The 288,358-nt window shown below is 35.0% G+C and overlaps 2 protein-coding genes across 2 annotated transcripts; one reads left to right on the top strand and one right to left on the bottom strand.

The window, feature by feature from the left end:
* Positions 1 to 10,441: 10,441 nt before the first annotated feature.
* Positions 10,442 to 38,545, bottom strand: NTMT2 (N-terminal Xaa-Pro-Lys N-methyltransferase 2). Its single transcript, XM_044674878.1, has 6 exons — positions 38,392 to 38,545; positions 26,807 to 26,982; positions 14,185 to 14,434; positions 13,189 to 13,449; positions 12,625 to 12,631; positions 10,442 to 10,571 (listed from the first exon to the last, which is right to left on the bottom strand). The coding sequence occupies exons 1-6, from the start codon at positions 38,543 to 38,545 to the stop codon at positions 10,442 to 10,444; spliced, it is 978 nt and encodes a 325-aa protein (XP_044530813.1).
* A 54,899-nt stretch (positions 38,546 to 93,444) lies between these two features.
* Positions 93,445 to 282,326, top strand: KIFAP3 (kinesin associated protein 3). Its single transcript, XM_044675890.1, has 20 exons — positions 93,445 to 93,694; positions 102,398 to 102,529; positions 105,416 to 105,570; positions 123,700 to 123,755; positions 124,529 to 124,670; positions 138,157 to 138,256; positions 138,786 to 138,910; positions 141,650 to 141,748; positions 143,214 to 143,392; positions 169,095 to 169,257; positions 199,346 to 199,446; positions 208,086 to 208,194; positions 208,652 to 208,764; positions 217,215 to 217,380; positions 217,912 to 218,037; positions 224,002 to 224,100; positions 228,217 to 228,302; positions 248,114 to 248,303; positions 253,806 to 253,905; positions 281,854 to 282,326. Exons 1-20 carry the CDS (start codon positions 93,663 to 93,665, stop codon positions 281,960 to 281,962), a joined length of 2,382 nt encoding a protein of 793 aa, XP_044531825.1. The 5' UTR covers positions 93,445 to 93,662; the 3' UTR covers positions 281,963 to 282,326.
* The last annotated feature ends 6,032 nt before the right edge of the window (positions 282,327 to 288,358 follow it).

Genomic DNA, 288,358 nt, shown 5'->3' with positions numbered 1-288,358 from the left:
GGTCCAGAAACTTAATGTCTCCCCCAAGAACCTCTTTGCTACAGGTTATCTTAAGAATTTACTGCTAGAGAGATTGTGAACTCTAGTAAAAATAGTGATAGAATCAGGAGACCTCCATTGGCTATCCAGCTGAGGCATTTAATAGCTATTTGGACATGGACAAGGCTCTTTAGAACATAAGCTCCTTAAAAGAAGGTGTTCTTTCATTATTTATATTGGCATTCTCAGAGGCTATCACAGTACTTGGAACATAGTAGGTGTTTAATATATGTTACACTGATTGATCAACCCTACACAGCTCCATTTTCTCCATCTGTAAAACAATTTCTACTACTTGCCTCAAAGAGTTGTAAGGAAAGGACTTTGTAAGCCAACAACATAGATACAAGTTATAATTATTCACAAATATAATTGTTCTATAAATATATGTTAGATAGCAATAATAATCCTCATTTCTCTGCAGGCTGTCCTCCATATTTCCTACCATGCTCTTTTCCCAACCCCTGTTTTTCAGCTTCCTTTTATATGTTATCTTTTATACATTCCTTTGAATCCCCTTAGTGAAGTGGAAGAAGCTCAACTTCTCTGGTTTTCCAGAAAGGTTATTCTGTATTTTCCTAAGACATCCAAATCACATGTTAGCTTCCAGAAGAACCTCAAGGAATCACAGGATTATAGAACATCAGAGATAAAAAGAGACCTTAGAAATCATCCAGACTGACCCATGTCTGAAGAAGAATTCTACTTCACCACATCCTTGCTTTACAGGAGGCGATGAATACAAAGCAACAAACCAGCCTCTAATTAAAGACCTCCAGGGAGAGGTGCCTCCAATTTGGAATAGCTCTAATTGTTAAGATTTTTTTCCTTATGTCAAGCCTGCATTTGCTTCTCAGCAATTTCTACTCATTCCTTCTAATTCTGTCCTCAGGTCAAGTAATACAAGTCTAATGCTGCTTCAAAATTAAATTTCTTCAGATACTTGAAGACAGCCATCCTATACTACTGAGACTTATCTTCTTCAATATAAACACCTCACTATTCCAGTCAACTACCTTCAGTTTATTAATGTTCTTCTTAAAGTTTGACATCTAGAATTGAATGCCATTCTCTATATGTGATCTGGTCTGACCAGAGTGTTAGAGGAAGAAGCTAATAAAGGTGGTGGTTACCAGTTTGGCCCCCAAGAGATCCAAGGGCCATTTAAAGAAAAGGAGCCTTCTAGAAGTCCACTTTTAGGAAACTGCCCTTTGCCTCTTTTCTGGAGAGCAGATATCTACCTTAATCTCATCCCAAAGATTCAGAGAAATTACTCTTTTAGAGAAAAATTTCCCTACTAGAAAAATCCATCGTCACTAGTCCAGTCAAAGGAGTTAGACAACTTTATGGCTTCAGGAGCAAAATAGTTTAGTTTTAGGTGAGAATTTATTTGATGGCCAATTGAAGTAGGATCAAAATAAAAATTGTCCATAGTGCAAGAAAAATAGTAGGGAAAAGAGTGAAATCTATCTAGAAAGTGCATTTAATTTGGTTTAGGGGAAAGTATAGTACTTTGATGGAGACCATAATCTTCCTTGGCAAAAACCCTTGAGGTCCTTGGTATGGTCTTCTCTCACCTAGTAACCAGATGGCCTTCATATAAGCCACAGATATCCTTAGAGATAAAAATGACTTGGGAATAGGAAAGGGAATTCTGACTGAAGAACTGACTGATATATATATATGTGTGTGTGTGTGTGTGTGTGTGTGTGTGTGTGTGTGTGTGTGTGTAATCTTATATAGAGATGAAAAAATTAAAGTCATATTGGTCACATTTTCCCTGTTATAATTTCCAATAACCTATTGGATCAAAAAATTGTTTTGTAGTTAGGTTTTTTCATGTGAAAAGTTTATTTTCTTCAAATGCCACTGATGAGTATGTGGCGTAAATTAGAGCATCCCAAAAGTCCCTTCAAAACTGAGCTGATAGAAATATTTATTCATGAAACCATTTCACTGTGCTAGGTGCCATGGTCAATGCAAGACCAAAAAAAAAAAAAAAGATATCTTCTATGAGAAAGCTTACATTTCAGCTAGGGAGACAACACATAAATACTGCATATGGAATCCTAAAAGAGAAAAAGCAATTGTATAACAAAATACTGCAAACTCTAGGTCAGGTATTAGGAAAATGCAAAGTGAATGAGTGATAAAGATCTGACGGAGTTCGATTTCTTAGTAATAGAGCAAGTTCGCCTGGGTTTGTCCTATATATCCAGAGCATCTCTGGAAAATAGTTTACTGGTTCCTGTACCTTATATAGTGTCTAATGCTTCCCTAATTCTACTTCCCACCAAATGCATAACTAATAAGCTAAGATTGTTTTACATTTATTTTTCACATATTTGTCTAATTTAGTTAAGATGACCTTTGATAAGCACTGGCCACTGGTGATTGTAGAAGGTAGTTTTTTGGCATGGACACCAAAGCATCATTGAATAAACCAGAACCAAGAAAAGCAATAACACAACTGTTTCTAATTATTCATGACAGACAGCTGGATGTATCTGATATAGGCCTCCTCCCTGACATCACTCAGAGAAGACCAGTTGCAGGAAATAAAAAGAAAAGAAAACAAAAGACAGGGCTAACATGTCTCTGTAATGCATAACAGAACACCTCATGTTCTATTTTTTTTTTAACTTTTTAAGTGTTTGGGCAAATCACTTAACTCCACTGGGCCTCAGTTTCCTCATCTATAATATGATGGAGTTGGGAAGCCCCCTCAGACATTGACACTGCCTGGATTTGGTTTCCAATTTATAGAATATCATAATCAGAAGGAACTTTGTTGTTGATCTAACCTAACCCCCCCCCTCATTTTTCAGATGAGAAAACTAAAAAACAGAGAAATTAATTTTTTAAAATTCCTAAACAAGTAGGAGTATTCAAAAAGGTTAAAATAGTTTAAAGAATTATTAATGCTTTTACAGTATGTAGATAACAGTCCTATGAATGTCAGTGGTTATTAGTATAAACTTAATGAAAAAGGTAACACATCAGCTAGACCATGAAGAAAGAGAAGACTTCCAACAGGTAAAAATGAAGTAATGTGTTCTAGGAATGGTAAGGTAGTTAATAAGATAGATAGATTAAACAGAAGAATGAGGGAATCCCTACTCAAAATATCAACTGTCTTTTACCACTGCAAATCCTTCCCTCTGTTCCCCATAAAAGAAAATCAGAGATGTATTTTAAAATTAGAGATGGTTTCCATGACCATATAGCAGGCTTACTTCAATACAGGAAAATGGTGGTGAGGATGGTGCCAAACCATCTAGTAATAATAATAATTATTATTATTATTATTCCTGTTGACTCCTTTTTAGGAGCATAGGGCCGCAACCATCTCACGCCAGTGGACTCTGTTCTGGGCAACTTCCCCCAGCTGGGCCCATGTCATTCCGACTGTTTTTGTTTCATTTTCGGCAGATTTTCGCCAGGTCTGTTTTGGTCTTCCGACTTTCCTCCTCCCTGAAGGGTTCCAGCTCAGTGCTTGTCTGGCTACGTTGTCTTCTGGTTTTCCTAGCGTATGTCCTATCCATCTCCACTTACGTTTCTTTATGTCCTGACTAATGGGGTACTGGATTATTCTTTCCCAGAGACGAGCATTGGAGATCTTTTCAGGCCATCTGATGTTCAAGATGTGACATAGGCATCTATTAACAAAGACCTGGAGTTTATTGGTGTTAGCGCTCGTCACTCTCCAGCTTTCTGATCCATACAGGAGGACGGCCTTTACGTTGCTATTGAAGATTCGGAGCTTAGTGACGAGGGACAGTGCTTTGGAGGTCCAGACAGACCGCAGGGTGTTAAATGCCTGTCTGGCTTTGTTGATTCGGTTTCTGATGTCCTCCTCTGCCCCGCCGTCCTTACTGACGATGCTACCCAAATAGGTGAAGTGGTCCGTCTCCTTGATGTTTTCTCCCTGTAGTTGGATTGGCAGGTCCTGTCTGCTGTTGACTGTGATCACCTGGTCTTCCTCTTGTTGATCTTCAGACCTGTCTTCTCCGCTTCTTCAGAGAGACGTGCAAGTTTGGCTTGCGCATCCTGCTGCTTGTGAGAAAGGAGACAGATGTCATCCGCGAAGTCAAGGTCCTCAAGCTGCTTGTTGTGAGTCCATTGAATGCCCGTATTGCTGTCCTTGGTAATTCTTCTCATGGTCCAATCTATGACCATCAAGAAGATAAGGGGCGAAAGCATGCAGCCTTGCTTCACTCCGGTCTTCACTGTGAAGGGAGCCGTCAGTTTCCCATTATGGATGATCTGGCAGGTAAAGTCTTCGTATAACCGCTGGATGATGTTGATGAGCTTCGGGGGAATCCCGTAGTGCTGCATCAATCTCCAGATGATGCTCCTGTCCACGCTGTCAAATACCTTCTCGAAATCCACGAAAGTCATGTAGAGGGGGGACTGCCACTCGATGGACTGTTCGATGATGATTCTTAGGGTGACGATGTGGTCGGTGCACGATCTGTGCTGACGAAACCCTGCTTGTTCTATTCTCAGCTTCTTGTCCAAGGCCTCCTTCAGTCTTTCTAGGATTACTCTGGTCAGGATTTTGCTGGGAGCGGATAGAAGCATGATTCCTCGCCAGTTGCTGCATTGGGATAGGTCACCTTTCTTGGGTAGCTTCACCAGGTAGCCTAGTTTCCAGTCTGTCGGGACTTGTTCCTGTTCCCAGATCTTCTGCAGGAGGGGTTGTAGCATCTCCGTTGACAGTTCTGGATCTGCCTTGAGTGCCTCAGGGGGGAAGCCGTCTGGACCTGCAGCCTTACCATTTTTCATGGTCTTGATGGCTTTGATGATCTCAACTTTGGTAGGTGGGCCCGTGTTCACCTGAAGCAGTTCGGTGGCTGGCGGTATGTCCGGAACAGTTGGTGGAGGCGGTCGGTTCAGGATTTCTTCGAAATGCTCTGCCCATCGGGCTCTCTGCCCTGCATCGCTTATTATTGTCTTGCCAGTCTTGTCCTTCACTGGCTTGCTAGGGTTGTAGTTCTTTCCCGATAGAGTTCTTATTATTTCGTATAGCCTCTTCATGTTCCCTTGTCCAGCTGCTGTTTCTGCTTCCTCAGTCATATCGTGAATGAACCGTCTCTTGTCATATCTTGTGCTAGGCTAGCAACCTCACCAAACCAACAAAACCGACGATCGCCTAGTCTGGAGGATTGCTCTCCAACAGAGTCCATGACGTGTGCTGGTGAAAGCCTCTGGGAAGCCAGCTCGCCGATAAATCTTCTGACGACCAAGGCAAAAACCAGAGTAGCGACATGGAACGTTAGAACCTTATATGAAAGAGGAAAAATCGCTCAGGTAGTAAATGAGATGAAAAGATACGACATCAGGGTCCTCGGTTTATGCGAGACCAGGTGGAATGGAAGCGGCCAGACCAGACTGACATCAGGCGAAACCATCATTTACTCTGGCCATGAAGACCCGGACCATTCCCACACCCAGGGAGTAGCGCTGCTCATGACACCTGAAGCAAAAAAGGCGCTGATAGGTTGGGAACCAATCTCGTCAAGGCTTATGTCAGCAAGGTTCAACTCAAAGGGGAAGAAGATCACCATCATCCAATGCTATGCACCCACCAATGTGGCAGAGGAAAAGGAAAAAGAAGAGTTTTACAGCTCCCTACAGACACTACTTGACGGCACACCAAGAAGAGACCTAAAGATCGTTATGGGAGACTTGAATGCAAGGGTAGGAGAAGACAACACAGGAAAGGAATTCATCATGGGAAGGCATGGAGTAGGCACCTGTAACGAAAATGGAGAGCTCTTTACGGATTTCTGCGCCTTCAACGATCTTGTTATTGGGGGTACTATATTCCCACACAAGAAAATTCATAAGTCAACCTGGACTTCGCCTGATGGAAGGACGGAAAATCAGATAGATCACATCACAGTTTCCCACAAGTGGAGAAGAAGCCTTCTAGATGTTAGAGCAAGACGTGGTGCAGATGTGGCCTCGGACCAACAACTCCTGGTGGCAACTTTTAGAATCAAGTTGAAATCATTCAACGACCTTTCAGGCAGATTACAGCATAAGTTCAATGTGCAAGATCTAAAGACCAGAGAGGAAAAAGAAGCATTCAATTGCGAAATCAAGAACAAGTTCGCGGCCTTGACAGGACTCACAGGAGAGACAGTCGAGGACCACTGGACCAAACTCCAGCAGACCTGGAAGACCACCTGCGCAGAAGTCCTGAGAAAGAGAGAGAGAAAGCGCAAGGAATGGTTAACACAAGAGACTTGGGCCAAGATACAACAGAGAAGAGATTTGAAACAGAAGATCAGCCAGTGCCAAGATCAACAGGAGAAAGAAGAACTTCGAACACTAGTAATAATGGTCTCCATTTATAACACTTTATAGCTTAGTAAGTGCTTTCTTCATGACAATTGTTTAAGAATTAGTTTTAGGTTCAACTATACACTCACATTTATATCACACATATTCCATATGTAATATATTACATTTTGTTCAAATGCTGATTATATGTTTGCCTAATAGACTATTTAACTGAGAATTCACTCAGGGCGAGCGTTCACACAGAGGTCAAAAAAATGATACAAGGACATTCTGAAGAATTCTGGTATTGATTGTGAGAAATGGGAGACGCTGGCAAAGGATCATCCAGCATGGCATGCCCATGTCAAAGAAAGTTCTATGCTCTGGGAGCAAAGCAGAATTGTAGTCGCTCAAAAGAAATATGAGAGGCACAAATTTAGAAACATCTCCATCACAAATGCTCATGTGGGCTATTTGTGCCCAGCCTAGGGTAAGAAGAGGCTTTTGAGCTCATATTGATCTGCTCAGCCATAGTCAGACACACTGCACATTACATTGACCCTGATATCCTGGCGCCATTTTGGTTTTCTTCAAGGACAAAGGACAACCAACATATACAGTCTTGCATCCGGTTCCAGTTTGGAGACCACCCAAGGCACACACTGATAGACATCAACAATTCTCCTCAGATGACTCTTTCCACAATGTCACTGCCTTCCTTGCTTGAATGATTATTTAAAAGTACTACACTACCCAAAGTGATATGGACCTAGAGACATTCTAATATCCATTGCTCCCTGGGTCCTAAATCTCACCTGCTATAGGAAGCTTACCCCCACCCCTCTTAGTTCTAGTGCCTGCCCTGGGTTAATTATTTCCTATGGATATCTTATTTTGTATATATTTGTTTGCATGTTATCTTCTCTATTATACAGTAAGCTTCTTGAGGGTAGGGACTATCTTTTGCCTCTTTTTTGTATCCCCAGTGCTTAACAGTAGCATTTGCTTGGCACACAGTAGGCATTGGCTTGTTGTTGTTCAATTGTTTTAAATCGTGTCTGACACTTCATTGCCCCATATGGAGTTTTCTTGGCAAAGATACCAGAGTGGTGTGCCATTTTCTTCTCCAGCTTGTTTTATAGATGAGGAGTCTGTGGCAAACAGGGTTAAATGACTTGCCCAGGGTCACACTGCTAGTAATTATCTGAGGCCAACTTTGAACTCAGGAAAATTCATCTTCCCTGTCTTCAGGTCTGGCACTTTATCCACTGTACCATCTAGCTGCCCAATAGACAGCAGATACTTAATAAATATTGATTGATGGATTAAAGGTTTGAGGTTCCAGATGACTGGACTAGAAGTCACAAGAACAGTCAAATGAGAAGATTCTCCTAATTCACCAAGATGTATTTGCAGATGATCAAAAGACAAAGAGATCCATCATTTGGAAAATGCCTAAACAAACTTTAGAGCATAGATATAATGGAATATTACTCTGTTCTAAAAATGACTAATGTGATTTTTAAAAGTATAGAAATACTTGCATGAACTGATACAAAGTAAACTAAGAGAACTAGAAAAATCATATACATAATGACTATAATTATATAATAAAAAATGAATGTAGTAGAATTACAAAGAACAAGATTGGCCCCAGAGAAGAAATAGAAGAAAATTCCACTGCCCTTTAGTGCTTTTGCAGAGATGGGAGGTCCATAGGGTAGTAATGTGTATATATTTTCAGATTTTTTTTTGATGTATTGAATAGTTTTGTTAAAAGTTTTTCTTTTTCTTTGGTATGTAATGGTTACCAAAAGTAGAAAACCTCTCCCTCTCTTTCTTCCTTCCTTCCTTTCTTTCTTTCTTTCTTTTGTTCTTTTCTTTCTTTTGTCTTTCTTTCTTTCTTCTCTCTCTGTCTTTCTCTTTCAAAATTAGAAGAAACTTCAGGAACCATTAATCCAATCCATACTCAGAAAAGATTCTGTGCTAAAATACCACCATCATCCATCTAGTGATTCTTTAAGTACCTCTTATCAGCAGAAATTGGCTAGTCCATTTCCAATTTGGCACTGTTCTCATTGTTAGTTAGTTTTTCCTTATATTAAACCTAAATTTGTTTCTTTGTAATTTCTACCTCTTATTCTTGGATCTGTTTTTGAGACCAGCCAGAACAAGCCTTTGCCTTCTCCCACAACAGAATTGTTAAGAATTACAAAGATAGACCCCTTTGCCCCACTTCTCACCCTCTAATCTTCTCTTCTCCAGGCTAAACATCCCTGGTTCACATAACTGAGCTTAATAGGCCATAGAGATGCTCAGAAATTGAACATAATACTCAGTGTACCACAACCAAGGCAGAATAAAATTGGACTATACCACCTTATTCCTGGAAACCAAGTCTCTCAATGCAACCCAATATCACATTCATTTTCTTGGCTGTGAAGTGATACTGTTGACTCATATTAGGCTTACACACCACTAAAACTCTAAGATCTTTCTCAGATGAACTGAAGCCTAATCATGCCTGCCTCCCATATTTTATAAATATGAAGTGCAATGTTTTTCAACTGAGTGTAAAACATATTTGTCCCAATTCAATTTCATCTTATTAGATTGAGCCCTATTTTATAGCTTAGCCAGTCCTTTTTGGATCCTAACTCTCTCAACCAGTGAATTAGCTGACCCTCCTGTGAAAGTCTCTTCCTCTGGTACAGGAGCACATGTGTATTGTTCAAGTTGAAAGTCATTCATGGAGATAGCTAGATGGCTCAATTGATAGGGGCCAAACCTAGGGACAGGAGGTCATGGGTTCAAATCTCAACTCAGATACTTCCTGCCTACACCACCCTGGGCAAATCACTTAATCCTAAACTGTCTAGCCCTTACTACTCTTCTACCTTGGAAGCAATACCTAGTATTAATTCCAAAACAGGAGGTAGAGGTTTTGGGGGGGGGGGGGAAGAAAGAAAGTCAATCATGGAGAAAGGAAAGCATAAAAAACACAAGTGGTTTTATTTGAACATTATATTCATACAATGACATGTATATATCATTTAAAAGTGTTCCATTTTAATAGTATACTCAAAATTATCTTTTACATTAAGCCAAAAAACTCATATGAATCCAGACAATTAAATTTGCAAGTTTAATCAAAAATGACCCTTTTTCTACATCTTCTCTATTGTGCCACCTATTAACTTCAGTGGTAGAAATTAGTCCAAGTGAACATTGTTCTGCTATTTGTAAGCTCTGAAAGTCATTTACTTCCTCTTAATGTTAGTTTCCTCATATTTAAAATGATCTGAGATACCCAATACCTTAAACTAGACCATATTTATGAAGCACAGATTCAAGGGGATAGATCTTTTAGAAGTTCCTTTAAAATCTGATCCTATTCTCTTCTTTTTCTTGGTTAATGCACTGAAGTATTTAGCACTTAATCATGTACATAAATGGTGCCCCACAAACACTTGGTGAATAAAGGATTGGGCTTTTCCCTTCTAATTTAGCCACCTTCTAAAAGCTATTGAAGAATGTCTGATCTTTCACAACCCCCTAGCTCAGAATATAATCTCCTTGAAAACAACTACATTGGTATATTTATCATTGTAATTCCCCAAGTGTAGGGGAATATATACTTTACATAAAAATGGTATTAACAAATATTTGCTGAGTGATTATACAAATGAAAGCATAGTCCTATAAGAGCTGACTCAGCTAAAGCTCAGTATGAGTGAAGGCTAGCTATGAGAGCCAAGAATAACTAAAAGGTTTTGTGGGTTGTTTTTTTTAAATTCTGTACTGAGGAAGAGGATCAAAGAGGGCCACTACTCAATGGATGAGGTGATGATAACAGATGACAGAGAGAATGCAGAACTGCTCTGCTCTTGTTTTGCTTCTGGATTTTGTTTTGATTTTTTTTCTGCCAAAAGAGAATGGTTTTTAAATTGGAAAGGATAATTAAAAAAAAAAAACTAATTGAGAGCTGAAGCCAAAAATAACCAGGAAGATAATAAAAGAACACTTTGCTGCTCCTGATGAGTTCAAGTCACCAGGACCAGATAAACTATATCCCTTGGTGGTAAAAGAACTGATAAATGTATTTGTTGAGCTACCACTGATGATCTTTGAAAGAAAGTGGGAAATGAGAGAAAAGCCATAGGCCTAAAGAACTTCTTTGATTTTGAAAAGGAAAGAGAAGGCAATCTGTAAACCATAGGCCAGTGAGATGAACTTTGATTCTGAAAAAAAATTTAAGACCATATTATTAAAGAGTTGATATATAGAAAAGGAAGTCATAATCATGAAGCACTAGAATGACTTCATCAAGAACAGGTCACACCAGGCTAGCCCTGTTTTTTGTTTTGACAGGGTTACTAGATTTATAAAGGGAACAAAATAGATCTGTTAACAACACTAATAATAATGGCACTTATATTTTAAAGTTTGAAAGTGTTAACATATGATATCTCATTTGATTCTCACAACGACTCTGTAAGGTGAGTGCTATTATTATACTCATTTTTACAGAGGAGGAAACAGTGTGAGATCTAATAACTGTCCAAGTGTCCCTTTGCCAATATTTGAGACAGGATTTGAATTTAAGACTTCTATTACAAGTCTGCTATTTTGCTTCCTATTCCATATAGTATATTTAGATTTGGCATGGCACTTCACACTGTTTCATGTTATTCTTGGGAACAAAATGAGGAGGTAAGAGAGGTATGACCCAAGGATAGTTGACTTATGACTAAATAGTAGTTCATCTGAAGGAAATATAGTTGTTTAATTGACTGCAACCTTAAGAGGAGTCAACAGTATGTGCTCATGTAAAATCTATATCAGATTGCTTACTCTCTCAGGTGGAGGAGGGGAAGGAGAGAGGGAGAGAATTCAAGACTAAAAGTTCTTAGTGATACCTGTAAAACCTATTGGAATTGCTTGCTGGCTAAGGGAGGACTGGAGGGGAGAACATGAATTATATAATTAATTAAATAAATAAATTTAAATTTAAAAAAAGACTAAAAGTTCTTTTCCAAATGTTGTAAACTGTTTTTACCTATAATTGGTAGGAAATTTAATTGAATTTTTAAAAAAAGAAGAGTCAACAACTAATGCACCCTTAGTTTTTTTTAAGAGAGGCATAGTGTCTAAGACTGAGCAAGTGATAGTACCATAGTATTCTGCCCTAATCAAATCACTTTGAGATTTTTATTCTGGACATTACAGTTTAGAAAGAATAGTGACAAACACTTGTGCAAAAATATTTATAGCCGTACTCTTTGTGGTGGCAAAAAAAATTAGAAAATGAGGGGATGCCCTTCAATTGGAGAATGGCTGAACAAATTATGGTATCTGTTGGTGATGGAATACTATTGTGCTCAAAGGAATAATGAACTGGAGGAATTCCATGTGAACTGGAAAGACCTCCAAGAACTGATGCAGAGTGAAAGGAGCAAAACCAGGAGAAAATTATCAGAGACTGATATAGTGTGGCACAATCAAATGTAATGGACTTCTGTACTAGCAGCAATGCAAGGATCCAGGACAATCCAGAGGAACTTATGAAAAAGAACAGAATCCACATCCAGACAAAGAACTGTGGGAGTAGAAACACAGAAGAAAAACAACAGCTTGATCATGTGGGTCGATGGGGATATGATTGGGGATGTAGACTTTAAACAATCACCCTAGTGCAAATATTAACAATATGGAAATAGGTCTGGACCAATGACACATGTAAAATGCAGTGAAATTGCATTCTGGCTATGGGAGGGGGTTGGGAGGAGGGGAGAGAAAGAACATGAATCATATAACCATGGGAAAATATTCTTAATTAATTAATTAAATTTTTTAGAAAAAGAATAGTGACAAACAAGAGATCATTCAGGGAAGAACAGCCAATACCATAGTAAAGGGTTTCACTATCAAAACATATAAGAATCATTTAACTGAATTGAGGATCTTTAGCTTAGAGGAGGAAGAAGTCTAATAAGAGAATAAATTAACCATCTTTAAATGTCAGAAGGGCCATCAGGTGGAAAAAGGATTAGACTTAGTCTTCTTGGTTGGAAAGGTCAGAATTAGGAGCAAAAAGTTGATTTTTAAAAACAATAATCCAAGCTCTCCAGAAGTGGAACAAGCAGCATGACAAACATTTACTTTACTTCATGGTTTTTAAAATGTGGAATGGGCTTTCTTGAGGGGCAGCTGACTGACTCCCTAAAGGTCTTTGAGAAAAGGCACACTTGTTAGTTATAGAAGGGATTCTAATTGAGATATGGTTAAGATTACGTAGTCTCTGAGGTTCCTTCCAAATTTGAGCTTCTGAAACCACAAGCTCAGATGGAAGAGTGTAAAATAATACTTTATGTGTGAATATACATATATGTGAGCATGCTTCATCATCTATTGTTTATGCAAATACTAATCTCTTTTTCCAAAAACTTCATTAGAATTCTAAATAGGATCTCATTAAATTGGAAGCTGTTTGGAAAAAGAGCCCAAGTATAAGTATTCTTACCATCTAGTACCTTGCATATACAATATCTGTTGAATTGAATTATATTCTAATAGAGATTTTGAAGAACTTACTTCCTACTACTCCACTCCCAAATATTCTGCAAGTCGGGAGTCTCTTACTTTACTGATTTAGGAAGGCAATGGGATGCAAAGGTGTGAGCACTGAGTCCTGGAACCCAAACTCAAATTTCCTCTCTGCTACTTACTACCTTTATGATTTTGAACAAGTCACTTAATTTCTCCAAGCCTTGGTTTCTTCCCATGTTAAATGGGGGAGTTGGACCAGATGATCTCTAAGATCCTTTTTCAATCTCAAGCTCTGATCCTATAAATTACCATTGCTACTCAGAGCAAACATCCACACTGGGACACATTGCTCTGGAAAACCCTCTTGTTTCTCCTCCTGAAGAACCACCAGCCCACTTTTGTAAATGAGGCTTCGGAGGATGTCCATGTCCCGGATCACACTGCTGTCAGAAGAGTCAAAGAAACAACCCTCTCGGGCCACATTGTCCTTTAAGATGATAATGCCATTCTCTCTCAGGCCTTCACAGCATCTTGAAAGAAACTCAAGGAGATCTTTATCAGTCAGGTTCCCTGTAGAAAGGAGCATAGGAGTGTGACAGTGGTTCATTAAAGAGCACCATTCTGAGTTCTAGTTTTGGTTCCGCCACTCTTAGATCAATGATTTAAATTCTGAAAAATAAAGATAGATCTACTCAATTAGTCTCACAGGGATTTTGTGAGGGTAAAATAGAATAAGGCATCAAAGTGCTTAGGAAATTTAAATGTCATCCTCTGTGCCTTATGAAATCTAAAGGAAAGTGGACTTGATCTCTTAATTTAATGTGGTGGGGAAATGATGTTAAAAATCCATCTTATAGGATTTTCTCATGTTTTTAAGGAGAAAAATATAGAAAAGGGCAAGTATTCTACATCTGATAAAAATGTATCCAATCAGTTGCCAAGATTTATTGATTCTGGTGATCCTAGATGAATTCCGGTGACTATGAAAAGAAAAAAACATACCTGGAAAAAATTATAAAAATTAATTCACAACATATAGATATTTCATGTGAATTTTTTACATTTCTCTAAATTCAAATTCTTAATGTTTATTACTACTTCTTTCTTTATCTTCATCATTTTTCATTATCTCTCTAGGGATAATAAGCCTCATTCAGATCTTTTATAAGTTGGATGTGAAGGGGATATGCAGTCTGTTTTCTTATCAGTATGGTGCTTTCTACACTTTTCATTATGAATCTGGGCTCCCTGTTTTTTTTTCTAGCTAGAACAAGGAGAATGTAAATAGTAGAACACAAGACTAACCAGAAACCCACTGAATCCAAATAACATCATATTTTCTGAGAGCAGGCGTGAATTCCTGAAGGCTGTAACAGTAATATGTTTCTACTTTGTCTTCTTTAGCTTGTAGATAATTCTGGGCTTCATCCAAGAAGGTTTCCATCATGTCCACCAGTTCCACACTGTTGAAAACTGGCAGCAAGACATGTTTGCTGACCCTTCCTATCCCAGAACCACAGTCCAAGGCACAGTCAGTGCCTGCTTTCCCAGGACCCTGTAAATGGCAAAAAGAAAATGTAATATAAAAGTCAATTTTAACTATGTCTGAAGCAGTGAATTTTTAACATTAGCTGTCATCAGATTATCTTGATAGATAAAATTATAGACTCTTAAAATAGAAGATAACTAAGATGTCATCCATTCCAAACTATTTTTTTTTTAATTTTAAACTAGGTCTCCCTTAATCACCCACACTGGAAGTACAAAAATCAGTCATGGACCTGGTCTCACTACTGATCAGCAAGAAGACTTTGACATGTTCCCTTTATGACTTGGGCCACTGTGCCCCTCTTTAGGAATCCTGGTCGCCCTCTGTTCCTGGGGGCTCACCATGTTGATGCTAGACTTAATGTGGATACTCGATCAACTTTAACCCTCTGCAGTTCAGAACTTAATTGAGCTTAATTCACCCACCAGCATCAGCTTCCCAAGTGGAGAGATAAACATCAGTGGTAGCTGATAAGGTAAACACTTAGTGGTAGCTAAGTGGAGGGTGGATGAGCCAGGAGAGATTTGAGGAAATAGAGACAATTAGTATAGTTAGGTTTTTCTAGGACTTTTCAAAAGTAGGAGAGTTGTAAAATAATAAAAAATAAATTTTTTAAGATTGGAGATCAGCATGTTTTTAGGCATTAGGGAAAGATTCAGAATATAGAAAAAAGTAGAAAATATGGGTGGGTAGGAGTTTTCTAGGGTTACTTTGTTGAGGAAAAAACTAGAGAGATGAAATCAAGGATCCACATGAAAGTTCTGGCCTTGATCAGGACAGCTATCTCTTCATCAGAGACTATACATGATGTCAAATAGTTGTGAAATAAGGAGGAAAGAAATAACTCACAGAAAATGGCTTTGATTTTTTCAGCAAAGTAGTAGACAAAAGCTTTGGCTAAGAAGGTAGGTCAGGTAGAGGAACTATGAGAGAAATGAGGAAAGAAGTTTGGAACAGCTACTATGGTGAATGGGATAGGAAAATCAATTACCAAAAAAATCAATTAGGGATTGCCTTGATGCAGTGAGGACCCAGTTGAGATTCGATTATGTTAATTTTTAGCACAAATCAAGTGGCTTTCTCTAGTTCAGTTCAACAGCATGTGAATACTATTTGGAAATGAACTTGTATTCAGCCTGGACATACTGAACAGAGATAGGAAATGGAGCATCATATTAGAACAACTGCAATTAAGCCATCATATCTGAATTATAAAGTTCGTGGGGGTACAGGGGGTGTAAAAATGAGAAGACTGAAAATGCAGATAGGAACTAGGTTAGGAAGAAATTTAAATGCCAAACAGGATTTTGTAACTGGAGGAGGCCACTGGAATTCATTATGAAAGGTAGTGAAATGGCTAGGCTACACATTGTAAAAAAAAAAAAAAAAAAAAAAAAAAAAAAAAACTGCTGTAGCAGTTGAAGGATGGATTGGAGTGAGAAGAGAGTTGAGGCAGAGAGAGAAGTTAGAAGACTATTGCAATAGTACTAGCAGTAGTTGAGTAGAGCTTGAACTAAGATAATGCCTTTGTGAAATTTCCTTTCCTAAACATGCTATGGTGTCTCACAAAAGAGATACACTTTTGGTTTTATAGCATGAGATATAACAGTATGGAATGGATAGCCTCAATGTTTTGGCTGTGATGAGCAGTAGATACTCACCTACTCTTGAAACTGCTTTGAAAATTAAATATTTTCTCAAATCTCTTTTCAGAGTGCTAAATCATTCTTTAGATGGTCTGTGGTCTATTCTAGATCTCATACCTGGTATGGTAGTGAACCAATCTTTAACCTCAGTCTATCACCTCAAAGATTGGAACTGATATCATTCCAATTCCATTTAATTCAACCAGCATTAATAAGGTATTACTACACCAAACAAGGCAGTATAAAAGGCGCTGGAGATACAAACACAAAAATTGCAACCCTTAACTTCAAATAATGTTCATTTTCCTGGAGGATTACACATACATATAAAAGTAAATATTTTTTAAAGTCTGTCAACATTTATTATGTTGGTTTATTATGCATTTATTATGAACTTACTGCACTAAGTTCCTACGATACAAAAAAGGCAATAGTCCTACCATCAAGGAGCTCCCATTCTAATGTGGAAGACAATATGTAAATAACTTGATTCATACAAGTAATAAAAAAGTCATTTCAATGTAAAAAGAGCACCACTTGAGGAATTCAGAAACATATTGTGTTCAGTTGGAAAAATTAGTAAGTTTTCAAGACTTTTATGAAACCAAGATTTTTTTATTTTATATTTTTTAAAAAATTACTTAATTCAGTAATGGGCTTCTGTACCAGCAGCAATGCAATGACACAGGACAATTCTGAGGGATTTATGGTAAAGACGCTACCCACATTCAGAGGAAGGACTGCAGGAGAGGAAACATATAAGAAAAGCAACTGCTTGAACGCATGGGTCGGGGTGGACATGATTGGGGATGTGGACTCGAAATCACCACACCAATGCAACCACCAACAATTTGGAAATTGGTCTTGATCAAGGACACATGACAAAACCAGTGGAAATGTGTGTCGGCCATGGGTGGGGGAAGTGCGGGAGGTAAAGGGGAAAGTAGGAGCATGAATCATGTAACCATGTTAAAAATGATTATTAATAAATGTTAAAAAATAAAAAAAATATGAACACCAAAAAAAAATTACTTAATTCATCCTTCCACCCCAATCCCAAAACTGAGCAAAAAGGCAAGTCTGTACATTCCATTAATGTGGGGGTGGGGAGAATTAGCCAAAACAAACTTTTTCAAACTGAAAAAGAAAAAAGACATTTTTCTGATTTTAAAAGTTTCAGCTGCACCAAATTATTTTGCCAAAGATGGGATGGCCTCTACATAAACCCTGTGTTTGAAATTAAGGTAACTAGATACTTGGAGCTGCCAATCAGAAACTTGAGCAGAAAACCCACTCATGATTTCTAGCCATGCAGAGCAAAGGAATAAAGAGAAAAGGGAAACAACAGAAAATCCAGTTATCCATACAAAGAGTCATTTTCTCAAGGGTAGGTGGGTGCTGCCCTTTCAGATGAGGACTACTAATAAAGCACATGGAAGGACCCCTCAACTGACAGGGCTTCCCCAGGACCTGCTACTTTTGGTTCAAGATACTTTCTGGGTTTACATGCATTGAAACCATAGCTCACAAGTTTCCATGAACTTATTTATTTTTAGTAGTCAGTCAGGGAACACAAACACTTCAAAGAAAAAGCATTGAATATATTAGCATAGTAAAATAGGAAGAATAAAACTTATCTCTCATAAACCTGGAAAATACCCTCCCCACACATCATCAGGTGGGAAAAAATCATGTGTGGCCAGGGTACACATGGAGGGACAAACACATGCCTTGAATAACATGGCTCTATTTATGTGATGGTGACACCATAGTACAACTTCCTCCTCTCCTAGACATGAAGTTTCTACCAGACACAACTCTGTTGGCACTTCCCTGGACACGTAGTTTCCATTGGACACAGGCTGGCTAAATGTTGCTTGGCTTGATGCTCCTGGCTCATCTGAATACCTCTCTGATGGATATATAGTCTTCCCAAGACATTGCCAGGCATAACTCTACTGGGTATTTGCCTGTAGGGTGTATCTCTGCTTCCTGCTTCTGACTTCAGTTGAAGTCCTTGGCTATTATAATAATATCTCTTCCTCATGGGGAAAAAAAAGGTTCTGCAATGCTTTTTTAAATTCAAAAATCAAAGACTATTTTAAGAGTTCCTTTAGAAAAGTAGACACACAAGCAAGTCATTGCCATAAAGGGTTGGAAACTGGGTGTAGAACCCAAGGAGACTATGAAGCCTCAGTAGCACTGAGGAACAGTTAGATGTGGAAGGAGTTGGGAGCTGGGGAAGTAGTGGGGAAATGGGAAATCCAAAGGTGACTCTCTTAATTATTTTTTCCAAGGTGTTTGAAACACAGGAGATGAGAATTTTAATTAGGGGATTATTTGGAAAAGGAAAACCATTTTGGTGCAGATTTTAGACTGGAGAATTAAATTGAATTAAAAATGGCAGAAATGAAACCATGAAAAAGCTTGCACAAGAAGCTTTATATGAAAATCAGTTTGTGGTTTTGAGAAGAGAAGAATATCCTCACCCCTAGGTTTGCCATTGCTTTCAGGTATGTGTCAGGAGCAAGGATAGGTCTCAAGTCAATATCTCTTGAGTCATGCTTAGTTGACCAAAACCTTTTCCACACTGTGAAGTCCGCTACCCCCTAAACAAAGGACCCCTTGTCTTTTCAACTGATCTTCATATGATATGATGTTAAAACCCTTTGCCATTTTGATTGTCTCCTCTGGACATTATTTTATCATAACATCCCTAAAATATGATGCCCAGAAGTAAACACAGCACTATAGATTTCATCTGGCAAAAAAAGGGGACAATGGTACCATTAACCCCTCTAGTCCTAAAGACTGTTTCTTAAGATACATAAATGGATTGGACGATGTAAAATGAGGAAAATGAATCAGTCTTTCCAATTTACAGAGGAGCTAGAGTGAACAAATGGTAAATAAATGATAAAGATAAATTTATTAAAACAAAAATATGCAACTAAGATGCTTTGCTAGTTGGCTTAAATTAATCTATAACAATAATGTATCATATTATATATTGTATAATATTATAATATATATTATATATAAAGAACTACTCAGAATAAATTGCTTTTCTAGTCACTTGTAAAATCCTTTGTTCACAACTATCCCCCTTTTCTTGGGATTTAAAAAGTTTCTTCTCTTACTTCCACCTCTCATTCGGACTATTCTGAGAAAAAGATGAAAAGACTGAACTCATGGAGAAAGTCCCTGTGCTACACATAAACAGGATAAACACATTCACTCTGTTTATACAGCTTCATTGTGATTAGATATATGTACACTCTCAGATTTCAAAGAATACTTTCTAATAGAGTTCCCTCCTTGCCATGTTTGTCATACAGATGAAATTGTTTCATAAAAAACAAAAAGTAGAAGAGGTTGAACAAAGGCTTGATTGGCTGCCCGGCCTTTGGGGAGCATAAAAGGCAGAAATATATTTACGTGTTCGTGTTTCTCCATTTAAATAATTTCATTAAATGAACTTGGATATAGAATATGTGTGTAAAATACATATACATATATATATTTTTTAAACTGGACCAAGTCCAGTTGACTACTATCATTCTAAAAAGGATATTACAATACAAACTCTTAGGTAGGGCAATATTTCTCAAACATTTTGTGTCAGAACCCCTATATGATCTTAAATTTTATTGAGGTTCCCCCCCAAATTTTTCATTTATGTGGGTATATTTATCAATATTTGTTATGTTAGAAATTAAAACTGATAAAAATTTTAAATATATGTTGATTCCTAGATAATAAGAAACATTACATGTTAAAATAAATAATATATTAATCAAAAGTATATTTTTCTAAAAAACAGTGGAAAGATTGGAATTGTTTTACATATTTTTGCAAATCCTTTTCATGCTGGCTTAATAGAAGAGAGCTAGATTCTCATATCTGCCTCTACATTCAATCTGTTGAGATATGTTGTAGTTGAAGTATATGAAGAAAAGCATGTTTATATCTAATTAGAAAAAGGAGAAGCATTTTAATAGGCAAATATAACCTTAGTATTACAGTGAAAATAGTGACAGATTCCCTCAAAATTAGAATTGTCTAAAGATAAGTTAATGGCTCTATGACATAACAAAAAATAGTTTTTTAAAAAGAAAAAAAACATTGAAAAAATAATGAATAAAATGTAAAATATATATTTTGTAAGCAACTGACCTACAAACAGATCTATGAAAGATCATTTAATCTAAAAGCCACAACTAAAAAAATGTGGATACAAGTTTTCAAGAAATTATGGAAAAAAAATTGCCTATCAGAAATGTTAGAATGAGAGCAAAGTGAAGACAGAATTCACTAATTGCCTCCTAAAAGAAACTCCAGAAGGAAAACTCCTAGAAATATTATAATCAAAACCCACATTGTTTAGATCAAAGAAAAATACTATAATCAGTCAGAAAGAAATATTTCAAATATTGCAGAACTACTATCAAGATCATATAAAATTTGGCAACAGTAAAGAAGCTTGAAATAGGAAAATAGTCTAAAAGGCAAAAGATAGGATGATACCCAAGAATAACTTATCCTGTAAAAACTAAGTATAAAACCTACTAGGGGAAATGGATTTTTCATTAAATTGAGAGATTCAAAGCATTCTTGATAAAAAGGATCAAAGCTTAAGAGAGACATTGAAACATAAACATGGGGATCAAGAAACAAAAAAGTAGATAGAAGTCACAAATGAAAGCAATTTATAAGTGTGATCTATTTATATTTTAATGGAATGGATAATACCAGTGTCCCTTCAGAACTCTAATATCAACAGGACAAAGTAAAAATAAAGAGTAAAATAAGAGAAAGGGCCAAGAAGTAGTTATATTATTTTTTGGTCATCTTAAAAGAAGTAAGGAAAAGGTTACAGTAACAGGTCCAGATCTCAAAATATGCCACAAAGCAATAGTCATTAAAATTCTATGGTATTGGTTAAAAAACAGACTTTGATCAATTGGAACAAATTAGACACACAATATGCAAAAACAAATTAGTCTAGTAGCCTGGTGTTTGACATACTCAATGATTCCAACTACTGGTGTAAGGTCTCACTAGTGATCAAAATCTTCTGGGAAATAAAAATAGAAATATGGCAGAAATTAGAGTTAGGCTAAAACTTCACACCATATACCAAGATAAGCTCCAAATGGATATATGAGCTAGATATAAAAGATCACCTCATAACCAGTTAAAGGATCAAAGTAAAAACTACCTATCAGATATATGAATAGAGTTAACCTCTTATTTTTCTTTTTTGATTAGACAAATTATGGAGATCACATGAGATAAAATTAAAATTTTGACTACATACAATTTTTTAAAGTTTTTAATCAAACAATTCCAATGCAGTTAAAATTAAAAGGGAAACAGTTAACAGGGAGAAAAAAATCTTTGCAGAAATTTTTTCTGATAAAGTCTTATACCTAAGATATATAAGGATCTCGTCCAAATTTACAAGAATAAATCATTCATTCCAGGGGCAGCAAGGAGGCTCAATGGATAGAGAAAGTCAAGCCTGAATATAAGAAATCCTGGGCTAAATTTTGACCTCAGACACTTCCTAGCTGTGTGACCCCGGGCAAATCACTTAACCCCCATTGCCTAGCCCTTACCCTCTTCTGCCATAGAACCAATACACAGCATTGATTCTAAGAAAAAAGGTAAATTTAAAAAATAAATAAATAAATAAATAATTCACCAAACTGACAGTCAAAAGATATGACCAGTCAAATTTTATAGGAAAAAATTCAATCTCATCAACAACTATAAAAAAATGCTACAAAACTTGCTTGTCAGCTCCAGGAGGGGAGAGGGAAGAGAGGGGGAATCATAAATCATGGAACCATGGCAAAATATTCTAAATACAACTTAAAAATAAGACTAAAAAAAACTTTACAAATCACAAATAAACAGAGAAATAGAAGTGAAGGCAACTCTGAAGTTTCGTCTTACAACCATCAAATTGGCAAATGACAAAAAGGATTACAAATGTTGGAGAGACTACAAGAAAACAGGCACAATGACACTCTGTTTGGAGTTGTGAGTTGCTCTAGAACTTCTGGAAAATAATTCAGAACTCTGCCCTAAAATATACTAAATTGGAAATACCTATTAATCAGGTGATAGCACTACTAGGACTATGCCCTAATAAGATTAAAGAAAGAGGAAAAGGTTTTAGTTGTATGAAAACATTTAGCTTTTTTTTTTTTAATGCAAAACTGGAAACTAAAGGGTTGCCCATCAACTGAGCTATTACTGAACAAAATATGGAATATGAATGTAATGAAGTAGTATTATTCTATAATGAATAAAGAAAGGAATGGTATTGGAGAAACCTAGAAAGACAAATTGATGTAATGTAAAGTAAGCAAACCAGGGGAACAATTTATACTACAATATCAACATTGTAAAATTGAACAATTCTGAAAGATTTAAGAACTCCAATCAACACCATGATCAACCATTATTCCAGAGAACTGACAATGAAAAATGTTTCCCACTTCTTGAGAGATGGTGACTAATATGCAGAATTAGATAGTTTGGGAGATTGTCAATATGGGAATTTGTTTTGTTTGCCTATACCTATTTTCTATAAGAGTTTGGTTTTTCCTTTTTTCTTTCCTGAGTAGGAGGTGGAGCAATGGAGTCCATTGGGTAGAGAGGAAGACAAAATAAATGTTTGAAAACTGAATGAAAAATATAATTTAATTTAAAGAAAAGTAGAGCAAAGGAAGGACACCCTGAAGCTTAGACTAAAAACATATTTCTGGTAAACAGAAAAACTATCAAATATTAATTATTTTTAAGCAAGACTAAATTCACTATTACAAGAAGCTAGGGAAATGGCAAGATATCAATAGTGCTATTAGCACCTTCCTAGCCTTGTTTATTTATCTGCTTAAGAAACATATTTGCATCAACTGTAAACACTCTCTCTAGCCTCCTAACTGAGTGCTGGAGTGAAAGCAATAAATATATTTAGTCTTCCTTTCTCCAGCTGACACAAAAATAAATCTTGTCAGAGACAAGTATTCCCTCACTTCTTGGATCTTGATCTGGCAAATAATTTAGGAGATTATTAAGGTCACAGTGATGTTATAATAGTAATATTAATTCTAAAACTATGTTGTTTGTGTCCAATTATAGGACACTATATAATGAGCATTGACTGCTTAAAAAGAGTCTTTATAATTCCTGAGTTCTTCACTAAAGACAAGGATCATAGATATTGAGCTAAAAGGGTCCTCAGATGCCATCTACTCCAGTTCTCTCATTTTACAGATAATGAAACTGAGACGTAGGTATGTTAAAGGACTTTTTCAAGGTCTCAGAGGTAGGAAATGTCAGGAGGAGGCGTTTTTTTTTTTTGTTTGTTTTTTGTTTTTTTCCGACAGTGGCACTCTGTTAAAATACAAATATCTTTCTATTCTATTTACTCATTGAGGTTCCCTTTCCTTGCCCAACTTTTTCTATTCCAAATCTTCTGTATTAGGGGAAATGAAGAAAGATTTCTCCCCCCAAAGAAATTGGAAGCTACCATATTTATATGCACAAAGTAAGGAAAATGGGAATTAAGAAACAGCCAGTGGAGTTTATATATGGATCCCTGTAGTTAGACTGTCATCTAAGAGTGGGTAAAGATGAGTGACTAAAATTTTCTAAGTATTATGGGACCAGAATCTTAAAGATGGAAGAGACCTTAGAAGGATGTATACAGGAATCTTTTCTACAATTCCCAGCTTTTACCTGAACCCATTGCTTTCAGAGGCAGCTCATTCCATTTTTGGATAGCTCAACTTCCCAATATGGGCAATTAGGTGGCACAGTAGATCCCGTGTTAGACCTGAAGTCAGGAAGTCTCATTTTCCTGAGTTCAAATCTGGCCTAAGACACTAGATGGATAAGTTATTTAATTCTTTTTGCCTCAGTTTCTTTATAAAATAAGATGGAGAAGGGAATGACAAACTGTTGCAGTATCGTTGCCAAGAAAACCCCAAATAAGGTCACAAAGAGGAAGACATGACTGAAAAAAAAAATAACTGATCAACATTCTAATTATTAGGGCAGCTAGGTGGTACAGGAGATAGAATGCCAAAGCTAGAGTTAGGAAGATTCATTTTCTGGAATTTAAATCTGGCCTCAGATGCTTACCAGACTGACTTGTCTTATTAATTGACTTATTAACTTTCCCTTGGTTTCCTCATCTGTAAAATGACCTCAAGAAGGAAATGGAAAACTACTCCAGAATCTCTGGGGATTATCTCTAATTTACACTTTACATAGGGTGTCCTAAAAATATTAGTGAAATTTTAAACCATTCAGACTTTAACAATGTTGGCTTTTAATAACTTAAAATTTCAGTAAAACTTTTGGGATGCCCTTTGTATCTTATTTACACATACGTAATTGTTTGCCTGTTGTTTCCCCCAGTAGATAGTAAGATCCTTGAAAGCAGGCATTGTCTTCTGCCTTTTCTTTGTAGGGTTATCATGGTAACATAGTGCTTGGTACATAGTAGGCACTTAATAAATGTTAGTTACATATCAAACATTCTACGCCTGACTGGAAGAAGTTGCAGGAGAGATGTGGTCCATATTCTACTAAAAGAAGGTCATGGATTTTTTACTACTTCACAAAAAATTTGATAAGATTATGAATATTTGACTCATAAGCAACCTCCTCCTAAACACAACTGCAAATAATAGTTATCACCATAGCCCTTGACCTTGCTGCTAACTGGGGAGTCGATCACATTGGTCCCAGCATTCAGATTTATTTAGAGGAAAAGAAAAAGAATTCAAGATTCAGAAAGGCTTAGAGCTTGGGGACTTCAACTATTATTATACATCATTACTTCAATTCAACTACATTATTGATCCAGTGGGCTCATAGATTCTTAAGCTAACCCCAAAAGTCTATAATTATTTCAGTGAGAAATTATCATTAATGAGCTGTAAATTCCTTGTATGCACACTATTGAATCTTCTTATAAAAGGTTTATTACAAGAATTATAATAGTCCCTTCCCTGATTCCTACTGGCTGATAATACATTTCCTCTCTACTCTTTCCCCTCCTCTTGCCCCCACCAAAAAAAAGAAAAAAAGAAAAATTACCTCAAATCCACATGCATGTTGTCTGTTCATAAAATATAAGCTCCTGGAGGACAAATAATGTTTTACTTTTTATCTTTGTAATTTTAGCACCTAGCACATTGTCTGTTATATTACAAATGCTTCGATAAATGTTTGTTAATTAATTGATTGAGATAGGGCATTGGTCTTTCTTGGGATGCCAGTCTTATGAAGGAGTTTGGACCACAGATCTTTAGTTAAAAAAATCTTTGAAGGCTATTTAGTCCAAGTCACTCATTTTATAGTTAAAGGAACTGACGTCCAGGATGTCGAAGTCAAATGCACAAGCTAGTTCATTTCTGGGGTGGGATCTATGCATTTCCCTCCCTCATTCACTCTAAAATATTTATTATACTCACACTTCTCCTGGACTTTTTGAAAGGAAATAACTTGATTATGTCCATCCCTGGGGGGGTATTTTTCTTGTGTTAGGACCAGCATGACTAAGTGCAGAGAGGTTCACCCTACATTGGACTCATGGCAATGAACTATTTGGCAAGGCAGATTCTCATCTACTTAGTTATAAGGTGGTTGCAAACTGTATCAGAGGATAGAGTGCCCATACCAGTAAAATCCTGGATCCCTAAATCAGCTTACTAAAAATACCTTATATAAGAATCCTCATTAATAGTGCCACAGTTATTTATATAGCCATACCTGGGTCATTCCTAGATTTTGAAGATAATTTTTTGTTGTGCCAAGAATGTTCATAACTAGCATTGTGATATTCTTTAATTGCATTGCTAAAATGAATTCTTGACCTAATACAATGTTCCTGGAAAAAAAATGCTTGTAAAGGATAAAAAAACCCACTATGGTATTTAATTTTTCTACTAATGCAACAGTAACATATATATGTAGTTTTAGTTAGAGACTTAGAAAATAAACAAATCCATGTTTCACAATTATATAATTCTTCATTCTTTAGGATGTCAGTTGTCTATTGGCAGAGTTTAGAAGAGAATGTATATATTTTGATACTACTTACCCCAAACTTGTGGCATCAGTACCCTTGCTGGAAGATGATAATAATAATTAAGCAATAACTAACATTTAGATAGCCAGGTACCATGCTAATTGCTTTACAATTATTGTCTTTTTTTGTTCCTTACAACAACCCTGGGAAGTAGGTATTATTATTATTTCCATTTTATAGGTGAGGAAACTGAGGTAAACAGAAGTGAAGTGACTTGCCCATGATATTATGCAGATAGTAAATGTCTGAGGCTGGGGTTTGAACTCAAGTTTTCCTGATTCCAAGCCTGGCTCTGTATCCACTGTAGCATCTATTTGCTTTTTTTTTCTGAAGCATGTGGAATTAGTGTTTTGAATGCTTAAATGCCACACTGGATCAATAACTGCTTCAATGAAGCCTAGCCTCATTGGTGGTCCATTGGAAATTAGCGAGACCCATCTTCCATTTTGAGGATGTAGAAATCCATTCTCAAAATAGTTCAGCCTGTTACAGGAGTCCAGTTGGCCAAATCCCATGAGCTTACTCTTGTCTTACACGCTAAGCCTGAAAACAGAATCTAGGCTGGTGCTTCTGCACATTTTGCTGTCTCACCAAAGCTTTGCTTGGATGACTCACCCCAACAAACCTCCTAAGAAATTCCTGGGAGGACTGGATATCTGTGTTAGACAGTTCAATGTAATCTCCCATCATCCCCTCTTCTGTGGCTGGAACTTCACTGTAGAAAAGCTTTGCTCTGGCATAGAACTGCATCTCGCCATTGATGACTTGACTTGTTAAAGCATAGAGTTTCACTGCAAATGGAACATCACAAATGGATAAATGCTAAATGTAGAAAACAATGGCTCCTCCCTAAAGCTAGTGGAGTCTTTCAAATGGACTTTCTTGTATAATGGGAGTAGAGACATTGACTTAAGTTCTCCCCAAGGCCAGACAGATCCTAGATCCCCTTGTCTTAAAGGTGATTTTTCCATAACTCACTTAATGAACTTGCCAAATATGATGGTCTTTTTTCTATCCTTATTACTCTTGACCTCTCTTTAGCCTTTGAAATTGCTGGTCATTTTTTTTTCTTTTCAAATATAATGAAAGTAGGAGGAGCTAAAGACACCTGTAATAACCATGAAAAAAGTCTTGTTGGCAGGCTGTAGGGTTGCTGCTGGACAATGAAGGAAAAGAATTTTGTCTGTCCCCTAAGAAGTATTTAGATTATTAGCACCTCAATTGAAAGTGGTACAGTGGGGGAGTATTGAACTTTAATAATTTTAAGAACTGTTATTTAATTAAATTAAATTATTTATTGACAATTTAATTAATTAGTCAGTTAAATAATTTAATTTGAAAATTATTAATTTAATAATTTTAATACAAATAATTGTTATAGTTGAAAAAGAAGAAGGCACCAAGGTCCTAATGGAAGAAGTGGGTCTATTATTGAATAGGGTCGTAAAGTTGCTAGGAAGGGTGAGAGATACAACCCATTTTCCCATTTTTATATTGGTTAATCACATCCCCCTTGTGTTTCTGCTACAATTCCCATCCAGGGCTCTCTCTACAATAACACACACTACTACCTCTCCCTTGGAGTTAAGTAACTTTTTGGCTTGACCTTTACTAGAGAGTACTGCCAGTGACAGATTCCTGAGATCTAATCAAATAAAGTTGACATCTTAGAAACTAGTCATGGCAGAAAAGCAAACCCTGGAGAGACTCTTTGTAAGTTATCTGAATAATAATATTATTTACTGTACATGGCTTGTCTCCCCCCAAACAGCTCCAAGCTCAGTGGGGAATCTGATCTCACTAATCCTTCCCACATCCCAGTGAGTTGAGGTGTGAGGCCAAAAACAGCCACTTACATTTTATATAGCAGGGGGTGGTAATTCAGGCCAGGCCTCCTGACAACACCTAGAATGAAGTTCTATTCATTAGATCAAACTGGCTCGTGGAAATTTCATATGAGTCCCCCTTTTATTATCCAACTCACTCCCAGCCCTACCACAAAGTCTGTATTAATTTTTTTTAGGCTTAGAATTGGCAACTTCTAATGTTGACTAGATATCTATGCTGAAAAAGTAGTTGAGAGAAAAAGGTAACCTTACTCCAATTTGGAAACAGATTCAGGGATGGGGGATGATCCAAATTCCAAATAACAATCTCTGACCCATCCACTCTCCCTGGGTCTTTTTTACTTGTGCTTTTAGGACACTGGCCAGAGTAAGGACTTAAGATATAGAATGTCATGCTGTCCTGGTCAAATATATTCTAGTTTTTGACAGACATTTGCCTATTATACTTCTACACACTGAGCAACAGGCATAAGGCATCTATGGGTTGAATGAAAGTGACTACTCATATTTGGGTAATGGCATAATGACTATGGAATTCTCGAGGATAGTGATCCATATTGGCAAGAAGGATAGGCAACATAATTCTGGTTAATCCAAACTTAAAAATTATCTTTCTAATTCTCTTCGGGTTGATTCATCCTTGAATCATACTCAGGGTGAATCCTGAAACTGTTGCGCAGTCTTCCATTGGCTACAAATCCTGTTCTGTACATGAATGGAGGTTTCTTTTGAAGAATAACAAATAAGTGACTACATTTCTAATTTTCAAAGAATGAAAGAGTTTGATTTCTCTTAGGTCACAGCTATTGTTTTTTTGCTGCTTTCAATGCTCCAATCCTTTTTTTTTTATTAAAACCACTCCTTCTGTGTTCTATGGTACTTAATAAAGTCTGAAATGTATATACAAAAAAATTATCTTTCTAGTTTCATCATTAATCAGTACTCATTTCACCATCTTCAAAGCCACATAGTATACCTTAGTATTTGAATATCCAAATAATCCATGCCCCATGTGTGGCCATTGTATTGCTCACTTTTAATTATTTTTTCTTCATTTTGAAGAAAAATGGAGGGAGGGGATTATTGGGAAATAACTGTGATAAGAAAAATAAAAGGTTTGAATTAGAAGGAAGAACACTAGACTTGAAGCCCAAGAAAACTCTGTTTGAGCCTTGGCTATGCTACTCCTCAGATGTCTGATGTTGAATAATAGCATAACTTCTTTGACCTTCTGTTTCTTTATCTGTAAAGTGGGAATAATAAAATCTGCAATGCTTACTTAGCAATGTTGTTGTGAGGATAAAATTAGTTTATATCTATAAAATTCTACGTAATGGTAAAGAATTAAACATTAGCTGTGATTGCCCAGTTGTCAGCATTATTCCAAGATTATAGGAAAACAAGCCAAAGCCCTCTTTGATCCAATGTAAGCAGTAAAATTAGCCATACTCATCCTCACCTGTTTAAGTCACCTGCTTGGTAGAGCCTATTAAAACTTTAATGAATGAACAGGAACGTTCCCATCTTCCCATGGAGCCAATGACATTTCCTTCACAAGGGGAATACATAGGTCTGCAGCAGTCTGGCTCAGGAGGGGCCCTTTTCTTGTTTATCCGCTCAACTACTTCTTTTCACCTACTTGACAGAAGCATTTAACTAAATAAGACAAATGAGCTGCCATAGCAGCCTTCAGCCTCTCCTCTCCTATAGTTTTAAATGAGCCCCACATTGGACGCTAAAGGAACAACTCACAGGACTTCTTTACCTGGAAAAGGGAAATAGTTTCACCTTCTGGAGTAAATACTGATGTCATTTTAGAATGCCTTGAAGCTCTGTGTGGCAAATTTAACAGCCAATGGAGATAGACCTAGTAGACTCTCTTAAAAGACGGTGGGTCTTAGAAGGGGCAGCATGAAGCAGTTAATATCTTAGAATCAAGAGATCAGTTTTATCCTTACCCCTTACACTTATTATATGACCACAGGTGGACCTCTTAACCTTTCTGACTCTAGCTTCCTCTTATATAAAATGGAATTAATTATACTTGTGTTTCTCTATTTCATTTCAACAAACACTTATGAAATGTCTACTATGTGCAGAGCACTGTATAGAGCACTAAAGGCTGATAATCATTACAAGGTGCCATGTTCTATAAAAGGACAAAACAGATACAGAGATAAAAAAGAAATATGAATGAAGTTATACAGAGTAATTTCAAGGGAAGATCATTTTCACCTCAGATTTCCAATTTAAAATGCCAAGTTTGGAAGAAGGGAAGAGGGAATTCATTGGGGGTGGGAGTGGAAGAAATAATAGGCTTACTTTAGACTTTAAGATGCCTTTAGGACATATAGTTTGAATTGTCCAAAGAGCAGTTGGCTTTAGGGAAAGGAGGCTGGAGAAGAAACAAGGAATCTTGGAATAACTGCTGTGGGAGACTGAATAAATTAATCCATTAGAGACAAATAGAACTGTTGACTTGTTGCTCTGTTCAAATCAAGTAACCTCAATTTGTAGATGACCCAGTCAGCATGGTGTCATGACTTTCCTATCACTCTATCCAGCAGCATCTAAATGGAATCAAAGAAAGCAAATGGTGAGAGAAATCCAAGACTGGAATCTGTTAGGGGAATGTTAAATTTTATATTTTATCCCAGAGCTAATTGAGAATCTGAATAATTTTGGGAAAGGTAAAAATGTGGTCAGAATTGTGATTTTGGAATATCAGTTTGGAAGTTGTTTGGAGTATGAACTGGAGAGGGAAGACAGATGATAATTGAACCCAAGGTAGCTGATGAGATCACCAGAGAAAAAAATATAGTTGTTATGAAAATTCTAAAATTTTTAAATTCTAAAACTTAAAATGTTATGTAAAGATTAGCTATTGTTTTTAATTGGACACTGATTTCTTTCTGGACCTATATTTGGTTCATCCAGTCTTTTTATTTCCTGAAATCTATGGATTAATAGTATCATTGCATTAGAAGTGGAATGAATAAATTAATAAGTAAATGAAAGATCTTCATAGATCAGTTCAGATCTTCACATTTCTACCATTGCTCTAGAAAGACTACAAAGATCTAGGGGGCAATTGATCTTCATAGTCTTTCTAGAGCAATGGTAGTAGAGATCTGATGAATGGTCTCAGGACTGGAGATGAAAAGCAGGGATGAAGATGCAGTCCGTAAACAACAGAAGAGCAAGATGACCAAGGAGAGAGTTAGATGGAATGTAGGAAGTATCTTTAAGATCATGAGTCTAAGCCTCTAATTTTATGGATGAGGAAATGGAACTAGAAAAGTAAAGACATTTGCCCAATGTCACAGTTTGTACAAAAATACAAGTTCATCTGCCCTAAAAGAGAGCCTTGAAACATGCAACCCCAAAAAAGTGTTTACTTGGTGGCTATATTATTATATATAGGAACTGGTCTATGGTTGCATTGATATAAGGGAGTCCAAGGATGAGAAAACTCCCTTTGCAATGGCAGTAGGCACCTTCTTCCAAATGAGGCAAGAGGGTTCCAGGGTTATAGATAAATGCCAGAAGTGAAATGATTGCAAATAAAAGGTGTACTCCGCTGAAGTGAATACAATCATGAGTAATTGGAGCCTTATTTGGTTTACTGACCTGCATACAAAGTAATCTGTCCAGGAGCAATTAGTTGGTTCAGTGGGTAGAGTCAGACCTGGAGTAAGGAAAATGTGGGTTTGAATCAGGCTTTGGACACTTTCCCACTGTGTGACCCCAGGCAAGTCACATAACGCTAATTGCCCAGTCCTATCCACTCTTCTGCCTTGGAACTGACATAGTATTGATTCTAAGATAGAAGGTAAGGGGTTTAAAAAAAAAAGTATTCTGCCTGAACAGAATTTTACTGTTCTCCTTTACTATGCCTGTCTCACCATCACTGTGAGCTGGTGAATTTATCCACTCTCCACTTCCATTCCCCTGCCTCAATGCTGTCTACATATTGGTATTGCTCACCCTCAAGAATTTCCTGCTTCCTTTAAAGTTTATTTGTTATCTATACATTTATGATAGGTTCTGTCCTCAGATACAGAGGAGCTGATTTTTATTACATTCTAAGTATTTGCTGTCAAAAAGTGAATCACATAAAAAACAAAGAGGAACCAGAGACACCCAATCACCCTAGATCTAACCACAGATGTATAAAGTCCAACAACTGCATAAGAAGATGGAAAGGGCTCACATAGTCTTTCATGAATGCATGAAAACTTCCTAATTGGCTAAACGCGACCCTGGGATTATAGAATGGGCTACCAAGCTAATCGTTAGTGTTTCCTTAGGGAATTCCTAGTATTTTCTGGCAGCTTTCCATATTGGAGATAAATATCCTCAATAGAAAATATTTCCGGTCCACTATTTTAGGAACCGTATCTGTAATCCTCCTTGGACTGTTCTAACAGAAATGCTCCTAGCCTCTGAGAATAGCTATCTGCTGAAAGGCAAAAAAGATGTTAGCTCTGGATATGTAGTTCTAAACCTAGACTGGCCCTCTACCAATGCCAGACCCTGCAATGCTGTCCTTTTACCCAACTGATTGAGATGCACATATTTTGGGGTGCCTTCTATGCATTTGGCACTCTGCTAGATGCTACAGAGCAGTGGTGTCAAATTCAAATTCAAATAAAAATGAGGCTACTAAATCATATATAAGGATCCCTGCAGATGACATATTGACTTAGAAAACCACAAATTAACATTATCTGTGTTTTATTGTATTTTTATTTATTTTGTTAAATATTCCCCTATTACAATTTAATATGGAGTGAGGCCATAACAAGGTGGCCTACTGGCCATGTGTTTGACATCTTTGCTGTAGGGAATACAAATGTATTACTTTGAATCTTCTAGAAATTACTTGGATTTTTGAAATACCTTTGGGGATTAATTGATATGAATTAATGATATGAAATTGATATGAAAATATGAAATCTTTGGTATACAGGTGATTTTTCAAGTAATCCTCAGTTCTCAGAACAATGTTCACTTGCTTCCTTTTTCTGTTATCTCACACTACCAATCATAAACAATTCCCTTCAACTTGGCCCCCAGATTAGATGCTGGCTAGTATACCAAAATGTATTTGTTACCTCCAAAGAGTACCTTTCTTTCCAAATGTCCCAGCACAAAATTCATGTTTTGGGTGGATTTTTCAATCTTAAGGTAATCATAGTCATAGATCTCAGTCCTCTATGCATCGATAGCCAAAGCAAGACATAAAACTAGGGTTATTTCTCAGTTATTTAGAAATAAGAAATTTTGTTATAGGCATCATGGTGTAGTTGAAAGAGCAAGTTAAAGGTTACATTAAACACTTTTCCACACTTTTAAAAATAAAAATACCCCTTTATTAAAGCAACCAAGAATAAATGTTAATTAATATTAATATAATATATCTTAATTATATGAAAAATTAAGTAATCTTTAAAGAAATAAAAATGCTGAGGAACTAGGTACCTTCAAATGTTTTGACTTATACTTGAGCATAATACAACTTTCTAACAGCCCAAACTATTTTGGGATTTAGACACTTCTAGAACTTGTCTGCACCTTCTAGACTTTCACCATTTTTGCCAAATGTCAAAACACATAGACTTTTTTCCTGCTAAAGACTTGCTTCAAGTCTGCTAGAGATCAAGATGTTGGATTGAAAGGAAGTTTTTCAATTTACCAGGGATGCTTAGCACCCTCGTCATCTAACTATTCAATCCCGTCCTATCTCTGACTTTCTAATTATTTCCAGAAAGTAATTGCTTTTCCTATAGCATTTATTTGCACACAGAAATTTAGAATTCTTACATTTTTTCCTTCTGAGATAACAAGTGACAAGATATATATCTCATATCTACGAGCAATCAGTTCCTTCTGACTGTCATTCAATCAGAAAACAATTTAATTTTGTTTATCTAGCCCATCTGCCTCTTTTGACCTATTGTTGATTTCTAATGCTATATTAACTAATTCATATTCATATACATTTAGTCCTTTAATAATAGATTTCATTCTCTAATAATTTTTATAGCCTGTCCTCTGGCACATACTAGGTCTTTTTTTTTTCAATTCAGTATAATTCAATAAACATTTATTAAGTAGCAATTATGCATATAACACTATTACTTGGAAGAGAGAGAAAAAGTTTGGTAATACATAAATTGTATGGGTCTTACAGTCTAATGGAGGGGCACATACTCAAGTAATTATACAAGTACATAATAATTATATCAGAGAGGCATGGAAAGTACCAAGTGAACCAAAAGTAATAACAGTCATCTCACCTCGGCTATCAGGGGAAGCTTTCCAGAAGAGATGGTATTTGGGTTAGACTTTTAAAGAATATACAGAAATCAACCTGTAGCATCTGGGGAAAAGGAGAAAGTATTCCAGTAGAGAGCTATCCCAAAGTGGCATGGGCTACCTCAAAAGACAGTGATTTCTCTCTTATTGGAAGTCTTCAAGAAGGCATTTAGTAAGATATATTGTAGAGATTTTTCCAGATCCTAGTTGGAATATGGCCACTGGAATCCCTTCCAAACAGGAAATTCTGTGCTTCTGGCTAGGGATTATTACATACAAAGGCACAGAGATAAAAAAGGACAGAACATATGTCAAGGACAGTAAATCATCCAGGCTGGTTGCATTACAGGGTATCAAGAAGGGAGATGAATGAGACAAGTCTGGGGGAATGGAGTAGCACCAGATTTTGAAAGGTCTCGAACATTGACCAAATGAGATTGACATTAATTCATTAGGCAATACGAAGGGCTGACGAAGGAATTTGATCAAAGGGTGACATGACTTCCTTTTGATTTCATCTACTGTGTCTGGTAGTAGTGCAAAGGATGATTCCCAGGTTGAAGCAAGAGGAGGAGGTGAGGAAATTTCTTAGCAGGCTGTGGAAGTAGACCCATTAAGTTGTAATTCAATAGGCCAAACTATGGTAAGCAGGAATGGAAATAGGGAAGAGAACAGATTTGAGGAATATAGTAGTTGTAGAATTGACAGGATGCAGGATCTGATTGGAAAGGGAAGGTGAAGAAGAAAAATGGGTCAAAGATTACTCCAAGAATCAGAGAATAGCAAGATAGGGTGAATTGTGATGCCACTAGCCAAAAGAGTGAAATCAGAAAGAGATTTGCAGGGAAAGATAATAGCTCTGTTTAGGATATTTTGAATTTCAGGGACTGGTGGGTCATCCAAGAAAGGCTATCATGTAATCAGTTGGAGAGTCATGTCTGGAAGAAAAAAAGAGATTGGAATTATAGAATTGATTTGGGGTGTCCCTTGAAGAAACTAGATAGAATAGCATATAGACTACTAGAACTAAAATCAGGAAGGCTCATCTTCATGAGTTCAAATCCTGTCTGACACTTTCCAATTATATGACCTTAGGCAAGTCATTTAATTTCTGTTTGCCTTGGTTTCATCAGTAAAATAGAAATCATAATAGTACCTTCTTCCTAGGGCTATTGTGAAAATCATATGAGATAAAATACTTTGAAAACTTCAAAGAGTTATGTAAATCCTAGGTATCACCATCATATTCATTATGGGGGGGGGGGGCAGCTGGGTAGCTCAGTGGAATGAGAGTCAGGCCTAGAGACGGGAGGTCCTAGGTTCAAATCTGGCCTCAGCCACTTCTCAGCTGTGTGACCCTGGGCAAGTCACTTGACCCCCATTGCCCACCCTTACCACTCTTCTGCCTTGGAGCCACATTTTATTGAAACTGGAAATAGATAATGGTTTCATATTAAACATAAAATCATTTAAGATGAAAAATAAAAGAGGAATATGGAAAGCTTTTAGCACCAGAATTGAACCTTGAAAGAAGCTAGAAACCTTTTCATCAATAATAAAATAAGGAAGAAAACTTTCTTCAAAGAAAAAGCACCTAAATTTTGCCTGGAAGAAAGCTAAGGATTTTAAGAGAATTAAGTTTGTCTGTCTACAATAGGCAAAGAAATAGGGGGATACTGAATACTAATATAAATTATATAGTTCAGTTAAACTATCCAAAACTAATTAAAGGGGGAGGACAGAAAAAATAATCAATTTATCATTCTCTAGAGATAGCCCTCAGTTGCTATCTTAAAAGGTATTATTGAGAGTGTCTCAAAGGTGCCTAAACATGACTGATTACTATAATTGGGGCAACTAGTAGCCTGTGTGATTTTTTAATAGTCAGAATAAGTACAATTCACTTTATGGAATATGTTTACCAAAACTGAAAAAAGCCAGTCACAATTGAGATAAACAAGAATCAACCCTGAGAGATTATTCAGTGCCATGAGGTAGATAAAATATGTTTGCTTTTTTCAGTGGCATCAAAGATTTTAACCTGCTGTATAATAACAGGGAACACTGACATTGTGGTTTAAGACTTGCAGCGCATTATATATATAGCGTATCTCATTTCATCCTCAGGACAATCCTGTGAGGTCCCAGTTTTACAAATGAGGATATTGGAGTTCTGATGTCTCAGTGACTTGCCCAGCATCATACAACTAGTAAGTATCAGAGGAAGGATTGAATTTCAGTTTTATCCGGCCCTATGCCCAATCTCCAACTATGAACTGATTCAAATCTGACCTCAGACATGTCCTAGCTATGTGACCTTGGGCAAATCACTTAATCCGAATTGCCCAGCCCTTACCACTTGGGATCAATACTTAGTATCGACACTAAGACAGAAGGCAAGAGTTGTTTCTTTTTTTAATGCTATTATGTTTATTCATTCAAAATGCAGTGGATCTAATTTCAAGACATCTCAACAAGGGAAAGTTCTTATAATTTTTCCAGGACCAAAAGCCTTCTTCAGAAATAGTTTCAGGCATAAAAGCCTTGGTTCAGATTGTTCTTTATCCACATTTCTCTCAAGTTGTATAATTTCCTTCAAAACACTTCTCAGGTGCTGCCTTCTAAATGAAGCCCCTTTTCCTTCCCCAATTTGTTACTGCTTTCTCCCTTTTGGATTTTTTCTTTCGTATGTACTTTGTGCTTATTTATCTGTATACGTGTTGTATCCTCCTGCAGGCTATATGGTTCTTGAGGACAAGGACTATTTTATCTCTATATTCTCATCACACAGGATGATGTCTGGCACATAGGAAGCACTTAAATGTCAATGGAATTGAGTGAAACTTGTTGACTATTTCCAGACACTAAAACCTGCCCTCCTTTAAGATATAAATGAACTTTCAGGCAAGCTCAGAAATATTATCTAGGAATCATACATGAATGACTTCCTCACCGTTTCTGAAAATACTCAGACTATAAATAAGTACTTTATTCCTTAGTTGTGACTTCATTTCCTATAGATTGGCTATGAACAATGCTCAGAAGTGACCAGTTCAACAGAAATAAGCAGTAGACGTTATCTCTTTGTTGTTCTATCATTCAATTCCTAGAAAACTGGAGGAAACGAGAGGACTAATATCCCAGTTTTTCATAACGACTTCCTCTTTGTCCCATCCTATATCCCCGAAAATAAAAACAATCCAAAGCTGCCCTTTTCATTTTCTCTGCTTACTATTGTGGCTTATACAGGTCAAAGAAGGATATTTTAAAGTGCAAGAAATCTGGGGAGAATATCACATTGGGCATGTTCCAAAACCAAATCAAGCCTGGTATAAGGGATTTACTGGAGACCCAAGCTGCAATGAAACAAGTGTACCATTTTCCTGTCATTTTTTAGCAAGTCTTCATTAATCCTAGATCCTTGATTAGCTGAAGTTCAAACTTATCTTACTTTGAGATGCCTGACTTAATATCCCGAAGTATTTGGAAAATAGTCAGCATGCCCATATGATCATACATAAAGAAGCTACTTTGGAGGGCATCTAAACCTCTTTTTTTTCCAACCCTCTCATTTTTTCAGATAAGGAAATTGAGACGTTGGGGGAAATTAGGGATGCTTAAGGACCTACAGCCTCAGAGGTAGGGTTTGAACTAAGATGATCAGACTTTAGTACTATTAAATGCCCTTTCCTCTGTATCACAGTGAATCCCATTCAGAGAGACGAAATGTCTCCAATTCTAGGTCTCAAATGGGAAGTGAACTATCTTGTCTACAGTGAAGCCCAGAATAGAAACCTGCTGTTCTAGCTCATGGCTTTAGGTTCGGCTCCCCAGAGAGTCTTTACTCATTCCTCTCCCATAAAAGAGTTCCTCAGCTACGTGCCTGTGAAAGTTGCCCTGTGTGTAGTTTGTAGCAGCAAAAGAAAATATAAAATGTTCCTTTCCTATCTTTTCCATCCTACATGCTCAAAACAAATAGCCACCCCAGGCATCCATCTCCCTGCCATGATCCTGTAGGTATCAGGTACTCACCCAGAGAAAGTTTTTCTAGGAGATAGAGATAACTCTGAAAGAAGTCATTGCGGATCGCCCTGTGAAGGATGAAGGACATGCTATGCCGACACAGCTCATCATCTGTCTTTTGCCAACGGGATCTAAAGGCCAAATGGGCTCCCAGATAAGCCATGATGAGAGGAAGAGGGTGATTGATTCTTCCTACGGAGAAAGGAAGACTCCTGCCTGACCAGTTTGTCCAGGGAGTGCGTGCCTTCTGCAGAAACTTGGGGCTGTCATTTTAAACCATCTCCCAGTCCTCTGTCATTCTATATCACGGCTGAGTGTCATGGGGTGGGTGGAGATGTCGGAGAAGGGGGGTAGAGTTGGGGGAAGGGAGACATGGAGAGGTCAGACTTTTGGCATTTCTCCCAGTCTCTTGGGTGTCACCCCTTTCCAAGCTAGCAATTGCTGAGCAAAGATGAAAACACAAACGGAGACACTGCCTTATCTGTCGCTAGACACACACACACACACACACACACACACACACACACACACACATGCACACTCAACCTGAGAATTTGCTTTCATTTAATCCTAGTCTTGGACTTGTTTCATTTCCATATCAAAGAGCCATGAGAATGTGCCTGGCACATAGTAAATGTTTGTTGACTGATACTAAAAAAAAAAAAAAGTCCATGCAAATTTCTTCCATGATTTGTCCTTCTCATCCCAGAACATTGAATCCCTGTGATGAGAGGGTCTTCCATGGGGCATCTGGTCCACTCTCCTACAGGCAAAACTGGCCTCCAGTCATCCCAGATAGAACAACAAATTTCTTCCAGGCTGAAGAATTTTCAATAGAGAAAATTCCTTGCTAAGTTATCTCATTCTTAAATATTCCTCCCTGTCAGGAAGCTATTTTATAAGCAGCTCTGCATACCTTCAAAATTTATTTAAATGGATTTATTCTTATGCCTTTTTAGGGCATAAGACTTATCTCTCTAGTGCATGCATCCATATACCCAGATGTTTCCAGTAGGAAAATAAACAAAAAATTAGCGTATCTCTTGTGAAAAAAGGAAATAAAATACCACAATAGCTTTTTTTTTTAAACTTTGGGATTTGGTCTAGTGTCTCTGTTTGCAGTTCCTTCATGGGGTTGTCAGAGTTTCATAGGGGGCATGGTGGGAAAGAGAGAGGAGTTCAAGGACTCCCCATCTTGACCTTTAAATTCTCTAGTTTAGTTTCTTTAATGTCCTTTCTGTGCAACAAACTTTTGACATATGAGAAAAATATGAGGCAGTTGGGTAGCTCAGTGGCTTGAGAACCAGGCCTAGAGATGGGAGGTCCTGGGTTCAAATATGGCCTCATACATTTCCTAGCTGTGTGACCCTGGGCAAATTACTTAACCCCCATTGCCTAGCCCTTACTGCCTTGGAACCAATATGCAATATTGATTCTAAGATGGAAGGTAAAGGTTTAAAATATATATGTATATGTATATATTATTATATATAATAAATATGTAAATATAAATAAATTATATATATATATGAAAAATATAAGGGTAGTTAAGTGGCTCAATGGATAGAGAGCCAGATCTGGAGATAGGAGGTCTTGGGTTCAAATCTAGCCTCTGATACTTCCTAGTTCTGTGACTTAACTCCAGTTGTATAGTCCTTACTACTCTTCTTTTTTGGAAACAATACAGAGTAGTGATTCTGAAATGGAAGGTAAGAGTTTAAAAAAAGAAAAGAAAAATATAATAATGCCTTCCAGTCCTTCCAGACTTCTTATACAATGCTGAGATAAAAGTCCTTCTTAAATGAATGCTTTATCTGATCTCTAATTTATCTCTGAAGTGACTTCATGGTCTTCAAAAGAAAGTTGAAGATGTGCTAAGGTTCTCACAACAATCTATAATTTAAAAATCTGCTGGGATTTTCACATTTTAGGCCATTCACTTCTAGGTATGAATGGAAAATGACTGGGAAATGAGAGAGTGTCCAGGAGGCAGAGAAAAGGACTAGACCTATGGTTTTATCAATGCAGGAAAGTCTTTCAAACAATTCATATTAGCACCATTTTGTCTATATCTTCTAGTCTTATAACGAGGCTGGATAAATGAGGTACGACTAGCAGGGAAGCAGGAAAAGACCCATCTGTAGTATCTCCTCCTCCCATTATTCTCCAAGGGAGACTTCAGTTCCTGCCAGGAGAAGCAAGAGGTTAGGGCCAGAGGTCAGCTGCTCTGCTTTCCTCAGAGAGAGGGTAATGGACTAGAATTATATCTTTCTCCATTTAAATATTATTAATCTTGAGTAGTGATGTCAAATTCAAATAGAAATGTAGACCACTAATCCATACATAAAGATCCCAGTGGGCTGTATAATGATTTAATTTTAAAATGTAATGTTATCTATGTGTTTTATTATAACTTATTTATTTTGTTAAATATTTCCCAATTTCATTTTAATTTGCTTTAAATTGTCCTCAACAGTGTAATGGGCAATTTTGGGGCCCCAGGCCACTTGTATGGCACTTCTAGTCTAGACTAGCCTAGAGAATATAATTTTAGCTTCAAGTTAAATTCTTAATCACTATTTCTTAATGGAAAAAAGAGGACCTCAAACTTTGTATCTAAGACTTGACTTCTTTCCCACTAAATGCCAGTGCCACAAAGAATACACATAGCAAATAGCAAAGAAATCCATTTATCCAAGCAAAATAGACATCAAAGAAAGCATACACAGGAAGGGCAGCTGGGTGGATAGAAAGCCCAGGCCTGGCCTGGGAAAGATGGGTTCAAATCTGGCCTTTGACACTTCCTAGCTATGTGATTCTGAGGAAGTCACTTAAACCCCATTGCCTAGACCAGTGAAGGGCAAACTTCTGGCCAGATGCAGGGGAGGGGGGCGGGGCTGAAATGTTCTATCTGGCCTCCCCCCCATCTTATTCCTAATCTGACGAATACAATAACTAGGATACAATACAATGAAACTTCGAAAGAGTTGCCTTAGAAACCAGTTGACAGATGAGCATTTCCTTTCCTTTGGCCACCTCTTTAAAAAGTTTGCCCATCACTGGCCTAGACCTTACCACTCTTCAGCCTTAGAACTGATGCTTAGCATTAATTAATTAATTAATTTGAATTGTAATTAATCACATTAGTAATGATTACATATTAATTAAATTAATTGTATATTATTTATTAATTTATAATATACTATAATGATTAATTTATCAATACAATGATTGCATGTTTGTTGATTAACTTATTAATTCATAATAAAGTATTAATTCATTAAAACAGAAGGTAAAAGGGTTTTTTAAAGTGTGTATATATATATATATGATTATTTACCAGACAACATAGATGAAAGAAATCTGGGAATGAGACAACTCAGCTCAATCAAGAGAGAAGGTCCCAGATCTCACCTGAAAGAAATGGGGAAATTCCACAAAATCTTTAATGTAGCAAGCTGAGACTAAGGACGTGATGGAGACTGTCAGTTCCTCTCATGTTAGCTTCTTCCTAGAATCTTTTCTTTCCTTCAGCAACTTGAAGTGGGATTCGCATTATCCACCTTCTCTCTTGAAACTGGAAGCCAGAAATATATGAGAAGATTCGAGAGCCCTGGTCTCTCTTTTCTCCCACTCTCCAACTTTGACTCTCATACAGGCACAAGGCACTGATCTCCACAAGTGGGGCAGCAGTACCCTTCTCAATCAGTACTTAAAGAAATTAATTCTGATTCTTCACTGGAAGGTCTAATACTGAAGATGAAGCCTTAGTACTTTGGCCACATAATGAGAAGATAGGACTCAATGAAAAATACCTCCAAAAGATTGAAGGCAAATGGAGAAGGGAGATGGTAGAGGATGAGATGGATAGATAGTGTCATGGAAACAACAAACATCAATATGGCCAGACTTCGAGAGATAGTAGAAGAAAGTTGTGCTTGGTGTGCTATGGTCCATAGGGTCAAGAAGAGTCAGACATGGTTGAATGGCCAAACAACAAAATCAGTACTCTTCACTTTCAAAAGACTGGCCACATGCATCTTCATGACTTTGAACTTCCCTTCTTTCCCCTCCATAATTTGGAAAGGTTCTAAGACTTTCCTATTCCACAAAAGTTTCCCATAATCATTCAGCTTCTTCCTACTGGAAAAATTACACTTCCTAGCAGCTCCCTAAGTGATTCTGTGATCTTTGACTAACTACATTAAAAGAGATAATATTCAGGTATCCAGGTCTAGAAAGGACCTGAGTAGAGCTTGGCTATTCCCTCTACCTCCCAAAGTAGCCCATAGCTTATAAGAGATATTTTTTCATCTATTTTCACTTTTTAAATTTAAATTAAATTAAAAGTTTCAGCTTAATTTCAAGATATTTTCATTTAAAAAATGAATTGGTTTATTTCCCAATTCTGAATTTTTTTTAAGTATTTTTTTAAACCCTTACCTTCCATCTTGAAGTCAGTATTGTGTATTGGCTCCTAGGTGGAAGAGTGGTAAGGGTAGGCAATGGGGGTCAAGTGACTTGCCCAGGGTCACAAAGTTAGGAAGTGTCTGAGGCCAGATTTGAACCTAGGACCTCCCATCTTTAGGCCTGGCTCTCAACCTACTGAGCTACCCAGCTGCCCCCTGTTTTGTTTTTAGATATTGAGAAAACTGTCTTGGTTCCTGTATTTGGCAAGTCATCTCCATCAGCAATAGACAGTTACCTTTTGGTTAGCTCTAATCATTAGGAAGTTTTTCCTTTCCTCAGAGTCTAAATTTACTTTTTGCATTTTTGAGGCATTATTCCTAAGTCTGCCTTCCGAGACATTCTGAGACCATTCAGAATGTCTACACTTCAGTCCACAAGAGATCTTTGAATACTTGAAGACAGCAACTATTCATGTTTTCCTGCTCACACCAAGCATTCTCTTCTCTAACAGAAACATCAGATCCTTGCTCCAGTCCCCACAGGGCTCAATTTGATCTTCTTGGCACTCACCTAGAAGTGGGAAATGTTTGTTTTTAGTTGTATCACATAGTGATTGTAATGATTATAGTCTTGTGTTTAAAAATATTCAGAGTATTTTTTTAAATAGCATAAATATAAATGAAATTTACGGATCATTTTTAAATGAGTGGAAAAAAATACAAGGGTCTTTAGTTCACCATTACTTGACCAAACCATGACCAAAAAAGAAAAGAAAAACATTAAAACATTAAAGATTAAATTTTATCCAGAGGTAGAATATGATTACTTTAAAAGTAGGCCCATTGTTTGGCCTAAGTCAAAGGGGTGTTTGCCAAGATAACAGTCTACTGTTTTTTGTTTGTTTATTTTTTAAACCCTTACCTTCCATCTTAGAATCAATACTATGTATTGGTTCCAAGGCAGAAGAGTGATAAGGGCTAGGTAATGGGGGTTAAGTGACTTGCTCAGGGTCACACAGCTAGGAAGTGTCTGAGGTCAGATTTAAACCTAGATCTACAGATCATCACCATATTGGTCCTTAAATATATTTGAAGACAGCTATCATTTTCTCTATGAATTTTCTTTTCTCCATGCTAAAAGCCCCTCATTTATAAACTGATCCTCAAATGACACACTACTGAAGCCCTTTTCATACTTTGTTTATGGTCAATGGAAAACCAAGACTTAAAGTCAGAAAAATCATGATTCAAATTCCATCTCATACATTAACTAGCTGCACATCCCTGGACAAGTACTATAACTTGTTTAAATTTCATTTTTCTCACCTAAAAATTTGAGTAATAACAGCACCTAACTCACATGATTGCTGTGAAGATCAAATAAGATATGTAAAATGATTGCCAATCTTTGAAGTACTATACAACTTCCAGCTATTTTTTTTTTTTATGGAATAACAGCTCCCTAGTTGTTCTAGATATACTCTTCGACCTATCAAATTCTCTCCATCCAGAAATGAACACAAAGATTTTTTTTGGCTGCCATATGCCATTACTGACTCATGTTTTGTTGTTTGTAGTTTATTAAAATCCTCTCAAGTCTATGGATGACACAAATCCAGAAAGTATGGCTACTTAGCTATTTCATAAGGAAGATAAGCCTTCCCCCAACTCTGCATTTTCACTAGCTATTTCTATGCCTGGAATTCTTTTTCTCTTCATCTCTGCTTCCTGACTTTCCAGGCTTCCTTCAAGTCTCCGCTAAAATTCCATCTTCTACTATTAAAAGCCTTTCTCAGTCTTCTTTAATGTTAGCGCCTTCTTTCTGAGGTTATCTCTAATTTATTCTCTACATATCTTGTCTGTATATAGCTGTTTGCATGTTGTCTATCCCTTACTCCTTTAGACCTGAGCTTCTTGACAGCAGGGACTGCTTTTGCCCTTCTTTGTATATCTAGCACTTAGCAAAGGGGTTAGTACATAATAAGAGGATAATAAATGCTTATTGACTTGACTATCTGCTTATTTATCTTGGATAACATCTTTTTTCCTATTAGTCATTTTTCCTTCTGCCATTTCCATGTCAAAGATAATTCTCCTTAGAAGAGAAAATAAAAACCAAATCAAGGTTGAGAAGCTTGGTACTTGCTTCATTAGTGATTTGGCCCTTTTTCAAAGATGCTAAATTCAGGTTGCTGTGGAAAATGAATGCTCTCTATTAAATCCCAAACTTTCCACTATATAGCACTATTCCAGAATCCTTAAGAACATATAAAAATATAGCACTCTGCTCCTCACTTAGACTTAACTAATTTAATTGGAGGAAGTTTGTCTGCATTTACAGTGAATATCAACAGAATAGGAGGATTCACTTTGTATTCCTCCTATAAATTCTTCCTATAAAAATTTTTAATTAAAATTTTAATTAAATTAATTTTAATTAAAATTATTTTTATTATAAAATAATTTTAATTAAAAACATTTTAATTAAATTAAAAGGATGACTGTACTTTTTATAATGAGGCTAGATCTTGTTGCAATCATTTTTATTTATTTTTACAATATTTACCCATCTCTTCCTATTGAAATTCTGTCCTTTCAAGGTCCACCTCTTTTCTGAAGCCGTCCCCAATTTTTCTAAGTGAAAATGATATTTCCTTCCTCAAATTTCCATAGAGAACTTTAAATTTTTCCTTTATCCCCATCCATCATGATTTATCTCTATATTTATTTGTGTCTTTATCCTCTCTCCTGAGTAGACTTTTTGAGGTCAGGTGGAGGATCTTAATTTAGATTTCTTATTTAGAGAATTGGGGATTGAAATACTTAACCAAGAACCAGCCTTTTAATTTAATTAACTCTCTTACAGTATATAACCTACAAGTCTGTTAACAAAGGCAATTACCATCTCTGAGCTTGATACATTAGGCATATCAGTTACTCTAGATATATACTTTCAAAGTCTGACTCTTTTTAGCCAGGATAGTCCTTCATGAAATAAGGAACAGTTCTCCTTTGGCTAGTGGACCAATCAGATTGGAGCTCAGCAGCTTAGTTTCAATTTAATGGTGATCATTAAACTTGAAAGGGGTTGTGACAAATGACTTTTCAAAGCTGAAGAAATATTTTAACTCCCAATTGTCGTGTTAATTCTTTTAATTTAACTGATAATAAACCCTGTGAAGAGCTTCCTTGCTTCTCTAAAAAAAAGAATTCAGCTGTGTTGCTTCCATAGGTTTAGGTGTTTTAATTCTCAAAGTATTTGAGATTAAAATAAGTGGGATTTTTGATAAGATAAGAGAAATGTTCCTGCCTACAACATCTGGTTTTTGTAGAATCCAGAGAGGAATCTCACTCCACCTCCCCAAGTTGTCCTTTAATTGAAAAAAATTTGGGAAAAATTTCAGGTCCAGATCAAGATTCCCCCATTGCTAAATTATGACGTATGCCTCAACCCAACATTCAGAGCTTGATACTATTCATATGGCTTCAAATAGAATCTCTCCTAGAAAGTGAAATTGATATTGGGAAGCAAATGAGCCATAATCCAGTCAGCTTGGTTTAGTTTACACTTCTCATCTTATCTGAAAGATGATGATAGATGAGGGTTAGTAAAAGCAGGTGGGTTACTAGAGGAGGAAAGGAGGTAAAATTATATCACATCTTCTTAATTTCCCTAAAGAATTATGGACACTGGGTTCAATATGGAAAAAGCATTCTTACTTAACTAGATCACAATGATTTAGAGCCAAAAAAGTCCTAGTCTAACATACTCATTTCAGAGACCATGAAACTGAACCCCATAAGTGAGTGACAGTAGGAGAAAAAGCTGGAATTTGAACCCAGGCTTTCTGAACCCCATAACCAGTGCTCTTTCCAGAATGCAATGCTACCTTCCTTTTGTTATACAATTTGTATCACAATCTAGTATTTGCCGTTTATTGGTTTGTCAGAAATTCTAAAATGGATATCAGGAAGATTCATGATTGAAAAAATTATTGAAGTGGGATACTTCATAACACGAGTCCAAACACCCAGAAATTCAATTATTGGAACTGTTATTTATTGGTTATAGAAGGAGAAAAGAAAAAAATCATTATTATTACCAGCTAGGACAGTCTTCCCTAGTGGAAGCTGCGCAGACTAACAGTACAGTACAGCTTACATACTGTACATGATACAAGGCTATTCCCTTTCACATCCATATTCTTATTTGTCTAAACCAGTGGTTCCCAAAGTGGATGCCACCGCCCCCTGGTGGGTGCTGCAGAGATCCAGGGAAGTGGTGATGGCCACAGGTACATTTGGGGGCAGTGAATAACTGTAAGGGGGCGGTGATAGTATGTGACAGGGGGCGCTAAGTAATATTTTTTCTGGAAAGGGGGTGGTAGGCCAAAAATTTTGGGAACCACTGGTCTAGACAAAACTCATCACAAAACATCAGTAGTAATAAGAGGGTGACGTTTAGGATATTTACATCATGGGCATCTAGGTATCTCAGTGGCTAGAGCACTGAGCCTAAAGTCAGGAAGCCTCATCCAAGCTTCAGATACTTGCCAGTTGTGTGCCTCACTTTCGTCATCTTTAAAATGAGCTGGACAAGGAAATGGAAAACCACTCTGGTATCTTTGCCAACAAAACTCTAAATGGAATCACAAAAAGTCAGATGTGACTAAAATGACTAAACAACACAATATATATATATAGATCACTGACTAAACTTTTTTAACTTCTTTTTAATCTCCAAGTTTTTCCTTGTTACTGTTTTCTTCCCCTTCCATTTCTACTTTCATCTACTTCCCATTGAGTCATTCTTTGTAACAAAGTTGTTTTCTGTTGAGAGAGAAAATTTCAGTAAAACTAACCTAACATCAATCATGTCTGATGATATACAGAATATTCCATATCCATATTCCCCCACCACTGCAAAAAATGGAGGGAGATATATTTTCTCAAGCCTCATTGAATCATTAAAATTAAATACTTTTGTTTCATTGTATTATTCTTTCCACTTATATTAATATGATCATCCTGGTACTTTTTAACTTTACTCTTCATTGGTTCCTATACTTCTCAGAATTCTTCATCATTTCTTTTGACACAATAATATTTTGTGCCATGTATACAATATAATTTGCTTAGCCAATCCCCAATCAATAGGTACCTACTTTGTTTCAAGGTCTTTGCTACAACAAAAAGTGCAACATTTTGATATTTATTTTTATCTTTGACTTTCTTGAACTATACGCAGAGTGTAAGATTTGTAGGTCACAGTGTATGTTCTTGTAAATCACTTTTTAGCATAATTCCAAATTGTTTTTCAGAATAGTTAGACCAATCCACAGTTCTATGAATAGTGTGTTAATATTCAGTATTTCTACAGTCTTTCCAAATTAGATTTTTCCCATCTCATCATCTTTATCAATTTGTCATGTATAAGGAATAATCAATCTCAGCATTATTTTGATTTCCATTTCTCTGAACATTTTATGAATCACAAAATCTTTTTATGGTTATTTTTACAATTCATCTATTGAAAACAATTAGTTCATATCTTTTGACCACTTCTCAGGGTCTTCTTGAGTATGAGTTTCAGTCCCATATAGTACCTCTGTTAACTCACTGTATTTCTTGGATATCAAATTTATTGTTTTGAAAAGATTTTCCTGCAGTCAATAGTTTCCATGCTGATCTTAATTTCACTGATTTGAATTGTGCAAAAGAATTTCAATTTCACATAATCTAAAGTATGTTTTATCTATAGATATTAATATTATTGGGCTGCCTTGCTTTTGAATGTATATTCTTACTAACCATATATATATATATATATGTAAGTATATACACATGTAATTATACACATATGTATATGTGAATATATGTGTGTGATTATGTATATACATTTACATCTCAGTGAGAGGGGGATGTAGGTGTGAGTATATAGAAAAATACATTTGTTAATATTTTCTTTGTAGATGTCATAAGCCTGCAGAGACAACTTTCACTTTTATTCCTCTCCAGAGTCACATCTGTCTTAGAACTTTATTCTTCACATCTCTCTTATATTGACTTCCCTGTAGAATATTATGATGATCATGATATTCTAGCTCTCCTATCCCTGAACTCTGAAATCTCTTCTCCCCAAATCTAGAGTACATTTCAGACTATGCCTCACTTTCTCATCCTTCTTAGTGACAAACTTAGATAAAATACTCATTTTGCCCCATTTCCCATCATTCCTATTTCAGTTCCTTTTTGGTCAGAATCAAGAACAGAATAGTGGTGGCTGTCAACATCTTCCTTAATATCTTCCTTCAAATTTTGAAGTACTAAATTATCGAAGAATGAAATCTACAAAGTACTGTCTTCACAATTACTCAAACTTTTTTTTTACAAATGAGGAAATTAAGGCTCAAAAAGGTTAAATAACTTGTCAAGAATTGTACAGCTAGTCTAGGAAGCTGACCTTACTCTTGAGTCATTATGCCCAGTATAATTCCTGAATAATTTTCCAGAGAAGCTTCCTGAACTTCCATTCTCATTCTCTAACTACATAGAAATCTACAGAAACCAGCTGTATCATGGCACAGCATAATGTCCTACGTAGAGGAGATATTTAATAAATGTTTATTGAATAGTAACATCATTGTTCTTCTTGTTCAATTTCAATCATTTCTGACTCTTTCTGATCCCATTTGGGGTTTTCTTGGCAAAGATGTTGAAGAGGTTTGCAGTTTCTTTCTCCAGCTCATTTTACAGATGGGAAACTGAGACCAACAGGGTTAAATGACTTGCCCAGGGTCAAACAGCTAGTAGGTGTTTGAGTCCAGATTTGAACTGTGGTCTTTCTGACTCCATGTCCAATGCTCTATCCACTGTGCCACCTAGTTGCCCCTATAATAAATTACTGAAGTCCGATTTGTTGTTATTGAAGGAGGAGGGGGAGAAAGAGGTGGTAGAGAAAGAAGAAAGGAGAAAGAAGGAGAGGAAGTCCAGACTTATATGAATAACTTCCAGATGTTACTCAGATAGGAACTATCTAGTATGAAACCTTCCTCCATTGAGGCAGGTTGCCAATTCATCTAATTCATAGAATTAGAGAGCTGCCTCGGTACACTGAGTCATTAAGGACTTTGTCCATGGTCACATGGTTAATATATATTAGAGGTATTATTTGAACTCAAGCCTTCATAACTCTAAGGTCAGTACTTTACTATTCTATCATGCTACTCAAAATCTGAATTTAGAACACAAGAATGAGAAGTTAAACATCTTGCAAATGAGCTCTGGTCCTTGATAGACCTTATAGAACCTTCTGGAAGTCCATTGTCTATTCTCAGCAAAGAGGAATACTCTCTATTTCCCATTAATCTATATGTTATAGAATAAGAATGAAACAACAGATCCAGAACTCCTTCTAATCACTGATTAACTGATTTATTAATTCTATAACATATAATATATGCAAAAGAGCTGCCCAAGAAGTAGAAAAAAAAACTACACAAAATATTGAAATTTTAGTAATAGAGGAGAAATTAGAAAGAGGATGTTTCTTCTAAGTAATGAAAAGATTGCCTACATTACTCAGGAATAAATTCCCTTTACTCTCTTCAGAAAGACACGCATACACCTATACACAAATGCACACACACACACACACACACAGGAATGCATACATACAACCTGTCCCTCTATAAAAACTGTCCTTTAGTACAAGGAATCAAGATACAAAGTGGCTAAGATAGCTAGGGGTTTTCCTCTAGAGACAGAGGATTAGAAGTATAATCAAAGAAGCAAATTTTTGTAAAAAAAAAAAAAAAAAAAAAAAAAAAAAAAAAAAAGCTCTTAAAGAAACCTGACAAGGGAAGCTTAAATCTTATTTTAAAGAGTTGGACTGTACTAAACCTTGAAAAATTCAATCCTCTGGAGAACTATATCTCACTAAGAAAGCTCCATGTAAGTTTATCATGTATCCAACACCTAGACATTGGACCTTGGGGACCACTAAGATAATATTTCCTCTGGATTAGTGCTAAAGCTTGGAAGTAGCATTTGTACAAAGCAGATCATAAACTCCAGAACTTTTCCTATTATAAAATGATAATGCACAAAAAAATAGTGCTGAGCTAAGTGACTAATCTCGAAATCTCAGACTATATCCCTTTTATCAAAATTACTCTATTGAGCTAACTAAAACTTGGTTTAAAAAAAATAAGTACTTTTTTCTAATACTGAATTATAATACTTATTTTAGTCTTTTTCTTCATTTTAACTTTTAACTCCTTAAAAAATACTTTTCATTCTAGTGGCATTGGCAATTCAATTTTACTTAGGCATAGTGAAAATGTTGCCTTAGACATATATAAGAAAACAGATGTCAATGGTGTGTCAATGGTGAACATCTAGGTTGCTATATGGTTAGAGCACTGGGTTTGGAATCAAGAAGACTCATCTTCCTTAGTTCAAATCTGGCCTCAAATATTTCCTAGCTGTGTGACTTTGGGCAAGTCACTTATCCTGTTGGCCTCAGTTCCTCATATGTAAAATGATCTGGAGAAGAAAATGGCAAAGCAGTTGCTATCCTTGCCAAGAAAACTTGAAATGGGTTCACAAAGAGTCTGCCAATTGAATGACAACAAAAAACGGTTAGCAATTATAATGGGGAAAAGGGGTTTTTAATTGGGTAAATATATTAAGATTGGTCGCCAGGGGGAAAATCCCCAATTAAGCAATAACCTCAAGCCAAAATTGACTTTTATGGAAATTTATTTACAATTGAGAAGAGGAAGAAGAAATAAGGAAATAATCTAACACAGTAGGTAATTTGCTCAGATTCCCTAGTTAATCCAGGTAGATCTAATTAACCCTCAGCCAAGAGAAATCTGGCCTTGATCCCAAGGCTGAGACTCAGAGGCCCGGAGGCTCCGAGGCCTGGAGGAGGGCCCCAGAGGTGAATGAAGCAAAAGCTTCAGCCACAAAATCTCTATTAAAAGGAAAGTTCCTTAAGAGAAATTCAGGAAGATTCAGTCTTTTACACTCACCACTTGGAATTCCAAAGGAAAATTTAAGAATAGTCTCACCTAGGTCTCAGAGTCCCAGCCAGCACTCTTCCATGAGCCAGAAGACTGAGCCCAGCTGGCTGAGATCTCTTTTTAAAGGGGCCTCTTTTGCATCACTTCCTGTGGCTCCTCTCAGTTTGCGTGTCCAATCACAACAGATGCTTTTCTTATGACTGCCCATGAGGCAGTCAGTAAATTCTGATTTGTTACTCTAGTACACATGGGTTATAGACCACCCAAAAATGGAGATGTTTTCACCTTTGGTGATTAAATCTAAAGATGAGCAGTGTAGATTTAATCTAATTATCACACAATCATCTCTCAAAAAATCATAATTATGACATTTATAAATTTATTCTGAAATAACTTTTTCTCCATCACTTCCTTATAGTCATTTTCTAAAAATTATGCTCTGATTTATAGCACTTACCTATTTCCCTAAGATCTAAATATTGGCAAAGAAAATTTAGCTCCCAGGCTGATTCTAGCTGTCTCCAATATGCCTCTGGTATCAAAAGAAAAAGTGCAAGATAAGAAGTTTTAAAAAGTGAGTTCAAATTCTAGCTCTGCTGCCTGTGAGACTTTGGTGAGTCATAGTCTCTCTGGACTTTACATCTACTGGACTACATCTAAAGAATGAGAAATTGAACTGAATCACTGCTAAAGTACCTTCCAGATCTAAATTTATGATATTCTAGTCCTCTAGAAAATAATTCCACTTTGCTTCTTGTTGGAATAACCAAGTTGAGACGGACAACTGCCTTGTTATTCCTAATAGGTTTCAATAGTTATGTGGGTAGAGGAGGACGAAGCCCAAGTAATTATTCAGTGAAGTTGATAAGTATCTTTAATTTTCACTTGTTCTTCTATGAAGACTATAGGGAAAATCCACTACCATCCTAGTACAAAGGGAACTTGGAACAAATATCCAGTCACATTCAAAGTTATTATCAATAATGTCACTCTAAGTCATGTTTGCCAAATTGTCTTAAATGGACAATCACATGCATACGCATTTTTATATTGCTATGAAAATATAATGTAGACATTAGTAATAATTATTATAATAGCTAGTATGTATAACACTTTAAGGTTTGCAAAGAGCTTTATGTGGCATCTAGGTAGCACACTGGGTAGCACCCTGGGTTGAGTCAAAGACCTGAGTTCAAATCCAAACTTGGACATTTACTAGCTATGTGACCCAGGACAAGTCACTTAATCCTCTGTCTCAGTTTCTTCATTTATAAAATGAGCTGAAGAATGAAAAGACAAACCACTCCAGTATTTTTGCCAAGAAAACCTCAAATGGGGTCTGACACAACTAAAAAACAAAATAATAACAATAACAACAATAAAAGTGTTTTGTAATGACTGAAATTTTCAAGAGGCTGTAGAACTATTTATTAACTGATCAAGCAAGAAAATCTAAACTAGCAAGTAGACTTCCTCAGCAAGCCAAATGGGCACCAACAAAAAGTGAATAAGGGTAGAAGAGAGGCGCAAAGGAGAGTTCAGCAAAAGAGTCCACAGAGAAAGAGAGAGAAGAGAGATAGACAGACAGACAGACCCAAGAATCCCCCCCATTCCCTGCATCCCTCAGTCCCTTCCCTGGACATCTGGTCCTTCTAGTCCAAAATGGTAGCTAGAGTTCCCTGATTTCATTTCCTAATTTCTCAAGTAGGTTAAGTGGCTGCTCAGCCTAGCCCTAAATCCTATTAATCCTTTTAAGAACTATACAAAAGAAGGAAGGACCTTCCACTTTCATAGCCAAGGGGGTGGAGAAAGAAACTGTTTCAGTCATAAAATTAAACCTTTCTTGGAGGACTAAAGGGGAAATTATGTCACAATTTAATATTATTTTTCCATAGCTTTAAAAATATCTCATTTTTTCTTCACAACAACTCTTTTGAAGTAAATGCTATAATATCAGCCTATTTTACAGAAGATAAAACTGAGGTAGGTAGTAGTTAAGTGACTTAACCAGGGTCACCGAGCTAGTATATGCCTGATATGGGATTTGAACTCAGGTTTTCCTGACTTCAGATCCAGTGTTCTATCTACTGCTCTACTTAGTTCTGTGAGAGGATGAATAATAAAGGTTTATATAGTATAAGCAAAGATGCAGTTGCAGTAGAGCATACTTTGTACACAGTGAGTATATAACAAATGTTTATGGAATGAATTGATATATTCAATAAGTATTTAATAATAACTTCTAATATATATATATATAGTCTCTACCAAATAATTTCAGCCAGGACCTATACTAAATGTTTCCTCAACTATAAAATGGGAATAATAACAGCACCTAATGCCTAGGATTATTTTTTTTTTAATTTTTAAACCCTTAACTTCTGTGTATTGACTTATTAGGTGGGAGATTGGTAAGGGTAGGCAATGGGGGTCAAGTGACTTGCCCAGGGTCACACAGCTGGGAAGTGTCTGAGGCCGGATTTGAACCTAGGACCTCCTGTCTCTAGGCCTGGCTCTCAATCCACTGAGCTACCCAGCTGCCCCCCGCCTAGGGTTATTTTGAGGCTCTAGTGAGATAATATTTTTAAAGTACTAGTGCCTAGCATATAGTAGATACTATAGAAATATTTATTCCCTTCCCCTATTGTAGGTAAAGCATTTTGTAGAACTTAAAGCACTATATATATAAATCTTAGTTATTAACTACCATTATTAGATATTCCTACTATTTCTGAAAAATTGTTCCTGGGATTATCTTCTCCTTTCTATTCACTGCCAGTTTGGGAGTAAAAAGTAACCCAAGTGTTATAAAAGTTATGGGAAGATCCTTGACCACTTAAGAGACTTCTTAGTTAATACCAGGATGTGTATAATATTGTGTCTCCCCAAGATGCCTTTAAGATCTAACCTAACATTAAGAGAATAAAAAGTAGGGGAGTTTGGCCCTCTGTGTGACTCATGTTCTCATATGTCAGCATCACCTCAGAACAAATGAAACAATCCTTTTCTTACTGAATTCCAATAAGTTAATATCAGCTCTCATATTTTGGCTCTAGGGAACCTCTACTATATCCATTTTATTCCACTTTTCCTATTGTCTAAAGATCAAAGATAAGACAAGGCCAGGTTAAATAAAATCTGGAATAATTATATTATGCATGGACTTCCAGAGGAAGAAAATACTGAAGCACCCAAACACAGTATATGACAGACTGTCTTTGTTTAGAAAGGTCTTCTAGTAAATGAACAAACCTGACAAAATTGTGAGATAATGGAAAAACAGGGACCAAAAAGGAAGTCAAAAGAGAAGATTTAAGCTTCCAATAAGGACTGGACTAAAGAACTTCTACTCCAGCTCTAAGGTTTTATCATTCCCTTTGAGAATGGAAGAGGAAAGGGAATCCCATTAAATGCCAAAGAAATCTCTAGAATTCAAATTATCCTTTGCTAAAGATAATCAATAGTCAAAACCAGATGAGGATCTCAATACTTTATAATACATACCCAGCTTTGTAATCCAGACTACATTGAAACAGTGTATAATAGTAGGTGGAGTGCAATATTTGGAATTTGGAAGACCTCGATTTGTGGCTCTGGGCATGTCATATCTTCACTGCCTCACTTTCCTCATCTGTAAAGTGGAGATGATTATAACAACATCTACCCTCTTAGGCTTACAATGAGAATTAACTAAAATCATGAATATGTTTTTGTTTTTGTTTTTTATTTTTTTTAAACCCTTAACTTCTGTGTATTGGCTCCTAGGTGGAAGAGTGGTAAGGGTGGGCAATGGGGGTCAAGTGACTTGCCCAGGGTCACACAGCTAGGAAGTGTCTGAGGCCAGATTTGAACCTAATACCTCCCGTCTCTAGGCCTGACTCTCAATCCACTGAGCTACCCAGTTGCCCCCTATAAATCACTTTAGAACACTATAAATATCAGTTATTTTGCAGAATATGGACTTTTGGACTCACAGGATATTAGGTGAGAGTGTATTTAACAGCTTTCTTCATCTCACTTTCCTACAGAAAATTCCTGGAGAATTTTTTGGCTTGCTTTCTTGTCCAGACAAAGAACCTGGAAACCTGCCCTCAAAACACTGAGAGAGGCTTAATGGAAGGACCTAATTTTTTTTAAACCCTTACCTTCCATCTTGGAGTCAATACTGTGTATTGGCTCCAAGGCAGAAGAGTGGTAAGGGAAGGCAATGGGGGGGGGGGGGGGATCAAGTGACTTGCCCAGGGTCACACAGCTGGGAAGTGTCTGAGGCCAGATTTGAACCTAGGACCTCTCATCTCTAGGTCTGGCTCTCAATCCACTGAGCCACCCAGCTGCCCCTGTAATTATATTTTAATAGATATAATATGAACATGAGATTGGATTTGTTCTTCATTGTCTTACAAAGTAGAAATAGGAGCAATGAACAAAAGTTGTAGAGGCAGATTTTAGTTCAATGTAAGGGAAAAAAATCCTAACAATTAAAACAAGCCCAAAGGTTCAATGGGCTGCCCTATGAAGTAGTATAAAAATTATTCAAGCAAAAGACTGGAAGGCCTCTTGTCAAGGATAAGTCTCTTCTTTTTGTATACATTAAAAGGATTTAAGGATAAAAGGAGCTTTAAAATAGTGTCTAATCCAACCCTCTTGTTTGTTTTTTACAGAAAGTTAACAAACATTAAGTGTTTTATTCAAGGTCACGCAGGCAGTACTGAACTAGATTAGCTATTAAATTCCTTCCAATTCTGAGTTTCTATGAGATAGGTTTGAAATTTACCTCAAGCAAAAAATGAAAAGAAAATCAGGTATTTGAAAGAAGACTAAAATGAAAGTGACTAGGTGATAGCTATAATTATTATTGGATAGAAAAAGGAGAAATCTGAAAAATAAGTGATGAAAACAGATTGAAATAAAGGAAAAATCTAGAAGACCTGAGGGAGTGTCTTGTAATTTTGTTCTATGCTAGACAGTTAAATTTTATAATAATAAAAAATTATTCAGAAGAATGTTTTTTAAAGAATATTTTGGGAAGAATTTAAAAGTAAGCAAGAACACTAAAGAATATTATCCAAAAACCAACCCCTAAGTAAGCTACTAGAAAAGATATGTATAGTAAAATACTATTATTTCCAAGTTGTCATCTGAGTCAAACCTTACATCAAGAACCAGGTAAAATAGTCTATCACACTGAGAACTGCCATCATAAAACATCTGAAAGATGCTCACTTACATGACTAATCTATTTCTTGAGAGTGACCCCATCAACTTTATTTAACGCTGAACTTTTCTTTTTAGCTTGTTTTCCTTAGTTTTTCCCCTTGTTTTAGTACAAATATTTTAACTGGAACTGGTGGCAGAAACTTCTCCAGTCATCAAAATGGAAATGACTATATAACAAATCTACAAACTCTGTTTCCCTGCACAGCCAAAGCCTATGACACTTCCATTTGATTCTTTACTTTAATGTCAATGTTTTATTTTTTTAAAAATAGACTAAAATTTTTAATCATCATCATTTGCTTCCAGTCTAAGGCAAGACTCAATAGGAAAATTAGGTGATAGATCAGAGTTCTGCTTTGATCTGCTCCATGATATTAAATATTACTCATGACTGAGTTATTTGGAAGTAAGCTTATGGGTGCTAAAAAGGACACACTTGGATAGAATGAGCTAACTTTAAAGTTTAAGATTATACATGTATTTGCTATCAGGACTATAGATTCAGAGCTATAAGGGTCCTTAAGGAATCATTTATTCCATCCCCCTCAGATAGAATTCAAACTCATATCCTTTGGTACAAGATCTAATGCCTCTCCCTTCACAGAACACTGATATGACCTTTGTCATATTGAATACATGTTCATTTACGTGATGTTTCAGCACCCTGGTCAGTACTCTTTGGGCCTATAAATGTTGACAAGTCTAATTCATGGATTTTCTGTGTATCATTAGCATATAATCAATAGTTCCATAGTCTGCAGACTGATGAGCTTCATCTTATTGATATCACTAGTATTAATGATACAGCAAGGTCAATTCAAGGTAATATTTCAAAGAGAAAATAAAATGACCCCTTATTGTAATTTGTAATATACATTGGCCAATTGGATTTACTTTTTCTGTTTTCAAGGAGAAATTCAATGGTAGGAAAAAGAGTCTAGCTGTCTCCCAAGTGATTTTCTTGTGATAACTGATGGGGCGGGGAGGAGCTAGAACTTGGAACGCTTTGTACTATTCTTAGAAAGAAATCTGAATTGTATTTCGTAGGTAATCAAAAGGGCAAAAAGAATATAGAGCATGGGGGCAGCTGGGTAGCTCAGTGGATTGAGAGCCAGGCCTAGAGACAGGAGGTCCTGGGTTCAAATCCGGCCTCAGACATTTCCCAGCTGTGTGACCCTGGGCAAGTCACTTGACCCCCATTGCCTACCCTTACCAATCTTTCACCTATGGGTCAATACACAGAAGTTAAGGGTTTAAAATTAAAAGAGAATATAGAGCAAAGAATTAATTTTTCTCATAGTAAAGGAATCGAACTGCCAACTTGCTTCCTCCTGGTTTTATTAATTTTTTTATTTAACTAAATTAAATGGAACTTTAAGTCAGTTTAAGTCATTTTCTCAAAATAAAAATCAAATCCAAAAGACTCAGATACCAGATCTGTAAAGTTCCAAAATTTCTGAACAGAAGAAGTAGAACATGTCTTAAAAAGCAAAGTAAACTATCTGGTGATTTGTATGATTGGATGGAGACATTTAGAAGCACTTTCCTTTCCTTTTTCCTTCTTTATTACTACTTTTTTTGTTTCTTTTTTATTGATTAAGAAAATTTTTCCATGGTTACATGATTCATGTTCTTTCCCTCCCTTCCTCCCACCCCATCCCTCCCATAGCCAACACACAATTCCACTGGGTTTTACATGTGTCATTGATCAAGAACTATTTCAATATTATTGATATTTGCACTAGGGAGATCATTTAGAGTCTACATCCCCAATTGTATCGACCCATGTGATCAAGCTATTGTTTTTCTACTGTGTTTCTGCTCCCACAGTTCTTTCTCTGGATGTGGATAGCATCTTTCTCATAAGTCCCTCAGAATTGTCCTGGATCATTGCATTGCTGCTAGTAGAAAAGTCCATTACTTTTGATAGTGCCACTGTGTATCTATCTCTGTGTACAATGTTCTCCTGGTTCTGCTCCTTTCACTCTGTATCAATTCCTGGAGGTTGTTTCAGGCTATTACTACTATTAACAAAACTACAAATGATATTTGTCTATCACTTTAAAGTTTGAAAAGTCTTAAATAAATTCTGCTTTGAGTTGATAAGTACCACAATGTCTGAAATTATACCCTTATAAATGCAGAGAAACAATTTCTTTGGGTTGTTACTCAATAATATTCTACTGTGAATAATTTAATAGATGTCTTATGTCATTCATGTTAATATCTCCCCTAGAGAGTAACACCATGTTCTGCACGACATGGACACATAATAAATGTTTGTTTAAATTGAACTTAAAAGCATTAAGGAGGGGCAGCTGGGTAGCTCAGTGGATTGAGAGCCAGGCCTGGAGACGGGAGGTCCTAGGTTCAAATCCGGCCTCAGACACTTCCCAGGTGTGTGACCCTGGGCAAGTCACTTGACCCCTATTGCCTACCCTTACTACACCCTTCCACCTATATGTCAATACACAGAAGTTAAGGGTTTAAAATTTAAAAAAAAGCATTCAGGATATGTTGTAGAAAACAACATTTGGAAAGCTCATTTATGCTAAAAATTCATAAAAGTATGACAAAAGCAATAAGACAAGAGAAATAAAATAAAGAAATGAAGGTAGACAGAGTATATAAAATTGTCTCTGCTCATAGATGACAAGATGGATACCTAGAAAAAATCCTAGGATATAAACAAAGGGACTAATTAAAATAAATAATATTGGCAGCAAAAATATAGGCTAAAAATAAACCTATAAAAATTAATAGTATGTCTACATAATAACAAAAAACTAAGAGATGATAATAGAATAGGAAATCCCACTCAAAATGACCACAAAATGCACAAATGTTTTAGAGTCTTAACACATTCAATACTTTTATAGGGTTCATTACAAAGAGCTTCAAAGGAAAAAAAACACATAAAAAGCTAGATAAATATTCAATATTCATGGGGCAGGGTGGAGATAGTGCCGGTATAATACAAATGACAAAACTATGAAAATTAATTTATATATTTAATGCTATACCAATCAGTTCTCAAAGGGATACTTTATAGGCCTAGATAAAATAATAACAAAATTCATCTGAAGGAAAGAAGGTATAGAATACCAAGTGTACTAATTTTTAAAATAAGAGCTTTTGGGTACAGATCCTTGGGAAGCTACAGTCAAAGGAAAGGAATCAGAAAGTGAGCAATAAGGGAATATAAGGAGAGAAAGCTGAAATTACCAAAGAACAAGAGCAAGAAAACAATAAAAAAAAGCAGAGAAACATAAATATTAGACACCCCATTTATTGACCATAATGCAATTAAATTATATAAAGGGCTCTTGAGAAAAAATGAAAAAGCAATTATAAATAAACATAATTAGAAAGAATAGTATCTTTGATGAGATTTAATGAGACAAACATAACAAAACATATGGGATGCAGCTAAAGCATTTGTGAAGCAAAACTTTATATCTCTAAATGCTTTCATTAACAAAAGAGAGAAAAAGAAATAATGAATTGGGTATACAGTTCTTTAAAACTGAACAAAAACAAATCCAAAATGCCCATTTAAATAATAAAGGAGAAATAATGAAAGTTAAAGAGAGATAAAGTTGAAAGCAAAAAGATTTGGATAAATACAAATAGGTATTGATTAATGAGAATAATTAATCATAAATATGGTAAAATTGTTTCATATTTTGTGGAAATTTGCACAAAAAGTTATAATTATGGAAATTTGTGCAAATTTGCAAAAAAAATTATAATTATGGAAAACATTGTAGTTGACTCTAGTCCAATGGAAATATGCATCACTAATTAAAATAAGACAATGATTTAATAGGATTCATTGTTCCCCCTAATGTAGAACTAAAAGTTATTCCCTTCCCCTAAATCTGATAAAATAGTTAGCTAACCTTATTTTTAAATTTTCTCTTTGCATCCAAAAACTAGAAAGAAAAAGAACTTACAAAAATTGAAATGGAAATAACTAAATTGAACAAAGCTGATAACTTAGACCTTTTGTTCCTCTTATGTATTTTTTTAGGTTGATGAAATATGCTTTGAGGATTTTAGTACAGCATTGACTAAATAAATGACAAAAATGTATATGTGCCCTTCCAATTGCTTTTCATGATACAATTATGATCTTAATACCAAAAACAAATGCAAAGGAAAGAAAAAATATAAACAAATGTCTCTAATGAACAATGATGCAAAAAGGCAAATTAAATGTTAGCAAGTAGGCTGCAACATATTAAAAAGATTATATACTATAACCAGATAAGGTTTATACCAGGAATGTAGGGTTAATTTGGTATAAGGAAGATTTCATATAATATTTGTTGTTCAGTTTTTTCAATCATGTCCTATTCTTTGTTAACCTCATTTGGGGTTTTCTTGGCAAAAATTCTGAAGTGGTTTACCATGTCCTTCACTAGCTCATTTTACAGATAAGGAGAATGAAGTAAACAGGGTTAAGTGACTTGCCCAGGGCCTCAGGAACTAAATTTGAATTCACAAAGATGAGTCTTTCTGACTCCAAGCCTGGCACTCTATCCACCCTACAACCTACCTGCCCCATTCATAAAATATACCATGATAATAATATAACAAAAATTTGTGATTACATAATCACAAAAAATGTTTTTATAATATCAAACACTAATTTCTGTTAAAAACTCTGAAATTAAATAAGTATGCCCTTCCTTGATATATTAAATAGTATTTGCCAAAATCTGAAATAAGCATTTAATGTAATATAAGAAAACTAGAGGTCTTTTTAATACAATTAAGGGGAAATCTAGGATGCCTATAATTACCACTAATATAGTGCAGAACATGCTAGGTATAGCAATAAGGCAAGAAAAACTAATTGAGGAAATAAGCATAGGTAAAGAGAAAACAAAATTTCTGCTTTTTTGCAAATAATGTGATGGAGTACTTCTAAAAAGCTAGAGATCAACTAAAAATTAACTGAAATAATAACTTTAGCAATTTTGCAAAATATAAAACAAAGGTACATAAATCATCAGCATTCCTATAACCAACCAAGTAACCAACAAAATCCAGCAAGACGAACAAGAAAGAGATTGTCATTTCAAAAGCACTACAGAAGCTACAAAATACTTGGAAGAGTATCTTCAAAGAATCACCCAGAGACTCAGTGAATCTAATTTTAAAATAGTCTTTGCAGAAATACAGACCTAAATAATTGAAAAAACATTCATTGCCCATGGGCAGGTCACACCAATATAACTAAAATGACAATACGACTCCTTCAGTGCAATACCAATAAAATTCCCCAAAGCATTTTAATAGACCTTAAAAAAATAATAAGAAGTACATATGGAGGAACAAAAGGGGAGGGATCTTATAGGAAAATGATGAAAAGAGGTAAAAAGAAAAGAGTCTATCTTTAATGGATCTCAAACTGTACTATGAAACACTATTCCTCAAAATGATTTTTAAAAAGAGCAAGGTCAACAGTGGAACTAATAGATTAGGTACCCAACATACAGAAACGAACATAGTATGGTATTTGATAAAACCAAAGATGCAAGCTATTGTTATAAAGCTTAATTATTTTATCTTTTTTTTTAAGTATCAGGAAATCCAGACAGCAGTGCAATAGAAAGTGGATTTTGACAACCATCTTTTATCATATAACAAAATAAGTTCCAAATGGTTGGTTACATGGTCTAAATATAAAATGTCACATCATAAGCAAATTAGAAGAAAAAGAAAAAAAATGCCTTTTAGATCTATGGATAAGGGGGAAACGGTCATGTCTAAACAAGCAAGAGACAATCATTCAAGATGAAATGGAAAACTGTGACTAAATAAAATTTTTAAAAGGGTTGTTTTTTTCTTCACAAACAAATCCAATGAAGCTAAGATTATAAATTAAATAACTATGGGAAAATCTGTGTACCCAGTTTCTCTTGTTTCTAAGATACAAAAGGAACATATTCAAATTTATAAGAACAAGAACTTTCCCCCCAATAGATAGATAGGCAAAGGATATTAACAGCCAGTTTTCCAAGTAAGAAATTCAATCATACGGGGAAAAAAAGTTCTGTCTCTAATAACTAGAGAAAATGCAAATACAACAACCATTCAATATTCAATTAATAAATATTTATTAAGCAACTACAACGTCCCAGGCACCAGGTTAAGTCCTGAAGGCACCATGCTAAACAACTTTCAGGTTTTACCACATACTTACCACACTGGAAAAGATGTAAAAGAGGAAAATGGCAAATATTGAAGGAGCTTCAGGAAAACAGATAAACTGCTGGTGGAGCTATGAATTGATACAGATTCTGAAAATCAGTCTAGAATTATGCCCAGAGAGTTACCAAACTTCACATAAAGTTTAACTAGATATGCTACTAGCAAGTCAATAAGCATTTAATAAATACCCATTAAACTGTTGACAAGATCCTATTATGTACCAGGCATCGTACTAAATACTGGGAATATAAAGAGGCAAAAGATAGTTCTCCTCAAAGGAATTCACAGTCTAAGGCAGGAGATGACAAGCAAATGGATATACACCAACAAACTTTATATATTTATGTATTTTTTGTTGGAAATAATTCAAAGAGAGATAACACTAACATTAAGAGGGATTAGGAAAATTTCCTATAGAAGATGGTGTTTTAGCTAGAACATTTAGGAAATCAGGCAAGCCAATAGGTGGAATTGAGAAGAGAGAAAATTCTAGGCATGGTGCAATGAAAGAAATGTCTGGAGTCAAGAGGTAGAGGGTCTTTTTCAAGGAACAACAAGGAAGCCAGTGCCACTAGATTGAAGAATACATGACAGGGAGAAAGGTGTAAGAAGACAAGAGAGCATTCCTGGCACAGTGCTGAGTATTAGGAATACCAAAAAAATAGCAAAAGATAGTCCCTAATCTCAGTCTAATGGGGGGAGGGATATGAAAACCACAATGTATAAAAATACATATATAAAGTATGAATTGTATATAATCAATAGGGGAAGGCACTGGAATTAAGGGAGATCAGGAAAGATTTCTTGTAGAAGATGGAATTTTAGATGAGAGATTAAAGAAAGAGGAAAGACTTATGTGTACAAAAATATTTATAGCAGCTTTTTCATGGTAACCAAAAAGTAGAAATTAAGGAGTTTCTCTCCTATTAGGGAATTGCTAAACAAGTTATGGTATATGAATTTTATAGATATCATTGGGTTGTAAAAAAATTATGAAGGAGTTTTAGAGAAACTAGGCATATTTCTTTGAAATGCACAGAACTAGAACAATCTACATGTTGATGAGATATAGAGAAAACAAATTTTGAAAGACTTCAGGACTAATCTATACAATAATAAGCAATGAATCCAAAAGAATGAAAACAATTGTCAGAGAAATGACTGTCTTAAAATGTAGGAGACATTTATTGTTGGATGTGGCCAATGTGGGAATTTGTTTTGTCTGAATTTGCACCAATGGATCAGGGGCTCTATTTTTTTTAATTGCTTCATTTGGGAGAAGGAAATGGCAAGGGCAGATTAACTCTTTTTAAGTTTATTAATTTAAAAAATTAAAAAGATAATTTTTGAAAAGTTAATGACTCCTCTAACATAATAGCCAAACTCCTCTATTCTGTCATTTAATACCCTACCCAGGCTTATCTTTCCAAATTTCTTCAATATTATTCATATCATATACTATACATTAAAGACAAATTGGTCTACTCATTTTCCCTATATGGTATCTTTTCTCCCTCTTCCCCCATGTTTAGAATGTCTTCTCCCTCTTCAGTTTATGGAATCTCTATCTTTCTTCAAGGCTAAGTTTCAGTGAACTATGATAAGCCTGTTCCACCCAGTTTCTTTAGTGTCCTCATTGAGATTAATTTGTATATAATGTTATTGACTTATCTGTAACTATATTCCCACACTGACTATGTCAACAAATGTATGTCTCTTTCTACATTTTCAATTCATCATTTCTTTTTCAGAAGCTAAGTAGCACATGTTTGTTTGTTTTTTCATTCTTTTGGATTCATGGTTTATCATTGTGTAGATTAGATTTCTAAAGTATTTCAAGATTATGTCTTTGTCAATTGCTCTAGTCCTACTCAGTTCAAAGAAGTATACCTAGTTTTCTCTGGAATGATCTTTTATAATATATTTTCTTCCAATAGAATGATGGAAGGAATTGTTTCCTTTTTGTCTTTGTACAACCAGTCCCCAATACAGAATTGGTGATTAATAAATGCTTTTTATGGAAAATTGAATGATTCTTTTTCTTAGAATAAGCACGAACTGGCAGATTTAAAGAGAGGTTACCTCTACTGGGACCATTCTTTAAAAAAAAGTCTGATATTTATATTGTTCTTTAAATTTGCAAAGTGTTTCATATGTGTTTCATTCATTCTCATTCAATCTTTGTAATAACTTGATGTTATTACAGATGCTATTAGAGATAGGTATTACAGATATTATCACCTTTATGCAAATGAAGAAACTGGGGATTACTTGTTACATAACTAGTAAATGTCTAAGGCAGGATTTGAACTAGGTCTTCCTGACTCCAGGCCCAGCACTCTTCTGTCATGTCATATTATGACATCATGCCACACTACCTCACCATTGCCTTTTAGGCTAATCCAGGTAGCTTGGGTTAAATTAGTGTAGGTCCTGACCCAACTCCCAGTAACTGAGTTTGTCCTTAGATAACTAGGTTAGGGTGACCTCTCTCTACTGCCCTTACCCTTTAAAGTCATTATTAAAAAATGTATTTATTCCTGTTGTGTCTTTCCCTATAGAAGTAAGATATTAAGTTGTGTCTTTCCCTATAGAAGTAAGATATAAGCTCCTTTTGTATTTAAGTCCAAGAAAGTGGCAATAATCCACTGCAGATCACACACTGGGGCTAAAGATCCAGTGTCCTTAGAAAACCACAGAGCCAACATTACAGCAAAATTTGGAGCTAGAGAGGGACCTCTACATGTATTGAACTTTTCACTAGTTGAACAGGACAATCTAACTAACGCCTACAACAAAAGAGAAATTCAATCATGGATAAAGAATCTAGGTGCAAAACAAATAAGGGGCATATGGATTTCACAACTAGGCAAGCCCATCCTGCCTAGAACCTTTTTCTATCATGTGTGCAATGCAATGCATGCACAAGGACACTATGGAACCCAAGCTGTGATTGATTCAATGAGAAGATTTTGAACTGCACCAAGACTATCCTCATATGCCATAAAAGTATGTCAAAAATGTAAAATTTGTATGCAGTTCAATCAGGGAGTTTATAAGACCAAAAGGTTAGGAGGTCATCCCTTAGCATATACTCCATTTGAGTGCATACAGATAGATTTTATCAACATGCTTAAAGACAAAGAATTTAAGTATTGTCTTGTGATCATAGACAGGCTGACTAGTTGGCCAGAAGTTTTTCCTGCTAAAAAGAACAATGCAGCGTTTGTGGTCAAAATTCTATTAAAAGAAATCATACCTAGATTTGGAATTCCCACGAAATTGGACTCAGACCATAGAAGTCATTTTACTCAATCAATACTTAATGAAATTTATAAAAATCTAGGAATACAAGTAAGATACCACACACCATATCATCTCCAAAGTTCAGGACAAGTGGAGAGATTAAATAAAGACATCAAAACATTAATAGGAAAAGTTTGTTCAGAAACGCACGTCAAATGGATAGAAATTCTACCATTATTTCTGTTCTATCTTAGAATGAGACCCAGTGGAGATCTGCACATCTCTCAATTTGAGATGCTATACGGACATGCGTCTTGGCAGGGAAGGACTTATGAACCAGCATACATAGCGATGATAGGAAGAGATTGTCAATTAACAAAATACATACAAGCTTTACAATCAAGAATAGCAGAGTTGTAAGAAATGGGCTTGATACAACAAACAGTACCCCTAGATTACAATTTGCATAACATCAAATCAGGAGATAGGTAAGCATACATAAAAAATTTCAATAGAAAATTGGCTACAGACATAAAATGGACTGGACCACATGAAGTATTGTTTACTACCCTGACAGCTATAAAAATTTTAAAGAAAGACTCATGGTTCCACTATTCCCACATAAAACCAGAAAAATTCAACACCACAGTAACAGACATAGAAGAAGATAATGAGACAAAAGATAATGCTGAGAAATGAAAACAAAAACTGAAATAAATAAATAAATGAGCTAAAATACACTACAAAGAAAGAACAGTGCCACATAATGTTCCAGACAATGAGATCCCAGCAGTCAACTTGTAACAATAGTCAAGCATGCCATAGCAACAAGAAGAAGACAAATTCCAGCCCAGAGGAAAAGCATCAAGAAAAGCTGCCAGAAAGAAGAAACAAAGAGAAAAAGCTGAAATGGACAGCTAAGACTTTGAACTTTGTATATACAAGAAGAGGACAGATGGAAAACAGGACTTATATGTAAGACTAAGTGTGGTGAAAGCATAAAATTAAAATTAATTTCACATTTTAGGGAAATAGCAAGCAACACTACATAACTGAGAAGAAAGAAGTGCTCCATCAGTGAATATGAGAAGTGGAAATCTGAAGAAAATTGGTAAATATCCATTCAACACAACACTATTAGACACAAAACACAAAATCACAAAATCACATGTATTTGGAGACCTCATGTAAATAAATGAGTGTCTGAAATTGCATTTATGCAAAATTGCAAATAATATATATAGTTAGTTCCCTAAGGTCTTAGGCAAATAGAAAGATCAATAGGTATTTCTATTTGACTAACATCAGAATTAGGGAACAGTGTATATTATTGTATCATATGTAAATAATCTCTATAAATAATGTATATATTGTATTTAGATTAGTAACATAGTGATAGGGTCTGTAAATATGTAGCAGAGTATGTACATACACTGCATATAAGATTAGGTTATAGATTAGACTAGGGACTTAGAGAATAGTTATAATAAATAGGGAATAGATTAGGAATTATGTTTAGACATAGGATACATATTTATACTTAAGAATAGAAGTAAGCTGCATTGGCAGATAGTCATTAAAGTTCTAATTGTTTATTGTAAGTGAATGCTGAAATTGTGTTTAATGGAAAATATATACATAGAATAGTTTGCAAATAATTATATAAAAGTAGAGTAGGGAAAATGTTTGTATTAATTTAACTTAAAAAGAGTAAGTAACATTAGCATAAGGATTCAAAGTTCGTTGAAATGTTCTGTTTGAAAAAAAGTTATTGTACTGAAATTTTATTGAAAAACCCAACACTACCCTTACCCAAAACTTTCCTGCATAAAATTTCTAAGATTAGATAAAGTTAGCATAGAATAGAGATAGAGTAATTGAGGGAAGTTTATAATTTTGGGGGAGTAGTTAGAAATTAGATTAATAGCTTGGGAAGATTAATGACCTTGGGAAAGTCACAACATAAAAAGGGGATGATTGTGGAAAGGAAAATTGAATCAAGCTTTTAGCTTTTCAGCCCACTGAGAAGAAGCAGACAGCTGTAGGTATGTGTCAGGAGGGGCAGTGACAGTTGGATTTGGAGAAGAAGATTATGGGAAAAACTGTTAACTGAAAGGTCTTTGCCCTCTGAACTCTGTTGAGTGTGGAGCAAAGTCCTGGAGCTCTAGATTCCCACCTGTGGAAAAGCCTTGCTTTCATTTTCCCTTGCCCAGAAGAGAAAGAAGGTTCCTGTTGTTTGAGAGCCTCCATTAGAGGAAGAATGAACAACTATACCTGCCAAGAAGGGGCTAATCCCTTACTTCAGGGGGTCACCCTGAAGATCCTTTCCTTCCCTTGACCTTCCCAAGGACACTTGCCACTGGTAAAGGTAGGAGAGAGACTTTAATTAGATCAGAAGAGGATAGATAAGTTGGAGAGGAACCACCTTGGCTCAGCTGAAGAAAACAAGAAATCAAATAGGGTCTCCTCTTCCCTCAAACCTATTCCCCCTTGATTCCTCAATCCTCTCCCTTCTCCAGCTACCTTTTTCATCTACAAAATAAACCAATTCGCAGTCAGATCAAGAAGTCATTTCACGAGGCAAAGATGGGAAAAGGGTTTGAGCAGTGGCTTTGCTCAGACTCCATTTTGAGTGAGACCCCCTGTGGGGCTGACATTGGCCGTGGAGAGGTTTCTGTAGGGAGAGGGTCTCTGCTTGATTAACTAGCATTACCACCCACCTCTCCAAATAGGAAAGCCTTCCCTTTAGCATCCAGGGCCTGCTCCCATTCTCTGGACGTCCATCATTCCAGAGAAACCTCTTCTGTTGTCTTTAGTAAAAGCAAAGTATTAAGAGAGAGTTGACACAAAGAACTGGAAAAGGAGGGTATGTCCTTCAATTGGGGAATGGCTGAACAAATTGTGGTATATGCTGGTGATGGAATACTATTGTGCTAAAAGAAATAATAAACTAGAGGAGTTCCAGGTGAACTGGAAAGACCTCCAGGAACTAATGCAGAGTGAAAGGAGCAGAGCCAGAAGAACACTGTACACAGAGACTGATATACTATGGTAAAATTGAATGTAATGGACTTCTGTACAAGCAGAAAGCAATGACACAGGACAGCTCTGAGGGATTTATGGTAAAGAATGCTACCCACATTCAGAGGAAGAACTGCAGGAGAGGAAACATATAAGAAAAACAAATGCTTGAACGCATGGGCTGAGGAGGACATGATTGGAGATGTAGACTTGAAACTACCACACCAATGCAACTAACAACAATTTGGAAATAGGTCTTGATCAAGGACACATGTTAAAACCAGTGGAGATGTGCATGGGTCATGGGTGGGGGGAGAGTGGAGGGTGAAGGGGAAAGTGGGAGCATGAATCATGTAACCATGTTAAAAATGAATATTAATAAATGTTAAAAAAAAAGAGAGAGAGAGAGAGTTGACAGACATTCACACCAGGTCTGTCATTCTTTCCCACATCAAACCCTCTTCAAAATATATACCTATATTTTTACATCATTCAGTTGGGTTCTGGGTTGCAGCTGACCACAGCTTTAGTCATTACTCACTTCTACAATCCTATTGTATACCATAGGTGATCTCTGGTAGCTGACACCAATAATAACCCCCATCCTTACTACATTGATGACATAAGAAGACCCAGGACTAAGCAACAGTGACTTGCTTCTAGCCTTAACCTGTCCCCTGTACACTCCACTGACTCTCAGTCCATGTTTGCTCACTCCAAGGTACAAACTGGTTCAAAAAAGCTTCCAACTTACGTTCATACTCTCTTGTCTCATGTAAAGACCCACTAATGCTCCTCTAGAAATGTGCTTCTTCTCCAGTCCCCCCAGAAATCACATATACACACATTGGTCCCTACCTTATGCCCCTTGATGCCCCTAAGGTTGTAATCAAGTTTCTCTCTAATATTCAGAAGTGAAAAGGAAATATCCAAAGAGGCAATATCTGTATCTGAATTCTTCTCAGTGCCAAAAGCTTTGAATATTTTGACACCATTCCAGTAGTGACCTTTATTCCTTACTATCCAGATAGCTTCCTTACACTACTGGCTTATGGTCACAGAACTCCACATTCTTCAGACACTTGATTTGGAAGTTAATATGCTTGCCTCTTTATGATTCATTGACTGCTTTACGTCAACTGGGGATTCTTTCTAGCAAATCTTGGTCTCAATTTTTACTTGCTTAATTAAATACTTTATTGACATGATCTGGATGTTCTTGGAAGGAAATTCTTTCTAAATCAAAATGATTAATTGATTCTTTGTCTAGGAGTAAGTGTGAGCTGGCAAGTTTAAAAGGAGGTCATCTCTGCTTTGAGCTGATGCTTTGAAATGGACTGAAAAATGAGTGAAGCCATTTTGGGGTTGCCTCTTCCAACTCAGATTTTTCCAATTTGGTTTAATTGTTCTTTTGGATTTCCAAAATTAATAATCAAAATATAGCATTTTCCTTGATAAGTGTAAGTGAACAAGAGGATTACAGAAAAATCAGGGGAAAAAGTGATTATTGTAAATATAAATTAAATTAAAAATTAGCTTTACCAGTAGTAACTAGATGTGGTCTAATTAGGAGATGGCCACAGAGCAATGATATGGTCATCTATAATTGCTAATTTGCTTCTCTTGAGTCCATCTCTCATGTTATGTTTTTGTGTTTTAAAATTATTTTTCATTTCATACTAATCCTCTATATCATTTTAAGTAACTAGGAATTAAAAATATTGCCTAGCCTGAAAGATTGAGTCTTCTCTTCCCAAACTCAAATCTAGCTGTTAAATGAGTCCATAGGTGGACTTCCAAGATCTCACAGTTCAAATTTAGAGATCCTGTTTGTTCTTGGTTTGGCCAGTCATATCCTTAAAGGAATAGTAAGGAAGCCTATGCTCTCATCTGGGATCATAAGCTAAAAAAGTCAATTTTTCTTCCATGAATCTAATTTTGAGAGAAAACCACCTGTGATTTGATAAGTTCCTGGAAAGGAATTTGGAGAGAACAGAAGGTGCATAATCTATTCCTCCCTTTATTTTCATATCTGACCCAAAATTTGATATAGGGAATGGTAAGTGCACATATACATGTATATATGTACATATACACTTAATGATGGATAAAACACATTTGTATATACGTTTAAATACTTGGTTGAGAAAATTCATTTATATATTAATTTTTAGAAAAAAACATTTTAACTATATTAGATTAAATTAGTAGTACAGATACATTTTTCATTGCCCTATTGGTTGTTTAGGTTTCATGTATATTGCACCTTTATCCACATCCAGTCTAGGTTTACCTCTTTGTAACACACATATTTCCCCTAGTTCTGTCCTCCAAGGAACAGAGTAAGTCCAATCCTCCTTCCATATGACACCCTTCAAATTCTTAGAAAGAAATTATCATTTGTGCCCTCCTTCTTCCCATCACCTCTAGTCTTCTCTTCTTCATGTTAGGTATCCCTAATTTTTCATTTAGTGTTCAATTTGTGGATTTAGTCCTTTTTATTATCCTAGATGACATCTTCTAGAATCTCAGTGCTGTCCAATATAGATGTCATTTACTTTGTATGCAACCCATATTGCAGCCAACTCTCCTATGTGCAGTGACCAGAACCAAAATAAAATGCAATTGGGAAATACTTAATAAAGTAAATAAAAATATAATATATGTTGTTCCCTCATTTTTTCAATTGTGTCCAACTCCTGGTGATCCCATTTCAGGCTTTCTTGGCAAAGATACTAGAATGATTTGCCATTTCCTTCTTCAGTTCATTTCACAAGTGAAAAAACTGAGGTAGAATTAAATGACTTGCCCAGAATCACACAGCTAGTAAGTGAGGTCAGATGGAACTCAGGAAGATAAATGTACTTACTCCAGTCCAGGCACTGTTCAGCCTAGCTCAAATAATGTTGATATGTGGTTTCTAAGTAAAAAAAAAAAAAAAACAAAACAAAAAAAAAAAAAAACCCCAAAAAAACAAGGACAGGCAGGAATCCTTCATTTAGTGACCTCCATTTCTATTTGAGTTTGACATCCCTGCAATACAGCCTAATGCTTTTGCAATACTCAGAACTGACACAATATTCTAAATACTCTCTCTTCAGATCAGAATGGGACTATAACCTACTTATTCTTTTGGGCTATGCCTCTCTTAATGTAGTCTCAAACTGCATTATTCTGGTGTGACTCACTCACACAACTGCATCATAATGAGCTTGCGGTTCACTAAAACCTACATAGCTTTTTTTCAGATGAATTGCTAGCAATCTAGCTATGCTTAACCTATCTTGTACTTATGATTGGTTTAACCAAGTTTCATGAACTCTTAAGTTTATCTCAATTTAATTTCACTTCGTTAGATTCAGCTCAATTTTCTGACTTGTAGATATTTTTTATCCTGATGTGATTATCCAACTATACCACCTTAGCTATGTGATATCTACTAATGTGATAAACATGCTATATCTTTATCCAAGTCATAAAGGTAAAAATATTAAATTACATAGGGCCAAATATAAATCCCCATTGAACCCTAGCAGAGATTTCTTTCCAAGTTAACATGAGACCATTAGTAATTACTATGTCAAGTCATTCAATCAGATTTGAATGTATCTCATTGTATAATTAGTCCATATCTCTCCATATTTTCTACAAGAATAGCATGAGATATTTTATCAAACCTTAACTTAAAATATGAGTAAGCTATAGTTTCAGAATTACTGTGCTTTATCAGTTTAGTGACCCTATCAAAAAAATTTTAGTCCAATATGACCCATTCCTCAAGAAGCCATATTTATTGGTTCCTTGTGATATTTATATTGATGTACACAAATCATATTTTAAAGAACATGATTCAGAATTCTCTCAAGAGTAAAGTCAAGATGACTGTATTATAAATTGCATACTTTAGTCTCTTCTTTTAAAAAATTGTGACATCTGTCCTTTCCCAATCCTCTGATACCTCTACTGTTCTCTACAATGTCTGAAAAATCACTCACTGATTTATTCAGCAATTTCATTTAACAACTCTTTAAGTACCTAAGAAAGAAGTTCATCTAGGTCAGAGTAGTTTATCAAGGACAATTTATTGCTCTCTTACCATCTACTTTCTTATTTTGGAAATCAACTCCCTATTAATGGCCCTTAGGTGTGTGTTATTGGAAATTTTGGGATCTCTGAACTAAATTTCCCATGAGCCCACTGGCTTCCTGTCTTACGTGATGATGTAGACTAGAGGATAAAATTAAGTGGCTGGACTTGCACTTCCTCTTGGCTGGCTTGGTGGCTGATCCACCATGGGAGAGGAGGTAAGGGGTCATGTCTTTTAAAACTGACTCTTAGGGGGGCAGCTGGGTGGCTCAGTGGATTGAGAGTCAGGCCTAGAGACAGGAGGTCCTAGGTTCAAATCCGGCCTCAGACACTTCCCAGCTGTGTGACTCTGAGCAAGTCACTTGACCTCCATTGCCCACCCTTACCACTCTTCCACCTAGGAGCCAATACACAGAAGTTAAGGGTTTAACAATGAAATTAAATTAAATAAAAATTTTTTTTAAAAACTGACTCTTAGCATGGCACATGGCTTCATTTTTCTAATGGGTACCAATAAATCTATAATTTTTTAAAACTATCCTTCTATATTAATTTTATTTCTTACAGGTACAAAGGACATACTTCGTGGCAGTATAAAGATAGAATTATGTCTCTTTGTCTATCTTAATGAAATCAATCGGCAACCTTTAACTCAATCAAAAACTCAAAGCACCCCTACTCAACACTTAAGTAAGAGAGTTCACAAGTCAAAAACTCTCACCTCCAAAAGGGACTGCCCAGCCCTGGGTAGGACTAAGCAAATTAAAAGACTTCAATTGGTTTCTTTAAGAAGGGGTAGAGACAGGAAATGGCATGGAAAATGTGGTATAAAAGAAACCAACATAGGCTGGAGAGCATGGCCTTCTACTATTCCTTTCCTGGTGTTTGGAGTGATTGGTTCTGGACATTCCTGCCTTGGCTTTGGAGAAGACTCTCCCTGGATCCTGCATCAGTTTGCTGGGTGAGTAGCTAGGGCTGTAGAGGAGGCTGCATTGGTGAACTTCTGGCTGAAGACTCCACTTGGAGATCAAATCCTGAGTAAGCCTCCTGCCAAGGTGCTGAACCAACTTCACTTCCCAGAGAAGCTCTTTGGGCTGGTAGGCTTGTTAAGAATCTGTCTCTTTATCTACGTTACCCACTTTCACTCTTTCCACCTCTTTGTAAATAAGAACTTCTAAAAGTCATTTTGACTTAATCTATAATATTTTAAAATTGGCAACCACAATATTACTTTATAACTTTCTTATTGAAACAAAAACTCCAATTTTAATCCTTACAGAAGAGAAAAGAAAAGCAAGCTTTAATCAACCCTGTCTAATATTTTCTCATCCACCCTGAACAGTGATGCTATTTCTCCTTTAATCATTCCTTTTCTTCCAATATCATTTTAAAAAATCAAAAACAAAAACAAATCCCTTTTTTGGTGTCCTTACCTTTTCTCACTAGCCTCAGCTCATTCTGGAATGTAGAACTTTTGATATTATTATAGATCAACTGTCAATGACTTAACTATTATCAGCAATGCAAGGATCCAAGACAACTCCAAAGAACTATCCATTGCCATAGAAGGAATTGATAGAGTCTGAGTACAGATCGAAGCACACCATTTTTTCACTTTTATTTACTCTATGAGGTTTTTTTCCCTTTTTTTGGCTGGTAAAATATGTGTGTTCTTTTACAACATGATGAACATGGAAATATGTATTACATAATAGTAGATGTATAACCTATATCAGATTCCTTCTGGTCTCTGGGATATGGGAGGGGAGGAAGGAATGGAAAGAGAATTTGGATCACAAAATGTCAGAAAACAATTTTAAATTTTTGTCTACATGTAATTGGGAAAAATACAATAAAACATTACTGGAAGACATTATTCTTATAGGAATGTGCCGCAGTTTTATATTCATCTTCACAATTCCATCTTGTAACTACTAAATGTATCTCACTGTTTTACCATTTATCTACATACTTTGATGTTTCTCTTTGACTCCATAACTGCAATCCACCAAAGTTTTACTATGATTCAAGGACTGTTAGTGATCTCCTTAGTTATTATTTCTTAAATTCTTCCCCCCTTTTCTTTCTCAGAAAATACCATCTATTTTTTATATGTCAGGGCTTAATACATTTATATAATTGCTTTAACATTTGAAAATGTTTTACCTTCATTATTTCATGAGATCCTTATAGTTAGGAACTTGGTAAAATTATTTTTCCTATTTTACAGATGAAGAAATTAAAGCTGAGAGAGGTTAAATCCCAGAAGCACATAACTAATAAATCTCTAAGCTGGGATTCAAACAAGTTCTCTGGGTTCCTCTTCTAACTGTATATCCTCATTACCACTTGACTTCCATTTTCAGCTCTGTGGCAAGGCTATAGGCTACCTTATAGACTCACTTAGCTGGATAATAAAGGTGCAGTTCAGGAAGCTCTTAAGACTCTACTGAACTACCCTTCTCAGTACAAGAGTCCTTCCATTACTCTTGGCTGATTTAGGATGTCCCCTTACTACTCTCTTGCTACTCTCTTGCTCAGCTCCCTCCCCATCTTCCAGGATACTAGTTCATGATCATCAAATTGCCTTGAATCTCCAATAATTCTCAAAAAGGCAAGTTGAAGAGTGAGGTGGCAAACAAAAAGGTGGCCTCTGCTAATATCTCTACGATCACAGCAAAACCTATATCCTCTTGTGCAAGAATTTATTGAGAACCTATTCTCATGAGGAAGGATTAGAGAGAAGTATAATACTTTTGCATCTTCAGAGTCAAAACTTTCATATGTGAAGCAATTAGAAAAAAATTATTATAATAGAATTAATGTTGAATTAAATTTAAGCAAGCACCAAAATATATAGTGTAAGCAATAAGTACCTTGGATGTTCAGTAAGGTGAAAAATCAACATTGGTTAAAATGCACTGTAGGGGACAGGGGGAGGCAGAAAGGTTTCATATTGTAGAAGATATTACTAGAAATAATGTCGATAGATAGGTATTCCTGGTAATAAGCTTTTACATACAATTCAAAGTAGTAATAAATATGACAAGTCAGGAATATATGAAGAAACTGGCATTGATAGAAAAGAGTACATCAAAGGTGATAGTGGGAGATAAAACTAGATAAGTAAGAGGAGATCAGATCATAAAGGAATACAGTCCTTTCAACTCAGCAAACATTTAAGTACCTACTATTGGGCAAGACACTCTGCTTAGTCTGGAAGCCACAAAGACAAAAGGACAACAATCCCATCAAGGAGTTTACATGCCACTAGAGAGAATGCAACCGTAAGAAAAATACTTGGAGCATAAGGAAAACTAAGGAGAGAAATATATTAACAACTGGAGGAGGGGGCAGATCAAGGGAGACATATAATTCCAGCATATGTGGGCAGCTAGTTGACTTAGTAGATAGAGCACTGGACTTGGAATTAGTAAGACTCATCTTCATGAGTTCAAATGTGACCTCATGCAATTTACTATGTGACCCTGGGTAAGTCATTTTTAACCATTTACTTCAGATCCTCATCTGTAAAATGAGAAGGAAATAGCAAACCACTCCAGTATCTTTTCTAAGAAAACCCCAAATGGGGTCATATAGAACTGGAAATGATAACCAAAACTTTCAAAAGTGTAGGCCATTAAAATATATTTTGAGTGTACTATGTTAATATAGTAGCTTCAGAAAATTATTACTTCTATTTAAAACTAAAGGGCAACTGGTAAGTTACCTTTCTTATATCTAAGAAGCAAATTACACAGTTTTCAGTTTCTAGCCTAGACATCTTAATTTAGAAATACATCCTTAAAAGAGATATAATTTAAATTCATCTTGCATTAATAGGTTATGTTTTAAAGGAGCCACTTAATAACATATTTGAAGTTCATCAGTTTTCCTTATAGCTTTTGAGCCAATGGAATTCAAAGTATAATTACTTTTATAAAGTCTTAACACCTTTCACCATTTGTGAGAATATCTGTTAAGAAGCAACAGCTTTTCATCTATTTTCTTTTTCCTTTCCTGTTCTTTGTCGAAAAAAATTAATTGTACTTCTTTAAAGCAAAGTGACATTTTTGTGATACTGGTTTATTTTTTTAATTTTAATTACTTAAAACAATCAAACACAAAGCTAATGAGAAACATATGCAGAGCTCCAACTTTTCTGGAAATGAATGTGAAATGACGTCCCAATCAGCACTGGGTCAGGTTTCCTGGTCTGTTGCTCCACGTGCTAAATTGGAGTGCATGAAAGGGCATGTGTATGTGTGTGAGTTTGAGAGAGAGAGAGAGAGAGAGAGAGAGAGAGAGAGAGAGAGAGAGAGAGAGTGAGTGTGTGTGTGTGTGTGTGTGTGTGTGTGTGTGTTTGTGAAAGGGCTGCTTCTCCTGCAGTTGACAGCAGCCTAGAGAAGCAATCTCTAACATGTAGCAGGACACACTCCAGGATATTAACACTCCAACCTTTCCAAGAGCCTCTGTTCACACCATGTCCAGAGTAAACACCATGAAAGAAGGAACCCCAAGCTGCTAAAAAAAAACACAAAAAAAGCAACAAGGAGAAACAGAGCTCCAAATGGGCTGGAAAATCATTCAAGAACAGCTGCCCATTTGTTCGAGTGCCCCCAGAGCAAGAGGGTAAACAAATCACTGTGCCTGTTAGATTTATTGGCAAATAATCACTATCTACTCCATGCAGATGAGTGAAGGGTAATTTTATGTAAACCACAATAAGTGAATTCAAATAGTATGAACTAAGACTGCACAGTAAGCGCCCTAAGTTCAAGGAAGACGGGAAATGGTATTTTCTGTGTGGTATAGCACCATCCTGGGAAATTCACTTAGGAGCCAAAAACCATAGGAGAATTTTATAAAGGGACTGGTGTGAAACACAGCTCTCTTGCCTTTGGGACCTATTCATTGACTTCATACCTTTGGCTAATGGCTCATTAGTCCATTGAAGGCTTTGCATTGCAGAGTGCTAGGTCTACCATATTTAAAAATCTCAGTGGCGGATAAAACATTGATGAATCCAGTCCCTTCTCTCTGACAAACCAGACCAGTGTTCTCAGGAGGCAAACACCCATACTGGCAGATCTTGGGTCTATATGGACTAATATATCAGAACTACATGCCTGACTCAAATTACTAGTTTGTAAGATTCTCTCAGGAGGAAGAGTTAATTTTTTCCCAAGTTTAAAACCCCTTAGACTTTGTTGATTTTCAGTTTGGAAGTGAATTCATGACTTTTGAGGTTCAAATTTCATTTACTCTTCATGAAATGTGGTTTCCTGAAACAAAGATTTTAAAAGGCTTTTAAAGGATTATATAAAATACCTATAAATAGATTCATTAAACCATGGGCATCAATTTGCTAATAATATACTATATTTTGATGAGGTAGGTGTCAAGGAATCTGACATTTGTGGGTTCCATTTTAAAAGTACATCATATTAAACATTTGTGGGGGAAAGAGTACTTGGAACAATATGGGCTTAGGATTTGGTAAAACTATAATTTTGGAAAGCTGGTTTTACTGAATTCAAAGCTCCAGTGGCTTCATATGGTTCAATTTGACAACAACCTTTCTCATAAATCAAAACAGAACAAATAAATCTCTGACAAGTGAAAACCACAGAATAGAAAAAAATAAATGTACCCAAGAGTGAGGGTGGGTGAGAAATAAAAATAATCAGCAAAACATTCTTTGAAAGATTGCTTTCATTATTTAAAAATAATATTTTCCATAGTAGACTTGTAGTCAATAGATGGTGGTCCTTCAGGGTCAGGAAGATCTGGGTACAAGTAATACCTTCTTATATATTCTAAGTGTATGGGTACCACTTACCCTCCTCAGTGCTCTAGGTAACTCTCAGAATCAAAGAGTTACAAATGAGTTCCTGAATTGCATTGGTGGGAGTTTGAACACCAAAGACACCACCACATTGGTTAGGACACAAATCTAACCCCCAAACAAATATTTTTCTTTAATATCTTTACCCTTAACTTATGAAACATGGCATTACAAGAATTAGGGATCATCCCAACTACAGTTTGTGGTCAGCCACAAAGTTCTGCAGGATAAATTTGAGATAATCCACAGAGGACAGAGTCTAGAATAATGGAGAGAATTGAAAAACCTTCCTGTAGACAGTGGGATTGTACTTGGGACTTGAAAGAAGCAAGGGAAGCCAAGCCAGGAAGGAAAGATGAGAAGGGAGAGCATTCTAAGCTTGATGGACAGCCAGAGAGAATGTCCAGAAGCAAAGGATAGAGTTTCTAGTTTATAGAAGAGCAAGGATGTCATTAGATTGAAAACTATGTGATGAGGAATTAAGTATAAGAATTTTGGAAATGTGGAGTTATAAAGGTGATGAAGGACTTTGAACACGAAATAGAGGATACATACTTATGATCCTAAAGGTGAGAGGGAGCCACTGGAGTTTACTGAGAAGGGGATATGAAAAGAAATTCTTGGTTCTCTTTGTCTATTCTGAGTTTACACTTGTAAAAAGGGAATCCTCTATTCTCTTTGCCTAGTTGGAGTTAATATTTTGAATAACAATAACTTAAGTATAAAAGGCCCAGATTTTCTGGGGCTGGGAGTTGGACTTCAAGAAGGAAGTCACCTTCAAGAAGGTTGGCTCAAGGAAGAAAGTCAGCCTCAGGAGTCACCTTTAGCTCAAGTCATTATCTTGACCTGCCTCTTGGAGGAAACTTGGGTGAGTGGACAGCTGGCTTTCCCTTCCTGTCTTATGGAAAGAATTTAATTCTGGCTGAAGGTCAACAAGTTCTGGCTGAGTCAAACACCATAGCAATATTTAGTTAGATAGGCTAATGTCTTCTCTGCCCTTTTGTATTTCTCTGCTCTTTCCACCTTTTTTGTAAATAAAAGCTAGTAAAGTCATTTCGACTTTGAGCAATAATACTATAACTTTCATACATTTTAGTCAAACCATTAAAATTTAATTCCTACAGGGAGAAGCAAAGTCAGACCTGTACTTTTTTTGAAAAAATTTTCCATGGTTACATGATTCATGCTTTTACTTTTCCCTTTACTCCCCAAACCCCTCCCCCATAGCCGGCACATATTTCCACTGATTTTAACATGTGTCATCTATCAAGACCTATTTCCATATTATTGACAGTTACATTGGTGTGGTTGTTTCGAGTCTAGATTCCCAATCATGTCCACCTCAACCCATGTGTTCAAGCAGTTGTTTTTCTTCTGTGTTTCCACTCCTGTGGTTCTTCCTCTGAATGTCAGACCTGTACTTTAGGAAAATCCCTTTAGGGATTGAATGGAGGATGGAATGGAATGGAGTAAAACTTAAGGCAGACAGACCACCAGCTAGCTATTGCAAAAATACAAGGATAAAGTAATGAGTACCTGCAATAAAGAAGTTGTAGTGTCAGAGGAAGGCATATCTGAGAGAAGTTACAAAGGTGATGATGGCAGGCCCCAGCAACAGTTTGGAAAATGGGGCATAAGGGAGGGGATGTGTGAGACATAGTGAGTAGTGAAGGGTAACAATGAAGGTATGAGACTGAGGGATTGGAAAGATGGTAAATAGAGAAATTTAGAGAAGTGGAAAATTTAGGAGAAAATATGGAGCATTTATAATATTTCACTAAAATGTAGAAAACATTTAGAAACATTTGAAAAACTAAAATATGTCTAAAAAAGGGCAAACCAGAATTGTAAGAAGATTGAGCTATACATGTGATATGAGAGGGACAGCTAGGTGGCTCACTTCCAATTCTGTGACCCTGGGCAAGTCATTTGACCCCAATTGCCTAACCCTTGATGCTCTTCTGCCTTGGAACCAATACTAGTATTGATTCTAAAATGGAAGGTAAGAGTTTAAAATATTATATATACACATGTGGACATGCATAAACATGCATATATATGATGATATGAGAATTAATTGAAGGAATTGAGGATGTTTAGCCTGGAAATGAGAAAAATTTAGAAGAGATTTTATAACTTTTCCATTATTTGAAGGGCTGGCTTATAAGAAAGTAATTAAATTCATTTTACTTGACCCCAGAAGGCAAAACTAGGACCGATAAGTAGAAGATAAGAAGCTATGAATCTAGAATTGAGGCCAGGAAAAATTTCTAAATAATTAGAGCTATCTAAAGTGGAATGGGCTGGAGAGGGAAGGGGTTCCTTCTAACTGGTTTCAAGCAGAGGTTATACATACACTTTCTGGGGCTCCTGTGAAAGGAATTCTTGGTCAGATATAGGCTAGATTCAATGGCCTCTGAAGTCTATCAACTTGGAAGTTCTATAAACTTCATGGTTATCTTCTTGTATATATACATCATAGGGAAATCTGTCATAAAGTGACATTTTTTGTGGCCTTTAGTAATGTGGAGAAAACCATCTCTGTCAAATGCATTATGGGCCTCTCCAAAGAGAATCTTTTTATTTAGTTGCAACATCCTTATCTATTTGACAATCTTTTATAGAAAGATTGTCAGTATTGATGACTCAGTTCCTCTAGAGCAGTGGTTCCCAAACTTTTTTGGCCTACCACCCCCTTTCCAGAAAAAATATTAGCGCCCTGGAAATTAATTTTTTTATTTTAATAGCAATTTATAGGAAAGATAAATGCACCTGTGGCCATCACCACTTTCCTGGACCGCTGCAGCACCCACCAGGGGGCAGTGGTGCCCACTTTGGGAATCACTGCTCTAGAGGTATGTCAGCTCATTGTTCAATGAAATCATTGATTTTTGCAAAGTTAATAGGCTAATATAGTGAAGGAAATTTAAAGATCTGGATTACCTTAAATTCACCTAAGTATTTGAGAGTCTCTTACTTTATCTTTGTGAGCAAGATAAAGAGATATGTGCTAGATTTCAACAGCTAGATTCAGAATTTGCTGAATTAGCTGGGTAAGAGGAAATGTCAGCTTGGAGGGAGATATCTGGGACAATGCCTTGGGTTGGTTGGTTGTTGTCCTTTGTACTCAAAGAGGACCAAAATAATATCACTCATTAAGGTCAATACCAGTTCAGACCAAAATGAGCTCAGAAAGCTCACAAACAATCTATATAAACATTTGAGAAATTTGTGGATTTATTATTTCGAGTTACTGCAATTTTTCTTTGCTCATAGAGGACAGTGCCTTCTTTGATGCAGGCATGTCATGGTGGATAGTTTTGTGCCAGCACCTCCCATGTATTACAATTGATTCCAAAGTTCTTCAGAGGGATCTTTAGAGTATCCTTCTAACACTTCTGACCTCTGTGTGAGCACTTGTTCACACACTTGCCTTTTTCTCCACAAAATAATCTTTTAGACAAATGTATGTTTGGCATTTGAACAATGGACAGTCCATCAGAGTTGCGCTCTTTGCAGTAAGTTTTGAATGCTTGGTTGTTCAGCTCGAGAAAGGACCTCAGGGTCTGGTACTTTATCTTGTCAGGTGATCTTCAGAATCTTCTTAAGGTAATTCACCTGGAAGTGATTCAGTTTCCTGACATGGTACTGTTAACTGTCCAGATTTTTTAAGCTTACAGCAATAAGGTCAGCATAATAATTCTTTGTTGTATACAGATCTCCGTTCTGCTCCTGGCATTTCTCCTGGAGTTGTTGGGATTCAAACACCATATTGACTGTTCCTTGGCCCTTTCTGAAGCCATACTGGCTCTTGGGTAGATGACCATCTTCCAGGTGAAAGATCAGCCTATTAAGAAAGACTGGCAAGGGTCTTGCCAGCAATGACTAAGAGAGAGACTCTTCTGTGACTGTCACAGGGCAACTTATTTCCATTTCTTTTATAGAGATAGACAATGTTTCTCCCTGAAAAAAGGTGGTCATCTTTTTAAACAATAATATTTTATATATCATATGGCTGTGTTTATGGAACATCAGTCTCTGAAAAATTAAAGTCAAGAATCATCCAAAATTCAATGGGAGGTACATGGTGGGTTTGAGTCTGTGAAAAACCAGATAAAAGAAGTATTACAAAGAATGTCATCATAACTGGAATCAAAGTAGATGGCAATTTAGTAGTGAATGACCAAAAAATTGTTGAACATGAATGAGATAGGAATTTTACTCTTCCATGAGAAACAATGAATATGAAGAATTCAGAGAAGCAGGAAAAGTCCTTTATAAACTGATAGAAGAGTAAACAGAATCAGAAAAACAATTTACACAATGACTATAGGATTATGAGTGGAAATAAAAAGAATTATATCATCTTCTTGGGATTTATAAGAGTTAGAAATTTACAAAGCACTGAAACTGGTTAGTACCCAATAAAGACATTTTAGTATATATATATATATATATATATATATATATATATATATATATATATATATATATATATATATGTTCCTACCTTAGAAAAATGTTAAAACTCAAAGATAAAATAGCATGTAATCTTAGCTTCAAATTCAAGAACTGTGATTACTGTAGCCTCAGATTATTTTAGCAAATAGAATTTAGTATTTTACAACTTCTGAAAACATGGTTCAGGTCTTACTCAACTATTAAGTCATTACTACTGAAGTTTATTAACTGAGAATTGACCTCAAATAAAGAGAAAATTTAGCTCTAATTACTAATGAACTTCTATAACCAAATGGAGAAATAGTTTAGTATAGGAGAAAGAGTACTAGAAATTAGATTAGTACTAACAGATGCATAGGTTCAAGTCTTAGTTCTAAAGCTTATTGGTTCATGACCTCAGGCAAGACAACTATATGTTCTGCCACTCAGTTTCCTTATCTGTAAAATGGAGAGAATATTTATTTGTGCTACCTACTTCCCGAGGTTTTTGTGAGGAAAACTGTTACAATTTCAAATATCTAAGCAGGCTGATCTCTCCTTGCAGAAGTAAAGAAAGGCAATAGGATAGGGTGCCATGTACATTAATTTTAAAGTAAAGGCTCCTGGGTTTTAATCCCAGACATTCATTAGCTATGAGACCTTGAGATTTTAACTTACTTTCTCTAGAGCTCAGTATTCTCATTTGTGAAAAAGAAAAGGCTGAACTAAAATGACTGCCAAGGGTCCCTTCCTGCCCTATAATTCATGATAAGAGTAGCACAAAGACCAAAAAACAAAGAACTTGCTTCCAATGAACATGTATATCAACAGCCAAGGTCAGTGTCAACTGTCACTAAGTCTCTTCCCGCTTTAAAATTCTATGATTCTGTAACTTGATGCTTTGTAGTAATGTCCATCTGTCCATCCTCAGTCCTATTCTGAAATGGAGAACTTCAGCAATCAGCGTGTTCCCTCTAGCCCCAAATTTACATAATACTTCAAACCCTAAAATGAAATTATCTGACAGCTTGATAGAAGTAAATCAATAAGCTGAACAAAAATTGTTCACCTTATAAGAACACAGTAGATGATAAAGATAGCTAAAAGTATCACCATAGTACCCAGGAAACAACCAAATGATTTTATAAATACATGCACACGAAGATATAACATGCATATAAATATGTTCTTATGGTTGTATATACATACATAAATAGATAGATCTAAACACATGTTAGATTGATTAATATTGCTTGAAAAAAATCAATGAAACAATATGATATGGTTGGTGATAAAGCTAACATAAAAGTGGGATTCATTAATAAAGATATTATCCAGAATGAAGGAGGTGAAAGTTTCTTTGTATTCTAATTCAGTGGTTATACTGAATCTGAAGTATTATGTTCAATATGTGTACCATATTTAAAGGAAAGATCATGGACAGTGGAGAATGAATAGAAAGAATTTATATATATATATATAGCTTGATGGAGGGCAACATTTCCTAATGATTGAGATAGAATTAAGTGTATTATTCTCAGAATGACATGCTGCTCACACTCCATATTCAGGAAGGCAAGGACCTCAACTTAAGACCCCAACTAGAGAAGGGGATGTGATGGCTAGTTTGTTGCTTTTGGTGACTGTTTATCTAGCAGTCCTAGAGATGAGCCCAGGAAGAATGATTGTTAACAGAGAACAAAGAGTCCCAATTCAAGATCATTTGGCAGTTCAGACACTTCTTTATCTCTTAAAGGATTTTAAATGTAACTCTTCTTTTGTATATTTTTGTACTTTCACTATTCTTTGAACCTAGCTCACACGTTTGATTGTATGTCACAGCCTTCCCCAACCAGAGCTGTGATAGGAAAGGGAGGAGGTGAAGGATTGGAGGTTTTGCGATTAGAGACCCTATATATTATATTGATCCTTTGAATTTAAACAATTTGCATTCCAGGCACAAAGCATGTCTGCCATCTTTCATGAAAGGAATAAAAATGCTGCTTCTTCACTCTTGTTCTTCGACTGCTGTTTGTTTATCTAAGTAAGTGGGGGAATTCTTTATTTTATTAGCATCCCACACTAAGAATTAGATCTGTCCAAAGTTGAATAGGTTACCTTGGGAAGTGGTGGGTCTCTTTAGCAGAAGCCTTCAAACAAAGACTGCATGCCTATTTTGGATCATTCCATTGTAGACTCTTATTTAGGTAGTTTCAAATAGATGTCCACAGAAATTCCTTTTTAACTCTTTAATTTTTTTTATCCTATGATTTCTAACCTCCTCTCTCTTCCATGTCCTTTTCTACCTTATGTCAAATCAATCTTCTTAATGAATAGGGCTAATAACATTTCTCTATTTCACAAAACCCTTTTAGAGTTTCCTGTAGTCAACCAAACACATTTCAAACTGCTTATCCTAGAATTCACAGCCCTCAGAAACTTTGTTCCAACCTACCTTCTCCTTCTTGTCTTGCTACTTTTCCCATTCACATGTCCTCCACTCCAACTAACTAAGTATGACCACAATCCCTTGAACATGGCCTTTACCATCTAGCATTTGTGAATTTTTATCAAAGTATTTCTTGTGACTGGAATGCCTTCTCTACTTCAAGTCTTCCAGTAGAAATCCTGTTTTTCCCAACTCAAATATCACCTTGACTAGACAGCCTTCCTTGAATTCTCTGAGCCAGAAGTAATCCATTTCTCCTGTGAACTTTCATAGTGCTTATTTTGTTTTCTATTCCTTTTATTAATTTTTGTATATCCTTCTTCCACCTAGCCTGAAGTTAGAATATAAATCCCATGAGGGCAGAGACTTATGTGTTACACTTCTTTATGTCCTACTTTGACCTCTAGTGAAGTGACTTGCACATAGTAAGAACTCAATCAATAAAGAACTATTGAACTAAAATGAAACATATATTTGGATAATAATTACATCATAATTAAATATATCTGAATGAAGTACATCAGGCTGCCATATCTCACAAGACTCTCAAGGCATGATTTGGGTGCCAAAAAGATCTGAGAAGGAGAAAGGCAAAAGGACTGAATGCCCTTTGTCTCCCTCTACATCCTGAGCTTACTGGGAGTGTGGTGATGTCATAGTTGTTGGCCTCTCTGTCATGCCAGCTGTAAATAGGGGGTGGGGTGGGAGGGGAGGTCATCAAGGAGGAGATTTCTTAGAAATGCCTTTTCAACTGAAGACTCCTTTGCAGTAAGATGTGCAATGTGAGCTTAAGTTAACTTGAAAGGTGGAAAGATGACTGCATTAATAGGCAACGGAAGTGGGCTCTTTGGGCCCCAGTGGCCCTTTGATGACATCCCAAAGGCCGTAACCAGGTAAGGAAGCATATTTCATGGGTTCATGAGAAAGCAGAAACTGTTGATTTTAGAAGGTCCTGAGTGTGTTCAAGAATTGATTCTTCTGTTATTTTAAGCCTCAGAAACTTCTTAGGCATAGGTTGTTTTCACCCAGCAAAACATAAGCTATTTGAGGCAGGGACTCTTTAATATTTGTCCTCATATCTAAGCACTAAAGCATATCAGCTGAGACATGGCATTCACTCAATGAATGGTTGTTGAATTGAAGTGAATTGAATTTCTCTTTATGCCTGAATTATCCTGTGAGGAAATAATTGACCCAAGTTTTAAAAAAACACTTTTATTATACGTTACTTAAAATGTTCCAATACATATATACACACGTCTATATCTATACAAAAAAATTAATTTCACTTCATTAGGCATGACAGCAAGTTGTTCTTTCTTGTCCTGGTCATCCTCTGTCTTCTGTGACACTATGAAATCTTGGCTTTCCAATAACCTATCTCATCATTCTCGATTTTCTCATATAACATCTCTAAATAGATCATGTGTCAATCTCTGACCCCTGGGAAAAAGGCATACATCTGGCCAAAACTTTCAAGTCTCTTTCACCAGCTATCCCCAGCCCTCTTAGTATATTTTGTAGTCGTCACTTCCTCATTTCTTTTCCTACCCACTCCTCACATTTTTCCAACCACATAAACCTTCTTTGTCCTCTTTATATTTTAGCCTTTTCTTTCCATCTCTAGTTTTGAATCAGACCACCCAAAGGGCATAGAATAAAGTCTTTCTTCTTCTTTAACAAATGAGCTCACTCCTTTTCTTTAAGTCACAGCAGAAGGTTTTCCAAAAGTAGCACCAAGCAGTCTTCAGTCATCAGTACAATTCTTAACCATTTCTCCCCTGGGATGTTCTTGCAATTAGTGTATTTATCTATGTACATTTAGGCTGATTGTATGTTTGTCATGTAAGCTTCCTGGAGGATGTGGGGCTGTGTCTAATTTTTGTTATGTATCCCAAAGCACCTAAGGCTACAAGTACCATATACCTTGTGAATATTTACTGACTGGCTTAACAGAGTCATTGAGATCAAAGGCATGGAGAGATTAAAGGAGCTCAAAACTAAGGCTGCAAATTAATTATAGCTCAATTTTATTGTAAAGTACTAAAGGACAGGAACTGTGCCTGTTTTAACTTACTTGGATTTTGTGCCCAATATTCATATGTGTATTTACAAAATACCATTTGATTGTGAATATATAAAAATACTTCCATAAAAAGAAGAAAATATCACCCACTCTTTCTGCCAAGTCCATTTCAGAGATGCCATTCTCCTTTCCCTAAGCACTGGGAGTATAAAGAAACACAAACAGTCCCTGACTTCAAGAAGCTTACCTTCTAATGAGAGAGACAACATGTAAAGAAATAGATATCCCCAAGATATATTGAGATGAGAGAGAGGATTAATCATAGAGGGTATTCTAGCAAGAAAAGCTTCTTGCAGAGTATGGTAGCTGGAATGAATCTTAAAGAAACCCAGGAATCTAAGAGGTAGAGTAGGGGAAGGCATTCCAGGCATGAAGGATAGCCCCAGAAGTATGAGATATAGGCTGCCACATATAAGAGTTAGCAAGTAGGTCAATGTAGCTAGCTCATATGGTAAGAGAGTGGGAAGGTTAGAAGGGACCAGGTTGTGAAAGTGTTTAGATGACAAATGGAGCTTTGCAATTAATTCCAGAGATAATAGGGACCAAAGGAATTTATTGGTCAGACCTGAGCTTTGGAAAATTGCTTTGGCAGCTGAGTGGAGGATAGATGAGAATGGAGAGGGAATTGAGGCAGAGAATGATTAACACACTATTGCAGTAGTCCAGGTGAAAGATGATAAATGCCTGAATAAGGTGCCTCCTTAAGGTTAGAGACAACAGCACATCCATGAGAGAGGTCTTTAGAGTCGAAATATGAAAATTTAGCAATTAGCTTTGTGAAGTAAGTTAGAATCTAGACATTGAGATGATATCAATGTTACAAATACATGGTGATGAAGGAAGCTGGGTGTTTCAGGGGATAAAGCTCTGGATCAGTATAACACTGAGTAAATCACTTAACTTCTGTTTGCCTCAATTTCTTCATTTGTAAAATAGGAATAATAATAGTACCTCCATCCCAGGGTCATTGAAAAATAAGAAAATATTAAGACAAAATAATGTTTCTAAAAATGCATTGAAAACCTTAAAGCATGCTATAAATGCTAATTTATTTTATTTTATTGAGTTATACATGTATTATCATACAAAATATTTCCATATTGTTCATTTTTGTAAGTGAATAATCTTGCAAAATCAAAACCCTAAAACCCTAAAACATATACCCTAAAAAACAAATGATAAATCATGTTTTCATCTGCATGCCTATACCAACAGATTTTTCTCAGGAGGTAGAAAGCATTCTTTTTCATAAATCCCTCAGAATTGTTCTGGATCATTGTATTGCTATTAGTAGCAAAGTCTAACATATCTGATCTCTCCACAATATTGTAGTTATTGTGTATAATGTTCTCCTGGTTCTGCTTATTTCACTCTGCATCGGTTCATATAGGTCTTTTCAGTTCTTTCTGAAATCATCCTGTTCATCATTCCTTATAGCATAATAGTATTCCATCACTATCATATACCACAATTTATTTAGCCATTCCCCAATTGAGGGACAACCCTTTAGTTTCTAGTGCTTTGCCACCACAAAAAGAGCAGCTATAAATATTTTTGTGCAAACAAGTCTTTTCCCATTTCTAATGCTAACTATTTTTGTTGTTTTTGTTTGTGCTTTCTCCTTGACAGTAAGGGGATAGTTCAGAAGAGGGAAGAGTTTAGGGGAAAATAAAATGAGTTCTTCTGGTGATGAGAGACTAGAGTTTAGGATAAAAACCAAGGCTATATGTATAGATGATGGGGTTAATAATCTTCACATTTAGTATAACTCCCTTATGTGATATGATAGACCATGTCACTTCCCTGCTCACGAAATTCCAGTGGCTTCTTTTTGCGATTAGTAGAAAATATGAATTCTCCATTGGCTTCCAAGACCAAAATCTAGCAATCATCCACAGTGTAGGTATATTGTAATATTATTCTCCTTTGAGAAATATATGTTCCTGCCAAACTGGTTTTGAACACCACTACTAGGAGAAGTATAAAAAGAAGATAGTATTGGCCTCAATAGCATCTCAGAATGCATGGCAGGGTGTGTGTGTGTATGTTTGTGTGTGTGTGTGTATGTGTATGTGTGTGTGTGTGTAGACAACAATCAAGGAGCCTTTGGGATTGTATCTGCTTCATAGTCAGACTGAATAATACTGCAATTCTGTGAGTAAAGGGAATGGTAAAATAATCTAAGGATTTAGAATTTGAAGAGACTTTAGAGATTACCTGGTCTAACCCTTTCATTCTACAAATAAGGAAATAGACTTAAAGAACTAATAAGATTTTCCAATGTCATAATGAGCCAGGATTCAGACCTATGTCTTCTTACTCAGAATCTAGTGTTCTTATCACCATACTTAGTTGTTTTTTAAAAAAAAAGGAATGAAATTTAAAAATCTGTAATCCTTTAATAACAGCACCTATTTCACAAGAATGTTGTGAAGATCAAATAAGGTAGTATTTGTAAAACACTTAGCACAGGGCCTGTCCACATATTATGGGAGCTGAATAAATGCTTGTTCCCTCTCTCCCTCCCTTCATAAAATAAAAACTCTAATAACTAACTCATTTTTATCTTTCTCCCCTCTCCTCTCTGTCACCTCTTATTCATTTTGCCTATACAAGGACATGTATACACAACATCCTTGGGCTTTCAGCATCTCTAAAGAAATGTAATCTGGTACTGTTTTCTTTAACTGTCTATGAAGAAAAACAGAAGGGTTAAAAGAGTGGTGATGAGGGGAAGCATGGGAAGAGCAAGTTTGTTGTAGGAGGAGACAAAATGTAAATACGAAATGTATTTACAAAAAACATTTCCAAACAATTCATGCCTAATTCCTGTAATTTCAAATAAAGCCATCAATTCCCTGGAGCATTTGGGTGTGTAGTTTTCTATATTGCTGTCATCTGTAGTTTTATGCCTCTGTGTTTGCCCTGTCTCCCACAACAAATTATAATGCCCTTGATAATGTAGGAACTTGGTTTTCTCCTTTTCTGGCTCCTAACTGTGCCTATTCTAGAATTCCAGATCCAGGGAATAATCAAGTGATGATGATAACTAATTGATGAAAGAAATTAAAAAAGGTACTTTGATAAAGACTATGTAATTCTCTACTAGCATCTTGGATCAATTTATTAAGGAGATTGAAAACTGTTTAACTCAGAGTTATACCCAGAAATTTCTGTGCTCTATTAAGTCCCAAGAGGTTTCCATTAGTCTAATAGATTGTAAGCTCCATTAGCTGTCCATTAATTCTTTAGATCATGAGCTACTTAAGGGCTGGAACTGTCTTTAGCTTCATTTTGTATTCCTAAGTGTTTAGCATAGTGTCTGGCACATAGTACGCCCTTAATAAATGTCTACTGATTGATTGAGCTATCCCATATCCCTCTGTTCCACTTCTTAGACCTATGCTTCTATCCAGATTTATATAATAAAACCAAGATTAATAAAAATTTTGGTCAAATTTCTAGTAAGTAGATAGCAACTGAATATCCACTGAGTCCTGCAGAGGTCAGAATTTCAAGGGATATAAGATGCCTTTAGTCCGAAGAACACAAAAAGGGACCTAATCAGTGCAATATTTGACTATATAATAACAATGATGAGTAGCACTGAGCTGAGAAGAGGTAGGTGGTGCTCCTTCTGGTGTGGTAGCTAGTGTGACTACAATCTTTTGCACAATTGTTAATGGTGAAAGCCTTTAGGAGGCAGACTTGAGAAAGAGGAAGAGAAACAGGAGCATCCACTCATCCAGCCAAGATTAGTTTGTAAGATTTTTTTCTTCAATCGACAGAATATTTACTGATTATCTGCCAGTGTGGGTAGTGGCATTGTGGCTGGTGCTCCAGGGAGTAGTAGAGAAGTATCTTCTTACAGAGAGGTTATAATCTACTTGAGACAGGAAAACCAACCAAAAAAAAAATCAGAGCTAAAAAAAGTCAAACTTTGAAGCCAAGACCAACGTTGAATCCTGGCTTTTGCCTCCTTTGTGTTCTCAGGGCTGGGAATTTGGGTCCAGTTTCAATGAGGGTCTGGAATAGGATAGTTGTGGCAGAAGACTGATTTTGAGGAGGTAAAATTGACAAGATATGTCCATTGATTAGCTATTGGGAGGCAAGCATCAAGATGTCTCATGCTTCAAAACCTGGGTTACTGGAAGAATAGTGGAATACAGAATAAGGAAGCTAGGTGGGAGAGAGGCTTTGTTTTGATATGTTGGATTTGCCCTTGATAAGGGTTAAATGACTTGCCCAGGGTAAAACTAGTACTAAATATCTGAGGCAGGATTGGAAACTCAGGGCACAGTACCACCTGAACAGTTGCTTTATATCACTCTTAGTCAAGGATTGGAACCCAGGTCTTCTGACCCCAAGAACGTTGCTCTTTCCTTTCTTTTAATAGTTTTTCATGAGTTAAAGCATTTGTTAGAATTTAGGCTGAGCAGATTCCTGTGACATCAGGCTCCAGGACAGGATTTTTGGGGCAATGTTGCTGCTTTCAGTACTGACCCCAAAGCGCAAGTATTTTGGGGTGTTGTACAATTTTCCCTGAGTTATTTAATAGTTTAAACTCCACCACGACTTTTGGGTCCGCCTCTCTTAAGGGTTACCCAGCAGACCACTGAGCTAATTAACGCCCTGTTAACGCCTGGCATACTCGAATTTTCTCCAATTCAACACCCCCTGTGACCCTGCAAAGTTCAATCTAGAAAGAGCAGTCTGCTTTCCACCCAAGTCTAATATGGAGTGTTAATTCCAATTTTTGCTTGACCTATAGATTGGTGCCACCAGTTCCTTTTTATACCCTTTAGGTGGCATTGCCCCCAGGGTGCCTGACGTCCCACTCAAATACATCCCCAGCGTGCACCAAAGTGACTTCCTCTTACTGGGAACATCAGATAAGTCACAGGAGGAAGCCAGGAGCACTGAGCTTGCGCAATCTGCCATGGAAGGGAGGTGCGCATGCGCAATGTGGGGGAGGAGCCAGTCTTGGCGACTCTGGGCGCGCCCAGGTCCTGCTTGTGTTTGGGGCCCCGGAGCTGGGGGAGGAGCCGGAGCCCTCACCGTGGTAACCGCAGCGTCGCAGCCGCCTCCCGCCGCCCCACTCTGCCTGGCCTTGCCTGCCTAGGGACTGTCATCGCCTTCTGGGGGGTGTAGGGAGCGTTCTCCGCCGCTACAGCTCCCGAAAACATTGTGTCGGCCTCCCGTGGAGACCCGCCCTGTGGCCGCCGCCATGCAGGGTGAAGACGCCCGATACCTCAAGAGGTGACGAGGCCCCGCCTCCAGCGGGATGGATGCTGCTGACAGGCCGGGTTGGGGGCGGGGGTGGAGGGGAAGGGGCTAGGGGAGACCCAGGCCCGTGCTAGCTCCTGCCCTGGCCACCCCAACCTTGCCCATCCTTCCTCCCTCACTCCAGCCCTGGCGCTGCTCATCCCTGCTAAGGCCATCCCAGCCCTTCCCATCCCTCCTCCACCATCCCTGCTCTGTCTGTATTCCCGTGGTCTGTCACTACTGCCTGCTCAGCCCCTGCTCTGACTACTACTATTTCCTGCCCTGTTCAGCCCATCTCTATGCCCTGTCCCTTCACTTCTCACCCACTGTCCTGCTCAGATCTGTCCTCCCCAGCCCTACTCATCCTCTCTACCTTATACATCCCTGCTGTGCTCAGCCCTGCCCAGCAGGCCGCTTTCTTTGGGTCCTACTCCCGAGAGGTGTAAAAATGTTCCTAATGGCTGCTTGAACGGAAGTGGTGAGGAAAACTGGAAATGAATTCTTTCCTCTTCATTTCCTTCAAATCAATTGTTTGGAGGGGGTATGGGGGAAAGGGAGTTAATATATTGTCTGATGCATCTCATTTTGTAAAATGCCTCCCCTGGTCTGGAAATTTTGCTGCCTTTGCCTATTCAATATCCACCTGATATCTGTCATCTTTACTTGATTTTCTATCACAGTTCCAACTCCCTCCCTCCCCCATTCACCTCACAGATTTTTAATGGTCTTTCGTCTGGTCAGTGAATTCACTGATGTGAAAGAGATGAATTAGAGCATTATGCAGCTAAAATGGGAAGGGAACTTTAGAGATCATCTGGGCCAGCTTCTTCATTTTACAAATGGGCTGAGGCCCAGAAAAGTTAAATGATTCAAAGCTTAAGGGACAATTTAGCTAGCACATTGGATAATACAACAAGGATTCAACAAGATAACTGAATAGAATGATTAACTAAAGGTGCAATTTAATGGACATAAGTGTTCAGTGTAAATGTGAACCAGTGTAACAATTGGATTAAAAACAAAAGATATGACAGGTGCGTGAGAGCGGGGAGGAGGGGGTAACTAAATAGCAGGAAAAAAATTTGTAGATTTTAGTCATCGTAAAGTCAATATGACGGAATATTTTAGACACCACATTAATAGAAAGACAATATAAGATAATAGTATTTCTGCAATATATTACTCTTGTTAGCCAGTATTGAAAAATATTGTGTTACATATTGTGCATCACATTTTAGAAAACACATCGAACAGTGATATTTCCAGAGAAAGAGAATGGGGGCCATTGCTTATGAGGGTTTGTAGAAGGAACTGGGAATGTTTAGCCTGAGAAAAGAAGCCTGAGACATTAGGGGAGTAATAGTCATCTTCAAAGGGTGTCACTTGAAGGATTTAATCTTCTTCACTGGGTTATAAATGGAAAAACTGAGTAGGTAGATATTGCAGAGAGGCAAATGTTAGTTCTACATAAACAAACAAAAAAGTCCACTTAACAATTAGATGTACAAAAGGAGAACTAGTGAGAAGAGAATGGGTCTCTAGTCCCCTGTAAGGTCTTCAAAAGTATTCTGAATAACAATTTGTCTGGGAAAGTATAGAGAAATTCAAGTGCAGCTGAGACTATAGACAGTTACTAAGGTCCCTTCTATTGAAATTTTTCAAAAAATTTCTGTTCTGTTAAAAAAAAATCCCACAAACTATTAAGGTCATTTGGTAGCTGTCATTTCTTTGGTACCTTGTGAGCTAATGGACTTCTGTGGTCAAGAAGTTTCTTTTCAAGAGACCAAGATTATTAATTAAAGGAAAAGAAAACTAGACTTAAAATTCTCAGCTCTTCTGTTAACTAGTTGTGTGACAGTAGGTAGATCATTTAATCTCATTGGACTTTAGTATCCTCATCTATAAAATACAATCTGTCATACTGGCCCTTCCTAACAGGAATGTGAGTAAAAAGTATAAAAACACTTTGAAAAGTATTTTTTCAGTGCAATATAAACAAAAGATATCATCTTAATTTGTTCTGCATTTGAGGAGCTTATATGTTGTTTTTCCATTATACCCTTTAAGGCTTAAAAGTTTTTCTTTGAGGAAGACAAAAATATGTAAGTTTTATGGAATTGAGTTATACTTCTGAGAATGGCATGCTTTTCTTTTTTATTTTTATGTTTCAAAGTAATATACAGTTAGATCTTCATCTCCTTGTAAGGAATGCTACTAATCCAGAACAATCATATATCAGCATCCAGCTCCAAACTCAGGGGTTATAAAATTTTAGTCTTGCATTTATATGGCACTTTAAGATTTACAAAGTATTTTATAGATATTAATTCTCTGTTTAGTCTCATAACTACCCTCAGAGTTGGGCACTATTATCTTCATTTTACAGTTGAGGGAGTTGGGACAAACAAGTTATATGACTTGGCCTAGGTCATACATGCTAATAAGTATCTGCTTAAGTATTATCTGCTAATAAGTATCAGAAGTTGAACTCAATCTAGGGCTCTATCCTCAGTACCACCCAGATATACAAATGTGTATTTTCTCTTAGTTATAGATATACTTTTTATTGCATGATAGTTTATAAGATTACAGATTTACAACCAGAAGTAACCTTAGGAATCATGGAATCCAACCTCTCTTATTTTGCAAACAAGGAAACCGACCTACAAAGGTGAAATGACTTCCTAGAATTATATAGTTGGGGGGGGAGTGGAATTAACAGTTTCTCTTTTTTAAAGATTAAGTTAGAAATTGTTTCAAAACTAATAGAAAGACATTATTGTGACAATGAAACATTTGCATTATACTATCTTATACAAGGATTTTAAACATTGATATTCCTTAAAAATGACACAATAAATCAGTGGATCCACTGGGATCTCTGATATTCAGTCTATTTTGTGATTTTATTGTTTTTATGATGCTTGAAAAATTAAGTTGACCCAATTGCTATATATTATTAAATGAAATATTTGTAAAGCACTTGGCACAGAGAGTGCTGGTATGTAGTAGGTACTACATAAGTACTTATCTCCATAGCTTCATAATTTAAATTAAAAGAAATGTAAAAAAAGTGAACCAATAGAAATATTTTTAAAAACAGTATATCTGTTTGTTAAACAGTGCAGAAAAATAAAATAAGCCTCTTAATGTTCATTTTAATATAAGAATAAGAGGAATAAGAGCTACACATACTGGTGAAGAAAAAATTATTGTATGAGGACTGGCAGAACATCCACTTTGATTACATAGTGACTATTCCGTTAATACCTGCATCTGTCCTTTACAGAATCTTCCTTTTTTTATAGCTGTTTTTTTTTTCAAGAAGCCAACAAACAAAAACTTAATAATCACCTGCTAAGTCCTAGGCGACGTGCTAACTGAAGATACAAAGAAAGGCAAAAACATTTACTGCTGTCAAATGAGCTCAGAGTCTAATGGGAGAGACAACATGCCAATGGCATGAGATAGAATGAGATAGAAAAGCATTATAGGACCCAAGGAAATCCTTGTCACCAAAGGTGAAATTTTAGCTGAAAAACTTGAAGTAAGATAAGGGAGCCAGGTGGTGGAGACAAAAAGGGAGAGCATTCTTTACAGAAGGGATAGCTAATGAAAATACATGTTCTGGAGATGGAGTATCTGTATGTGGACGTGCAAGAAAGACAATGGCACAGGATCTTTAAGGACATGGTGGGGTGGGGGAAGTAAGATATCAAAAGACTGGAAAGGCAGGAGGGTGCCAGGTTATTAAGAATTTAAAAAGTAAACAAAGTATTTTTTGTTTTATCCTGAAGGTTGTAGGTAGCCATTGAAGCTATCTGATTAGCAAGGTGACACAGTCAGAACTTTGCTTCAGGAACATTAATTTGACTACTGAATAGAGGATAGACTAGTCAGGAGTGACTTGATGCAAGGAGACTATCATGAAGACCTTCCTGCAAAAGTTCAGGCATGAAATGATTAATGACCTGTGGGCAGTGTCAGAGGAGAAAAAGGGTCATAGCCTAGAGATATTGTAAATGTAGAATTGACAGGACTTGGCAGTTATGATTGGATATATGGGGGAGTAGTGGTAGGAAAAGAGATTGAGTAATAGAGGATGACATGTAGGTTGCAGGCTTGGGTGACTGGGAGGATAGGCATGGGGATATTCTTGACAGTAGTAGGGAGATTATTAAGATGATGAAAGATTTTGGGGAAATATAATGTGTCCAGTTTTACATATATTTAATTTGAGGTGTCTATTGGAACATCTAATTCAAAATGTCCAGTTGAAGTTGGAGATGCAAAACTAGGGATTAGGAGAAAGGTTAAGCCTGGATCAATAACAATAGCATGTATATAATATTTAAGGTTTTCAAAATGTTTTATAAATATGTTTTCATGTTTTCCTCACAAAATCATAGAGAATAGATGCTATCGTTATTTCCATTTTTCAGATGAAAAAACTGAGGCAAACAGAGGTTAAATGACTTGATCAAGGTTAACACTGCTAATAAACATCTGAGGCTGGACTTGAACTAAGGTCCAGTGCTCCATCCATCTATATTCTAACAATCATCAGGATAGTGATAATTGTTGATGAGACAATTGAATCCATGGAAGCTAATGAGATCATCTAAAGAAAGTAATATATAGGGAGAAGAGAAAGAGGTCCCAGGACAGAGCCTTGAGGAAAATCCACTATAATGGGAATGACCAAAAGGAAGGATGATTGAGCAAAAACATTTAAGAAGTCACATAAATAGCCTGAGAAACCAGGAGGCAAGAGGGAGCCTAGAGAGAAGAGGGTATCAAGAATAGAGTGATTAACATTACCAAAGGTTTCAGAGAGGTCAAGAAAGACTAGGATGAGAAAAGACTATTAGATTAAGCAGCTCATTGCTAAAGAGCACTTTATTGACAAGATTACTGATAACTTTGGAAAGAGAGCTGTTTCAGTTAAATGATACCAGAAGCTGGACTGCAGAGGGTTAAGAAAAGAGTCACATATGTGTGAAGTAAAATAGGGGACAGGGACCTCTATTCCAGCTTTGATCCCAAACACCTTAGTGGTGAGATATAGGAGTCACAGAATCACTTGTATCTGACAGCCTAAAGCTGGAGTCTCCTGGTATTCCCTGGATCAGATTGAGTGCCTGAATGTCAGTGTGCTAGGGCCAGAGCTACTGTTGCCCGGAAGGGAGGAGCTGGTGGGGTTTTAAAATCAAGCATGGAAAGAAGAATGTTTTTTTTTACTTCTGCACTTGACTTCCATACCAGTCTCTAGGCCAGGGTTTTCTCTCTGAGCTTTTTCTTATCTGATTTGGCCATCTCTGGCAAGAGGGGACCTCAGCCATCCAGCTAAATGGAGAATCAGATCTACCCATAAAAGTTAGGAAGGCTGAGATCTCTCTCTCTCTCTCTCTCTCTCTCTCTCTCTCTCTCTCTCTCTCTCCCCCATCCTCTCTTTCCTAATAAATGCTTATAAGTCTGATGATAAGCCTCCAGGTTAATTTTTATTTATAATGCATACAATAGTTAACTAGCATTTATTAAGCATTTAGTCTGAGCCAGGTACTTCAGTCAGTTCTGGAGATACAAAGAAATTTTTTAAGTAATTTTTACAGAAATCTCTTTATAGACAAAATATATATATATAAGATACCCTCCATGTCTAGAATTCTCTACATATCTCTGTCTCCTAGCTTCTTTGACTTCCTTGAAATATTAACTACAATTCCACCTTCTACATGAAGCTTTTCCAGATACAACTTGATGCTAGTAGTGTGGGAGGCAGCTAGGTGGCACCAGGAATAAAGCACCAGGCCTAGAGTCAGGAAGACCTGAATTCAAATTTATCCTCAGACACTGACTAGCTTAGCTAGGTTAGGTGATCCTGGACAAGCCATTTAACTCTGTTTACCTCAGTTATCTCATCTGAAAAATGAGCTAGAGAAAGAAATGGCAAGTAACTCCAGTATCTTTGCCAAGAAAGAGGGCTAAATCTAGTTTCCATGAAATTACTTTCTGGTTTAATGGTGTGTATGTGGTAGAAGATGAAAGGGAAAGGATTTATGTAGTATCTACAATATGGCAGGCTCTGTGCAAAATGCTTTACAAATATTATTTAACTCTCACAATATCACTTTAAGTTGGATGCTATCATCTCCATTTTATGGTTGAGGAGACTTGAGGTGAACAGATTAAAGTGACTTGAGCAATGTCACACAGTTAAGTAAGTGTCTCAGGCCATATTTGAATTCTAGTCTTTCTGACTCCAGGTTAAAGAACTATGTACAAGAAAGATATATACAGGACAAATTGGAGATAATTTCAGAGGAAAAAAAACAAGCATTAAAGGGGCTTGGGGAAGGCTTTTTGTAGATGTTGGGATTTTAGTTGAGATCTGAAAGAAGGCAGGGAATCCAAGAGATGGAGATGAGAGAGAGCATTCCAGGGTCGGGGGATAGACAGTAAATGTATGTAAACAGGAGATTGGCATATCTTGTGTGAGGAGCCTGGGTTCATATCTGGCCTCAGTTACTTTCTAGCTGTGTGACTTCTGCCTTGGAACTGATACTTAGTATTAATTCTAAGACAGAAGGTAAGGGTTTAAAAATTTTTTTTTAAATATTTTTCCGTGTATGATAGTTTCAAGGGCTCTAGGATTACAGAAGGGTCGAGACTGACAAAAAATCACACAGAAAGATTTCTTTGAACAGTGACAAAGTATACATATTTCATTTTCTTTCCTTCCCCCCTCCTGGATCCAATAAGCACTTCCACTGCATTATACAAATGTTATCACTTATACTTATTTCCATATTATTAATTTTTGCAATAGATTAATATTTTAAAACCAAAACCCCAAATCATATATCCATATAAACAAATGATAAGTCATTTGTTTTTCTTCTGTGTTTCTACTCCCACAGTTCTTTCTCTCAGTGTGGATAGCATTCTTTCTCATAAGTCCCTTGGAATTGTCTTATATTAGCAAAGTCCATTACATGGTATTGTTCCAGTGTTTCACTTTCTATGTATAATGTTCTGCTCATTTTACTCTGCATCACTTCTTGGAAGTTCTTCCAGTTCATATAGAAATTCTCCAGTTCATAATTCCTTATAGAACAGTAGTATTTCATCACCATCATATACCACAATTTTTTCAGCCATTCCCCAGTTGAGGGACACCCACCCCTCATTTTCCAATTTTTTGCCACCACAAAGAGCACAGCTATGAATATTTTTGTACAGACACTTTTTCATTATTATTTCTTTAGGGTAACAAACCTAGTAGTGATATTGCTAGATCAAAGGGTATGCGTTCAATTTAAAGCCCTTTAGGCATAGTCCCAAATTGTCTTCCAGAAAGGTTGGATCAATTCACAATTCCAGCAATGCATTGGTGTTCCAATTTTGCCACAACCCTTCCAACATTTATTGTTTTCCTTTACTGTCATATTGGCCAATCTGTTAGATATGAGGTGGTACCTTAGTGTTGTTTTGATTTACATATCTCTAACTAAGAGGGATTTAGAATACTTTTTCATGTGCTTATTGATAGTTTTGATTTCTTTATCTGAAAACTGCCTATTCATGTCCCTTGACCATTTGTCAATTGGAAAATGGCTTGATTTTTTGTACAATTGACTTAGCTCCTTATAAATTTGAAAAATTAGACCTTTGTCAGAGGTTTTTGTTATAAAATTTTTCCCAATTTGTTGCTTCCCTTCTAATTTTGGTTGCATTGGTTTTGTTTATACAAAACCTTTTTAATTCAATGTAATCAAAATTAAGGGTTTTGAAAAAAAAGAAAAAAGAATGCTGGAAAGCATAGGAAAAATGAATTAATTAAGTAAAGCATTTATTAAAGTTTTAACTATGTTGAAATCATTGTTCTAAGTACTAGAGATACAAATAGAAACATAAGAGTACTTGTTCTCTAGGAGCTCACATTCTAATGAGTGAGGCAACATATATGACAGTTATATCTGTTGTTTCATCATTATTAGTGACTGGTATGGTTTTATCATGAGAAATAATGTTAAGGAAAATGCATTGCTTCTGCTTTGCCTCCTTATCCTAAGGACCATGGGGTCTTTTTATTTGAAAACCAAAGAGTATAGTGACTCTTTTCTGGATCTTTGGTGGCTGTGAATATAACGTCTTCAGGAACAGTTGCCATCCCAGGATTATGTCTAAGGACACTGGGCTTGGAAGCATTGCTACTTCATTATTATGAACTTTTCCTTAATGTGGTAAGTAAAACCCATCTAAAAGCAAGAGCAGATATTATATGTAATGGAGAAAGAATAGAGGCATTTATAACAAAATCAGGAGTAAAGCAAAAATACCCTATATCATCACTTCCATTGGGCATATAGCCAAAGCAATACATCAATAAAGTAAAAAAAGAATTGAGGGAATGAACATAATCATAGAAGAAACAGAATGATCACATTTTTCAGATGATATTCTATAAAAAAACCTTAAAGAATTAATTATAGATTAAAAAATGAGAAAACTAAAGATTAAAAATTGAAACAAATTAAAAAGTGTTATAGGATTCCATTTCATGGAACTACATTCTGTTTCCTGGAATAATCTGTCACCTACTGTGCGGATATATAATTATCCTACCAGATAAGGAACATGAAAATGTTGTTTGATCTTTATAATCAGTAAGAATATATTAATTTTACTTTTTAGGAAGGTTAAAGGAGGAAATATCGATGTGCACCCATCAGAAAAGGCACTTATTGTTCAATATGAAGTGGAAGCTACCATTCTTGGAGAAATGGGGGATCCCATGCTAGGAGAACGGAAGGAATGTCAAAAAATGTGAGTTTTAGTAAGATTTGTACATATCTTGTTATTAAGCATTTTATAAACACTCATAAATTATTACTCTGAATTTGAACAGATTCTTGTTGATTGTAATACAGCTGTATTGCTATCAGTGATTATCATATCCTTCTTTTCATGTTTCTTTATCTTGTTAAATAATAGACAAACTCCAGAGAAGAGTTACTGCAGGCATTTTTCAGCAAAGCCTCAGGGCTAAAGCAAGATGCCCTTCTCTAAAGATTGTTCTGATTTATTAGGTCAATGGATACTAATAATAAGCATTAATTTAATTTAAGCTGCATAAGAAGGTTATTAGTATTTATTATTATTAAATATTAGTATTTGTTCATATTTATTAAATATTTAGTATTTAATACATGAGAAGCATAGTGATTTTGTAATCCTTTTATAGGTAAAGCGGATAAGAGAATTCAGATTACACTGATATTTTCATATCAACTTTCCTAATCTATTAGTTTAGCCTTGTACTAGTCAGGATATATATATATGAATTAGACAAAGGGAAAAGATTTTTCAAATACTGATTTTTCTTCTAAATTCATTTATTTAATATCTAATTTATATAGCAGTTTGAGGTTTACAAAGAACTTTATATACATTATTTCATTTGATGCCAAAAGAACCCTCATAAGGAATGCTATTATTACTCTCTCTTAATAAATGAGGAAATTGAAGCTCAGAGTAGTTATGCAACTTGTCCGGCTAGTAAGAATCTGAAGCAGAATTTTGCCACAGTACCTTTCACTTTTTTGGTGGTAAGAGTAGACTGCTAATTTTTTTCCATTTTTTTTAACAAGTTTATAATAGTTAAAATGTTAAATTTCCTTTTGGACCTATATTCATTAGTATTTATTGTAGAAGCCAATTTGTTCCCCATAAGCATTTATTAAAGGCCTTCTTTGTTTATAGGCTCAAGAATGAGAGCTAGAAGGCAACATGCATTTATTAAACACTTTCTATATGTCAGGCACTGTGCTAACTGCTTGGAATACCACTTAAAAGGGGGAAAAAAGATCATGCCCTGAAGGAGTTTACATTCTGAGGGAAGACAAAAACTACAAAAGAACTGAAAAATTGGAGGTGAGGGAGAAAAGTCAATCAGGAATGGAGCCTGGAGAAGTAGGGAGCATAAAGCTGGCCTGGACACTTCTTCAAGATAGAGGCAAGGGATGTTGGGGCAGAGGGATCTTCTAAGATGAGAAATCTTGGAGGGATCTTTGAGGTCATCTGGTCTAGTAGCCTTTTGTTCCAGGTGAGGAGTCTGAGTTCCAGATTATAACTTTCTCAAGTTGACATAAGTAGGAAGTGACAGAGCCAGGATTTGAACCCAGTTTCTCCAATTCCAAGGTCAGTATTATTTCCCCACATTACACTATAAATAATTGTATTAGGTGCTGAGGATATAAAGACTAAACAAGCAAGCCAGTCCCTGCTCTCAAGGAATTTGCATTCTATTGTCAGTGTAGGGGGAATACTACATAAAGTAAGTATAACAAATACGTACAGAAATATCAGATATATTTACCATGTATAACCATTTTGATATATACATACATACATATGCAATCATTTGAAGAAGAGAGTACTTACAATTAAGGATCAGGAAAGATTTCCTATAGGAAGTGGCACATGAGCTGAGCTTTATAGTTCTTATAGGTCAAGATGAGATTGGAAGGCACTGCAGGCATGAGGAATATTCTTTGCAGAGTTAGGAGATGGATCAATTTCAGATGATAAGTGGCCAGTTTGGCTGGAATGTAAAATGCATGAAAGAGTAAGTATTGTGTTCTAAGCCAATAAAGGTTTTCTGGAATAAGATTATGAGTGGCTTTAAATTCCAAATTGAGACATTTTTATTTTATTCTAGAGGCAGTAGAGAGCTGCTGAAGCTTTTTGAGAGTTGGGGAAGGTAGGGAATAAGGGGAAGTGACATGGTTGGAAAGATTATTTTACCAGCTGAGTTGGATAGAATAGATTGAAGAGAGACTAGATATGGAAACCCAGAACTTAATAGGAAGAAGAGAGCAGGCTGGATTGCATTTGGAAATTATCTGTGCTTTCGGTGATTCCAGGCTTTTCTCTGAAACAAAATCCCAACTTTTTCACATAGTTTTTCTGTATACCTACAAATCATTGAATTGAAATAAAGATGCCTGAGATGAAAAGGAGTTAGGCTGGTTTCCATATATCAAGAGCAAAGGGTAACAGACTGGCTTCTTAAGTGCTACATTGGTACTCAGGTAATGACAAGAAATCTAGCATAAGGGCCCCCAGCATCTTAGGAAAATCACTTGTAGAGCATTTATGGGAGAACATGCATAAGAGTTGTATGTGATGAAAAAAGTGTAAGACCTGCACCTTTGGAGGGAATATCTATGTTAATGAGATGGCTAATCTATTGAAATGTGGGTTTAAGCTCTTAAGTACTTTTTCAAATGGAGACTTCTGAGTTACTTTTTATTCTTCTAAAGATTTCTTTATTTTCAGCTATTTTTCTCCTCATCTTTGCCTAACTGTAAAGAAACAAGCAAGACTTATCACTAAGACTGTCACTGACCATTGGTATTCTTTTTCATTTCAGGTTGTCCAAATGTACTTGGTATTTCACTATATTTTCTTCCAATATATCCCACAGATATGTTAGATTTTAATTCTTCTATTTTGTATATTCATTGGAAGCATATGAAGTATATGCATATAAATATACATATATACCCACACACACACACATACATACATACATACATACAGAAACATAAACAATATAGGTACATTATAACTATATGTACATAAATATGTGTGGTTATATATGTACTGCTTGCTGTCATGATATCTGAATTGAAAAATGCTTTCTTCCAGCATTCGTCTGAAGAGTCTCAATGCTAACACTGATATCACTTCCTTGGCTCGAAAAGTGGTTGAAGAATGTAAACTTATTCATCCCTCAAAACTAAATGAGGTGGAACAGCTGTTATACTACTTACAGAACCGGCGTGATGCTTTGTCAGGGAAAGGTAAGTAGAATAGCCACTGACCTGTGTTTAAGGCCAAAGGAGCAGGACTGCAAGGCTCCTCTATCTTATTTTGTTTTTCCTATTTTATTATTTTTTTGTATATACAGAAACATAACAAGGAAATTGCATGTCATTTTAATTCGGGAATAACTAATGGAGAGAATTTTAGAATAATTAACTTTCTGTGTTCTAAGTAGATAGGCCAAATTTAATATTGCTCAGTATCTTAAAATTTATAAATAATTTAAAATTTTTAAACCTTATTCTATAATTATTTCAGCAAATACCAAAGAGATAGGTAAAGCAAGCAATACTTGCTTTTTTCAAGTATTGTTCAGAAAAGCACAAAATGTTGTCTTGTTCTTTGTCTCTACTGTTCTATCGCCCTTCACCTATTCCTCCCCAAAAAATGGTGAAGGAAGGACACTAACAAATAAATATTTTAGGGTAGATATTACAAAATAGCTCAATGCATGATTTTCTGTACTTTCTCCTTTTATTATTTAAAAGATCACATATATGATAATGGTAGGTTGCCTCATGTTGATTGTTGATGGTTTGTATCATTTCGCACTATCATAAACTAAAGTTATGACTGATTCATTATTTAACATTTAGTTCTGGGGATGGCAGGAACTAATAGGACTTATAAATGTTGAAACTTCATTTTTATTGAATTCAAAAAAAGTTTAAATTTTTTGGTAAGCTGACCTTACACTGACATAGTCTAGCTCCCTCCCTCACCCTTTTAAAATAAAAGCTCTTGCTACTACGATATACTTTGCATCTTGTCTGATAACATTATTCTCAACATGCTTAAAAATGATAAATGTTAGCATGTTAGTTGGTGTTCAGGATGTTCAATGTGTTGATTATTTTATTTAGAAAACCTTTTTGGAATTATTAACTATTGGAATTATATGCACATGTAAAATATTTTGATTGTTTTCTCATTAGAAATTCACTTTCTAAAATATTCACTCATTGCAAAATAATATTCATGATAAAAAATCTTTCTGTAGTATGGTAGTAGCCATCTCTTTGTGTATATAAATAGTAAAATTCAGACCTCATAGGTTGCTTTTTATGTTTCTGTGCAGGGGTTGTATGTCAGGGAGTGTTTTGGTATATCTATAGTTAATATAGAATATCCTTAGTGTCATGTTAAGATTGTAGAAAAGTTTTCTTAATGTGTTTTTAACATCTGATTAGAACATTTTTACTTTGAATCCAGGGCAAATCACTTCTCATAATGTTTCAGAAAAGCAATTTAAACTAATATTACAGACATTTAGGGTAAGTTTATTTTAAGTCAAAATTATATTCAGGGAGCAGGATAATAAGAAACAGTACAAACTAATCATTTTATTATATCACTTTTTCAGACCTTACAAAATAAGGCATCTAAAATTAAATGTTAGCTTGACTGTTTATAAAATATTTGTCATTCTGATTTTCCTGAATTTTATTTGAATTGAACAAAAAATTCATTCATTTATCTTTCTGTGGAAGTTTTCTACCTGAGTAAAATGTCAGTTCTATCAATATATCTGCAGATCAATGCAGAGATAGGATTAGAACTTAAAACCCTTGAGCTACTCATTTTCTTGTATTTCTCGTCACATTATCTCCTTTGGCATACTTCAGCTTCAGGAATGAAGAAACTAAAGTAATGAGACTGGTGTGTAGAAATAGATGTAAAATAGGAAGAAAGTCAATGACAGGCAGAGTGGAAGAGCTTTGAATATATAGGATACTTTATATATTGCCTTAGGTTCCCATTTCAAAGTCTGTCTATCTCTATTGAGTATTTTCCTACAAACAGAACCTGTTTTACAAGAAATCTAATTAGGATCAGCACAGTTTCTGGAAAATATTCTGTAAAAGCATGTATAAATTAGAGGCTGAGAGGAGAAAGAGTGTGGACAGACACTGGAGACATAAAGAAATTCCATACATTTCATGGTAAGGGGGATCAAATAGCACAAATCAAAACACTGCTTCTTTGGACTTGGTATTTTAATATTGGCAAGCATGCCAAAAATGTTTCATTATATTAAGTGTGAAATATATTTCATATAAAAGAGATTTTATTTCTCTTGATAATTATACTTGGGCTGTTTTTTATCAACTTCAAACCCATGAAACTTAGTTTTAAAAATTGCTAAATGTAGATGCATTATATTTCATATTGTGACCTCTGACCCTTTTTCCCTTTATTAATTTTTATTGCTCAAGCAATTCTAGTATCATGTGAAAAATATTCATATGTCATAAAATCTTATTATTGTAATTTAACTGATGATTTTTCTAATCTACATGTCCTGAAGAATATATACCCTCCCTCTTTCATAGCAATTAAAGCCATAATAAGAATAATTGCAGATTCCCTACCTCAGTGGTTCCCAAACTTTTTTGGCCTACTGCCCCCTTTCCAGAAAAAATATTACTTAGCCCCCTGGAAATTAATTTTTTTTTAATTTTAATAACAATTAATAGGAAAGATAAATGCACCTGTGGCCATCACTGCCCTCCTGGATCACACTGCCCTACCTCTTTGAAAGTAATAAAAGTCTTAATTGTAAAAAAGAAAAAGAGCCAACATTTACATAATGCCCTCTGTGTGTCAGGCACTGTGTAAGCTCTTTACTAATGTTATCTCATTTGGTCTTTACAACAACAATGTGAATGTGGTGCTATTTTTATCCCCATTTTACAGTTATATGGAAACTAAGACAAACTTGAGTTAAGTGATGTACTCAGAGTTGAACAGGAATCAGGAAGACCTCAACTCAAATGTGATACATTTGAGCTGAGGTCTTCCTGATTCCCAGCCTAGTACACTTTAGGCACCACCTAATGGCGTTAGTCTTTGTAGTTATCAATAAAGAATTATAATTTCAGTAGTACTAGTATCATTTATTTTATGTAGAAATACCAACTATAAGTCTATATTAATTTAGATCTCATATCGTATTTTTATTGTTCAGTACTAAAACATTAAGGTATTCATAAAAGTTCCTAAAATGAAGCCATTGCTGCCAGAGTGTGTGTGTGTGTGTGTGTGTGTGTGTGTGTGTGTATATATATATATATATATATATATACACATATGTATATATATAATTAGAGATGCTTCTTGGAAATACATAGATTTATAATTTAGCTTTAGTGCTTGATCCTTACTACCAGATTAAATATTTGAGTTTTAACTTGGGCCAGAATTTATGGATTAGGACTCTAACCTCTATTACTTTACTTACTGGTCTTTTCATAATGAGAATTGCAGCTGCCATGGACTAGGGGAAAGGTAAAATTTGATTTTTTAAATAATACTCTGCCAAGGCAAATACAGGCTATTCACCTTATTTAAAAATAACCAAAGAGTAAATATATGGGGAATTTATAATTACTACAATGTTTATCTCTAAAACCCCATATTTTAAAGTGTGGTTGTAGCATCAGTTTTCTTAGTTTCCAAGCTTTGTATGTTTCATGATTTCCTTAGAGATGTTTGGGTAAGGATGAAATGTGTAAGACTCCACAAATCATCGAAATGTCTGAGGCTTTATAACTGGTATTTATTATGATACTAGATTTAACTACTTGAATTCCTTCTGTTGTAGTCTGTTTATATATTTTAAATTTTTTTTACATTATAAACTTGTGAATTTTGGAATTAGTCAAATCTGAAAATTGATGAATTCTGTGAGTTAAACTATAAACTGATGTGACTCATTACATAGTATTTTTAAAAGGTCTTAGTAATTTAATTTGTGGTAAGAAATTATTCAGGTATTACTGACTGAATTTGCTAATAAAGTTTCATGATTTATAGTTCATCTTCTGAATAGAGTAAATATAAATTTAAACTATTGTACATAAGTCATTTGACTTATATTAATTACTATAGTATAAAAAGTTTAGAAAACTAGAAAAATAGCAGAAGAATGGATCAGTAGTTTTACCATAGATCATTATATTTAAAAAATAAACGTAAAATGAATTCTGAAAAAAATTTTAGAACATTCACAAACTCCTACTCTATTTCCTTTGCCACATATGAGCCCCTCAGGATTCTTAAAGGCTATGTCAAGGGAGTCCAAGCTCTGGCAAGTTTCTCCATACTAGAAAGTTTTTAGGTATGATACTGGCAACAGATTAGATATACTTTTTGAGGGCCAGCTTGGCTATGTTCAGCAAAGCTGATCACCCATAAACTAACAACTTGGTGATGAATTATATGTTCCTGGCAACATGAAACAAAGAAAAACACAAAATGACTTTGTTTTCTGGGACTCCCTTCCATTTCTTCACTGACTGTAAAAAAGGGAGCAAAGGGGCTAAGAATCACAGTTTTCAGATCTTTTGTTTACATTCTCTCTGTGTAAACCTTATCCATAAGTGAGTGAACAAAATTTTATCAGTCTTGATATATTCACTATAAAGGAAAGCAGAAGGAAGTATAACTAAGTAGAAAATTTCTCAAATTTTCCTTGAAGAGGAAAATAAAGACATTAGTATTTTATATTACTTGTGCATAAGCAATAAGAATACATCATTTCTCATATCATCTCTTAATATAGTGTTTGTATACATTCATAAAAAGATCAGCATGAAAATAATGACAGTTTATATGCATTTGTTTCAGGAGATGAAAAAGTAGATAAGTTATATGAAGAATTTCATAAGGCCTACCAAGTTATGTCACTGTATAGCTAGTTGATTGATCTAGAAGTCTCCAGCAGAAGGATTGAGAGAAACCAAGGACTTGTAGACTAAACAGAAGTATTAAACCTATAAAAAATGAATATTTTCTTCAAGAAGCTGATGCAGCCAGCTGGTACCATGGTGTGTAGGGCCCTCTGCCTGCTGTCAGAAGACTTGAGTTCAAATTTGGCCTCATATAACTTTGTGGCCCTGATCAAATCACTTAACCTCTATTTAGCACAGTGCTTGACACATAGTAGGTGTTATATAAATGTTAGCTTTTATTAGCTATTATTAAGAAAAGACTTGGAAGGTACTAGATATGGTGAGCTCTGAGTAACATCACAAAAATAAAATTATTTTTAAAACAGGAAATGATTCATTACTCATTAAGGATCATTCTTTGTTCACCCCTTATTAATGTAAAAATTAAAATTAATATAAAATTAGAAAAATAAACATGAGAAAAGATAGAGTATGCAATTAAAACACTACCTTGACCTATTTAATAACCATGTTATTTTAAACAAAAAATAGCAATGGGCAGAAGAAAGGACATTGAGAAATGATTATAATAAGTTCATACAATGTTCAATTCATATAAACCAATTTCCATAGTGAGATTATGTTTACAAATATATGGAATTCTTATAAAATAATTTTATATAGAGTAAGGAATATGGTTCAGTAGGGATTAATGTGCTCTCAGTGCTTTCAGTGTAGTTAATCTGAATATTGTATAAAAAATTGAGTTATTCAGCAAATACTTTACTTCATAAGCTGAGAGATATGGAAGCCTAGGGCAATGTTGTTTTAGGATATGATTTTTAAAAATAAAATCTTAGTAAGAGTGATGATGGGAGGTTGAGGAATATTGCCTTATCAAAAAACAAATATAGGGGAAAACCTAGTGTAAAGAAAATTTAGTCAAATACTCAGCTAAGTAGAGGCATCCTGAGGACACTGAAGAAGATCAAAAAAAGAGCTGAAAGATGGAAAACATATGCAAAGATTTGTAACATGACTTCCACTATCACATGAAACCACCATGTCTTAACTATTGACATTGCAATGATGAAGGGGCTTTTAGAGGAAATAGAATGTAACTGAAAAAAAAAATAAGAATAGAAGTTGAACTAGATCAGGTATATCCAGAGAAGGTCTGTGCAAGAAATAATGTGGTTTTCAAAGTTGATAGATTATTATTCAGTAGTGGAAGATAAAAAAGGTAGGGTGGGAAGGAAAATCCTGGACAAAAAAAAAGACAACTGAGCACATATGCCTACTTATGCACACAAAATTATTGTTTGAAAATATCTATACATACATTTAAGGACATCCTCTACAAAGGTTTTAGGACAAAGGCAGTATTTCACATCCATGGTAGAGCTTATCTTTACTATCCCACAATTAATTGAAAGAAATAGCTAATATAAGATCCCATTGTTATTAATTATAAAAATAATATTTTATTTAATAGAGCAAGATAATACTGTATTAAAGATATTCTCCACCATAGTGTCTGCCATGCTTAAGTCAAAAAAATGAAAGAATCCTTCCAAGTTATAACAAAAGAGATACTATTGGTTAACTCATTTATTAGTAATTATTAACACAAATCAAGACATAAAGCACAGAATGTGTTTAACACTGGCATTTAGAAGAAGCAGCACTAAGAATGGAATGTGGGAGAAAGTATATTGAATCCTAAGGGAAGCAGTGTGATATAGAGAGAGCCAGTTTCCATTCAGTACCAGAAGATGGAAAGAACAAGAAAAGAAGAAAAGGTTTAAAATTAAAAGAAGTTTGTAAATTATGGACTAAGATAATTACACAGTAGGCACAGTAGACAGGGTAGTCAGACCTGTAGTAGGGCATTGGAAGAGCAGGTTTGAGATGAGGCTGGGATAAGGGCAGGGACAGAAATGGGAGTATCTTAGCAATTAGAAATCTTCTGGTGAAGGTCCACAATTAAAAAATTCATCATTGACCCTTGATGTCTCAACTCAGTGCTTAGTTGCCTGATTTTGTGGCGAGTATGGCCTGAATGAAGTTCAGAAGTCTGGATTAATAGCAAGTAGTAACAAGAGATGGTATATCCTGGGAGTTTAGGAGCCCAGTCAAGTGTCAGGATCTATTGTGTCAGGGGGCTCATGGGCTCTAGAAACTAGTCCTACCACCAGTGGATATTGCCAATATGTGCTTGGTCTCCTTCTGAGGCAAACACAAGCAGGGCTGATACAAAAATTTGAAACATAAAGAGGCAAAGAAAGGAGGCACACTGTACTGAAATAAACTATAAGCAATACTGATACCATATTTATATACCCCAAATGCTTTAGCAACTGAATTCATGAAGGTGAAATTAGCTCAATTATCATAAGATATAGTCAGTAATATAGCAGTGGCAAGAGATTTTAATATCTCCCTCTCAATTTGAACAAAATGATAACAAAATCATCAAAAGGGAAAGTAGAAAATTGAAAAAATCCTGAAGAAACCAAGGCTAAAATGCTTGTGGCACATCCTAAGCAAAAATTATGAACAATATACATATTTCTCAGCACCATATGGAATATTATCTATATTAGAGAACAGAGATATTGCAAATAAATGTTGAAAGGCAGAAATAGTCCACATCCTTTTTAGACTTTAAGACACAAAAACTATTAATTAGGTAAATAATACAATCTCATATGAGAGTATCAACCAAAAAATGATAGAAACAACTATTATATGAAGTAAAGTTATAATGATAAAACCACATACTAATATTTTTGGATTCAGCTAAAGCAGTCCTTGGGATATCCGTAAAAACATTTATTAGCAAAATGTAAAAGGAGATTAACGAATATTATATATAAACCTTTTTAAAATTTGGCAACAAAGCTAATATAAACACAACAAATGAAATATTGAAAATTAGAGGAGAAATAGATAAATTGGAAACCAAGATGACCATAGAAATGATAATTAAAATTAAAAGCTGACTCTTTGAAAAGATTTAAAAACTAATAAATCTTTAGTCAACCGTATAACAAATCAACAGTAAATCAATAAAATATTAGAAGAAAAAGATAAAAGAATTATCAAACCCTACTATACACATATTTGTGCCAAGAAAACTGAGAATACAAAAGAAATATATGAAATTGTCAAATGGAAAACCAAATAAAGGTATTAAATAATCTATCTTTCTGAAGAGAAAATAAAACGAGCTACAAAGAAACTACCAGAAGCGAACTATCAAACTATTCTTGAAATCTTTCAAGTTAAATAATTACTACCAATACTGCACAGATCTCAAAAATTCAGAAAGTACTCTGCAAGATTTATTTCACAAGAAAAATATAGTCATAATATCTTTACCAAGAAAGGACAAATGAAAAGAGAAATACAGATCAATATCATTAATGAATATTTGCTCAGAATTTTTAATTTTGTCAAAAAGACTAGCAGTCTCTCTAAGAAATTAGTCATTATGATACCTTAATTTATGTCATTTTTTCATTTTTAGGAATATATTAATAGTTCATTTTTAGAAAGATATTAATAATATTAAAAGCAAAAGCATCCTAACCTTCATGTTTGCCTCAATAAAGTAAAAAAAAAGCCTTTGAACAAGTTATGCTAAGAACACTAAAAGTATAGACATCTAAAGACCTTTTTAATATATCATTAAAATTATCTATCGAAAATGAAAAGCAAGCAGTGATATACAGTGGAGATCACTAAAAGCTTTTCTAGTAAATACAGGAATAAATAAAGATGCTCTCTACACTATTATTTTATATGGTTGTAGAAATGTTAGCACTAGTAAATAAGATAAAAGAAGGAAATTAAAGATGAAACACAGAAAAAGAAGAGAAAAAAACTATCCTTATTTGCTGATAAGGCATGCTTTCCTTAAGAATTCCTAATGTATTATCCTGGATACTAATTAAGATAGTAATGATGTTGCAGGCTACAAAATAAACCTTCAAAAATCAATATGTTTGACTCGAAACTACCACACCAATGCAACTACCAACAATTTGGAAATTGGTCTTGATCAAGGACACATGACAAAACTAGTGGAAATGCGCATCGGCCATGGGTAGGGGGGGGTGGGGGGGGTTGAAGGGGAAAGGAGGAGCATGAATCATGTAACCATGTTAAAAATGAATATTAATAAATGTTAAAAAAATCAATATGTTTCTATTTAATAACATTGCCTTCTATTTCTATATTGCAATGTATTTTATTCTATATTGCCTTATATTTCTATATAATAACATTTCTATATAATAATATTGCCTTCAAGAGAATAATAGAGAAACTGCATTCAAAATAATTGCAAAATGAATAAAATATTTGGAGATGAATCTATTAATGCACACAAAATATTTGTATAAGTTCAATTACAAAGTGCCCCTAATAAAATAACTTAAAAATAACTAGAGGAATATTATTCAGTACAAATGACAGAGCTTTTCCAATGTGTAAATATGACAGCAATACTAAAGTTAATGTCCATTTTAATGTTCTGATAAAACTGTCAAAGGGATACTTTTTAGAAGTCAGTAAAATAATAACATTTCTTTATAGAAACATAAAATCTAGAATATTCTTGGAAATATTGACAAAGGTAGGAATGACGGGAGAATGCTTTCAAATCCCAAATTATATTATAAAGCAATAGGTCATCAAAATCACTTGGTATTGATTAAAATAGAGAAGTAGATCAGAAGAACATATTTGAATAAAGAGAATAAGAAACAATGAAATTCAGTAATCCAATACTTAATAACTCTCCAAATAAAAAGAATTCCCTATTTGAGAAGAATGGCTGGGAACATTTTAAACCAATCTTGCAGAAAGTAAGGCTTTGACTAACCACTTATACCATATTCCACAATTAAATCAGAATGGATTTATGACTTTAATATTAATCATGCAATAAAACAGAAAAGAATCAAATCACATATCTTTCACAGTTGTTAAATAAGATATATTCATAATGAAGGCTCTGGGAAAGGCATACAAAAGATAAAATGGATAACTTCAGTTTTGAAACTGAAAAACTACACAAATAAAATGCTACTAGATTTAGATTGGAGGGGATTGAATTGAGGAAAAAAATCTTTATACCAAATGTCTCAAATTGTTAGCCATGATATTTAGACAGTTGTACATATGTATATGCACACACATATGTATGCCAATATACATTGTTTGTATATTAATATATATGTCCTAAAAGCCATTCCTCAGTTATCAAAGGATAATAACAAATAATTCTCAAAAGAAGACTTGCCAAACTATTGATAACATATGAAAGAATACTACAGATTAATAATAAAAAATATAATTCACAAATTCCAAGACAATCCCAAATTTTATTTCACACACAGCACATTTACAAAGATATCTGAAGATGAGAATATTTACTATTGGGAGAGTTGTAGGAATATATGTACACTAATTATTGCTGTTTGAGCTATGGATCAATTCAAGCATTTTGGAATTAGACAAAGTGATTAAAATGTCTAAAGCCTTTGACCCAGAGAGATCACCGATAGGAGAAAATCCCTATATGCTCAAAAATAATCATAGAAGTACTTTTTGTGATAGGAAATTATTTGAAGTAAAGTAGGTGCTCCTTGATTAGAATTGCTAAAAACATGTGGTTCATAAATGTAATAAAATATTACTGTGAAACTGATCATTTAAAGCATTGAAAGACATGAACTGAAGCAAAGTGTTGTAAGGTGACCTAAGAAAACAGCATATACTATGGCAGCAACAATATAAAGGTAAAGAACAACTAAAAAATAATTGAAAGTGAATGTTACTAAATTACAGAGAACAACCTTGTTCCCCAAAGAAGAGCACTAAAAAGATAGAAGATACCTCCTTCGCTTCTTTGAATAGGTGGGAGGTTCATGGGTGTGGAATATTTCATATTATACACATACTTTTAGCTTTCAGGGTGAAGTTTTCTTGCCTTCCTTTGTATCCCCAGTGCTTAGCACAGTGAGCCATTAATATTTGTTTCTTAACTTGAATACTGACCGGTTTTGCTGACTTATTTGATTCCTTTTCCTTTCTTCTTTCCTTTTGTTAAGAGAGTTTTTCTTAATTTCTCCCTCTTTCTATTTAAGAGGCAAGGGAGCAAAAAGATTTCTTTTTAAGAGCTCCTCTGCTGGGCAAACTGTCAGTTGGTTACAGTTAGAAGGGTGTGGCTGAGAGTTACTGAGTTACAGATGGCAGTTGGAAAGGGGCTTTTTGTCTCTGGGTCCCCTGGAGAGAGGAGGAGTGTGTGGCTTGCTCTCTCTGGGACTGTGAGGAGACTGAGAAACGGATTTAAGGCCTTACCAGCCTTTATTGATTATTGATTATCTTGGGTAGATAGATAGTGGATATATTATCAGTCAGAGCAGAAAAGTTAGGTTGGAACCCGGCTCTGGCAGAAGGCACTGACCTCAAAGGCAGATAGATTAGGTTTTTCAAGAAAAAATTTTAGTTAGGATTGGGATCATAGGTATAGTTAGAAGCTATTATAAGATTACTCTCACTTTCTTCCTTTCTATTTCCTTTCCATATTTTCCTAATAATAAATTAAGTGTTTTGTGTTTAAGAAACTTCTCTCCTTACTTTTGTTCATACTCCTACCCCCAAAATTTAACCCTTCACAGCCTGGCAAGCCAGGTAAGAGTTTGATTAATTTATTGCTCTTCTGTTATTTCCAATACTAGGGAAGGTATAGGAATGTAACCATGATGCTTGATATCATGTTAAGGGGTAGTGCCAAGTTACCTCAGACACCTCTCAATACCTGGGACCTTCACTGAGATTTTAAATCTCACAATTTTTGATTGTCTCCTGTTAGTACCACTTATGGGAGTATTTGTGCTGTCTGCATTGTTTCAAGAGTACTATCTATAGCTATGTGACCCTGGGCAAGTCACTTAACTCCCACTGCCTATCTCTTACCGCTCTTCTGCCTTGGAGCCAACACACAGTATTGATTCTAAGATGGAAGGTAAGGGTTTAAAAAAAAAGTACTACCTGTATCTAGAATTTAGTTTAATCCTTACTAAAAAAAGGAAACAACTGAAAGAGAGTTTAATGGAGATTTAGAGTTGTATATCCTGAAGATTGCATCTTTCAATTGACTACAACTATTGCCCACCAAACTGAAACTATCTCTAAAGTTGAAGATAGTATCTCGCAATTGACTAAAACTATTACACAATAAAATGAAACTTATCTCTCATTTGACTCTAACTCCTACTGTTTCTAATTCTCCCACCAAAGCTAAAAAAAATAAATAAAACCCCAAAGAAAGAAGATACAAACCCTATCCTATTCCCTATAAGAAAAGTACCAACTTTTAATCCAAAGAAGAGAGAGTTTGTAAATATTAGGCACCACAAAACATTTACCCCTCAGGATATGGAGGGATTTAAGTGCAGCATGCCTTCTTTTGAGGAGGATCCCATAGCTGTGATAAAAAAGCTAGAGAAGATATGCAAGCATTTTGATCCAAACTGAATTGATTTTGAATATCTTCTAGATGAGTTACTAACTAAAAGGAAAAAGGATAAAGTTATCAAGCTTACCAATGAGGAGTGGGGTACAGCTCATTGGCCTGAGAATGACCCTCATTGAGACATTAAAGATGAAAAGGACTATGAGAAATTATATCATGTGAGGGAGACAGTTCTGAATGCAATGAGGGCATGTTCAGATAGATCTGGTTCTTGGACAAAATTTGAAAATTTAAAGCAAGAGATAGGAGAAAATCCTTCTCAGTTTATGGACAAAATTATAGAACTGGGAGGAAGATATATAGACATTGACTTAATAAGAGAGACATTAGACAACTAAAAAGGCAGTTTGTAAAAAATTGTTACAAAGTAGTCAAGGATTATTTTAAAACCATTTGCCCTAACTGGATGAATATGGACCTTGATGAATTAAGGAGAGTGACAGTTTATGTTTATAATGGACATGAAGTGAAAGATGCTGATGATAATGATTTTGGTGGATGCATTAAGAAAGGAGGTAAAAGCATTAAAGAGAAAAATTGATAAACTTGAAAAAGGTGATAAAAGTTTTGGGTTAACTGTGGCTCCAAAGAGAGAATATATAACCCAAAGAGAATATATAAACCAGAGACCAATGTGTTACTTGTGCAGAAAAAGGGGATACATGATGATAAATTGCAGATGCTAGAATAAAATATTCAGAAATTCTAGAAATAATGGTGGGAATTTTAGTAATAACTATTCTAGGGTCAACTATCCTAGAAATAATAATAACAGAAACAATTTACAAAATAGCAATTTTGGAAATTATGGGAATGATAGAAACAGTAACCAAACTGAGGCAAATGACTTGTTACAATATATCCATAATGGGGCACGTCCATGTAATAGCCAAAATGTAAACCCTCCTCAGCAAGAGGAATCTCAGAGGAGTGCACATGGCCCTTTATGATGGTTTGCCAGGGGAGAAAGGACTCTGGAATCAAATAGGAAAACATTTGATTTTCCAAATCCAGGCCATAGTTTGCCCATCATTGCCTTAAGCAATTCCCTAATCTCTACACACCCCACATCCAGATGTAGTGATTAGGGAATTGCTTAAGGCAGTGATGGGCCTGGATCTGGCCTGCAGGGACTAGTTTGCCCATCACTGCATTATATGATTGTCTTGTAGATACTGGGGCATCAAGATCTATGTTAATGGGTACACTTATTTCTAATTGTTTTCTATTGGCTTTATTAGTGTTGTCGGAGTATCTGGAACACTTTTGGAAGCCCAAAAGCTTTCACCATGCATGGTGTCTGTTGGATCTTTATCTGTGGAACATTTTTTCCTGCTAATGATTAACTCCCCTATGAATTTATTAGGGAGAGATCTGTTGTGTAAATTAAGAGCCATGATAATATGTACTTATGATGGTGATATTACTTAAAAACTACCTGAATAATCTCTAAGTTTGTTCCCAGGACTCTTTCTAGATAATCAAGAGGTAGATAGAACTTCAACCTTCAAAATACCAACAGATATACTTGAATCTCTATGGGCTACATCTTCTGCCAGTGTAGGCCTTTTGAAATCAGTGGTTCCAATCCAAATGAGAACAAGAGGCAGTCCACCTCTGTCTATACCACAATATCCACTATTAAAAGAAGCAATCGAAAAAATTACCCCAGTGACAAATTCCTTAATAAAACAGAAAATAATAATTCCCTGCAAATCAGAATATAATAGGCAGAATATTCTGCCTATTAAAAAAATCAAAATTAGATGAAAATGGAAAACCTGTGTATCAGTTTGTCCAAGATTTAAGGGCTATTAATCATGTTATCAAAAGACATCCTGTTGTTCCCAGCACATCAATTATTATTATCTCTATTCCTAGTACTGCAAAATATTTCACAGTAATGGCCTTGTTCTCTGCCTTTTTTTAAATACCCATCCATGGAGATTCCCAAAACATTTGCATTTACATGGAAAGGGTCTCAATATACGTGGTGCCAACTGCCTCAAGGTTATTTAAAAAGTCGTACTTTATTTTCCCAAATTTTGACACAAGATTTGGCAAATATTGAGTTTAAGGAGAGTTATTATTGTGGATGATTTGTTCTTGTCCTCCCCAAATACTGAAGCATGTCGAGCAGATAGTAAACATATCCTGTTGGAGTTATATAAAAGAGGATACAAAATTTCAAAAACAAAGGTTCAGTGATGTCTCCCAAAAGTGGAGTATTTAGGATTTGTTTTATCTGTAGGTTCATGTTTCATTTCTCCTAAATGTATTAGAGATATCCAAAAATTGAGTGCTCTAACCACTAAAAGACAATTGAGAGCAATTTTGAGAACCTACAGGTTTTTGCAGGCAATGGATTCCTTGCATGGAGAAATTACAAAACCTCTTATGGCATTAACAGAAGATGCAGTCACTGAACCACTTAAGTTGGATGCAGAACACCTAGCAGAGCTTATGAAATTAAAGCAGACAATTTTATCTGCAACTGCTCTAGGTATCCCAGATTATAAAAACTATTCACTCTGCATGTACATAAAAGGAGTTGCCTCAGGTGTGTTAACACAAACTTTAGTACCTGTTCAACATCCTGTTGCATATTATTCAGCTCAATTAGATCCAATCACTGTAGGAACACCCCCATGCCTGAGAAGTGTTGCTACTGCTACAGCCTTCTTAGTGACAAAAGCAACAGATGTAGTGTTGGGATGCCCACTAACAATAATGCACCCACATGAAGTAGAAGCATTATAGCTAAGACAAAGAACACAGACATTGTAATAAATAAAATTAACATAGAGGGACAGAATTAAAAATATCATGGTTTCAAAGGGTTTATTGAAAGCCACTTAGAAAAATGAAGCCACATGCCTGTTGAGTTATTTTAAAGGACCTATCATTTACCTGTTCTTCCCATCTTCCTGCTGCTCCATGATTGCAGAAAAGAGAGCAAGCCAGTCCCGACACTCCCTATTTAACCTTCTGTTTATGTTATTAGACTTCCTGTCCACCTCATTACACAAGAGGAATCATGAGAAATGTAGTTTCAAGTCCTCTAAACATCCATAGGAAGTTTAGATCAGGGACCTCAGAATTAGTTCAAGGACTCCCAAATTTCCAATATCACAGCATTCTCAGACCAAAGGCTTACAAAATATGGAATAACTTTACTAGGCAATGAAAACATCACTTTGAAACGCTGTACAATACTCAACCCTGCTACATTGCTTCCAGATTTGCCAATCTCAGGAGAAAACCATTACATAGTTGCGAATCATTAGTGTCTATGGCAGAAAAGCCTTGTGAAAATCTACTAGACACTCCATTAGAAAATGGAGATCTAATTTTGTTTACAGATGGTTCTTTATTTATGAGAAGATGGTATGTGTTACACTGGAGCAGCTATAGTCACAGAATTTGCAACCCTGTGGTCAGCTTCACTTCCATCAAATCTTAAGTGCACAAAGTACAGAGTTAATAGCAGTGAAACAAGCCTGTATGATTGTAAGAGACAAAAAAAACAATCCATATAGATTAAAAGTATGCCTTTGGAATATGTCACACTGTGGGTACCCTTTGGCTACAAAGAGGTTTCTTAACATCAGCTGGCAAAAAACCATTGCGAATGCCAAAATTATTGCTGAAGTTCTTGCAGCTTTACAACTACCTGAATCCCTGGCAGTTGTACATTGCTCTGCCCACATAGGTGGAAATGGCCCAGTTTCAAAAGGAAACCACAGAACAGATGTTGCTGCAAAACTTGTTGCCATGGAAGGCCCTGAATTGATTTTAAATTTGGCAATTATAAATGAAGCAGATTCACCCCTTGCACATAATGAGAAAGATGTTAAAAAATGGAACCAGAACTTTAAGGCTAAACAAATTAATGGTGTATGGGTGGCATTGGAAGGTAAACCAATACTTCCAAGAACATTTTATCAACAAATATACCAATCAGTTCATTAAAAATGGTCATTTTGGAACACAGGGCATTGTAGATTCAGTGAAGAAAGAATGGATAGCTCCTGGCATAACAAACATTGCCTCAAAAGTATGTGCAGCTTGTGCAAATTGCCAAGCCTATAACCAACATAGCTTTTGAGGAAAAGCTTTTGAGGGATATCCATTAGCCTACAATACCAATTAAACATCTACAAATTGACTTTATAGCAATGCCAAAAGTGAGAAATTACAAATTTTGTTTAGTGATAGTAGACCAACTAACCAGATGGCTGGAAGCATTTCCAGCAGCACGAGCAACCAGCAGTGTTTGCATCCAAAATATTACTAAAAGAAATTATACCTAGATTTGGTTTACCAGCAAGAATTGATTCAGACAGGGGAACACATTTTGCTGTGCGAACTGTTAGTTGGTAACAGTTAGAAGGGCGTGGCTGAGAGTTGAGAACCTGGCAGTTCAAAAGGGGCTTTTTGTCTCTGGGTCCCCAGGAGAGAGGAATGTGTGTCTTGCTCTCTCTGGGACTGTGAGACTGAGATATGGATTTAAGGCCTTAACATCCTTATTGATTATCTTGGGTAGATAGGCAGATTGATAATGGGTGTATTATTAGATAGTCAGAGTAGAAAAGTTAGACTGGAGCCTGACTCTGGCAGAAGGACTGCCCTTGAAGTCAGATAGATTTAGGGTTTTCTAGAAAAATTTTAGTTAGTATTGGGATCTTAGGTATAGTTATAAGCTATTATAAGATTACTCTCACTTTCCTCCTTTCCATTTCCTATTCGTATTTTCCTAATAATAAACTGTTTTGTGTTTAAGAAACTGCTCTCCTTACTTTTGTTCAAACTACTACCCCCCCAAATTTAACCCTTCACCCTTTCCTTTCCTTTCCTTTCTTTTCCTTTCCTTTCCTTTCCTTTTTCTTTATTATGAAGGATGACTCTCAGTGGGATACTGGAGAAAATTTAGGCAATTAAAAACACAAGATAAAAGTAAAATTTATTTGGACCAAGATAATTGTATGAATAAAAAAATAGGCTGATAAAGTATAAGAGTGAGATATCTTTGCTTCCAGTTGATATAAATGTAATATCAAAAGAGTGTGTAGAGGAATGACCTTATGAGTCACTTAACCTCTTTGGACCTCCATTTCCTTCCCTGGAAAGTAAAGATTTTGGACTAGATAACCTCTAAGATCTCATCTAGCTCTATATCAGTGATCCTATTTTTGTGGGAAGACATCTAGGATATTTGGTGGTCCTTTTTTGATGGTCCACCAAAGATATGAACAAAATTTGCTCATAATGCAGCCTGCAATCCTTGGTAAATAATGATAAGATCACCCATCTATTGGAATGTTTGAGAATTATGAAGTAAAATAAAAAATAAAATAAAATAAAATCAGAACCAGATTTCATATTCCCACTATTGTTTGGGTGCCAAGAGAGGGGGAAATACCAGCAGCTATAAGCTTTTGCCTTTTCTTATGATAGTAACCTAATTGTGTTTTCAGTGAGACTCCTTAATTATTCAAGATGTGGTTTTCCAGTGTTTGATCAACCTCTATCCTCCTGGCTGCCTGCCTTTGACTCTTTCCCTTCTCAGTCTAACTTGAAATATTGATTAGGCAGAGATTAGAGAATATGGACTACTACTAGACAGGAAATTTACCACTAATGACTAGTGGTTAAAATGAATTTAGGGATTTCTGTGAACTGTATTCACATGGCCTGCTTTACATAAGAATGAGTTTACTGGGTGTCCTTTGGTTTGGGGAATAGAAAGAAATAACAGTATATTTTCCTAAATTATTCAGGTTTAAAATATCCAGGTAAGCTAGAAGTCATATTTATTAAATGGAAAGTATTTTTTTCAATAAATACTCATAACCTCATAATTGTTCTGCCTCTTATTGTTACAGAAAAAAAAGAAAAATCTAGCAAGCCTAAAGATCCACCTCCGTTTGAAGGAATGGAGGTAAGACTAAGTTTTAATCTTATGGGAAGTTAACTACTTTTTATCTTTCCTCAATAATAGCAATCAAATTAGTGACTGTGGAATTTTTAAAAATTCGACTGAAAAGAAGTTGTGTATCAGTATTGCTATAAAAAAATAACAAGTTCTTAAACTGCCAAAATGGAATAATTCTATGACCTATTATATCATGATTTCTTGTAAGTTTTGAAACATTCTCTTCATAATAAATTTATTTTATTGAAGTTGTCTTTTTAGTATTTTGGCTCCTAGAAATTATTTAGCACTATATAAGATATTTTACATTTGGAGTAACTCTAATTCCAGATTTCAGAGTATATTTTCCTAATATTGTTATAACATTTTAAGGGATTCTGAAATTGTCAAAATGTATTTTAATCAAGTTTTAATAGACTGTATGATGGGTAGATGAGACTGTCCATTGTACTTAATTTTGTTATTTGAATTCTCAGGCATGGTTTTACAGTGTAAAAACCTGTAACATTAACGAATTCAACAAAATGGAAATGTATATTGGAAAAAAAAGAGTATGTGATTTTATAACCACTGTTGACCTGGTACCTCAGCTCTAAAGTTTAAAGTTCTTTCCACAAGAGACTGATTCAAGTCCTTTAAAAATTTGTTGTTGTAAGGAAACATTCATTTCCGACTTGTCCAAAAAAAAAAATGCTCCTTTTTGGCTTGACTATACATTAGTTGTCAGTTTTTTTTCCTTTTGGGATTTCATACCTTTCTCTTTGTTTACAAAATTTCAGATTGACGAAGTGGCTAATATTAATGATATGGATGAGTACATAGAATTGTTGTATGAAGATATTCCTGACAAGGTGCGCGGCTCTGCCTTGATCCTCCAGCTTGCTCGGAACCCTGATAACTTGGAAGAATTACTACTCAATGGTGATTTATATATATATTGATTTTAAGAAAAACAAAAATTTTATGGTTACAAAACTCAATTTTTGATTATCCGTGGTAACAGAGGGATCAATGTCATAAATAGTCCAGAAATCACTTATAATTAACTTTTGAAAACATTATACTTTTTCAGCTGACTTATTTTCTTAGTGACATCTTGTTTAGATTAATATTAAAAATATCCATGCCTTTGAACATGTTCCATTTGAGAGGAATGTGCCTATCTTAGAAGGATGCTTGGTAGTAAATAATGACAGTGAAATGATTAAAAAATTCTATGTGGATTCCCCCTTAACATCTAAGTCACAGACAGAAAAATAAAAATTTACTTCAATGTTATCTTTTCCTCCTCTGGAAACTCCCTTTCCCTACTTGAGGTAACTAATCATTTTTAATTATAGAAACATTCTGGCTTGAATTTTAGTTGTTTCTCAGTAAGAGAAATATGAAACTAGTTTGTTTATAACATATATAAATTGAGTTCCAGATATTTTTTTAAAATTTTATTTCCCCCAATTACATGTAAAAATAGTTTCCAACATTTTTACAAAGAATATTGAGCCTTGAATTCTCTCCATCTCTCCCTTTTCAGTTCCTTTGAGATTGGAAGCAATCTCATGTAGATTTTACATGTACAATCTCATGATTTAATTAATTAACAGTTCCCAAATACTGTTTCTCTCAGTCAATACTTTGATGTGTAGAAAAAAGGTAATTTTATAATTACAGTCCTTTTGTTTACAAAATATCTATGAGTTAAAAACAAAATCTGTCCTCAGCTGAAACTATTCCTAAACTTACAAGAATAATTTAATTTTTTGTGATTTCCAGACTTGAATTCTTAATCTGTAATCTGTCACTGAAGAGAGACTAATTAGACACTTATTTTTTGTTTTTGAAGGAGTAATTTTAAAAATAAATTTCCCAAAATATATGTAAATGACTTGTATAAAATTAATATGTCTATTTTTTACATTGTACTTTTAACTTGGGAAAACAAAGTAAAATTTGAGTTTTGTTTTATTAGAGTATTTAATCTGCATCTAAATAATTAAAAATCTAATAAAAGTTACAAAAATTAAAGATATTGCAAATAAATTTAAAATGTTTTAATAAATTAATTAAATATATTAAATTTCTGCTGATCTGGTCTCTAAATAGTAGAAAATTGAAGCAATCTCACTTTCTCCTAATATTATAATTTATCATTAAATGATAAAAACCCAAAGCCATGTATATGTTGAGTAACTCAAGAATGATTAAAATATATTTGGCAAAATATCAGTTTTAACTGATTTAATTATATTTAAATGCTTTGAAAATTAGCAGTCCTTATTTTGCATATGAGATGTAGTTTAAGAAAATAAAACAAATTTTTTGCTTTCTGGCTTGTGGAATCAGTAATACTACTTTAGTCACACCCCATATACGGCAATTTTCAGTTTTAATCAAAATATCACTTAATTTGAAATACCTCTTTTCTATTCTGGATGAATGGGAGTTTTCCAAAATAACATATTGTGAAAATATAACAAAGTTATTGGTTTAGTTTTTATAGGACTTAATGATATGCTTTTAGTTCCTTTTGGTGTATAATTGGTAGAGACTAGGAAGCATGTATTTGATGAATAATGAATAATATGTCATAGTGATAGAAAATTGGCCTCAGAGCCAGGAAAACTTGTTCAAGTCCTATCTGGGACACACTCTCTGGGAACTTAGGAAGTTTTTAACCTCTCTGTACTCTAGGCTACTGTCTAGAGTTATCAGTTGCACTGACATTCCAAAGGAGGTATTCCTCATCTGGGAGTTTCTTCTACCAGTGAAATCATAAATCCAATGTAAGATTTGTAGATGCGTTTTGTAGGTCCTTTGTCATATACAGAGCTTAAAACTGCACTAAGACACTGTTCAGTTCATTTTCTGGAGGTGAACATTCACAAGTTATTCTTCATGTATTAAATTTATAGCTATATGTTTACTTGGTTCTACTCATTTCATTCTTCATTATCTTATGTAGTTCTTCCCAAAATTTTTTTAAACCCTTACCTTCCATCTTGGAGTCAGTACTGTGTATTGGCTCCAAGGCAGAAGAGTGGTAAGGGTAGGCAATGGGGGTCAAGTGACTTGCCCAGGGTCACACAGCTGGGAAGTGTCTGTGACCAGATTTGAACCTAGGACCTCCTGTCTCTAGGCCTAGCTCTCAATCCACTGAACTTCTCTTTATACCTATTGCTATTAGACTTTATTAGTAACACATTAAAATACTTATGACTTATGTGTGTTTATTTTATATGCTGCAACTTTGCTAAGTTTGTAAATTATTTCAACTAGTTTTTATTTAATTTAATGGATTCTCTATGGTATACCATAATGTCTACAAAGAATGATAGTTTTGTTTCCTCATTTCCTATTGTGATTCCTTAATTTCTTTTTCTTTTCTTATTGCTATAGTTAATATTTCTAATACAATGTTAAATAATACTGGTGACAATGGGCATCCTTTCCTTACTTCACCCCGATCTTATAGGGAAGACTCACAGATTGTTCCCATTTACAGAGACTCTTTTTGAAGATTTTAACAGGAATGAGCATTGTATTCTTTCAAAAGTTTTTTCTCCATCTATTGAGATAAGCATATGATTTTTGTTGGATTTTATTAATGTGATCGATTCTACTCTTAATTTTCCCAATATTGAACCAACCCTGCATTCCTGGTATAAATCCTGCCTGCCTATATTTTTGTCATATATTGATGTGATATCCTTGCTACTAGTATTTTATTTGAAATTTTTGCATCATTATTCATAGGGAAATTGGCCTATGGTTTTCTATATCTATTTTTTATCTTTCTGGTATAGTAGGTATCAGTATCATATTTGTTTCATAATGTTTGGTAGAATTCACTTGTGAAGCTATCTAGTTCTAGGGATTTTTTTCCTTAGGGAGCTCATGTTCAATTTCTTTTTCTAAAATAGGGTTATTTTACTTTTGCTAATCTGGGCATTTTATATTTTTGTAAACATTCATTTCACCTACATAATCAGATTTATTGATATATATTCTGACAAAATAACTTCTAATTGCTTTAATATCCTCTTCATTGATGGTGAATTCACCCTTTTCATTCTGATAATTTGGCTTTCTTTCTTTTTTAAATCAAAGTAACCAATGGGGTTTTATTGTGTTTTTTTTTTTATAAAAAGCTCCTAATTCAAGGTTTTCTTGCTTTTAATTTTTAATTTAATTTAATTTAATTTGTCTCTCCTATTGATTTTCAAGATATCCAGATATCAAGATATTTGGTACTTAGTGGTAGGTTTTTATTTTGTTCTTTTTTCTAGATTTTTTTTAGTTGGGTGCCCAATTCTTTGATCTTTTCTTTCTCTGTTTTACTGATGTGTTTAAAGATGTAGATTTTCCCCTAAATATTGCTTTGGCGCTATATCCCATAAATTTTGATATGCTATCTCATTGTTGTAATTCTCTTTAAAGAAATTATTTATGGTTTAATTATTTGTTCTTTGACCCACTCATTCTTTAGGATTAGATTATTTAGTTTCTAATTAATTTTTAATCTATATTTCCATATCCCTTTATTGAATATAATTTTTATTTCAGTATGATCTGGAAAGGATGCATGTAATATTTCTGTTTTTTTGTACAGTTGTCCCACATTATATTTCAGTTCACTTATTGCCACTTCACTGTATTGTGGTTTTAAAAAAAATCTAATTCTGTATTGCAGAATTTTTGCCATATCATGGGATTTTGTGGATGGATACCATACTGTACACAATGGAAATGCAGTATGCTACTACTGCTTGCACAAGTTTACCAATGTGAGATTGTATGTGACACACTATTGGCTAATGGAATGAAAGACAACCAACCACAGTGGTGTGTTCTGTATCTTGAGCACTAACTGGCTCAGTGACTGTAGCATCAGTCTGTTTTATATTCTGCTACTTCTCAGATTTTTACCTATCACAGGGGTCTCTGGAATGTAACTCCCGTGATAGATGAGCAATCACTGTGTTTGGTATAAGGTTTTTCCCCCCTAATATATGGTCAATTTTTGTGTAAGTGCCATGTGCCACTGAGAAAAAGATACTTACAGAAATGAGTCAAATGTATGAGAATCCACCTACATCATTTCCTAAATGATAAATGCTTAAAGGAAGTGAGCAGGAAGTTATCAGATAAAGTAATCAAAGCTACTGATAGATATGCAAAAAATGCTCTAAATCACTTAATTAGAGAAATGCAAATTAAAACAACTGAGGTACCACCTCACCTATCAAATTGTCTATTATGACAGAAAAGGAAAATGTCAAAAGTTGAAGAGAATGTGGGAAGGTTAAGATACTAATGCATTATTAGGAGAGTTCTGAAATGATTTCAACCATTCTGTAGAGCAATTTGGGACTGTGCCCAAAGGATTATAATCATACATACCTTTTCACGCAGTAATACCATTATTAGGTCTATATCCCAAAGAGAAAAAACAAAACAAATAAAAAAGAAGGCCTTATATGCATTAAAATGTTTATAGAATCTCTTTTTGTAATGGCAAAGAATTGAAAAGTGAGAATTCTCATAAATTGGGGAATAGCTGAGTAAATTTTGGTATATGATTTAATGGAATACTCTTGTACTTTAAGAAATGACAAATAGGATGATTTCAGGAAAACATGAAAAGGTATACATGAACTGATAACAGAGTGAAGTGAACAGAACCAGACAGGAGAACATTGTACACAGTAGCAGCCAAAATTGAATGATTAACAACTGTGAATAACTTAACTATTCTCAATAATACAGTAATCCAAGACAATCCCAAAAGATTTATGATAAAAAATGCCTTCTGCCTCCAGAGAAAGAACTGATGGAGTCTCAATCTGGACAAAAGTATAAACATTTCCCATTTTAATTTTTTTTTGGTTTGAGTTTTCTTCCATAAAAGTACTATGTAAAAATGTTTTACATGATTGCACATGTAAAATCTAATTTTAAGCATCTCTCTTATTAAGATATTTTCCCAACATCAGGCTTTTTCATGTTTTGCTCATTTGAGGGGTTACTTTTTCTCTTGATTTTGTCTATATACTGAAGATTACTTCTGTTCCTAGGGTGGAAGGAGTACTGTCTAGCATTAGTACTGTACTCAAGGTGGGCTCAACTGGTTCTGGTCTCAGATTGAACACTGCAGAGTTGTCCTAGTTGGCATGCTGTGTGGGGGTTTCAGTTCAACTTGGTTGGATTTGGGTTCTGTCCAATCCTGCTGAAGCTGAACCTTGTTAGGCTGAGTTCCTTCCACTGCAGCCTGTGCTGGGTCACACCGAGCCTCTTTGCCCACTAGATTATATAGGACCACTTTCCTCCCACTGCTGCTTATTCTGTACTGAGTTGATTACTATTCTTACTCTGCTGAGATTGAACGAAGCCAGCTGTTCTCTTTCTCCTGTTGCTTGTTCTCTTGCTTCCAAATTCTACTGAAGCTTGTTCAACACACTCTCTCCTCATACCCCACTGAGATGTGTCCTCCTTACTGCTCACAATGTTGTTCTCAGCACTGTTTCAACTCTTCTCTTGGTTCTGCTGCTCTAGTTTTCATTTTGAGGTTTCTTTGCTCTTCTTTGGTCATTTGAAGGGTGTTTGGTGGGCTTTGAGTATTTCTTCACTATCTTAACTTCATTTATTGCTGCTGCTGCAGTGACTGCCTCTTGGGACTCAAAAATATATATTTTTAAAATTTGAATGTTAAAAATGTTTTTAAATGCAATTTGGGAAAAAATAAAAGAAATATTAATTCACAAAAAAGATAAATATATATTATTTTATATTCCCATTCAATTTTCTCCAAAGGTCTAACATTTAACTTATAAAAATTCTTTTGACTTCCTTAACATCTTTCTTGTTTATTTTTTGGTTAGATTTATCTTTTTCTGATAGGACAAAGTTGAGGTCCTCCATTGAATAGTATTATTATATGTTTTCTCCTGTTACCTGTTTAACTTGTCCTTTAAGAATTTGGATGCTACACCATTTGGTCCATATATTTTCTGTTTTTATATTACTTCATTGTCTCTAGTACCCTTTTGCACCATATAGCTTCTTTGCTTATCTCTTTTAATTGGATCCATTTTTGCATTTGTTTTGTCTCTGCCCTGCTTTTTTTATTTCAGCTAAAACATAATAGATTCTGCTACAGCTCCTTACCTTTACTTTTTTGTATATGTGTTTCTCTCTGCTTCAAATTTGTTTCTTGTAAACAACATATTATAGGATTCTGGTTTTTAATCTATTCTGCTGTCCCCTTCCATTTTATGAGTAAACTTATAACATTCACATTCACAATTATGAATAGTTTATTTCTGTTACCCTATTTTTCCCATTTATCTTTTTCTATCTCCTTTTATCTTGTCTCTCCTCAAAGATATTTTGCTTCTGACCACCATTGTCCTCAATCCACCCACTGTTCTATCAATTCCTTTATCTCTCAACCCTAATTTTTCTTCATTTTATTTGATTTTTAAAATCTTGTTAGAGCTATTGTAACAGGTTTTTCTTTTTGTTTCTGAGACCAATTCACATATTTCCTTGAGGCTTTTCATGTAGCTTTTTTGAAGTTTGAAAAACAGTTTTCCTCATCAGAGTGTGTTTTGATCTTCCCTGTCATAGTAACTTTTTATGGTTGGATTTTTTTTGTTGCTTACTGGTTTTTCTAGCATATTTCTTGACTTTTATCTTTATTTTGAAGTTAGGCTCTTTTTGGGTGAAGGGGTCACTGTGCGAAGCTTCAGGTTTTTTATTCTTTCGTTTTCAGAGCTAAATCTGGGGATTTGTGAGTTTTCATTTCTTCCAAAGTGGTATGATGTGAGAAAGGTGCTTCTAGCTTTCCTGTACTATTCTCTGCTCTTTGAGTGACCACAGGCACTGTTTTCTGCCCTAGAACTGTTACCAGGGTTTCTGTTTCGTTTTTTAATAGGAGTGTTAGTGTGCAGGTGTTTCTTCTTGCCTTGGAACTGAGATCTGGATCCCCATGTGGACAGTGAAACAGAGTCCTGCACCCAGTGCCAGGGTCCCCTATAATTTCCTTCTTACCAGGTGTTCAATCCCCTTACTGTCTATGAGCTGAGATCTCTAGAACTCATTGCTGCAGATTTAGTTGTCTCCAAGACCTGTTGCTAACTTGCACAGGGGCTTAGGAACTATGAATCTTTGTTGCTGTCTTGCAAGGTGCAGTGTAAACTAGATTATGCTTCCCTCTTACCCTAATGAGACAGATTTTTTTTGCTGACCTTCTAAGTTGTCTTGGAATAGAATATTGTTATACCTTGCCCTTTTGTTGGTCTTACCATTCCAGGATTTGTTTTGAGACATTGTTTTAAAATTGTTTGGAGGGGAATTTGGGAGAGGTCAATCTTTTGCCATCTTGTCTCTTCTTCCCTAAAAAAGTCAGTACAATTTCATCTAAAAATAGGAAAAACTAGAGGATTTTACTATCCATAAGGGATCCCTATTTTACTTTGTTCTTATATTGAACTCTTTCTCCAGTAACTTAACAAAACACTTAAGAGTGTTGTGATATCTTTTCATAAATATTGTAATACTTTGATGTATACATGAGAAATGTGTTGGAGGAGAGCATTTAAGCTACCATTTTGTTCAACCAAAAGCAAATGCTATATTATAATTGATAAGAACAATAGAATTTCATATATTGTTCTTTCACATTTATATTTATTAAGCTCCAACTCTGAATTACTCCTACTATCTGCCTTCTACTCTTACATGCTGCTGAACAGAACTGAAGGAAAAAAATTTGCTGGTGGAGTCTACTATAGATTTATGTTAGTTAATCTCTACTGATCCCATACTAATACTTTAAAAAAGCCATCTATACTTCCTTTACTTTAATCTGTTCTAAATCATGTACAATCTACCTTGAGACCTCATCATTCAGCTGAAACTTTCTCCCCAAAGTTACTAGTTATCCATCAATTGATAAGTCTAATAGTCTCTTCTCAATCTTTATCCTTCTGAGTCTTTGTGACAATTATGGTTTTCTTCTGCTCCACATGACTGCTTCTTAGTCTCCTTTGTTGAATCTGCTTTCTTGTCATGTTCACTAATTGTGGGTATCTCCCAAGGCTCTGTCTTGGACCCTCTTCTCTTTTCTCCTTAATTTGGTGATCTCATCAGCTCTCCTGAATTTATTTATCATCTATATTCAGGTGATTCCAAGATCTTGTCCAGCTGCTGTCCAATATCACCAACTAATTGTCTATTGGACATTTTTAAGGCATTTCAAACTAAACATTTTCATAAGAGCACTTCTTATCTTTCCTCACAAAACTTCCCCCTTTTTAAACTAATAGTTAATAGTTAAGGGTACCACCATCTTTATAGCTACCCAGAATCACAGTCACCACAGGATCATTCTTGACTCTTGCATGTTCCACACATCCAAATTTTGGTTACCAAAATCTTATAATTTCTTCTCCCTTTCTGTCTACTAACATAGCCACAAGCTCTAGTTCAGGCCTCATCTCCTCTTGAGTGGACCATTATAATAGCTTTCTAAATAGTTTCCCACCCAGCATCTCTTCCCACTGCAAATCTCCTTCACATGCTATCCAAAAAGATTTTTCTATAGCATGCTTCTGAGAGATAGAATCAATTAGCAGAGTTAGAGTATGTAATTGTGCCTGGCCTTACACCATCTCATCTAGAAAACACACCATTCCAAATTATGACCAGGAAATCCAAGAAAAAGTAACAATGATTAATTTTCCAGACTGGGACAGCTTATGGAGACAGGGAAGTCTGTGGAAGTCTGTGGACTTTGTGGAGGCTTATCAATACTGGTTATAGCATAGAGCTTTCTAAATCCCTAAGAACAGAAATAGGGATGATAAAAGGGGGAACCAAGGTAAGAAGTTAAAAATGATTTAAAAAACCAAATGAGAAAATATGAAAAGAAAAATAACTGTTTGAAAAAGAAGCATAAAACCTTATTAATGAAGCAAATTATTCCTTGAAATTTAAAGTTGAATATATGGAAGTCAATGACCCCACAAGATATCAAGAAATAATGAAATAAAACAAAAAGTCTGAGAAAATGGCAAGAAGTATGAAATTATGATGAATGAGTGACTGGAAAACAGATCAATGAGAGTTAACTTGGGAACATGGACCATCTGAAAGCTGTAACAGCAACAAAAATAACAAAAAGTAACAGCAATAAAAAGAAACTGTTTCTAGTATGTTATTACTAATTGTAATGAGTTTCACACAAGTGAATTTTTTAGATGTTTGGTACAATTATATTGTACTATGTCCCATTGGAAAAGTATTGGAGTGTATCAGAAAGAATATTAGACCTGAAGTCAACAGAAACCCATTTTAGAAAAACTGGGATTGAGAGGAAGCTACATATTTTTTTGCCCTCTTGTTTTTGGTAAAATTCTGCATATTAAGAAGGATTTTTTGATCATTTAGAAAGAAAAGTGTTAACTTCTAAACCTAATGCAGGATTTTATATACCTTATCTTATTTTTCACATTCTTATTTGAACCTGAATCTGGTTCTGGGTATAGTGAGTGGGATAAGTAATAGATCCCACCTTTTTGGAGTCTTCGGGGGCGGGGGTTTAGAGGGAAAGCTATCTTATTGGGAATATTATTGAAGGAATTTGTATAGATAGGTGTTGAAATAGGTGGCCTTTTAGACTTCTTACTCTTAAAATAATGTGAAGCCTCAAGAATTTATCTTTAGTATTTTTATCAATTATTTATATGAAGCCATAGATGGCAAATAAAAAAAGGTAGGAGAAAGCTAAAATATTGGAAGACAGAGTTAAGATCTAAAAAGATTTCAATAGTCTAGCCATTTTTAATAATATTAAATTTAATAGGAACAAATCTGATTTCCTTCAGTTGGCTTGAAAAAATCAGTGTCATAAATATAGGATGCAACAGTTTATACAAAGAAAAAATCTGGAGATTTTATTTTACAAGTTAGTCACTCAGTCATATTAAGCATTTACTAAATGCCTTCTGTGTCCAGCATTATAGTAGACACTGGGGATACAAGTAGTGCAATAAGTAAAATAACCCCTGCTTGCAGTGAGCTTACATTCTAATAAATAAGACCACAAATACATATTAAAATACATACAGCACAAATGTTAAATCAATACATACTTATGTGTGTGTTAAGTATATTGTAGTTAAGTACTGTGTAACTATGGAAGGCACTAATTGTTGGGAGGAATCGGGAAAAGCTTTATGGCAGTAGATGTCTAGGCTACATTTTAAAGGAAGAGAGGGACTATGGAGGAGAGGTATATTCTTGAATTGAGGGTAAGGTAAATGCAAAAGCAGAGACACAAGAGATATGGAACAGTATGAATGAGAAAAAGAGAGAAGGCAATTTTGTCTGCATTATAGATTACGGGAGGGAAAATAGTGTCTTCTGAATCTGGAAAGCTGAGTTGGATCCAGGTTTTGAAAAACTGTAAAAGCTGAGCAGAGGAGGTTAGTAGCAATAGGAAGCCACTGAAGTTGGTCAAAGAGAGGAGTCACAGAGCCAAGTCTGTACTTAAGAAAATTTATTTTGATGGTAGTATATAGACCAAACCATAGTGGCAAGAGACTTAAGGCAGAGAGATGTAAGGATGGGATTTGTATGATGAGTTAGGAGGCTGTTGCAAGAACCTAGGCAAGACTGCCTGAATTGAGGTGGTAGCCTTGTTAGTAGAGAGAAGGGGTTGGATAGAGGATATGTTGTAAAGGTAGTAATGTCACAATTTGGGAATTTATTGACTACATGGGGTGAAGGAGCTTAGAAGCTGAAAGAAATACCAAAAATATGAAAGTGGTACAGGGGAAGGATGGTAAGATCTATGCCATGTGCAGCAGATAGGTCTGAGAGAATTAGGCCTGAGAAAAAACTATCAGATTTGACACTTAAGAGAACATTGATAACTTTGGAGAGAGAGCAGTTTAAGTTAAGTGATGAAGATGAAAGTGGGAGGAGATACTGAGAGAAGAAGGACATAGCTTGAAGGAATGGATAGGGTCTTTTTTTTTTTTTTATCCTGGGACTCCATTCTAGGAGCATAGGGCCACAACCAGTAGGCAATGGGTCACACAGTCACTCAGGGTCACCCAGCTGGGAAGTGTCTGAGCCCGGATTTGAACCTAGGACCTTTCGTCTCCAGGCCTGGCTCTCAATCCACTGAGCTAGCCCAGCTGCCCCTACTTTAGGTTGCAGTTTCTTTAGCAGATGTGTTTTTTTTACAGGGTGGGGTTGCTAGCCCCACGCCCAACCCTCCTCCTTTTTCATCGGGGCTAGGGACCGTCCTTGGCCCAGGAGTGGTAAGGGTGGGCAATAGGGGTCAAGTGACTTGCCCAAGGTCACACAGCTGGAAGTGTCGGAGGCCAGACTTGAACCTAGGACCTCCAGTCTCTAGGCCTGGCTCTCAATCCACTGAGCCACCCAGCTGCCCCCTAGGAGACTGATAGTATCACCATAATTTATCCTGGTCTGATCATATCTGGACCCCTGTGTTCAGGTCTAGGGACCGTCCTTGGCCCAGGAGTGGTAAGGGTGGGCAATAGGGGTCAAGTGACTTGCCCAAGGTCACACAGCTGGAAGTGTCCGAGGCCGGACTTGAACCTAGGACCTCCAGTCTCTAGGCCTGGCTCTCAATCCACTGAGCCACCCAGCTGCCCCAATGGATAGGGTCTAGTGAAGGTTATTTAAGGATGGAAGAGACTTGGAAGTGTTTGAAGGCAGTAGAGAAGGAGCTAGTTGATAAGGAAAGGTTGAAGATTCAAAATAGAAAAGGAGGATTAATAGAAAATTGAGTCAGCTAGAGAATATAAGAGGGGATGGGATTAAGTATACTTCAAGAGATATTGACAAATAAAAGAATCACCTCTTTGTCAGAAACTGAGGAAAGGACAGACTGGGAGATGCTATCAAGGAGTTTTGAGAAGATAAGGAAGCTCATGTCAAATGGCCTCAATTTTTTTTTTTTCGGTAAAGTCAGCGACAATGTCGCTGAGAGGAGAGAAGAGTTATTGAAGTCTTGAGAAGAGAAGAGAAGGTTTGGAATATTCATATGGGAAGTAGATGGAAAATTAATTTTGTTAGACTCAAAGGACAGGCTTGCTTCAGCGAGGGACCCAGCTGAGGTTGAATAACATTATTTCTAATGCACCCAGCAAACATGGTCATAAGTTTTCTATTAGCTTTATTTAGCAGGTTATGAGTAGGAATAGAAGAAAAGGAGATTAATATACAGCTGAGATTTGGCAAAACAAAGAACAGCAAAATATAGAGTTCAAGGTATTAAAGAGTAGATAATATAGAGTTGAAATAGATAACTCACTGAAGTTGAAATAGATAACTCACTGTGTTACAAATTAAGTGTATAGAAATAGTGTATTGTAGCAGCTTCCAAAATTCCAATTACCAACATGATCATTTATTGTTTTTCTGACTCTGTGACTCTGTGGATCATACTGTCCATGGGGTTTTCTCCGCAAAGTAACTACATTTAATTTTCCAATAGATTAAGGCAGAGGATAAGTGACTTGCCCCAGGGTCACAGAGCTAGTGTCTGGGGCAAGATTTGAAAACATGCCTTTCTGACTCAAGGCCCAGTGTTCTATCCACTAAGCCACCTACCTTTCTCCCAATAATGTAATAGTCCTACTATATTTTTCTCTGGTCGGACCACATCTGAAATATTTCATTCAGTTCAGGTTACTATATTGTAGAAATGGCTTTTAATAAACTGGATTGTGTCCAAAGGAGGATGAACAAGATGTTGGGTGGGTTGGAACCATTCTTCATGAGTATTTTTTTTAAATAACTAGGGATATTTAGGCTAGGAAAAAATATTTCTGGGGAAAAGGATAGAAAAAGATTGCTATCTTCAGGTATTGAACAGTTGTCATGTGAATGGTTGCTCAATTTGTCTCCAAAAATTAGAACCAGAACAGGAAGATGAAGCTCTAGAGAGGCAGAGTAAGGTTTAATGTAAAGAATATTTAACAAAGAATTAGAGGTGTCCAAAGATTGAATGAAGTCCTTTGGTTGTTGATTACAAAGGTTAACTTAATTTCAAATTTCAAAAATGGAGAATTATAACCTACATATCATAGACTGGTGAATGAAACTTCCATTTGGGGCAGAATCACATAGCATATAAATAAAGAGATCCCGTAATTTACATTTACTTTCATAATCTTGTATTCTTGTGACATTTTTTTAATTTAGAAATTTTAATTTATAGAACATATTTTTATGGCTAAAAACAAAGACTCTTTTCTATGATCTTTGTCCCCAATTCCAACTGATTATTAATAGGTGAAAATCTCCCATTGTACTGGAGATGAGGTGGATAACTGTTTGGTTTTATTGTTTTGTTTTGTTTGTTTTTTATCAGAAACTGCCCTTGGTGCATTAGCCAGAGTGCTAAGAGAAGATTGGAAGCAAAGTGTAGAATTGGCTACCAACATAATATATATTTTCTTTTGCTTTTCCAGGTGAGTATAAGAATTATGAATCTGAAATGCCTCCTTCTCCTCTATTCCAGCTTTTTATCATTCTAAAATAGTTCTTTTTACAAAATATATATACAATAAATGTTCATTTAGTAAACAAGATATTGAAAGTGATATTTATTTGTAATTATTAAAATGGCTTTCAGACATTGTGACCTAATTAATCTGGCTAAATAGCTTTCTGAAAATTGTTTTTGAGGATAGTTTAGTGAGACTATTAGGGTCACAGTTATAAAGATTATGATATGAATAATTCTGGTTTTTTATTTTAAATTTGAAACATTTTATAAGACCGTAAAGAATGCCAATTTTGAGAGCAATAAAAGGTTAAAATTTCAAGTCTTCAATGTGTAATGTATATTCATTTATAAAAAAGTTAAATATTAAATTTGATATCTCACAGCATAGTGTATGTTAATTTTTTTCACCTATGTACCTAAGGCCTTATACCTCAAGCTTGGATTGTACTGTTTTATATAAATACATATTTACATTTTTCCTTTTATTGTAGTTTTTCTCAATTTCATGGGCTAATCACTCACTATAAAATTGGAGCTCTGTGTATGAACATAATTGATCATGAGTTGAAGAGACATGAACTTTGGCAAGAAGAACTGTCTAAGAAGAAGAAAGCTGATATCCTTTCAGAATGAGACTTTAGTCAGCTATAGATTTTACCAGTAGATAAACTGAAATTTTTGTATCTGGTCATATAGTAATATAACATTAATGAAGTACTTTAATTCAGGATAAATAGTTATGTTTTGTTATTTTTTTGGTTAGATATATCTTGTTCTGAGAGGGGAAAGTTGAGGGTCCTCCTTGAATAGTATTATTATATGTTTTCTCCTATTACTTGTTTAACTTGTCCTATAATAATTTGGATAACACACCATTTGGTCCATATATCTTTCATTAAACACTACATGCTAAACATTGGGCCTGGAGTCAGGAAGACTCGTCTTCCTCAATTCAGGTCTGGCCACAGATACTTAACTAATTACCTCAATTGAGCAAGTCACTTAATACTGTTTGCCTGTTTCTTCATCTGGAAAATGAGCTGGAGAAGAAAATGACAAACCACTCCAGTATCAGCCAAGAAAACTCCAAATGGAGTCACAATTGAAACAACTGAAAAAAACCTGGAAAACTGTAAAAAAAAAAATACTGAAAAATGTGCCATTCACTATCCATCCTGAGTGCTGAACTAAAAAACTGTAAAAAAAAAAAAATGAAAAATGTGCCACATACTATCCTGAGTGTTAGGAATACAAAGAATGTTTAAAAACATTCCTTCCTTTAATGAGCTCTTATTCTAATAAGAGAGACAATATACAAACAACTATACATACAAGATCTATACAGAGTTAGATGAAATATAGAGAAGACACCCTATAGGGTATGGGAGATCATGGGCTCTGGGAAAGGTGGTCTGGAGACTAGAATATGAGCTGCATCCTGAAGTCAGGAAGCCAATAGGAAAAGAGAAGGACAGCATTTTAGGCATGTGGGGCAACCATTAAAAATGAATGCAGGGGGCAGCTGGGTAGCTCAGTGGATTGAGAGTCAGGCCTAGAGACGGGAGGTCCTAGGTTCAAATCTGGTCTCAGACACTTCCCAGCTGTGTGACCCTGGGCAAGTCACTTGACCCCCATTGCCTACCCTTACCACTCTTCTTCCTTGGAGCTAATACACGGTATTGACTCCAAGATGGAAGGTAAGGGTTTATAAAAAAATGAAATGGGATGGCACGTGTGAAGAATAGCAAATAATAAAGTTTTGCTAGATCTTAATATATGTTGAAAGGAATAAGGTATAAAACTGGATCTATAAAGATTAAAATACATTATAAAAATCTTTAAAATGTTAAACTGGATATTTTATATTGGATCCTTAGAAGGTAGGAATCACAGGTGTTTATTGATTATGGAGTGATGTGGTTATTCTTGTCTAGACTACACTTAGGACTTCCTTTACCATGCATTAGTTCTTCATCCTGAACGTTTACCCCAACCCTGAAATTCACACATTGCTTTTTTCCTCTGTGAACTCCTCCTGGAACCATTTTTAAGGACACGGCCACGGCCAAACATGTCTCAGATCTTCATTAGACTGCGCACAATTTTCAGCTTCAGTTTTATTTTGCTTCTCTCATTAGAATGTAAGCTCCTTGAGATCAGGATTTTATTCTCAGCATTTTGCACCAGATGCTATAAATGCCATTTGACTGACCAATGCACTTTAGGAAAATCATTTCATCAGCTGAGTATAGGGGATAGATTGGAGTGGGGAGATATATAAGGTAAAGAGACCAGCTAGAAACCTATAGAAATAGTCTAGTCATGCACTGATGACAGTTTATATTTCTGGGACACTGAATCAACAGATGGCAACATATATATCCATTCCACATTCTAAGCAGGTAACTATCCATCATCTTGACTTCAACATGGCTGTCAAATATTTTCTTATACTAGTAGGAAGGTAGATAGGAAGTGAGGATACGGATTGGAGGTGGGGGATGTGTTTAGGGTAAATAGCAAGAAGAGCAGGGGTCCCTGCCTATATCAGTCCTAGGTGAAACTTCTTACTCTAAGACTTGATATTATGACATCCCTTTTGATTTCTTCTGTAAGTCTCAAGAATTTACGTGACTGTTTACTTTTTCATGGTCACCACTATTCTTTTCTTACCATTATGACCAACCATTGATAGAATATTGTCTTAATATATTCTCTTAGACTTCCCTGCATCTGATCCAAATACATTGTCCTGTCAGAGGAGGCAGAGATGTTTACCTTGGATCTAGCAGACCTTTTCAACTCCTGACTTTTCCTATAAAATATACTCAATATTGCTTTTTCTAAAAGTGGGATCAAAACTAGTCCATTTCACAAAGTAGTAGGCCTATGCTTTTGACATTGAGGGTTGGACCTTATTAAATCAAAAGTTCTTATAAACTTGAAGGAGATCTGTGGTAACATTCCTGTCAGGAGTATGATATCTAACCAATCCCATTAAAAGTTCATTTGTTGTCTTTAATTGTTATTTAATTTTATGTTAAGTTTTTGAACACTGTGTAGCTTTTCAACAAAGGATTTTAATTTAAGGTCACTTAAAATGCACCTGCTATGTACCAGTCACTTGGTAAGATGCCAAGACTATTAAGCCAGAAATGCAACAGCCCCTGTCCTTAAGGGATTTTGCACTCTACAATTAAGTTCATCCAAAAATTAATGAATAAAGTTTATGTGATTTAAAATGGGGAATAAATTATTGGCTATGGCAATTTTGAATAGCATTGCTCATAGTGTTTTAAATAGGTTGTTCTCTGCTTTTGTGAATATAATATAATCCTTAACTTGATATTTTTACTTGAAGAAGACCCTGAAAACCAAAGTATGAAAAAAGATTATGAAAAAACCTACAAGAAATACCAAGGTTTGGTTGTAAAACAGGAGCAGCTCTTACGAGGTACAAATTCCTAATTGATGAAAAAGAAAACATATTTACTCAGATGGATGTATTCATTTGTCCTGGTTTTCATGGTCTCACAAAAGCCAAATCCAAAATTAAAAGAAAATCCTATAAATTTCAATATAACTTAACAATGACTGTCTTTACCTCAGGTTTATTTCAAATTAGTTGGTCATTTAAGCAGTCATCATATTCCCCTTCCTTTCCTCTGTTATTTTGTTGCCTTTCCATCAATACTACAATACATGAAATATGAAAACATATGTATACTTAGGATTCAGATATCTCAAACATAACTTTTTAGTTTATATTCTTTTTATTTTTATTTTTTATTTTTATTTAGAATATTTTTTCATCAAACATAATTTTTCATAGATGTTTTTCTTATATTAAAATACCTTTCACCCACTTTCCTACTTGAAAGGTTACCATTTTCCAAATATGAAATTATTTTTTAAAAAATCAAATCTAAGCATTTCTTTGATTTAAAAGACAGTAGTCTGATGTTCTTGGACTTTATTGATAGAAACATTAAAAAAGCATAGAGTCTGGAATGTAGAATCTATAGGTCCTTGTTAAAGACAAAAAAATATGACAATGATTATTAGCAAGAATGAACAGATACTCTGATAGAATCCAACTCCATATTGTAAATAGTCATTAGTTTTCTTCCTTAAGTTTTATTTGTTAGTGTACTGAAATCTAGCAGTTTTAAACCCTGTACAGAGTAACTTGTGATAGTAGCTCATAACAACCAATTTACAAAAACATTTAAACCTTTGAGCATCAAGATTTTAAATTAAAATACTTTCTTAAAATAGTAGAAGTTGAATAATTTTGTCCTAATCATTCAAGAGGCACCTTGATCATATTTGTTTCAAAAGCTAATCTTAAAATAGGATTTTTAAAAGTGAGTTCAATTCAGACCAATAAATTATCTAAGCTTTAAAAGATCTTTCTTAGTTTTAAATGTTTTTGTATAAAAATTTAAGATACTTAAATTGAATTTTAACATTTAGCATGTTATATTGTTAATCAGATGTTTAAACTGAAATGTGGAAAATTATGATGGAATAACCTATTTTCAACTGTCCTGTTAAGTCCTTAATAAACATTTTATTTATTGTAGTTAATGTGAATGAGAAAAATGGGTTCTTTCTCACAAAATTTAGTTCAAATTAGCAGGCACATTTTTTTTGGGAACTAGCTTCAGAATATCAATCTTAGTGTGCTAAAGCACATGATAATAACGTGCCTTGGTTTCCCAGATCTCTGAAAATTACTGTTTAACATCTGCATATTTAACAATTTTTATCTGATTTACATACCACTAATTAATTTTTAAAAAGGTCTGAAAATAATGCTCATCTCCGTTCTGTACTTTTTCATTTATAAGAAAGAATTGTTATTTTTTAGATGCTTGTCAATCCAACGCCCTAACAAGTTACCTTTATTTTTCTAGTTGCCCTTTATTTGCTTTTGAACCTTGCTGAGGATACTCGTACTGAGCTGAAAATGAGAAACAAAAACATAGTTCATATGCTAGTGAAGGCACTTGATCGAGATAATTTTGAACTCCTAATTCTGGTGGTATCTTTCCTAAAGAAGCTTAGCATTTTTATGGAAAACAAAAATGATATGGTAAGTTGTGAATCTACTTCCTAAACTGCTCTATATTGTATCTTACTATAAAAATTCCCATTAGTTCTCTCATTACCATAAGTAATATTTTTTATCTGGCATCATCAGGGAAAGAGGTATTTAATATTAGAGAATTTTCTTGATAAAGTCAAGCTTTTTGAATGAGGAAGGTATTATATTTCATAAAGCACCAAAGAAGAGAGTATAATTTTCCCCAGATGGGCTAGCTCTGTTAACAATTGAATCTCATTTGATCAGAGAGAAATATTTTAAGAGGTATGAATATTTTAAGAGGTATGAATAATACTTGACACATGGGTACTCATTTAGTACCTAATTAGGGGATAACATATAGTTTTAATTCCTAAATGTCCTAATAGATATCTTAAGTATATATGTTCTTAAATGTATACATGTATTCAAATCCATACATTCATACATATATCAATTAAATATATACCTATAAACATTAAAACAAAAGTATACATGCATTTACAAATAATGGGAAATAAGTATATATGTGCATAAATATGTGTTTTTAAGTCTGATATGTTTCTTTCAAAACATTTTTTATTTTATACTTAAGATAACATTTACATAGACACATAACACAAAGGAAGATTACATGTGGAATCACATATATCATTTCAACTTTTTTTTAAAGTATATGATATATCCTACACGTTACTTTGAGAACTGTTTGACTGGTGTGTTCCCTTCTAGTCTTTCCCATATATTTAAAAAAATGTTTCTTTGGCCTTTTGTTTCATATTTGGAATGAGTGTCACTAACCTTTTTCCCCCTCTAACCCTCTGCCACAATTAAAAAACAAACAAAACACTTGAGAGAGAAAAAAGAAAAGCTTTATAACAAAATAGCATAGTCAGGCAAATCAAATTTACACAGTGGTCATTGTCAAAAAATATCAGTCTTGTATCTTCAGTCTCTCACCTCTCTGTCACAAGGTAAATAACATATTTTATCATAGGCCTCCTCAAGATAGTTGGTCATTTCATCAATCAGAGTTCTGAAGGCTTTTGGAATTGTTTTTCTTTACAGTGTTGTTATGCTTGTGTAAATTTTTTCTCCTAGTCCTACCCCAGATTCTATGAAATCATACCTTTTTGTTAGTTAAAATCACCTGGGGTTCTATTTGGAAGGATTGAACCTCAATATAGTGTTTGACAAACTTCTGTAGACCTGTGGGGGTCCTTAAAACTACATTTCCCATGGTCCAATGGGTTTCCTGTTTTGGATGACGTATTGAAGGTGAAGGGACTGTTTTAAAAGAGGGGGAAGTGACTTGAAACTTCCTCTTTAGCTACCTGCCTCTTTAGCTACCTGCCTCTTTAGCTACCGGCCTTTTTAGCTACCTGCCTCTTTAGCTACCTAAGCGCTCGGAGAGAGGAGAGGTAAATGGCGGAGGTGAGGTTGAATAGGTTTCTTACCAGGCGCATGGTCAATTTATCTCTATCAGCATGGCTTTTAGTAAAATACTATTCTTCCTTTTAATCTCGGCCCTCATCATTTTTAATCATAACAGTCTGGCGACCACGAAGGGACTTTCAAACTCCCTGTAAAAGAGTTCCCAGCTGCGCCTATATATGCTGGTGATAGAATACTATTGTGCTAAAATCTCCCCAATGGATCAGGAAAATATAATCAAATTAGAATTTACAATAATTTAGAGATAAAAGGGAGAAAGAACAAAACTAATGTTTGGTACATTGACAAAAAAACCATTAAGGGGGCAGTCCCCCTTTCTGGCATAAACTGTCCATTCAAAATAAATGCATCCAACCCCATAGTTCAGATCAACTGCGCCCCAAAGTTCAAATTGGATCTTCATAATCCAGTGAAGGCTCTTCAGGCATCTTTTGGTGCCTCCACCAAACAGATTCGTCGTCTGGATTCTGGGGAGATGGCAAAATCCTTATCCTGAAATTACTTTCAAAGAATTTAAACTTTACATTATAGATTATAAAACATACATTTCCTTCTGAGAATTAACATTACCCCCCTGAGTTTACTTCTAAAGGAGTAAAAATTGACTTGCAATATAGATTATAGTTCAGACATTATGATTATAAAAACTTAACACACACCCCCCCTGAGGAAAATATTTAACTAACACATTATTCCCTGAAAAAGTCAGCCAAGGATGCATGGCTAAGTGAGTCACGGGGGTGCATGAAATCAATTGGCAAAAGAAATAATAAAAAAATAAAAAGAATAAAATTCAAAAAAAGGAGAAAAAATTAACTTGTAAATAATGATTATATATGTACTTCCAGTACAAGATGAGAAAAAGGAAAAATCAATTGCTCTAATTAAAAAAAATGTTTTAAAAATCAAATATATATAAGTCTTTCGAGATTATCCCAGATCATTGCATTGCTGAGGATAGCCAAGTTTTCACAGTTATCATCATTGTACAGTATTGCCATTACTATGTACAATGTTCTCCCAGTTCTGCTTACTTTGCTGTACATAAGTTCAGGTAGAACCAGCCTCCTCCTAGTTCCCTGAGCATCTTTCTCCAGAGCCACAGTATACATAGCAGAGCTTTTTCATATAGGTCCCTGGGCAGCTTTCATCAGCTCCCTTAGTTGGCTAAGTGAAGAGCAGGAGCAAATGAAGAGATGTTGTGTATGTAACTGCCTGTCTTTAACTCCATCCCCCTGATAATTTGAGGTCAGGAGTGAGGATTCTCTATTTTAAAGGACTGTTTAAGGTACAGAATTTGATTCCTATCCATCTACCAGTTAGAAAGTATAACATTCAGTGCAAAGGGAATCAAGAATAATTTTTCAATCTGGTGACAATAATTGCTTAATAAACACCTCTATCCAATTTATCTGTCCAATCCCCAAACCTTCTCATTATAAAAAAATCATCTTGCTTATCATTTCTTATAGCACAATAGTATGCCATCACCAATATATACTACAGTTTCTTCAGCCGTTCCTCAAATAATGGATATCCCCTCAATTTCTAATTCTTTGCTGCCACAAAAAGAGCTGCTATAAATATTTTTGTATAAGTATGTCCTTTCCCATTTTTTGTTATCTCTTTGGGATACAGACTCAGTAGTGGTATTATAGGAGCAAAGTCCTTTGGGCAAAGTTCCAAATTGCTCTCCAGAATGATTGGATCAGTTCCCAACTCTACCAGCAATGCATTAGTGTCCCAATTACACCACATCCTTTCTAACATTTATCACTTTCCTTTACTGTCATATTGGCCAATATCTGATAGGTATGAGGTGGTACCTCAGCATTGTTTTACTTTGCAAATTTGCATTTCTCTAATCAAGAGAGACCTAGAACATTTTTTCATAAGATTATTGATGACTTTGATTTCTTCATATGAAAATTGCTTATTCATATTGGCCATTTGTCAATTGGGGAATGGTTTATATTCCTATAAATTTGACTTAGCTCTCTGTATATATTTGAGAAATGAGACTGTTATCAGAGAAATTTGTTGTTTCCCTTCTAATCTTGATTACATTGGTGGCTTTGTTTGTACAAAAGCCTTTTAATTTAATATAATCAAAATTATTCATTTTATACCTTAATAATGTTCTCTATCTCTTGTTTGATCATAAATTCTTCCCTTCTCTATAGATCTGCTAGGTAAATTATTCTATGTTCCCCTAATTTACTTATGGTATCACTCTTTATATCTAAATTATATACCTGTTTTGACCAGTTTCTGCCAAACTGATTTTCAGTTTCCCCAACAATTTTTGTTAAATAATGAATTCTTATCTCAAAAACTGTGGTTTTGGGGGTTTATCAGCTATTAGGTTGCTAAAGTCATTTACCCCCCTATATATTGCATCTCTCTAATCTTATTCCACTGATCTACTATTCTTTTTCTTAGTACCAGACTGTTTTGTTGATTACTGCTTAATAGTACAGTTTGAAGTCTGGTACTGCTAGGCCACCTTCCTTCACATTTTTTTCATTAATTACCTTTATACTCTTGACTTTTTGTTCTTCAAAATGAATTTTGTTATTATTTTTCTAGTTCTATAAATTATTTTGGTAGTTTGATTAGTGTGGCACTGAATAAGTAAATTAATTTAGGTAAAATTGTCATTTTTATCATATTAACTCGGCCTACTCATGAGCAATTAATATTTTTATAATTGTTTAGTTTAACTTTATTTGTGTGAAACATATTTTGTAATTGTGTTCATATAAATCCTGTGTTTGTCTTCACAAAGAGATTCCCCAGTATTTTGTATTGTCTAAAGTTATTTTAAATGTAATTTCTCTTTCTATCTTCTGCTGCTGGATTTCGTTGGTAATATATAGAAATGCCAATGATTTATCTGGATTTTGTATCCTGCAAATTTACTAATGTTATTAATATTATTTCAGCTAGTTTTTTTAGTTGATTCTCTAGTATACTATTATATCATATGCAAAGAGTAAAAGTTTGGTTCCTTCATTGCCTACTTTAATTCCTTAAATTTCCTTTTCTTTTCTTATTGACAAACCTAGCATTTCTAGTACAATGTTAAATAATGATAATGGTCACCCTTACTTCACCTCTGATCTTTATTGAATAGGCTTCTAACTTATCCCCATTGCATATGATACCTGCTAATACTATTTATCATTTTAAGGAAAGACCCATTCATTCCTATGATTTCTAGTGTTTTTAATAAGAATGAATGTTACATTTTATCACAGACTTTTTCTGCAACTATTGAGATAATTGTGTAATTTTTATTAGTTTGGTTATTGATATGGTCAATTATTCTCATGGTTTCTCCAGTATTAAACCAGCCCTACATTCCTGATATAAATCCCATCTGGTCATAGCAAATAGTCCCTGTAATACATTGCTGTAATCTCCTTGCTAGCATTTTGTTTAAAATGTTTGCATCTATATTCATTAATGAAATTGGCCTATACTTTTTATTCTCTGTTTTTGCTCTTCCTTGCTTTGGTAACAGAACCATATTTGTGTCATAAAAAGAATTTGGGTAGGATTCCTTCTCTGCTCATTTTCCCAAATAATTCACATAGTATTGGGATTGATTGTTCTTTAAACATTTGATAGAATTCACTTTTGTGAATACATTTGGACCTTGAGATTTTTTCTTAGGGAGTTCATTTGATAGTTTGTTCAACTTATTTTTCTGAGATGGGATTATTAAAGTATTCTATTTCCTCTTTTATCAGTCTGTGCAAGTTATATTTTGGCAAATATTCATCCATTTCACTTAGATCAACAGATTTATTAGCATATAATTGGACAAAATAGCTCCTAATGGTTGCCTTAATATCCTCTTAATTAGTGGAGAGTTTACCCTTTTTTTGATACTGATTATTTGATTTTCTTACTTTTTTTAAATCAAATTAAACAGTGCTCTAATTTGTTTTTTTCATAAAACAAATTTATAGTCTTATTTATTAGTTCAATGGTTCTCTTCCAATTTTATTAATTTTCCTCTTCAATTTTTAGTATTTCCAATTTAGTCTTTAATTGCAGAGTTTTAATTTATTATTTTTCTAGTTTTTTTAGTTGCATGCACAATTCACATGTTTTTTCTCAATTTTATTGATGTAAGCATTTAGAGATTTAAATTTTCCTTTAGCTGCTTTTGCCTGTATCCCATAAATTTTTGTTTCCTCATTGTCATTCTCCTTAATGAAATTATTTTTCCCATAATTTGTTCCTTGACCCACTTTTTAGGCAGTAGATTACTTACTTTCCAATTAATTTTTGTTTTACCTTTTTTATGGACCTTTATTGATTATAATTTTATTGTGTTATGATGTGAAAAGGATTCATTAATAATTTCTGCATTTCTGAATTTTTTGTGTGAAATTTTTATGCCTTAATACTTGGTCAGTTTTTGCATAGTTGCCATATAGTACTGAAAAGAAGGTATATTACCTTCTATTTCCTTTCAGTTTTCTCCAGAGATCTATTTGTTTTAACTTTTCTAAAATTTCATTCATTTCCTTTGCTTCTTTCTTATGATTTTTTGTTTGATTTATCTAGATCTGAAAGTGGAGTTTGAAGCCTCACACTAGTATAGTTTTATTCTCTATTTCCTCCTGAAGATCATTTAGTTTCTCCTTTAAAAATCTAGTCTATATCATTTTGTGCATATATGCTTAGTATTGATATGACTTTATTGTTTATAATATCTTTTAACAAGATGTAATTTCCTCCCTTATCTCTTTTAAACCATATTTATTTTTGCTTTAGTTCTGTCTGAGATCATGAAGCTTCTCCTGCTTATTTTACTTCAACTGATGCACAATAAATTCTGTTCCAGCCCCTTATCTTTAACTCTGTGTATTCTCCCTGCCTCAGATGTGTTTCTTGTAGACAGTATATTGTAGGATTCTCATTTTTAATCTAGTTTGCTATTTGCTTCCATTTTATGGGTGAGTTCATCCCATTTACACACAGTTATGATTACCAATTTCATATTCCACTTCATTTTATTTCCCCTTTTGATCCTTCTCTTTCTCCTTTCATTCTGTTCCCTCCTCACAAGTGTTTTGCTTTGCCCCACCTTTTTTACCCCACTTTGACTTTTTTCCCTCCTATTTCACTATAGGGTTAGGTAGAATTACTATACCCCAGTGAGTATGGTTGTTATTCCCTCTCTGAGCCAATTACGGTGAGAGTAAGGCATAAATTAAATATTGCCAGTCACCACTCTTATCTTCCCCTCCACTGTAATAATTTTTTTTACTTTAGGTGAGAGAATTTACTCCATTCCACCTCTGCCTTTCCTTTTCTCTCAGTGCAATCCTCTTTTTCACCTCTTGATTTTTGTTGCATATCTTTTCATCCTAATCAGCTTACTCCCATACCCTGTGTTTGGTATACTTCTTTTAATTGCTCTAATTTTGATAAAAATCTTTAAAAATCAAAAAAAAATATCATCTTTCCACACAGGAATATATAGTTTGATCTTGTCGAATTCCTTAATTTTTATTTCTTATTTACCTTTTTTAGAATTTTCTTGGATCTGGTGTTTGGAAATTGAATTTTCTATGTAGGTCTCATCTCTTCATCAGGAATGCTCAGAAATCTCCTATTTTATGAAATGACCATTTTTCCTCTCAAAAAATATTCTCAGTTTTGCTAAGTAGAGATTCTGGGATGTAAATCCTAGGTCATTTGATTCTGGAATATCATATCCCAAGATATGATAGTCCCTAATGTGGAAGCTGTTAATTCCTATATAAATCCTGATTGTTGTTCCAAGGTATTTGAATTGTTTCTTTCTTGCTGCTTGCAATATTTTCTCCTTAATCTGGATGCTCTTGAATTTAGTTATAATAATCCCGGTAGTTTTCATTTGGGAATTTATTTCTGGAGGTGATCTGTGGATTCTTTCAATTTCTGTTTCACCCTCTTGTTTGAAAATATTAGGGCAATTTTCTTTGATAATTTCTTGAAATATGTCTAGGCTTTTTTTTTGCTCATGGATTTCAGGTAGACCAGTAATTCTTAAAGTGTCTCTTCTGGATCTGTTTTCCAGGTCAGTTGTTTTTTCAATGAGATAGTTCATGTTTTCTTCTGTTTTTTTCCCCATTCTCTTGATTTTGTGTTATTTTTTTCTTGATGTCTCATAAAGTCATTAGCTTCTAGTTGCCCATTTCTAATTATTAAGGAATGATTTTCTTCCTTGAGCTTTTATTTTATTTTATTTTTGGTTTTTTTTAAACCCTTGTACTTCGGTGTATTGTCTCATAGGTGGAAGAGTGCTAAGGGTGGGCAATGGGGGTCAAGTGACTTGCCCAGGGTCACACAGCTGGGAAGTGGCTGAGGCCAGGTTTGAACCTAGGACCTCCTGTCTCTAGGCCTGACTCTCACTCCACTGAGCTACCCAACTCCCCCCTTATTTTATTTTTAAATATTTTATTTTTTTTAGAAAAATTTTCCATGGTTACATGATTCTTGTTTTTACTTTACCCTTCACCACCACCCCCATATCGAACACACATTTCCACTGGTTTTAACATGTGTGATCAATCAAGACTTATTTACATATTATTGATAGTTGCAATGGTGTGGTTGTTTCGGGTCTACATCCCCAACCATGTCTGCATCAACCTATGTGATCAAGCAATTGTTTTTCTTCTGTGTCTCTGCTCCCACAGTTCTTTCTCTGGATATGGATAGCATTCTTTCTCATAAGACCCTTAGAATTGTCCTGGATCATTGCTTTGCTGCCAGTACAGAAGTCCATTACATTCGATTTTACCACAGTGTATCAGTCTCTGTGTACAATGTTCTTCTGGCTCTGCTCCTTTCACTCTGTATCAATTCCTGGAGGTCTTTCCAGTTCACATGGAATTCCTCCAGTTTATTATTCCTTTGAGAGCAATAGTATTCCATCTCCAGCATATACCACAATTTGTTCAGCCATTCCCCAATTGAAGGGCATACCCTCATTTTCCAGTTTTTTGCCACCACAAAAAGTGAGGCTATAAATATTTTTGTACAAGTCTGTTTATCTATGATCTCTTTGGGGTACAAACCAAGCAATGCTTATAGCTGGATTGAAGGACAGGCAGTCTTTTAGAGCTCTTTTGGCATAGTTTCAAATTGCCATCCAGAATGGTTGGATCAGTTCACAACTCCACCAGCAATGCATTAATGTCCCAATTTTGCCACATCCCCTCCAACATTCATTACTTTCCCCTTCTCTCATTTTAGCCAATCTGCTAGGTGTGAAGTAGTACCTCAGAGTTGTTTTTATTTGCATTTCTCTAATTATTAGAGATTTAAAACACTTTCTCATGTGCTTATTGATAGTTTTGATTTATTTATCTGAAAATTGCCTATTCATGTCCCTTGCTCATTTATCAATTGGGGAATGGCTTGATTTTTTATACAATTGATTTAGCTCCTTGTACATTTGAGTAATTAGACCTCTGTCAGAGTTTTTTGTTGTAAAGATTTTTTTCCCAGTTTGTTGTTTCCCTTCTGATTTTGGTTGCATTGTTTATGTTTGTACAAAAACTTTTTAATTTAATATAATAAAAATTATTTACTTTACATTTTATAATTTTTTCTAACTCTTGCTTGGTTTTAAAATTTTCCCTTTCCCATAGATCTGACGGTATACTATTCTATGTTCACCTAATTTTCTTATAGTTTCCTTCTTTGTATTCAAATCATTCACCCATTCTGAATTTATCTTGGTGTAGGGTGTGAGATGTTGATCTAAACCTAATCTCTCCCACATTGTTTTCCAATTTTCCCAACAGTTTTTGTCAAATAGTGGATTTTTGTCCCAAAAGTTGGGTTCTTTAGGTTTATCATACATTGTCTTGCTGATGTCACTTACCCGAAGACTATTCCACTGATCCTCCCTTCTGTCTCTTAGCCAGTATCATATTGTTTTGATGACTGCTGCTTTATATTATAGTTTAAGATCTGGTACTACTAGGCCACCTTTCTTCATTTTTTTTTTCATTATTTCCCTTGATATTCTTGATCTTTTGTTCTTCCAAATGAACTTTGTTATAGTTTTTCCTAATTCAGTAAAAAAGTTTTTTGGTAGTTTGAATAGGTATGGCACTTAATAGGTAAATTAATTTGGATAGAAAGGTCATTTTTATTATGTTAGCTCGTTCTATCCATGAGCACTCAATGTTTTTCCAATTGTTTAGATCTAGTTTTAATTGTTTGGAAAACATTTTGTAGTTGTGTTCATATAATTGCTGTGTTTGTTTTGGTAGATAGATTCCTAAGTATTTTCTATTGTCTAGGGTGATTTTAAATGGTGTTTCTCTTTCTACCTCTTGCTGCTGTGATGTGTTGGAAATATATAGAAATGCTGATGATTTATGTGCATTTATTTTGTATCCTGCAACTTTGCTAAAGTTGTTGATTATTTCTACTAGCTTTTTAGTTGATTCCCTAGGTTTTTTTAAATAGACCATCATATCATCTGCAAAGAGTGATAACTTAGTCTCCTCATTGCCTATTTTAATAACCTCAATTTCTTTTTCTTCTCTAATTGCTACTACTAGTGTTTCTAGTACAATGTTAAATAGTAGAGGTGATAGTGGGCATCCTTATTTCATGCCTGATCTTATTGGAAGGCTTCTAATTTATCCCCTTTGAATATGATGCTTGTTGATGGTTTTAGATATATACTGTTTATTATTTTTAGGAAAGGTCCTTCTATTCCTATACTTTCTAGTGTTTTCTTTTTTGTTTGTTTGTTTTCAATAAGAATGAATGTTGTCTTTTGTCAAAGGCTTTTTCAGCATCTGTTGAGATAATCATGTGGTTTTAATTGGTTTGCTTGTTGATATGGTCAGTTGTGTGAATGGTTTTCCTAATGTTGAACCATCCTTGCATTCCTGGTATAAATCCCACCTGATCATGATGGATAACCCTCTTCATCACTTGCTGTAGTCTTTTTGCTAGTATTCTATTTAAGATTTTTGCATCTATGTTCATTAAGGAGATTGGTCTGTAGTTTTCCTTCCATGAGCTTTTGAAACTCCTTTGTCATTTGGCCATTCTGCTGTTATTTTCCTTTTGCATTGCTTTCTTTTCTCTTCCCCATTTTTCTTCTGCATCTCTTAATTGATTTTTTGAAATCCTTTTTGAGCTCTTCCAGAACCCAAGACCAATTCATATTTTTCTTTGAAATTTTGCATGTATTTACCTTGCTTTCACTGTCCCCTTCAGTGTTTGTGCCTTGCTCTTCAACACCATAAACATTTTCTGTGGTTAGGTGGGTTCTTTACTCATTTTCCCAGCTTTTTCACTTTTATCTTAAATGTAGGCTCTATTCTCAGTGTAGAGAGGGCAGTCTCTGAAATTTCAGTTTTTCCTTGCTTCTACTCTTTGCTCTAGTCCTGGGTTTCTGTAAGTTTCAATTCTTCCAAGGTGGTTTGGTAGCCTATAGACTGCGAGCTCTGAAAGCCAATCCCCACTGCTGATTCAGTCACCTGCTGAGACTCCTGAGACTGCTGATGACTTGTAGAACTCAGAGCAATGTGAATGACCCTGTTCTGGGGCTCAGAGTCTAGCCTCAGGCTTTTGGGCTTGATCAGGTCTGGCACACTATGGACTACCTTGCCCTGGGGCTTGTTACCTCTCCTTAAGCTTGGATAGGGGCTTTGAACCTTGTTCCCAACTTATACAACCAGGTGTACTGAGGGGGACTGCCTTACTGTAGACTTGGACTAGGGCTTGAAACACTGGGGGCGGGGGGAGGGAGGGGGGTTTGCACACTACTATTGGTTTAGGCAGGGTCTCAGGGTCACAACTGCTCTGAACCTGGAATAGTATTTGAGGAGGGTAGAGGAGGGTGGTTCATTATTGGCTTGCTGGTACTTCTTGTTGTGTCCTCTTGCAGGCTGTGCTCCCTTCTCACCCCAGTGAACCAGACCCTCTCTGCCTGCCTTTCAAGTTGTTTTTTCTGTGAAAGTTGCCTTACTCCATATCTTTGTTGGTTCTTTCCAGTATTCATTTGGAGGCATTATTTTAAGGTTGATTGAATAAGATTCTTATAATGGTTTGACCTTTCTTGACTTCTATTCTGCCATCTTGCCTCTGCCCCAGAAGTACAATTGCCTTTTAAATTATAGATCTACTTGTGAGTAAATGTTTGTTTTTTTCACACACTTTGGTCTGCATTTCTTCAAAGAATGTTTTATTATTAGATTCATATCTTCATGGATAAATCTTGGTATTATACATTTCCAAATATTTTGTAGTTGTTTTTATATGTATTTTAAATGAGATTTAAGATACTCTACTTAGGTGATTTTTTTTAAACCCTTAATCTCGGTGTATTGTCTCATAGGTGGAAGAGTGGTAAAGGGTGGGCAATGGGGGTCAAGTGACTTGCCTAGGGTCACACAGCTGGGAAGTGGCTGAGGCCGGGTTTGAACCTAGGACCTCCTGTCTCTAGGCCTGACTCTCACTCCACTGAGCTACCCAGCTGCCCCCATTTTGTAGTTGTTTTGAGTGGAGTTTCTCTTTCTGATTCTTCTGGCTTGGTTTTGTTGTTAATATTAGGAAAACTGATGATTAATGTGGATTTATTTTATATCCTGAAAATTTCTGACATTGTTTCCTTTAATTTTATGGTCGATTCTAAGATTTTCTATGGAAATCATTGTATGCCAAAAAGTGATTTTTCTTCCCTTTTGTTAATTATATAGATTTCTTTTCCTTATCTTATTTCTAGAGCTAGTGTTCTATATTAAATAGTAGTAACAATAGATGTCCTTGTTTTATACCTGATCTTACTAGAAAGGCCTCTTTTTACCATTACTTATAATATTTGTTCTTGGATTTTAAATAATTATTTTTTATAAGGAATGGTTTGTTTATTTCTATGCTTTCTAGAGTTTTTCATTAAAATGGGTGTTGGATTTTGTCAAACGTCTTTCTATATTTATCGATATTAGAATGTGGTTTTTGTTATTGATATTATTAACTTGACTTATATTTATAGTTTTTTATGTTGAACCAATACTTCTTCCCTGGTATAAGCCCAACATGGTCTCAGCTTACAATATTTCTAATATGTCATTGTGGCCTACTTGCTAATGTTTTATTTAAAGTTTTTGTATCAATATTGGGGATATTGATTTGTAGTTATCTTTCTCTACTTTCTCTCCATTTTAGGCATCTAGGCAAATATTTGATACTTGTACCCTAGAAAAAGATTGAAAGGGTTCCTTTTATTATTATAAATAGTTTTATATAATGTTGGGATTAATTGTTCTTTGAATGTTAGAATTGTAAATTGTGTAAAAAAAAAGAATTCTTCTTTTTCTCCTTTGGGAGGAGTCTGTGGGTTGTATAATTTCTTTTTTAAATATTTATTATTTAAGTAGTCTATTTCTTTTGCTAACTTAGGGATTTTTGTCCTAAGTAATGAGCTTTATTGGTTCATAATGGGAAAAATAAATTCTTAAAATTTCCTTTTCTGTCATTATTTTGTTTGTCTCCTTTTATATTTTTGATATAAATAATTTGGTTTTCCTTTCCCTTTTTTTTGAAGTCAAATTACCTAAATGTATTTTTTTGTTTGTTTTTCAAAAAACTAACTCCTAGTTTTAATTATCAATTCAATAGTCTTATTGCTTTCAATTTTATTATTCTTTAATTTTCAGAATTTTTTTGTTTTAGTAGAAAATGTATTGATTTGTTGATGTTTAGTCTTTTTAGTTTTATTCCCAATGTATTGATTTCTTTATTTTTTTATTGATGAAATGTGTTTAGAGATATATTTCCCCTAAAAACTGTTTTAGCTAAATCCCATATGTTTTAATATGTTATCTCATTACTGTCATTTTCTTTGATAAAACTTCTATAATTTGTCCTTTTCACCACCTTTTGTTTAGAACTGTGCTTTCTAATATGTAATTTAACTTACAATTTTACCCCTTGGCATCATGTAACCCCTTCTAATTGGTCAAATGCATTTACTTTACAAAGATTTTTTCTGAGTCTTGTGGTTGCATTTCAAACTTACTACTTATCTCTAGTCTTTTCCTAGGAAATATTTTAAAGTCAGTGCCCATAAAAGCCCAGTTCACATTGCTCACTACAGCACATATACTGGTTACTACTGTTCTCCAAGAATTCCAAGGACTTTACTGTGGGATTTATCCTGGGGATTTCTCAAGCACTCCATTTTATCTACCTCTAGACTGAGAACCCACTTATGTCTCTGGCACTTATTTTTTTCCTAAAAGACTACTGGCTTTTTTACTTAAGTTGGTGCTGGCTTTGCTCCTTTCCTAGTTAGTCCTCCTGAGCTCTGCTGGATGACATTTTATACAGTTTTCTTATTTAACATTCAGTCTGATATCAATATCCAGTTTTTGCTGATATTGATGTTAAGGAAAATCCCTCCAAGAGAATGCAGAACACCGTATGTATAATACACTCTTTTTTTCCCCTCTGTTGTCACTTCTGCTGCAGCTATATTCTTATCAGTAGTAACATGGCCTGAAGAAGTTTTCTCTTTCCCCTCCCCTAGGACTGTCCCAAAGAGTTAGTAAGGATATTCCTGCAACATGCTTTTCATTCCTCACTATCATTCTACTGTGATTTTATCTGAATTTGAGAACAAATGGGATCAATGGAGAATAGCATCACAGAATTATTTATAATATTAGTACAAATTTGTCATGAAGTAAATCCAGTACTAAACTTAAACCTTGGAATTAGAAAGTTTTCCACTTTTGATCCTGAATTCCAAAAACTGACCCTTAAAAACAGAAAATATACTTTTCTAATCTTGGCACTGAGGAGCATCATCTTAACCTAACAGTTATTTGCATTATGGTAAGTTTTGATTGGGGATCTCAGCCTTCAAAAGCCTTTATCTATTCATTTACTAACTACCTGGCACATAGAAGGCATTTAATAAATGCTCATTGATGCAACTATTTTACATAAAAATACTCATATGCTTTTTTTCTTTAAAAAAATGTTTTTCATGATCCCAGTATAAGTTTAATTGTTATGAGAAACATTTTTGTGAACATCATATGCTAAAGGCCAGTGATATAATGATTTCTAATGACTCTTCTTTTAAGTAGCCAAGGTCCCTGCTACTTTTTATATATGTTTTTTGTTTTTGTTAAGCAAATGTACAGGCACACTTTTAAAATTTCCTTTATTAACAGTATATTGAAGATTATTTTAGTCTGTGGATTATATCTAAACTTTTTAAATTTTAGAGTGTAGTGCATTGCCATGTTTTCTGTAAATACTCAGTAAATATTTGTTATTATTTATGAAATTTGGCACTTAAGTGACTTAATCACAGGACTTTGGTTTCAACTGTCATCTTTACCATCATAATATGGTCCCTACATACTTTATGTGTACATGTCAGTACATTAGGAATCAGGTCTTGGAAACTAATTTTAAAATGTTTCTTGTCTTTGTTGATCTTTCTTAGAAAGACATCATGATATGAGCAGTTAGTGTCCCCTTGAGTTTGGTAGGATATACCTAATTAATTCTTCTGTCTTGCTATTAGTTCAGACTACATTGTCAATCAACATGCAGCTAATATGTAAGATTTATATAACTTTAGCAAATAGATTTAGTGCTTTGGAAAGAACACTGACTCTGGAGTCATAAAATTTGTATTCAAATCCTACTTATGCCCCTTATTTAACTGTGTGACTATGAACACAAATTTCCTGAGCCTCATTTTCCTCATTCTCAAAGCATGATAGATGGACTAGATGATTTCTAAGGTTCCTTCCAGCCATTGATCCTTGATCCTGTGATCATTTCAGTATATTTGGTTCATAAAAATGCTTTTTCCTCCCAGAAATATGTAATTAAAATTTAAGAAAGATGATTTGGTAGTTGTTTTTTTTAAAACAATGTATTTAAAGCAGGACTGGAATTTATTCAAAGGTCTTTCATTGTTTTAATTTTTAGATCTAGAAATTAAGGCCTTAGATATACTCTAGCCCTACATTTTAATTTTACAGATGAGAAAATTGGAGCCCAGAGTGGTAAGGGATTTGCCCAAGGTAAATGGCAGAACCAGGATTAGAAGGAGATGGAATGGAATAAACATTTATATAGTGTCTACTATATACCAGTCACTGTGCTAAGCACTTTTTACAAATATTATCTCATTTTGATCTTCACAGTAACCCTTTGAGGTAGGTGCTGTTATCTCCATTTTACAATTGAGAAAACTGAGGCAAATAGAAGTTAAATGACTTGCCATATTGCCTCATCTCTAAGTTACTGGCTTAAAGAATCTTTGTTTTTTGAAAAATTTTGTCTAGAATATAGTTTTGATTTCTGGATAATTTTCCATCTGTATCAACAGCAAATAAATACCAATAAAATGTTGACTTTCAAGTGACATTGGAAAAATCATTTGAAGTTTGAAGTAAGCTTATTAAAGGACTAGGCATTTCTTCATGCTAGTTTTCATGTAAAATTCAAAATGGACACAAATCTACATTCCTAATTTCTAGTATAAAATTCCATTTCATAGAAAAAATATTGGACAGTTATTTTGGATAAGTTATTTCATTTTCTGGTTGGCACTGTGCCTTTATCAACTGGAAAGTCATGGACTAGAGAGATGTGTCAAATAAATAAGAATCTATCATTTAACTTTGTGATTGATTTCCTGGCACACATTTTACATTCTATTTGGTGAAATGAAAAGACAGTTAACAAATAAATCTGAGAGATTATTTGTTTATAAATCTCTCAAACAATCATTGGTATGCATTGCAAATTTTTCAAAATAAAAATGTAACTTAAAATAATTAGTATCAGATGTGACCTCTAGAAACTATGTAAAAATGAGTTGCTACTATGTCAGCCAGTTAGATTACATCATTAAATATAGTTTCTTCTTTTGCTATCATATTTAGTTAATATTTCTTCCTCTTTGTGTCAAATAGGCTATGGAAAATATTTATAGCCTTTTCATATGTGTTAGTGGTAGCCTAAAGCAAAGTTGTCTAACTTATAGCCTGCAGGTCCAGGGCGCCTTTGTTCAGCCCAAATCATATTAAAATGTAATTGGAAAATATTTGACAAAATAAATTAAAAAAACAATAAATACATAGATAATATTACATTTTAATACTAAGTAAATTTGTGGCTCTCAGGGGTGTTAATTTATAGTTTATTGATCTCCATTTATATCTAAGTTTGGCACTACTAGCCTAATAGTTCCAAATGAATTCCTAAAGTCTTTAGATAAAATAGGAACAGGAAAGTCAACAAGGAAATAAATCATCTCAGAAAACTTAAGACTAGCATCAGAGAGGATCCAAGCTGCTTAAAAAATAAGAGAGAAAAATGGTTCTCTTAAGGCTTACTACAGAGTTTCTCTTTTGGCTGGAAAAGGAAACAATGACCTCAGATAATGACACCACTATTCAAACTTAGATAATACTTTTGAATATATGATAATTTTAAATATAAGATAATTTTCATTCTGCATTTAAAATAAAATATGAAGCATCACAGTATAGAACTAGATTTTTTTCCATTGGTATAGGGAATTCCAGTGAGAAAACTAAACTCCCTTCAGCAATACAGATCAGCAACTATAATTTATAGTCTTAGAGAATTGCCTGGAGTACTGAGAGATTAAGTGATTTGCTCCAATATGTTTCAGAGGGAGGACTTGAATGTAAGTCTTCTTAAGTCACAGTTGGGCTTTCTATCCAGTATTAGTATTGCCTGCTGTCTTCCTAAATCAGAATATAAATTAATGATGTAGCTTAAGTGCAGTATGTTTAATTGAATATTCTTAGTTAAACTGCTTGTTTTAGGTACCAGTGAAGTTCTAGATATCATTTCACTCATATCTGTTTCTTGGCTGAGGGGAATAAAATTCTGTAATCCATTCCTTATTATGTTAATACAGCAAGCTCTGAAGGCTTAAAGAAGGCAGATTATCCTTATCTTCCCTTCTACTCCTGCTTATTAGTTGGGAATTTCCATTTATTAATGCTTATTTTTGTACATAGCTTTAAGGAAGTAGAGCTAGAAACTGTTAGATTAAAGATGTTTGGGGATTATTACTGGGCACTGAGATTACAGATACAGAAAAGGGCTTTCTCACATGTATGTAAAATAACAAAAGGTAATGGGTGGACATTATGATACTCTTTCTGCCTTTTTTGAGAATCTAACCAAAGAGATAATTTGAATAATCAGTTTAAGGATCTATAGCAAGTCAGGAAGTGTTCCAAGATTTAAATTTTTAATATTTTAACCTTTTATCTTTGTGATGGTTTACATAAGTATTCTAGTAAATGCCTGCTTGTTTTATTTAGATTTCTGGTTCTAAAGTTTATATGACTTGCCAAAGTATCCTCTGAGTTAAATGGAAAAAATTTTAAGAAAGATGTATTAATGTGTCTTAAAAACTTCACACATATATCTCTGATTATTGTTTATTTGCATGCACAATGAGGAGTAGACAATGGAAGGCTTGGTGTCTGACTCTACCTAATATTCTAGTACAGTGATGGTGAACCTTTTAGAGATGAAGTGACAGACCTCACCCCCCCACCCCACCCACCAGCCTGAGTACTTGTGAATGCCCTGCCTCCTTCCCCGTACCCAACACTCCAGGAGGGAAAAAGCATTTCCATTGGGCTGCTGGGTGGGTAGAGGGATGGGTGAAGTGAGGAATGTCCTCAGCAAGTGTGGAGAGGGAGAGTGGCCTGAGCACTCAGCTCCCCTCCAGCTCTGTGAGCCACTACCATCATCCCCACTGTGAGCTCCCAATGGGCTGCTGGGCAAGTGTGGAGAGGGAGAGGAGACAGTTTCACTCAAGTCCCTCTGCCTTTCTAGTAATGAACTTGTTGGGGGAGGCGTGGCCATGTGTCCACTGAGAGTGCTGTGCATGCCATCTTTGGCACCCGTTCCGTTAGTTCACCATCACTGTTCTAGGAGTTGACTTTAAATGAAGTAAAGAAAGAGTAATGTAAAATGCTGCCTTAGGATAATGGATGATCTAGTTTTTTCTTATTCTTAGTCTTATATCACCTTTTTTGCCTTTCTTCATATATCCAATGTTGGATGACTGATTGAATAGAATGTAATAGAATGTTATATTCCCATATAATATCCACTCAAAAGTACATTGCCCTTTTTTGGACTTTCTATAGAACAAGTGATGACTAAATATTCAGGTTTTATAGGACTTAGACACTGACAAAGGAGAGACCTTTCAGATAGTGAAAACTAATAGACCAGCAAAGCTGTAATTAATTGCTTCTTGAAGTAATCACTTCTCCTGACTGGAATTATTCAAACAGTTAACTGATCATATATTCAAAATGTAGAAGATATTTCTACTTGGAGTAGAAGGCCAAACTATATAATATCAAGGGCTTTTCCAAGTCTGCTATCAGTATTTTAGCATTCCTTATTTTGAAAAGCTTAATCCTCAGAGAAGACATTTTCAGCTGTGAAAATAGTAAGAGAAATAAATAATGAGTTCCGAGTACAGCCTCAGGTCCATTTACAGTTTTGTTAACTTGGATCGTCTTTTGTTACATAGATGGCCTTGGTCAATTATCACCTCTTGAGGCACTAGATTACTTGTCAAATGAAGAAGTTAGAATAGATAATCTATTAGATCCTTTCTCATTCACAAATCCTTTAATCAGGAGTTGATTGTGTTTATAAATTCATAACCAAAATTAGATATATAGTACTTAGAAGGTGAGTGGCTGCCCCATGTTACTTTGCAAGTTTGAACTATTAAACAAATAGAATTCTTTTCAATTTTGGAAATTGTTTTCCATGATTAATAACTTTGGGTACATGCTTCTGAATTTACTTAGATTTTGTAGATTGAAAATTAAAGAAAGTTAGTGAAGGGGGCCAGCTGAGTAGCTCAGTGGATTGAGAGTCAGGCCTAGAGATGGGAGGTCCTAGGTTCAAATCCCACCTCAGACACTTCCCAGCTGTGTGACCCTGGGCAAGTCACTTGAACCCCCATTGCCCATCCTCACCACTCTTCCACCTATGAGCCAATACACAGAAGTTAAGGGTTTAAAAAAAAAAGAAAGTGAATAGGCATTCCACCCTTAAATAAGTGCTAAGTAGAGACAATGAATTAATCTTTCCTTGTTAAAGCCAATCCTAATTGAAAGAACTAATCTTAAGTCTTTATTCTGATGACTAGACCATAAAAGTTTTTGTAAATATCCTTAAGTTGGTATCTTTATTTTTAAATGTATGATTATTATTTCATTTCTTGTTTTTTTTTAACCTTTACCTTCTGTTTCAGAATTGATACGAAGTATCAGTTCCTAGGCAAAAGAATGCTAAGGAATAGGCATTTAGAGATAAGTGACTTGTCCATGACCACACAGGTAGGAAGTGTCTGCTGTCAAATTGAATGCAGGACTTGCCTTCTCCTGGCCTGGCTCTCTGCCCACTGATCTACCTACTTGCCCCTATTTCTTGCTTTTTAAGAATATATTAAAATAGAGCAGAACTTTAAAAGCTGGTTGGCTAGAGGGCTTTGTCTCTCATAACTCCCTACTTCTATTAGGTATATGTGGAAGAAAATAAAAAGTACGTCTTATGCTAAAGTCACTGAAAGATGTAGAATCAGAGGTTTCAAATGTTAAAGGAAGTTATTTACTACAATCTTCCCATTTTACAGATGAAGAACTTAGTCCCAGAAGGCATTGTACCTTCCCCAAAGTCACCCAGATAGTAAATAGCAGAGCCAGGATTTGAACCTAATTTTTCTGACTATAAATTCTGTGTTCTTTCTACCATACCCTACTCCCTTTATAAGGTAGTTCTCTTTAGAGACGTTTATGCATATGTTTGGGGAGAGGACGTAATGTAATAATAATACTTGATCTTTATATACTGCTTTAAGGTTTAAAAATAGTATTAAATAAAGTAACTTATTTAATCCTCACAAGAACTCTGTGAAGTAAAGTAGTATGAGTGTTACTACTCTCATTTTATAGATAATGTAATTGAGGCTTACACAGAGGTTAAGTAACTTGCCCTCATACAATGACCATGAGTGAGAGGTGAGATTCAAACTGAGGTTTTTCTTCAGTCCCCATCAGCATTTATTAAGGACCTTCTGTGTGCTAAGTATAGAGCTAAGTTATGGGGATAAAAAGAAAGATAAAAACCAAGGAGCTCAAAGTCTAATGGGAGTCAACAGGCAAACAAGATAAGTTTGATATCATCTCAGAGGTAAGGCACTGGTGTTGAGAAGATTAGGAAACACTTGTTATTGCAAAGATGAGACTAGCCATGACTTGAAGTCAGAAAATCCAGGAGGTAGAGGTGAGGAGGGAGAAAGGAGGAACTTGAATCAAAGACTTCCTGAGTCCCAGATGGGCTTTCAGTCCACTCTGATATACCACCTCTGTAACTTAGAGTGTATAAATGGATTTATTTAGCTTGGTCAATGAAGAGCCAGTCCATAAAAAATGTTGGATGTGGAGATATGGGGTGTTTTGTTTGAGGAACACAAAGAGGAGGCTGCATCATTGACTGTGTGGAGGAGAGAGGACTAAGATGTGGTAAGACTAGAAATGCAAGTAGGAGCTAAGTAATGAAGAGCTTTAAAAGGCAAAAAGAATTTTACATATGATTCTGGAGGTAATAGGGAAACACTGGGGTTTGTTGAGTTAGGAATTTATTGAATAGGACTTGGCCAGACTTGTGTTTTAGGGAGATCATTTTGACAGCAGAAAGGAGGATGCACTAGAGTAGGTCAGGGACTTCAGATCTCTCTTCTGGAAGAACCATCATCAGGCTATTGCTGTATATCTAAGCTTGAGGTACTGAGGAGAGAAGAGGAGCATACATGAGAAATGTTACAAAGGAAGAAATGACAGGATTTGGCTGATGAGACTAGATATAGGGAGTTAGAAAGAATGAGAAGTAAAGGGTGATACTTAAATTTGTGCCTGGGAATATGGTAGTACCCTTAAAAGCAATAATAAAGAATGGGGGAAAGACTTGGTGGGAAGGATAATGAATTCAGGCATTTTGAACATGTCAAATGTAAGATGTCTGCAAGAATATCCACTTTGAGATGTCCATTAAGCAGTTGATGTGAAACTGGAAGTTAGAAGAAAGATTAAAGCTAGACAAATGGATTTGAGAATCATCTATGCAGAGATACTAATTGAATTCATGGGAGCTGATGAAATCAGCAAGCAAAATAGCATAAAGGAAGAAGAGAATTATATCCATAGTCATCAGGAATAACTTGAATAAAGATAAAGCAAAAAGAAGAAGCAGTCAGGTAGAAGTAGAACCAGGAGAAAGCAATGTCAAAAAACACATAGAAGATAATATTAAGGAGAAAGAGAGTCATTCACAGTGTCACAAGTTGCAGAGAGGACAAGAAGAATGAGGACTAAGAAAAGACCATTAGATTTGGCCATTGTTAACTTTAGAAAGAGGAATTTAAATTAAATGTTGAGGTTACAAGCCAGACCACAAAAGAGTTAAGAAAAAGAGAGTGAGAGGAAAGGAAGTGGAGACATCAATTGTAGACAGACTTTTTTTAGTCCTGAGTAGGAGGAGATTTAGAGGACTTTGTGTTTGATCCTAGAAATAACAAGTCACTGGAGTTTATTGAGAGGGAAGAGAATGTTGTTGACATGGTTATACTTTCACCTTAGAAAAATCATTTTGGCAGTTGTGTGGAGGACTGATAGAAATGATGAAAAATTTGAGGTAGGTAGACCAATTAGGTAAATAGTATAGGGGTAAGTGAAGAGACATGGACAAGAGAAGTGGTGTAGATAAAATGTGTAAGATTAGCACCTGATTGTATACTTAGATCCATGTTACTCTAATTTACTTATGGTACTGTATGTCTAAATCATTTATCTATTTTGACCTTATCTTGAAATATGGCATTAAGATGTTGACATATAGGGGCAGCTGGGTCGCTCAGTGGATTGAGAGTCAGGCCTAGAGACGGGAGGTCCTAGGTTCAAATCCGGCCTCAGACACTTCCCAGCTGTGTGACCCTGCGCAAGTCACTTGACCCCCATTGCCCACCCTTACCATTCTTCCACCTAAGAGCCAATACACAGAAGTTAAGGGTCTAAAAAAAAACATTTAAAAAATTCAATTGTAAAAAAAAAAAGATGTTGATATATACCCAGGTTCTTCCAAACTACTTTACAATTTTATCAGTTTTTTTGTCAAATAGTGAATTATTACCCACCAAAGCTTAGATTTTTTGGGTTAATCAAAAATGAATTACTATGGTAGTTTATTGCTTTGTATTGTGTATCTAATCTATTCTACTGATTCACCACTCTATTTCTTAGCCAGTAATAGATTGTTTTGATGATTCCCACTTTGTAATATAGTTTGAAATCTGGTATTGCTAGGCTGCTTCCTTCACATTTTTTCCCATGGATTCCTAGAGAAAGAATTCATAATCAAATAAGGGGATATATGATCACAAAAAAATAAAAAAATAATTTATGTTACATGAAATTGAAAATATTTTCCACAAAAAGAAAATAAGAGAACTAAGATATTAAGGGAAATTGTTAATTTGAGGGAAAATATATCAGATAGTTTGATAATGATGTGACATTAAAATATATGGAGAAGTAACACAAATATGAGGCCAGAAGAAGTCATTCCTCAGTGATTAAATGACCAAAGGAGGGGGCAGCTGGGTGGCTCAGTGAATTGAGAGCCAGGCCCAGAGACGGAAGGTCCTGGGTTCAAATATGGCCTTAGACACTTCCTAGCTGTGTGACCCTGGGCAAGTCACTTGGCCCCCGTTGGCTAGCCCTTCCCACTCTTCTGCCTTGGAACCAATACCTAGTATTGATTCTAAGACAGAAGTTAAGAATTTTTTTTAGAAATGACCAAAGGAAGAAGGATTAGAAATGATTAACTATGAGATTCTTTCAAATTGCTTATATACAAGAATGCAAATCCAATCAACTCTGATGCCTGGCAAATAGGCAAAGGTGCCAAATTGGGAAAATATCAGTGTTGGCTGGGTTGGGAAAAAGCAGGAACACTAATACACTGTGAAAGGAACTGTACGTTGGTCCTTGCATTTCCTCTGCTAGATATTTGCCCCAAAGAGATCAGTGGTAAGAAGAAAGGTACTACATCTACCAAAATCTCTGTATCAATATTTTTTAAGTAACAAAGAATTGAAGATGTAGTAATTGTTCATCAGTTGGAGACATTCTAAGCCAGTGATGGGCAAACTATGGCCTGTGGGCCAGATGCAGCCACTTGAAAAGTTCTATCTGGCCATGTGACATTATTCCTAATCTGACGAATACAATGAGTAGGATACAATACAATGAAACTTTGAAAGTGTTGTCTTAGAAACAGATTGACAGATGAGCATTTCCTTTCCTTTGGCCCCCTCTTTAAAAAGTTTGTCCATCGCTGGTCTAAGAAAATAGTTATGCATGAATGTAATGGAATATTACTCAACTGTAAGAAGTTATAAAAATAATGTATACAGAGAAATCTGGAAGGATTTGTATAAACTTAGGCAAAATGAAGTAAAGAACACCAGGAAAACAACATACACAGTGACTGTCACAATTAATGGAAAAAAGCAATTTTTAAAAATCCAAAAATAATGGCATGAATTTTAATCCCCAAATTTATCCTAAAATCAAGAACTTGATTTTCACTCCAGGCTTAGTAAGAGGATTTAAAGAGATGCAAATAGTCTTTATACAGTTCGCTTCTGTTAGTATATCTTCAAGTATGCTTACTAAGCCTTCAGACAACACTGTCTATTTACTATAAGGAAGTTATGAAAAAAATTAATATTTTTCTCAATATTTTGATGTGAGAAAAATATATTAGAGGACAAATATATAGGTACATCACTTTGATACTTTGATGGATCCATGGTTTCATTTATATGGATAATTCCCTCCCTCAATACAGATTGTGATCTTTTCATTCCCTATGAGATGTCCTTACATAAATCATCTATAGAAGACTTAACCAAAGAATGGAATAGTCTCAAGATTGATAGTCAAAATATACTTAATGTTTTATCCCTCCCTCTTGCTAACACGACTAACCTAACTTCTTTTCTAGTTATGAATGTCATTGGAGATTTCTCTAATACTACATCTTATACACAAATTATTCTTGGTAATATGCTGTAGTACATTTGAACCCATCTTTCATGTAGTTTCATTGTCCCTTGAGTAACCTTGCAGTTGTGATTCTTTGGAGACATTTAGCAGTTTGTTTGAAAACATATGAGTCAACAATATCATATGACAACCAAAAAAAACCTAATATTGGGTGGAATGAGGAAAATATGTAGCATCCAGACTGAAAAAGTTGAGGACATTTAAACAGAGAGGGCTTGGAGAAAAAGGAGAAAGGGCAGAATGCTTGTGAATACTGTATCTTTAAGTGGACAAATGGTTTCCTTTTGTGGATGAGGTATTAGATTTGTTCTACTTGACCACATATTCAGAACTAGAAGCAATGGGTGGAAACTGCAAAGCAGTAAATTTAGGCTTTGTGCAAGGAGAAACATTTTTTTTCTTACATGAATTACTTCTGTGTGAGTGAAATTGGCTGCTTCTAGAAATAGTGGCAGGGACAGAGAGATGGCTCAGTGGTTAAAGTGTTGGGTCCAGAATCAGGAAGATTCATCTTCCTGTGTTCAAGCCTGGCCACAGACATTTAACTAGCTCATGTGATCCTGGGCAAGTCACTTCACTCTCTTTGCCTATTCCTAATCTGTAAAACGAGAGGGAGAATGAAATGGGAAACCACTCTACTATCTCTGCCAGGAAAATCGCAAATGGAGCCACAAAGAGTCAGACACAATTCAAAATGACTGAATAAGAAGAAATACTTTTCTTTGTTACTGGATTTCATTAAGCAAACTCTGACTGACCAAAGTACTATATTTGTAGACATTACTTTTCCTACTCTGAGTTTCTGTGTGTTACATGATTTGCACTCTATCATATCACTAGGACACTGTTGTTGGTTGAAAAATAAGGGTCTTTTGTTTTAGGGAGGATCTTTTGATCTGAAGTACATATCATGCATTAAATATTTACATATAAAGTGTATAAATTATTATATACAAATAAAAATTGTCTTTGTCTGTCTCTGTCTTTGTTTATGGCTTAAAATTCAATCCCAATTTTGCTTACCCTATTTTTTACAGGTAGAAATGGATATTGTTGAAAAGTTGGTGAAAATGGTACCTTGTGAACATGAAGATCTGCTAAATATCACCCTAAGACTTTTGTTAAATCTATCCTTTGATACAGGACTGAGGAATAAGATGGTACAAGTTGGACTACTTCCCAAACTCACTGCACTTTTAGGTACGTTTGGTAGATTTCACTTGTGAATCCATTTGGCCAAAGGGCCTTTTTCTTAATGAGTTTTTTGATAGTTTGATCAATTTCTTTTTCTGTGTGATATGGGGTTTTTTAAGTATTCTATTTTCTCTCTTTTTCAGTCTGGGTAGTTTATATTTTTGTAAGTATTCATCTATTTCACTTAGATTGTCAGATTTATTAACCTGTATTGGGGCAAAATAAACTCCCAATAATTGCTTTAATTTCTTCATCATTTATGATTTTGCCTTTTTCATTTTTGATATTGGCAATTTGGTTTTCTTTCTTTTTAAGCAAGTTACCTAATGATATATCTAGTTTATTTGTTTTTTTCATAAAAACAACTCCTTCCCTTATTTATTAGTTCAATGGTTTTCTTATTTTCAATTTTATTTATCTCTCCCTTGAATTTCAGGACATCCAATTTGGTCTTTAATTGGGGGGAGTGAAATTTGTTCTTTTTCTTAGTTTTTTTCTTAGTTGCATGCCCAATTAATTGATCTGCTCTTTCTCTGTTTTATTCATGTAAGCATTTGTAGATATAAAATTTCCTCCTCAGTGCCACTTTGGCTGTATCCCATAAATTTTGATGTGTAGTCTCCTCATCGTCATTTTCCTTAATGAAATTTTTGATTATTTCTATGTTCTTTGACTCAGTCATTCTTTAGGATTAGATTGTTTATTTTCCAATTAATTTTTAGTCTTTCTACTCTCCTTTGTTGAATATAATTTTTATTGTGTTATAATCTAAAAAGTATACATTTAATATTTCTACTTTTCTACATTTGGATAGGAGACTTTTATGCCCTGTTATGTGGTCAGTTTTTGTGAAGGTGCCATGTACTACTGAGAAAAAGGGATCCCATTCAGTTTTCTCCAAAGGTCTATCATATTGTTTTTCTAAAGTTCTATTTACCTCCTTAACTTCTTTCTTATTCCTTTTTTAGTTAGATTTATCTGCTTCTTAGAATAGAGGGTTGAGGTCTCTCACCAGTAATAGTTTTATTTTATCTAGTATATCTATACTAATAGATAGTTTTACTATACCTCCTATAACTCATGTAACTTTTCCTTTAGGAATCTGGATGCTTTGCCATTTGGTGCATACATGATTAGTACTGATATTGTTTCATTGTCTATGGTACCTTTTATCATGCTATAATTTCCTTCCTTATCTCTTTTTGATTAGACGAATTTTTACTTTTACTTTATTTGAGATCATGATTACTCCCCCCACTTTTTTTTAATTTTAGCTGAGCTATAGTAGATAATACTTCAGAGATAATACTTCAGTCTCTTATTTTGTGTGTATCTACCTGTTTTAAATATGTTTCTTGTAGACAGTATATTGTAGTATTCTGTTTTTTAATTCTACTCTACTCTACTATCCTTTTCCATTTTATAGGTGAGCTCATCCCATTCACATTCACAGTTATGATTACTAATTATGGTTTCCCTACATCTTATTTTCCCTCTGTTGATTCTTTACCTTCCTTTTTTCTACTCTACCCCCTTTAATTCTCTCTATCTTCCTACTTTTCCTATAGGGTAAGGTAGGTTTCTAAAGCTGACTGAATGTTGGTGTTATTCCCACTTTGAGCTAGTTCTGAGAGTAAGGGTCCATCATAGCCACCCCTTCATCTTCTCCTCTACTGTATTTGCCACTTATGAAACTCTTAATGAGAGATAGTTTCCCCCATTCTGTCTGTTCTCTTTACATCACATGTGTTCCTCTTTCCCATCACTTTTTGTTTTTTGATATTAGACCATATTATTTAACTTCTTCTTTTGTGGCCTGACATCCTTTCACACTTTCCTTGAGGCTTCACATATTTTCTTTTTGGCATTGTTTTCTTTTTCCAAGTTTGTATATTTTGTTTTGTTTTGTTTGTTTTATTTTGTTTTAGGATATTTTTTCCATGGTTACATGATGCATGTTCTTTCCATCCCTCCTAAAATCCCCCCTCCCATCCTCCCTGTAGCCAACATGCAATTCCACTGGCTTTTACATGTTACACTGATGAAGACCCAATTCCATATAATTGATAGTTGCACTGGGGTGATCGTTTAGAGTGTACATCTCAAATCTTATCCCCATCAACCCAAGTGTTCAAGCAGTTGTTTTTCTTCTGTTTTTATTCCCACAGTTCTTCCTCTGAATGTAGATAGTGTTCTTTCTCATAAGTCCCTCATCAAGTTTGCATATTTTGGTCTTCCCTATCAACAAAGTAACTTTCTAAGGTCATGGGTTTTTATCCTTCATTTTGTTTTTTGTCTTTTGCCTATTTTCCTAGTGGTTGTTTTTTTTTTCCTTGCTACCTTATCTATCTGTTAAGGTTCTTCTCGAGCCCACTGCTCCAAGCTTGCAAACTACTCTTCTCTGGTACTTGGGATGAGAGTTTGTAAGTTTCCTGCCTTCTCTACCTTCTATACCTGTGTGGAGTGACTCAGGCTGGGCTCAGTTCATGTTCTACAGGTTCATTGCCTTTGGTGAAGTTGCCATGTGTTGAGCTGCTCCAAGTTCTACTAGTTTTCACAGATGCTGTGCTGCCTAGGCCATTCTTTCCTCTTACCCCAGTGATATGTATTCCTCCAGCTTTTTTTTGTTTTGAGGCAGTTTACTTTCTGTGTATGCAATAGGGATCAGGAGAATAGAGCATCCTTTACTCTGCCATCTTGGCTCCTACCATGCAACTTGAGTATTTGAAATATGTGTCAAGTAAGACTGGAAGAATGAAAGGAAAAATTCTGGCAAAATTCTCATTCATCATCTGTTCGGTTCTGACATTCTTCTGTTGAATCATAAGTTCTGGAAAATAGGGTTCTCAGAAGGATACTCTAAATGAGCCAGGAGAAATCCTCTCAGTGGTCCTAGTTATCATTAAGAAATTTCTTTTGAATGGTGAATCTTAGAGTGACTCCTAATTTGTATAGCAAGTACCCCAGTTCTGGATGTCTTTAGTTACCACATTTTAAAGCCCTTGAAAAGGAAGGAAAAGATTTTAGTGGCTTACAACTGAGATTTTGGAAAGAGCCAATAATGGTTTTTAATCTGGATACACACCAGCCTCTCTTGAGTTAGGCATTCCATTAGATGACTGATTAACCCTTTGCTTAATACATTTCTTACTATGGAGTAAGCACCAATAAGTGTTGAATGTTATTTAACCTAAGAGCTTCCATTCTCTTTATCCTGCCAAATCTGTTCTGAAAGAATAGAGAGCACACACTAATTATCTTGGCTTCTCCATTATGCCAATGTCTAATAATAGCCTCTTTTAGCCCAAACATTTACATTACTTTCATGAAGGACATGAAACAAAAATATAAAACAATAAATGTGGCCAACTATTACCCTCTTTTTAGCTGACATTTTGTGTTAGTTTGAAAAGTACTTCTATCATTATTGTGTGGCATAGGGAACAGGAAAGAATTCTGAGCACAAAGAATAGCTTTCTCCCTCTTCCCAAGTTGGCCTTTCACAGTGAAACTTCATCATTTGTTTAAATTCTCAAGACATGAGAAATCACTCTTTTGGATAAGTGATTATATTATCCGGATACTAATAAACCAGAACTGGATAGTTTTAAAGTTTCCACTGCTATTTTGGCTACTTTTCAGGAATTGATTGAAGGCAAAATAGTTCTTTTGGAGCATTTATGGTAAATCTTGGCTGGATCTTCATTTTCTGCAACCAGGTTTGGTGCATAATCTATAATTAATTTCTTGGTGGCCTTTTTTGTAATCATGAGCACTTCAATAGGAGATGACCAAATGTCCAATGAAATTACATTTCTTGTGGTCTTTGGACATAAAATAAAACCAGTTCCACCACTACCTTTCCTTGCCAGTCTAAGACATTCCTGCCATCCATTCTTTTATTTAGTTGCTTCTTTCTTCTGGTTTATTTATAATAAGACGATCAAAATTGATACAATTAATTTAGTATAGTATTGTGTCCTCTTATTGATCATTGGATTAGTATCTTCTGTAAGAATACCTCTTAGCCCCATGTTGGCAAACCTATGGCATGCATGCCAGAGGGGGCTGCTCCCACTCCCCCTCCACCATACCTAAGGACATTTCTCATATCACCCGCCCCTCTGCCCATAGGGAGGCTCAGCTCACATGTGGCTTGAGGATTGCAGTTTGGGCACTCAGTCTCTAAAAGGTTCACCATCACTGCCTTAGCTAAATTAAAGTTGGTAGTTGATTCTAAAACTTTGTTTTTTAGTATTCTTTCCTCTTTTCTGCCTTTACTATAGTGGATACATATGTGTCCTTGACCCCATACTCTTCTGTCTTCTTCAGCTGATTATGACTTCAATCATCTTTCCACCCCATCCTTACCAATCTTCCAGGTTTCCCTATCTATATTTCTCTCTTCTACTTTTCCTCTTAACTATGTAAATGCTCCTTTTAACTTTCATTGACTGGCTCATCATCCATATATTACCCCCTGCTCTGATCTGTAGGAGTTCCCCCTAGAGTCAGCTGTGTGAACCTGGGCAAGTCATTTAACCCTGCTTGTCCCAGTATCTGTTATATTCTCCACATCTATTAAAAATCTCTTCTCATCTACTGGTACTACAACTCATTTTTACCCCTCTATTTCTAGCTTACTTCATACCATGTTGAAATAAAAAATGCTCTTTACTAGAACTTTCCTTTCTTCTCCATACACTTCATACTTTTGATTTCATCTACTCCTATCTCATTCAACTGATTGCTGCCACAGTCTGCCTTCCTCTCTCCCTAATCTTCAATCTCCCTCTTTATCTGTTGGTACATTCTCTTCCATCAGTATGACCAATCACTTTCCTCCCTCCTAGCCCTATACTTCCTCTAAAAAAAAACCTCACTTAGCTCTGCTATATCTTCCCACTGACCTCCTTAACCTTTCCTTTCTTAGCTATATCCTTCTAGAAATAGTTGTTTACACTTGTTGCCTTAATTCCAAAGTGTCTGGTGATCTCTTACTTGAAAAGCTTATATTCTTTTCCTATCCTCACCTTTCTTTACCTCTCTGCAACATTTAAAACTGATTGCCCTTTTTTTAAACTGAATTCCCTTTTTTCTCTCGATATTCATGCTACTATTCCTTCTTGTTTCTTCCACCTTTTGACAATTCTTTCTCAGTTTTCTTTGATAGGCCATCATCATTCTCCCTCTAAATATAGTCATGCCATTTAGTCTTTTTCCTGGATCATCTTTCTTTTCATTTCTTTGACTTTATCAATTCTCATGGATTTAATTATCTTTTCTTGACTTTATCAACTTTCATAGGTTTAATTATCAGTTCACAGACAGTTCTCAGATCTATGTATCCAGTTTGATTTCCTGAGCTTTTTCACATTCCGTCTCTTGTAGGAGGCTTTTCCTGGTTCTACACAGGTGTAAATGCTTTACCTCTAAAATTATCCTGTTTATTTTGTATCTTTTGTATGAGAGGCAGAATGGTGTTGGGCAGAGGTGTCAAACCAGAATCCCTCAGACCACCACAAAACTCCTATGTGTGACTTAACCAAATTAAAATGTAATTGAGAAATGTTTAACAAAATAAATAAAAACATAAAAGCATATATAATGTTAATTCATAATTTTCCAAGTTGATATGCTATAGCAGAGATGCATTTCTATTTGAATTTGACATCACTGGTAGAGAGAATAGAAAGCCACTGAGTATTAACATCAAAAGAGGTATGAAGTAAGGAGAAATTTGTTTTTGATGCAAGGTATTTTGGCTTGTGTCAAGAAGGATTCCATATTATGGGAGTTCAAATGGAAGAAGACATAATCCTATTGATGCTAAGATTCTTTAAAAGCTTATATTCACAGATATTCTATTAATTTTTCAAATTGCTTTGGGTACCAATCTTTTTAGTGAAATTCATAGTTATTTGAATGTGACTTTTAATCAGACATTCTTAGAAAATCAAAGTAAAAAACATTTTACGGATTTTTACACATAGTTGGACAACCCATTCAGTTAATCTCAACATTTATATCTTGAGGAGGTGCTATGTATATAACTGGATGGTAAACTGGGCAGAATTAATTATGAGGGAAAGTTCCGGTTTTGTCTTTTTTGGGCTCTTTGTCTCTGGAAATTTGATACTTTCAGTTTAGTCAGTGAATAAACATTTACTAAGTACCTACTCTGTGCCAGTTACAAAATACTAAGAATTAGGGATACAAAAAGAGGCAAAAAAGACAGGAACTTACAACCTAATGGAGGAGACGAAAAGCAAACAAATATGTACAAACAAGCTATATACAGGATAAGGAAGGAATAATTAAGAGAGAGAAAGCACTAGAATTAAGACCTAAGCTACTTGCTGTTTTTAAAGCCTGCCTCTTTTGTTGTTAAACCCTTACCTTCAGTCTTTGATTCAATATTGTGTACTGGTTCCAGGGAGTAAGGTCTAGGCAGTGGGGGTTATGTGACTTGCCCAGAGGACAATATCTTAGGAATATCTTAGGACCAGATTTGAACCTAGGATTTCTTGTCTCTAGGCCTGGCTTTCAGTCTACTGAGTCACCTCGCTGCCCCCAAGCCCACCTCTTAAGGAACAGTATTCTCCTATCAATACCATATATCTGTTAGCTATGGCTCTCAAACCTACACATGCTAATATTTCTCTACCAATTGTAGGCAAGTCAACCACTTTTAATGCATAATACCATAGGACCAGTCAGCTCATGTAAGTGACTAATTAATGTTTAGCGTCTATTCTTAAGAATTTTTGTCATTGGTGGCTAAAAGACAACTGAATTGTAGAACAGCAAAAGGTCCTTAAGTTCATACTATATGAAAATAAGGTGACAGATCAAGAAATATTTAACTTGAAGAAGAGAACACTGGAGAAAGTAGATGAGAATGGATATTACCTGCTCTGCTATCGTCAAGAATTTTAGGCATTCTCATATGAAAGTGGAATTATACTTGGTCCATGTCACCCAGAAAGCAGAACTAGAGGAATCATAGATGGAATTTGCAAAGATATAAATTTGGTTTTTTTGTAAAGAAAAGCTTCCTAACAATAATAAGTGCAGTCCAAAAGTAGAATGGACTGACTCAGGAAGGTAGTGGGTTTACCTTCATTAGAAGTTTTCAAACAAAGTCTGATTTTAACAGGTGTGACTAATAGTGCAAAGGAGATTTAGGTCTAAGTACGTGTTAAACTATGATATCTTCTGTTTTACCTTTTGAGATTCTGTGGTTCTTAGTTGACATTCTCAGAAACAAAGTTCCTTTTCTCGATTTCTCTAAGTTATCTTTCCTATATATGCAGCAGAAATTTTCACCAATGGTTATTAAGAGAGACTTTTTTTTAGCTACTACCCAATTTCAAGAAGATTTTCTTATTACTTAGACACTACTTAAAAAATGTTTTTGTTCTTTTTTAGACAAATATGTCCTTCTAATTGGTGAACAACAAATAATGTTTCTTTCAAACTTTAATAAACCTGTTTTATTAACAAATATACTAATACTTTATTTCCTGAAATAAAAGGCTGGTACATTGCGACCCCTGCTGTTGGGAATGAGAGTAACATGTGTGTGAGACAAATAATTCTTTAAAATTATATTTTATCTAAGAAAAGATTTTAATTAGATGTTTTGATTTTTACTTCCAGAATGATACTGCATTGTCTCTAAGGAGAGGCATGACAATGGTCCTCCTTTTCATAAACATTGAGGCCTAGGAAGATCTTATTTCTTAGCTTCTTTGTCTATCTTCAGATTAATCTATTTTATGAGAATAATAATTCACATTTGTATAAGACCATAAGTTTTAAAAAGAAGTTCCCCTATAACAGAACTCAAAGTAGTAATATTATATCTAGAATGTAGTGAATCAGAAGTTCATAAAGACAATGAGATTTATGTAAGTTTATGTTGCTAGCTAGTAAGTGTTAAAGCTTTAATTCGATTCAAAGTTTCTTGACTTTGAGTCCACAGCTCTTTCTCCTTGCTTGAAAAACATCCTAAAGGTCATTTAGTCTAATTTTTCAAATTTATACATAAGCGTACTGAGAGAGAAAAAGTGGACTTGTCTAACTTTATGTAGCTACTTACTGGAAGATCTACAACTTGAACTCATGTCCTCAAACTCAGAGTTCTTTCCATTATATTGCCTCCCTAGTCACTGAATATTTACCAGGGGAAAAAAGAAGAGAGAAATCTATTGGAATATGTGAGTTTTTCACTGATCATTTAAAAATATTATATAGAAATTTCTTTTATACTATACCATTGAAATTCATTTAGAAAATATTAACAACTTACATTTATATAGCACTTTAAACTTTATTATTTATTTGTTTGTTTGTTTTTAAACTCTTACCTTCCACCTTAGAATCAATACTCTGTATTGATACCAAGGCAGAAGAGTGATAAGGGCTAGGCAGCAGGGGTTAACTGACTTGCCCAGGGTCACACAGCTAGGAAGTGTCTGAGGTAGATTTGAACCCAGGACCTCCTGTCTCTAGTTCTGGCTCTCAATTCCTTTGAGCTACCCAGCTACCTCCCACTTTAAACTTTAGAGAGCTTTTCTCACAACAACCCTATCAGGTAGATAGTGCAAATATCATTATACTTTTTTATAGTTGAAGAAATTGAAAACTTTTTAATGGAGGTTTTTGCAAAGATAACAGGATTATTAAGACAGTCCTTGTTTCCAAAGGATTTATAGTATTGTAGAGAATATTAGAAAGATAATCACAAATAACAATAACATCAAAACAAACTTTATTATGAGAGATACAAAGTATAGTGATAGTTCATAAAAGGAGGTGAATTCTGTCTGAAGGGATCAGAGAAACCTTTATGGAAGAGAAGTTTGAGCTGGGCCTTGAAGAATGGTTAGAGTTTCAGTAGAGGGCAAAACAGGAGAGGAGTGCAGGAAGGATAGAGTTGAGGTATATTGAAGAGTATTCTAAGCACATAGAGCTTAGAGAATAAGCATTCATCTAGTTTCATTTACTTTTACTTTTACAAAAACCTTAAACATCTTAGCATAATTCAATGTTTGCAGTTTCGTGGACATAATAAAAGTTAACCATGTTCAGACTGTAGCATCCTAATATTTGTATTTTGGCAATGTATTTCTTTATTGTCTGATTTTGCTTGACTTTGTGGAATTTTACTATATGGGAAATCCATATTAGCATGGCCAATACTGTAAGCAAATGAAAAGGAGGTTTGTTTTTATTTGGAAATCTTAACTTTAATCTATCATGAACTGTATTCTTCTCGAATATTTTTTTTCAGTTTCTTGTTAGCTTTCTTAGCACATTTGTTGATTTTTTTGGTACATCCAAGAATAAAATATGAATCCAAAGAATACTTTATTAAAAGTTCTTAAGTCATTTGACCTTTATGTGTGTTTTAGAATGCTTCCTTGTGTCAGTGTATCCAGGGTTGTTAGATGCTGAGGAAATTATTTGCCACAATATATCCTTTCATCCACTAGAGAATACACTAATAAAATTTCAAAAGTGTCTTTACTAACTTGGGTTCTCTCCACCCATTTTGGGGCTTAATGTATCAAGGAAATATATCAACATCCTTTTAGGATCCCTATCTTGATTACTTTATAAGTTGTGGGATACTTTGGTGTGGTAGAGCCCTACCTCAGAACATCAGCGTATAAGTGCTCCGGGGAAGGATGTTCTTCGTTGAGTGTCTACTTCATAAAAAAAAAAAAAAATTTAGTAGCTATGTAAGGTTTACACTTCATACAGTGGTAAAGTTGAAGTTCATAGAATCCATGCTTGATCTAGAAAATAGCATATATCCTAAGATAATCCACCTCAATAACAGGTCTTTTCCTGTAAAAATTTACATGTAGTTTGGCTTTTTTAATTCTATGATGCTTGATTGTATATTTTAATTTTCAGAAATTTGCATTGATATTCAGAATATAGTGGAAAAGGTTTATAGACTGTGTTATGATGCTCATTGCTGAATCTTACATAAAGAGCAGTTAAGTATAAAAAAAGGAAAGAAGAAAGAAAGAAGAGGAAGGAAGGAAGGAAGGAAGGAAGGAAGGAAGGAAGGAAGGAAGGTAGGAAGGAAGGAAGGAAGGAAGGAAGGAAGGAAGGAAGGAAGAAAGATGGGGGAAACAAAACAAAATGACCCTTTTTGTAGGAAGATTTCATTGTCGTTGGAAATATGCCATTGACTCTCAAAAATTACCTCTAGAATATTCCCCTACTTTGGATGATACTTATATTTTTATCATTGTGTGGTAGGCATTTTTCTAAGTGCTTTACAATTATTTCCTCATTTGAACCTCACAATATCATGGGAAGTAAGTGCTATTATTATTTTACTGATGAGGAAACTGAGGCAAACACAGGGGCTAAATGACTTACCTGGAGTTTACACAGCTATGAAATGTCTGATGTAAGATTTTAACTCAGATAACATTGACTCCAAGTTTAATGCTCTCCTGGGCCACCTAACTAGATATGTTACAGATGTCTTAAACTCAATACATCCAAAATGGAACTCAATTAAGTTGCCAGAGTTATCTTTCCTAAAGCATAATTCTGATCATGTCACCATACTCGGTAAATTCCAGAATACAATATAAAGTCCTGTATTTGACATTTAAAGATATTCACAACATAGTTCCTTCTTAGCTTCCTATTCTTCTTAGCATTTCATTTTACTACCCTTTGCTTACTCTATGATCCAGCTACAGCAGTCTGCTTACTATTCCTCATACACAAAGGGGGTTTTGATTGGGTGAATATTAAAAGGTTAGGTCACCAGGGAATTGAATAATTATCAATCCCCAATTAAAGAATAACCTCAAGTCAAAATGACTTTTGTAGAAGTTTATTTACAAATGAGAAAAGAGAGAGAGAATTAAGAAATTTAGAAAGAAGATAAGGTAAGATAATTAACCTGACAAACTAAATAATTTGCTTAGGTCCCTGGTTTAACCCAAGCAGATCTAACCAGTCCTCAGGCAAAAAAAGAGCAACCCTTGAGCTGAGGGCCAAAGCCCGAAGGCCCCAGAGGCATATGAAGCAAAAGCTTCAGTCACAGAGTCTCTTTTGAAAGGGAAGTTCCTTAAGGGAAGTTCAGGAAGAGTTAGTCTTTACACTCAGCATATGGAATTCCAAGGTCTCATGGTCCAGGGCTCCTCCATGTCCAAGCAAGAACCAGAAGAGCCCCTGGCTCACTCAACTCTCTTTTTAAGGGGTCCTCTTTTGCATCACTTCCTGTGCCTTCCTCTTAGTTTGCATGTCCAATCACAACAGACACTTTTCTTAGGACTGACCAGGAGGGAGGCAGTCAGTAAATTCTGATTTGTTACTCACTCTAGCACATGTGGGTTACAGACCTTGTGAGTTAAATGGACATGTTTTCACCTTTGGCAATTAAATCTAAAGATGGGCAGGGTAGAATTTAATCTCATTATCACAAACACAGCATTCTGTCTCCTGACTCCATGCGTTAATCAAGCTACCTCCCATTCCTGTAGTCCTGTCTCCTTCCAATTTCTGCTTTCCTAGACTTTCTACTTAAACAAAATTTCAAATACAATAAAAATGATAATTTTATGAATAAACCAAACAACATATAACACATTTTTATGTTTCTAAACTAAAAGAATGAATTTCAAATCTCTAAATGTTTTAATATAATAATTTTTCTATTACCCCTTAATCAAATTTAGGTGGAATCATTCCTCACTGGCTTCGAAATTTCATCACATAATTGTTATTAGTAAATACATATTTTGGATACTTGATTTATCTTTTAATATGTGTATTTCTATAACATTTTAGATTTCTACTTATATTAAACTGAACTGCTGTTAAATATGTCATTCATGATGCAGCATGTTGCAGTTTAAGGTATGCTGAATGTGACATTAGAGCATTATTTCACAAGAAGATGTGTTGAAAATGATGTCATGTTGAAATCATGGCTCTGCCATGTACCTCTGTAACCTTGAGCAAATCATTTCATCTTTCTGGGCCTCTGCTTCATCATTTGGGAGATGATAGCATCTAAGAACCTTCCATCTCTATATTTATTATCCTATAATCTTAAGAAAAATTACCATAAAAAATCAGGGTAACCTACAGCAAAATCAGCCAAAACTCACATGAGATTCTCCCTGTAATTATGTGATCACGTCTAGCTGTACTCTAATTCATTTTACTACTGGAAATTTAATATATCCAAATATTTTCACATTTCTCTTTCATCTAAAATTTAGTGAACAATGTTACATTTAAAATATCAACTTTACAGTGTGTAAATAGGATCACTGATTTCTTTGAAGAAAATGACAATGAGGAGACAACATATCAAAATTTGTGGGATATAATCAAAGGCAGTACTTGGGGGGAAATTTATAGCCCTGAGTACTTATATTAATAAAACAGAGAAAAAGCAGATCAATGAATTGGGAATGCAACCAAAAAAATGAGGAAAAGAACAAATTAAAAATCCCTAGTTAAAGACTAGATTGAAAATCCTAAAAATAAAAGGAGAAATTAATAAAAGTAAAAGAACTATTAAACTAATAAATAAATAAGAGTAGGAGCTAGTTCTATGGGGGAAAAGCAAATAATAAAACAATGTGTAAGGAGGCTCTACCTTAAAATTAGGTTACAGTATACTGAATTAGCAAATGAGTCAGTAATATCAATTAAGAAAATGTAATATTCACTTCAGTTGATAAATGATAATCATTAAGTGCCTATTTTATGTCAGATACTGAGCTAAGGGGTAGGGATAGAAAAAGAGACAAAAGACAGTTCCTGCCCCTAAAGAATTTACAATCAAGTAAGGGAGACAGCATGCAACCAAGTATGTACCAACCTATATATAGGATATACCAGGAAATCACGAACCAAGTAAAGGCTCTACAATTAAGAAAGGTTGGGAAATGCTTCCTGCAGAAGATGAGATTTTAGTTGGGGATTGATAGAAAGCCAGGGAGAACAGATGAGAAGGGAAAATATTTCAGGCATATGAGACAGAGAGAATTCCTGGAGCCAAGAGATGGAATGTCTTGTTCTTGGAACAACAAAGAGGGCAGGGTCATCTCATCAAAGAGTACATGTTGAGGAGTGTAAGAATTGAAGGTGAGGTTCTTTTAATCATTTACCATATAACTTGAATTCTAGACCCTAAATCAGTGGTTCTCAAACTTTTTTGGCCTACCGCCCCCTTTCCAGAAAAAATATTACTTAGGGCCCCCTGTCACATACTATCACTGCCCCCTTACAGTTTATTCACTGTCCCTAAATGCACCTCTGGCCATCACCCCTCCCCTGGATCACTGCAACACCCACCACGGGGCAGGGGGGGGTGGGTGCCCACTTTGGGAATCACTGCTAAATGATCATCATTGCTCTTATTTGGATATGTGCTATGCTTGCCAATACCCCTCTTAAAATATAGTATCCTGAATGGAACAGAGTACTATGTTAGATGTGGTCTAAACAGGACAGAGCACGGATCTCTCATTTTTGTAAAGCTAAACTCCTTGAGAAGACCATCTATAATAGGTGCCACTTATTCCTTTTGGTGTACTCTTTTCTTCTTAACTCTACATACTGTGTTCTAACCCAATCACAACTGAAACTACTCCAAAGTCATTTATGAACTGTTCATCGTTAAAACAAATGCTCTTTTTCTCAATCTTCATCTTTCTAGAACTCTCTGCAGCCTATAGCACTGGTTTTTATGCTATTGCTCTCTCCTGGTTTTTCTTTTACCTCCATGATTTCTTGCCTCTCCTTGTTGGATCTTAATGAAAGTCAAACTCTTATGGTAAAATATGGGGTTAACTTATATTTTTATCTGGGTTCAGAAGGGTGTGTAGGAGACAAGAATGGACAATAGGTGGGGACTTGACAATACTCACTAAACCACCACAGGGTCTTCTTTTCTCCCTCTATATAATTTCATTCCATGATCTCATTAGCTCCTAGAGATTCAATTATCTCTATGATGATGATTTTCATATCTACTTAATTGCCCCTAATCTCTCTGCTGATCTCCAGTCTGGCATCTCTAACTACCTATTAAACATATTAAACTGAGTGTCCCTTAGACATCTTAAATTCAATATGAACAAAATTGAACTCATAATCTTTCCCTCCAAACCCTTTCCACTTCCAAAGTTTCCTGTTATTTTCTCTTATTTTTTCTCTTTTGACTTTCTTTTATTTTTTAAAATATTACATGTAGAAACAATTTTTACAATTGTTTTTTGACATTTTGCAATTAAAATTTTCTCCCTCTTTCCTTTTCATGCTTTCCAGGCAGAAAATGATCTGTTATAGTTTAATAACAGTGATTTCATGATATGTATTTCCACTTTCTGCATGCATGACAGAGAACATACATCACACATACAATAAAAAAAAATCTTATGATGGAAATAAAGTGAAAGTGTGTATTCTTTGCTCTGCAATCAGATTCTAACAGTTCCTTCTTTGACTTTGAATGTCATTTTTTGTCATGGTCCCTTGCAGTTATCTTGGAATCTTTTTTGAGGATAATAGTTTAGCCCTTCACAGTTAATCATCATACAGTATTTCTGTTACCATATATATACTGTTCCCCTGGTTCTGCTCATTTCATTATACATCAGTTTATATAAGACTTTCCATATTTTTCTGAACTCATCCTGTTCATTATTTCTTATGGCATAGTCATATTCCATCACAACCACATATCACAATTTGTTCATCCATTCCCCAATTGATGGGTACCCCCTCAGTTTTCAGTTCTTTGACACTACTTTGACACACACACAAAAATGTTTTTGTGCAAGCAGGAGCTTTTCCCCTTTCTCTGATCTCTTTAGGATGCAGACTTAGTAATGGGACTGTTGGATCAAAGGGTATGCATTGTTTTAAAGTCCTTTAGGCATGTTTTGGATTGCTCTCCAGAATGGCTATATCAGTTCACAGTTCTGCCAACAGTATATTAATGTCCCAATTTTCCCACATCTTCTCCATCATTTATCATTTTCCTTTTTATTCATATTAGCCAGTCTGATAGGTGTGAGGTGATACCTGAGAGTTTTTTTAATTTGCATTTCTCTAATAGTGATTTGGAGCATTTTTTCATGTGACAATCGATAGTTTTAATTTCCTCATCTGAGAACTGCCTCCTTTGACCATTTGGCAATGGTAATGCTTTGTATTCTTAAATATTTGGCTTAGTTCTCTACATATTTGGAAAATGAGGTCTTTGCCAGAGACACTTGCTATGAAAAAAATTTCCCAACTTGTTTCCCTTCTTAATCTTGGTTGCATTAGTTTTGTTTGTGTAAAACCTTTTTAATTTGATGTAATCAAAATTATATCAGTTTTTGTAATGTTCTCAAGTTCTTTTTTGATCATTAATTCTTCCCTTATCCATAAGTTTGATAGGTGAACTTATCCATGTTTCTCTAATTTGTTTATGGTATTACCCTTTATTTCTAGATCAAGTATCCATTTTGGTTTTGACTTTATCTTGGTATATAGTGTGAGATCTTGGTTTAGGCCTAGTTTCTGCCATATTATCTTACAATTTTCCCAGCAGTTTTTGTCAGATAGTGAGTTCTCCCTGCATAGACTGGATCTTTGGTTTTATTGAACATTAGATTATTATGATCATTAACTACTATGTGTTGATTTCCTAACCTTTTACATGAATCCACGACTCTATTTATTAGGCTCTATTGATTGATTGATTGATTGGGCTCTATCTGTTTATTTATTTATTTATTAGACTCTATTTATTATTTTGATATTCTTGACCTTTTGTTCTTCCAAATGAGTTTTGTTATTGTTATTATTTTTCTTGGAAATAATTAGGATTCAGATTCAGTAGCATCTATTGTGCTTGTTTTGTAGTTTGACATAAATCATTCAGAAAAGGAATCTGAGATTTTATTCAGTGCAAGGTCAGGTCAGACTCTCATTTTTAGAAGATGAATTAAGATTATCTAAAAATATCCCAATTTGATGTAAAAATATGGGGAGGAGAAAGCACTGGATTCTAGAAGAGCAAGTCCAGAATTGGCTTCGTGTTTCCTAAAAATCACATAAGGAGATCTGATTTCTCTTGATCTAGTTTATACTTTAGTAATCTGGATCTGAGAGTATTTTTCCAGCACTGGAGAAACATTTCATCAATATGTAGAGTTGTTTCAGTTCAAGAGTTAAGTGATAAATGTTTGTTCTTTTCTGGTTGAGGCAAATCTGATTTCACTCATTTTTGGAGATGGCCAAAGTAGATAGTTTTGGATTCCCAACTTTGATCCCTTAAAACTTAAAATATTATTTCTTCTGGCCATCACATCAGCTGTCTTTGAAACACCATTAGAAAATTGGTTTCTAACATTTACAATTCTTTTATGTTTGCATTTTAAAACAATACTTAGATATGATTTCATTTTGAATTTTTCAAAAGTATCAACTAATGCAGATAGTACTTGCACATTAACTTGTAGACTATTTATTATGAAAAGTGAAATATTATATACTTCTATCCTGAGTGGCTCATCCCAAATGGTTTTTCAAGACTGAAGATGTGATTTGTTTTTAAATTAGTGTGTTTTTTTGCTTTTTAAAAACATGGTTGTCTTTATAAAAGTTTCTTTAAATAAAACTGAAAGATTTTTTTAATGACTTTTGAATTTTGACCTTTTTGTTACCAAACTTGTTTTGGAATTTCACACATTTGTTTCAGAGAGCAGCTCCTCATAGGCTACTGCACTATTTTCCAATGTTAATAGGCCTCATTTATCCTATAAAAACCCCTGCATTTTCCTACCTGATCAAGTGAACAAACAATAAAGGTCAGATGTGGCAAACACCCTAACACAAAGCACATGTCTAGCCGTCAAAGTGAGGTAAAGTCATATCAAGATTGCTTGAAGTTATTAATGGCAGTAAAATTTATGCTTCCTCCTGTTTTCCCAATTAAATCAAGAAGCCTTTTTTCTTAAGGTTCTTCTGCAGCAGCTGGTTCTAATATGTTGTGTGTGAACATTGCCTAAGGTGTTTCCATTTTTTGTATAGTAAAAATTGACTAAAGCACATTAAGTAAATAATAGGTCAATGGAAAGGGCTTATTGGCTAGAAAATGCTTATTATTAAAAGGTTTTGTCCTTATTTATACTATTGGAATTCAAATTTATATGGTTTATATAGTATTTATTTTCTTGCTTAAGTTGCAATGATGAAAACTACTACTTAAAGTGCTTCTTTTTTTATAATATCTACTGATCTGGATATAATGAAAGAATGTCACTAAAATAAATCAGTCATAAAATAATGGAAGACATTGTGTTGAAAAGGTTTTTTTTAATAACATCATTGTAATTTTATATAGTAAAACACAAATTGTTGGATTTTATACAAACACATAATTAATCAGCATTTTACAAGTTTTCAAGTTTGGTAACTTTTTGATTTTTAAGTTAAATAATTGGGCACCCAGAATACATCATTGCATCAGTCATCTAACCAGAAAGTTACTCCAAGCTTGAAATTTTTCATATGTATCACTGACCTACAAATTCTTTAACTTACTCATGTAATTTTTTACTTTTTCTCAACTCTTTTGTAGCATAGCCAGCATTATAGATCTTAAATGATAGACATATATCTCTACTCTGAGATAGAGCCCAGTCAACCCCATTGGCCTATACCAGTAAAAGCTTAAAAACCTTTGAAGAAGGGGGAAGGATAGGAATAAACATTTACATAGCCACTTCTCTGTGCCAGGCACTCTGTTAATCACTTTTTTTTAAACAAAGATCTCATTTGATCCTCACAACAATTCTATAAGATAGATGCTATTATTAATCCCCTTTTACATCTTGGGAAATAGAGGTGCAAATGTCAGTAAAGTGACTTGCCTGTGGTAGCACAGATACTGTCTAAAGTCAGTTTTGAATTGAGAGTTTGCTTTCTGATTCCAGGCACAATTTTGTGCAAAACAAAAAGTAGCTAATCTTTGTATTCTATTTGATGTATGTTTCATCAAACTAAGATACAGTAAGTAGTTTTGAAATTAATTATTGCATTGAAGAAATCTAAATAAATGGCACTTAGCTGTTTGTGGAATTAGACTGAATTAAATGCACCAATTTAGCATATGTTTATAGTTTGTTTTAAAAAAACTCATGAAAATTGAACTTGTCTTACTAACCTGTAGTTCAAAAGTTCTTAACCTTTTTTAAGTCATGGACCACTTTGAAAGTCTCTTGAACCCTATCAACAGTTTCTCAGAATAAGATGTTTAAATACATAAAATGATGTAATTTTTTCACATTCACATTCACAGACCCTTTGGGGTCTGTGGAACCTTGACCTATTAATATTTATTATGACATATTTAAATAGGTTTGAAATAGATATATATATATATATACACATCCATAATCAACGTAATGACACTTGTTATTTTCTGAAAATATTGCACTAGATTAATGTTCCACTGTTGATTAACTCAGGACTACTATTCAGCACTGCTCTTTTCTGATTCAGATGTGCTCATATTCCCATACCACTCTCATCTGGACTTGAAGTCTTTGTTGACTTCAAAGGGAGTCCTGTATTTAGAAGGCAGACATGGGGGTATGTAGGAGAATGAGAATCTGGCTAATAATGTGGCCCATAATTTGTGTTCTCACTTTCTTCACAGAGTGTTGGGCTAGGTCTACAGCAGAAGCGGAAATTTGGTTTAGACTTCTGGTATTCAGAACTCATATTTTTATTTGACTGAGCTATAAATGGAAAATACAGATCTCAAAATCCTAAATGTCTGAGAAATTAGTTGCTGAATGGCCCTTTACTAATCACTTCAAAGTTTGGGAGTTAGTGGGACGAGACTGAAGACATTTTGAATCTGGAACCTAATCAGTATGTATTTTGCCTTTTAATTGGCAAAAAATTAATTGCAAAAGCAGCTACAAGACTTGGTTGTGTTTTTTTTTCTTCTCCACTGCAGCTGTTCCAGCTGACCTACAGCTGCAAATTTATTTTAAAAATAAAAAAGAGTTGTTTCTATAAACTCTTGAATATATTTTATAACAGCAATAATTCCCACAAAATCATTTGCTGGAGTTAATGATTGGTTTTGTTAAGGCATAACTAACCTCATCTGGGAATGACCAAATTTTCTGGAATGGTTGCAGAAGTGTTAAGATATTTCAGTAACACTTTCAAACAAATGATTCAGTTACTTAATTGGTAAATTCCTCTGGAAATCCTATAGAAGTACTTTGACCTCTGCATTTAATATCCAAAGAGTTCATCATAGTTTTTCTATATTATCACAAATAGTGAAGGATTCCATTGTGATTGGGACATTATTTTCTATCTTGCCTTTTCTCCTTGAGTAGATTCGACTAATCTACCTCAAGTCATTAAGGCTCTAATTCTCAAAACTGCCAGTCTTTTCACTGTACTTCTTGAAATTCAGGTAATCTTTTATACTGTGCCAACATATAGACAGTTGGCAAAATCTCACTTATTCTGCTTTCCATTGGAGAATAATTGACTAGTCATATGAGAGCCTTTTTGAAATATCTGTTATTCTTTTGGGTAGAGTTTAGGACTCTTAGGAGAAGTTTTACAAAAATGAAACTTTCTGTAAAGAAGACCACTTAGTAAGATTATAAATGTTTCTTCATCTTAAAATGGTACTTTAAGAAGTCAGCTGGGTCTTTTTATTCCAAAGATATGTAAAAGATTAGCTTATAATTAGGGATTAAACTCTAAATTTCACTCTGATCATTTAATCTCTCTTAGAAGCTGTTTATTATTATGTAGACTGAAAGGCAGTAGAATAGCTTTAAATAGCAAGTTGGTGTCTGCCAAAGAGCCACTACTACTATTCCTATCCACAGCTCTTGTTAGAGGAATAAACAGGCTAATTTCAGAAACCTTTTCCATGTCATGTCTTTCCTTTCTATCCTAAATATTGTGTTCTTTTGTTATCAAGACTCAGGCATTTGTTTATTTCCATCTCACAAAAGAAATATATTTTTATAGTGAAATTTATTAATAAATGTATATATTGTATTCATATTTAGAAAATACATTTATTATTTGAGAGTGAAAAGAGGTATATCACAAAACTAAGATGCTATAATGTCAAGTATCAGTAAGCCTAGGGTTCAGGTTACTATAAGATTGTAACATTTATCTATAAAAAAACCTACTTGGTAGGTAGGTGGCTCAATGGATTGAGAGCCAGGCCTTAGAGATGAGAGGTCCTGAATTCAAATCTAGCCTCAGAGAGTTCATAACTGTGCAACCCTGAGCAAATCACTTAACCCTGATTTCCTAGTCCTTGGTACTCTTCTGCTTTAGAACCAATATTCAGTATTGATGCTAAGACAGAAGGTATGGGTTTAAAACCCTTGTTTGCAATGTCTTTTTCTCCTCCAATACAAACTGCACAGTTCAGTTGAACATCAATAGATGTTCAGAAGCAGTGTACAATGAACGAAAAATCAAACAAAACATTTTATCATGTACTCCCTTCTTTACAACTAAAGCAAATGTCTTTCTACTTTCAGAAAAAAGTCAGTAAAATAGGCCATTACATTTTTTCCTCTATAATAAAGTAAAATGGCTATAAGAAATCTAATTGGAATAGGAGAAATTGGATGTTGGCTTGCATAATTGCACTTCTCTGTGGCCAATCTCATTCCATGAGCAAACTATAAAGTGGAGGAAAGCGCATTTACTTTGTCAAGTTTAAGTTACAAAAAATGAACTGATTCTGATCATAGAAACCTTCAAGATATTTCAACTAGATACATCAGCAATTCTGCCATACTCCCTAGTCTCTCCACCTAACAGTGGACCTGAAAAAGAACGCAAAGGCTTCCATGGCACTATTTGAGGTCATGCTATACAAACCAGATAAATTAGTCTGGGTACATGAAGGGCTAGAAGTAGAGGGATATCATGGAAAAACATTAGAAGATAAATCAAAGTTCTAAAACAAAGAAAGCTATTCAGCCAAGTAAATTTAGTCATCTGCCAAGTCTGATGGTGGAGACCACATTTGTCAGGAAATATTTCTCATTTCTTTTTTCCATCTCCACAACAAGCTTCCATTCTTGACTATCCTCTTGCATTCTAGAAAACATGGAACTAGGAACTAGTGGAAGAGCTGCAAGGCTCCTACTCACTCCTGGGGAAAACTAGGAGCCCAAGATGAGGCAGTGCTAGGCTCTTCTCCCCCCACCCCCACCCCACCATAGCCCAGAGCTGAGTCAGGCACAGAGCCTTGTCAAGATGCAAGCTTGGTGTCCCTTTCCAGGGGGCAAGAAAACAGATTTTGGAACTGGACTATATCAATATATATTCACTTATTTACCCCAGGTCTTTACTGGAGAAGTAAGGAGGAACAGCCCAGGGGACCAAAAGCAAACAAGCCATTTAGGATAGGAGATGCCTAAATCAAAGCTTGGCTAACTGGAGAAAAGAATCCTGGCCTTCCTCCATACATGTATGAAGGGGAAAGGACCAACAAAGGAGCAGGGCCACCAAAGGCTAGGTCTTGGGGTGGAAGCTAGAGGAGAACCTCCAGATTCCTACTGACTTCTCAAAAGGACAAACCAGTAGCCAACAGATGACAGCCAGCCATTTCTCCTTTAACAATAGCACAAACTAAGGGACCAAGGCAATAGCAATCTTAGTATTATAATGCAAACAAAGTGTGAGTTCACAGTGATTTGGCAACCTAATAAACAAATGCTCTCTTATGCTTTCTCAAGCAAGGAATGGAGGGAAGCAGCTGGGTAGCTTAGTGGATTGGGAGTCAGGCCTAGAGAAGGGAGGTCCTAGGTTCAAATCCGGCCTCAAACACTTCCCAGCTGTGTGACCCTGAGCAAGTCACTTGACCCCATTGCCCACCCTTACCACTCTTCCACCTAGGAGCCAATACTCAGAAGTTAAGGGTTTAAAAAAAAAGGAATGGAGTCCAGAACATGGGAGATAATAGTTACACTATATTCTGTAAGTGACATATGTTGTATTTTGTTCAGTCATGGGAGTAAGATTTTAGGAAAGACCTAGACAAACTATAGTGAGCCCAAAGGAGGGTGACCAACAGGACAAAAGGGACCATAAACAGTGCAGTATATGAAGATTACCTGAAAAAGCCAGTCATGTTTAACTTAAAGAAGTGAATACTTAAGAAGTATCTTAAGAAGGAACTGGTATCAAGTATCTGAAGGAGCTACATTGTAGAAATAGAATTATCCTTTTCCTGCATGGATCTAGAGGGCAGAATGAGAAAAAAAATGGGTTAGAGTTGAAAAGCAGGCCAATTTAGACATGATGTAAAGAAAACATTTTTTAACTCTTAGACTTGACTATAAGAATAGTAGAAAAGTGTGGCTCCCTAGTTCTCATGGGCAAAGCATATAAAAGAATTGATGAAATTGATTTCATCATACATCAAAAAGATAAGAAACAGAATTTCATGAAATACTTGTCCATTTCACTTTGTAGTACTCATGAGCATCAGTACAAATTTTTTAAAAAGTGGAGGCAGCAGCTGGATAGTTCAGTGGTTTGAGAGCCAGGCCTATTGGAAGGCCCTAGGTTCAAATCTGGTTTCAGACATTTCTTACCTGTCTGACCCTGAGCAAGTCACTTAACCCCCATTGCCTAACCCTTACCATATTCTGCCTTGGAGCCAATACATGGTACTGATTCTATGGTGGAAGGTAAGAGTTTAAAAAAAAAAACCATGAATAAGATTATATCTTATGTACCACCAATACTTGCAAAGGATGAAAAGTTAGAGAAATTCCATAAAGAATTCAATAAGACCTTCCTCTTTAGAGGAACCTATTCTTTAATGATATTTGTTGAATTAAAAAAAAAAAAGGAAAATATGCTTTAGGATCAGAAAATGAAAGAGGCCCAAAACTTATAAACTGCATAGAAGCCTCATATCAATATATCATTAATGCTTTCTTCCAGAAGAGAGCGAAAAAATATCAAACATAGTAAATACCAATTATGAAACTGATTATTTCTTACTGAAATGTCAGAAAGTGGCTGGTTATCCATTTTGGCGACTTTTCTGAATCAGCTGTCTACAATCTAACCATCAACTAAGAGCAAAGGTAAAAATCAACATTGATACTTAGAAGACTTTAAGGATTTAGCCTGTAAATAAAACCATTTCATTTTAATCTAATCATACAAGCCACTGACATTCTCAATTGAGAAATGGACAAAAGAATAGATGCAAACATGGACTTTCATCATTTTCTTTGGAAGTTTGGTGAGTGAAAAGCAAAGATGACAAAGAACATAGAAATTGCTGAGCCAGTAATCTCTTTATCTCCTCACCAAAGAGAAGAAGGTATATATATACTAAGGCAAGAACCACATTAGTTTAGATTATAAACACATCTGTGAAACCTTACAAAGGAAGATTGTGATCAATGCTGTCTTATAAAACAATGAGTAATTGTTAAAAGAAAAAAAGTGATTTGCCAAAAGCTTGAGAAAATATCCAATTAAGCCAGTTGATTTTAGGAGCATTTAAAGGAGAAGCTAGAAGGATAATGACCCAGAAGGAAAAAGTAAAAAAAAAAAAAAAAAAAATCTACATTTCGGAATGCACTAGTTTTTCTTCATGAATGACAATAGTCACTATATTTATATTCCAACGTTGTACTTCCTGATGTATTAAGTGAATCAATAAAAATGGCATTATGGAAAATGATGTAGAACACTCTGATGTACAAAATGAAGAATGTAAGTTACAGTACAGAAAATAAAGACAAAAAGAAAAGGTCTATGCTGAAGATGACACAGTTTCAAAGATGTTGGTTGAGAGAGTTGTTATATTCTCTGATTCTCAGGCTGGAAAGATACTAGATAATTAGAAAATATCATATATAGTATTGCCAAAGGTCTTACCTACATGGTGACTTTCTCATTGTTCCATAAATTTCTAAAAAATTTACATTTGCATCAAACATACCCCAGTAGGCTTTTGCAAACAACATTCTACTGGCCATAACTTTATAGGCACAGTTGATTGAACAGTACTAAGAGGGGCAACTAAGTGGCACAGGGGACAGAATGCCAATCCTCAAATTGGGAGGACTTGGGTTTGAATCTGGTATCAGATACTTCCTAGCAATGTGATCCTGGACAAGTCACTTAACACCATTTACCTTGCCCATGCCCTTCTGTCTTAATGTTATTACTGGGAGAAAGTAAGAGTTGAAAGAAAAAAAGTGTATTTTTTATTGTGTATCAAATATATTTTAGAGCCAAATGCAGCCTTAAAGACACAGGACATGGATGGGTCACAATTTGCATTTATTGAGGGAATACCCCCATTTTTCATGTAATAATAACTAGTATTTCATATAGCACTTTAAGGTTTGTGAAATATTTTGCAGATATTATCTCATTTGTTATGCTAGATCCATTAAAATATTGAAGAAAGAAAAACTTCCTAACATAGAGAACTGTTGTTTAAACCAATGTAGAGTATTTTGAGCATACTGAGTTTTCTCTTATTTTAGAGAGCTTCAAAAAGGGGCTAATTGTTATGGCTTCAGAGCTCCTTTCTGATTTTGAGATTCTATGATTCTGTGAGTACAGAATGAAGCCCTAAAGAAAAGAAGGCATTTTCTGTCAAACCATGCTTCTTCTATAAAGAATAGTGGGTTGGACTCATGTCTGAGATCTTTTACAGCTAAGTAATTTGACTCCATTATGGAGTACCCATTTGTTTTCCAGGACTTTGTAGATTAAGGGCCTCAGCATGAAGCTCAACTTGTTAAAATTAAAATAGTTATTTACTTTAGTTTCCACCCTGCCTCATTTAACTTTCATTGTTCTAATGGCTGCAAATGGGTCCTATCCTATCAACATTGATGCTCATTGCCTCTTATGTATCAGAATATTTATAGTAACATTTTTGTGGTAGTAAAAAATTGTAAACAAATTAGATTTCCATAAGTTAGGAATGGCTAAACAAATTGTAGTACATGAATGTAATGAAATATTACTATTGTAAGAAACTACAAATAGGATGAATAGAGAGAAACATTAAAAGACTTTTATAAACTGATGCAGAATTAGTTAAGCAGAGTCAAGAAAATAATATACACAACAACAATATAAATGGAAATAAAAACAGCCATAAAATAATTGAAAATGAATGTTGTAAAATTCAAAGAACAAGCTTGGTCTCAAAGAAGAAACATGAAAAAGTACAGAAAATTGCATCTATTGTCAGAGTTTTTTATTCTTGATTAGTTTTGCTGATATTTTCTTTTTCTTCTCATTTATACAATTATTTGTTACAGGAGATGGCTTTCTTGTGAGGAAGAAAATTTAGTTAATGGTTGTAGTCATTTTTCAGTTGTGTCTGACTCTTTATATATTTAAGAGTGGTGTCCTGCTTTTGTCAGTGCAGGCCAGACTGCCCGGGTGTCTTATCCTACAGGGTCTTCTTATCTATGATCTTTGTAATTCCATTTGAAGTTTTCTTGGCAAAGACATTGGAGAGAAATGGCATTTCCTTTTAAATCTCTTTTACAGATGAGGGAACAGGGTTAAGTGACTTGCCCAGGGTCACACAGCTACTAAGTAGCTGAGTCTAGACTTGAACTCAGTCACTTCCGACTCCCAGCTCAGCACTTAACTGCCCCTACTTAATGTATTAGTAAAAGATAAATAAAAGTTTATTCTTTAAAAATATGTTGATCGGGGCAGCTGGGTAGCTCAGTGGAGTGAGAGTCAGGCCTAGAGACAGGAGATCCTAGGTTCAAACCCAGCCTCAGCCACTTCCCAGCTGTGTGACCCTGGGCAAGTCACTTGACCCCCATTGCCCACCCTTACCACTCTTCCACCTATGAGACAATACACCGAAGTTAAGGGTTAAAAAAAATATATGTTGATCATAGGAATTAGATAACTAAGTAAGTTGGGAGGTGTTACAAAATTTAGTTATTTATAAGAATTAATCATTTTTTTTAGTTTCTTGTTAATGTGTTCAGTAATTTTATCCAAATTTGGTTATAGTATTAAACTTTTCTATTGTATTTTGATTAATAAATAGTGACCTCTTCTATAACTTAAAAAATTTTATAGACAGAATTGTAGAACTGGAAGTTAAGAAGTCATCTATTTCAAACTTCATATTAAATATGAGGAACAAGGAAAAAAAGGACTCAAATGACTTACCCAAGGTCACCAAGTATAGTCAGAACTGGGATATTATAGCTCAGATCTCCTGTTTTCTGCATCAGTTGCTGCAGCACTACCTCCATTATCATACTGAAGTGCTACTATGGGATTCTTTTCTCCAAAACTTTTACTTGAATGCATGTTCTTCACCTTCCTCATACAACCACTTCTCATTTCTGCTTTTCAAGGCCTGTACTTGTAATCTCCTTTATGGAGTACTCACCTATTTGAGCTATTGGCTTCTTTTCTATCTGTCATGACTCCTTATTTTGGAACCTCTTTTTTTCAGAATTCTTCCACTGTTAACTGCTTGATCACATGGGTCGATAGGGATATGATTGGGGATGTAGACTAAACAATCCACCCTAGTGCCAATATCAATAACATGGTAATAGGTCCTGATCAATGACACATGTAAAACCCAGGGGAATTGCACATTGGCAATGGGAGGAGGGGAGAGAAAGAACATGAATCATGTAACCATGGAAAAATTTTCTTAATTAAATAAAATTTAAAAAAGAATTCTTCCACTGTTACCAATAGCGTATATACTTCTTAGCACATACTTTTTTTCGTGGATTTTGACTATAATTAGCAACATTTACAGTTAAGATTCTTAACTGCTATATTGATTTCTCATTTTTCCCCATTATGATCCAGCAGGTCCTATTGAGTTTAAATCACTCCTTTTAAAAAAAAGCATTGTTAGTCTAATGACTTAGAAAATGGAAAAATCACTTAAAATAATAAGGCTGGGTAATATTAGATGGATACAAAGAGGACAGTCATGGGGGCCAGCCAGTGCAAATAGAAGACAACAGGAAGATGGAGTTTCATGTGAAATGTCATGAAAATTTGAAAAGACAAAATTTTACTTACACATTTAAAATGACAAGCACTCCCATTGTTGTAGTAAGAATGTACTCCTTCATGTCTAATGCTCTTTTCTAAAATGCGGGGACTTTTTAATGTTTTCAATTTGGGGTTAGAAAACAAATTCTTATACACGACTAGTTCAAAAACTGCTATAATGGCTTATCAGAGTTTAATTGACATGGATGATGTAGGATATGAAGTAAAATGTTATGTTAGTTTCTAACTTATATTAAGTATTTTATAGTTACAAAGTACTTTACAATTTCTTTTGTCTTAAAAATACTTCTCAGATCTTGAGACTTTTAAGAACAAAGCAGGTCCCTGTCTTTATCTTGATGTATATAGCATAGCATCTCTTATTGTCTGCTGGTCTTAGTTCCTCTCATTCCTGAATGCTTAAAAAATAAAGAGATCATGCAATAAATGTTGGTTAGATATATACTAAATATTCAACTCAACCCTGAGTTCTAATTCTTTTTTTTTAAACCCTTACCTTCCATCTTGGAGTCAATACTGTGTATTAGCTCCAAGGCAGAAGAGTGGTAAAGGTAGGCAATGGGGGTCAAGTGACTTGCCCAAGGTCACAGAGCTGGGAAGGGTCTGAGGACAGATTTGAACCTAGGACCTCCCATCTCTAGGCCTGACTCTCAATCCACTGAGCTACTCAGCTGCCCTCATGAGTTCTAATTCTTAAGAAACATATAATCCATGTATGATAGAGCAAATTGCATCACAGAATTGGAAAATGCAAAACATAATATCTAAGAAATCAATCATTTGGTTTTAAAAATTAATTTAGGAATAAAGTATTTCAACACTGGATAAAGGAATTTTTTGCAAATAAAAACTGGTTTTGTTAATGAAAACAACCTGTTTGTTGTGATTTATAGGTTAAATACCATCAGTCCACAGGATTTATAATCATCAGTCACCATGCCTTTATTATGCACCTAATATGTGCCAGGCACTGTACAAAGAAAACAAAACAAATTCTATTTTTAAAAAACTTATATTCTAATTGGGAGGACAGCAAAAATATCGATGCTATACCAATCAAACTACCAAAAATTATTTTATCATGCTCAAGAAAAGAATAACAATTCATCTGGAAGAACAAAAAACCAAGAATATCAAGGGAATTAATTTTTTATGTGAAGGAAAATGGCCTAGCCATACTAGATATAAAATTATATTATAAAGCAGTCTGATGCTGACCAAGAAATGGAGTGATGGATAAATGGAATAGGTTAGAATACACAATAGGTTACAATACACAGTAATAAATGGCTGTAATATCTAGTTTTGATAAACTCAAAGATTCTAACTTTTGGGACAATATTGAAGCAAAATACACACTCTTTGACAAAAGCTGCTAGGAAAGCTAGGGAAAAAGTATGGCAGAAACTAGGTATAAACCAACATCTCTCTCCATATACCAAGATACAGTTAAAATGGATACATGATTTGGACATAAAAGATGATACCATAAGCAAATTAGAGCATCAGGGGATAGTTTATCTCTCATCGCTATGGGTAAGGGAAGAATTTATGACCAAACAAGAGATAGAAAGCAGTACAAGATATAAAATGGAAAATCATGATTATATTAAATTTAAAAGGTTTTGCACAAACAAAACCAATGCAACCAAGATTAGAAGGGAAGAAGAAAACTGGGGGGAAATTCTTACAGCCTATATTTTTGATAATTTAAATACAGAGAAGTGAGTCAAATTTGTATCAATACAAATCATTCCCCAATTGATAAATATTCAAGGGATATGAACAGGCAGTTTCCAGATGAAAGAATCAAAGCTTATGAATTTTCAAATCATGTGAAAAATAGCATTCTAATACAGTATTAATTATAAAGCTGTACATTTAAAAAACTGAAATATCATGTTACATCGATCAGATTGCATAATATGACAGAAAAGGAAAATGATAAATGTTGGAGGGGATGTGAAGAAATTGGGTTACTAAAGCACTTGATGGTGAAGTTGTGAACTGATCTAACCATTCTGGAGAGCAATTTGGAACTATGACTAAAAGACTTTAAAATTGTGTACTTCTTTTGATCTAGCAATACCACTACTAGGTGTGTATCCTAAGGAGATAAAAAAAGGAGAAAAAGATGAATTTGTACAAAAATATGCATAGCAACTCTTTTTGTGGTCGCGAAGTATTGGACATTGAGAGAAAGTCCATCAATTGGGGAATGACTGCATAAGTTGTGGTATATGATTGTAATGAAGTACATTAGTGCTATAAGAAATGAAGAGCAGGGTGATTTAAAAAAACAAACCTGTAAAGACCTCTATGAACAGATACAAAGTGAAGTGAGCAGAACCAGGAGAACACTGTATACATTACATACAGTAATATTGAAAAATGATCAACTATGAATGACTTAGCTATTCTCAGAAATACAGTGATCTAAAACAATTCCAAAGAACTTGTAATGAAAAATGCTCTCTAACTCCTTAAAAATAACTGATGAGGTCTGAATGCAGATCAAAGCATACTATTTTTTTACTTTTTTCCACTTTTTTGTTTGTTTTATACGAGTCTTCTTCCATGACATAACCAATATGGAAATGTTTTGCATGATTGAATATATGTAACCTAGATCAAACTATGGTAAAGTCAGTAAAAGAAGATTATAAAATGTCCTATCCTTATATCATCACACTCAATAGGGAAAATAGCAATTTTTCATAATTACAAATGGCTTTGTTCTTTTTCTGAAAGTTCTTTTCTTCAGATATTCACTTTAATTAAAACATTCACTTTTGAGGATCTTACTGACCTTCAAAGATGAATTGAGTATGATTCAAGTCTTCTGGTTGTCATTTGAAAACAATTACACTAAAGTAGGAATTTAAAAAATAAATTCTTTGTATATTTGTATTTCTGGATGTTATACTAAAAAACTATCATATGTGATTTTTCTTTTCAGGTAATGAAAATTATAAGCAAATAGCCATGTGTGTTCTCTACCATATAAGCATGGATGATCGATTTAAATCTATGTTTGCATATACTGATTGTATACCACAGGTAGGTATTTCTTTTTTAAGAAAAATTTGCAAGATTTCTGTTTTTCTTACTTTTCTTCTCCAGCACCTTCCTTGCCAATTCTCTTTTCTTAGTTTATACTTTAATACTTGAATGAATCATTTCAATTCAACAAATATTTACTAAACAGCTCCATGCAAGCAAAGATACATATGAAAGTTACCCTGTCCTCAAGGCACTTCCATTCTCCTGGAGGGATGCCATATGTTCCCAGATAAGTAAATTTAAAGTATATAGACAACAGTACCATCTAACCTCAAGTAAGAGAACATTAACAAATAAAAGGATAAGGAAAGACCTCATGTTAGAAGTGTAGTACCTGTGCTGTCTCTGGAAAAAGGCTAAAGGTTCTAAGAGGTGGAAGTGATGATGACAAAATGCATTCTAGATTTGGGGGAATCACTTGTGTAGAGGCAAGAGATGAGACATGTATGTTGGATGGTGTTACTGAAATATTTCCTACCTGTTCATTTCAGGTGATCATACCAAATAAGCAAACATTTATTAAGCACTTAAAATGTGCCAAGAAGTGTGTACTAGGACTATGAATACAAAGGCAAAATAAAACAGTTCTTGTCCTCAAGGAGTTTATATTCTTTTGGTGGGGAATGGAACAATATATACACATAAGTAACTACAAAGCAATTTCTGGAGGGAGGGAGGTAGGTACAGACCTAACATGAGAGGTACTTTATTAACTCTAAAACCAGATTGCCACAGATCTAGGATAGCACAAGAAAATAATATGGAAAAACAGAGCACTAGAGGGATGAAGCTGTCATGAATGGGTATGAGATCATAGGGAGAGCTAGTCAGAGAAGAAACTTCCACCTAGAAGGCAACCTGTGATTTTGCATCACAGCAATTCTGAGTGAATCCAGTATCCCCCAATACTCTCTTCATAGTAGCACAGATAACGTTAATCATCACTCCTCAAGAAAGAGCTAGAAAGCAGAAGTAGAAAGGAAAAAGACAGGGTGCATTAGTAGTAAGACTGATGACTAGTCTGCTTTTCTCTACATCCGGAGAAAGGCAAGTCATTGGAGGCCTAAGGCTGAATTAGTTATTGAGGGCTGAGGTATGTTTGATATCAGATCTGCTCTATTCAGGATTTGTTCCAATGTTGAATGTATTTTCTCCTCCATCATGGTGAGGAAGGGATACAGGTCAAAAGTGTCTTTGTTCCTAGATTGGTAGACACTGTGGAGTAGGAGGGGCAACAGAAAAAATGTCCAGTCCTTGATCCTAGCTGACTTATGTCCTTTTCAGCCCTTTCTGGCTCTACATAAGATGATAAGGTTTCCAACTCTGACTTTCTGTGACAATAACTATCTTGAATAAGTAGTCTGTTTCTAGGGTTTCTCTGGGCATCTTGACAATGCTTCAGGAATTGCCATTTGTAAAGACAATCCATCATCCCACCTCTCCATCAGTAAATCAGTTTTAAACACTTAAATATGTGCAATGCATTCTGCCAAGAGCTAAGGATACAAAGATAAAAGTTAAACAGTATCTACTCTCATTGAACTTAGATTTTCCAGTAGTACACTTTATAGTCCTATCATGGCATCTCATCCTGGGGGCTCTTGTCCATGTTCTAACAAAAATAGTCTGGCTGTTATTGATGGAGTGAAGTGAACTTTTTATTTTGGCGCAAATAGTTGGTATCTTTGTCTGTGTTCTGAAGGACATGACTGATTTTGGTAAGATTTACTTAATCTTATGTTCTAAGTAGTAAAGCCAAATAGATTAGAACCCAGTTTAATCCAAAACCTGGGCTCTTTCTACTCTCAGTTAATATGTTCATTAAAAATCTTTCTTAAGTTTCCTGAAAACTCTACCAGGAAATATTTTGTTAGCTTAATTGGAGTTTCTATATTGAAAATTCTTGAAATAAATAAAACTTAAAAAATTAAGTCTTTTCACTAATTTAAATCAAACATCAATCTCACCTAAATTAAATTGTAATATAATTATATTTCCTATTATAGAACTAAAGTTACACCTGCAGGGAGTTAAAAAAAAAGGTGAACACTCAACTAAAGAAAATTTCACAAGCCATTAGGCTTTCATTCCAAGAGGTAACCTAATTACAGTTATTTATGGAAAATAGATATCTTTCAAAAGAATATGCAATGGATCTTTACAGATGGGCCTTCTCATCAAAACACTGCATGGTCAGTGCTTTGTGTCATCAAGCCCCTTGTCAAAACAAGTTTTCAATAAAAGAGTAGCCCCATAAGAGGGAGATTTCAGGTGATTTACTGTACTCCATTTCCACGTGTTGAGAAGGCCTCTGCTTTGCAGTTTCAAAGAGGGCTTCTTTTCTAATTCCATTTTGTGTCCAAATTTCATGGACTACAGGATATGAGCTGGAAATCAGCCAAGCCAGAAATGCCCTTGTCTAGATTGATGGGCTTTATGTAGACTAAAGTCACAGGATAGCTAGATTCAGTAAAAGAGAAATACAGAGTAAATTGGGAGAGAAAATTCTCTTGTTGACTTTTTAAATTAGAACCCATTTTTTCTGAATTGGAGATGTAAACAAAGGTTTGAACATGAAATTTTATTAATAAAGAAAGGACTATGGAATATGAACATATTTTAAACCCACTATATTATTAGTATATTTCTTGAGGCATTTTTACTATTGATTCTGAAGCTCAAAGCCCTTTGTGAATTGTTTCTTGTCATCTTTTTAAGAACTATACTACTTCTTATGCTTTTTTGACAAATGTTCTAACATCAAACATGACCATAATGGGAATTTGCCATGGAAAGTTTTCAGAATGTTTATGGTTTGTGTTTCTTGATTAAAATCTCCTCAAACTTTCCCAAAAAGCTAAGATTTTTTTTCCTTTTGAACATTCAGTTTTTATGGGAACAGCAAAATTATATTACCAAAGTCTATTGTAAACATCCTTCTCCTTGTTTTTGCTATAGGAAGGAGGCAATTTCTTGAGAAAACCAAAGTATCCAGTGGACTGTGTTTCTTACTGCAGTGATGCCCACCTACAACTTTCACTTCGGGGCTCAATTATGGCACACTTAAGGGAAATGTTGACATGGTTTATAACTACCCAGTGCCAAATTTATTGCAATATAAAAGAACCATGGAAATTTCAATTAGATCCATGGTTCCTCTAACTTCACTAATCATTCACTGAGCTGTAACGAACATTCCGTTCAGAGCAGCAGACATTGGTTGTTCAAAGCAATGTTTATGGTGCTTTAAACTGGTCTGTGACCACAAACAGTTAACTTACTTATTAAAGCCATATCTGATATTTGGAATTTCATAGGGTTTAACAGAATGTTTGTTCTCTTTGAAATTGTACCCAGCAGTTTTAGGTAAGCAATTTTTCAAGGGACATTATACATAACATTGTCAAATAGGAAGTATAAATAGGTCATAATGACAGTAAAATAGGAAATCAGTATGAGTATTTTCTTAAATAACAAATTGGGAAGGATGATTAGGTGCATCTTGACTAGCTCTTTATTCTAAGTTCCATTCATTTTCCAATTTAAAACTATTTTTGTGCCTCTGTTGTTATATTAACAGTTAGAGGACCTGTCTCCTCCACTGCCTTGAACAGTGGTTTGAACATAGTACATATTTAGTATATGGTTGTTGAAAAAATAAACAAATCACACACCATACTCACAATTATATTACTTTCCCTATATAAGGTTATTTCTGATACATTCTCTTTATCTCTACTTGACCAATGTGCTGGGCCATTTTAGTCATGTAGTAGATTCTTTTGCTTGTTTTTTATAATCTCAGTGCGTAGATTATCTCAGGTAAGCATCCTTTTGGAAGTCAGGAGTTAATGGTTGGTTGTATTCTAGTAACAGTTAAAAATAGGTATTAACAGTTCATTGTTATTTAGACCTCTAAAATGCATGTTTTGTTTAAATAGGTGCAAATGCCATCCAGATGCTTATAAAAAGTATTTATTAGTAATGGAATGGCCAATCAAAGTGCATGGTTAGGTAATGATGTCATAGTGTTATTTAATATTTTACCACAGAACAGTATGCAAGGATCTCCATAGCTCCCCACATGTTTTCCACTCCAGTTGTCCTATTGGGCCCCTCTTTGATCTACATGCTCCTTTTTAGCTGAATGCTGGTAAACGTCCTTTCTGACAGCACCCTTTGCTCCTGCCTGCCATTATCTGCCGAAGTTCAGAAACCAGAGCATCACTTCAAACAGCCGAGTTAGGGAGTAGCCAGTCAGGAGAGATTCCTGAGGCATGCAAAGTTCTGGCATAATCATTCAAAGATGTTTGGGCAGGGAGTTGGATGGGGGGGAGATGTGTGCAGAGGTGTATGTGAATACAGAGAGCTGTGGGGGTTGGCCTCTGGTCACTGGTAAATAAGTGAAGTCAGGTGCCAGAGAGTCTAGACACAGTGATTTCAGTCCTGGGTCTGTGGTATCTGATACTCAATATGGGACTTGTCTGATTGAACACTACTGCCTCTTCATTGCACAAGCCATAGACCTTTTAGTGCCTTCCTGTTAAATCAGTAAAAGATGACAATGGACATAGTTAAAGCAGAACAAATTTAATTTTAATATTTCCTAGTTGGCAGCAATTACACTCACTTTTGAAGTGCCACGGGTAGCAATCAAATTAAATAAAAGCATAATGGTACACGTGGAGGTCATATTAAACTATTATTTTAAAATTTGAATGGGTTTAATTGGAATTGAAGTGAGTTTCTTTTTCTTATTATAAGGAACTAATTCTATATCAGAATGCATTCTATTCATTTTAAGTTTTAATTTCTCTTGATTTTGTAAGAGAATTGCTAAGGCTAAAAAAAACAATTTGACTTAAGAAAAAACGTATAAAAATAATTAGAAACCAAATAAGTTTTAAGAGTTTAATGTGAGAATTGCTGACAGGTAAAATAACCTCATCACCTAAATTATCAACTCCTTCGACCTCATAAATCAGGGCAGTGCTAATTTTATGGAATCTCAGATTGGTTAATTCTTATTTGTGACATGAATCATTCTATAAGGCAAGCTAGAGATTAACCAATTGATATTTTTTAAATCTTAAAACAGTAAAAGTTTGAAATAAATCTATAATGTTTTTAAATTGGAATGTGAAAACTCCAAATAAAATAAATATTAATTACATTAATTGAAACATTAGGACTAAAAGTTTTATTTAGTTTGTAGCTACTTAGATGGTTGATATATGAATAGCTAATGAAATCTACACATCTAGTGACTAGATTAAATAATTGATACAGTATCTTTTTATTTGTATAGTTGTCTTGGGTTTTAGTTGCTCTTGATGTTATTCTCAAGATTTCAAGCATCAGTTACAAATGAGTTAAGAGCATCCATTTAGGGTGTCTATGCATGTTTTAAACCATTCACCTGCATTACTACAATTTTTAAAGTACATAAATACTTCCAAGTCATAAATATGCCAAATTCACCTGTTGTTAAAATCTCATCTTTACTTCATGGCTGATTTAAGATCCACCTCCTTTAAATTCTATTTCATTTCTTCTCTTCAAGACAATTCATATTTTGTTTAATCTAATCTAAGCAAAAAGTAAAATTTAAAATTGCTTCAGTTTTAGATGGAGGTTTTCATTTTTTACTTACCAAAGACTTTGTTTTATTTACTCTTCTAATTCAGCATCTTGGATCATGGAATTTATAAGCAATAAGCATTTATTTAGAGCCTACCATATGCCAGGCACTCTATGTCTAGAGATATAGAGACAGAAGTGACAGTCTAGGTGAAAGATGATAATAGCTTGAATTAGAATTATAGCTATCTGAGTGGAGACAAGTAAGAAATATTGTAGTTCTAGAAATGATAAAATATGACAACTTAAGTGTGTATGCAGTATGAATGAGAATGAAGAAGTCAAGGAAGACATTAAGCTTGTAAACCTGAGTAATCAGAAGAATAAGAGGGAATTTGAAAAAAGGTTGGTTGGTGGGGGAAAGTTAATGAGTTTGGTTTTGGACATGTTGCATTTAAGATGTTAATTGGTTGGACATAAAATTTAAAATGTCTCACACGCAGTTCATGATGCAAGACTGGTGTTTTGGAGAAAGTTTAGGGTTAGATGTATAAATAACTGAGGTCATCTTCATAAACACAATAAATAACCCTTTGGGAGCCAATGAGTTTAGTGAGAGAGAATACAAAGAGAAAAAAGATGAGAGCCTAGACCAGAATCTTGAGGCTCACCCACAGTTATTGGATGTGTGATATAGATGATTATCTGACAAAGAAGGGCTTACACAGGTATTAGGAAGGAGAGATACAGGATAATAAATAGAAGGGATGATGAGATTGGGTGAGAGGTTTTGTTTTTTTGTTTTTTAAGGATTGAAAAACTAGTAGAGAAAAAGGGATTGAAGATTGGGAATTGAAGGAGGGGTGATCATGAATGCAATGTGCTAGAAAAAGCTGGAGGGGTTGGGTTCAAGGGTTGCCCTGGGCAAGGAAAAAAGGACCACTTAAGAGAATACTATGAATGAAAAGAAAATGGGGTTTGATGTTAATGCACTGTGAGATAAAGAGAAAGGAAGGAGAATCATAGGATAATAGATTTAGAGCTGGAAGAAACCCTTGGAGGCCATTGATTCTAGCTCTCATTTGACAGATGATAAAACTAAAGAATTGAGAAGTTAAGTCACTTTTCTAAAATCACATACCTAGCTAGCTAATAAGTTTCTGAGGTAAGAATTAAACTTTGGTCTTCCTAATTCCCAAGTCCATCATTCTACATTACACAGCTTCCTCAAAGAGAAGATTTGGAACAGTTTACTCTGGGGAGTAGAACAGAAAATCAGTTGAAGAATAAAAGTTGCCATATTGAGGGCCCAATTATGATTAGATAGTATAAATTAGTAAAGGACCCAGTCAGCATGGTTGGGCAACATTTTCCAGTTCTGTTCATCACCATGTGAGTAAGAATATTGTGTTGCATTACATTATATTGCATTAGTTTTTTTGGTTGCTGTGACATACTGTTTAGGCATATTAATCTTATAGTGCACAAAAAGAAGCATTGTTTATAAGAGAAGGATCACTGGATTAGCTCTGCTTACCTACTTTGTCTTGGTCCTTATCAGATTCCTCATTCTGAAAATGAGGGCATTAGACTTCAAGGATCTCTATGGTCCCTTCTAGCTCTAAATCTCAAATACAAAATTCCTAGGTCATTTAATATCAACTGTTAGGGGGCAGCTGGGTAGCTCAGTGGAGTGAGAGTCAGGCCTAGAGACAGGAGGTCCTAGGTTCAAACCCAGCCTCAGCCACTTCCCAGCTGTGTGACCCTGGGCAAGTCACTTGACCCCCATTGCCCACCCTTACCACTCTTCCACCTATGAGACAATACACCGAAGTACAAGGGTTTAAAAAAAAATTAAAAAAAAAAAAACTAAAAAAAAAAAACTAATATCAACTGTTGTCTAAGTATGCTTTCTCAATCCTATGCTGATGAAGTTGATTTTTGTAACTTAGAGAACTTTATACTAATCTCTATTACATTTCATTTTAGATTCAGTTTATCAGTCAAGCTTGTTAAGAATTTTTTGGACTCTGAATATTATTCAGGGTCTTCAATGACAGTCAATACAGAAGTATTTGGGAATTTTTTATGATAAACATAAATATTAAAAGATCTTCCCTATACTTTAAAAATATCAATTCTGCCAAAAGCTATTATGACCTTTAAAAAGAATGATCAAATACATCATACTTATTGGTAGCAATTATTGCCCTTTGTTCATCTGTTCAATGAAGACTTAAAAATTACTCCAGCCCACATTTTACTTTTCTCTGAGCCCCTTTTGTTCTTAGTCTATACCACAATATATCTATTTTTAGATATTTGTACAAATACATATATATAATTAGTTGTGTATCATGCATTATCTCTTTGCATCATAGTTTTTTGTGCATAGAATAAGTCTTATTACTTCTTCAATCATAGTGTAAGCTAGACCTATGAAATATGTTTAGACTTATTTTATATTCCCCTTAACATCTGGTCCTGTCCTGATCCCATTGCAGCCAGAGTTCATTAAATAAGTATTTCAGTCAGACACTCAACAAGTATTTATAAAGCACTCACTATGTGGGAGGACCTGTGCTAAGTGCTGGGGATATAGATAAAAGAAAAAAAAAAGTAAGATCCTGCCCTCAAGGTCATTCTAGTAGGGAAAGACACATACAAAAGGATGCTAAAAAGGAAGCTGAAGAGGATTGGAGTGAAGACAAGGAAACCAGGGTACTTGGCTCAGGGTCATGGTAATGATAATCTAGAGCACACCAGATAGGAATGAGACATAGCTAGCCTGGGCACCTGTTTCGTATGATTTTGTATGTTTAGTTAGTCATCAAAGATAGATGGGGACCATTCATGGATATTCATCTCTTAATTTCCAAAAGAAGACAATAATGTCATTGACCAGTTTTATGCATTCAAATAATTTTTCATTGTTTTTATTTCTTGATTATGAGGTTTTTGCCGTGTGTATATTGAAACTTTGTCATCTATTTTGTTTTTTAAGTTTTAAAATATTCTCGTGATTTAACTCAGGGTATATGTGTATCTATTGCTAGCTAATGAAAATGCTCTTTGAATGCTCTGATGAACGAATTGAACTAGAGCTCATCTCCTTCTGCATCAACCTTGCTGCTAACAAAAGGAATGTACAGCTTATTTGTGAAGGTCAGTAACTTTGAGTTTCTTACTGCTCATATTTGAGCATAAAATGCATTCAGTCAATTGACAAGACATTAATGTGTGTGTATGTATGTATGTATAATGGGCAACCACTACTGCAAGCTGGTCAAGAACCATCTTTTTTGGCTTTAATTCTCTACAGGTATTAGTCATCATTACTATGAAGTTCTGAAATGGTCTTACATAATAGATGGATAACCCAGTATATTCTTGAGTGGAAACATTGGACATTAAGGGCAGTTTTATATTCTGCCATAGGTTATCTAAAATTAATATTGGTTATTTATATATTTCCTAGAAAGAAACTTTTCTCTTTTATGTTTGCTTCTCTTTTAATCTCTTATTTGTTAATACAATTGATATTGAGAGAGTTGGGGTTTTTTAATTCTCTTTAAGTCAAATTGTATTTGGTATAAATTGACTTTGTATTTTTTGTCTATAGGAAATGGCCTGAAGATGCTCATGAAGAGAGCTCTAAAATTCAAGGACCCACTGCTGATGAAGATGATTAGGAATATTTCACAGCATGATGGACCAACAAAAAATTTGTTTATTGTAAGTGCATATACTTTATCATGTGTTAAGTTATATCAAGTGCCATCCTATGGATAGAAAATGTTGTATCATTGTATTTATTCTGGGAGCTTAAGTTGCAGATAGAGCATTATAGTGGGTGTGAGAAAGGACTGTGTTCATATCTTGCCTCAGACACTTATTAACTTTGTGAACCCTGGACAATTCCATCTATTTTTCTGGGTCTCAATTTCCTCATCAGTAAATAAGAGTTGTAAATAGAACCTATGTTACAGAGGTTTTATTAGTATCAAATTAGATTTTGTGTGTAAAATGCTTGCAAACCTTAAGATCCTATATGATTGCAAGATGTCATCATCATCTTTTATCTCATTGTGGATATTCCCTCCAACATTTATACTTAACTTTTGTACAAATTCTCCAGTAAATATATCTTAGTAAGTCCACCCAACTTTCCTGGGTTCACTTGCTTTCACTTGATATAGCAAGGATAATAATAGAACTAATGCAAAGAGCATCAATTACCTTTTACTAGCCTATCTTTTTTCTCCTATAAGTTATTTCTCTGAGATAATCCTTTACATCATTTCTCTTGTGTAATTACCCATTTATTATTTGTGACCTATAATAATTATAATAATTTAAATAGTCTCTTAAGATAGTTAAGCTCGATTTTATCCTTGTTTAAAATTAGAATTTTAGAAACATAGAACCCTAAAACATTAAAGGACCTAAGAAAATATTCAGTTCAACCCTTTTCCCAGAAAATGAATCTAACATTACTGACAGAGAAGGGTTATTATCCTTATTTGTTAGCAGAGATTAGCCTCTGCTTGAATACCTCCACTTACAAATAAATCACTGAGATGGCTAAATCTTTGAAACACAGACATATGAGACAAGAGAAACCTAAAATAGTAACTATATTTGAGCAGTTGGAAGGGGATAAATGGTGATCAGATACTTATATCCTAATGAGAGAGATGGGTAGAGAAGGGAAGAAACTATTGCCTATTAAAAATCCTATTGACTTCCAGGAGTCAAGGAGTAAGTAAAGAAAGAAAAACTTGGGCCCAGGTGGGTTTTTTCTTTGTTTGTTTTTCATTTGAGAATTTTATTTTTAAGTGGAAAAAGAAGAATTTACTAGGGAAGAAATGAAGAATGAATTTTTCCTCATTTTTCCCAGGTACCTTCCCTATTCTCCAATTCTTTAACCATGAAACATGATCAAATCAAACCTACCATTGTTAACTTGCTCCTCTCCTCAATGCCCTCATTTCATCATCCCTTTAACAGAGAGACCTCTCCTTGGCCAAAATTCTGCTCAGTGTTATCTCTCTTATTAGAATATTATCCTAGTGTCTCAATTTGGGATTATGTATATGAAAATGACTTAAAGGTTATTGACAAGAAAGAAAAAGTCCATATATGTCCAAATATTTTATAAGAGCACTTTTTGTGGTAGCAAATAACTAAAAACAATGTAGATACTCATCAGTTAAAGAATAGACAAACAAATATAATGGAATATTCCCAAGTTATAAAAAACCAACAATAAACTTAATAATGAGTATAGAAGATCCTAGAAAGCCATATTCAAATTAATGTAAAATGAAGTAAGCAAAGTAAGCAAGAAAACAATATACACAATGACTATGGCGATATAAATAGAACAAAAACCTCAAAACAGTCTGAATTTAGTATGAAATTAGAAAGAAAGAATTTGTCCCCAAAGAAGAGATATGAAAAAACACCTCCCACAACTCCTTTGTGGTTAGAGAGGGTACAGTCCACGGGTGTGGAAGCCTGTATATAACATCATATTATTTTTAAGTGTTGATTATATTTACTGATTTTCCCCTTTTAAAAAAAATTCTTTGTTTTAAGGAATTGTTTTCTAGCAAAGATTCTGGGAAGAAATGAAGAGAATATAAAAATAAAATATATTAATGTCTTTAAAAATGAATGTAGGGGGCAGCTGGGTAACTCAGTGGATTGAGAGTCAGGCCTAGAGATGGAAGGTCCTAGGTTCAAATCCAGCCTCAGACACTTCCCAGCTTTGTGTCCCTGGGCAAGTCACTTGACCCCCCATTACCCACCCTTACCACTCTTCCACCTATGAGCCAATACACAGAAGTTAAGGGTTTAAAAATAAAGAAAAAAAATGAATGTAAATTTCTTGAGGGGTAGGAACTTTTCTGTGTTTGTATGAGCACATAGTGTAATGCTTGAACACATATAGATGCTTAATTATTTTTCATAATTTAAAAGAATATCTAGACATAAAGATAAAAGTGGCAGAGCAGGAAATTCATGAGTATCTCCTTTATATGATCAGAGAAAAGGAGAAAGTATATATTTTATATATATACACACACTATATATATACATGCATAAATATATGCTATACTGTGCCACAAGCACACACAGAGTTTAGTTCATTAAAATCAATAGGGCAATAGGCAGAGAGAGAAAGGGAAGGGTAGAAGTAGGGAAAAATTGTCAAAAAGAAAATATACCTCATCTAAGGAAGAGGAATTATAAAAGGGGAATTAAAAAGAGAAAAATAAAGTGAAAAAATCCAACAACTTAGGTTTGGCTGGGACAGAAAAGGAAAAAGAGAAGATCAGACTAGACTATTAATGCTTAAACTACCTTGCTTTGCCATCTTTTTTTCCTTGTAAAAGGAGTGGGTTAACTGACAAAGAGAGAAAACATTGTAATAGGATCTGATGAAAGAAAAAACATTCCTACCATACAGTATATAGTCACACTCAGTGTGTTTGAGATGAACCTTACCTATCAATCTTTCCCCCTGATAAAATGGGAAAAGGTGGCAAAATGGATTAGATGGAAAAATCCAATTATATGCATCATTCATTTATAAGAAAAATACTTCATATAACAAGCATCCTTTGGTCCCACTCTCCCAGAATGAAACTGATTACATCTCCCAAAGTTCTAAGATTACCCTTGAATGTTTGGGGGGGGGGGGTAGAAGAATTATCTGCTACTATTGACTAGAGCCCCCATTTTGGTGTAGTTTTCCCCAACTCCCCCTACCATTGTTAGTCAGTACCCCAATTTCATTTATCTACTTAACATTTATTAGCTTTTACAAAAATTATTTAAATTTGAAGATACAGCTAGAGCTGAAGTACAAACGTTTTCTCTCCAACAACTCAGAGAGCATACTTTCACTTATGCCACCTTAGTTTCTGAGGAGAATGGGTTCAGACTTAAGGCAGCTGCTCCCAAGCATTGGTCTCATCAAGTTCATAACCAGATCTGCTATTACATTTGGAGGAGTCCTACTTTCATCTTACACTGCTCTGAGTCTCAAAAGTTGAACCTCATTCCTTGGGGTGTCAATGCTAGGCTGTCTACAAAACCAAACATGAGCTCGACTCTCAGTTTACTAAATGATTCACGCTGTTGACCTTTTTTATCTCTCTGGGTCATAGCTTCCAACTTCCTTTACCTAAAATGAAAGAGCAAATACCAAGGCAGGCAAATAACTGAGTTCTATATTCATGGATTTAAATGCTGATCGATGGGGAGGAGACTCAAGTCCTCTCCTTGGATAGCACTGTCTCTCCCTTAGTCATCATCAACCAGGAAGAAGTTAGCCAAAGAAAAGAAACAAAAACAAGAGTAAAAGGCCAAGGCTGACTTAAGACCTTTTGAATGCACCCATAGCTTTTCACCATGTGGTTAACAGACTGAAACTTCTTACAGAATGACTAAACATGCTCCAAGGATTTCCAATATCTGTCATCATAACTCTCTTGGAAACAATATATATTTTCTATCCTCTTCCATGTGGAAATTGTATCTTCTGAACACTCAAGTGCACTCTTCACGAGCTTATAAGGCCTAAATATATCAACCAGTCCCCTATTAAAAGATATGACACAGTAAATTCTACTTAAGCTCTTCATCTTTAATCTGTGTAAGTGGAATATTATTGCACCATAAGATAGAAGAAAATGTTAATTTAATGAGAATATATGTGTGTGTGTGTGTATATATATATATATATATATAGAGAGAGAGAGAGAGAGAGAGAGAGAGAGAGAGAGAGAGATAGAGAGAGAGAGAGAGAGACTGATGCAGGAAAAAGTGAATAGAACCTAAGAAAACAATTTATGCTATGATAATATCATAAAGAAAAACAATTTCTAAAGACTATGGAACACTGTCAATATCACAATAAACCATAATTCTAGAGAACAAAAGTTGAGTCACAATACTAACCCCACCCACCCCCACCAGAAAGATGATAGACTGTGTGCAGACTAATAGAATGCAGTGTAAGACATGAATTTGGAACATAGCCAAATGTGGACAATGCAAATTGTTATGAGGGTTTTCCCCCCTTCTTTTGTTAAATTTTCACTGTGGTCAAGGGAGTGGGAAGGTGAGAAAATAAATGCTTGTGAATTTTTTAAGAAGGCATGTTACATAGAAATAAAATATCTACAAAATAAAAAGATAAGCAGAGAAATTCAGAAGGACATTGATATTCCCAAGGCCATTGAGTTCAGGGACCTCAATTGTCTCCATTACGATCCTTTTTTAAAAGATGATGTTCTAGGTGGTAGTATTTGGTTAACTTGCCTAATATATGCTGACTCAACAAGAAACATGAAAGAATTAAATAAAATTTTAGAAAAGTTGGCTATGATAGAACTCTAGTAACTATTGTTATAAAAATAAAGAGGAAGATAATCTCTATACTGCTACTAATATTACTAAGGCTAGTTATTATAGTTGTTATTAATCTGTATATAATCTGAGGAAGCTTTGGTTTGGTTCCCTAATGGCTGGTACAGGGACACTCTAGTCCTGCCACTCAGCTGGATGTTATAATAACTACCCTTCTTTATAACAGTGCCCAGGCAGGATCCCTAAAGGTCAATGGATGGGTAACCCTTTCAGGTCCCACCTGGTTTTGATTGATTATTGGTATTGGGCTCTATCAGCCTTGGATAACGTTCATCTGACTGCGTTTCTCCCTCCCCAGAAGTGGTGATAGAATAACTATTCCAGGAAGGTACTTAATAACTTTTATCTATGTTGTATACAAGGGAAAGGAATGATCAGGAAAGGGTTGGGAATAGGAGACCTTATCACTAAATCTATGACAATAATCTCTGAGGACTGTAGGCTGTTCAGTAATGCTGGGCCTGTTCTTTACCTCCTTTGGCTCAGCCTGGCCACAGCCAAACCAGAGTAAGCAAACTGTTTGGATGATGCAAATATTTATGACGGTTTCTCTCAGCTTCTTACTGCTAGTTGTTTTGCCAGTCCTACAGCCTTCAGGAAATACCACCCTTACCCACCCTCTTCTTCTTCTCCTACCCACTTCCTAGATCCCCCCAAGGCCCGGGATACCTAAATATCTAGAGATGGGTTAGGTGCCTAAATATCTAGGGGATTCAGAGAGAATCAGAGGATCCACGGTGTGACCCACAAGGTCAATCAATGTTCAAGATCAAATGTCCAAGGCAAGAGTTTAGGCAAAGCTCAGCCAAGGAAAAGTCAAAGCCAAAAGGGTCCCCAAAAGACAAAAGGGGTCCCTCTCAGGGGGCTGCCAGGTTATTTATATCATATCCTTTCTGGCCAACTGCCTTTCCTCCTGTCCTCATGGCCTCCAGGAACATTCCAATGTCTCCAACTGTCTTCACCTGTCAATCAAGGTGAGACTCTCAGCCCCCCAGAATCTGATTATGACCCTATTGAATGAAAATTGGAAGGTTAGGAGTTAATATTTATTAGTTCATGACACCTTTAAAAAAACCTACCTAGTTTGTATTAGGGTAAAACAAAAATAAGCAAATGCAAAAAAGCAGAGATATTAAACACATTCTTTATTGACTACAACATAAAAGTTATAAGAGCAATTTAAAAGATTCAGACTTAATGAAGACTAAATAATAAAATATTGAAGAATGTATAGGTCAAAGAACAAATCACAGAAATTATAGGTAATTTTATTTTAAAAAATACAATAATGAAACAACACAAAATTTTGTTATACATCTAAAGCAGTCAGGCAAAATTCTGAACAATATTCATCAACAAAAGAGAAAGAAAATTAATGAACACAACATGGAACTTAAAGAAAACTGAGAAAAGCAGCAAAACATAAAAATTACCAGGAAATCTAGAAAGAAATCTGGCAGAAATTAAGTTTAGATGAATATTCATACCATCTACCATAATGAATTCTAAAGTGATAAATGATTGAAATTTACTAGAGTAAGATAAAAATCATTAAAACATTAAAAATACTAAAGAAAAAGGAAAGATATTTTTCACAAGGGGAAAATTCTTAATGTAAAAAAATGTAGAGACAATAATAAAAGATGAAATGGACAGTTAGATGTAAAAAGTATAGCATATGAAGTATATACCTTAGAGCCAGCTCAAACTGGCTTAATTGTTAAATTTTTAGCATGAAGCATTTACACCTTGGAAATCAGCAAATATTACTGTGATTGATTTATTGTTTTATTGATTTCTAGGCTTAAGAAAGCAATGAAGAAATTATAAAAATGTAGATTATACTGAAAATTACATATACACCTACAGAGAAAGAAGGGATGGAATTCAGTTTTAAACATTTAAACATTTTTGGAATATGTTATTAATAACTATAAAGAAAAATGCTCCAAATCAATAAAATAAATAAAAATTAAAACAGCTCTGAGGTTTTGCTTCTTACTTATCAGATAGATAAAGATGCCAAAAAAATTTGTAGGGGTTATAGGAGAGCAATCATTCTAATGCATTGTTGGGGAAACAGCAACTTGGTTTGACTGCTCTGGGAAATAATTTGCAATCATACTCCCCAAATCATTAAACTTTACATGCCCTTTGACCCAGTGATACTTTAGGCACACACCTCCAAGCATATGAAGGGTAGGGGGTAAAGGCCTACATGTTCAAAAATATCATGCCATTTTTTGTTTTTGCAAAAGAGCTGGAAATAAAATAGTTATCAATTAATTGGAAGAATGTCTGATCAAAGGGTCATATATGAGTATAATGGAATTTTATGATCCCTTGAGAGGAATTAACTTTAAAAGACCATAGAATTCTGACCAAAACCACAAACAATAATGACTTCAAAAGACCAGTGATAAAATGTACCTCCCATCTCTTGGCAGAGAAATGATGGACTGGAGGTATAAAATGCATTTGCATTCTCAGACATGGCTAATGAGTTGATTTTATTTTTTGCCTATACATATTTGTTACAATGAAGATCTTGTGGCCGAAAGAGTTAGTGATAGGGCAACTAGGTGGTATAGTGGATATAGAGTGCCAGGCCAAAGATTCTGAGTTCAAATCTGGCCTCAGATATCAGTTGTGTGATCCTGGGTAAGCCATTTAAGCCCACTTGCCTCAGTTCCTTCACCTGTAAAATGAGTTGGAGAAGGAAATTACAAACCAACCCAGAATTTTTGCCAAGAAACCACCAAAATAGGAGTCACAAAGAATCAGACATGACTGAAAAATGACTGACAGGCTAGGGGAAAAGAAAGACTTTTTAATGAAAAGGGGAAAAGAAATTCAGAAGAGGATGCAAATGGAGTGATATTACTACTATTCTGTATATTTGTATGTGTACAGTGTATATATTTCTTTTTTTAAAAAAAATTATATCTAACAAAGGGTTACTGTTTTTGCACAAATTTTGAAGTGTCTTTGTTAATAAGTAAGTTCACAATAAAAAAGAAAATCTGAGGGTAGCTGGATAACTCAGTGGATTGAGAACCAGACCTAGAGATGGGAGGTCCTAGGTTCAAATCTAGCCTCACACACTTCCTAGCTATATGACCCTGGGCAAGTCACTTAACCCCCATTACACCCCAAAGTCATTAAACTTTACATGCCCTTTGACCCAGTGATATTTTAGGCACACAACCTTCAAGCATATGAAGGGTAGGGAGAAAAGGCCTATATGTACAAGCCCTTACTGCTCTTCTGCTTTGGAAGCAATATATAGTATTGATTCGAAGATGAAAGGTAAAGTGTTTTTTTAATCTACTTACATAAAAATATAATTTGTACAAATTTACACATGCATATGTTTATTACATATATATGGTCTTTGTGTTCAATGTATTTAAAATCCAATAATTTAATAACACAAAACTACCCATAAGGCAAGCATAAATATCATTTCTTTGTATTCAAAGCTTTTATTTTATTGGATTATAAAAATATGCTTATGCTGAAAAGTAAAATACAGGAGTGATATTAGAAATACTAAGAGGGTGAGGACTTTAGGGTGGATTTGTTTATGTATATCTCATTCAACATGCCACTTTAAATGTATATAGATAAGCCAGTTTATATTAAGTAATATCATTAGTCTACAATAGACCAGAGAAGAGTAACAACATTTTTGTTCTTTTCTGTAACTTTACTAAGTACCCATTTCTTTGTTTTTTTTTTAGGATTATGTTGGTGATCTTGCAGCCCAGATCTCTAATGATGAAGAAGAGGAATTTGTGATAGAATGTTTGGGGACCCTAGCAAATCTTACTATCCCTGACTTAGACTGGGAACTGGTTCTCAAAGAGTACAAATTGGCTCCATACCTGAAAGATAAGCTTAAACCAGGTCTGTCCTGGGTGTTTGATTTTATTATTTCACTCCCTTCAGCTGTATGTAGAGGTCTTTAAGGGAACTATTTATTACAGTGCTATTTTTTTAGGCCATTGGTTTGCAAACCAAGAATTTCCTCCTCTCATAAAAAACATGAACCCTCTTCTGCACTTGTTGTTTTTATTAGTTTTCTTACCTTTTGCCTTTTCTTAATTTCATCCTTTCACTACCTCCAAGCTATGCTATTTACATTCCATTGCTACTAAACAGCTGCCCCTGAAACTCTTCCCTTCTTTCCATGTCTACTTTATCAGAGGTCTACCTGATATTATCCAAGAAGGTCCCCAAGAACAATTCCCAAGAACATTCCCCTTCCCTTTTCAGTTATACTACAGTAAAATTAGAAGTTTGCAGAATCTGAAAGGTAGAAAACATGATGCTAACTTATACTCCTTAAGTTTTTTCTTTATATGATTAAGCTGATACTATAGTAGGGTTTAGTACAAGGTTTTTTAATGATCATTTTCCATTCTTTTATTCCTCTAGGTGCTGCAGAAGATGATCTTGTTTTAGAAGTGGTCATAATGATTGGAACTGTATCTATGGATGATTCTTGTGCTGCATTGCTAGCCAAATCAGGGATCATTCCAGCACTCATTGAATTGCTGAATGGTAGGTTATGAAACATTCTGTTTTGTTTCTATGCATCGTACTGTTTAGTGTATAAGTTAAATAATTAGTTAAGACATTAATTAGTTGAAATTTTCTCATGTACAAGTTACATTCATTAAAACACATTTTACCTTGTCATCCTGGTAACTATGTTGCAAGATAAAAATTTCTGGAACTCTAAAATTAAGAAAAATAAATAGAATTGCAAATGCTTCTTATAGTTGCTGGACAAAGCTGTAGCAAAAGCTAGTCATCTATCTTTTTTTTTCCAACAGAAGCAGTCTAAGAGGATAACATGACTCTTCCTTGTTAACACTTAACTATCTACTCATTCCCTTGCGTTCCATCACTAATGAAATTTATTCCACTGATTATCTCCTTTGTCATATTTCCCTGTTTAGGAACTCTTCCATTGCCAGCAAACATGCTGAACAGCTCTAGTGCTAGAAAGACAGACAGACAGATATATGTATGTGTGTGTGTGTGTGTGTGTGTGTGTGTGTGTGTGTGTATATATACACAATCTCAAACAGTGGGTTTTTTTCTTCTCCTTTCAGTGTTATATACTTGTCCTTTCATTGCTTCAAAACTCACAGCAACCTCTCTCAGTCTAGTTTCTGGACTAGGGTTAAAATTCTGCTCTCTGAAGCTTCATTTATAGCCAGGTAATTGCTAATCCAATGACATTTACCCAGTCCTCATCTCTTTTGACCTTCCTGCAATCTTCGGCACTACTGACCACTTCATTCCAAATATTCTTTCCTCTCCTTAGTTCTTTGATATTATTTTCTTTAGTTTTTCTTCCTACTTTCTCATCTGCTCCTCTTTAATGTCTTTCATGAGTTCATCATATTTCTCCTCACCTTTAAGAGTAGAATTCCCCAAGATACTTCATCTCTCTTCTCTCCCCATATAATCTTTCCCATTTCTCTCATTCACTCCCATTATACTACCCAAAATTATCATCTCAGCAAATTATTTCTAAATCTGTATATTCAGGGTCAATGTCTCCAAGTTCTGGTCCTTTTCTCAAACTTCTTCAGGATGCCCTATGCTAGCTAGCATTGCCAAACTTTATATATTTATCTTCCCCCACTAAATCATTTTACTACTGCTGACCATTCTGAACTATTCCTTCTAATTTCCTTATTCTAGTTGATGTTGACCATTTACCTGGTCAACCAAGATTGAAACCCAAGTCATTTATTCTTCCCTTTTCCTTACCACCCACATCCAAATTAAGTATCAAGTCCTGCTAATTAATACTTCATTATTATCTCTTGAATCTATCTTCCTCTCTACTCAACTATTAACACTTGGATTCATGTCCTGGAGCCTTTTAGTCTCTCTGATTCCAATTGCTTCCCTTCTCCACTATATCTTTTAAAGCCTTCAGTGGCTCCCACTTCCTTATAAGATAGAAAGTAAAGCCCTTCATGACACTTAAGGCCTTGCTATCCTTATTTCATATTCCTACCCTTTGTGTAGATTATATTCCATACAGATTAGCTGTATGTTCACTGACCCAGTCCTTTCTTGCTCTATGCATTTGCATAGACTATTCTCCATTCCTGAAATACACTGCCTTCTTATAACCACCTGTTGAAATCCTTTTTATTCCTTTATGGACCAGTTCTTGTCCTACCTCTGCCATGAAACTTCTCTTCTCTTGCTGGTTATTCTCTCTAGCTCCTCAGATTTTCCTTTAGTACTTTGTGTGTATTTTGCTATACTATTTTTAATTCAGATAAATAAATAATATGCATTATAGCATATATTGTAAGAGCTTTGAGAGGTTGACAGCTATCATTTTTACTCTTTATGTCTCCAGTGTCCAATGCACAACTTCCACACATTAAACAATAAATATTTGTTGAATTGAATTAACGTCTCCTTGCTTAGTCTTTTATTTAGTTAATGTAAAGATATATCTTTTCATGAGTGATCATCATCATGAAGAATGAAAATTATTTAACTGAATTCCTTACCTAAAGAAGGAAACGAGATCTAATGGAAGAAACCATAGGAGAGTAAATTACCATGATGTTTGAGTCAACATTAATATTTTGCTTTAAATTTACTTTTGATAAGTTATGGCTTCAGAGGTAGCTTTTAGCATAGGTCTGCCAATACTAAGCTCTAACTTCATTTTGAAAAAGATTCTGGAAATATCTAATTCTTTCTTATAGAAACAATTATTCCCAAAGCCACAAATGAAGATCTTTTTTGCTGGATGTTTCAGTGGCAGCTTGGTGAATATGACAGTGGGCTCAAGCTTCTCAGAAGAGAAGGAAGTGTGTCATAATTGTCTTTTTTTATTTGGGAACTCAGTGACTTTATTCTTGTAGTCTTTTTTAGTTTACCATGTCTGAAATAAAAGCTTATCTATAACTGCCATAGGACCAGGAGCATACTTTTCTCTTATTAAGTTGTGGAATACTGTGAACATATCCTTATTACTTTTTTCCCTTTCTCCCAATTTTCAAATGTAGTGTTAGAATTAAGAGTTTACTTTCTGAGGTCAGCTAAGTGGCTCAGTGGGTAGAGAGGCAGGCCTGCAGAGGGGAGGTCCTGAGTTCTAAACTAGCCTCAGACACTTACTAGCTGTGTGACCCTGAGCAAGTCACTTACTCTTAGTTGCCTAGCCCTTACTGCTTTAGAACCAATACATAATCTTTCTATCATCAGCTGCCATGCTTAAAATATTTCAGAGTATTACAATTAAGTTTGAACAATTACTTTTGAGGCACATTAGTTTTCAGGTATTTAATATGACCAGCACTCTGCTAGCATTACAAAAGATATAAAAAAGTAGAAACTGTGTCATTATTCCACATATTGATAGTAATCTGAAAGCCCAAACAGACTTTTAAGATTCACTTCTATTTGATAGATGGAATAGTTACAGGCTTTGCTGTCACCATTTCTCAGTAAATTCCATTGGTTCCCTGTTAACTCTGGGATCAAAGGAAAACTTCCCCTCTTTCCAGTCTTCTTAAACAACACTGCTTTTTACATACTCTGCAATCCAGTCATTGCACATTATGCTCTGTCTCCAGTCTCAGGGCCTTGAATGCTCTCCATTCCACATTTCTACCTCTCCTTCCTAATTTCCTTTAAGATGTGGCTCTAGCATGGCCATTTACAAAAGGTCTTCCTTGATCTGTCTTCCTTTATAAGGGTATTTATATAGACTTTGTGTGCATTTTCTCTGCATGTATGTGTAGGTATATGTGTGTATATACATATATAAACCCACGTGTGTGTGTGTGTGTGTGTATATATATTATGTAAAGGGGAAAAGGGGTTTTTATTGGGTGAATATTAAGAGGTTGATCATCAGGGGATTGAATAATTATCAATCCCCAATTAAGAATAACCTCAAGTCAAAATGACTTTTATGGAAATTTATTTACAAAATATAGGAGAGAGTGGAAATAGAGAGATGAGAAGAGGGTAGAATAAGAAATTTGTATTCAAGTCTGGGCATTACTCCGACAGGGCTCCAGAGGCCCAGTCAGAGTCTAAAAGTCAATCAACAAGGGTTTTAACACAAGGGCTTCTCCCAATCAAGGGAGCCTCCCAGAGGCTAGTACCTCCTGGGAGGTTAAAGGAGTCAGCCTTCTTCACTCACCACTTGTAATTCTAAGAGAGAGATTTAAGAGCAGTCTCACCAAGGTCTCAGGGTCCCAGGTTCAGCATTCCTCCAGGTCCCAGAAATGAACAAGAAGAGTGAGCCCAGCTCACTGAGGTCTCTTTTTAAAGGGGCCTCTTTTGTATCACTTCCTGTGGCCTCCTCTTAGTTTACGTGTCCAGTCACAACAGATGTTTTTCTTAGGACTGCCCAGAAGACAGTAAGTAAATTCTGATTTTTCACTCATTCTAATACACATGGGTTACAGACCACCGAACTTGTGAGCTAAGTGGAGATGTTTCCACCTTTGGTAATTAAATCTAAAAATGGGCAGGGTAGATTTAATCTCATTATCACAATACATACATACATACATACATGTTGTCGTTCACATTCAAATATAAACTCCTTGAGAGACTTTTCACTATGTCTTTGTGTGTCTAGCACTTAGTTTAATTAATTAAGCACATAAGATTAATAAATACTGATTAAGACAGCTGAAACTCATTTTTATTCTTAATACAAACACACAAACAGAGACTAAATTACTGAAATTAGATTGGCTGGTTTCATCATCCTACATTATGTAAACTCTAGGATGAGTTTATTTTCATGTTGTGTTACTCAGAGAAAAAGTTACCCTGCAGCAAAATCAAGACAGAATTAGGAAGTGAATTTACCTCCTGTTTGCCACTTCAAATACTCTAGCTTCAAGATTGGATCTCCTTTATCCAGGATCTTAATGTTTTTACCTGGGTAGCCAGAGCCTCATTATCAAATTCTGTTTCTTTCCATACCTAATTTATAATCTCACCTACCCCTTATCTAATCTCAACCCTTTGGGAACAGACTTTTTGTGATTTCAGTTTGGTAATTAGCTAATCTGATAAATTCATCTGTGCAAATTTGCTGATGAGGAGAAGATAGTGGAATTCTCAAGGCTCTTCTTCCCATCTCAGGAAATAAAAGTGATTTTATAATAACAATGTTCCACCTCCCCAAAATTCCCCACTTCTAATGTCTTTCATAAGTGAGTAAGTGATTCCTGGTGATAATTTCATACTATATGGTTTTAGAGGGTTGTTATTATACCTCTAATTTGGAAAAGAGAGTATTTTTGAGTGTGAGTGGCCTCACAATGTCCTTTAATATGTTCATCTATTTATTTCCCTAGGATTTTTCCTTGACTGAAATGGTAAGAGAAGTCCAACCCTCATTAGTAAACCAATCTTAACCACAAGCACCTCAGAACAAGGTGATAAATGAACTGTTTTTCTCAGCACTTTTACAATAAAATTATTCTTTTCACAATATGAAAAGTATTGATTGGTTCATTGGACTGACAGAAACCTTCTATAATCACTCTTATGCCATTAGGTTTAAGTAAGCTAAAATTAAAATATCCCAATTTGCTAAGCCAGTAAATACCTTTAATAGTTTTATGCCATTTGAAATTGTTTCTATGTTATAATGTGGAATTTTTGTAATCTCATTTTTCCTAATAACTTGTTAATTTTAAGAGACATGCTTTTACATATATAAGCAATATAATACAGAAACATTATCACAGAAAAATAAGAATCAGTTCTTTTCCAGAAATAGAATACTCTGAATAATTCATGTAATGGAGAGGGAAGAACAGGTAATGGTATTATTGAATGTATTGTCATATTGTATTAGAAATAAAGATCTGATACTCTAATTGGTGTAAATCACAGAATGACAGAGGTCAGTTCAATATAAGGAAAAACTTCCTAACAATTAAAGCTGGTAACTATGTATGGTATCAAGTTCCCTTTCACTAGAGGGATTGACATAGAGTTGTCAAGAGATTAGTCAAGGTTGCTTCACAGGAAATTCTTCAGATGATGGGAAGAGATAGTAAAAATCCACGAGAAGTAATATTAATGTTCTCCAAATTCCACTACACTCTTTAATAACTCAAATCTTATGTAATTTTATCTTTTCAAATAAGATGTCTTATTGAATCTATTATTAACATCAGATCACATAATATTTCCTTTACTCTAAATCCTCAACCTTAAGACTTCAAAAGAAATTTTTAACTACAACCAAACTTTACAAAAGATCAAAATATGGCAACTATACTCCTAAGCTATCATAATCATGCAAGTAGAATGTAAATTAAATACCTGATAGAAGTAAATGAAATGTTACTAAATAACTAAATTCTATTAAACCAATTGATTCTTTTTTCTCTTCCCTTCCAGTCTGTCATTCTCAAACCTCTCCCTACAATATTGCTGTTAATGGACTTAAACATAGATCTCTCTGACTTAAAGAAACCCCTTTTTAACTTTTTTTTTCAGCTCAACAAGAAGATGATGAGTTTGTGTGTCAGATAATCTATGTCTTTTACCAAATGGTTTTCCACCAAGCTACTAGAGATGTCATTATCAAGGAAACACGTATCCTTTTCCTGTTTAAAGTATTTTGAAAATAGTCAACTTTTTTCTTATAAATATGTGTGTTATCTTTTTTACAAATATACAACTATTAATGTAGAACTTTGACTCAAATATTTATTAAGCAGCTATGATATTCAAGGCAGTATGCCTAGAAACTTGGGATAAAGACAGAAATCCTCATTGGTGGAAATGAGAAGATAGTATATTCTAGATGTAAAGGCACAGCTGATGCAAATGTAGGGAGAAGGGAGATAGTGCTGCATGTGAAAAAGCAAAGTTGTCTCAATGTTGAATGTGTGGGAAATAAGGCACATTGAGTTTGAAAAGTTAGGATTTTACTCACTCAGATTTTCAACCTAGGCATTCTTTATTAACATCCTAGGCATTCTCTTTATTAACAAATCACAATTCCACTAAAAAAGGTAGCATAATATAGCAGCCCAATAAGAGAATACTACTATGGCAAATCATTAAAAAAAATTTAAGTCTCTTACAAAGTTCTAGTTTGTATTTTTTAAGACAATAGTTGTACAAAAATTAAAACCATTTTCAAAATGCCCTTCTCTAACATGCTACATACAAATTAAAGGTAGGCTAGAAAAACCAAAGGGAGGAATTTATGTTTTGTCCTAGAGGCAAGAGAGATGCCTTGGAGCTTCTGGAACAGGGAAATGACATATTCAGACCTGTGCTTTAGAATTCATCAATTTAAGCTTTTCTCTTCCATTGCTCCTAGTAACAAAATTTTCTCTCTTAGTGACTGCCCTCTCTTCCTTCACCTGACCATAACAGCATCCCTCATTATCATCAACATGATGCTAAAAAAACTATATTATTTATAGTTTTACAAAAATTTTACAAAAAATTTTACAAATATTATCTCATTTGATCTCACAATAGTCTGGGAGGTAAATGCTATTATTAATCTCACTTGCAAATGAGGAACGTCAGACAGAGAGAGGATAAGTGATTTGCCCAGTGTTACACAGCTAGGCAAGATTTGAACAAAGGTCTTCCTAATTCTGGATCCAACTCTCTTTATACCTTGCTAGTTACCTGCCTGAGTTTCACAAAGACACTCTGTAGAAATTAAGGGAATCTTGAAATCCAAAGACCTACGAAGAACATAGAGAATTTTTAGAAGAACTCTATGAGAAGAGTACCTAAGGAATCAATGAGTCAGTCAACAAGCATTTATTAAGTGGTATGGACTTGGATATACAAGTACAAAGAATGATATGGTACTTATTCACAAGAAGCTTATATTCTAATGGAAGAAGACAAATACATCTAAAAATATAAGGGCAGCAAGGTGGCTCAGTGGACAGGGCCAGGTGTACTGTTGGGAGGACCTGGCTTCAAATCTGGCCACAGAGATTTCCCAGCTGTGTGACCCTGGGCAAGTCACTTTACTCCAATTGCCTAACCCTTACTGTTCTTCTACCTTGGAAGGGATTCTCGTATAGCTTCTAAGATAGTAAGGGTTATTTAAATATATTTCTATATATACACATACATGTATACCTGCACATACAATATACAGATGTATAGTATGACTATAAAGTTAATGAAAATAATTATACCAAACAGTTAAAAGGTATTTGGGGGAAGCAAGGAGAGAATTCTAAACAGTATAAGGATCAGGAAAAGGTTCTTGCAAAAGACGTTGCATGCCCAGTCTTAATGGAATAATGAGGCTCTTTTGAGGAATTGGAGGTAAGGGAAAGAGGATTGCATCCTAGCATGGTGCATGGACAGTGCAAAGGCACAGAGATGGGAACTGAATGTCATTTTTGAAGAACAGAGGCCATTTTGAATGGATCAGGGTGTGGAAAGATAATAATGAGGCCAGAAAGACAGGTTGTAGCCAGGTCATTTTAGATTTTTATAAACCAAACAAGAACAGAATCTGCAAAGGATATTCCAAGGTAAGAGTATGTATAGACACACACTTTGTACAGTAACTACCTGAGAAAATTCTAGCACTGGATCATTAAATAAATAAACTTTTTAAACAAGAATAACATTGTCAAGAATAGATCATGTCAGATTAACTTTATTTCTCTTTTTTGAAAGTATTACTAATGTAATAGAAGAAGGAAATGCTAGAGATACAGTTCATCTAGATTTTAATAAAGTATTTTATAAATTATCTCATTCTGTTCTCATAGAGAAGATGGAGAGATGAAGACTTGACAGTATAGTTAAATGCAATTGGAATAGCTGGACTCTGTAGTTATTAATGGTTCAGCCTCAGCAGAGTCTTGAGAGAGTTTCCAGTGGAGCGTGTCAGGGGTCTGTACAGATTAAAATTTTTTTCAGTAACTTGGATAAAGGCATAAATGAGATGCTGATCAAATTTTCAGATGACACAAAGCTAGGAGTGATAACCAAAACTGAATGACAGACCATTGGGCTAACTATAATAAAATGAAATTCAATAGGGATAAATGTAGTCTTACACTTGAATACAAAAAAACCCACAACTTCACAAGTATGAAATGAAGGAGACATGATTAGACAACTCCAAAAAAGTTCTAGGGGTTTTAAATATTCACTAAAAGTCAGCAGTGTGGTATGACAACCAAAATAGAAAATGCCATACTGGACTGCATTAAGAGAAGGCATAGCTTCCCCAAAACAGAAAGGGATAGTTCCATTGCATTCTGCCCTTGTTGGACCACATCTGGAACATCGTGTTCAGGTCCAGGTGCCAAGGTTTAAGGAAGTCATTAGTAAAATGCGGAATGACCAAAAGAAAGTAACCAGGATGGGAAAGGGCCTTAACCTTCTGATATATGAGGATCGGAAAAGATTTAGGGTTAAGATTGTGATAACAATGTTTAAGTGTTTGAAGGGCTGCCATATGGAGAAGGAACTAGATACATTCTTCCTGGCTCAAAAGGTAAAACCAGGAACAATGAGTGGAAGTTTCATAGAGGTCAGTGTAGGAAAGATGTCAAGATAAAATTTCCTGGCACTTAAAGCTGTTGAGAAATAGAATGGGTTGCCTTAAGAAGTTGTGTGTTCTCCCTTGTTGGAGGTCTTCAAGAAGAACCTAGATATTCACCAGTTAGGTGGGTTGCAGTGGGGGGTTCCTTCAGTTGTGAGGTGGATTAGGCAGCCACTGGTGTTCCCTATTTTATAATATTGTGATTCTGCATATCTAAGATATAACAGAGAATCTCCCAAGACTTAGGATAATGGAGAGCTTCTGAACTTCTGAACATTTCTGAACACATGGCATAAATGGTATTGCCAGAAGGAATCTAGAAAGTACTGCGAAAGATGTTTAAATAATTGAAAGATCTTTGGGATATATATATATAATGTTCTCCTTAGTGCTGCCTATGGAAAGCAAGACATGCAAAAGAGAACATTTGATTTGGGAAGTGAACACTTGCTTTAGAAAGCATATGAGAGTGGATTTTGAATTTCTAGAACATTCTAAATCAACACCTTAAAATAAAGAGACAACAGCCAAGCATAGATGTTTAAAGCATAGCACTGTAGATCAGATTTTCACATGAACTTTTTAAAAAAACCCTTACCTTCCATCTAAGAATCAAGCCTGTGTGCCAAAGCAAAAGAAAAGTAGTAAGGGCTAGCCAGAGCAGGTTAAGTGATTTTCCCAAGGTCACACAGCTAGGAAGTGTCTTAAGACCAGATTTGAATTCAGGACCTCTCATCTCTGATCCTGATCCACCTCAGTTCACTGAGCCATCTCGTTACCCTCCATGTGCTGTTACAGATGCAATCATATTTGACATCCATGAAATATGTTGTAGTGTTTAGTTATTTTAAATATGTGTGTGTATAGGAAAGCTCTACCACAACAAAAATAATTCAGAAAAAATATTCTGATCTCTATTATAATTTCTGGTAATGTTATCTTTCAGAAGAAAAAAGGATTCCTTTCATAAGTATATTTTTGTATGTATTACCATAATTTTCAGCATGTGAAATAATATTTATTTATCCTTTGTTATTATTTCAAATTTATAATTTACTCTCAATTATAGTATTTATGTTTAGATGAATGAAATCTTTTAAAATGATCTGAACATTCTAAATCAACTTTAAATGTACTTTATATCTTTAACCATTTTTGTCCAGAGGCTCCAGCTTATCTTATTGATCTAATGCATGACAAAAATAATGAGATCCGGAAAGTCTGTGATAATACCTTAGATATCATAGCGGTAAGTACTCTATAATTGCGCCTTCCATTCAGAAGGTACTCTTTTGTGTCACATTTTGAAATACAGTATGATATACCCTTTTGTATTCTGTTTATTTTTAAATGTCACTTTGATGAAGCAAAATTTTTTTACTTACAAGCTAAAAGCCATATTTAGCTCATTCAGTATGTTCAGAGCAAACATAAGTTTGCATTTTGAGTTGTATTGAATATTCTGTTTAAATTTTTATTTTAAACACTGGAGGCTTTATTCTCAATCAAGTGTATGTTCAGATATAGGTTTCTTTAATTGAAATATTTATAAGCATTAAATATTTTAGGATATGCTTGTGTGATTGTTTAATTACTTTTTTATTTATTATCTTTGCTTTATATATGTAATCAGCTCCATAGATCATATAGTTTAGTTACAAAGAATACTGAAAACCCTGAGTCAACCAATCTTCCATTCATTGGAAGTGGGTTTCAATTCTTGTTGGGGGGGATCTATTACATAGATTGTAAATTAACCTTTTTTCTCAGTGCCACCTTCATGTTTTTTGAGAAATTATTCTTATTTAATATGTTATTTATTTTTAAATTATTGATTTATTGATTTTAGAAGTCTTTATTATCTTTTCCTCTCACAATCGCACCTCTAATTGAAAAACAAAAACAAAAATCTGATAAAAATATGCATAGTCTAACAAAATAAATCCAATATTGGACTTGGACAAAAATTCATGATTCATTCTGGATTTCAAATCTGTCTCATCTTTGGCAAAAGGTGGGTAGAGAGTGACATGTTATCTTCTGGACTTACAATTTGTCATTGTGTTGACCAGAATCCTAAAATCTTTGAAAATTGTTTTTCTCCATAATGTTGCCATTGTATAAATTAATCATCTAGTTGTGGTGACTTCATTCTGCATCAGTTCATAGAGTTCTTCTGTTTTCCCATGAAACTATCTATTTCATAATTTTTTGTGGCTCAAAAATACTTCATTACATTCATGTACCATAATTTGCTTATTCATTCCCTAAAAAGTAGGTACCCCACCTTTTCAGTTTTTGCCTACTACTAAAAGAGCTGCTATGAATATTTTTATGAAGATCTTTTTTCTCTTTCTTTGATCACATTAGGGTATAGGCCTATTAGTAATCTATCTGGATCAAAGGACATGTACAATTTAACAACTTTTTTTTAGATTCCTTCTAGATTGCTGTATATTGTGCTTATTTTCCCACAACCTCCTCAGTATTTGTCAATTTTCTTTTTTGTTATCTTTTGCCAAACTGAGAGATGTGAGATGAAAACTCAAAAATTTTTTATTTGTAGTTCTCTAATTAATGATTTGAAATATTTTCAAATAATTGTTCATAGCTTAGATTATGTAGCCAAGAAAGAGGAAGGAGAAAGAAACATTGGGGAAAAGATTGAAGAAGACTATCTTGTAGCGCTTGCCAAACTTTTTTTTAGTACCTGCATGGACTCAGGGTTGTGAGAGGAAGAACCTGGGATCATGACCCTTCCCCCAGGGAGTTCTGGATGGTAGAGGGGGGAAAAAAGGAGGAGGAAGAAAGGGTCCCAAGTGTGGGTCTCCTTCCAAAAGGAAAAGATAACATCTTAGAGGAACAATTGTTTTCTTTCCTACTTTAGCCAAACTATCTAGTGCATAGTTTATATCAAAAATTGATATCTTTTGCAAAGAGTTAATCAAGTGAAAAATATATAAAGACAGATGATAAGAAAGCTGCCTGCCTATGCTGTTATGCAGAAATACCTGTATTACAGTGAACATCTTCTGAATCTGGCTTGGTAAGGCTGGATCCAACCTGTTACCTAACCCTGGAAACCTAAAGCTATCCCTCAACTGACATTAAGACTTAGAGGAGGGGGCAGCTGGGTAGGTCAGTGTATTGAGAGCCAGGCCTAGAGACCGGAAGTCCTAGGTTCAAATCTGGCTTCAGGCACTTCACAGCTGTGTGACCCTGGGCAAGTCACTTGACTCCCATTGCCTACCCTTACCACTTTTCTGCCTTGGAGCCAATACACAGTATTGACTCCAAGATGGAAGGTAAGGTTTAAAAAAAAAAAAAAAAAGACTTAGAGGAATGACACATGTAAAACCCAGTGGAATTGCTAGTTGGCTGTAGGAGGGAGGTTGGAAGATGGGAGGGAAAGAGCATGAATCATGTAACCATGGAAAAATATTCTAAGTTAATTAAATAAATAAATTTTTTAAATTAGAGGAATAAGCAAAGCAGGTATGGGGAGAGTAATTCCTCAAACATTTATTAAGCACCTACTATGTGTAAGGTACTACTTTTTTTTAATGCCATTTTTAAATGAGTTAATCATTCATGAAATGCCTTTATGGAATGCTGTCAGCAAGACAGTATAGCAGCAACCATATCTCAGTTGTGTTTGGGGCTTAGAGATAACTCTTGTTCTAGGGTTAACACTAGAACTTAAGACATTAGGGCCAGGTATATAGTTAAGGGTGCTGATAAGCTATCTTTACTGCATATATTCATACACAAAAAGTGTTCACTAGGGGGGCAGCTGGGTAGCTCAGTGGATTGAGAGCCAGGCTTAGAGATGGGAGGTCCTAGATTCAAATCTGGCCTCAGACACTTCCCAGCTGTGTGACCCTGGGCAAGTCACTTGACCCCCCCATTGCCTACCCTTACCACTCTTCTGCCTTGGAGCCAATACACAGTATTGACTCCAAGATGGAAGGTGTAAGGGTTTAAAAAAAAAAAAAAAAGTGTTCACCTAAATAGATATCTCTTGAACCAAGATTAGCACAAGTACTAGACCAGGTAAAACCAAAGTAACAGTATCTATAACTGAATTAAGATTAGAAATTATAAATAGCAATAATGTGTGAATTATTTAGGTATAGTCTTATATAGAAGCACCTCATTAAAGGAAATTATCCCTTGAGGACCTTTCCATATTTAAGAGTGGTCCTGGAACATCTATATTCTGATCATAAAAAGGGCTTGATTACAAGGTGTTAATATAATGATAAAAGATGGGACAGGCCAAAAAATCCTTTTATGTGGTATGAATTAATACCAAAAAAGAAACATTATGATAGAGTAAGAGTGATGGGTCAAACCTCAGGGTAACCTTTAAAAATCAGTACACTAAGTCCAGGAAAAAAAAGTTTTAAGGAACCAAGTATAAGGTAACACAAAATTGAAGAGAGGGAATCTGGGATGAACTAAGGGACTGATCGCCGGAACATAGGCAGAGGGCAACCAAGCCAGCAGTTACTCATCAAACATTTATTATATACTTACTATGTGCTAGGAATTGTATTAATAACTAGAGATAAAAAGAAAAGACAAAAAAATAATCTAATAGAGGAGACAGTATGCAAACAACTACATAAAGACAAGATACATACATGATAAATTAGCGATAATCAACAGAGGACTTTAAAATGTCAACTATTTCTGTTTTTCTACTCCAAACCTAACTTGTATTAGGATGAGTTTTCGTTTGGTGGCCAGGATTCTGGGTGTAAGGCTGCTTGAGATAATCAGACATAAGAACAATGTCAGAATAAATGCAGTGATGGTAAAATTTCCCCAACTACAGTCTTATATTTCCTTTTCCCCTTGGTGTCTCTCACAAAAGCTTGAAATTTTCTGATCCTGGGAAAAGTCTGATAAATATTTTAGATATTTATTTCATCCTTATAAATAACATTAACCACAGAAATAACCTTTGCTCATGTGGGCATACTTATTGGAAATGAATTTGGGAGAAAACAACTGAGAAGGAGCATCCCACAGAAGACACAGAGATAGATCTGACTGAGGTGTTTTTTTATTTATTTTTCTTTAATGTTAGCTTTTATTTAATTAATTTAGAGCATTTTTCCATGGTTACAGGATTCATGTTCTATCCCTCCCCTCCTCCCACCCCCTCCCATAGCTAATGCACAATTCCACTGGGTTTTACATGTGTCAGTGGTCAAGACCTCTTTCCATATTATTGATATTTGCACCAGAGTGCTCGTTTTGAGTCAATATCCCTAATTATATCCCCATTCACCCATGTGATCAGGCAGTTCTTTCTTCTGGATTTCTACTCCTATAGTTCTTCCTCTGAATGTGGGTAGGAATTGTCCTGGGTCATTGCATTGCTGCTAGTACAGAAGTCCATTACATTCTATTTTACCACAGTGTATCCATCTCTGTGTATAATGTTCTTCTGGCTCTGCTCCTTTCACTCAACATAGAATTCCTCCATTTCATTATTCCTTTGAGCACAATAGTATTTCTTCACCAACAGATACCACAATTTGTTGAGTGATTCCCCAACTGAAGGGCATACCCTCGTTTTCCAGTTTTTTGCCACCACAAAGGGCGCGGCTATAAATATTTTTGTACACATCTTTTTCCTTATGATCTCTTTGGGTTATAAACCCAAAGTATGGCTGAATTAAAGGGCAGGCAATCTTTTAGCACTCTTTGGGCATAGTTCCAAATTGCCATCCAGAATGGTTGGATCAATTCTGGGATTAACAGGACACTCATTATCTTTGGCTAGAGACTCTAAGCTAAGGAAAGTGATAAAGAGAATTACAGATTCTTTGAAACTGCTTCCCTGAGTAGATAAGGGATGTTTAAACTAATTATACCAGGAACCCCAACTGGGCAGTGAGTCAGTGGTAGGAGTGAAGGTAAAAAGGAGTAACTGAACTACCCTGGTGACTGTCCCACCCTACACATATCTAAAATACTTTATTTCCTAAGTTGTAATATATTGTACCATAGGAAATGATAAATAGGTTTCAGAGGAAACTAGGTTAAATATCTATGAACTTATGTTGCAAAGTGAAGTTATTAAAAATAAGACAATTTATACACATCATCTTGAGAGAAAAAAACATCTTTGAAAGATTTTAGAAGTTGAACTGAAAATGAATCATGCCTACCCCCTTTTGAGAGGTAAAGGATTTGAAATCCAGAATGAGACATGCATTTTGGGCTGTGGCCAATGTGAGAGTTTGTTTTGCTTGTCTCTGCATATTCATTATGAGGTGGTCCCACCCTGCCTCCCAGTTAGTCACTTTGGAGAACAATGGGAAGAAGAGATAACAAATGTTTATAAAAATACATGATTTTTAAAAGATTCTCTTATTTTCTACATTTTCACCATAACTAGTTTTTGTAAATTAAAAAGTCTTAAACTGCATATTTGGAGAGAAGTGTTTTGGTCTTTATTTTTAGAGTTAACTTTTTACTCAGCAGACAAAATATGATTGTAATAATATCAAGAAGAATTAGATGCTTTACAAGCCTTCTGTAGCATTTGTCACAGAAATTATGGAAATGTTATACTAGTGATGAGTTGTTTAATATACTTTGGCTTAAGCTTGCAATTGATGAATTGAAACAGATGTCTTGCTTTAGTATAGTATGTACCATGGTAGATTACATGATTTGCTGATCAGTCTCTGTAGCCTTGTCACCAAGTTTTCACCTGACTGAGTGAGACTCCCTAGAAACCAAAACATACCCAATCATTTAGTTTCCTCTGGGAGTGGCAGGTCAGTTGGACCCCACCATCTCCTTTCCAAGTCCTTCAGAACAATTGAAAAAGGGGGGAAAGGAGAGGAGATATAATCTAACCTAATCATTTGTTGAAATATGAAGTTTCTCTCCCCATGACCCTTTTCTTTCCTGCACAACCATCTTCACTCCAAGGAATTCACCAGGATATGTCACTGGACAGGTTATTGATTTCTAGTTTGGTTATAGATTTGAGATTCCTTTAAATTCTCTAAATTACTATATGATTCTCCATCTTAAATTACTAGGGAGGCCTTCAGAACTTTGAATTTCAAAGATATGTGCTGGACTTCCAGAAACAGAGCTGCTGAGGAAACACTAAAAATTAAATGTCCAAGAGTGCTTTAGGAAGAAAGAACCATGACCAAGATTGTAGCTCAGTATAGTGCTTTATATAGAAGTTAACAAATAGAGCCCCACTGGACAGCCAAAGGTCCAGTTGTATATGATGGTTTGGTAATAAGACCACAGGGTCTTTGTAACTCAGAGAAATAAAATATTCCTTTTCTAAGGGACAAACATGGTAATTGATGGGCAGGGCTAAGAAAACTTAGTTTCTTCATGGAATCATGCATTCATTTTTCCTTTGGTAAATGATGGACAGATGGTACCCCTTTCAGCTATTAAAAAGCTGAAAGCCTGTCTATTCTTGCTGTAATAATCTGAAATTAATGCCATGATCCTGTATCAAATAGCTTATTATTTGGAAACATATTGTCCGACTTCATTCTAAAACAACTACATGCAAAATATATTTGATACATGCAAATGAAAGTCTGTTTAATACACGATAACTGGTTATCTTTACTATAAATCAACTTTGGCTCTGTTTTTAAAATGAGACAATCTTTTGCCATTTAGATGTAGCCTCTGGGACTATCAATTCCCTTTGAACAGAAGGCAAAGCTTTACAGGACAAATTAAAGTATCTCTTTGGAACATTTACATGTTGCTTGAAACTCCTTTTAGAATTCACTCAATATGTGAACCTATCAGACTTTAAGATCTTTTTCTAATGTTTTCTGTGTGTGTATGTGTGTTTATACACGTATATATTAATTGGTTTCCCCCATATATACAGAGAGAACCCCAGATTTTAGAGATTCCTTATCAGTCAATACTTCAACTACTTCTTGAGGTTCCAAAGTTGTTTCCACACCAAAAGAACAAGAAATATAATTAACTTTCTTGTTTGCCCTTGCCCTACACACATACATACACACAAGAATGAATCCAGATCCCTTCTGTGTTTACTTACTTTTATTGATTCATCATTTCATTATGTCCCAGTGTTTAATTATTTTATTATTTTAGTGATTGCTCCTTTCCAGACTACAACAAATAGATATTAAAAAGACAAAAGACTACAATTAAGGGTAAAAACCATCAAAATTTTTTGCTTAGCCACATGTGGTTGTTATTTGTTTCCTTAGTAGTCTGAATTGATATGATATTGCATTGGCATTGAACAGGGTAACCTACTCAGTGCATGTTCCAGGAGATACTTTTATGGTCTGGTATGGAAATGCCACAGGCAGGAACCTAAAGAATAACATTTGTGACTCTTCTTGTGAGAAAGAAGTCAAGCATGTATTAAATTTCATAATCCTATTGTATATAAAGTATTCCTTTAGGAAATTTAGATAGCAGGGTATCATTTTGCTCTTGCTAAATTACTTAACCTTAAATGTGCAACTAAATTTTTCTAGACCTTCTTTAATTTAGTATGAAAAATTACATTAAATAAACCCTATTATAGACCTAATTAGAGGACAGCTGCGTTAAAGAAGAAAGGAAAATCTGTTTTACATTAGCGTTAGAACACAAAGCAGATCTATGTAGTTCCATGTTATCCTATAGTGTGTTAATCAGATACAAGGTGTGACGGAAGCCAGTGACAAAAGAGTATTCCTGATAGGGAACAGGCTCTGATAATAGGCTGTTTAACGCTTCATAATGTTTCAATGGTTCTGTAGTAAACAAAACTAGAAGTAGAACTTCAAAAAGGATGGCACATTCCATACAGAATCAAACCATAAGTCTTCCATGACACTTTAGGATTTATGGAAACTGAGTGCTTAAGATCATAATGTCAGGGCCTCAGACAAGAAGAAAATCAAAAACAAAACACTGCAGTCTTTAAATAAAAAGTAAGCTCTTGGTTAAACATGAGAATACCAGGGCACACTGCTCTTAATTAGAAATTTTTTTAAATGCAGGAAAGCTGCCTCTTGACATTGTTCTCACAGTGGCCCAAATTACTGATAAATTTTAGTGACATGTTTTGGCTATAGTTGCTGTTGTGATTAACTTCCTTTGCTTATTTTTCCTAGGGAAAATGTGCCATTTTTATTTAAACAAGTTTGCAGTGTACCGGTTTTAGCTAATATGTGGTGAATTTTTTTTGTTGAAATCATAAATTTACATCATTATTTACCATTAAAATTTTTGCCAATTTAAAAAATGTTTTTGATTAGTTATTTCCTTTAACTTTGTGAAGTCATTAATGATAGAATTTGAGTCCAAACCTATTATAATCAAAAGGGATCTTCATGATTTTCTAATTCAAAAGCTTCATTTAATAATAAACTTGAGTCTTAAAGAGATGATTTGCCCAAAGTCATATACCTAAGATTCTTGTTGTCTTAACTCCATCACAAGTTTTTATTCCATTCCGTAGTTTTATTGCTGACTTACACATAGAAATAGTGAGAAATGGGGAGGTTGTGACTTGTACTTTTTGCCCTAAATCTGGTTTGTACAGAAATTAGAATGTTGTTTATAATCATCCTTTAAATAACTGATATAATTTGCCTGTAACTTCTCAAGATAAAAGGTAAAGATAAAGTGAACTACTCAGGCAATTTAAGAGTTGGTCTCTACTCTCTCTAATGCTAATTTGAGCCTGTGAATTTACCAGTAGAAACTGGTTACCACTACATTAATCTCAATCTGCAATCCCAAAGCACTTCCTTTTGGTGGTATATAGGATCCTTTCTGGACGATATACAGGACCTTGACCACCTCCTTCCTCAACTGACAAATCATTCAACTTTCACTGTAAATACAGATATCATACATATATACATAAAAATATGCAGTGATTTGCATAATTTTTTAATACATAAAGGAATTTTTCCTTCCAGGAGATTTGATTTTTAAAAGCATAGCCTCTATTCAGATCAACATGATATTAGTGGAATAAGAACAAACTAGTCCCTAGTCTCTTTTCCTAGCATCCCTAAACAGAATTTCATAGCTCATTGATAAGATTTTTTCCCATAAAAATCTGTTTGAATTTGATATTGTCTAGGACTTAATAGAATAACATTTAAATAGTCAGCTATAATATTTATTACATCACGGGTACAGTTTTACTTTTACTTTGTACATACCACATTCTAACTTTCACTGTGTATTTGTGTGTATGACCTCCCCCTTACAAGATATTAAGATCCTTTAGGACAAGAACTCTGTAACAACTCATTTCTGTATTCCCTGGAGACTAGCATAGTGTCTTAATATACAAGGATCTTAATAAATGTTTGTTGAATTGTTTGTAAAGGACATAGTTCTGAGTGCTATAATCTATATCACTATAATAAGAATAAAGAAGTGAGATAATATTCCAATTAATGTTACCAACAGTACATCTTGATGTCAAGCTGCTTTATAAAAGTACCAGATACCTCAGAAGATTAACTGTATAACAAGGTAGAATATTTTATGATACATGTCTGAAAACCTAATAACACTTTCTACAGAGGCTATTAACCTTGAAATTAAGAATGTAACTCTGTTATTTAAGATAGCAATATTTATTATTTACCTGAAAAAATGAAATTTTACCATTATAGGATGGTTAAAGGTATTTTTTCTAAGTATAAAAACTACCACATGTAAGCACATCTTTGGGTTTGGGGGCAAGTAAAGGGTTTTTTTTGGCAAGAAAGGGAATATATAGAAGTAATTAGTCAGACTGTTTTCTTTTAGTTTTTCACTTGTGAGATTCTGAGTCATTTCATAAAAGATGAGCTTATCTTTTTCTAAATATAATCTAATTTTTCTTTCTCTCTACCTATTTAACCCAAAGAAAAACATGATTTTTATTTTAAGACCTTAATATGTAACCAAGTACATATAAAGTAACCCATGATTTCTGAGTTATAACCTAGATTTATCTTTAAGCTACCAAGGACTGAGAATACTTTGTTACAACCTTGCTATAGTACAGTAATTCAATCATATAATATTTTTGGTGTTAGTTAAAATGCCTTTTGCTTAATAAAACATTTTTATATGCTTGAGAAAGCCAACCCTCAGACTAGTGTTACTGTTTAAATAAATTAAAATTATATCTGTCAATACATAATCAAAAGCAAGGCAACAATGATTCAAGTTGTAGTTCATTGTTTTCTTTACAAAAGTTTCAATAAAATCTGATTGACATTAATTATTAATGTGTATATTGGTGCTTATATAGAATCACAGTGAAAACCCCATGAATGTTTATTCTTCTCTTCAAAATTGTCCCCTGCTATATATACAAAACAGAGTTCCATAGTCATGAAATTACCAAAGGACTCTGGAGATCTTTTGGGTCCAACTCCCACCTAAAACATCAATCCACTCTGTAATATAATATCTGTTACAGTTGGTCTTCCATCCCTCATTTGAAAATACAGTGACATGGAATTCACAGTTACCCACAAATCTTATTCCATTTTTTCGACATTAGTAATTGTTAGAAAATCTTTTCTAATGTCAAGCTATCCAAGTTCAATCCAATTCATCAAATATGTATTAAGAGCCTACTATGTAAAATGTACAGTTAGTTAAAATGTACTGGGAAATACCAAGACAAAAAACAGCAGTCTGCCCTAGAGTGGCTTACTTTATATTGTAAGAATTTACCTTTCAAACAAACAGATTAAGTAAAATCTCTCTTCCACAAACCCCTGAAGTACTTAAAAGCAATAATGTTGAAAGGCAGCTGGATGGCTCAGTGGATGGAGAGTCAGGCCTAGAGACAGGAGGTCCGTCCTAGGTTCAATATGACCTCAGACACTTCCTAGCTGTGTGACCTAGCCTGATGATGGCAAACCTATGACACATGTATCAGCACTGACACGTATAGCCATTTTCGATGGCACGTGGCCGCATGCACCTGTATACAGAGAAGTCTGGGGCTGCATGCTGATGATGAAACATTTGCTATAGTGTAGTGTAGACACTCTGTACTACAGATGACAATTCTACCTATATTAATTTACCTATTTTGGTTATTAAATACAGTTATATATTATAATTATACATTTTTGTTATTTAAACTATAGATATCACGAAATTCTGGGTTTTTTCTTGAAGTAACACACTACCCAAGTTATGCTCAGGTTTTTGGCGAATTTTGACACACCAAGCTCAAAAGGTAGCCCATCACTGACCTAGCTCTTACTGCTCTTCTACCTTAGAACCAATACACAGTATAGATTCCAGGACAGAAAGTAAGGGTTTTTAAAAAATAAAAAGAAATAAAAAATTAAAAAACAATAATGTCCCATCCACAAACTAAACATTCACAGGTCCTTTGAGTTCTTATAAGGAATGCTTTTCAGCCCCCAACATCAGCCTCGTCTTGAGCTATTGCTGTTGTTGGTAATGGTAGTGATGGTGGTTTCAGTCCTGTCTGACTCTTCCAGGACCCTACTTGGGGTTTTCTTGTCAAAGATACTAGAATTATTTGCCTTTTCCTTCACCAGGTCATTTTACAGATGAAGAAACTAAGGCAAACAAGGTTAAATGACTTGCCACATGGGCACACAGCTAATACTTGTCTGAGGCCAATTTTGAACTCAGGTCTTTCTTAACTCCAGGCCAGATGATCTGTACCACCAAATTGCCCTTCTTAAACCAACTCAAATAGAATGGATTCCAGCAGGCAGCAATACTGACTTAGAAAACTACAAATTAACATTATCTATGTTATATTTTTATTTAGTTAAACAATTCCCAATTTAATTTATTTCTGGCAACTCTGGGGAGTTTTTCAGGCAGCTTGTGGCTCTGAGTTTAACTCTGTTCTACTTAGACTTCAATTTGTTAAACATTAATCCTAAGACATCCTATGCAGAACTGCACATAGAGTCTAGTTATTGTCTCCCTATGGCAGAATGGAGCTGCTAACTTCTCCTTTTCCCAGAGTAAATAAATTGCTAGACTTGAAACCAGAAAGTCTTGGATTTAAATCCTTCCTTAGTATTTTCCAAGGTATATGACTCTCTGCAAGGCACTTAACCTGTCAGTGCCTCATCTATTATGATGGCATTGGGCTCAGTGGCCTCTATAATGTTCATTGCAGATCTAAATCTGATCCTTTGATTCTTTCCATATCACCTTAGGTCTCATTGTCTTTTTTTTGGCTACCATGTTCTCCCTATTGATATGTGAGTGTGCAGTTTGCTAAATTCCCTAGGTTTTTAAGCCAAGTGCAAGACTTTTTTTTTAAATCCATTGTGACATGTTAGATAAAATGCTGGGTGGACTTTGTATTATGAAGACTGACCTGAGGGATGCTAGGCAGGTCATACATTCTCTCTCAGCTTTATTTTACTTAACTGTAAAATTCAGTAAGATTCACTGTGCTAGGCACTGACAGGGAAAATAATACTTATCCCTCCGGGTTAGGGTCAAATGAGATAATAAGTGTAATAGCACTTTGCAGAATTTAATATGACATTTAAATATGAGCTATTATTATTCCTTTTTAATTCCATTTTATGAGGCAGCCAGCTCTTTGAGAATGAGAGAGAATTTCGACAATTATCCCCTGATGTTACAGGAAGAGTACTTAGGACTTAGAGATGAGCATTTGACTGACAACTGTTACCAACAGGTCCAGGCATTGCTCTTAGGGTACATCTTGACTAAAATATGTGGAGGTTTATCTGGGATATCTGTGTTCTTTTTATGATTGAGCTTAGAATAGTCTAGCACTTGATCATTTAAAATTTTTTATTTGGGGCTTTTCTTACAAGGATTCTCATTTCAAACAGAAGTACTATGCTTCATTGTACTTCCTCGTTTTATGCTGATACTCTAAATATATTCTAAATCTGTCCATTAGTCTATACATTTTTGTATCTGAATTTCATCAATGAATTATTTGTTTCTGATATCATCTTGTCATCTGTAAATCTGATAATCCTTCATTCAACTTATTTATGAATCTGGCCAAGAAAGAAAAGTTTTTGCACTTTGGTGTAGGTATCCTTTCAGGTTGCCAATCTCTGGATTACTATTCTTTGGGTCAAGTTAATAAAGCAGTTGTAGGTTAGATAATCGTTCAGTTACATCAGTTTAGATCTCTTATTTTGTCCACAGGAATTTTGTGAAAGATGTTGTCAAGGGGGCAGCTCAGTAGCTCAGTGGATTGAGATCCAGGCCTAAAGACGGGAACTCCTAGATTCAAATCTGACCTCAGACACTTCCTAGTTGTGTGACCCTGGGCAAGTCATTTGACCCCCATTGCCTAGCCCTTACCACTCTTCTGTCTTAGAACAAATACATGGTATTGATTTTAAGTCGTAAGGTAAGGATGTAAAAAAAAAAAGGAAAGAAAGATGTCATGTGACTTTCTAAAGTCTAGTTATTTTCTTTATAACATTGTCCTGATCATTAGACTAGTAACCTCATCATAAAAGAAAATAAGGTTTGGCTTAATTTGTCTCAGGAAACTTATACTGACTCTTTATAATAGACTCCCCTTGTACATGTTTATAAAACATCCCTTAACAATATATTCTACAATTTTATCAAGAATCCATGTCAAACATCATCCTATAGTTGGAAGCACATACTTTCTTAACCCTCTTTGAAATGGATTGAATTTCCCATTCCTCAGGTTCAAAGCATCTTTTTCATTCTCCAGTTTTTAGTTCAGTATTCACATCCACAAGTTCATTCAGCATTTTGTGATATAGTTCATACAGTTCCTGTAACTTGAACTTATTGAGGTCCTTTAGGTACATTTTTTAAAAATCCTTACCTTCCATTTTAGTACCAATACTGTCTATTGGTTCTAGGGCAGAATAATTATAAGTGCTTTGCAATGGGGATTAAGTGACTTGCTCAGGGTCACACAGTTTGGAAGAGTCTGAGGTCACATTTGAACCCAGGACCGCCTGTCTCTAGGCCTGACTTACTATTCACTGAGTCCCCTAGTTGTCCTCACTAGGCACATTCTCCTTCTTTTTTTAACCTTTTAACTTTTACTTTTTTTAATTACATGTACAAACAATTTTTTACAATTGTTTTCTAACATTTTGCAATTCAGATTCTCTCCCTTCCTCTTTCCCCCTCCATCTCTGAAGCAGCAAATGACCTTATAGGTTATTTTAGTGCTTTTATGCCATACATATTTCCATATTTCCCATCCTATGACAGAAGATACATATCACACATACAATAAAAAACCCATAAGGAGGGGGCAGCTGGGTAGCTCAGTGGATTGAGAGACAGGAGGTCCTAGGTTCAAATCCGGCCTCAGACACTTCCCAGCTGTGTGACCCTGGGCAAGTCACTTGACCCCCATTGCCTACCCTTACCAATCTTCCACCTATAAGTCAATACACAGAAGTTAAGGGTTTAAAATTAAAAAAAAAAACCACGAAGGAAATAAAATGAAAGTTGGCATGCTTTGATCTACAGTCAGATTCCAACAGTTCCTTCTTTGGCTTTGGATAGCATTTTTTATCATGACTCTCTTGGAGTTATCTTGGAACCTTGTTTTGCTGACAGTAATTTAGTCCTTCACAGATGATCATCATACAGTATTTCTGTTACTTTATATACTGTTCTAGTTTTGCTCGCTTCGCTTTGCATCAATTCATATAAATCTTCCCAGCCTTTTTTGAACTCAATCTTGTTATATAAAAGCATAACTGATATCCCCAAAATTTGTTAGGCAAATATAGCTCATTGTTATCTTGGATGTTAGAAGAGGTAGGATAGAAATTGTTGTTGCTAGGTTCTCTACTAGCTTGCTTGTGGAAGGCAAGCAATTAAGAACTGATAAGTGAAAATAGCTATTGGGCTAGCTTTCATAGAAAAGCTGATGGATTCTTTAGTTCCTGTTTTAGCTTTTGTCAAAGAGACAGAGATAGAACGAGAGAGAGAGAGAGAGAGAGAGAGAGAGAGAGAGAGAGAGAGAGAGCGCTAGTCTTCTTTTAAGAATCTTATGTTCCCATTGTGTATTGGTCCATTAATTTAAGTGATTCTGTGAGTCTTCTTGACAGAACTTAAAGTTGGCAAGGACAATATATGTGAACTTGGCAAAGGCAATATATATGAACTGAGCACAGCCCCTCTGCTATACATTTCTGTACTTACGAGAAGATTTTTTGCTTAAATTAGTATAATAAAGTTTTACTGGAGAGTATAAGATGATCATCCCTAGAGTAAGGAGGAATTTTCTTTCAAGCAGAAAATTTTTACTCATTTGTCTAAATTTATTATGTCTATGTTTAACATTTTGTATTTTGTTTTATTTTTTCCTATCTATAACATTTTACAAGTATTAAGCAGATCTAGTGCTGGTAGCAAGAGCCCTCTTAAAGAACTAGTAAGCTCTTTATATCATGTTCATTGTATAATTGGCTGAACTCTCAATTCCTATTATTCTACTAGGAATCCATACTGTAAAATGCAAATCAGTTTGATTCTCTTAAAAATTTCTTGTCTAATAAAATCCAAAAAACTACATTACGTAATATATACCTCCCAGCATATGTATTCACCTAAATAATCAGATGTGTCTGAACCAACAAGAAAAACTATTATTATGCTGTCAAGAAAACATTCTATGACTGGAATTCATTCTAAGATTTTATATATAAAGTTAAATACAAGACATTTTAGAGACTTGAAATTTGCTTAGAGAAAATGAGATGCAGTGAAAGAATTTCTTTCCCCAAAGTGGTATTTTGATACCTGATATTTTGTTTTTTCTCTATGAACTAAACTAATTGTCTCAACTGACAAACTGACAGCTTTTAATTAAGCAGTCCCCCTTGACTTATGTGTATAATGGGAATACAACAGGGGAAATTTCATCATTTGCCAGCTAGTAAATGATTCTATACTCCATGCCCCCTGAAAACACTCGGTAACATGTCATTTTATTGGAAGAGATTCTTCTGAAATGGCATTATTTGCACACTGGGCCAGTATTGAAAGCAGGCAGGAAAAATTAGCAGGATATCAGATCATCAGTTTTTTTTCTCATCTTTCAAAGTTCAAGAAGCCTAGTTTTATCACACAGTTTAATGGAAAAAAAGGACTGATCACTCTCTTAGGTGGTCCTATTGTGTTTTTTTTTTATTTTAAACCCTTAACTTCTGTGTTTTGACTTATAGGTGGAAGATTGGTAAGGGTAGGCAATGGGGGTCAAGTGACTTGCCCAGGGTCACACAGCTGGGAAGTGTCTGAGGCCGGATTTGAACCTAGGACCTCCTGTCTCTAGGCCTGGCTCTCAATCCACTGAGCTACCCAGCTGCCCCCTGGTCCTATTGTGTTTTAATGATTGAAAATGTTCTTGGAATATATACACAGGATACCAAAACCATGAATGTGTATTATGTGTCTAAAAGTATAGTGCTGATATGCTTAGCAAACAATAATTAAAATCATTTGAAGATTCAGAAAAGTCAGTTATCACTGGAGTGTTCTCCCACCTCATCTCCATTTTGGCTTCCATGTCTTCCTTCAAGTGTCCAATAAAACCTTGCCTTCCATAGGAAATGTGTCCTGATCCCCCTAAATGCTAGTTCCTTCCCTTTGTTTATTTATCTTATGGGATAAATCCTTTCCAATTTATCCTATATCCAGTTTGTTTGTACATTGTTTTTTGCATATTGTATCTCTGATTTGACTATGAGCCTCTTGAGTGCAAGAACTCTATTTGGCCTTTCTTTGTATCCTCAGTGTTTAGCATAGCAGTTGGCACATAATTGGTACTTATTAAAAGTTAACTAACTATATTAAGTACCTGATATATGCTGAGCATAGTCCTAAGAACAAGGGAGATATAAGCATTAAATAAGACATGGCTCTTATCTTTGTGGCTTTAATTATCTGATAAAAGGGATATGAACAACACAGATAACCATGAAACAAAATTGTGTGTGCACTTCACTTTTTATCTTTTTATCTTATGTCTAGCTGAGTGCTTGACTCATAGAAGGTACCTAATACTGAGCTGGCTGAAAGCCTTCAGAAGTTCAAATCCCAGACCAACCCTATAGTTTGATCACTTTGTATAGTTGATTAAAGATATCTAGATGCTATTTTGGATATAATATACTGAGCCTGGAGTTAGGAAGACTTGAGTTCAAGTTTGACCTCAGACACTTTCTAGTTGTATAAGCAAGTCACTTCTTTGTCTGCTTCAGTTTCCTCAACTTCAAAAGGGAGAGGGAGAGGGTGGTATATGTGTGTATGTGTACCAAGGTTTTTATGAGGATCAAATTAGATATTTGTAAAGTATTTAGTAGGTATTTAATAAATGCTTCTTCCCTTCTTAGAGGCAACTGGAACAAAAATCTCCACCCAGAATTCTCTACATGTATTTTTGGAGTTAGAACCAAGACTTGATTGAGTGCCACATTCAAAAGCTTCACATGTCACCTAAGCAGCCTTCCTGTGCTAGCCTATACCTAGGGAACTGACTCCTAATAATGTTCATTTCAAGCATTTTTTTTTTTGGTGTGCCCATTATAATCCCTTTCATCAAGATATTGATTTTTACACGTGGTGGGAAGGGAGCTAGCCAGTCCAAGTTACCAGTTATCCATAAGTTAGTAGATGTATTGAGCATGCTTATACAGCCACCTGTCAGAGGAGTTTGCAAACATCCTATTTTCTGTTGAGGGATATAGTTTACCATTTCCAAGAAATTCACTCTCCTCCCTTTCTAGAGAAAGACTTGCTTTTTTTTTTTTTTAAAACCCTTACCTTCCGTCTTGGAGTCAATTGACTCCAAGGCAGAAGAGTAATAAGGGTAGGCAATGGGGGTCAAGTGACTTGCCCAGGGTCACACAGCTGGGAAGTGTCTGAGGCCAGATTTGAACCTAGGACCTCCTGTCTCTAGGCCTGGCTCTCAATCCACTGAGCTACCCAGCTGCCCCCATGACTTGCTTTTAAAAAGCTTCCTGTGTCAAAATCCTACCACAAGATCTCAGCAAATGAAAGGGGAAAAATGTCCATGCTTTAAGTCCTTTCACAATCTGCTCTTCTGATCAGTCCCAGTTTTATTTCTAGAGGTATCTGAATTCAAAAGTCATTATATTGTCTCTTTCCTCTTTGCTCACTTGTTATAAAATAGCTCTTAAGCCTTCAAGTCCAAACTGAACAAAATTGCCACTTCTTTAGAACAGGGAACACTCTTAACCTGTCTCCATTTATAAACCCAAAAAATATGCATGCAGTTTAGTGTTTCTTCTGGCCAATAAGACTGTTAGTAGTAAATGAAATCTAAATTGAAAGTAATAGGTAAATAATAAATGGACAGCTGGCTAACTGGGAAAGCAGAGCAGCTTTACCAGAAGGTAAAAAATATCACAGGATCAGCCCTGTCCCTTTTTCCTACTTTCACCATCCTAGAACTGCAAACCCCTGGTGCTGCCCTTCTTGCCATTTTGATTGCAGCATAGGATCAGGCCAGATTCCTCAGATCATGTCTCATGGCTTAATAGCAGGAGCCTTCCCACTTCCATTTCCTCTCTTCTCCCTGTTATTCATCTCTGATTCTCTGATTTCTTCTATCCTTTTCCCCTGAAGAATGAAGTTAGGAGAGAACGAAAACTCTAGGAGATGCCTAACCTTGTCTATCTAGCACTCCAGCTCCCCCCAAAGGAAGGTTATAAGGAAACATAAGGCAGTTAAACATTACTTTTTAGGCAAATTGGAGAAGGTTTTATAAAGGATGTGACACTAAAGGAAGAGAAGCATTCTGAGCTTAGGATGAGAGAGGAACATATTCTAAGACTAATTCATATTTTATTCAAATACACAGAGGTAGGAGCTAGAATGTCAGATTTGAGGAATAGTTTGTCCAGTTGGGAATGTAAAGTGAGTAAAGGGTAATAGTGACATGGGATCAGGCTGAGAAGGTAGATTTGAAGTCATATTATGAAAAACCTAAAGGGCTGGTCTCAGGAGTTTCTATGATAACATAGAAGGAGTAGGAAGTTTTGAGCAGGGGAATTATGGGTTTGATTTTAAGTGCTTTATGAAGATGATATTGGTAGCTCTATGGAGGAAACATTGGAGATAGGAGAAACTGAAGTAGGGAGATAAAGAAAGCACGATTAGGAGGCTAGTCCATGTGAGATATTATTTTTTTCTAATTTCTGTTGCCTTGCCTTAAAATAAAAATACTAATGATTAAAATGAGAAAATAACTTAATTTTTTTCATCCATTGGCACAAGATGTTTTAAAGACTCAGCTTTCAAAATTTCTAAATTTATTGTTCTTCTGTTGCCTGATAATGCATAAAGAGAAGTACCAAAAAGGAAATAATAGAAAAAAAACTTTTCAATTTATATATAGTTGGGTCAAAAAACAATCTCTATAAATTTTGTTATTAATCTTCTAGGAATTAAAATCCTCATGAAGCATTTAAAATTTACTTATGAAACAAAGAATATAATGTATTTTAGTAGTATACATTTTATTTATTGCAAAGTGTTATCTAAACATTAAAAATGTAAATCTAAAACTAGCTAGCTGTCCAAAATGTCATAAACAATTACAACCCATAAGACCTCTTGGAACACTGAAATTTGATTGCTTATATAAGTGCTGCCAATCTCTTAGATAGTTTATGGGATTTAAACTCCTTACAGGGTGTTTGAATTAGCCTCCATGGGAATTAAATCAACCATGAGTTTATAATAAAGAAGAAATGTTTATTACTTTTTTGCAACTGATGATGTTGACCTTGAAAACTGAATATATGAATGACTCATTTTAGAATGTCTGCCTCCTTAACACTTATGATGTTTCTAAAATTGTTCAAGATAGTTATATTCAGTTTTTAAACATTTCTTCTGGCCCATGGAAAGATAGACAAAATTATTTTCCTGAAATAGATATTATTACTACTTAAATGTACTCATGTATCAAAGAAATCCTTCATTGAATATATAATGTAGCAGTTGACTCTAATTGATTCTCAACAGGAGTACGATGAAGAATGGGCTAAGAAAATTCAGAGTGAGAAGTTCCGCTGGCATAACTCTCAGTGGCTTGAGATGGTAGAGAGTCGTCAGATGGATGAAAGTGAACAGTACTTATATGGAGATGATCGAATTGAACCATATATCCATGAAGCAGATATTCTTGAAAGACCTGACCTGTTCTACAGTTCAGGTAAGATGGCACCAAGAATTTTCCTGTCTTTTCCTATAGCACCAGTTAAATATACAAGTAAATTATTGCATACTATAAATTGGGGTTTTGGTTTGCCAACTTAGGTTATTCCAAGCCTAACAAGAATGTTTAGACAAATGTTGTTTAGACATTTAGACAAAATATCTCCACAGCAGTGAGTTTAGAATGCAATCTATCAATAGCTTTTCACATCCAGGCTTTAAATGCTTCTAAGAAGGGTGGGATGAAGGTTGAAAATTATGCTCAAGTGAAAAAATATTTAAGTAGTTGATTTTTGTCTGAATCACTAATTTTTCTTTATAGTACATTGGAGATATCTACAGAGTAGAGGGAAGGTAATCTGAGAGTGGAAGGTCCCTAGAAGTGAGGAGGGGGAAGCACTGGGAAGGGACTGGTAAAGGCCTGGTACAAATGGTAAAACTAGAACTGAGTCTTGAAGAAAGCTGGGAAAACAAAGAGGCCAAAATGAATGGCAGAGCATTCCAGGCTTAGAAGGGGTCATTAGTACAAACTGACAGAGACAGTGGATAGAGCTACCTATAGAGAAATTACAGAATTCAAGGATGCCAGTATAGCTGGATCTCAGAGTGCAAAGGAAGTGTGAAAAGACTGATGACAGTAAAGGGCTCTGGCATTAGGGACTTTACTACATTTAATATTGTCCTCTTTTTCAAAGAACCCTATTGCCAAAAAATCTGATCTCTAATGAGCCCAAACACAAATTTTTTTGTCCATTTTTAGGTACTAAAATTATAATTGAAATGAGAAAGCAGCAACATTTGGTGTCAAAAAGTAAATTATTTTGGAGAATGAGTGGTATAAAGAATAGGTGCTATTCCATCTCATAAACTGTGAATAAATCTCTTGCTGTATCTTATACTTTGATTCCTGGATACTTCTCTTTCTTGCCCTCTTTCTTCTGCTTTAGGTGCACGTGGAAAGTTGACAGAAAATAAAAATACCACAAATACCTTTCGAGGTAGCAAAAAGTCTACATTTTCCTGTTTCTGGTCTGTTGCATCCACTTTCCCATGAACTCTTATCTAATAAATGAATCTTTGTAGCACCTCATCAAATGTCTCTTCAAAAATCTAGATAATGTCAGCTTCGTTCCTTTTATCCCATACCACTCTAGGATCTTCGGAAACATCAGGTAAATTTGTAACACAAGGGAAGATTTGTTTGAATGCCTGAGTCATCTAATTTAAGCCCATCGGTCTGTAAGAAACTTTTGGCTATTTCCCCGTAAAAGCAGCTTTAGTAGTTTGTAGTTAGAGGGGTTAAGCTAAGTGGCCTGTGATTCCCTGGATCTTATCTCTTTTACTTTAAAATGGAATGGCATTTGCTACTTCCTAGTCATTAAAATCTCTATCTTCTGTTAAACTATTAAAATATCAATCACAATGCATCTGTTTCTCTGTTCCATTTTATGGGAATCTTAGTGTTGCCATCTCATAGGTGAACCTAGAGTCTATTTCAAATATGTCAATCTTTTTCTTAAACCCTTTAACATTTCTAAATGCCTGTATATCAGTATCTGTTTTGCAGTCATCCACTAGTTTTCTTTTGTATAATGAAAATGAAGTTGTTTATTTTAAGTCTTCTTGCCAGCAGAAGAAAAGTGGGTATTTTTAAAATGAAAAAATTTAAAAATTAATTCTCCTGTCCCATTCTTTTCTCCCATGTCCAATTCTTAAATAAAACTATTATGTTACATACTTATAACATCCTTTACTCTTTAAAGTAAGATGTTTAAGATGATAATAATGAACTTCCAGGATATGAATACTTTTCTCTTACAAAGGTAGAATCAGGGTTATAATACAAAAGTAGTTGTGTTCTTTTATAGTACTTCTTACTGACTTTTAATTTGTTGCATTTTTTTTTGCTTGATTCATTCTTTTCAAAAGTTGCAGTTTTCATTTTCTCTATGTCCCATTTGCCCTTTTGCTATATGCATTATTCCCTTTGAAGTCAGTGGGATTTCAGAATGTGGAAGGAAGATGTTGAGAATCTGATCTGATTCTTTTTCATTTCTTAATTTCCTCTTATCTTAGCAACAATGTCCAGTCCATGTTTCATGTAATTGAACTTTTTAACATAATTTGAATGTTGTCTTTATTTGATTATGGTGAGATCCCAAATACTTCTGAGTGTTTAAAATCTTTTCCACTCCTTTGGCATAGCAATGAATTCAGCACTTCTTTCATCAAGTGTGGAACAATGGTGCACATTTTATTTTCACATTAAATTTAGTCTATTTCCTCTTCAATTAGTGAATTCCTTGAAAATACTATTCCTCAATTATTTGTATTTCAGTTACCAGAGGAGTTTGTCAATGTTTTGGTCTTGGCCTTTATTTTTCTCAACACTTTAATGATAACTCATCCACCTAAAAATGAATTTCAAAACTCATTTACTCATTTTGGTAAATCTGTTGTGTCTTGCTGTTTTCTATTACTCTGGTATGTGTGTGTGTGTGTGTGTGTGTGTGTGTGTGTGTGTGTGTGTGTATGTGTGTGTGTCCAGTCTTATAACTTTTGGGATGTTTAAATTCTAGAGCTGATAAAAACTGTTCATTACCACTACTTTTAGTATAACTTTATAAATACTCTGCTTGTTTCTTTGGCATTAGCAAGTCTTTACCTCTTAATTACGTTATAAGCTATTTTCTGTTCTTATACTTTTGACAAAATTGGAAGAAAACTGGTCACTTAGTTTCTCTTTTTTAAATTGTATTTGTTTATTGGCTGCATTAAAATTCTCAGTTATATCCCTTCCCTCTGTCTTCTTCCCATACTAGAGAAGGCATCATTTGACATACACACAAAAATGTATATATAAACTTATGTCTTTCATATTTCTCTTTATCAGTTCTTTCTCTGGAAGTGGATATTCACAAGTTATTCTCTTCAAACATTCATCTGTAACTCTGTTTAATGTTCTCTTGGTTCTGCCTGTTTCACTTTTCATAATTTCATGCAGGTCTTCCCATGTTGTTTCTTAATTAACATACTCATCATTTCTTATGGAGCTTTAATATTCCATCATAATCATTTGCTATAGCTTGTTCAGCCATTCCCTAATTGATGGACATCTTCTCAATTTCCAGTTCTTACAACTAGAAAATAAACTGTTATAAATATTTTAGAATATATAGGTTCCTTCCTTTTCCCCTGATCACACTAGAAAATAGACCCAACAGTGGTATTGCTGGGTACAAAGGGGAAAAAATAAATATATATGTGTGTGTATGTGTATTTATATATTTTATACAATACATATATTTAGTTTTATAACTCTCTGAACTTAATTCCAGATTGCTCTCCAAAATGTATGAATCAGTTCATAGTTCCATCAACAATGTATTCATTTCCCCATTTTTCCATATCCTCTCCAACATTTGCCATTTTGCCCTTTTATCATTTTAATAAAAAATTTATCATTTTAATTAATCTGATGAGTGTGATGATATCTCGGAATTGTTTTGATTTTAATTTCTATAATCAGTAATGATTTAGAGAATTTTTTCATATGACTGTATATGACTTTGATTTCTTCTTCCAAAAACTATCTTCATATGATCACTTAGTTTCTTAAAAGTAAGCCTAACAACCCTTACCAATCTTCCACCTATAAGTCAATACACAGAAGTTAAGGGTTTAAAAAATTTAAATTAAAAAAAAAAAAGTAAGCCTAACCCCAGCCTAATATTCACTGTGCTTATTAAATGGATAATAAATGGAAGAACTTTCTAACTACTTCTCAGGTAGTTCTTCTACACAAATCTTTTGTGCCATCCAAATAGAACTACTCTCTGTCCTTCACAATGTACATTCTCACCAATTAATATAATCTCACCTATTCATTTTTTCTTTTTTTCCCTTTATCTCTTTCACTTTTCCAAATCTTATCCATACTCACAATCCACCTCAAATTTCACCTTCTCTATAAAGCCTTCCCGGACCACTTTAATAAATAATGATCCTTCCTCTCAATTCAAAGCACTTATATGTACAAATTATTTGTCCTTAATCATTTATTGTTTATTCACATAGACACACTGCTAAATATGTTTGTTGGGGTTCTCTGTTAACTTAATATGCTATTTGTTGACAGTCTACCATGTATAAAACATTGTACTAAAGTTGACAAGATATGGAAAGACATCTCTTCAATGCCAAAAGTCAATTCACTAAGTAAAATTCATTCATTTTATTCATTAAAAAAAGTATACTGGAACAGTTAGTGCTAATTTATTTTTCTTTACAAATAGTTCTAACAAAAATTAAAGATGCTCAAACAGAAAGAAGTGACATCTGGCAACCTGACCAAAAAAACATATAAAGGAAGTGTAAAAATTCAAAAAGCATATTTATTGTAGAGACATATCTAAATAACACTTTATGCTTTTGAAGGAGAATATAATAATGTTGTATTCACAACATTGACACCAAGTCATGAAGAAAGATTAAATTATGGTCAGCTCATTCTATTAGAAAGACAGTGAAGTGCAAAGCCCATTTCTTTTAAACCCTTTCCATTTTAGAGTCAGTACTGTGTATTGGTTCCAAGGCAGAAGAGCAGTGAGGGCTAGGCAAAAGACTTGCCCAGGTTTATACAGCTAGGAAGTGTCTGAAGCCAGAGTTGAACCTTGGATCTTCTCTCTTTAGGCCCAGCTCACAATCTACTGAGCCACCTAGCTGCCCCTGAGAGCCCACATATTTTTTTTTTTTTAATCCTCACCTTCCGTCTTGGAGTCAATACTGTGTATTGGCTCCAAGGCAGAAGAGTAGTGAGGGTAGGCAAATGGGGGTCAAGTGACTTGCCCAGGGTCACATGGGAGAGCCCACATTTTAAAAAGATTTTTAACAAAATGATTAATATAAAAAATTGGAGCACTTAATAGCAAGCTTCAGTTATCTGGAAAAGCCACTTCTAAGAAACAATACTGAATAAAGATCAAACAAGATAGCATGTAAAGGGAGCAGCTAAGTGGCTCAGTGGATAGAACACTAGGCCTAAGATGAGAGGTCTTGAGTTCAGATTTGGCCTCAGATACTTCCTAGCCATGTGACTCTGGACAAGTCACTTCACCCCAATTGCATAGCCCTTAACTGCTCTTCTGCCTAACAACCAATACTTAGTATTGATTCTAAGACCAAAGGTAAGAATTTTAAAAAATAATAATAATATGTAAAGCATTTTGCAAACTTGAATGCTTTAAGTAATAGCTATTCTAATCATCATCATAATTATTATTAAATAAGGAATTTGTTAAGTTTTGCCCTCAAGGAAATGGCAGTATAATTAGTGAGACAGGATAAAAATATAGAGATGTAAGTAATTCTCTGATCATGGTATTAGAGGGGGACTTTGCTCTGTTTCATGTTAACATTTATTGTCATTGAATTAAGATAATTTCAATTTTTTAAATTAAATGCCTATTTGTCACTTTTTATGCCTTTTTTTGTTTATTAGATGGATTGATAGGTCCTGAAGGTGCCATGAGTCCAGATTTCTTCAATGATTATCACCTTCAGAATGGAGACTTAGTGGGACAACATTCCTTTCCTGGAAGGTAAGGTTATCTTAAAATAAAATGTAATTAACACTTTTGGGGAAAAGCCATCTTCTTTCTGTTTTTGAACAGTTAAGGTTTTTAAAAGTTTAGTCTAGCTTTTTCATTAGGAAAAAAAAAATCTTTCATCTTTTCAAGCAGTTTTTATCAAATTATAGCCACATATTAATTTTTAAAGTTTGTTTAAATTGCTTTTATCACTTTGAAAAGGGCAGGCTTTGTCTTGAAACAGACATTGCTATTGCCAGATTAACTTGAGAACTTTCCAAAGACTATAAAAACAGAAAATAAAATGCAAATGAGTTGTGTATTTTAATAATTCAGATGTGACTGTTGAATATCTCCTTTAAATTTATGAGGTTGTTCCAAGAAATTATATATTTTTCTTTGATTCTTACAGGTATTAGAGTAATTATTTTTAAGCAGATTAAAATCTTCCCTCTTTTGCTAAAAATGTATTTATCTCTAGGACAGTCCTTAAGATTAATTTTCTTTTTGCAATGTATTATTATTATTATAAGAATCCCTTAGATGTCTTCACCCCATTATTTCTTGCTATAAATCATCTTGTCTGATATAAAAAAATCACATGTCCTAGACTGTCTGTATAAGTGTTTTAGGAAGTTAAAGCTGAATTCTTGTTTACATATTATATTGATTACTGCTTTCAACTATTGTAGCCACAGTTATTGAGAAGATAACTTCTGTATAATCAATGTACGTGTAAATTCTATATGATGGTTCATTCTACAGAGATTTTCCATAAAAAAAAAATTAGAAAAGGAAGAAATTTGGAATATATTTCCAGAAAGTACCTGTTATCAGGTACTACAAACATTTACCGAATTGTCAGCCATTTTTCTTATACTTTGAACAACTTTCCATATTCATATCTTTCTGGGGATCCTTTTTCGTCTTCTCATAAGGCCTAACTAGCAGAAGACTTGAAAACATAGCTCTTCAGGTTCAATGAAAGTTACTTTTAATGAAAGCCTTGAGAGAAAATTATTTACCTTATAACCAACTTTTTAGCAACAACCTATTGGTTAATGTGAGAAAAACTTTTATTGAGAGTTAGTGACTAGTTTGATATAATTGTGACTAAAATTGAAAACATTTATTTTCATCCATGTACACCTTCCAGATGACAAGAAACATTAAAAAATTATCATGTTTTTTCCTAAAACGTGTAACATACTAGTGATTTAATTAGTTTGATAAAAACTCATATTCCTAAAGTAAAAAAAAAGCTAGCTAACTCAGCCAGGTCAAGAGAGAAGAGAAGAGAGCAAGGGAGGAGTTACAGAACTTATAAACAAACAATGTAAGCACACAGGTAAATGGAAAGAAAAGGATGCTGGGTGATACAGAAAGGAATTCTGGGATATGTAGTTCAAAGGTACAAAATTCCTAATTAATACATTTGTAAGACAATGTCACTCACTGGCAAAATGATAAACTAGAAAACAAAACAATTCAATGTTTTAATTTTAACTCTGCTGTGGCTTCTATAACCTTGGGTAAGTTCATTCATCCCTATCCTCTAATTTCCTCTTCCGAAAAGTAAAACTTAACTTCTGCATCATTCATGTTGCAATAATGTTAGACTTAAAGTTGCTTTGGGTAGTTGAGTTAATAAAACTTATAAATCACTTTGCAGACCAGACGTGTGATATAAAATAGTTAACAATAATAGGTTGGACTTGGGAATTGTTTTTCCTTTAATCAAAATGTCTCATGAGAAGGTTCTTTCATCTCTTGTCCTTTGTAGTTTCTCAGATCTCAAATAATTTTCTCCTTTATATTTCCAGAAGATTCCAATTTATAATGAATTCACTCAATTTCCTTCTAGGTGATAGCTTAAGTGAGAGGGGACCATCCTCCAAGCAGCCACAGTAGAGATGCAAACAATTACAGTATACATTATATCCAAAAACTTGTACTTGTTCCCTATTTTCATTCTTTTTATAGCTGACCCTACTCCTGGAATCACTTACTTGGTCTATTATCCAATCCTTCCATTTGGTTTGGTTTCTCCTTTTTCATAAGATTTTTTTTTTTTGCTTTGCTTCATTGCTAGAAGACCACAAATATTAAACTTTTTTTGATTAATTCTAGAAAGATTTCAGTACCTTTTCCATACCATATAAACATTTAAATGTTTGGGTATGTTATAATTGCTTCAAAATGAGTTAAATATGAACCAATACCTATCTTTTAGCCTCTAATGCATGATAGGGAATATTAAAGAATATTTTATTTTATTACACTGAAAAGAGAATGGTAAAAGTACATTTTATGAAATCGTTTTCAAAGTAAAAACTAAGAATTATTTTCAAATATATGAAATTACTAATTAGTTCTTCGCTGCCTCTATTGAGAACAAAAGACCAGATGACCTTAGGAGTTCCTTCCAGGTCAAAATCTGTTACTTCTATAAATAAACATAAGGTATAGCATGAAGGATATGAGTTAATAAGAATTGCCTGATAAGATTATTAGATGTTAGGATGGTATTGAGAGAGACACTGCACTTCTCTTATCTTTTTCTGCTCATCAGTTAAAATAAAAAATGGAGCCTGTCAAGAATTATCTGGAAAGGGGGCAGCTGGTGGGGTAGCTTAGTGGATTGAGAGCCAGGCCTAGGTTCAAATCTGGCCTCAGACACTTCCCAGCTGTGTGACCCTGGGCAAGTCACTTAACCACCATTTCCTACCTTTACCACTCTTCTGCCTTGGAGCCAATACACAGAATTGATTCCAAGATGGAAGGTAAAGGTTTAAACAAAAAAGAATTATCTAGAAAAATAATCATAAAGTTATAATGTATGTAATTTAAGTTGCTCTTCTCATGACTATTATTAGTAAACATTGGAATACTAGCAGTGTGCTGGGGGGAAGCACAAAATCAGAAAGAAAACCAGGAGAGAAATTCTCTAGGAGATTTATCCAGCTGGTTCCTTAGGCCACACCCATAATTGATAAGGCTTTCTTTTCCTAGGTGATTTCATTTTTAATTGACTAAATGTGGAAACTGACCATCTGGAGTATTTCGAAGATGAAAAAAAAACTTGCTAGCTTGCAGAGCAGTATGCAAGTTTTAAACCAAAGTTAAAAAAAGAACCTAAAAATTTTTAATTTGTGTGGTATCTGCACCCTCCACCTTTTTTTTCCCTCCTAGTTTGATGGTGGGAGGAGCTTTTTCAAGTGAATGCATACATTTCTATAATATGGTTGGCAACATAATTGGAAACAGTAAAAACTATTGCACACATTCTTCCCTATTATGCAAAGGAGACGATATGTTTGGTAAAATAGACACTGGCAGTTGGACAGCGAATACTAGATTTTAGACGTGTGTCACTATCATTTTGAACCTCTTGGCGCCAGGATTTCCCGACATTTAGAACTAATGCAAAATGCATTAGTGCTCCAAGGCATGAGCAAAGGAATTGCCAATCCCAGAGCATTAGATGTAAGCCTTTCCCTCCCAATTCTGAAATGGTGTTAGAAAGTAAAATGGGATTTACTATCGAAGCTAATTAAAAATAATAAGAACAAGTCTAGGTTTTATTTTTTTTTTTGCATTATATACCATATATCGGCCCCATATTTTAGTGCCTTTTTTTTTTATAACTTACTTTTCAAGCCTAACAAGAACCTCATGTTTAGCATATTTTTAAACTGGTTCCAGCTTTTACAAATCAGTTTTTTGTTGCAGTAAAAATGGTCTATTTTTCTACTTTTATAGGAATCCAATTTTCATAAACTATTTTTTAAAAATCGCTGGGACTGCTGAGTTTTCCTTGGAGCTTTAAAAATATTTTTCAATGGGCCTGATGTTCCTCTTTGTGGTTGGCACAGTAATATAGTTTACTAACCATATTACTGAGGGAAAAGATAAACCAATAGCCTTCTAATTCTAAAGACATGTAGTGTACATCTTTTTATCTTTTCTTGTCCAGTCTCCCAACTCCTTTATTTTTTCTTTCTTTAAAAACAAAATCACATTTGTATATTGTGCTGTTCTTTGTTTAGAGATATACATTAACAGATGAGCTGTTTTTCTTCAAGATGACTAATTACAATTCTTATAAAAGCAACCTCAAGGATACTAAAACTTGTGCCCTCTATAAATCTTCAAAGTCTATCAGATTTGTCTTGACAAATCATTTTTTTAAACCCTGTGAAAACTAACTTCATAATTTTTCAGATTGTGGATTAATGAGAGGAGAACTATCATATTGGGGCTGGCATGCATGTGGTATTATTAAAAGAGTACTGGACGGCGGGTAGCTCGGTGGCTCAGTAGATTGAGAGCCAGGCTTAAAGAGAAGAGGTCCTGGATTCAAATATGGCCTCAGACATTTCCTAGCTATGTAACCCTGGGCAAGTCACTTAACTCCCATTGCCAAGCCCTTACCACTCTTCTCTGCTTGGAACCCAAACACAGAATTGATTATAAAATGGAAGGTATGAGTTTAAAAAAAAAAATACTGGATTTGGAGTCAAGACATGGGTCCAAATTTTGGCTCTTTGCTATCCAAATGACCATTTCGAAGATGTTGTACCAAATGATCTTGAGATTTTTTTCATCTTATGATCCTCTGCAACTAGAAGCTCTCATCATTTGATGTTTATATCCATTGTAACAAGGAGCTCTGGATTAGAATGTGGTATTTTTGTTAAAATTCCAAAATCTGCCTGAATACCATCAATTTCAATATAGAATACTTACTAGGATTCTAAAATATAAACATTAAGACTGGCTTCTACACAGCATAGAATTCTGGACTTGGAGTTGGTAATATCTGAGTTCAAATCCAGCCTCATATACTTAATTACCTATGTGATCATGGAGAAGTCACTTAACCTCTACTATAGCTTTCAAACAAGGTTCATAATGACACCTACCTTGCAGGGTTGTGAAGATCACATGAGATTCTATTTGTAAAGCACTTAATAATAAATCTTTAGGGGCAACTAAATGGCTGAGGTGACAGATGGCTAGAGTATTGAACCTAGAGTCAGGAAGGGATGAGTTCAAATCCAGCCTCAGATATTTACTAGCAGTATGACCTGGAGCAAGTCACTTTGATTCTCTTTGCCTTGATCCACTGGAAAAGGAAATGGAAAAACACTCTTAAGTAACTTTGCCAAGAAAACCCTATAGATAATAAGGTCAGTGGGGCCATGAAGAGTTGGACACAACTGAATAAGTGAACAAATTCTTATTCGATTTCTCCCTTTCCCAAAAAAAATTATAGCACAAAGTATATTGTACAGGAAGTTGTACAGAATTCCATCTTATATATTTGTTGTGATAGACTGTTTGAAGAAAAGATAAGAATGATAGAATCCTACATCTGTAAAGACAAGATATTTTTCCATATTGTGAGAAAAATTAAATATAACTGGAGAATCCTTCTTTACTTAACAAACCTGCTTTGTCTGATTGAGGTTTGTTGCCAGTGACATAAAATGATAATAAATAATAGGTAACCTGAAAAAAGAAGCTGCAAGGAAAATGCTTATTGTGATTTCCCTTATGTGTCAGAGCATTATCAGTTCTAATCAATTAGTCAGTGACATGTTTTGTTTTTAATCATAGTGTATTTTTATCCTTATTTAGTTTGGTTTTTATGTTTAGTCAATACAGCTTGCACCTTTTTTTTTCCTAGTCTCTTATTTTTAGTAATTTCCTTCATTGATGTGTAGGGCTTCAGAGCTTTTATTGGGCCTCAGAAACTTTTGGTGATATTAATTTGATTTTAAAAGACTACTATGGGAGGCAGCAAAATGACTTAGTGAATTGGGAACTAGGCTTAGAGACAGGAATCTCTGGGTTCAAATGTGGCTTCAGACCCTTTCTAGCTAAGTGACTGATCCTAGACAAGTAACTTAACCCCCATTGCTCAACCCTTACCATTCTTCTGCCTTCGAACCAATACACAGTATTGATTTTAAGATGGAAAGTATTGATTTTAAGATGAGGGTTTTGAAAATAAAAAATTTTAAAAATAAAAGACTACTACATATCACATCACTAGATTACATACTTTTACTTTCAACTTTATTTTTAAAATAAATATACAATATTGACAAACATACTGTATGATTATGCCCTACTTTAAGATTACCCAGTCTATGAAAATCCAAATGTACAGGGCATATTATGTAATTAGGATATTTTCATAATGACAAGATTCTTCATTTTCCAAAAGGATTCATCATAGGGGTCCTATAAATAACTAGGTCCTGTAATGCACTTGAAAGAGAATTCTTTTTACAAAAACTTGATTTACCTCTGGCATTGGTAAGATCACAAACAGTGGGTTTTACAAATAATTGCTAATGAGTAAACATCAGTACATCATTTCTCTATGGAAATTTCATCTCTTTATATAAATTGTTATTACTGGTGCACAGTATCAATATTTAAGCAAATGTTAAGAAAGTGGGCTTTTATTAAGCACTTTTTTTATGTCAGCCACTGCGAAATGTTCAGTATACAAAGAAAAGCCAACAGTTGATGTCCTCAGAGAGTTCACATTCTATTGGGGGAAAGGACATGCCAATAATTGTATATAGATTGTAGATATATTAAGTGTAAATGGAAGGTAATCTTAGAATAAAGGTATTTAGAGTAGATGAGAGGAGGAGATACCTGAAAAGTCCTCCTTCAGAAAGTGGGATTGGTGCTAAATCTTGAAGGAAATCATCCAGGAAGCTAGGATTCAGAATCAAGGAGGGGAAGCATTTCAGGCAAGAGAAAGCAGTCAGTGAAGGTAAGTGGAATCAGGAAACGGCATGTGATAGTCTCACCAAACGTAATTTAATACTTTCAATGTCTAAGATTGCATAGCATGACTTGTTATAGTGGAGCTCTATAGTGCTCCAAAAGTTGTAGTTCATAAAAATAACTATAATCACACCAGTTAGGAACCAGCTTTGTTTCTCTATCATCAATATAAATCAAACAGAAATGAATACTTACCCAAATGATAGTAAAATGTCTATATGTTAATAAAACTCTTCATAGGAATTACCATCACAAAATGTAAGAAATTTCACCTAAGAGTGACAAAAAGATCATCAACCATTCATTTCTCACCTGTTAACCTTTCAAAATAGTGAAACTACAATGAATGAAATTGAATGTCTTAACACTTTATCTATGTTCAGCCATGTTGTGCCAATAAAACTCATCCTCGTCTAAGGTGATTAGTTGTTTGAAATCAACCTGAAAAGGGTCCAGAGTCAGTAAGATTTGGGGTTTTGGTCCACGTCAAGTCTCTGCACACAGGCTTTAGAACATCCAAATGACAATCTGATTTATGAGTCATCCAATGGGTCATGTTAAAAGAAAGTTTACAGGGAGAGTTAATGGAATTCATAGTTAAAGTCAATGGCTTTTCATTACATATTAACTTCCAGTAGTGTATAGAACTTTGTTTATTTGCATTTTGCTTTAACACACTTGGTGTCATTCACTGTGAATAACTGCTACAGATTTGCTGGAGACATGTTACTAAATGCTTCAGTGCTTATTAAAGTTCATACTCTTATTTAGTTTGCTGTTGATGCCCCAGTTGACATCCAGTTATTTTCAAAAAGGAGCAGCAAGTTACAAGTTGATTCATAGGTGGGATATTGATGTTTCCTGAATCCTACCAATCATTTATTTAGGTAATTAGTAATATTTTTTCTGGTGATAGTGTGGCTTGTTCCTATAAATGAATTTCCATGGGTTATGTTAATCTTACATTGTTTAGATTTTTATAAAATGACCTCACCCTTGCTACCATCAGAAAAGTAGAAAATTTCATTTCTACTATTTGGACATTAATCTATTTGTACTTCCCAAAGAGAATTGAATTAGGTTTTATTAGTAAATTGGGCATATAACCTTTATGTTTAAATTTTATTAGTTTATCACACATTAGTATTAACAAATTGTAAACCTTATACATGCAAAAAGGAACAGTAGTTTAAAAGTAAGGCTTCGACTCAGAAAGTTTAGAAGAAAATCTTATGAAAAATTTGAATTGTGGACTGGAGAAAATATTTTAATGATTTATTTCACCTCTGAAACTCAGTAGCAGGAAAAGTAATTGATGATAGAATTACCTTTGTCAAGTTCATATTACATTCCAAACTGCTGGTCTGAATAAATATTTTGCAAATCCAACAGTTATTTAAAATCTAAAAGATGTTAATAGAGGGAACTAAATTTAAATAAAAGTAAAGTCAGGATAACTTTGTCCATGAATAATCTGGTAATCTAAATTCAGCTAGGTCCTGTAAAAATGTTAACACATCAATCATCATCTAGCTTTTAAAATCAATCAGTCAGCTCTTAAAAAGCTGATTTCATCAGGCATGGTTTTATATCCAAAGAAATAACATGGGTGTTAATCCATATGATTCATAAGTGAATTACAACACCTCTACCCTACAAACTGACTTAGTTTAATAGTGTCTAATAATGGTAGTCAGACATTTTTCACATTTATTAATGAAACTTAGGTTGGCTATACATACAGGGCTGAGCCAGTGGCATTAGGAACTTAGAAATAAATTATGAATTTCTGCAAGAATGTAAATCCTCAAAATAAAGATGGCTGGTTTTAGTGGTCTCTTTATTAGAATCCCAGACTTTCCCATTGAGTCTTTGTAACAAATTTTGAGCCCATCTTCCTGTCTTGTAAAACAAAAATATTCATATTTTTAAAGTGTAAGTTACTGTTCCAAGGGACTTATTCATGGTTTACCAGAAACTTGAGGTAACTTAGGCTTTTAAATTTCATTTTGTAAATTTGGCTGCCATTTGTAAACTACTTTTGCAAAGAGTATGGTATTTTCATCTTTTTTCTCCTTCACATCCTGAGTCACATTTAAACCAATTTTTGACCTGGATGCCGTCTCCTAGTTTAAACTAAATTGCATTTATTTCTAGCCCAGCTGCATTTTGAGTGATTTAACAATGTGGTTTAAGTAGTTATTAACATTTTTAAAAAGATTACTTGAATAGCAGTGAGTTCAAGTCCTTTAAATGTTAAAAAAGAAAACCAAAATCTGGGAGTCTGTAGATTTTTAAGCAGAGCATTAATTAATTCCCTCATTCTCTCTATTGCCCATAGTCTCTCCAGATGTGCTACTACGAATATCCCTCTCCTGAGATATAAGCCATCTGGGTTCTGTAAACTGATTTGCACTTATTTTAAACAATAATTGAGCAGAATGCAGATGAATTATTAAAGTAAATGTATGTTGCTAATAAATCTAAAAGCAAAATATTTAACCATAGTAAATGAGAAAGGAATGTGCAAATGAAGACTTGCTTACTTTTAATGAGTTTAGTGGTGACCTTCTCAGTTTCAACCAAAAGAAAAAAATTTATTTTTCTGGGTTTTTTTTTAAACTATAAAACTGCTTACAGAAGTATCTGAGACAAAAACAAGGAAATATAATGTTCTAAACTCAACCAGTCCAAACCACTTGAACTGCTATGACAGCTCATAAAACTGAGAGTAGTTTTTAACTGGGCTCTGTTTTACATTGCTAAAGTGAATTTTCCTTGCAGGAAGTAGCCAGCGGGTTTATTTAGTTTCCAGACCATGGCTTTGATCTTTCTGTACTGTCAGTTCTCAGGTTACATAGCCCTTTTTCACTGCAGTAAATCTGCAACAGTTAATGAGAATAAAATTTCCTCCTCCTCACTGATCACATGCTGTTAAAGGCCAAACCACAGCCAACTGCATATTTGCAGAATTTTAGCTACAATGTACGAAAACAGCACAATCAGTTTAATCTTGTTGTCTTTGTCATTCATTTTATTGAGCTTTCCTCCTTTTTTTAAGTGACCTACTTTATCAAGTCAAGTGGTTGGAGGCCGGAGCTGGAAGAAAGATTTAGAGCAGTCATAAACTGAAAGAAGAGTGTGGATGTGTAGATGTATGTGCCTGTGCAAGTGCTGCCATTCACATTCAAAATTAAAGCAACTTTAAGTGCTTTTAAAAGCCTGAACCCTCTTCCACAATACATGAATGGGTTTGTTATTCCTTCAGTTACACTGCTTGCTTAGTTTTGACATAAATTAGCACTCAGAAGGTAAATTCATTTAACAAGTCAGATCATTATATTTCACTTTCTGACAACCATAGAAAAGGAATTATAGTGGATTAAAGGTCTTTGGGATGTTTTTCAGGATATTTTGACATTTTAAAAGATTTATTATTAAAGTAGGAATAGCATTTGTTTTTAGAAATCTCTGTCTTTTTGTAGAATAATGCTATGAATTTTCAGAAACATTTATCAGATGAATATTACATATTGTAAATTATGGAAATTTTGGACACCAATATGCACTTATTACAATACACAGGATAAGGAATATACAGTATAACATTGTTTTAAGTACCACCTGTGTAAGTCACTGGAAAAGATGAAAAGTTTAGGGTAACATATGGCCCTGCCTTCATGAAGGTTTACAGTCTAGTTGGTGAAATTTGAAATTCAAATCAAATTAATTTTTTTTATTCCTGCTTGCAAAAGTTTTAGCTTGAGAATGACTTCTTAGCTCTGACAAAAAAAAATAGAAAACTGTTATTGATCCCAGCCAGGGGTATTAATAAGTCAAAGGAGGAATGTGCCCAAAGTGGCCAAGGGATATAGGTTATAGACCCTAATGTATCCACCAGCAACTTAAAAGAATCATATTTTTAGTTCTTCACACTATTCCTGCTATAGTGATTATGGTTCAAATAATAATTTGTATCCTGACAATATTTAGATCTTGGGACAAAGCATCAGGGCAAAAATATGTAAGATTCCTATCATGATCAAATATTAGATACTTTAGATATAGTCATTCCTGTTCTTAATTCTGTGGAGCTGAGGAAGCAAGGAGATGCTGCCAGAAGAAAACCATAAGGCAGATTTGATGTAGAATACCTCTCTGTTCTCTTTTGAAGAAATTGAACTATTTATGAACATTTAGCATGACATTTTAAAAAATAGATTTCTATACGTTCTTCTGGCTTCAAATGCATTTTCCTTCCTTGTATTCAGCTCATTTTGTAGGTATTTATTCCTGAAACATTTAGTTGAAGAAACTGAGAATTATTTTTCCATACTGAATCTTTGAATTTATATAATTTTTGTATACTCAGTATTTGGATCTAGAGGCACTGAGTTTTCTTCTTAATAGTGGAAAAGAATGCTGGCTTTGGAATAAACAGAGTTTGGTTTCAGTCTGACTCTGTTCATTATTCTATTTCCTTAAGCAAGTCAGCCACTCTGGGCCTCAGTTTTCTCATCTAGGAAAATATGAAATTGGACTAGATGATCCCAATGGGTCTTTCCAGCCCATCTATGATCTTTGGAAATTAATGAGCCATCCAATTATGGAAGGCCAGTAGAAGTACAAAATAACATGTAGTTTAAAGAAATGTTCTAGTCATGCAATGATGAACAAAATATTATGTTTAAAATAAAACTACTTGGAGCTGATGAAAATATTCCAATCATAATTAAAATCTACCAATAAGGTCTGATAGCATTAGAATCAGTAGAAGTCTCATTAGGTTTACTTTTGGATTCTTTGTGCTCACCAAGAATTCAGATTTTTCCAAAGGAAAGAAAATATCAAATGAGTTAACAATATGTAAAGTGCTTTGCAAACCTTAAAGCACTATGTAAATTCTATTATCATCATTAAGGTTAAAAATATGATAGTATGAGTTGTAATTTGTAATCTATTTTTCATCGCATAACCATATTCTGATCTTTGTTTAATAAAGATAAGAGTTTCCTTTTATTTCTCCTTATTTTGCACAATTTGTCATTGATTTCTTACTAAGCAGTAAATCTATTGTACTATTTATTAGGTCATATCTTTATTTTAATTTAATTCCAAAACAAAGTCATTTGTTCATATGTGAAAAGTGGGGAATATATATTTTTTTAAACCTGGTGCCCTTTTGAATCAATACACAATGTAAAACATATTACTTGTTAAGATATAAGTTGAAGTTGAAGTTTTATTGCTATGTTCTATTACCAAATGTTATTTATTACTGCCAAATGCTGTATATTTAGCATCCTTGTTTTCCCACTTGTCCTGACTACTACCTTTTGGTCATTTGGACCTTGCCCTGTCCCTTGCTGACAAAGTAAAGAATTGCATCAGCAGAGAAATGCAGAACCCACTAATAGTGCAGCAGAGGTTGGCTTTTCTCAGTTGTACTTGGCATTTTTATAAAAAATCATTCATAATGAATTTTATGATGTTCCTTGTTTTTTTCTTCCTTAAGTAAATTTATGGCAGTAATCTTATTCTCTCTTAAAAATGTCTCTGTATTACTTTGACTTAGTCCCTTAGACTACTATTTAGTTCAGTGGTAGTGGTAGTGTTCATTAGATTATAATTACAAACCCATAGGTTCTTGCTAAGTTTTCTTAATAGAAAAAGTAGGATTTGTGGTAATTTGTCCAGGAATGGAGGGGTAAGATTTAGAGTTTCATGTTTTATGACATTTTAATTGAAGTCATATAACTAAGAATCACATTAGGACTATATACAAATAGCCTAAATTAAAAAATATTTTAATAAGAGATTGCATCATTATAGTCTGATAATTCACTATAGTTTCGTCCTTCCATTAGATAATGATAGACAGTTAGGAAGATTTGATCTCAACAACAATTTATTGTGGCTTTATAATGGGTCTGTAAAATGGGATTGTAGATTTACAATGGGGATCATTTTACTAAAACACATCTATATTATACATTGTCCAACATGAATAATAGTGGCTTTCTCAGTAAACTATTGAGTGCACCAAGAACTTTTATATAAAATGCTAATTTCTCAAGGCTAAAGATCTGCTGGGTAGAAATGTTGGCCTCTGATACGCATATGCTTTTAAAAACTGGATTTTTGGAAGAAAACCCAAATTTACTTAGATAAATAATGATTTTAAACATACGTTGCCATGGTAATAAGTGTTGTAGGATTTCAGATGACATCTTTGAATTTTTTTCTTGAGTAACCACAAAACCAGTAATTAGTTCACATATTTAAAAAATACTCTTAATTAGAAGAGATTTGGATACTCCATGAAGTAGTATCAAAGGGACTTTTCATATTCATCAAGTTTTCTCATTTTTTTTTAAAGCAGAAATAAAAGCCCCTTGTTTTTATTTAAAAATTGGAGAGATCAGCTTAAAGCTGAATTATAGAGCCTTTTCACTGTAAATAATCTAGCATATGACAATATCATATGATTCAAATCACTTCTATATTTTTCCTCACTAGTCATAAATCCAAAAACCAAATCTTAGAAGATTTGATTCTTTCATGCATTGAACCATTCTGCCATGAGGCCTCTGTTATCTTGACTGGTGATTGTTATAGTTGCTTTTTTCTGTGGCCTCAGATCTAGCCATACTTGCTTTCTCTTCCCTTCCCTTCCCTTTTTCTAGTTTTGGAATGATATTCAAATCAGTTCTATCATTATCCCTAGAAAGGGTGTGTCAATCTATTTTACCATCCATTCCTGCAATTTTGCCAACTGAAATATCACTCTGATCACTACTCTTATATGTGTTGTCTTTATTTTAATGTTAGTTCCTTGAGGACAGGGATTTGTTGTTTCCCTTTTGAATTTGTACCCACCAGCTATGCTTGAAAAAGCAAATTGATTAAGAAATTACTATCATTTATTCATTTATCAAATCACTTGGTAACATTAGAGCTTCTCAAAGCCTCCATCAACTTGAATAGGATTTAATTCTCTGCTAAGGAGAATAATTAGTCACTATAACAGCAATTGAGTGGCCATTCTCCTGATTGACATAAAAAATATTAGCTTCAAGCTACCTAGAAGTTTGTACCTACCTTGTACACAGAGAAGAAAACAGAAGATCCATAATGTTTACTTGTTTATATTTCTCCTAAGCCTAGTTGTTTATTTAAATATAAATTTCCAATGTCTTTTTTTAAAAGATAGAGTTCCATGTTTATAGTCAAAGAGTCTTATATTTCCCATCCAGAAGCCAGGCTCAGCAAAATTATGTCTAAGGATAGAAGTCTAAACAAATAAATACTTGTTGAATGAATGAATGAAAAGTGCAGCTAGTAAATTTCTAATTGTTATACTTTAGCCAATATTTCATCTTAAATCATAACACATATACACACATATGATGATCACATGAATTAGAACAATAATTTATCATCTAATTGTAGGAGAAATTATTCTTTAAAGTCAAATGATCCTTTTTTGTGCTTGTCCTCCCCATATATATTCTTTTCATTTGCATAATCGAGATATCATTTTTTCTAGAAAATTATGAAACATCTTCTAACTGCCCTGTCAGAGATTAAATGGCAAAGCAATTATATAAAAAGAATCCAAATTGATATTACTAATACAAGTGGCTAATTTTAAATCTCCAAAATAGGATAGGCTGGAAGGAAACTTCATGAATCCAGTGGGACAAATAATTATTCTTAATAGTAGTTCTCCATTATAACCTTTAACTTAAATAGAATCTTTTTTTTTTTAAACCCTTAACGTTCCATCTTAGAATCAATACTGTGTATTGGTTCCAAGTCAGAAGAGCAATAAGGGTTAAATATTTAGGGTTCAGTGACTTGTCCAGGGTCATTCAGCTAAGAAGTTTCTAAGGCTAGATTTGAACCCAACTCATCTCCAAGCCTGGTTCTACCCAGTAAGTTACCTAAATTGAATCTTTTTGAACTGATAAAGTATACTCTTTAAATCACATGTGTTTATCTCAACATTTTTATATAATTTTATATATTCAACATTTACATTATTATTAGGTATCTAGGGGGCTGACAACACAGTAAGCTTAATAAATACTTGTTGACTGACACTACTGCATTAGATAGAATGCTGGGCGTGGAGTCAGCAAGTAGTGACCCTGGGGTAAATCACATAACCTCTCTCAGTCTCCATTATTAAATGGCAAAAACAGTAATATCTATTTCACCAAGTTATTGTGAAGATCAAGTGAAATAATGAGAAAAACTCTATACAATCTTAACTATATAAATGCCAGTTATTCATCATAATAATCTTTTAAGGGAAAAAAATAAAACAAATTCTTTAAAAAGTCAGCAGGGGTGGGGAGAATTCCTCAAGGCATTATTTAAGGCTTTACATGTAAAATAGTGATTTCATTTTGGATGTTATAGCTAGTAGTCAACTTTTTCTTTAACTATAATTTCAATTCCCTTGCAATTGAAAAGACAGAGTTACTGACTATAAAATTAACCATATTTTACTGCAGATGCAACTTGCGTTTTCTGTCAGAGAAAAGTCATTGCAGGCCATCTGCAAGTAGCCCCCACAATTGCTTTCTTGCTAACCCATAAACATAAGCATTCTTTAGTTCTCAGATTTGAACCGAGAACAGATATATCTCCCTCTTGCCTACAGTTAGGGGAATGCTCTTACTTCTCTATATAATAGGATAATCTCAGTAATCAGTGGAGTTATCCCAAACTCTCTCCAAAATCCTTCCTTTTTCATGTGTAATATTTCCATCAGAGTTTCTCCTTTACATCTTCCCAACTCTGATCTCATTCGCAAATACCAAGTCATCAGAGTGACCCTCTATAAGACAGCATGAGTGGTGGCACAAGAACAAGGAGAACCCAGGGTGTAAGGGCCCCACCTCAAGGTCTCTCCTGCCCCTACTAGGGAAGCAGAAGTAAAAAAAAAAAAAAAAAGTATTGGATTCAGAGATTAAGTAGGTGTCTATTTTGCACAGAACAGCAAAGACCTTGGGCAGATCCTGTACTTTTTTTCTTTAAAAAGAACTTTCAGATACTAATTGAATAGGAAATATGCCAAGGATTCTGTGTCTAAAGAGACTTTGTTCAAGTATTTTTTTTCTTAAAGGGAATATTCCATTTGACCCAAACATAACCTTAGAAACCCAGAATTCTACAGAATTTACTCAGTTTGGGTAGGCAGTTCAGCACCACCAGATAGAGGATCTGATTGGCAGTGGCATTCTTTTAGTGCAGTGGCCACGTGTATCCTTTTGTGCCCATCAATCTCTGTGAAGGCAGACAAAGAGCAATCACATGTGAGAAGCATGGCAGGCATTGCCAAGTAGCTTGTAACTGTCTAGGCTCTGTGTGGGTCACCAGCTTCTCCTACTAGGTATTATCAGGAAAGAACCCGCCATGGTTTTCATATGTTGTTAAGAATGCTAAATGTGTTCTGTAGTATTTTACCTTTTGTTTTGTAATTGCAAACATCATAATGTTCTCATAGTAAGGAAGCACACTTTCTTCCATTTTTACACATTTTACACATGAAGAAAGTATAGCATTGACAAAGAAAGAGACCTGTCCAACACAGGCAACCTATCAGTAGTTACATCCAAGGATTTTTTTTCCAAGCCACTAAGTTGCATCAAATGACTTAAGATTAGAGTAACTAGTGGTTCTGTAGGTATGTAGGTTGATTTAATAAGTGATATAACCAATTCATGAGGTGAAAAATTTTTTAAAGTGCCCTTGAGTGGGTAGCTCAATGGATCGAGAGCCAAGCCTAGAAATGAGAGGACCTGGGTTCAAATCTGGTCTCAGACACTAATTGTGTGACCCTAAGCAAGTCTCTTAACCCCCATTGTCTAGCCCCATGTTGGCAAACCTATGGCATGCATGCCTCCCCCTCTTCACCGCCCTGAGGACATTTCTGCTACCCAGCAACCCAAAGGGAGCACTTCCTTCCCTGTCTGGAGTAACGGGGTGGTTCACATGTAGCATGAGGGTTGCAGTTTGGGCACTCGGTCTCTAAAAGGTTTGCCATCACTGGCCCAGCCCTTGCCTATCTTCTGTCTTGGAACCAATACATAAAATTGATTCCAAGATGGAAGGGAAAGGTTTTAAAAAAAGAACCCTTGAGCAAGGGAGTTGAGAAATATGACCACGTGTAAAGTCTAAGGCTAACTTTTAAAACAATAAGATGTCTCTTTACCTAAAAGATGAGGGTGGCTAGTAGAGGGACCAAGTAAATTAGCATAGCATTTCATTATTGACCAAACAAATTTGGAAATGCATTTAAGTTCTTTTTTAAATGTAGCAGTAAGATTTCAAGTCAGAAAAGAAAATAAAAAATGCTTCTATAAGTGGTGTCAAATTCAAATAGAAATAGAACCCTAAGGACCACATATTGATTTAGAACATCACAAATTAGTGCTATGTATGTTGTGTTATATTTTTGTTTATTTTGCTAATCATTTCTCAATTAAATTTTTCTTTGGTGGAGAGCACTAAGGATTTTTGCCCCTTACTTGACCAGCATGCTGCATTTGACATTTCTGACATATATCAACCCATGTTGAATTAATTAATATTTGCCAAGTACCCATAGTTACATAATATAGAAATTATATGGTTTCAGCTCTTAAGGATCCTACTCTACTAGGGACCATAATTTAAATATATGTACTTACATTGAATTGAAACTTGGCACATAAGTTCAAGTGAGAAAAGAACTGAATTCCATTTGTCTGACTACCTTTTTGTAGGGCTTATAGTACAATAGAAAGCCTATTTGTTTCCTTGTATAGTTGATATTACATATTTTTAATACAGTACTTTTCCCAATTACAATTTCCCAAACAATTTTTAACATTTTATTTTCTAAAATTTTGAGTTCCAAATTCTCAACCTCTCTCTTCCTTCTCCCTTCCCTGAGATGATAAGCAGTTTGATATAGGTTATACATATGCAATCACAGAGACTTATTTTTGAAAAACACAAAGAAAATAAATGGAAAAATAGTATGTTTCAATCTGCATTCAGACTCCAACAGTTCTCCCTCTGGAAATAGCATTTTTTGTCAGGACTCCTTTGGAATATATTACATATTTTTTAAAGAATAGACATTTCATTTCCCAATGGTATTTAGCATGAATTTTATTGCCACTTCAGAGCCCGAGTTCCAGAGGCAGAGATCAATAGAAGTGGTAAAAGGAACAATGACAATATGAAATATCATTTGACCTATATAACTTTCATACTAGAGTATAACAGAAAGGATCAAAGATTTCTGACCAAAACTACCCACCAGAAATCTTTTTTAAAGGAACCTGAAAAACTAAAAGAAAATGCCTTGTTGTTTATAGATTTCAGACTGCAGATTTGTTTGGGATTGAGGTTTCAAAAATTTGAGGCACAGTTGCTTAAATGTTTAAAAATAGGTGCTTTGGGAGTATTCTTAATTGTTTTATATAAGCTGTAGCTCTTTGTTTAAAATATGTGGCTTGCCTATAAGTTCTAGAATATATTATTTTGATTTCTCTGTGAAAACAAAATCTTTGATAATTTTTAGCCAGCTGATTTTTTTATCTTAGCAGAAATATATTTTAAGGCTTGAAGAATAAAAAAGAAGTAAAAAGAATAAATAGAATATGACATAAATTGTAGAAATGAAAATTTTACATTAAGTATTTTTGCTTCAGATAGTTACTAGAGTATTTTTCTAGGAAAAAAAAAATCCAAAGCTTTTTTCTTCTAAGCCAGTGAAGGAAAATGAGTTGCTTAATAAATTTGCCCAGGTAGTAGTATAAATGTGTATATTTTTCAGAAATTCATGAGTTTTGCACTGTGGGACTTCAGAAATCTTTCATTTAAGAGACTTGTAGTGTGTCAAAAAGGATAACCTTCAAGAGACCTGCACCATATCTCCGCTTTGATTCTGTGCACGTGGAGGACTTCTGTCTGTTTTTTCAAGGAAGTTGGGGAGTTGACATAGCCCCCAGCTTATTAGTTTTCATGATGCTTTCAGATTCTGTAGACTTGAGCTTGTTCACTTTGACAGTGTATTATCACATGAAGATACAACTCTGGGGGAGTTTCACTCACTAGCAGGCTCATTAAACATGTTTTAATTGGACTAAAGGATTTTTACTACTCTATTAACTTTTGAATTGTGTGTGAGGTCATGCACTTTGGGGCATTTCTTATTAATATTTTTAGTACTTAACAGTTCCCTCTCTCCTTTCCCCTCCCGGGCCAAGAGCCCTCCTTGCTGCTCAGCATTAGGAACATTTTCCTCTTTGGCATGTGCTTTCTAGTTCCCCAGCAGTATAAGCAAATTGGAAAGTTCAGCTGTCATTCTTGGAAGGTCATAGATCACACTAGCAGCCTGAGTAATCCAAGAGGTTTTAAGTATCATAGCATTTAGTTTAAAGTGAAATTTGCTCTGACAGGGCTGGCAGACCAATAGGAAAAAGAAATATTTGTGCTTGGAAAAGTGCATCTGTAGAGACCGCGAGTATAACTGATGGCTGGAAGTGATTTCAGTCTAAAAAAACAAATCATTAAGAGAGTGCATAGGGGTAAAATACACAGTTCATATTTTAAAGGGTCTCAAAATGAACCAGCAACTGGGGTTAGCATTACATAGTAATTAGTTGTAGTGTTCAATGTTTAACCCACTCATTTCCAGACTGTATGGTTAAGCAATCAGAAAGGGGGAAAATACCATTTTTTCCATTGCCTCTTCTTTAAGCTGAGAGCACCATTTTATTCCAGTAATTACATTATTTTAAAAGAAAGGTAATGTGACAAATTATATAAATATGGAACCCATGATGAATAAGCAAGCCATTATCCAGACAGTTTGTTAATGATCCAGATGGTTTATTCACTCATCCCAGGGGTTACTTAATCTGTCTTAAGTGTTAACCTGACCTTTGTACCTCATTGGTATAAAATGGAACATTACCTAACAGGACAAGATGGCCAATGTCAAGGAAGTTTTCACAGTTAACTGAAAAAGTATAAGTCCTTATATTTTTTTTAAAAAGCACTGTTGTAAGAAACTTGGACCCATCACAGTTTTGAGTAATTGATTGTCTTATATCTGATTATTTGGTGGGTGTAGAACACCTATTGTAATAAAAGAGAGTGGGTTTGGAATAAGAGGACTTGAGTCTGAATCCAGTTAGGTTCTTACAACCCGATTGCAACCTTGGGCAAGTCCCTTGATTTTCTCTCAGCCTCAATTTCATCTATGAAATGAGTTAAACTAGATGATATCAAAATCTATAAACTTATTAAAAAGTAGCTGCCAAAGAGGGAAAGAAAATTTTAATATATAAAGTTATTTTATAGTGTCACTAGTTCCTCTAACACCAGTTGCAAATTTTTTGATCAATAGAGCTATAAAGTTAGTAAATTCTATCCTTGAAAGCACAAGTAAGTATGACATGGAATCTCATTGAAATTCTAGAAGGATAAATGATTAACCACAATCATTAGGACAAATTGATATTTCAGAAGAAGAGCTAAACTTGAAAGGGATACACTTAAAGGTAAAATTCAGCTTTGTTTCTTGTGGAGATCTTTGAAACCAAGCTTGTGAAATGTTTATGAAAATGTCTAAAGAAGATTATATGATTGCTTGCTAGGCTGGTATTCTCCCCAAATTACAGAATTTGAAGTCTAGATAGTAGGCAGGTTACCTTTGCATAGGATTAAGGAAATACCTTGTATATGTATATGCATATGTATATGCACGCATATATATGATAACTGGATATTCTCTACACGGTACACATATGCATGTAAGATTCTCTTTAACAGATGTTAAATGGAAATCTTAGACACTGTTTTGCAATAGCATTTTATCATGCATCAGTGTAATTTTTTTAAGTGTCCAAAACAATCAGACACTGATCTTCCACTCTTGACATTTTCTGAAGAACCCCACAGCCAAAAAACTTTTTGGAAATGACTGATAGATTGATATTCCAGAGATCTGTACCTAAATTACTTTCACATTTGTATAAAAAAGACATTGATTTGCTGAAAAAGTAATGGAAACCATGGCTTGTTCTCTTTATCAATTTATGTATGTTGAGGAATTGTTTGGATTTAATAATCCTTTCTTGGAAACTTTTTTGGCAGTGAAGATAGAGTAACTACTCCATCTAGTGGTGAGGTTATAAATTATAATCATTTAGGGTTGGAATTTTTTTTTTTTAATGTTTCTCAGATTTCTTCTACTACCCCAATGGTATCCCCAGAGATTCTCATTGAAAATAAAGATTTCATCTAGAGGAACATTGTTCTTTCTGGTGACTGATTGCTTTTATCTGAATAAGATGCCACACAGCTTGCTGGTTATTTCTGTGAAGTGGTATTATTAGGAGATTTATAGCTAAAACTTATAAGGCCATTTTAGAGATAAAGAAGATTAAGAGTCTTGTAAGGTCACCCAGATAGGAAGTGGCAGAACTCAAATTTGAATCTAGAATTCTCTGACTTCATAACCAAGTGTTTCCTATTCTGTGCCCATTAAGTTAAATGTACTGCTATGATTAAAATGCTCTGGAGGGACCTATACCTTAATTTATAATGATTTATTAAATAATAAAAAGCAGGCCAAAGCACAAGCTACTCGTGGCCAGTTGCCTTCTCTGTCCATGGTTCCAAAGGGAGAAGCCCATATCCTATCCCCTCCACCAATTTAGGCTCTTTCTGATGTCCTTTTCCTAAGCCTTTCTGATTGGCAGACTCAAATCTCAGTCTGGACAAGAGGCAGGTTTTTCTCGACTCCGGGAGTAACCAAAAGGTCTTTAGAACGGCTGCACAGACCATATACAGCATAGCCAAAAGGAGGGAATACTCTACATATGGCTTCAAGGAGATATAATCCAAAGTTTCAAACTCATGACTTTTTGCTTTAAAATCAAAAGGTTGTTTTGGGGGGCAAAAAGGAGTTCAGATTAACATTAACTTACCACAGCACTCAGTAGCGAGCCTTTATAAAGGACTTTAGAATTCCCAATGCATGTGTCATATCTAGAGAATGTTCCCATCTATCTCTGTTTTCTCAGTTAATACTCCAATATCCAGTGGGTCTGGAATATCATTAGTGTGAGTATTCCCTCAAGTGATAATCCACTAGCAAATATGCCTGAAGAGGATCTTCAGGCATATTCCTTGGACTAGACAGTATCTGGGGTCACCAGCTCCAAAATGTTGTAGTTTTGGTCCTGTGGCAGATAAGCATAAGCAGTTGAAAAAGTAAATGAACTTTCTCAGCAAACTATTAGCTTATGACTTCTTTTGAAAACAAACAAACAAACAAAACTTACCTTAGATCTTAGAATCATACAGGTTTTGGTTCCAAGACAGAAACGCATGGTATGTATGGGCTAGGCAACTGGGGTTAAGTGACTTGCCCAGGGTGGTCACACAGCTAGGAAGTGTCTGAGGTCAGTTTGAATCCAGGACCTCTCACCTCCACACCTGGTTTTCTATCCACTGAGCCACCTAGCTGCTCCAGCATATGACTTCTTGTGGAAAGAAGGAAGGAAATGAGGCCTTTAAGTGCCTTACTATGTGCCAGAACAACCCTGTTGGTTTTTTGTGGGTGCTTTTATTATCTTCATTTACATATGAGAAAATGAGGCAGTGCCTTGAGTAGAGTTACCCAGCCTGTAAGTTATCTGAGGCTGGATTTCAACTTAAGTCTTCCCAACACCAAGCTACTCTATCCACTGCACCATCTAGCCACCCCTAAGCATTGTAGTACTGTAGAACAATGGGGGGGGGGGAGAATAGGCCAGAAGGGAAGGGGGAGAGCAGACACTAATAGGTACTGCAGTGATCCCTGCCAGCTGCAAGGTGATTTAGTGTTAAAATGTAATATTATCTTTGTTTTATTGTACTTTTATTTATTCTATAAGGATTTCACAATTACATTTTCATCTGGTTCAAGCCAAACTCAGGATTGTTGAGGGCTCTGTGCCTCCTGAGGGCTGCCTCTGCTCTAGCAGATCACCTTCTGTGTGTTGACTTAGGTGAAGGATCACTATTTCTAATGATACAAACTACACAGTACTAAGATATTATCTTGTGTTATTAAAATGGATAGTAAAAAGTATTACTGTTTCCCACTTACATGTGGGAAGATTAGGATAGAGTTTTTGTCTCAAGGGGAGGGGAATCAAAAAGATACTGGCAGGCCAGATCAATGAGCCAGAGCTAAAAATGTGAACTTCAATAGTTAAAAATATTTCTGCATGAGGCTCAAAAAAAATTCATGAATACAAGGTGGAAAAGACCCCGAAATAATGAGAAAGATATAGGTGTATTCACTGATTTACAAACAAGTTCAACATAAACCAAACAGATTGACAAGATGGCAGAAATAAAAACAAAAACAAATGTTGCTGTCTGGGGAGGACTCCCTTTGGGGGGGCGGGGGGAAGGTGAGGGATGAAGGTGCATACTAGAAACCTGGACAAGAGAACAGCTTAGCCCCTAACCCCTCTCCAACTTCCCTTTAGGGTCTGACCCAGTAATGGGTGACCTCAGTTCAAATAAACCTGACCAGTTGCTTCTAAGAGAGAATTTGGGATTTCTTTTGATTAAATGGAAGAAATCTCTCCCAAGCTTCCCACTCCAGGGATATACTGCTTCCTTACCCATGAGCACACACAGTTACAAAATTAAAGAAAATTCTATTGAGAGGAAACTAAAATAGCATTTCATCCCAATTCTAGGTCAATCTCTTACACCTCTCCAAAGTAAGAGGGTACACAAGCAATAAAGTGCTTTCAGCTCTCTCTGTGGTCTAGGACATCCAGAACCCTAACTTAACCAGAAATTCAACGAAGAAAAAGCAGAAAAGGCCAATTGCTAATATCTAATTCTCCCCATAGTTCACTATGATGGGCTGCACCAGCCAGTCCATAGGCTTGCAAAGGAAAATAACAGATGCTTAGTAGAAAGCAACCTTCTCCCAAAGGTCTTTTTACCATCTCAGTTACCAGAAGACAGATCTCTCCCCTGGTATACCTCTAAGCGAGTAGTTATTCTCAGTGGAGGATTCTCCTTTGGCAGCCTACATATGCATCAGGATTTTTCTCTCTCATGTCATTTCCAGGGAAAATCCTTTGGAGCCACATTTAACACTCCAATCAGGAAGACCTTCACACTTTTCCTTACCTGGCAGGAAACACATTTTAGTTTAAATTGTAAAATGCCAAACTAGGGCTCTCTTCCCATGAGACTTGGACCCATCCCTCTTAGATCCCTCTTTTTCCTGTCCTTTGGGCTTCACCAAGGTTTACTCCTGGGACAGAACACCACCATTCCTTTCTGCACAAGAGTTCCCAAGATTAACTTCAGGTTCATATATGACGACTACCAATCTTGTTCCCTCTTATACTGATGGGATTCCCTCCGAAGGGAATCCTTGAGCTACCAAATTTTTCCATAAATATTTCCTCTGTACCATAGATTTTGTCTAAGGCAACCAGGTGCAATGGCACGTCACCATCAGCAGCTGCTACCAGCTGTTTATAAGGAGAAGGAAGAGGTAGGAAAAAACCTGCTTTCTGATTTCTCCAGCATGCATTACTTCAGGGCACACTCAGGAAATAGTTGGTAGAACCCTAGATTTGGGACTAATCTGGCATTGGACTTGTTCCAGAAGATAATAGATGGTCACCTTAACCTCAGAGAGCTCCTGTCAGTTATATGTCTTTTGTTGTCCCCACAAAAATGCCTAATGATCCTTGTTTATGTTGGTAACACTGACCTGGGATTGTGAAAGAAGAAAAGAAACCCATTGTCACTGTAATCTAATGTTAATAATATGATGATGCTTTTGCTTGTGCAGCACTTTTCACCCCAGGATTTCGAAGTGCTTTACAAATATGCATTAAATAAGCCTTACAAATACCGGAGGTAGGTGATCTCCTTTTACAGAAGTGAGGCAAAGAAACTTGGCAAGAGGCTTAGAATACCACAGACTCATTCACCTTCCCCTGCCCTCATCACTGGCTGGTACCCTGCCTTGCAATGTGCTGCATGTGAAAAGGCATCTTTAATGTCTGGGTTTTTTTTTTCTTTTTTGCAAGCAAAAATACACTTCCATATATACATACATAATATACATGTATATTATGTGTATGTATGAATGCAACACTTCAAATTATTTCTGTGGTCCACTTATAGATTTATTCTTATCATAAATATGGTTTTAAGCATATGTTTATAGCCCTTTTAATTTTAGAGAAAATTCTGTCAGTCTGCTGCTTCACTCAAATGCCAATTGGACTTCCAAGGCTTAGATTATCATGGGAATTTTAGACCATTGAGATAGTCATTGATCTGCTTAAAAATATTAAGTTTTAGACAATTCAGTTGATGTTGAAATATCTATCATTTTTTATTCTTAAGAAGGTCCTCTCTTCTCCTTTTACAGATATATCCCAGTCACTATACTCAAGTTTAAATAGCAAGGAAAAAAAATTTACTGAGGCTTGACTTCTTCTGTTGAACAATAATTTGAGTCATTATTTGCAACACTTCCAAGAAAGTAAATTGATTTCTGTTTTCCAGATTTAAAGAACCCAAAGTCCGAGACCTGAACATTGTGAATGAGAGTTAAATTATTTTTAAATGAATAATCTTGAAAATAAGATTGCCATGGTTATATCACCCTCTAATCTTTAGGCATACATTATACAGAAGAGTGTTGGTGAGCACCAGAGATGTGGGAAAACTATACTTTTTAAAAATTTCTTATCTCATAAATCAAAGGGGGGGACACATGCCAAATACCATTCAAAAAGATCATAACTTATGGGTTTTTTTTCCTCCATAGAATAACAAGAATATTAACCTAGTCTACAACTAAGTGGTTTCCTCTAATGGAAAAGGATTATTTCCATTATTCAGGGAGCAGGAGTGGTGGCATTAATAGGAGAGAGCCTGCACTTGCGCTTTCATTAGTATAAGGAGCAAATTCCCAGATGAGGAAACTCCATCTACCAATACAAGTTGACATTTCACCTGAAATGTATAGATGTAGAGAATTTTCTAGAAGATGAGGGATTTGGGGGGTGGGAGGTCATAGGAGAAGGAAAATCAAGCTGTGTCAGAGGCAAGCTTTAAACTCAGATCTTTCTGACTCCTAGACCAGCTTACCAGCCTCTATCTCCCTGGCCTGAATACATAATACCCCCAAAATTTGTTTTAACAATTAATTTTTAACTTTTTTTAACAAGATTTTAATCCATTGATGCTAATAAATAGCAAAGTTACTTTGAGTTTTGCACATCTTTGGCCTTATGCAACTGGTAGTGGAAAAATGTAGTCAAAATTCAAGACAGAAAAAAGGCATGATAAAGCATTCAGGTAATCCATAAATTATGTAAGCAACCCTTTAGTACCCAAAAATTCATTGACTTGTGTATGTTTCATATCCAAGGTTGTTTTCCATCTATTCCAGGTAGATTAGCCTTTTTCTCTTCTAGTAAAAAGATGCTGTGTGCCTCACTCCCAGAAACAGATACATTTCTAAACACTGTCCATACAGTGAATCTATTAAATCATATTTTCCTATTGCTTCTTTTTCAAATTAGAGATGTGTACCTCCATCAAAGGATGGGTATAAGTGGAAAAACTGGTTCTAAGTCATAGTAAAAATCATACAGATTGATTCTACTAACCTTTTAAAATTATTTATTTCCCCCCAAAAATTTAATGTTCTAAAACTATCAGAAATAAGCTAGCATACAAAATAATGTGACCTGAAATATAGGTCTTGCCCCTAAAATAAGATCACTATGAAAGGGAAAAAAATGAAAAATAGCACCGATTATAAAACATACTAGAAACCACATATGAGGAGCGAGTATAGCCTATATTTGGGTCAATATTTTATTTTACCAGAAACTGTACTCCCTGAGCCTTGAAAACAGAAACACATAAGAGGGAAGAGTATTTTGTGTGTTACTTGGAATTTAAAATTTAGTCTGCCACTGTCCCTACCCAGGATAGAAATTTCCTTTTAATTCCCTAAATCTTGCAATTGTTATTTCTAAAATAATTTCTTAGATAAGGTTGGAATTTTTTTTTAGTTTGTTTTGTTTTGTGGATGTTTTTTGTTAGTTGTTGTATCTTTCTAGGCAACAGGATGTCATAATTTATTTATATACTTATTTTTTTCCCATAAGCCTAAATTTCTCTGTGTTGGATTTCTTTAAAGGGGGTGAGGGATAACAGCTGTGCCAGTATCCACTGCATGAGCTCTGCATGAGCATGTTGTAACCACTTCATTTGCCTGGCACAGTGAATTCTCTATCCCATTGCTCTGTGTTTCTTTGATTGTTCTGATAATCTAGAAGACAGATTCATTTCAAAATAATTTGTTGATGATCAGGAAATTGCTTTTAAAAATAATAGAATTCTCCATCCTTTAGGTTTTCCATCTTTACAACAAAGCAGATTAGCTCTTGGCTTCTAGTTATTAACATGCAATGAATTTATGCAGAATTAATGATTATCCTTTTGTCAGTCACAAAAAATTTGCTGTTTCATTTACATGCCTTAAATAAACATTCAGCAACAGGCTTGTAAAATGACATGTCCCATAACTTTCAGAGGTCTGAGTGTCAGAATTCCTAGTTCTGTTTCTCATCGTCATAGGCTTATTGTGTGACTTAGCCCTCCTAAGCTGCAACTCTTAAACACGGGTATATGCTACACTAATGCCAGCTTCATGTATGCCATAGTACAATGTGGAAAAATTCCCTTTCTTATCCTTGCTCCTGTTTTGTGCAATTGAAGATATTATTGATTATTTGAATGACCAAATTTAAATAGTGATATAAATATTCAGTTCAATATTAATATTGATTTGGATGTTATTCTGGTACATAAATTTTTTTGATTGTTGAAGGCTTATGCTTTATTATATACATTTAATGGGCAGAGAAAAAAACACAGGTCAGTTAATGAGTTCAGAGATCACTATTAGCAATAGAACTTTGGAATTCTAAAATACCAGACCTCTTCCTTGAACTATGCCATATATCTCTGTGATGACAAACATAACAATTGTATTTTCTTTTCTTCTCCCTTTAGTCTTGGAGTAGATGGTTTTGGTCAGCCAGTTGGCATTCTTGGACGTCCAGCCACAGCTTATGGATTCCGCCCTGATGAACCTTACTACTATGGCTATGGATCTCGCTAAAGTCATCCCTGTCCCAAATCCTTTTTGATGTGTCCTCCCAACTTGCTAGAAAACAGTACGTGTTTAGCTAACTTTGGACCTTGGCCTGGTAATGCATGTTGATACCACCATAGGTCTGTGTCATGTTTCCTTTTTTATATGTTGTTAGCTGATGGTTGAACCCAACTCCTTCTTTTTGCTTGTGTTGCTGGTGGTGATGTAGTTCACACATCAGGCTACATTTTGAGGTTGTACAGTATTTGCCATGGGACTTGAAAGTGAATGTTAAAAATCTACTGGACTGGAAAGTAAACACTACATTATGTATATTAAGCAATTAATTTAATTTCTATTAAAAACAAGAAGCTCACAGTGCTGATAACAAGACAGTCATGTGTTTGTATTTAATGAATTTCATTTGGACTCACATGTTTATATAATTTATGTATGTTTTTTCTTTACTTTTTTCCCCTATTTCCTTTTTTCCCCAATTTATATCCCAAGTATGACTTTCAGATTTACAGGAAAAGATGGGCACCCTCTCACACCTTGCATGGTCAGAGACTACCTTCCTAGAGTTGGCTACTGTGTTATCAGGAAGTAGTGGGACAGATTTGGTGTTTTCAGGCTTTTTTTTTTTAATGAAACATTTTAGCCCCCCTCTGGTCCTAGAACACCCACAATATAGTATATTTTTTAGTTTATTAAATATGACCAGATGCTTTGAAGCAGAAAAAAAGATCATTTGTATTCACATACTCCAGCCTCTTTCTTATTAAGTGGCAATTATTCTGTTGGAATCTTTCGGGATATTAAATACTCTTCATTTCCTTTCGTTCCAAAGGCCCAGCCCACAGAGCTTACACTCAGTGTGTTCCCACCTATCTTATATAGCACTTAGTTATAAGACCCACTGAATTGAAATGAGGGAATATAAGCTGTCATTTATTATTATTTTTCTTTACTGACTAGACTTACAAGCTGGGAATCTCACATTTAGATTTGGAAATTGGGGAGAATTATAATCCCTAACCTGAGTGAGGGCAGAACTGGACCAGAGCTGACAATTAGCAAGCATTTAGAGGTTTGCAAAGTGCTTTCCTTGCATGGTCTCATTGGAGCCTCACAACAACCCTCCAGGGTAGGTCCTATAGGTATTCTGTTACCTCCTTTTTACAGATGAAGGAACTGAGACTCAGAGAAGTGACTTATCTGTAGCTAAAAGGATTAGCATCTTCCCTGTCTCTAAGCCCTACTTCAAACAGATCAAGTAGAAAATAAACAAATATGCATTTATCATCTACTGTGTATAAATCTGTGGAAGGTACAAAAGCTGGAAGGCATTATCCCTCGTTAAAGGAGCTGTTCGGATCACTGGATCACTGTGGGAACTCTGCTGACATGTAACTTGGTTTATCTTTCCCCTTCGTGGTATCTATGAGGTGACACCAGAACACAGTCCTTAACATTGTGACGCTGATACAAACCTAGCAGACACTCTACAGCTTTGACTCTCCAGCCGACTGAGCTGAAGCAACAAGCATGCACCACTTTTTTCTCTACAAATCTCACATCTTGTGAATTATCATCATCACTTTCTCAAAGGAAGACATCTGTTTCTGTCTTCTTCCCTTACCCTCTTTATCCAGTATATCTCTGAAATAAATGCAAAATACCCTTTTGCAGGTTTCTTAGGATTTTTACTGCCAATGATCATACTTTTAACATTGATATGATGCTTTACCACTGACAAAGGGCCCTCTCACAGTCATCCTGGAGCTGTAAGTGTCATTATGCCATTATAAAAATGATGCCACTGAGGCCTAAGATCACAATTCTATCAAAACCAGGATTCAGGAATTGAGAGCTGGACTAAAATTTATCATTATGCATCTATAAAGGGAAAATAAAGCAAGTTTGCTAGGCAAATTAATACTACCTAGGAATTCAGAGAGAACATTTAAATTTTCAGAGTAAACTGGATCTCAATCACTTTTAGAAAACACACTTTAATGGATGAATGAAATATTGATAAATGACTGACAGTGGAAGCTGCTTTATTAAAGAGAATGAAATTCATACTGGAAAGAACAAAAATGGCTACTAGAGAGCTGTTCACCAGATAAATGGAGAGAAAGCAGCTAGCTTCCTTTGATGAATTCAGTCTATCAGGCCCAAATGAACTACATCCGAGACAACTAAAAGAACTGGTTGATTTGATTACTGAGGCACAGTCATCAGTCATATGAAGGTTCTGCCCCAGGTTTGGAAAAGGCAAATGTTTCCATTTACAAAAAAGAGAATGGAGTCCGCAAATGAGAAATCTTGAATTTAACCCCTGTTCAGTCAATTTCTAGAGCATATTATCACTCCACAGCACGTTCTCAATAAACCACTAGAAAAGGTGATCACCGAGAATCAATATACCTTCATTAAGAACAGCTCATGCCAGTCTAACTTTATTTCCTTTTTTTTTTATCAGGGAAATGCTATAGATGTAGTTTATCAAGATTTAAGCAAAGCATTTGATAAAGTCTCCCATGATGTCCTTTTGGGTAAGGCATGAGCTAGATTATCCTACAGTGAGATGGATTTAAAAAAAGGTTGAATGGACCAAAAATGGACCCAACGTGGAAGAGAATGCTCTGCTGGAGAGCCCCAGTGCTTTCCTACTGTTCAACATTTTTATCAGTTACTTGTGTCAAAGCAAAAATACTGTGCTTATATGCAGGTAACAAAAAATCTAGAATAAGTCATGTTAAAATCAGGATCCCAAATGTTCCCCACAGGCCAGAGCGTTGAATTTAAGCCTAGGGTATGTCTTAATCAAACCTAGATTTCATCAGTGTAGAGGGCTTCCAGCAACAAACTTAATGACTTCTCTGCAATTTATAGATTGTGTTTCCTAGGACACCCACCAGTGACTTGCCCAGGTTCATATATAGTTAGTGTGTATCAGAGGCTGTACTTGGGAACTAGGTCTTTCTGACTCTAACACCAGCTGTCCATCTCCAAAATAAAACCAAATTTTGTACTTATTTTAAAATTATGAAAATTTAAAAGATAACTCGGGGATATAACTCAAATTAAGTCCTTTATTTCACATTCAAAAATTATTTTTTTAATCTAAAAAACTTTGGGATCATTACAAGGCTTACTCTATGAATGTGAAATGGATTGAGCATGTGTCAGTAATATAAAACAACAGGAATTTCAATTGAAAATGTTAGTGCTTACATTTATATAACATCAATCTGAAATACAGAGGATTACCAAAGCGCAGCGCCCACAAGGACAATCAAGGAAAGGGAATTGCAATTTGGGACACCCAAAAGCACAAGAGTGGGTCCTCACTGGGCAGGGCAGGGGAAGGGGAACAGGGTTTTTAAATATTTTAGTAGGGAGGGAGTAGCATGGAAGGCAAGGCCTCTGGAAGCCCTTAAATAAATGGTTTTGCATAATAACTGAAAATTCTTTGAGAAGACTGGGGACCCTGAAGAATCATGACAACTGCTCAGAACAGTAGTCAGCAACCAAGAAAAATATTCCCCACACCCATTCTATCACATACAGATTAATTTGGGAGATAAATTTCTCTTTTAAAATGCAAAAAAAAAACAAAACCTGATAGTTTGGGGAGCCATCCATTGGCTTGGAAAGTAAGATAAATTATTTTAACAAAGGAAGTGACTTTTTTTGGTCTATAATTCCTTTCTTCCCCAGTTACCATAAGTGGCAGATGGGAAGCAGTAAGGAAGACACTGCAACATCAGGTTGTATCTTGCTAGGGAGCTGATCCTTGACCCATGGTCTAGCCTCAAAAGCTAGGGCATAATCCCAAAGTGTTAATGAGGTGTTAGAGCTAATTATAAAAATGAATCTAAATGCTTTATGAGGTGTGAACATCTTTTTCTAATTGAGTTATGGGAACAATGGAATTAGGTCAGCAAACCAATTAACCATCCCTGTGGGGTTTTTAATAGCAAAACTCTAAGAAGTCTGGGAACTTCCCAAATAACCAGAGCTTCAGAAAGGAAATTGTTCCTGATTAGCCAGAGAATAATTTCTCTGGCCTCCCCATCTCCCTTTGATAATTGGACACCTTGCATCTAGCAGGGATTAGAGAGGAGAGACATGGATTTAGAGAAGTAGTCCCTTGAGGGGAAGACACATTTTAAAGAAATGGGATGGACAGGAGGAGACACAGAACAGAGCTGAGCAAGCTGCCTGTCAGAGAAGCTTCATGAAGATCCTGTCTCGAGAACAAAACCTTCCAGGCCCGGTGGGCCACCAGGAATTGTGTTGTGTAGGCTTTTCCTACACCTGTGCCTAAACTATCCTTTTCCTCGAAATTTAACCCCACTCTTGGCCTTGGATGCTCTGCGTATTTGTGGGAGAGTGTGCCCCAGGTTTTATAGGGGTAGGGACAACGTTTTATAGCAACTGTTTTTATTGTACCATCTTAATAAATACTCTTACTTTCATTTAATTGTGTCTATTGCCATGACTGTTACTGGGGAAAACCACCAGTGAATGCAGCCTACAGAGTTATCCCAGAACCCAAGACAGATAGCCAACCTCTGGGTCCCCAAGCCCAGGCACCAGTGTAAAATTGGGAGTATATCCCAGAGGGGTTTCTACATATGAGTATAAATAAGTTAAGTCCATTTAATTTAGAAAAAAGGAATAAATAAGCTAAATAAAAACAAAGCAAAAATAGCAAAGTATTTCCAGCAATAGGGAAGTCCACTAGAGAGTTGTGACTAAATTCACAAGTGGGCTTTTACTTTTCCCCTATTTTTAAGGAGTTGAGTCATTGCCACTTTATAAGGTAACTTAATCACTTGAAAAAAGAGGAATTCAACGAATGCATGTTACTAAGAGTAGTCCAATATCTTCAAAAGAAGATTAATACCATTTGCCCCTAGAGTAAAAATTAATGACTGAGAATTAGTGAAAGTCACTTTTCTTAGAAAAACGAGTGTTGATTAGAATGGTCACATGATCACAGATTTTTCACTCCACAAACTATCAAACCTCCAAACTTCCTCTCTACATGAATTATTCATAAGATACAAAATAACCCATGGCTCTCAGTTATTATAAAAACCTTTTATCACCTAGAAAATTCTAATACAAATCAAACCAAAAAATAGACAAAAGAGACATTAAGGGAGTGCATTTTAGAAAAGTTAGATTTTGATAGACCTCTAGAGAAAACTAAATGAATAGGAACAGAAAGGAAACAACCTTTTTTCTCAGCAATACATGGCACCTTTACAAAAACTCACCAAATGCCTCACAATCAAATACAGAAAAGCAGAAATATTAAATGCATCCTTTTCAGACTATAATGCTATAAAAATTACACTCAACAAAGGGCTACAGACTTTTGCTCCAGCCATACCACTGATGGGTTTATACCTGAAAGAGATCATAAGGAAAAAGACTTGTACAAAAATATTTATAGCCACGCTTTTGTGGTGGCAAAAAACTGGAAAATGAGGGGATGCCCTTCACCTGGGGAATGGCTGAATAAATTGTGTATCTGTTGTTGATGGAATACTATTGTGCTCAAAGGAATGATGAACTGGAATGACCTCCAGGAATTGATGCAGAGTGAAAGGAGCAGAACCAGGAGAACCTTATACACAAAGACTGATACACTGTGGTATAATCAAATGTAATGGGCTTCTCTACTATCAGCAATGCAATAATCCAGGACAATTCTGAGGGACTTATGAGAAAGAATGCTATCCACATCCAGAGAAAGAACTGTGTGAGCAGAAACACAAAAGAAAAACAACTGCTTGATCACAAGGTTCGATGGGGATATGATTGGGGATATAGACTCTAATCGATCACCCTAATGCAAATATTAATAATATGGAAATAGGTCTTGATCAATGACACACGTAAAACCCAGTGGAATTGTTCATTGGCTATAAGAGGGGTGTGATAAAAAAAAATGGATATAAAAAGACAGATTTAAAAAATATTATGGTTTTAAAAGATTTATTGGTAGCCATTAAAAAAATGAAGCCATGTGCCATGTTGAGTCAGTTTGAAAGACCTACCATTACCTCTGCCACCATGATTCTTCAGCTGAAAAAAAAGAGCAAGCAAGCCCAGCCACTCATTTTTTAACCTCTGGTCCACATCATTATATAACTGCCTATGTCATTACATAAGCCAGGAATCATGGGAAATGCAGTTTGAAAGACCCCCTAAAACTTCCACAGGAAGTTTAGATCAGAGACCTCAAAATTTCAATTACACATTCCTCCCTGAAGAGCAGAGGGAGACTGGTCTCCCTGAAGGCTCTTATAAACATAAGTAACTTTTAAATTACAGAAATTTGGGGATCAAAAAAAAAGAAGACAAAACCAGTGATCTAATGATTGCTAGGCGTATTGA

Source organism: Gracilinanus agilis, chromosome 4, assembly GCF_016433145.1.
Source record: "Gracilinanus agilis isolate LMUSP501 chromosome 4, AgileGrace, whole genome shotgun sequence".
NCBI lineage: Eukaryota > Metazoa > Chordata > Mammalia > Didelphimorphia > Didelphidae > Gracilinanus > Gracilinanus agilis.
The sequence above is the reverse complement of the archived record's forward strand: the minus strand, read 5'-3'. Positions and strand labels throughout refer to the sequence as shown.

Excerpts from the sequence above, each read along its gene's own strand:
- NTMT2 (XM_044674878.1), bottom strand. The coding sequence starts at position 38,545 with ATGGCTTATCTGGGAGCCCATTTGGCCTTTAGATCCCGTTGGCAAAAG. Across the intron at positions 26,983-38,391 it reads CCTAGAAAAACTTTCTCTGG|TGAAACTCTATGCTTTAACA; the intron begins GTGAGTACCTGA and ends TTCCATTTGCAG. Across the intron at positions 13,450-14,184 it reads TTGGATTCAGTGGGTTTCTG|GGAACCTGACTGATAAAGAT; the intron begins GTTAGTCTTGTG and ends TCCTTTCTACAG.
- KIFAP3 (XM_044675890.1), top strand. The coding sequence starts at position 93,663 with ATGCAGGGTGAAGACGCCCGATACCTCAAGAG. Across the intron at positions 217,381-217,911 it reads GAAAGATAAGCTTAAACCAG|GTGCTGCAGAAGATGATCTT; the intron begins GTCTGTCCTGGG and ends TTATTCCTCTAG. Across the intron at positions 228,303-248,113 it reads ATACCTTAGATATCATAGCG|GAGTACGATGAAGAATGGGC; the intron begins GTAAGTACTCTA and ends GATTCTCAACAG.